Below are 287,161 nucleotides of genomic sequence, written 5' to 3'. Positions count from 1 at the left end.
CTTTTTGAATAGTTGTCATTTTAAATATGAGTCATTCCTCATATTTCATATATGAAATGCTTCACCAAGAGTATAGTATCTGCCTCATTAAATCAGAAGCATATTTACAATATTACATTACTGCATTTAGTGTTATTGATCAACGAAACTGTGTTAGATCAAATTACAAAACTGGAATTGTATTGCCAGATTGTATATACGTTCTCTACTCACACACATATCCTCAGTCAATCTTGCGTTAAAAACTGACTTTTAAACACTGAGGTCATTTTACTTGAAAAGGGGCTTACATTTTTATTTCCATTTTAATCCTTTCTCATGCACCTTTTAGCAGATGGGACGAGAATATAATGTATTATGGATTATCCATCACACTTTAGATCAGCGTTTGTTTAGAAATGGAAGTTATTTGAAGTTTTGAATTTAGTGTCTGGGACACTTGAGTTTTGAGTGTGGGTCTGGGACAAGCAATGATAGTCTATTTAGTAGGCTATATATACTATATAACGGCACGATGGCATGGATTTGTCTCTACTTAAAGATTATAACATCTCATTTTCAAATAAAACAGCTAAACATATTTAACCTACACTGTCTCAGGGCCGTGCTGTATTGTTACATTTTAAATGCAACCACATGTGAAATACCTATTTATGTCTGATATATTTTCCCTTGAGTTTCTCCGCACACATCTGTTGGTATCTCCATTTACCTCAGGTCCGTATGGACAGCGTTTAGAGTACCTCGCTGGCAGTGGCACACTGCTGCTTAACAGTTCCTTTGCTTCTTCATCCAAACCTCTCAAACATCAATGATTACACGTCACAAAATGAGTAACGAGTAAATTTAATCTTGAGGGGGGAATCGAATGTTTCACAAAATATGCAGGCTAGCCGAATATACTAAACAAATAATTTGACGTTGTTTAAATTATTTACAAGAGACGTTATTCGCTTGAAACGCTAATTAAAGCAGCATCATTGTCAACGCCGCTGTAATGGCATCTACCACCTAGAATGAAAAATTTACCGCACTGGTGGATGTAAATGTCATGTTACTATAATTGAAAATAATTCATTTTTCATTGGACAGCAGAACGTCAATCACGGATGCATTCCTTTGTGTGATTGGTGCGCTCCATTTCAGCGAAACTAAGAGGCACGTCTGGATATTTACAGTTTCGAGTAATGAACGGCGTTGCTCTTGAAAATCATCTCCGTGTTTACTAGCTATTTAGGTTGACGGTTCAACTGTCATTCCAATTTTCTTGGTATGAAGTGGGCGGTTCAACAATCTGTGTTTGGCTGGACGAGATGCTCAGCGGGCGGTGCGACCTCACGTGGGCGTTGCCTCTAGGTCTCCTTGAGGAAGCTAGTGAAAACTGACAGCTGAGAGATTTTTTCAATTGAATAGAGACGACCGCCCATGTCATGGGCGCTGCTTTTATTGTTGTCTTTACCAAAACGCGGTCAGTTCATTATTGTCATACGTTGTTTTTCTTTTAGATATACATGGTTGACCATAAACGGAATGACATCGGGCTTACGCGTTTATCAGCGCCGCTACGAAAATGGGGACCGTATCCAGGTGGGCATTGCGCCTTTATTTATTTAATTATTTATTTGATTAAATAGCTAGTCACAATTTAGCTATTGCAGTCCATGTTGCTCGCTTGTCTGTGTCATGCATGTGTAGTTATGCGACGAAAGGAGATGCTGGCCTTGAACAAAGCATATTATTTATCTTTCTCCTTCTCCATGTGCATCATCTGTATGGTTGGCGACAGCGGTGACCGCTCTCCCTATCTCGCACATTTGCGTTCGACAATTACACATTGCACCTTGTTCCTCTCATTTTCAGAGCAAAACGTGATATCAAATTGTAAAATCAATAACGACAATACTACACATAAATATGAGACAAAGTTTTAATTGCATTATGCTCTATTTACGCACAAAAAAACAGAAATGAAAGTCACTGTTGTTCATTGGAACGGGCTCAATTAATTCCGCAATATAATCCAAGTAGTCTAAATCTAGCTACTCTACACTGGCTACCCCTGCCGACCGACAATGCAATTAAAGCAGTCATAATAACTGCAGATTTTGGAAGATTATCTGGGTAGCCTAAGTGCCATTGCCTAATCAGTGGTAATGATGTTTACCTGTCGGCTTTTGATACGGCAGACGGAAACGAGCCAAATCTGGTCGCGCGACTACGCTGCTCCTTCAGACCAACGTTCCCCGATATAAAACGAAGGTTTTCTGTGCCTGAGCGTTACACTAGGCCTGTCTCCCTCAACAATGAGGTGGTAATGAGAGCCACTCTGATTCTGATCTTAGCGGTGTATGTGTAAGAAGCAAACGGATCGCTGATAGAGCAGATGTGTCAGTGCTTTTCCAGGTCGCAGGTTTGATCAGCGAGATGGTCAGGTGGCTGATTTAGGGAATTGGGCTACCAGGATGAATTTGGGGTGCTCGTTGAAAGGTATATTACTTGAATACCTAGCGAAACACGTTGAACTTGGTGTGCATGTGAAATGCTCATCCAACACATTCAAAAATATTCAGAAACTATGTACTATGTGCTAGGCCAATATTCACTGTTTCCTTATTGACGGGATAGACTTCATTTTTAAGAAGTGAGAGGAAATGGTATGAGTGTATCTAATCTTTGGAGAAATATTGCAGATTTAACTTTGTGTTATCTATGGCTAGGAGGATAATTGTCATTACAGTAAAACACATACTTTTTTATCGTAAATTAATTTGGTGACATGAAGTTATGAAATTGTTTTGAAGGTTATCATAATGAACAAAGCAAAGAAATGTAATTGTTTTTGAAGTCCTGTCTATGGAGTACTAACCAGTCTGAATCATGCCATAAGGTAATCTCAAGATGCCATTCTTTTGGCAAAGAACAAATGTCACATCACATTATCTGATAGATGTTCTGATCACATACATTTTGATGGTAATATTTAAAATAATTGAAAAGCAGTGGCAATTATTTTAAAGAATGATTTAAGATCAGCTTTTCAGACTGTCCTTATTAGATCCTGGATCAATCCAATCATAGAAGCCTTAGGACTGAAGTTTACATTTATCTGTTGTATTTCAGATCCATCTGTTTTATTACAATATGGCTTGTTACAAAAAACGTTATCTATTATGTGTGCACTTTAATTCCTAATTTTATTTACAGTACCGGGTTAGTAGGCTAACTGTCTGATAAATTCTGCACTAAATGTCTACATACCTGTTTAGTAGACTAACTGTGTCTGATTAGGTCTGCACTAAATGTCTATATACTAAGAGTTATATATACGAAGTTGCTGTTCTGTGCTTGTAGTTATCCTTATTATTATTATCACTTGCTGTTGTGGCCTTCTAAGTTGCCGTAGATAAAAAAAGTGTCTGCCGAATGAATGCGACTGTAAAACGGATCCGTGAGGTAGTATAGAAAGCTGTTACAGGAGGTGAAGTGTTTGTGTGTCGTATGCCCGTGACTGTGCGTACCTGCAGGCATGCGGGATGCCCAGGTCTGCGCCCGGCCCGCACCGCCGCTCTGTGCCAGTCTGTGAGTGCCTCTCTGGCGCTGTCCCCATCTCTGCTGCCCATCAGGGACCATTATGAACCGCTACACGTCTTTATCTGCTGCCACCCAGGCATGGCCGCCAGGTTCCCCCTGTCTGTGCTGCCCCAGCCTCTGACACGCACACCCTCATTAACCGTTTCTTTTATACCCCCCCCCCCCCCCCTTTATTACTGATTTCCCTTTTAGCCGCATTTGCCTGATGAACGCATGTTACAGTTCTATAATCGTCACTGTAGTTCTCAGCAGTTATGCACAGCCTAAGGCTGGAGTGGTGGTGGAAGGGCCCTTTGTTCAAGGGTCCGTTCTGCGCTCATCTTACAGGCCGGTTGACTCACCGATGGAGTTATGGCTGCAGCTGGAAAGCACTCAGCGGGACTGATGTACAGTTCAATTGACATTGAATCTCAAATGCAATAAATGTAACTTCATGTCTGTGTTTCTATTAGCACTTGGGCGTGGGTAGATAGTCAACAGGTTGAACCGAGCACACCCTGTCTCAGAGAGGCTTTTATATTTTGCTTGTGGATCAGGTTGTTTTGTCACGGCGTACCATGAATGAAATCCCGTATTGCCATCTCTTTTGATCTAAACTTGGATTATCAGGAACCTGTGAAGCATTGCCAGGAATCTGTGTGGGATAAATTAGGTGCCACTGACTAGTTCCTCACCTTTATATTTTGATGCGTATTACAAATATATAGAGTTAGGTTTAGGGTTGTGGCAACAGGCAGAGGTTCAGGTTATTCTAATATGAGTAAAGAACTACCTAGCTGGCAGTGCCAACATTGGAAGACACAACGTCATATTATGGTGCTGAATTTGCTTTACTGTGGGTAAATGTTATTGTGAAGTTGTAGTACTGAACCAAAGGAGGAGAGAATTTTACCAGGCAATATGTTGTAAAACAAAAAAGGAGAAAGTTTGTCTGAAGGCTAAAGACTGAATTCTCACAGGAAATAACCCCACTCTTTGACACAAACAGGTCTGTGTTTGTCTGCCTGATTTCTGGAACTATAGCTTACAGTAGATGCGCCAGAAGCTATTACATACACTGTAGCCATAAACTAATAAAAAACATTCATGTTTATTGAATGGAATGTCCATCATATTTATTTATATTAAATTATTTAAAGGTGTATCCCCTATCTATCCAGTTCTATCTAATTAGAAATTATACATATATATATATATATATATATATATATATTTAATTTAAAGGGAGACCTGGAATCAATCCAAAATATTTCTTGTTTACTTTTAGCACAAGGCCTTTAATGCTCACATAGCCTGTATATTACCTGTGCTTGAAGTAGTTATTTTTGCTCTATTCTGTTAGGAAACACCTTGTGCTGAAAAAGAAATGCTGAGGTCAATAAAAACTATTGGCCAGGGACCAGACTGTAATTGTGTGATGCTAGGCAGTGGGAGAGGGGAGATCAGGTACAGTGGACAGGGGTGGAGCGTGGGGGTCAGGTTGAGGGGCAGTGGAGTGCAGAGTGTTGGGGGAGGGGTTGGAGAGGACAATAGCCCTGTCTATTCCTGTAGACAGTACGAGCCACGGGAGGAAGCACTGGGGCATGCTGACAATGGCATTATTGTGCAACGACTGTGTGCTTAAGCGCAAATCCCGCGCACGCAAACCCCGCGTGCGCTGCTCCTATAGGATGGAGCGGGTCCGTCCCCGCGGCAACGCTCCGGGGGCCCGCCGGTGCGTGGCTGTGATGAGCCGGGGCCACTGTCAGGTCGCGGGACCTCCCCCCGCCGCTGATCCTGGGGCAGGAGCCCTGGCTGGCCTCTGAGCCCACGGCCCATTCGTCTCTCATTCAGGACTGCAAAGCTGATGCGCTCGGACATAACGCCGCAATCCAGCGTCGCTCAAATAACACGGAGACCAACAACCCCCTCCGTCTTTCGTTTTAAGAGTGCAAGTCATCATGCGAGCATTAAGTAGCTCATTTTGGATTTGAGACTCAAATCAGGTTTTTGATGTCTCTAGACAGTCAAACAAAAATGGTTCCTGCCGATCTTGATTTTTCTGCTTTTCCTGTTGTGTTTTGCCTGGCCTTTGACCATGCGCTTAAACACAAAGTGTTTTATTGAGTGCAGTCCTCAATCTGTCATAAAATCCACTTCAGAGTGAGCAAAAACAAACGGGAGGAATCTTTATGGTTGGCATGAGCGCATGACCTTGCTCACTTTGTGACTAGGAATATACTGTATTTATATGTATTTTGTACAGATAGTTATATTGCTCAGCAGAAATTACTGCAATAGAAAGTGCTCTGGTGTAGTGTTTACGTTCAGTTGCGTGTTGCTGGAGATGTTTTTCAAAGGGGATTGGTTTCATGTGGTGGTTAATGGGCCCTTTCACTGGGACCTAATCATGGCATGAATGCTGCCCTTGTGTGGGCCCTGTGATTCCTCAGTTCAAGCTGTTTCCAGGGTTTTTATGCTATGGGTAATTTTTCTGTTCTCTGCTCTGTTACGTCAGCTGTAGGGATGTCCAGCATGACTAGTGACTTTCCCCAGTTTTCACTGTGTGATAATTGAATTGTCTCAGCACTGTTTGCATCACCCAGCTGGCCAGCTTTATGTGATCTCTGACTGTTGGATATTTTAGTTGGGTTGGCTTTCTCCGTGCAAGTTGGATGCTCTGTGTTACTTGATCTGAATTTATTCCTAATTTACAACGGTGAATATAAATGTCTGTGTAATTTCTGGTTGGGATGTCCTGCATGTTATTTAGAATTGGTACAGAGTTGCATGGCGTATCCCATAGTTCCCTGTTCCTATGCTGTTTATTTTGAGTGAAAAAGCATGCTTGACCAGGTGCAGACAGGAGGAGCGTCATTGTGGTGAATTTGCATGCAGTAAGCCTCCCCAAAGTGTGTGTGATGGCTCCCCCTTATCCGTTGTGTCTGTAGCCTTAACAGAACCTACAGCTATCGCCTACCCCTCTGTATCTCTCTCTCTCTCTCCCTCTCTTTCTCTCCCTGCATCTAAATGAGTGCGAGCGGGAACAAACGCTTCAGTCACCCTGCTAGTAATGGTGTTTTTGTGCTCCTTTCCCCCGGCTCCCCCTCCACGTGGAGACACTGAGCGGTGTGTCCTCTCCCTCAGCCCATTACAGTGTATGTGTGAACAGGACCGGGACAGGCAGTCATGCTGCAGTAACACGCCAAACCCCCCTCCGCCAACCCCCCACACGCCAAGCCCCGGAGCCTCTCCCTGCTGCCGTCACACCGCACCGCAAAATCTCTCTCGATCAGTTCTGTCACACACACACATGCACACACACACGCACACACGCAACCACTGAACGGGTGCGAGGACAGGCAGTGGTGGTAGCCATGTTGCCTGACTGTGTAGCGGTGGTAGCCATGTTGCCTGACTGTGTAGCGGTGGTAGCCATGTTGCCTGACTGTGTAGCGGTGGTAGCCATGTTGCCTGACTGTGTAGCGGTGGTAGCCATGTTGCCTGACTGTGTAGCGGTGGTAGCCATGTTGCCTGACTGTGTAGCGGTGGTAGCCATGTTGCCTGACTGTGTAGCGGTGGTAGCCATGTTGCCTGACTGTGTAGCGGTGGTAGCCATGTTGCCTGACTGTGTAGCGGTGGTAGCCATGTTGCCTGACTGTGTAGCGGTGGTAGCCATGTTGCCTGACTGTGTAGCGGTGGTAGCCATGTTGCCTGACTGTGCAGCGGTGGTAGCCATGTTGCCTGACTGTGTCGTGCTGTGTGCAGGTGTGAGCAGCCCTGAACCCCGCCTCCAGCACAGCGCGGACCGAGAGGGAGAGAGAGGCCATAGAGCACGTCGTCACCTCCCTTCCCAGAGTGCACCGCGGCCGGCATGTCGAGCCCGAGCAGCAGCCCGGAGAGAGAGGGCGCCGGGGAGCCCCTGGAGTGCCCCGCCTCGCCCCCGGGCCTGGAGGCCGACCCCCTGTCCATGGGCAGCCCCGTCCTCAGCCCCGACTCCTCCTGCCACGATGCCACGCTCTCCGCCCCGGCAGCCTCCCCCGCCGACTCTGAGAGCCTGAGCCCCGACGAGCTGGAGCTGCTGGCTAAGCTAGAGGAGCAGAACAGGTGAGGGCTGCCTGCAGTGCAGCTAACGGCAGCCACTGGCTCCATTACTACAGCTCATAATCCTATACAGCTAACGGCAGCCACTGGCTCCATTACTACAGCTCATAATCCTGTACAGCTAACGGCAGCCACTGGCTCCATTACTACAGCTCATAATCCTGTCCAGCTAACGGCAGCCACTGGCTCCATTACTACAGCTCATAATCCTGTACAGCTAACGGCAGCCACTGGCTCCATTACTACAGCCCATAATCCTGTACAGCTAACGGCAGCCACTGGCTCCATTACTACAGCTCATAATCCTGTCCAGCTAACGGCAGCCACTGGCTCCATTACTACAGCTCATAATCCTGTACAGCTAACGGCAGCCACTGGCTCCATTACTACAGCTCATAATCCTGTCCAGCTAACGGCAGCCACTGGCTCCATTACTAAGGTGGCAATAAAAGTATTAGACGCTACATATAGGCCACAACACCTTGTAAAGCAGTTAACTCCTTTGAGTTAAGTCACAGGGTCTGTAATAAGGATAGGCCCTTTACTATGGACCACAGCACATTAACCACGCATCTGTAGCAGTACTCCTGTTGTACTGCTTTTACCAATTGGCTTTTCAATAATAACAATATTAATACCTTGCTGGAACCTTGTGGTCCAGCTGGATAGATACAGGCAGTGAGAGGTGCTTTGATACTGTTTGTGTTTCTGCTGGGATACAGTATCTCTCCAGACAGAGCCGTGCCTTGACTTTGGTTATCATGTGTCTGTGCTTTCAGAGCAGGTTGGCTGTCTGTTAGAGATAGTAGAGCTCAACCGTGAGTCTAAACCCTCAGCTGGAAAACCTGTGCAGCATTAAATAATAATTGTTTCAAGGTCACAACCTCTCTCAGAAATAAAGGTAAAAGTGCCTAAATAGGTTCAAATGCTTGTTGGTACCCTATAGGTGGATAACATTATACACCAAGCCAACAATATATAACTAATTTGGGTAGATTTGGGAAATTTGATCCTTGAAGAACAAAAATGTACCTCCACTGTCCCTTTATTTCTGAGCGTGTATGACAACTCTCTACGGGAGCTGTGGCCTGTTGCAGCATTGGGAATAGTTCAAGGGCACGCAGCAGTCATCTCTTCCTCCTCCCAGGCTGTTGGAGGCGGACTCCAAGTCCATGCGCTCCATGAGCGGGTCCCGGCGAAACTCGGGCTCCTCGCTGGTGTCCAGCTCCTCAGCCTCCTCCAACCTGTCCCACCTGGAGGAGGACACCTGGATCCTCTGGGGCCGCATCGTCAACGAGTGGGAGGAATGGAGGCGCAAGAAGGACAAGCTGCTCAAGGTGTGAGAGAGGGAGAGAGAGGGGGGGAGAGAGAGAGGGAGGGAGGGGGTCAGGGGGAGGGAGGGGGTCAGAGAGAGAGAGAGAGAGGGAGAGAGGGAGGGTGGGAGGGAAGGAGGGAGGGGTGGGGTCAGCGAGAGAGAGAGAAGGAGAGAGGGAAGGAGGGAAGGAGGGAAGGAGGAAGGGGTGGGGTCAGGGAGAGAGGGAGGGAGAGAGGGAGGGGTGGGATCAGAGAGTGAGGGAGAGAGGGAGGGAGAGAGGGGTGAGGTCAGAGAGAGAGACAGATAGAGAGAGAGCAGGTGGGGGGAGACAGAGAGAGGAAGAGAATTCTCTTCCACTTTGTCAGATGTCAGGGAGAGGTGGGGGAGAGGTTGACCAGTTTATGGTAAAGATTAAATATACAGGCAAAGAGCGACAGTGGGTACAATGGTGAGGGGAGACCATGAGAGACAGAAAGGGGGTAAAGGAAAATTACGAAAATTTAAAACATTTACAGAATAATATTTAAGTGAATCTGTGTCTTCACAGTCAAAGTGTAGAAATCACTTTTTCCTCAGTGATCCTTCACCCCCAGTAAACCCTCCCGCTCTCTCCATGTATCAGGAGCTGATCCGGAAGGGCATTCCCCATCACTTCCGGGCCATAGTCTGGCAGCTGCTGGGGAACGCCACGGACATGCCGGTAAAGAACCAGTACTCCGAGCTGCTGAAGATGTCGTCGCCCTGCGAGAAGCTGATCCGCCGGGACATCGCCCGCACCTACCCCGAGCACGACTTCTTCAAGGGCCAGGACAGCCTGGGGCAGGAGGTGCTCTTCAACGTCATGAAGGTGGGGGCTGGAGCGGAGGGGCAGATTTTGGGGGGGGTGCGGTGCTGATTTTGTTTTGCCTTGAGACCAGACCTGGGTCAAATACGTAATTGTTTTGGATTCAAATGCTTTTCTAAGCTTTACTGTGCTTGTCTGGCATATTGGAATCTATGCAATACTCTCAAAAAATGAAAACCCACCTTCAGGTCCTCCTGGTTGGCTCGATTGCACTAGGCAAGATCATTCGAGCACAGAAAAGTATTTTAAGTATTAAAGAATTCTAAATATGTACATATTTGTCCCAGGTCTGCTGGAGACTATTGTGAATAGTAAACTTGCATGTCTGTTTATTGGTCTTTGTCAGGCGTACTCCCTCGTGGACCGGGAGGTGGGTTACTGTCAGGGCAGTGCCTTCATTGTTGGACTGCTGCTCATGCAGGTGAGTCTGGTTCCTGTTCACAACTCTACACTCTGATGCACTGGCCCAATTCCCCTCTTCACTCTCCCTGTGTCTGCTACGCCATTCCCCATGGAGAGGTGGAGAGGCGCTGGTCCTCAGCTTTCCTTTCCAGTTTGACAAGTTGTACCTGTCCTCCCAGTTCTGATTTAAAGACACAAAGAGCCCTTTTAAGAAATCTATTCAGTACGCCTTCCCTTGCCCTGTCTGTTGTACCACTGCAGTAGGCCTGCAGTAGGAATCACTGCATATATTTTCTAGCGTCTCCCCTACACACACACATAAACACGGTCATATGCACTCAGTTTAAACCGTTAAAACCGTAGGAGAGAATACTATGTCAGCTGTGTTATTTAACATGAATGTTGCTAATGCAGCTGTGTTAATTAACATGAATGTTGCTCATGGTAGCTGTGCTATTTATCATTGATGTTCCTCATGCTAGCTGTGTTATTAATTGTGGATGTTGCTAATGCTATGTTCGGTATTAAACATGAATGTTGCTCATGCTAGCTGCGTTATTAAACACACATGCTGCTGATACTAGCTGTGTTATTAATTCTGGATGTTGCTAATGCTATGTGCGTTATTAAACATGAAGGTTGCTAATGCTAACTTAGCTGTGTTATTAAACAACATCTACGCCATGAACAAAGCTGTCAGCTGCAATTGAAGAACATTTAAAGACAAACAGGCCACTCACCTCACCCATACTTGCCACTTATCAAATACTGTAGTTAAAAGGCTCCAGGAGTGGATCCCATTAATTAGATGGTGCAATAAAAATATATATTGATATGCTGTGGGCTTTGTACTGTGGTCCCTGCATGTGACACCAGAGGTTTAGTCATCTCATCAAGCTAATGACCAAGGCTTTCGTCTCCGGGAACAACTGCACTCTTAACTGTAGAGGGTGATGTCACCCTCTGCTCATATCACAATACCCATCTCTGCTTCCCTGTTTACCTCACTGTGGAGTAATCGATAGAGAAGATGTAAATATGACGGAGTGATTGCGTTTGACCCCTCTCCCTCTGCATGTGCTCCACAGATGCCGGAGGAGGAGGCGTTCTGCGTCTTTGTGCGTCTGATGCAGGAGTACCGTCTGAGGGAGCTCTTCAAGCCCAGCATGGCAGAACTGGGCCTCTGCATCTACCAGTTTGAGTACCTGCTGCAGGTAAGGGCCCCGTCCACAACAAGTTTGAACAATCAGCCAGTCAGGCATCAGCCATTCACAAACCGGATAGTCTGCCAAACCAGCCAATCAAATACCGCCAAAGGGACAGGTTTGGACACGTTCAGGGCAGTCAGTGGACTGTAATTTGCTGTGTTCTACAGTGTTTTGTTTGTGTGTACTAGGTACTACGGATGCAACGGTTCTCGTGAAAAAAACAGAAAAACATTTGGTTTGCCACCCATGGTTTGGTTTGGTTTGGTGGCTTCAATAATCCTCTTTCATGTCTAGCTATGTTTTCAAAACAGGCACTCAGAACTTTGTCCTTTTTAAAAGTTGTCAGGTAAAGATTATATTGGCAATTTCTATTTGATGCATACTGCTGAATACAAGGAATACAAAGGTCAGTTACAATGCTTTAATTTAAATGAGAAAATCCAGCACAGGTGAAGTTGTGGTAAGTGCAGTACGTAACTGAGGCACCAGTTAGTCGGTTAGTTTGCGAAATTGCAAGTGCACAAGAAAACCACAGTCTAAGGATTCTCCTAACGTACTGTGTTCTTTACCCTGTGAGTACATTTCCACTAGAAATCATGGCTCTTGCTCAACCAGTCATACCGTGCCGGCAATTAGCAATAATGCTGTTAAGTACAGGGTAGCCCCAGACACCCATTTTCAGGCTTTGTTTTTCTGTGTAATAATATGTTCTCTTTCGACGTACACATTCATTAGCAGTTTCAGTGCAGTACCCTCTGAATAAATGACTTAACTCTCTCCAGTTTCATAAGACCTCCTGGTGTCTGCATCCAATGTAGTGCTAGTCTTTGTTTTATCAACAAGATGAAACCGGTTTGTCACACAGCAATGATTTATTCTGTTCTCTGGTACTGAAAACGAGGAGGCTCAACGGCCGTTGTTCATGCGTAGCCAGGAAGCCAGGACAGCCCTTTTGCTTCGCTGTTTCGCTATCCCTCTCTGTCACCGGTCAGGGAAAGAGTGTTCTGTACTCCATGTCTGAATGGCACCCTGACGCCTCTCTCCTCCCTCTTGCGCCCCCCCCAGGAGCAGCTGCCGGAGCTCAACGTGCATTTCCGCTCACAGAGTTTCCACACATCCATGTATGCCTCCTCCTGGTTCCTCACGCTCTTCCTCACCTTCCTCCCGCTGCCCGTGGCCACGCGAATCTTCGACATCTTCATGTACGAGGTCAGAGTCACCGAGGTGTCTGTGTGTGTGTGTTAAATGTGTGCCAGTGTGTGTGTGTGTGTGTGTGTGTGCAATGTCTGACTGTGTGTGTGCGCTTGTTGCGTGTGTGTATGTGTTTGTGTGACAGCGTCTGTGTGTGTGTGTGTGTGTGTGTGTGTGATTATACTGAATGTGTGACAGTGTGTGTTTATGCCTGACAGTGTGCGTGTGTGTGTGTGTGTGTGTGTGTGTGTGTGTGTTTACAACAGCAGTGATGCACAGCAGCTATTTTACATTACAAGGCTGAAAACACATCAGCTGGGGCTGAGAGAAAGGGAACTATTGATCCAGTGTGTTGGCAGCAGTAAGATGAGTGACAAGTGACTGTGATGTAAAGTGATTGTGCGCTGTTCACCGCACAGGGGCTGGAGATCATATTCCGTGTGGGCATGGCCATTCTGCAGTACAACCAGACTGACCTCATCCAGCTCGACATGGAGGGCATGTCTCAGGTACTCCGCACAAATCGCGCGCCCCTCCCAACTCCACAGGCCTGGTCACATGCACCAATCACCAGGCCTGGCATTGCAAGTGTCAGTTACTGCAGCACGTCAGCTGATTACAGCTCAATACCACCAGAGCCACATCTAGCACAATTTACCAGAGTACATTAGAGCAGAGCCCTAATCATGTTAATCAGTGTGTCTGGTTGCATGCCTGGGTGTAGCTCTCTGTGGCACTTGGCCAGCAGTTGGTCTGATAACCACAGCACAGTAGGGAGCTCTAGCAAGCAAACGTTAACCGTTCCAGGACATTCATAACTCGTAGAGGTGTGGTATGTTAAGTGTTGGATATTACAGCCTTGATTTAGGACTGGGCCAAACTCTGTGAACCACCCCAGAATGTCAGGTTTCTTGAGTGTAATCTTCTTATTGTTTTCAAAGTTACCATTCAGGTTGAGCCAACATTTAATGATGATCTGTTGTAAAAATACAGTGCCTAAAACATATCTTATTATAGAGGCTGGTGGAAGCCATATTTTGCTATGACGATGGATAAAACGTATTAAGATTCCTCCAAGCTGATTAAAAGGCACAAGGTATCTTATCCTATCTAGCAGCTGTATTGGACATTGGATTTACATTGTGCTCGCTAACAAGATTATTATCATTTGGGGAGAGGGCATGCAATAAATTCCCCAAATTAAAAAAGACATTAAGTCTATAACGATGGTTTGAATGCTGATGGATTATAGGGAGGATAAAGAGTTGGCCTGCAGGTTCATCTGGGGTACCCATGCTTTTTTTAGCAGCAACCTTTGAACAGCAGAGGGCGCTACAGTGCCAATAATTTTACTGTTTCCAATTATTTGTTATTTGTTTCCTATTATTTTATTGCGTCCTTATGTTATTTTAATTTAAAAAGGTGTTCACTCGACTGCAGAAAAAGAGGATAATGTCCCCTGTCTGCTCTGTTTTTATACCGCGTGCTTCGTGGCAGTAGGTTTCAGTTGTGTTATGTGAGATGGTCTGTTGCTCAGGCTGTGGTTCTGTCCCCCCTGCAGCACTTCCAGAAGGTCATCCCACACCAGTTTGACAGCTGCCCAGACAAGCTCATCCTGAGGGCGTACCAGGTCAAATACAACCCAAAGAGGATGAAGAAGTATGCACACTAACTTTAAATGTCGCAGATATAATAACAAAAGCAACGTGCGATACATAACAAGCAAAGCTTAGAAAATACACATTTTGAGTCACTTCCCTCCCTAATCACCCCTGTAGTGCGCTGTCTAATACTGGTGTTAGGGGCAGGTTATGTATGTTCGTTTTTATTCAAGCTGGTTTTAATTAATGTCTGTATTTGAGTGAATGACGATCTGTATTTAACCTCTCTTGACAGTTACTCTGCTAAATGCAATATGTTATTGCAGGTGCATTTGTGTTAATAGACAGTGAAGGGTTTTTATTTGAAAGGTACAATACGTAATTTCGGACTCCTAACAAAGAGAGGAATTGCAACAACAGACAACCTCAAATCACAACACTGTTTATGCTTCCCACAGTCTATGAATATAACGCGTAATATAAATCGTTATTATACAGTTCAGTTTTCTCGTGCACTTGAAAAGCTGACATTGACAAACGCAACAGAGCCTGCCGTCTTTTCGTAGTGTTCTAGTAAGAAATTGTTCGCCGAACAGGTGACTTTATGAGATCTTGACTTTGGTGTTCAACACAACACTATTTATAGTTTTCACTTTAGCTAACCAACTATATTGTGAGCAAGCAAGTTATTTGGCTGCGTAATTACCTGGCTATATAACTAAGATATGATAGTCTACCACAAACGATGCAACTGCAACTTACAGTTTGAGAGAAATAAAGGTTTACGGTTGATTGAACACGTAAAGAGACAAAAGGAACGTGTTGCTGCCCAAATTGTTTCAGTGATTGCTTGTCTAGAGTGCAATTTGGGCAGCACACAACAAACACGATCGGAATAAGCTTCCAGAATGCCATTGGCTGTGGCAGTTGGAACCGTTTTTCAACCAATGAGCTTTAAATGGTGTACAGTTGTACAATGTTTTTATACATTTGATGCCCGACAAATGTACACTTTTTCAATGATAGGAAGGGATTTACAATGGTCTTGTTACAATGTTTTAACACAAACATCTCACCTATTGTACCTTTAAGCAATTTTTATTCTCTTTCCTTGAGCACATACATACCAGCTGTATCTGTGAAGCTTAATCACTTCGTTATTTCATTTTCACAACACAGAACAGTTAACAACAAGTAATTAATCTTATTCAATTCACGTAGAATAACAATGAATCAATACAACCAATTTAACGAAGGAACATAAACACAGTTGTATCTTTCTCATCACAAGCACCCTTCTATTTTCTATTTATCACAAAGGAGTGACAGGACTAACCAAGATCAGTGTGATCAATAAGCTTAACTTACTTAAGAGCACGCTTTCCAACACTTCATGAATAACGGCTCAAATGTTTGTTAAATACTGCCAATTAAAATTTTTTTGTTTATATGTACAGTACAGTACTGTGCAAAAGTCTAGGCACCCAAGATTTTTCTAAATATAAATTTGGTCAGAATTTTTTTTGTATATATAAATATAAATTTGGTCTGAAATGTGAGATTTCCAAACATTAATTTTCCAAAATATTAAGTGTTACCAAGAAATGATTGTATTTTTAATAAATAAAGTAACATATTACGTAATAGACCATTTTCAGATAAAAACTTGATCAAGGCAGTCTGAGATTACCTGGAGAGCCGGAGCGAGACAGCCAGAGACTGCAGAAGAGCTGTGGGAAATAGGTTTGGAACAACCCACCAGCTGATTTTCTTAAAGAAATAAAATTTACAGAATTTAAAATTGTGGCTAAGAATTTTGCACAGAACTCTACATATTTTTAAAAAGACATATTTTACACTTTCATAAAAGTAAACATTGTTTGGTTTACACATCCTTGGATATATTTTGATCACTGCAATGATTCATTTTTATTATATCACTAAATTACTGTATTACTGTTTTATATAGGTCCGTAATATAATGACATCATGATATAGCCATGTTCACATTAGTTTGTTAAATATCCACTGCATTGTAGCATATTGTGTAAAAGTAAAATTTTAGCCATTTCATTTAATTTGGGGGTGCTCTCACAGAGACTCATCATTGAGTTTGGGGACCCCTGATTAAGAGAGTCACCAGTGAATGTGACCTCAGGGTCATAGTGATGAAGGGCTCTGCTATGTGATTATGTTGCTCTTTTCCCAGACTGGAGAAGGAGTACACCACGATCAAGAACAAGGAGATGGAGGAGCAGATCGAGATCAAGGTGCGTGGAGGGACTGCCCTGGGGATTCAGGCAGGAGGGGGTATAGAGTGGGTGAGCAGCAGGGGGCACTTGTTAAAATGTTGAATGTTTGTACTTATGAAGCATTCCAGCTGCCTCAGCCAACACTGCCTGTGTCACAGTACCACCAGCCAGCTCCAACACGACAACACCACAGCTCTGAATAGAAGAGAATAAGACTGAAGGTGTTCTGCTGGTTACACCTTCATCCTTAACAACGGCCCCACAGTTTATGTTTCTCTCTTTCTCTCTCGCTCTATCTGTCTCTTTCTCTCTTTCTTTGCCTCTATCACTGCCCGTGGGGCTTAGATTTTTGTTGGTTGACTCTGATTTGAATGATGTCTTAATAAAGGGGGAACATCTGTCTCTCTTTCGCTTTCTCTCCCTCTCTCTCTCACTCTCTCTCTCACAGAGGCTGCGGACTGAGAACAGGCTGCTGAAGCAGAGGATTGAGACGCTGGAGAAGGTGGGAGAGCTACAGACACACACACACCCACTCACACACACACACACACACACACACACACACACACACACACTCACTCACACACACACACGCACATTCACCTCAATAACACACAGACTCAGTCACTCTAAGGCAGCTCCTGCCTACATGGACAGATGTATGATGCATTCACACAGTGACATATATGTAGACATTCAAAGTAAAAAAAGGGCCATTTCTGTTCATTGTCTAATATGATACAGGTAAACTATCGTGTATAATCTGTGCATGTGCATCTCTTTATGCTTTTAGACGAGCAGTTTTGTTGTAACAGTAGTGTATGACTTAATTGTAGTTATCAATATGACTCTCCTTCCTGTGAATGTGTTTGGGTGTATAGCCAATCTTCAATACTTCAGCTGCTGAACCCTTATTTTCAAAATGTGTGGTTGTGAATCTTTACTTTCTTCTACTCTCTTTCCCCGTTTATTGTCTCTCCTCTGCCTCCTGCCATTGCACTGTACTCACACTCATTCACCTCCTCTCTTCCTTTCTTCACACCATTTCTCTCTTCCTTCTGCCTCTTTCCCTTCTTCTCTTCTTCCATCTGCGTGCCGTCCCATGCTTCTGGAATCATCTTTCCTCCTCTTTAACGTATCTCTCTTCTCCAATCTCCATCTCCACCTCCACCTCTGCCTTTCTGTTAATCTGTTTCACTCCTCATCCCCCTTTTGTTCTGTCCTCCTTTCCCCCTGTCTTTCCCTCGCTTCTCTTTCGGTGATCTTGTAGGAGAGCGCTGCTCTGGCAGACAGACTGATTCAGGTACTGTAAATCCACCTTTCTCCCAACCCTCCCCTAACTCATCTTTCTCGCCTCTCCTGACCTCCTCGTCTTTTCACCTCTTTCCACTCCCTCCTTCCCTTCTCCTCCTCCTCCTCCTCCTCCTGCACTGGCTCATCCCACTCACTCCTGAGGTTGAATAACATCCAGCCTTTGCATGAGCGTCTGTCTGTCTGTCTGTCTGTCTGTTGTAACCCCATGCCCCAGTGCTCATCCCTCTCACAGTCCACGGCTGGGATCTTCATGCAGACTACCTGCTACAAATACAGGCTGGCTTGCTGTAATAAGCAGTCCTTACGGCCTAAAGTGGAGATGGGTGGATTCATGAGGGAATGATGCTCCCTGGCTCCATCCTCTGTCTCCATTTTGTGCTGAGCATGTTTGTACAGGTGGTGTCACTCCAGCTAAAAAAACAAGCAAGATATCCGGGATCCCCTCACAGCATCTAACTTCTGCATGTGGTTTGTCAAGTGTTGGCATCCCAAACCTTTGCAAGCTCATATTGGATTATCGCATGACTGTGGCCCCAACAAATCCCCCCCCCCCCCCAACACTGTCCTCTTGTTTGTCTCAACCATTTAAGACTTGAGACTATAATTGGAATTCCGATGGATGGAGGGAAAAAATAGAAATGGCATCCTGCCATTACACAACTTAAGAGTTGAGTCTGGGAAACTTAACGATCCTGGAGACTCCCAGCATCCCTCTGGCCATCCGCCACGGGACCGCTGGAGTACCTGACCCACCGTCTCCCCCCCCCCCCCTCCCTCTCAGGGTCAGGTGACCCGCGCCCTGGAGGCGGAGGAGAACTACGTGATCAAGCGCGAGCTGGCGGTGGTGCGTCAGCAGTTCAGCGCGGCCAGCGAGAACCTGGAGCGGGCCAAGGACACCATCCAGGAGCTGCAGCAGCACAAGGTACCCGCCTGCGCTCAGGCAAGAGACCTGCCTCTCGCAAGGTACCCGCTGCTCATACAGTACCCACCGCACGCCCGGGCAAGGTACCCCCGCTGCCATGAGCAGGACACCTTCCGAGAGCTGAAGCAGCGTGTGTTCGGGCAAGACACCCACCTCTAATGAGTTACCCAGCGTTCACTCAGGGAAAGTCCAGGCCGCTGGGTGAGCCAGTCCTGGGGCCAGGCAGCTTGAACAGGGATGGGGCAGTGCCTGGAAGGCTAATGCAGGAGGCTTATTTCCGGAAATTTGTTCTGTTCACATCGATTTGTTCTATCCATTTATTTACTCATTTGTATGGCACCGTAACTCAGGAAGGTTTTGAACATTCTGGTTGAAATGGGTACAAAGGTTACCTGTCTTCAGAGAGAGTGCTGGGCACTGAGAAGTAGATCTGAGGGCTGAAAAACAACAAAATGATAGAAACACCGCAGGATGTACCAAGGTTTATTATCTAAGTCTTAATCTTGATAGTGTATGTTCTTGGTACTGGCATATTATGTTTGTGACCATGTAGAATGTGTGTCAGGAGCAGTGAGGTGAGGGAACATTTGTTATCGTGCGTTCAGTGCTTGAAAATGATTATCTGCCATTTTGTCAATGTTCCAGTTATTCAGGCCTGTATATTTGCGTATATCTGTACATACTCCTCCTTCCTCCTATCTTGTTTTTTTATGTCTTTCATGTTTCTGTGGCTCAGTCATTGTGTACTACAGCACTGCGGAAAGAAAAGAGTTACGCTTAAAGATATGAATCAGTGAGAATGCGAATCCCATCTCAGCATGATGATGCAGCAGCATTGGCTTTTCTGTCCTGGTCTTGAAGCGTACTTCGATGTTTTAACAGTTACGGAAAATGTATGTTCAGCTTTTACCATTGGTTTACTGGTGTTGCTGTATGTAAGTGTGAGTGCTAATCTTAGCCATGTCCACCCAGTATCTCACACGCAGTGAGTGATCTGATAGGAGGGGTGGGGTGTGTGTGTGAGAGAGAAAGTTCACACTTCACGCATTTATCAGTTTTCAGTCTTGATTTCCACTTGATTTTTAATATTGCTGAAGGTGTTCAACGTGTACACATTGAAAAGGCACTGACACCAAACAGCTTGTTCAGTGTCTAGTTTCAGCTTGCTTGCTTTCCAAACATACTATTGACACTTTACTTATTGGCTTGCTGGACCTACATGGTGTGGTTTCCACCAATCAACACCCATTCATTTGCATGTGAGCAGAAGAACTAAAAGCTTTGTTTTTCTTTTCTTTAAATAAAGCTAAAATACATTCACAGTCCCTAGCAGAACTATAGAAGACTGGCTAAAACTGAAATAATTTGTTCTGTAATCTGGCCTTAATACATAGCTTATTTAATTTACACCCCTGTAGTGGCCTTGGAATATATATCTGTTTCAGTAAATATAAATATAAATATTAATGTAGAGTATCCTGTACAGTGTTAGGTTCAAACCTCTTCCTCTTGCTTAAAGCCATGTGAAGCAGACGCTCAGATTTTTTTCTTTTGTGTGCACATTTCACAACAATTATGAACAATTATGAGTGGGGGGGGGGCTTGTGATTAAGGACCAATTTACAGGGTTGATTATAGTCTGACCCCCTAACTTCCACCACTTTCTCTTCTCTAACTTGTACACTTCCAAGCTCTGTCTTTTGTTTTCTGCCTGTCTGATTTCTGCCACCCTCGCGATGCAGGAGGCCATTTTGTATTTGAGTTACAGTGGGATAGTACCTGCTTTATGGTGGGGAAAGAACATGCAGCCAGTCATCACACTCATCAATGGATGAAATTATCATGTTTCCCTGCTCGTTCAATTAGGTGTGTATTTGAAAGTGATGACAGTCATGGGTAGAGTGTAGATTCAGAGTTCACACACCTACTGCCATCGCACTGAGACAAACATGCAAAGGGTCAGGAATTCCCTTGCGATAGTGAGGTTCTCACGCATCTACAGAGGAAGAAATACAACTGAGCTCCCCCACCCACGGACTTTTGGGTTTGGTGTTCACAGGTGTGAAAGATAATATCAATAAACATTTACTTGCCATTCTGACAATGTTTATCAATTTGGCAAATTCTGTTTTCTACAACAACTTGCAAGGTTGTCGTAGCTAGACACATTTTGGAGAGTAATGTTGAAAGTTAGTTAAACTCACTATGAATGCTGTTTGCAAATGTTTTGTTGAATAACAGGCTTACATGTCTCTCAACTTGTTCAGTTAGGTTGTTAAGTTCAGGTAGGACTGAAAGAGATTTTTTCTTCTTTCTCTTAACTTGGGGGAGGGGAAGTGAATTCAGAAAAACCTGAGGGAATTTCCTCCCAACATACGTATAACCTGCCCATTGTACAGATTAGTGATTCAGTGTTACTGAACTCTCCCTGTTTATCGTATAATCAGAGACTGTGATGCAGGTTCTCACACCCTCATACAGGTCCGTTCTATCTCTTGGTCTTTCTCTCTCTCTCGCTCTCTCTTGTTCCTCCTTGGAAGAACATACTGGGTGAGACGATCAGTTCTCAGAATGAGCACTTAATGACCTTGTCACCCAGAAGCCACCAAAACAGAAATAGAAGAAGGAGAAGAAGAAGTGAGTGAGCGTGAGTGGGGTGAGAGAGACCGTAAGAGAGAGATGTCGCCCGTGAGAAAGAGCGACAGTGCTTGCCATTTCTTCTGCCCCTGGCACAAACCACAACCTCCTACTGACCACAGATTCATAACACACTCAACGCCACTTCTCCTTCTCATTTAGCATTTGCATATTTGCGCCATAACTGCTTTGAGCCCACAATGGCATGCTGAATCCCCATAGTTATTTATGTGAATGTAAAAAGCTACTGTGTATAACCTACGGCATCGTCATGGGCAACACATCCAACCCCAGTCTGAACCCAGTAAGAGAAAAATGAACATCAGTGAGTTGTCTTATGGATATGCTATTACTCTTTGTACAGTTCAAATCTAGGTAGATTATGACCCTTCAAAATGTTTTTAATGAATCATTGTGAAGAGCAGCTTTGCTAAAGTTTGGCTAAATGTTAACAATTAACTGGTTACTGATTTTTGATAAGAACACTATAAAACTGCCTTGGTTGGAAAGTGAACCCCAAAGAAAACATCTGTTGCATTGCTACTACTGAATACAAACATGAAGGCAAACAAGAACCTTTCTAAATATTCTAGGTTTTTCCACCCTTGAAAACACCTTTGTGTTATGGAGCATTAATTTTCAGTGGTGCCAACCAGCTCTTAGTCTTACACTGCTAGTGCCCCCACAGTCTGTACACAGGTTGGTCTGTAAAAGGCACACAGTCAGTAAATGTGCTTGTGTTGGTCCCTCTCTCCCTCTCCCTCTCCCAAATCTCTCCCGCTCCCTCTCCTTCTCTCCCTCCCTCTCCATCTCTCTCTCCCTCTCCCTATCTCTCTCTCTCTCCCTCTCTCTCTCTCTCTCAGTACACGGAGCAGTTTGTGAGTGGCCTGCAGACGCAGTTGGAGCAGTCCCGGCTGCAGGAGACAGAGCTGCTGGGCGCTCTGAAGGAGATGCAGGACAAGGTTCTGGACCTGGAGAGGGTGAGGATGTGTTTTCAGTACCTCACCAGTCATGGGCTTGATTTATGGTGGTTTCAACCTCCCAGTATTACGCAACAGGTCAAATAACCAACCCTACCCACCCCAATAATATTGCATGATGATGGGAAAAATAATATGATTTCATAAAGATGGGTATTTCATGATGTGATTGGGATATGATGATCATTAAGGCTGTTTGTCATGGAAGACGCAGGTGCCACAGGGCTTTTTTGTTACGTTTTTAGTGCTTTCTGTGATTTTCCAGCTTCAGATGGTAACTGTCAACTTTAACGTAGCCTATGGTGCTGCTTGTATAGGCCAACACATTTTTAACAAAAGCATGGGAGAAACATGTAACGCTGGAATACGGAAGATTCTGCAGTTGCTGCAGTCAGTTGGATGGTCCCTGTCAAGTGCTGATGCCCAGCGCTCCTTCTCCATTATGGTCAGATCAGTTACAACAGGCGCTCATCAAAGACTCAAACCTCACAATGCACAACAAATTGTACCAATACAAGCTTTAAAGTAACGCAGAGGGACACACGGTAACCATGTTTTATTTTAACAATGCAATGTGAGCCTGTTCTATTTCAAACAACGTTCTGTTAAATTAAAGGCAAATGAAAAGCTCTTTTTTTTTTGCGATGGGCTGAATTAAACATATTTCACTCCTCAGCCATCAACTGCCCATTTTTTACTTTTTTTATTTCAAGCACTTGTTACTGTTGCTACAGTTGTGCCCCTGGACGCCCCTAGAACGTTGCTGTACACAGGGTCTATATTTCAACCCCCCGATATTCAAACTAAAATAACGCCCTTCTCAACAGTGCTGTTAGCGTGTGTGTGTGTGGGGTTGGGGGGATGGGGGGGGGGGGGGGGGGGGGTAGGGTGGTGTTCTTTTTTGTCCTGTTCCGTGTGAAAGTGTTCTTCTTTGGGTGTGTACATGAGCGTTTGTGAAAACCACACTGGACAGCAGTGTCATGCTGAAGGGATGTGTCCTTTGCCCTTCTTCTACATTCTCACACCAGTTTCATGATTAGTGGCCTCTGACGGGGACACAATGAGCCTTCTTCCTCTTACTCCACATCAGGCTCTTTCTGATTAACTCTTGAAATTGAGCCGAAGCCTTGCGGTATTCCTGTTGTGTTTATGGAATGTATTGTATTCGCAACAAACTGCGATAAAGGATACAAGTGGACTGCACTGCTTAGCGAGAAGAACTGGGCGATATACTCAAATGCAACTGCAGTCCAAATATTGATACTGCTGTTTCTTTTTTGCCCTCAGTCCTTAGGAATGTACACCCTTCTCAGCGGTCAGGAACAGCACAGAATATCTGAGAATAGTGAGAATGTCTTTCCATATTTCAAATATCACCATTCTAACTAACGAATGCATACAGAAGAACCTGTTTAGATTGTGTTAAGCATCCATTTTAAAAAAATGTGGTATCTGGTATTTTATGATTCAATAAGCACATATTTATTATCACTGCTAAAAATGAATCGAATAAATACATACTGAGCAGAGGACAGTATGAAAATTATTCATGCTAGGGTAGGACATGTTTTACAGGAGATTTTGTGATTGCTTTCGTTGATTGACTGTTATGAAATCTTTTATATATGAAATCCTCCTGAAATATATTTTAATTTTGTTGCAAATAAATTGCCTCCATGGATTTCGAAGACATTTTATCCTTGGTGTAAATGTTGTTGATGGCCTTCAATCTCACTGCTCTCTGTCTACTCTTGAGTTTGAATGAGTAACCGATAATGTTATGAGTTAACCAAACTTAATGGCTAAATGCACAACTGTGTGACCAGTTAAATTATTCTCGAGGTGTCCACTTATTAATAGAATAATTTAACCCACACTTAAGTGTTATTATTAAATCTGGGAACTTGAATACCGCCCTTGAGCATCAGTAGCAGTGTATGACAGGAACCGATCAGTGATGACACAAATTGAGAGTAAGTTCTTTCCGTGCTCTGCCACACATTTTGTTTATATTTTCCACTCTCACGACTGCTCTGAATGTGAACAAACTGACTCCATTGCAAGTCTATGAGAGTTTTTATTTATTTATTTAATTTGTCTTTTTGTGAAGTTTCATTGACAACACCTCTTTGAACTTCTATGGTCGAGGAGCATGGCTGTAAAGAGAAAGGAAAAATGTGAATAGTGCACAGAAGGAAAGAATGAGAAAATGGAGTGGATAAAGACTATTCCTTAGTTGCAGAAAAGTAGGCATCATCATGACAAAATAATGGAAGTATACATCTCTAGCCACTCAAATTAACTACATATGTAACCACTGTACTTCTATACTTCCTTAACTACACCTGTAGCCTCCGTACGTCCATACTTCCTTAGCTACACCTGTAGCCACTCTAGTTGAATACTCGGTGGTTCTAGTAGGTTGATTTACAGAGAGCTGTGGGGGTTCATGAATGTTAAAAATGAGTAAGGAAATCGGAATAATGGGAGAGACGGGTTATATATGTGTGTGTGTGTGTGTGTGTGTGTGTTCCAGAGGAACAGCTCCCTGCCAGATGAGACCAACGTGGCCCAGCTCCAGGACGAGCTGAAGCTGGTGAAGCTGAGAGAGCTGGAGACGCTGCAGTCCTTCAGAGAGATGCAGGACTCTGTGGCAGACCTCAACCAGCGCTGGCAGGTACGGGCACCTCACGGAGAGAGGGGGAGAGGGAGGGAGAGAGGGAGGGAGGGAGGGAGGGAGGGAGAGAGGGGGAGCGATAGGGGGAGAGGGAGAGAGGGAGAGAGGGGGGGAGAGGGGGAGAGGGAGGGAGGGAGGGAGAGAGAGAGGGAGAGAGGGAGGGAGGGAGAGAGGGAAGGAGGAGAGAGGGGGAGAGGGAGGGAGGGAGGGAGGGACTGTGAGCTACCGTGAGCCTGCTCTCTGCACCTCCTCAGAACCACATGTCCCGGGGCGGTGGGGGCGGGCACTGGAAGGAGTCCCCCAAGAAGAACGCCATGAACGAGCTGCAGGACAAGCTGATGGGGGTGCGTCTGCGGGAGGCCCAGGCCCAGGCGGAGCTCAGGGAGCTGAAGCTGAAGACCCTGCAGCTGGAGAGCCAGGTCACCCATGCCCTGCTGCTCGCACTGTAACACTGTATCACTGCACCACAGTACCTCACAGCACAGACACCAGGCTAAAACTCATATCACTGTACCACAGCACTGACACTTCAATTCAGTTTTGTTTGCATTGCACATTTTACAGAAGACTGCCGCAAAGACACTTTACAGAGTAGCAGAAGCAGAGTAGCGGAAGAACAAATAGCAGACCTGACCCCCAAAATAGCAAGTCAGATAAAATCAGGCTAACCAGATACTAAAACTGCACACATATCACAGTACCAGAGCACAGACACCAGGCTAAAGCTCTACACGCATATGACTGTACTAAAGCACCGACACCAGGCTAAAACTCTACACCCATATGACTGTACTAAAGCACAGATACCAGGCTAAAACTCTGCACACAAATCTGGAATACCCCCCACTTCTGACTGTAATACTGTGCTACAACACAATTATAGATTAGCCCCAGTGTCCCTTTATGGAAGCAGCATTTTCAGTATAAACACTGTGCCTCAGTATAATTCTTTACTCAGTCCACTGCAAAGACTCTTTTCCACTGCAGCGAGTTCACTGGCGTGGTACAGAGCAACTCATTGCACTGCGCTAAATGTCACCTGCTGCCCGTCTCCGTCTCCGTCCCCTCAGAACCAGATCCACAGCAAGCTGGTGAGCCGGCAGGAGCAGGAGAGCGCCGCCCTGCAGGACAAAGTGCAGTACCTCACCTCCCAGAGCAAGGGGCTGCAGGGCCAGCTGAGCGAGATGAAGAGGAGGCAGGCCGAGTCCGACTGCAAGGTAGCGTCGCTGCGGCGTGCGCCGTGCGCGTCGATGGCCGCCGTGCAGCCTGACGAGCCGTCGCCTCTCCCTCTCTGTGTTGCAGAGCAAGGAGGAGGTGATGGCCGTGCGACTGCGGGAGGCCGACAGCATGGCTGCCGTGGCCGAACTCAGGCAGAGGATCGCAGAGCTGGAGATACAGGTGCGGATGTGCCTCGATGTGATCGAGACCACAGAGAGTTGAGCGCCCGTGGGCGTCTGCGTACGCTAGCAGTTATGAGCGTACGAGGCTGAGTCTGTGCAACATATCGTTTGTTTGTGCGTTTGATTCTTGACACTACGGTAGAGATTCTCAGCCCGCTTCACCATAGAGTAACTGTCTGTAATACAGAGCCTTGGTGTATTTGTTTTTAATTGTCTGGGATAGGGGTTCTCATTGTATTCACTGACTATGGAAGAGTGAGTGTGTATGGTGTATTGTAATTGTCAGTGGAAGTGATTAACAGTAGGATTATCTGTCTGTGTCATAGATCAGGGATAATCTGCCCTTTACCGGGGAGTCAGGTCAATCCCCAGCACTAATTGTTCAATTAATTACTTGGGAGAAAAGAAAACCAGGCCTGGATTTGGATTTGAGGGCCAGATTTGATTATCTCTTTTGTAGATTGTTAGTGTATCTGTGTCAGTGTGTCAGTCTATGGTGCAGATTGTCAGTGTGTTTATTTGTGCAAGGCTGTGATGTAGCAGAAACTCCATCCAGGAGGACAGCCTATTACAAGCATTGCCCTTGTCTGTCTGTACTCCAGAAGGAGGAGGGGCGGATCCAGGGCCAGCTGAACCACTCAGACTCCACCCAGTACATCACGCAGCTGAAAGATCACATCGCCGAGCTGAAGAACGAGGTCAGGCTCCTAACGACAACACACCAATCGACTGACACAACAGCATGCCAATCAACTGTGACACGACAGTATGCCAATCATCCGTCTACTCAGCTCCGAGATTTACTTACACACACGTTGCAGAGGCACTGTGAGAAATCTCTGGGGTACTATTTGAGAAGGTATTAGTGATCGTGAGGCCAGAAGTCGACTAGCCCCCCCTCCCCACCGCACGCCCTGTGTGACCTTGTTCCTGTTGTGTGCGAGTGAGCCACTCTCATGGTCAAAACCACCCAATTAGCCTGAAATCTAAATTCTAATTCCGACCTTTGATGTGCGTGTGTGTAACTGGCACACAGACCCGTGTCTCATGCATACACTGAAGTGAGTGCGGGAAGCTGTGTGTGTGTGTGTGTGTGTGTGTGTGTGAGAGAGTTCACGTTTCAACACTCTTCTACGCACTTGTCCCTGTTTCTGATTTGCACTTTATTGTACGTTGCTCTGGATAAGAGTGTCTGCTAAATGACTGTAATTTATAATGTATATGTAATGTGACCGTGCGTGTCTGTGTGTGTGGGAGAGTGTGAGTGTGTGTGTGTGTGTGTGTATGTATGTGTGTGTGTTTGTGAGAGTATGTGCATGTGTGTGTGCATGTGTGGGAGTGTGTGTGTGTGTGTGTGTTCTGCAGTGGGTTGGTAGCATTTTCTCCTGGATTAGTTAAGTATCATTTGTTTGTTTGCTGTTTCTAATTCAGTTTAGTTGTCATTATAGTGTTCTGCTGTGTATTTGTTTGTTTGTTAGCTAATACAAGTGGTGTTTATTTAGATTACAGTGAATCTGGGTTAGGTGTTTGTTTCTCTCAGGTGAGCTCGGCTATTAAGTTAGGCTATTGTTTTTACTGACTGGCAGGCCATAGCTTTTGTTGTAGGAGGAGCCAATAGTTTGCACCCTGCTTAGGCTATAATTATTGGCACACCTGAACTCACTTCAGTGTGCATTAGTGTTCTGCAGTGGGTTGGTAGCATTTTCTGTATTCAGCGTCAGTGTTATTTAAGCAGTTGTGTAGCGCACCAGCGGCAGCTGTGTGCGGCAGCCTCGGCTACTTGCCTCGGCATATGAAGTCGCAGGCGTACAAAGTCGAGGGTGTCTATCTACTGGTGTCTATCTACGGGTGTCTATCTACGGGTGTCTATCTACGGGTGTCCATCCAGGCTGTCTGAGAGCCTGATGAGTGTTTTTGTTTTCGCTGTCTGCCCTCATTTCACTACGTAGTATTCCTCTTGTCCTCCCTAGTTCCCTCCATGTGTTTCCTTCCCATCCCTGTCCTCTCTCCTCTACCCAGGTCCCAGTCAGGTAGGAAGTTCGCCTCCCCCCAACATGGGCAGAATATCTCAAACCTCATCTTCCCTCCCAGATCCCCTGGTATTGATCTCTGTGTGGCTGGTGGACTCTGGAACTGCCAGTCCGCCATCCAGAAACCAGACTTCATATCTGCCTAAGCCTCCCACCTCAACCTTGACTTTCTTGCTTTAACTGAAACGTGGCTCTCACCAGAGAACACAGCCACCCCGGCTGCCCTTTCCTCTGCCTTCTATTTTTCCCACACACCCAGAACCTCTGGCAGAGGAGGTGGCACAGGTCTCCTAATCTCATCCTCATGGAGATCTAGTGTCTTCTCCTCATCCTTCACCTTCTCCTCTTTTGAATTTCATGTGGTTTCTGTTACTCTGCCGTGCAAACTTATTATTGTTGTTTATCGCCACCCGGGTCCTCTGGGGAGCTTCTTGGATGAGATGGACATCCTCCTTAGCTCCTCACCAGTCAATGACACCCCCCTGATCCTTCTGGGTGACTTCAACCTCAACTCAGTCCACCCAGTCTACCTTTCTCTCCCTTCTTTCTTCTTTTGACCTTACCCTCACTCTTTCCCCTCCCACCCACAAAGCAGGCAACCTTCTTGACTTCATCTTCACAAGGAGCTGCACAACAACCAACCTCTCTGTAACACCACTCCATATATCTGACCACTCCTTCATCTCTTTTTCTCTTCCACTCTCCTCTCACACCCATCCATCTCCCCCACCATCCACTGTCACCTGTCGGCGGAACCTACGCCACCTGTCTTCCTCCACCCTCTCATCTACAATCGTCTCCTCCCTACCGTCTGTGGAGTCTTTCTCTCGACTGTCTCCCGACTGCAGGCAGCGGAGAGAAAATGGAAAAGGTCCTGTCTCCCCAGTGATATGGCTTACTTCCATGCCCTCTTATCATCTTTCCATTCCTCTGTCTCTCTAGCTAAATCTTCCTTCTTTCACTCGAAAATTAACGCGCCCGCCTCTAATCCCCGCAAACTGTTTTCAACCTTCTCCTCTCTTCTGGCCCCCCCCCCACCCCCCACCCCCCTCATCACTCACACCTGATGACTTTGTCTCCTTCTTTGAAAAGAAGGTTGATGCCATTCGCAATTCCTTCTCACAACCCTCTCCCCCTGCTGACCCTCCTACCTTCCCCAACTCCCTAGCCTCCTTTTCTCCCCTCTCTGACCCCAACACATTGAAACTCCTTACATCCCACCGCACGACCACCTGTCCTCTTGACCCCATCCCCTCTCCCCTCCTACAATCTATATCCAATGACATTTTCCCTTTTCTCTCCTCTCTAATCAACACCTCCCTCTCTTCCGGCACCATGCCCTCTTCCCTGAAGAGGGCCAGAGTCACTCCCCTGCTCAAAAAACCTACTCTTGACCCCTCTGCCCTGAACAACTACCGGCCTGTCTCTCTTCTTCCCTTTCTCGCTAAAACTCTGGAATGGGCAGTCTGCTCCCAACTGTCCACTTATCTTCTCCAGAACAATCTCCATGACCCCAACCAGTCTGGCTTCAAGAGTGGCCACTCCACTGAGACCGCCCTGCTCGCGGTCACTGAGGCACTCCACTCTGCTAAAGCCAAATCCCTCTCCTCTGTCCTCATCTTCCTCGACCTGTCGGCCACCTTCGATACAGTCAACCTTGTCTGTCTGGGATGGGTGTCACAGGGACTGCACTTGCTTGGTTTTCCTCCTACCTCTCTGGTCGCTCCTACCAGGTGACTTGGAGGGGCTCAGTCTCCGACCCTCACCCCCTACAAACTGGAGTCCCACAGGGCTCAGTTCTTGGGCCTCTCCTCTTCTCGCTATACACCATGTCTCTTGGTTCTGTTATCTCTTCCCATGGCTTTTCTTATCATTCTTACGCTGATGACACCTAACTCTTTATTTCCTTCCCCCCCGACACCCAAGTCACCAGACAGATCTCTGCCTGCTTGGCTGATATCTCTACGTGGATGACTTCCCACCACCTGAAGCTCAACCTTGCCAAAACTGAGCTTCTCTACATCCCTGCTAAGTCCTCTCCGTCAATCGACCTCTCACTGACTGTTGAGGACTTTGTAGTGTCCTCCTCCCGTAAGGCAAAGAATCTTGGGGTGACTCTTGATAACTGCCTCACCCTGGCTCCACAAGTATCCTCCACTGCCAGAACCTGCAGGTTCTTTCTGTATAATATATGCCGTATCCGTCATCTCCTGACGGAGAAAGCCACCCAGCTCCTAGTCCAGGCGCTCGTCATTTCCCGCCTGGATTACTGCAACTCCCTTCTAGTCGGTCTCCCAGCGTGTGCCATCAAGCCCCTCCAGCTGGTCCAGAATGCTGCAGCCCGCCTGATCACCAGTCAGCCCAGGTCAGCTAATGTCACCCTGCTTCTCATTGGCCTCCACTGGCTTCCTATTGCCGCACGCATCCATTTCAAGGCCCTAGTGTTGGCATTTCAGGCTGCTAAGGGGACTGCCCTTCCTTACATTCAATCCTTGATCACTCCCTACTCCCCAGCTAGACCACTCTGGTCTGCCAGCTCTGGGCGCCTTACGGTTCCCTCTCTACATGCACCTGGCGGTCGAGCTGCACGCTCACGCCTGTTTTCTGTTCTGGTTCCTCAGTGGTGGAATGACTTGCCTACCACTGTCAGGACAGCAGAATCCCTCCCCCTATTTCGACGCAGACTCAAAACCCACCTTTTCAAACTCTACCTTAGTCCTCCCTCCTGATTTCCCCCGCCCCTCCTTTCTGATATCCCCATCCTTGTCTAACCCCCCCCCCAAAATAAATAAATAAATAAATAAATAAATAAATAAAAATAAAATTGCACTTATGATGACGACTATGTTTAGAACAGCATTCCATGTGTATTTTCCTAGTTCTGGATGTGATGCTTTGACTTATGGTAGAACCTATGCACTTGTAAATCGCTTTGGATTAAAAGCGTCTGCCAAATGACAAAAATGTAATGTAAATGTAAAATGTAAATGTGTGCGTGTGTGTGAGAGCGTCTGCGTGTGTGTGTGTGTGTGTGAGAGTCTGTGTGTCTGTGTGTGTGTGAGAGAGAGAGAGTCTGCGCGTGTGTGTGTGCTGTAATCAGAGTTTTTTCATTTGGGCTGCCGTGGGCGGGGCTAAATCTGTGCTGTGGTGCTCTGCTTGCTCATCCAGAGAAGAGCTGTGCGTGACAGAGAGGGTGGGACAGCTCTGCCCTTCTCTCTCACTCCCCCTCCCCTCCCATTGTTATTAAAGACCTCAGAAATCTGACAGTGTTTTTGCTTGATTGGTTTCAGTTTCAGTCATATGGTCACTGGAGGGACTTTGGCAGTCATCACATTTATTTACCTTCTGCGATTGTGTGCAGAATCATGAGATTCACACCTTTAAGCTGTTATTAGCGTGATGAAACTTGGGAGATAGACCCAGGGTCTGGTCCCTGTTCATTTGCTGCTCATACAGTCAACTATTATTTGGGATTTTTTTATTTTATTTTAGCAAGGAGCAAGAATGACTGCATCTCCCCTGAGTTTATGCACTGGGGCGTACACTCAGCACAGCCAATTAAGAGTCAGCAGCCACAACTGTTTGTTGTTTGTGTCGGATCATTTCAGGCTGAGTGCCTGTGCTCATATCTGGGTCCTCCAGCATGGCCCTAAATGCTCTAGGGGCTTTATTCCTGTTCTCACTCTCTCTGCTTTCCACTTGCAACTGCTCTTGGCATTTCTCCCTGGGCATCCTTGAAAAACGTGAAACTTGTTCTCAATGCACCTCCCTAGGTTAAATAAAGGATTATTATTCATAATAATGATAATGATAAAATCTATGAGCATTTTTATACCACAATGATTATTCTTTGTTTATAATCAAATCAACTGTTTTACTTTACTCAATAACGTAGCCGAAACCAAACAGACGCAGGCACCTGAAACACTTTTGTACGCTGTCCTGTAATCTAAATCTAACTGGACCGCGATCTCGCACTTGTAAACCGTAAAAAAAATCTATTTTATCCCTCCATACTGCATCTGTTCTGCTAAGTTGCGAAAGAGCTGAATCAGGAGGGGTGAGAATATGGTAGGAGGAAGGGGTGTGCGAGAGCTCAGTTGATCTCAGTCATAGTGAGTATTCCTCTGGTTAACCACACGCCCCCCCCCTCCGTGCTTAGAGGAAAACTGTGACCCAGCCTGGTAGCCGGTCTGAGATTTGCACCTTGAGTCACTCTCGTATTCGTGCTCACGCCCTGAGAGGCACAGCGAGGAGGGCTGCGGCTGCTGTTGTCACGCAAGGCGCAGAGAGGTGGGCCTCCTGCGTGTACGGGTGACTCACGCGCTCCTGTCAGCTGTTGCACTCACACAAGAGGCTGCAGCTATGCTAGAGAGGGTGCAGCTACCCTAGAGAGGGTGCAGCTATGCTAGAGAGGGTGCAGCTACCCTAGAGAGGGTGCAGCTATGCTAAAGAGGGTGCAGCTACACTAGAGTGGGTGCAGCTACGCTAGAGAGGGTGCCGCTACGCTAGAGAGGGTGCAGCTACGCTAGTCGCTACACTAGAGAGGGTGCAGCTACGCTAGTCGCTACGCTAGAGAGGGTGCAGCTACGCTAGTCGCCACTGCGCTGAAAGTAAGCAGTGGATGTAGCCTTCATGGCTAGTGCTACACATGGATCTGAAGCGACTCAAACCCAAGGCGGCTGTAGAGCAGACAAACGCACTGCAGAATCAAACCGACAAACAGACAAAATCTCGACTCAACTGCAGCAGACATATATAAACCACAACCACAGCCTGATCTGAAATTTACCCATCCATTTAATCTTTACCATGAAGATCTGTGCGCCTCCTCTGCCTCCCACCCTGGTGTCTCTCTACCCCCACTTGTGTCTCTCTCTGTCTCTCTCTGTCTCTCTCTGTTTAACCTCAGTCTCTGTCAAACCTGACCACCGGGGCAGGGTGAAAATGTTTCTGCAGAAATAGGTCACCCACAAACCTGGTAATAGTTTTATGCAGAATGTTCAGTTCAAAGGAAACATTTTTAATGGCCTTAACTCTCTGCAAAGGTAACCACATTTGACAACACATTTTATGACTTTCCCTTTAAAGAGAAACAGTTAATCTGACTTAAGCTGTACACTGCAGCCTGCATGCAAAGTTGTTCTTTGTCATGAAAGTATATCTTGCTTTTATAAAAATTTTCTCACACCTTTTATCCCGTGAGAAAATAAACCTGGGATTGGATTAGCCAAGCATTATTAAATCATTACAGCATTGGGTTAGTCCTAATATACACTTTTCTTTGCTTTGCTTTCTCTCCTACTGGCAACACTCATTTCAACCTCCTGGCAGATTTGCATGTTAACTGGTAACTGGTGTTATGTGAAATATAAATAACTTCACATCTCTTTCTCTCTCTCTCTCTCTCTCTCTCTCTCTCTCTCTCTGGCCTTTCAGATCAGGCAGCTGCGTGGCCACCCGGCCAGGTTTCAGACAGCAGGAAGCGGGGGCTTCGGGGACCTGCGTCTGAGCGACCCTGCCTCGGGGGAGGCTGATTACCTGAGCTCAGACGAAGACCTGCTGCCCAGCCCCCTCCCCGCCACGGCCCTGTACCCCTCCCTGCAGGCCCCGTGCCGCCCGTCGCCCCGCCTGGACAGCGAGGGCAGCACCGACAGCGACGGGGAGGAGAGGGGGGAGGACGCGGACTCCCACAATCCTCCACAGCTGTACGCCAGCATGGTGTGCGCTGAGGCCCTGGAGAACTGAGCAGCCTGAGAGAGACTGCTGACTGAAACACACACCCACACACACACACGTACATGAACACACACACACACACACACACAACGTACATGAACACACACACACACACACACGCACACGCCCCGCTGCACTGCTCCCTCCTTCCGTTTCCTCCCTCTCATCCCCTCATCTCCGTTCTGTGTCTCACAAGCTCACGTCGTGTCAGGAGGTCTGGAGGGTTCTCCTTTGAGTGCGGGCAACGCGGGGCGGTGGGGTCGTGCGCTGTCCCTCGCCCTCTGAACGGACTGTCCGTCTCACAACGAACAAGGCCGAGGACTGAGACTGCAGTCGACCCGGCAGGGCTTCCCGTGCAGCAGGGGGGAGAGCTGTGGGTGTCTGGCCCAAAGCACCCCCCAGCCCGGGCCGCGTGAAAGAGCTGCAGGCTCTGGACCTTCAGTCAGCCTGCAGAACTGCCAGGAGAGAGCTGGAAGGAACTGCTCTGGCGTGGGCGACGGTCGGCCCAGTCATCCGGTTATCCGCGCACCAGGCGCTGCGAGGGGAATCTCTGTGACGCTCGACACCATAACTTCGGCCCGACCTTCCTTCACCGGGAACAGTTGTGATCTTCCAGCTCCAGCATGTCCGTTGTGCTCACTGATCTATCTACTGCCAAGTCAGCGCTCCCGCGGTTCGTCTCTCCCCTCATCCGTGCCCGGCTCGCACGGTCATTCCTCCCTCCAGGTAGCTTGGATATTTGGCACATTTCAGCCCTGGAATTTTCATGGTTTATAGTATCGGTAATTCTCTCTCACACACTCTCTCTCCCTCTCTATTACTCTATTACTCTTTCCTACACTAAACGTAACTGGCTGTGATGACACCCCCTCCAGTGTTGCCTTCGGAAAAGAAAAGCTGCACTAGATGCTAATGCTTTAGAAGGAGCTAAATATGGGAGTTAACGGAGAAGATGATGTACAGGAAAGGCACTGTGAGCGAAAGATCTTACATGTACTATAACAGACGTATTACAAGAAGATATACCTAGATTCTTAAATAACAATATACCTTACCATATCTGTATTTGTGTGTCTTTATGCCTTAAAGTGGTAGGCAAACTACAGTAATTTGCATTTCTTACTTGTAAAGTAAGCATTTGGACTTCAAACAAACACAAAATCTCAACATTGCCAAATCTTTTTTTTTTTTTTAAACATTACGTTATGTTTTTATTTATTTTGATATTTTTATTTTTATATACCTATATAAACATTCGACATATAAATATTCACAGATAAATACTTCACACCGATGGCAGCCAAATCTTTCTTTTTTCTTTTTTTTTTGGTTTCCTCAGTCTTCTGTGCCAACTTGAATCCAGGGGCTGATCCCACTGGATTGTCGAAGCCTGTCAACAATGTGCTGCTCGGATATTTGTGTTATTTATTATTTTGTATTTAACATGCAGGTCCCCCCCTCCCTCCACCCCTTTCCCTGGTGTGGTTTTTTCAATGCAAACTGTGAAAGATTGATATGTTATTTAGCGAGAGTCTGTCTGGCCCAGGTCACATCCTGACCCTCCCACTGTGAACCTCAGGCCCTCTGAGAGAGGGCAGGGTTATAGTGTGATGCCCCCGTGCTCGCCACAGAGCTACCAAACTGGGTCCCATGTACACAGCCCCTGCTTATGTGGGTGACAGAGAGCAGCTACGAGTGACACGTATAAGAATGGTGTTTGCTTCAGACTGGGTTTTGAGAAAAGGGGATAGCGTGTTCTCTTGTTCTCTGAAGTCTCTTTGGAGAAACTGTGAAGTATGGGAGGATGGTCGTTACGACACTGGCTGATTTGTAAGGAAAAGGAATAAAAGCAGGTTCACGCGGTTTTCTCGCCACTTTGCCGTTTCTATGTCTGTTTTACACACCGTAGGTCATCCTCGTTTTGATAATGGTACTGTATTACAATATGTCGATACCTCTTCCTGTTGGAACGCATCTGTCTATGACATCACTTCCTGGCAGAACTTCCTGTGTTTGATTATGGTCGGGAAAGGAAAAGGTTAGAATCTAAATGGATATGTCCTGTTTCGACTGTTGCTGAAATGTATACCCTACCCAAAACCTATTCTGTGAATATATCCCGAACCTACGGTCATCGCCCTAATTCTGAGCTACTGCCCCATATACTGAGGTATTCGAATTATCCTTAGGTCACAGGATGTCATTCCATGTTTAAGGGTGTCAGATAACAGCATATCTGTGTGTCTCTGTATATATGTCTAAGATAATCAGATACAGAAACTATATGTGCAAATGTGTAAGAGTGTTCCACACGCAGCTTGGCATTTTGCATTACATAACTGTCTCGTGTGAAAACTTCAAATCATGTCTTTAAATACCTTAAGGTTGTATGGAGTGACTGTGCCATTGTATGCCTTTACCGAAGAACCTGAAGTCTTTTTCCAAAATCTGCTTTGTTTCACCCCTGAGTTGTACATTCTAACTTTACTCAAAATATATATAACTGAACATATAATTGAAGCAAATATTTAGAAATATATGTTATCACAAATCTATAGAAACTGAGGTATTATATGGAAAATATAGCAGTATTGTGGAAACAATCCACATGCAGTATTATACAATGAATATGTTTAAATATGTTATTAGGGTTCTTCTGTATGGGCTAGCTTCACTGAGATGCAGTTGTCTGTCGTGGTTGAGCAACCTTTTTGATGCCCTAGTTAATCTGAGGTTCAGTAGCACTGCACGACAGAAGCAGAGTATGTGTGGTACGATTTCTGTACAGCTCCGTTCAGGATAGCAGTCCCCACTCATAGCTTTGGGATGAATTTGTCAGCTGACTGACCTTTATACATCTGTGAGGGCCCTACAAACGCTCCTGTCCTATACACAGTGAGATGTGTTGCAGCTTGCTTGGTTGCCAAAATGTAACTTTGAGATTTGCATTGTTTTTACACGGAAAACTGACACTGGACAGCGAGCGTGCCATTGAGACGTGAGCAAAGACGAGGTGCTAGAGGCCACGGGTCTTTCGAAACGAAAACCTCCTCCTCCTCCACATTCACCAGATAAAGTACTGTATGTTTCATCTGTTTGCTGGTGATTTATATGTAAACGGTACAATAAAAGCACGCTTCGTTCACAAAACGAGACTTTTAAAACATGGTTCCTGTCCGCAGTTCAATGTGTGTTGCGGTGTCTCCTTGTACTGCTGGTTTGGTGTTCTCTGAAAAGAGACGCAGAGGTCTGTGTGACTTTAAACTGCTCCAAGCAGCCCAGACCGATTCCTCAGATGGCAGGTCTATGGTTTGATAATGCCATATATGTGAACACACAAAGATATTGATATTACAAGTAATCGTTTTACTATGGATGAGTACGAGACATACAAAAAGAAAGAAAAAATCGTGACAAAAAAATTGAATTTTTCTGAAAGAACAAATAAATTCTCTCTGTTTTAAAGACCTAAATAGAGTGTTTTATTGTGGTAATGTGCAAGTGGTTAGCAAAAATTACTGCTAAAATAAGATTCATTGCAGTCGGTCTTCCTTTTTGAAAAATTGAAAGTTTTTAAAATGTTCTACAAAATATCTAATTTGTCAGAAAATCGTGCTTTCACAAGAGTTTATATTTAAGGTACAGTGGTGTGAAAAAGTGTTTGCCCCCTTCCTGATTTCTTATTTTTTTGCATGTTTGTCACACTTAAATGTTTCAGATCATCAAACAAATTTAAATATTAGTCAAAGACAACACAAGTAAACACAAAATGCAGTTTTTAAATGAAGGTTTTTATTATTAAGGGAGAAAAAAAATCCAAACCTACATGGCCCTGTGTGAAAAAGTGATTGCCCCCCCCCATGTTAAAACATAACTGTGGTTTATCAAACCTGAGTTCAATTTCTCTAGCCACACCCAGGCCTGATTACTGCCACACCTGTTCTCAATCACGAAATCACTTAAATAGGACCTGCCTGACAAAGTGAAGTAGACCAAATGATCCTCAAAAGCTAGACATCATGCCGAGATCTAAAGAAATTCAGGAACAAATGAGAAAGAAAGTAATTGAGATCTATCTGTCTGGAAAAGGTTATAACGCCATTTCTAAAGCTTTGGGACTCCAGCGAACCACAGTGAGAGCCATTATCCACAAATGGCGAAAACATGGAACAGTGGTGAACCTTCCCAGGAGTGGCCGGCCGACCAAAATTACCCCAAGAGCGCAGCGACGACTCATCCAAGAGGTCACAAAAGACCCCACAACAACATCCAAAGAACTGCAGGCCTCACTTGCCTCAGTTAAGGTCAGTGTTCATGACTCCACCATAAGAAAGAGACTGGGCAAAAATGGCCTGCATGGCAGAGTTCCAAGACGAAAACCACTGCTGAGCAAAAAGAACATTAAGGCTTGTCTCAATTTTGCCAGAAAACATCTTGATGATCCCCAAGACTTTTGGGAAAGTACTCTGTGGTCTGACGAGACAAAAGTTGAACTTTTTGGAAGGTGTGTGTCCCATTACATCTGGCGTAAAAGTAACACCGCATTTCAGAAAAAGAACATTATGCCAACAGTAAAATATGGTGGTGGTAGTGTGATAGTCTGGGGCTGTTTTGCTGCTTCAGGACCTGGAAGACTTGTTGTGATAAATGGAACCATGAATTCTGCTGTCTACCAAAAAATCCTGAAGGAGAATGTCCGGCCATCTGTTCGTGACCTCAAGCTGAAACGAACTTGGGTTCTGCAGCAGGACAATGATCCAAAACACACCAGCAAGTCCACCTCTGAATGGCTGAAAAAAACCAAAATGAAGACTTTGGAGTGGCCTAGTCAAAGTCCTGACCTGAATCCTATTGAGATGCCGTGGCATGACCTTAAAAAGGCGGTTCATGCTCGAAAAACCTCCAATGTGGCTGAATTACAACAATTCTGCAAAGATGAGTGGGCCAAAATTCCTCCACAGCGCTGTAAGAGACTCATTGCTTTAGGGGGGCAATCACTTTTTCACACAGGGCCATGTAGGTTTGGATTTTTTCTCCTTTAATAACAAAAACCTTCATTTAAAAACTGCATTTTGTGTTTACTTGTTGTTAAATTTGTTTGATGATCTGAAACATTTAAGTGACAAACATGCAAAAAAAGAAAAAAAAAGAAATCAGGAAGGGGGCAAACACTTTTTCACACCACTGTATATAATATATATATATATATATATATATAAGATTATACGATAGGCCAGTATGCCAGATCAAATTAGTTCCCTGCCATTACGGGCTGGAAAAGTGTCATTAATGCAGAGCTCTACGGTCAGGTACATGGTGGATGGTGGATGCTTAGAGAAGCAGCCAGCAGGCTCTGGGATTCAGTTCTTCAGCGATTCAGTGATCATAATTTATTTTGAGATGCTTCCTTAAAACCTGTTCACCTGTTCCTCTGAGAAGTCCTCAGAAATTGACCGCTGCCCCACAGTATGGGGGCAGTATTGAGACTGGCCACAGTATGCATCAGCTATAATTGACAGAACCTTAAAATTACTTCCAATATCTTTATTTTTTTGGATGGCTGGGACAACATGAATATCACTACAGTATCCACTACCAATCTTAAACCTTATCCACTCTCAATTTCACCATGTTTATTATGTTTATATTAATGGCAACAATAAAGATAACAGTTAAAGTGACGATATTAATGGTGACAAGAAATAATTCAGTGTTCTGTACTTGATGAAAGATTTTAAAATATATATTTTTATAAACATACACTGTATGTCCTCAGAAGCCACATTTTTGGTTTTGGTGGATGGTGTTGCTGTGTGTGTGTGTGTGTGTGTGTGTGTGTGTGTGTGTGTGTGTGCGTATCTGTATGTGGTAGCAGATTTGTTGTCATTTGTTCCTATACAGGAAAATCTCAGTAAGGGAGTTGTGGTAAAATCTCTCTTTCAGATCTTCTTGCTGTCTGTGGCACATTTTTTCCTTCTTGCTCTTTCCACCATCCACGCGGTGTAGGCCGTATAGTACAGTAGTGTGCAAACATTTGGGCACCCCTGGTCAAAAAGCCTTTTTACGATATCGAAGCGAACAGAAGCAAACCTGACCTTGAAATGGTACAACGTTAAACAACTAATTATTAAGCAAGATTCGTTTTTATTTATTTATCTTTTCAGCTTCAAAATAAAAAAAAGGGAAGTTTTGGGAAGCCTGTCAGTTAGTATTTCGTACCTCCTCCTGATATGTGGATTCTTCTGAGCGTTTCTCACCGGGTCAACTGTTCTTTTTTCTAATAAAATCTTCTATTTTCTAATGTTTCTGACAGTGGAAATAGGTAGTTTGAAACATTGAGAGAGTTTTTGTAGCCTTCTCCTTCTTGGTGGAAATGAACCATCTTCATTCTGAAATTCTTGGACAACTGTTTAGAGGAACCCATGGTTGTTAACACCAGACAGAACAGCCACTGCAGTTGGATACTTTATAAGGCATGAAGTTACTTCAGCCCTGGAATTATACTCACCTGACCCATTGAAGTCCTATCAAGTAAATCACCTGGGCCTGGGCCTTAGTGATAATCTTTTTAAAAAGTAACAAAGAATAATCCAAAAGGGTTCCCAAACTTTTTCATAGGGCCCTTTTCTTTTAAAAAAATGGTTTTAAAATTTTAAAATTTGCAGAAAGGTCTATTTAACTCTGTACCTTTTACAGTTCCGGTATGCTTTCGATCACATCTGTCTGTCCATCACCCAAATTGTTTTGTATTGTAATTGTCTCTTAATCCAGCTGCAGCCATTTTGCAATACCCTCCATGACCGATCGTCAAAGGTGACTAGTGACATGTTCATAATTTTCTTTAAATGCTGATATTTTTCTCAGGATTTCCACCTCCTACACTCCAAACCGTCTTTCATTCTTTCTCTCTCTCTCGCACCCTCCATTTTTATTCTCAATTTGCAACAGTTTGGTTGTGTTGTCGTTTGACAGTTTTGGAGCTGAGAATCTGAGAATATGGTTTGTGAGTGACTGAGAAGTACACTTCAAAGATCGTGAGAGGGCGTGATTTCAAACTGTTAACTTACTTTTGATTTAAATTCACACATTTAGTCTCATTCTAAATGATGCGCAAAGGCAACTATGAATATGGAAATTGTGTTAGCTACTTTTAAAAATGGAAAATTAAAGGATCCTCAGATATATGGGATAATTATGGGAGGCATTAAGAGGATTTTTTAAAATGTTCGTGCTGGTAATACTGTTTATTTGTAGCACATTTTAATGAAGCCATACAGTTAATGATTTATACGTCTCTTTTGCTTTCGGAGAGCAGTTTCTGTTTTTGTTTGCCTTGTTGATTAACTGAATGTATCAGTTTTGGTGAAGATGGTTGTGCCCCAGCAAAACCACTGGTGCAACAACAGCGCCTTTGGCTTCGCAGAGAGGAAGCTGTCTGCGGTCTGAAGTGCTGAGCGATTCAAAGGTGCATTTTAGGCTCTTCCTCACTCAATGTCAATGTCTCTTGACTGACCCAGCGCGATCAAGCTCGCCAAATCTCCGAGATTTATAACGAATTGATGCGTTCGTATTAAAAAAATAAAGCTGCAATATAGCTAATTGCTTCACCCGATAAATGGAATAAAATGTTTGAATGGTTCCACTAATTTTATTTTTTGCTTTGTAGTAGCTTTTTACGTTTTTAGAGAAACTATTTTTGAACTTATCGATTCGATGATAATCAGTGTCTTTGAAAGCAACTGGTGAGTAGCCTATACCAAACTTTTGTAACTACCTAATTTGAAACCTTTTTTTTTCTTTACTGCTAATTGGAGAGCAAAGTTTCAAGCAAAGTTTTAATACGTCTATTAAAGCAATGGCATTGAACACAAACTGTTACGCTGATACTATGCTCTGGTTACCTATCAGAAAATTAGCCTCTCCAAAACCTGAGAATTATAGGGTTATCTGCCATTTATACAGTTCAGATATTTAGCTTTAAAGTTCCGTAATCACTTTAGAACTCCCTAATACGGGAATGACACCCAGATTTTTTACTTTTTACATTTTTATGCTGTTTAAACTTGAGGTAGCCCTATTGCAATTACCACTTAGTTGTGATCAGGGTTGTGTTTGCATAGAAAGAAAGAAGTCTTGGCTTTCACAAAGTGCAAGCCTTTTCTGTGATTTTAGTAGTGGGCGACTGTCAGCGGTCTCAGACCCCCCTACCCGTAAAATTAATGAAAATGTTTCATAAGCAAGTAAAACATTCAGACATTTCTCTCCCCCCCCCCCCCCTTAAATGGGAGCTTATTCTAAAAAAACAAAATCATTCGTTGTTGTTCCGCGAGATGCTGCCGAATTATTGCAATTGGAGTAATACTATTTTGAACAGTCTGCAGTCGCCTACTACTTTAATTTACTTTAGAAATGTCATTCACTATTCCTCCGTTTAGTATTAAAAAAGTATGCAGTCCAATGTTGTTGTGTTAAATATATTGCTTCTTGTCGTTATTTGTAAGTCTTGTCATCAGGCTTGAACTCGCAGTAATGTATTAGGTTTGAAGTGCAAGGAATTATTTCAGAACGTTTCTCTGAACCACATCACGCCCTGCTGGAAAAAAGCTCAACATTTTCAAGCTCAGACCAGCTCCATACTCAACATGGTTTGACCAGCTCAAGCTATGTTTTATGTTTTGAAATAGCTGGTAACTAGTAATTTCAAGCTGGTCATAGCTGGATTTCACACCAGGGGGATATCGGGTTGTGGTGCTTGAACCTCTTGAGCTGGTCCATGAGACAAAGTGATCTCAAATGGGGATCATAGCACATTGCTCTCTTGATGCATCTGTTTTCAGAAGTTTGGGTTTGTAACAGCGCGAAAAAAGTTTTTATGAACCTAAAAATAGTCAGACATTTTTTTCAGAAGATTCTAAAAGGGCTGTGTGTTGCAGCTGTCGAAAAGCGAGCTTGTTGTACAATTAGGTCGAAAAGAATGATTCTTGTAGATTAAAAAAAATCTGCAGGTGTTAACTTGCATTTTCTTTTTTGTATAACCACACCTCAGACTGTGCGGAGTAGCAGATACAGGTGTGCTATAGCTGGAGTTAAACTGCCATCCCCACAGCTGTGTATCTGTTACGGGACCAGAGTGTTACGGGAACACTCGCTTGTAATACGCGGTAACCCATACACTGCACGCTACAGTAACGTATTTATAGGCTAATAATAAGTGAATATGGAGGATTTCGTCCGTTTATTGAATGGCGACCGTAAATCAACGTTCTGATCGCTGCCAACATTGAACCTGTTATATGAGCATCTTTTGTCTGGCTTAACACCAGTACATTTCATAGAGATATTTTGCAATGCTCTGATTTCTTATTAATATATTATATATTATAGTTTTTGAATGTGTTGTTAAAAAAACAATGGCAGCATTCTATCTTCAGTTTAAACTTCAGTTTACTGCCACCACATTGTAAATAGCAGTGCTGTTTCTGCAACATGTTTATATATCACAGAGCAATTTTTATTCCATTAAACTTGTCAGTTTCTATTTATAATACAACTTCTGGCAGACAATTTCCCATGGAGACAATCCACTTATCCCAATGTGCAAGATTGCACAGCATATACAGTGGGCTCCAGAATTATAGGCACCCTTGATAAAAAAATATTTTGGCTCCGGTTTTCTGGAAAATATAAAAATAAAGAAATAAAAAACGTAATAAAAAACAATAACATAGAAACATACGAGTAAACATATTTAAATAAAAGTATATTGTTTATTATCTGTGTTTTTTTATTTTTTTTAAAATTATTTTTCATTTCATTTTTATTCAATAAATAATCGATAATTCAATCATTCTGGAGCCCACTGATCTAGACATTGTATACCTTGAATAATGGAAATCTTTTTTGCAATGTTAGCTCTATTGAGTATCTGTACTCCTCACACAGTTTCAGGTCGGCAGTTTAAATAATGTACATTCATAATTAACAATGCAATTAATTACTGTCTCACCTCCCCTAGGCTACTGTTAAGACTGTTAGCATTCAAATACTTAATTCCACAAAGTTTTTCAAGTACAGATGAGGAAGCCACAGATTCAAAAATTGCAGCCAACTGCCTTCATCTGTGACAGGGCATCCTGTCATTCCTGTTAACACAAATGTACAGATTCTGTATTTGCCAGTTAGAGGATTAAATAAAGTTCACAGACTCTTAACTCATTGCAGCATATCAAAAAATGGTGTTAGACTAGGGCATGGTTTAAATGGGGTACTTTTAAAATGACTTCAAATAGACTATACTTTGTGCATATTTCCCAAATGGCCACGCAAACAGTATTTTTGGCTGACTAAAATAATTTTTTAAAATTTCATGCCCTCATTTTGCATTAATGTTATCTTGATCTATAGATAGAAAGATATGGTTTATAGCTATGTTGAAGTGGTTAATGTATGCCCTGATGAGTCAGCTTTCGTTATGTAGTTAACATATTTCCTTATACACCAAGATCTGCTCTGCTTGACTGTTCTCTGCAGGCCATAGTTTGTTCATGTGTTTCCCAAAATGCTGATACAAAGTTGTGTCTAGGGACAGTTTCTAATCTGCACACCACCCAGCTCTTGTAAAAGTTTGCCCAGGACAGCGAGCCTGTGTAAGAGTGAAACCCTTTTCTGTTACAGAGACTGTTTCTCCGCTTTCGGCCTCCCTCGACATAAACGCTCCACAGCGCCCCCTGCCGCCCGTCCTCTCTCCCCATGCCTCGCTCCTTCCTGGTCAAGAGTAAGAAGGGAGGATGTCACACCCTGCACTCTGTGGAGGACAGGCGCCTCTCTCGATCAGAACTGTATGCCAACGTGCAGTTCGAGGTGCAATCAGAAAGGACTTCAATACCCAGAATCCCCTCTTCCAATGGATACCCATTAGAGACAGGGGGGGACAACCCAACACCTTCCAACCTCACACCGATGCTTCCTGTTGCTCCTTTGACTGCAGGTAGGGGTTCACACTTGATATTCACTAACCTACCATAGGTGTTCAAGCTCAGCTTCTGGATGCCTGATCGGCATTAATGTCTTCTCCCCAAACCTCAACTCAGGCCAGCCTAGGCAAGATATGGACCCTCATCTGGCTGTGTGGTGCCAGCCCCCTCAGAACTCCAGGGTTCCTACAAAAGAGCGGGAGCTGGAGAGGCTAATGAGCATGTTACCACACCCCAATGAGGGGACCTGGGGGCAAAATGGGGGAGCAGAGGAGCTGATCTGTACACAACACAACAGCCTCAAATTAGTCCTCAACCCCTGTCCTCTGTGTACGAAGGTGAGCAGACACTGGTTTATTTACATGGGTCCTGCAGCATCAGTAAACATATTCTCATATAGAAAGAAGTTAAGCTGTATTGAGCAGTCAGGAAGGCAGAGAGTTGGTCTCCACATACAGCCGGGCTCCATGTGCTATTGCATTTTCCCCCTCAGATGTTCTCCTCCGCCTCTGGTCTGGAGACTCACCTACAGAGGTCACATTTCAGTTGGCTCACTCTCCAGAATATGCCTGCATACGCCAAGGCCAATGACCAGCCATATGTCTTCGGGCCTGACCTGAGCCAACGCAGCAGGACCAAGGTAGGGCTAATGGACCAGAAACTATCACTGGCACCATTTTAAAGCAAATAAGGGTTTAAATGTAGCATAATATAGCACTGTGTGTTTCTTACTGCTCTAAAAGCCACAGCGAGCCAGTGAATCATTCTGGCAGCGACTGTGCCTCTGGGCGGGACCTGGGGCTGTGTTAAAGACGACGTGCGTGTGAATGTGTGCACTTCAGGAGAGGAGTTTCAGCTGTAAGGAGTGCGGAAAGGTGTTCAAGCGCTCATCCACCCTGTCCACTCACCTGCTGATCCACTCGGACACGCGGCCCTACCCCTGCCAGTACTGCGGCAAGAGGTTCCACCAGAAGTCCGACATGAAGAAGCACACCTTCACACATACAGGTGACGCGCACGTCAGAATGAAGCAAGGGCACGCAGTGTCATCGATGGCAAGCACCGCGAGTGCTAATAGCTCCCCCTTGTGGAGAGTCTTCAGTGAGTTAGTTAAATGGTAAATGGCTGGCATTTATATAGTGCCTTTATAATAGCTGGCATTTATATAGTGCCTTTATCAAAAGCTCTGTACAATTGATGCTTCTCATTCACCCATTCATACACACACTCAAACACCAACGGTGATTGGCTGCCATGCACCCCTCATGACTGCCCCAATGTTGCCCCTAGTTGGTGAGTTAGGTACAAGTTGGGTCCATGAGGTGCTTCACATAAAGAAAAGAAAAGAAATAAAAACCAGGCAATGCCGACATACACGTTCAGGAGGAGCATATTTGAACACAGTAAGTTTGTGCCGGATTGGTACATCAGCGTTGTCCCATAAAAGGCAGCCAGTGTGACACCGTGTCTTGGTCTTGGCTGGCTCAGGTGAGAAGCCCCACGTGTGCCAGGTGTGCGGGAAGGCCTTCAGCCAGAGCTCCAACCTCATCACTCACAGCCGCAAGCACAGCGGCCACCAGCCCTTCACCTGCTCCCGCTGCCACGGGGGCTTCCAGCGCAAGGTGGACCTGCGGAGGCACCAGGAGCTGCACTGCAGCTACAGCACTGTGTGCGGCTACTGAGCGGACGCCATTACAGTATTCACGCCCGACTGCACCCGGAGCAGCAGGTACAGACACAACCTGAGCAGAAGCCTCATTATCGTGTTTGTTTTCCACACACAGGAGTCTGATGTTCTCAATGCATAGATGTGTCGTACTTTCAGACCTACGCTGGATGAAGGTGCCGTACATTTGTCTGGACTTCGGCCGCGCCCTAGGACATTCTCTGTCACAAAAAATATGCCTGCTGAATTCAGCCCTGAAAGAGATATTTCTACAATATTTTTCTGTAATATAACAAGTAAATTTTTTCTTTAAAAAAATAAATAAATGTGAATTCAGTAAAATGTTCATGCCATTTCTTTGCTAGAACTTTGTAGTAAGCATTTGTATTTATTTCTCGTTTTGTGTTTTTGTTTTTACAACCGGTCATATGTCTGGGTCTACTGAGGACGATTGAAATGATGCAGATCTGTACAGTGTGTTATTATAATTATCAGATTTTCAATAAATGTGACACATAAATACAGGCCTGGAAGAGCAGATGTATTATTTGTCATTATGATTGATTTGCCATATACAGTTACTTCAAATAAAAGGCTGCCTCATTTTAATGACCTGTTTTTGGCTAACATTAACGCATACACATAAGTCACTCAGTGGCGCTCCCTACACCTCCTACATGGCCATCCATGAAAAGGGACTGCTGTCAAACCCAATAGTGATATTATATTACTGGCCTACAGATGGCAACAGAAAGTAAGCAATTTACAGCGCACACAGCCAAGTTGTTAATAACTGTCACCACAGTAGTAACTTTAATGCACATTATCGGGCAACCAGCTGCCAATCCACCCTATAGCATTCTCTCCGAACAGCTGAGGCTGCCCAAGGCTGGGTTAGTTTTCTTATTGTGTAGAAGTCCTGTAAAAAAAAATGGAAGTGCTGTTACTGTCCAGTAGGGGGCAGTCATCTTCATCCCTCAGTACAAATTCAGCAAGCAGAGCGCAAGCTAACAGAAGCAGGTTTAAGAGGGTCCTGACTCACTGTGGCCATTAAAGAGCCCACATCACTCACCGGAGCAGTGCGGTTCCAGCGCACAGGCCAGATTTACGAGGTGCGGCAGAGGGAAAAGGACGTTAGATGACTCAGAATGCGTGGGTAGGTGTGTGTGTGTGTAAGGTTGGTATCAGTCATTCCCATGGTGCCTGCTGTTGGTGTAAATCTAGATAGGAAATGTTATTAAGGAAAATATTTTCTCATCTTCACTAAAGCGAGGCTCACCAGTGAACACTGCACACAGGGTCAGTTTGACTCACTGCATTGAAATGAAATGAAGGCTGGTGACGATAACCAGGTGGTAGGTGCTCTCTGAGTGTGGCACAAGTTCAGAGAACCGGCGGTTTGTTCTGGACGTGTTCATAGTTCCTCTGTGGTGACTGTCTCCATGTGCTCCGACAGTGCGTGCGCACACACACACACACACACACACACATTTCCATGTGTTCAGTTAGTCTCAATGCGCACACACCCTGTTCCAAGGTTTTCCAACAGTCTCAGTGCGCACACACACACCGTCTCCATGTGTTCCCGCAGACTCAATGTACACACACACACACAAGCCCCTACATTCAGTGTGACAGGGAGAGGTTTCTCTGTGCATACAAAACTCACAGGGTCACAACCTCACCCTGTTTCCACAGCTCCCCTCCCACTCACAGGAAGCAGACGGAACAGGAGCAGGAAGCCATTGCCACTGGACTGTGGCTGGCTGATCAAGAAGAGCTATGGCTTTAGCCTCGGTTAAAACAACCCCTAAACCCTACATTCAGCATGGATGGGAGACAAAGAGATCGCGCACACACACGCACACGCACACACACACACACACACACACACACACACACACACACACAGTAAGCACTTTGTTAGGTATTTATAAAAAAATTAATATTTATTGGTCTTCTGCTGCTGTAGCCTATCCACTCAGAGGTTTGATGTGTTGTGTGTTCAGAGACGTTCGTCTGCATACCACTGTTGTAATGTGTGGTTATTTGTGTCGCTGTCACCTTCCTGTCAGCTTCGACCAGTCTGGCCATTCCCCTCTGAGCGCTCTCATTAACAGTGTGTTTTGCCTCAGGAGGATTTTAGGAGATCAGCAGTTACCGAGATACTCAAACAACCCTGTCTGGCACCAACAATCATTCTATGGTCAAAGTCACTTGGTCACACTTCTTTCCCATTCTGGCATTTGGTCTGAACAACAGCTGAAGCTCCATGTGCTATTGCATGCTTTTATGCATTTAGTTGCTGCCACATGATATCAAATACCAAATCGTTAAACCAACCTGAGAAAGCATTAATTACAGATCTCTGCCCTCTCCTATTAATGGCATGTTTTTAAAACACATCTTATACAATGCGTCAAGCCGTCTGCCCACTCACACATACACTGATCTTGGGATGTGTGTGAATTAATGCAAAATTGATTCAAGCAGGTTAGGGCAGTATATAGAGGATGTTGAAAGTATAATAAAAAAACACTGCTTTAAACAATGGACACTTTTTGGAAGTTTTTTATTTCATTTTAATTTTTTAATGTTTTTATTTTTTTTCTCCAAAAAATCCTGAGGTATTCACAATATAATGGCATTTATTTCGTTTGAAATATCAAGGAAATGAAAGACAGGGAAAATAAAATGGAGAGAAAAAAAAACAGTAAAGCTGTACAATTTGAGAGAACCGTCTGAATAAACCGGATGTCAGAGACACAAAATGTTTGAAAACAAAAAAGCTTTGAATTCACTTTCACTCTCTTTATCTTGTAATCTTTAACAGAATTCATGCAAATTCATAAAATAACCACATGAACAGCCCCCCTTCCCCTTTTCCAAACTCTAGCTACATCCTCCACTAAAATGATTCCACACACACACACACACACACACACACACACACATACACATACACAATTTTAGGCTTGGGCTAAATGGGTCCCACTTGCTACAGAGTACAGTATAAATATGCATAAAACCAATTCACTCCCTTTCTAACAAGGAAGTCATTTAAAATTTTACACCTAAACACAACTGCGGCATAATTCTATTTTATTACCATTACTGCTGTTGTTGGCATGAGAGTATTTCTGATGGGGAAAAATATTAATATATTTATAATGTCTTACAGCATTACAAAAGTATTCATAATGCAGTAAAACATGACTCCTGGTCCTGGCATTAAGTTTGCTCTTTGGAAAGCCTGACTGCAGGCAAGAGCAAACTGATGGCTAGACTGGTGAGTTCTGAGCAGCTTCTGACTTGAACACAAACTATGCACGTGGCTGCCATGGTAACCAGACACAGTCAGCTTGGCGGACAGCGTGGGGAGAGACAGAATAAGACAACAGGAGGAAGAAAGCAAGAGAAAGAGGGATGCGAACGATGGGAGGGATGAGAGGTTGTGCCCGTGTCTGGACTGGCAAGCCACACTAGTACGTTTCTACAGTAACACTGCACGGACAGTGGCAGTTTAATAAAAAATAAATAATAATAAACACAACACGTGTCCGTCTGCCTGTTTGCAATTAAGTGTGCATAAATAGGTATTGGGACATTTGGTTTCTGAGCAACAGTAATGCCAACAACAACAAATTAACAGCTAAACTTCAAAACGGTTCTCGTTTGGCTTAAAGACACACAAAAATAAGCGTGTACAACCAAAAACATTCTTATTGGGGAAAAGTCTTACTGGAAAGCAATGTCAGCAACCGTCTAAATACTCTCATCTGTGTGGGGCACAATTTGGTGAATAAACTCAACGCAAAATAAAGTCTGCAGCTTCTATAGAACTCACCCAGGGCCCCTCCTGGCCCAACACACACATCCTCACTCGCACACAAACACACACACACACACACACACACACACACACACACACACACAGCTACCTCAGTGCAACATCAGTCATGACAACTGTCCATCACAAGGCGTTTCTAAGACAGACAGCATACAGTAGTACAGCATTGGAGGAAGGGAGATGTGGCAGGGAAGAGGGAGGGAACAGAGAGGGAGAGACTCACGGGAGGGAACAGAGAGGGGAAGAGACTCACGGGAGAGAACAGAGAGGGGAAGAGACGCAGGAACACGCAGGACAGACGGGGAATACGACCCGGAAAGCAGAGGAGTGTCGCCAACGCGCCACTCCGCTCGATACCATAGAAAAAGACACACCTTTGTCCCCCCCAAGCTTCTGACGGGGACCTCCCCCTGCCTCCCCATCTCTCAACAAACATCGAACACCCTCGTTTCATTTGGTGTAGTCTTTGCCCTGAATATGAAATGACAAAAAAATAAATAAAAAATAAAAAACTATGTACCAAAATATAAGAATGTAGCGCCTTTTGGTACACATTTCAACACGAGACACCCTCCCAAACTCTCAAGCGGAAGTCACATTTACACAAACACGTTCATAGGACATGATAGAAAAAATAGACTAACAAAAATGGCATTTGCCATTTACATGAAACCAAATCACACAAAAAAAGGTAAATATTGCAAAAAGCAGATTACAATAAGTTCAGAAGACATAAAAAGGCAAAGGCGTGTCTTTTCCTGTCAACATTTCCAAAAAAAACAAAACAAAAACAGAATATATAATATGTAAAAATTATAAATAAAGATAGAGTTTTGTGTGCCCCCCCCCGCCCCCCCCAACCATAATCTAAAATCAATGGCAGTTACATCAGTGACAATAACATGCAATTGATATACTTACAGCATTGGACTAGCTACCCCAACTACCAACCCAGTCTAAACCCCAACCCACCCCAATACAATCCTTAAGTAATTCTCAGCTCACTCAAAACACCCGTCTCCCCCTCTCTCTCTCCCTCTGGACTGGCTGAAAGCAAGTTTTCAACCAGACAGGGAAGAAAAATAATAATAATAAGAAAATAAAAAATAAGAAAAAAAAAAATTAAATATTGTCACAAACTCCAATTTCACCATACATGTGTATATACACGATGCTTCCCATAAGCACGCTGAGCGATCTGAATGACTGCATAGTGAAAATGATATTTGGTATACTTACAGATGGGGCCATGAGGAATACCTTCCCATCATGCACAGGGGCAAAACAGTTCAGTACAGTCCAGAGGACACCGGGGGCGCCGGCACCAACTAACACAGCAGCCACGGTAACTCAAGCCATATTTAAACTAGGGTAGGCGCCCGGTGGCACGTACTGGCTCTAAACTGTCCACACAAACGGATTAGGACCAACATTTAAAACCACGTTCTGCTTGACCTTCGCACAGACCCACAGAAACACACACGAGCGCGCCGGCCAGACGAATGGAGGTCGCGCGCCACAAAAATATAAAAAGAGTGGCCGAAAGAATGAGGAGTGGCGCACAGTCGACCTTTCGTCAGGCGCTTTTAAAAACTTTAAATAATAATAATAATAATAATAGAAAAAAATAACCTACACACGTAATCAATACTCTCTCAGGCGCAAGTGTGTGTTAGTGTGAGCGTGCACACCAGAACAACCAGAGCTACACACGGCACACGAGGAGAAGCTAACCTAGCAGAGCGTTTCCTGTCACAAAGCCAGCGTATGTGAGACGGGCTGTCTGTGTAGTGAGAAAGCAAACTCCAAAGACCGCCCAGTGGAAACCACACTATGCGCAGCCTGTGTATTTGGAGACACAATGAAACAGGACCCTGCAAGTACCGCGCTAGATATCCCTGTAGTGATACAGCCGCGTATGTAAAGGACAAAAATGTTGCACTGTGAAATTTTAGTTTAGATGAATCTTTAGTTTAGTGAATCGTCAATCAGATTCTCCATTTTAGATAAGCCAATGGCTGGGGTCCACACGGTACTTACAAGGTCTGTCCTAAGAACCAGCACACAGGTGCTTATTCACTTGATTCGGGTTTGAATGGTAACAACTTAAATTAACAAAATTATGCAGGAAACCGATAGTAAAACCGTGAAAAAGAAGTGTTTACTTGGTTGCAGGAGACTGACTGCTTGACCAGGCTGTGTTAGAGCAATAGCCTCTCCAAGTGTCCTCTACACAGGCACTGCTAAACTACACGCCCCTTCCCTCCCTCACTAGCTATAGCGAGATTTGTATATATCATCATCGTAATAATATTAATAATAATAATAATAATTTCTTTTTTTGTATTTGTTGTTGACACCTTTGGTGTATAATGTCACTGTCATCTCACTCCCCCAGAGTTCTCACTGACTCTCCCTAGAGGCCCAGAGAGACCGACCAACAGACAGACAGGCAGGCAGACAGACAGACAGACAGGTAGGTCCCAGTGCTAAGACCTGGTTTCCCAAAGCTTTACTAGTAAAGAGGTGATGTACATTCCAGTTGCGGTGGTGGTGAAACTCCAGTTTGACTAGATGACGGTGAGAATCTAAGGCCGCGCACACACACACGCACACACACACACAGACACACGCACACACACACACGCACGCACACACACGCACACACGCACACACGCACGCCCGCGGCGCTCCCTTCTTGACCGTGCCCTGTGAGGTATTCTGGTGGCAGAGAGAGATGCGCTCACTTCATTGAGCGAAGGTGGTTACTCCATCCCTACTCTGACCCGGACCAGCTTAAAAACCAGGAGAAGTATCCTTTTGAAAAAATATATCTTTAGTGCGACCAAAATGTGCCTTTATTTATGCGTGCGAGTTATATACTATTTAATCATGGATAGTCACTTGAATCTCCATATTTATACCAAAGAGCTGGCGCTCCACTCCTTCACTACTGATGAAACGCATCTCTCTTACATCTACCGTGCGCCTCTTATGGATTGGAACCACGGTACGTCTGTGGCTTAAATCTCCCGCTCTTTGACTCGGAGGGGGATAACCCTGCCAGGTCCGCTGTGCTGACACTCAGACAGCAGGGACTTCCAGTCAGAAGGATTTGAGAACGGAGCCTGGGGAAGGTCCCCCACGATGGCATCGGGACCAGACAGTAGTGCAGCGCACTACCCTAAAACTGAGGACCAGGGGGCCAACACGGTTTGGGCAACAGGGTAAAGGGCAGGGTTTGTGTTCATATCTGGACGGACAAATGGACAGACAGACTCTGCGCTAGGATGTGGATGTGACATGACGTGACGTGAGAAACTAGTTTCCACGGCAACTCAAGCTAGGATGAGGTGCACGCTGCACGAACTACACGTGCATTAGATGTGTGGCTATACGTTTTCTCGCTAAATACTTACAGTATATTCAGTTCACCGACTAAGTTATCTTCTGCAATCTCACTCTCGTTCTGGTTACCGGTTGTTAACAGGCTGGCAAATATTTGGTCTTTGTTGTTGACATTGCATTACTTTCATTCATTTGGCTTTAAAAAAATAAATTAATCCTTTGGGGAAAACAAGATCTGACAGCAGCGTCTAAAGTAACAGTAGCAGCAGTAGCAATATAATAAATAATCATAAAAACAATCCAAAAATCCATCACTATGAATAGAACAGCAATTAACAATAATAAAAACAAAGTCTAATTCACTCCTAAAGTCAAACCGGTGTAATACCATGAAAAGCTTTTCAACAGATTCAAGAAAACGGCCCTAAAGCCCTGGTTCCACAGCTCTCTTTTGCTTCTCGAAACGACCCTCTCATAACCTACTGCTTTCAAATCATTCTTTTCCAGAAACTTCTTCACCACAGACCTGAACTCTCCTCTTACACCTTTCTCCCCGTCGTCCTTCCATCTCACATTCGTTTCTCTCTTCCCTGTCCTCTCCTCTGACTCATCCTTCCTTTCTGCCTGCCTCTCTCCCGCTCATCAACTTCCGTATGTGTCATTCAACCGCACAACGTCCCCTCCTAAAAGCCATAATTTCTCAGCTTTGACAACTTGCTTTGTCCTTTCCTTCTGACTTCCCTCACGCCACCTGGTCTTCATCTCTCCGGTGATAATTTGGTATAGTGAACATTTAGCATAAAGGTCTGCTTCACTTTGGCTCTAGACAGGGTGACTTCCGGAGTACTGGCGGTTTCTGTAGCCTGAGAAATTATGCCAGTTTTTGGGGGGAGCGAGACCCGGCTCTATCATTTCAAACTCTGGCTTTGGCAAAGAAAGTAAATAGCTTAAAGTGGCTCGCTTTATCAACGTGAGCTTGAAGAGGAACACCAAACGATCTGGAACAGAGAGAGGGAGGGAGGGAGGGAGGGCGGGATAGGGAGGGGAGAAGAGGTGCAGTGTGTTCCAGGGACACACTGACCTCCTCTCCCCCGTGTTTTCCGATGAACAAAAGAATCCCTCCTCCCCCCTCCTTCCCTCCCTCTCTCTCTCTGGCAGGCAGGCAGGGGAGTCTCTTCAGGCCCCAGGGTGATGGAGGCGTATTACAGATGAACTCTCACAACCTCCAAACCCTGACCTAACCCCCAGCTGGTGACACACAGGGCCCTCAGCAGCCAGTCCAAATACCACCTCTAATCTCCCACAATTCTGCGCTTACACCTCTCTCCACCAGGGAAGACTGCTGCCGCCCCCTGAGTCAACATCCACTTTTCTATCCTCCCTCTCTTCTCCCAACCACCATCTTTTCAGTCTTTCACCTTCTCTATCCTTCCAAAACTGCACAGCTGCCAGGCCCAAACTCGTCCTGACACGACAACACACTCCTCTGCAGAGCTCAACAAAAATCTATTTTTTTCCGGTTTATTCTTTTTTTTCCAAACAAACAACTTTTCTTATAACATTATAATAAAAAAATAAACAAAAAAAACAAAAAACATGACCTATGTCGGGATTAAATTGTTAAAAAGTGACCACAACTACTGTGGCACCAGTACATCATTACAATTAGATTTAAAATTGATTATCCAGGTTATAAACCTGTTCTATGCTATGTCCCTACAGTCGCTCAAATAATGTTTTTTATAATAATTCTACCAATCCATCTCTCTCTACATATGTAACCATTTCATTTCAGTCTAGCAACCACAAGCTGAATATTGCACAATGCAAGACGTGTATCGGTGTACACTGTTCTCTTTGTGGTCTGAGTGACAGTGATTAGCACACCTGTTTCACTGTGTGTGTGTGTGTGTGTGTGTGTGTGTGTGTGTGTGTGTACATGCGTGTGGGCGTATGCGATTCTGTGTGAAATGAACACTCAGTGATTAACAGAACTAGGTACCTGAATGCCAGTCTTTCAGACAACCCACACTAACTATATCTGCCCATCTGTCCGTCCGTCTGTCCATCCTGGAACGCACTGGAGACCTGTGTCAGGTCCGCCTGTCTGTCCGTGTGTACATGCGTGTCTGCGCGCGCGTGTGTGTGTGTGTGGGTGTGTGTGTGCGCGCTCTCCCTCCTCCCTCCCTCCCTCCCTCCCTCAGTCAGTCTGGGTGTGGGCCAGGTCATGGGCTCTCTCTCTCTCTCTCCCTGTCTGAGGCTACCTGCTGAAGAGGGAGTGGAGGTGGTGCTGGGTGTAACACTGGCTGCTCCGTGGGGACTCGGTGCGCTCCATCACGCCCTGGAACCAGCCCGCCACGTCCACCTCCAGCACCTCGTACCGCCGGATGAAACTGTGTTCCTGCCGAAAACACGAGGAGAAGCTTCAATATGCAACCTGTGGCAGGACGGACAGACTCCCAATACACATGATATTCCAACAATGATGGGAACTGATACCCATGGGTATATAACGTATATAACAGAGTTAGCATCAGTCCCAAATAAGTATCAGAGGCTGAGGGGTAAGAGCAGAAGAACTTACGAGCAGCTTGTGGTATTTTGGCCTTTTTCTGTGATCCTTTGTGAGGCTGAAGAGAGTGAGAGACAGACAAACGAGACAGGAGTTATTTTCTTCGTATTTGTCACACAGACAATACCAGTCAAACTCCTCTGTGTGTATGCGGGTGGAGGCAGGTCCTCACCAGTCTTTGACGAAGGACTGGAAGTCGAGGGAGAAGCCCATGCTGAGCGGGAGCAGGGGAGGGTCCTCCTGAAGCACTTTGGTCAGGACCTCGAAGTCTGTCTTACAGTTCTTATAGGGGAACTGCCCTGTGGCCAGCTCCACCTGCAGGAGAGACAGAGGCATTACACCCTCAGCCTAACCCCCACGAGGCTGATATTCTGATATTCACACTGATGAGCTCTGAGCTCAGACACTGGGGTAAAGGCACAGAGAGACACTCACCAGAGAGATGCCCAGACTCCACACGTCTGCTCTGATGTCATAGTCAGGTTTGCTGGGGTCTGGGGGGTCTATTCTCTCAGGCTGAGGGGGCACATTAGCAAAGACGTATTTTCTCTGTTAGAAACGTCACTAACAATGCCACATAGACAACACCAAGGTCAGAAACATACACAGCAAAATGTCCAGTGTTAAAACCACTAATAGTATAATATGTACTCTGTCGTGTGTGTGAGGGTGTCTGCATGTGTGTGAGACAGAGAGAGAGAGAGAGAGGAGTAGGATAGAAGGTGTGAGTGTGTGTGTGTGCGCGCATGTGTGTGTGTGTGTGTGTGTGTGCGTGTGTGTGTGTGTGCGTATGTGTGTGTGTGTGTGTGTGTGAGTGTGTGAGTGTGCGTGCGTGCGTGTGTGTGTGTGTGCGTGTGTGTTTTTACTCACAGCCATGTACGCAGCGCACCCCGCACTGCGAGTCTTGGCCTTGGAGTCGACGAGTCGGCCGCTGATGCCGAAGTCACACAGCTTGATCTGGCCCTTGGCGTCCAGCAGGATGTTGGAGGGCTTGACGTCCCTGTGGATCACGCCGTGCTTCTCCTTCAGGTACAGCAGGGCCTTCACTATCTGCAGGGGTCAGAGGTCAAACACCTGCTCAGCGCTCCGAGAGAGAGAGAGGGGGCACAGACAGAGATACAGAGGAAGAGGGGGGAGGGAGAGAGACAGAGGAAGAGAGAAATACAGAAGGAAAGACAGCGGGAGAGACATACCAAGAGAGCAAGAGAAGCAAACAAAAAGAAAGCTGATGACAGAGAGAGCAGGAGCGAGGGAGTGAGGAGGTCATGCAGGAGAGGAGAGGGACTCACTGCCACGGTCATCTTCCCCAGGATGCGCTCGGGAATGGGGCCCTGGATCCGCTTCTTCAGCTTCTCCGCACACGTTCCCATCAGCTCCATGGCGATGAACACGTCCGTCTGCAGGGGGAGGGGAGGTGTGACATCACTGCACTGCCCCTGCACTCCAGCCCTGCACACTGTCTGCTCTTACATTATACGACACATCACGAGGGACTGAAATGTACCAAACCTGTGAGTGTGTGCATGCTCCAGTGAGAGAGAGTGTGTGTGTGTGTGTGTGTGTGTGTGTGTGTGTGCGTGCGTGCGTGCGTTCCTGGGCGTGGGCATGGGTGTGTGGGTGTGTGTGTGTGTGAGTGTGTGTGTATGTGCATGTGCGTACATGCGTGCGTATATGTGTGTGTGTGTGTGTACGCGTGCCTCTGAGTGCGTGTGCGCACGCGTTCCTGTGTGTGCGTGTGCGTGTGTGTGTGTGTGTGTGTGTGTGTCTGTGCCTGTGCCTGTGCCTGTGCCTGTGTACAATGTAGACCAGCAGCACTGGCTCTTGCCCATGTAAAGCTGCAGGTTCACAGGGTTCATGTTATCGGGGAGCTGATGTAAGTCTCTTACGTTTGTGACTATGGCGCCGTAGCACTGGATGATGTAGGGGCAGTCGTGGCTCTTCAGAACCACGTCCAGGTCCATCAGGATCCTCTTGTTCTCATCCTTGTTCCCCGTCCTTCTCATTTGCTGCAGGAAACGCAAGCCACGGGGGCTGTTATCATCGTCATAGCAACAAAGCACCGTGAAATTATGATTGCCGTCAGAGGAAACACACCCACGGTAAACGCAACAAGGAATTAGGCACAGGAGACGTAGTTACCGCAGGATGTGACATAACTCCAACGTACGCAAGGACTGTGTCAGATACTCTGGCTGAGGCTGCTGTTCAGCCTGAATTCATCAGGGCCAGTCTATGTCTTATAATGGATCCAAATGAGTCCTTTTCTAAACTGGGCGTGCGTCATCTCTCTCGCTCTATAACAGAGTGTGAGTGGAACGCTGCCACTGTAAAATGTCACTGTTGGAACTACACTCCCATGACGCATTGCTTCCCGTTATTTAACTGTAAAAAAAAGTAGAGCCCTGTAACATCAGCATACAGCACTGGACAGCTGAGGCTACGCCATTTTCTACTCCTTTTTTAAAGCGGAGGAGCCGAAAATGTAAACGGTGAATAAAACATAAGCACATCTGTCGATGCAAACAGCAGCGAGCAGCCCCTGAGAGCAGCCCCTGAGAGCAGCCCCTGAAGAGCAGCCCCTGAAGAGCAGCCCCTGAAGAGCAGCCCCTGAAGAGCAGCCCCTGAGAGCAGCCCCTGAGAGCAGCCCCTGAAGGGCAGCCCCTGAGGGCAGCCACTGAGAGCAGCCACTGAGAGCAGCCACTGAGAGCAGCCCCTGAAAGCAGCCCCTGAAGGGCAGCCCCTGAGAGCAGCCCCTGAGGGCGGCCCCTGAAGGGCGGCCCCTGAAGAGCGGCCCCTGAAGAGCGGCCCCTGAAGAGCGGCCCCTGAAGAGCGGCCCCTGAAGAGCGGCCACTGAGAGCGGCCACTGAGAGCGGCCACTGAGAGCAGAGACTGAGAGCAGAGACTGAGAGCAGAGACTGAGAGCAGAGACTGAACAGGCGGCAGCAGGCAGGCTGGCTGGCTGGCTCTGGACAGCCGTAACCTTTAGTAAGGTCAAGTCACCAGACATCAATGGGCTACAGTGTATACACTCGTATCCCCGGAAAGGGGATGGTTCCAAGCAAATAAATAATGAAATAAGTGATCATTAAACTGTTAGGAGGGCCACACTTAACTGCTCTGTTCAATGATAGACTTAGATACACCGTGTAATTATGGGTTCGGCTGAAAAGAAAAAAAACAAGGCACAACAAATACTAAAAGAAAACCTGCTCGGGTGAAATTAATTCTTTCCTGCACCTCAAATCTTCCCATTTTGTTTCTGATTCTTTTTCCTTTCCCTTTATACCAATTCCTGTAAATCCTGATCTTCCAAGCATCGAGTCCATGTTCTGTGACGGTAATTTGTTTGAAGCTATACAAAATGGCAAAGATATATGCAGAAATGCATTGATAAGGTATAAACGGCATAATTTGACAAATATTTTTTATACAATCTGTTTTGAAGTGCAGCCTCGCCCCATTTGCACTCATTTCATGCTCAGGCGGGCCGACTTCCTGCTCTCTGTGCTGCTATTGGCTGTCGTTGGTTGGGCAGGGCGGTCACCTTGACGGCGATGACGTGTCCGGTCTTCTTGAAGCGCACTTTGAAGACCTGGCCGCAGGTGCCACTGCCAATCTCCTCCTCGTTAATCAGGTCACTCACTTCCGCTGGGTACCGCTGGGGAACACACACACACACCAAACATTCACTGAGCACCGTCTCTTACACACACACACACACACACACACCAAACATTCACTGAGCACCGTCTCTTACACACACACACACACCAAACATTCACTGAGCACCGTCTCTTACACACAGACACACACACACACCAAACATTCACTGAGCACCGTCTCTTACACACACACACAGAGCAGTGTCTCGTCCACACATAATCACCAAGCCCGCACAAATGGGACTCACACAAACACATATGTGACTAGCATGCGTGTGACCCCCTAACCTGTCCATCAATCTTCAGGTATCCTGTCTGCTTCATGATCTCCTGCAGCTTCTGGTCAATCTCCGCACTGATAAACACCAGAGGAAGAGCCGTTATAAACACATGTACACAAACACGCACACATTTCTCTCCAAACCCTGTGACAGGTGTGTGTACATGTGCCTGTGTCTGTGTGTATAGAGTAATGTGCGTAACTTACTTCTCCAGGCGCTTCTGCAGACTGTAGGGGTGTGGGTGTGTGTGTGTGTGTGTGTGTGTGTGTGTGTGTGCATAACCCTTACTTCTCCAGACTCTTCTGCAGACTGTAGGGGGGTGTGTGTGTGTGTGTGTGTGTGTGTATAAGCCTTACTTCTCCAGACTCTTCTGCAGGCTGTAGGGGGGTGTGGGCAGGGTCAGCATGTGTCGAGGGCGGCTGGGGTAGGAGTGGTGCTGGGGCGAGTTCTCCGATGACGAGGAGCGGCTGCCTCCGTCGTTGGCCAGGGGGAGCTGCAGAGCTGGGGTGGACAGAGAGGAGACAGCAGGAGGCAGAGAGGGAGGTCAGGACCACTGGTCTCAGGGGACTCCCTGCTTCACAGGAGCCCGTAAAAACACTGGGGCTGGACTGCAGTGACCACTCAGGGCCCACAGAAAGCCCTCAAAACCACACCTGGAGTCCAAAGACACAGGCCAAACCTTCAGTACAGGTGCAAACCGGTGGTGAGCAACGGCTGGCGCAGGTAACGCTAACACACAGACAAGTCCAGACATGCAGAAACAGGCCAGCATAAATGTAAAAGTAAAAATAAAAAAAATAAAAAAAATAGACAATCGTAAAAAAAAAAAAAAAAAACATCCAGTGTAAGCAGAGTATACACAAGGTGAAAATCCAATGGCTGAGTTAGTGTTAGCTTGTCCCAGCATGCACCAGGCAAACCGCATTCAGACAGAGGGGGGGTGTGTTTGGAGGGAGGGAGGGAGCTTCAGCAGCCACCCTCCTTCCAGTATACGAGGACGAGCAGTGACAGGCAGTCAATTCTGCCCTCCTGCCCAGACCGTGACTCTGAAGAGACTGCTGGCTCGGGGCGGCCATTTTGTCACCCATGTAACCTTCAAACGACACCAGATTCTGGACAACGACCCAGTGTATAGCGTTGTTCATCTCTTTTCTTATCCGCTGAGATCTGTATGAGGGGTCCACAAATCCTGCATCAATCCTAGGAGGTGTTTTCAGAAGCCCAGTGCGGTCCTCATAAGGGTGGTAAAACCTGACACCAGCGAGTTTTATGAGGACCTGGCGTTTACACGCGTTACCCTTCCTTACGGCTGGCTTTACCCATCCCAGTGACCAGGGCTGCACAGTGCTATTAGTCACCTGAGGAGAGTTATAGGAAGGAGAAAAAGATGAAGGCAAACCGACATGCTCCGTTTCGTCCTCCTGCTCCAGCAGACCTGGCGGCTGGAGAGAAGGCGTTAGTAACGTTAGTGGAGTCAGGCACACGTCCTCCACAGCCGCGCACGCCATTAGACAGACAGACAGACACGCTGCGGAAAGACCCGGCCGCGCCCAAGAGTCCGCTCCCGGCCGAGAACAGACGGGCGGACGGACGGACGGACGGACGTCCAAACGAACGGACGGGCAGGGGAGGAGGTGAAAGAGCGCAGAGGCAGGAGGAGAGCGAGAGACGGTGAGGAGGACTCCCCTACTGCGCGGGACACTGCCACTCTCTGCGTGTATTAGACCGTGTGTACTGGGCCGTGCAGTAAGCCACATGCACAGTGTCTCAGTCCGCCAATCCAGGGGTTAATACGTCCAGACGCTCAAATTCACACACGCACGGACGCACGCACGCACAGACGCCACCCTGCCACTGACACACACACACACACACACACACACACACACACACAGAGGAAGGGGGGGGGGGATGAGAGACATGGAGGTAGAGATGGACATGGAGATGGGTGAAGGAGGGACAGATACCTATGCGTTCTGACCTATACTCAAACCTCCAGAAAAATTTAAAGCTTTCGTAGAACTTGCGGTGTTCAATCATAACTAATAAAACTGAATGGATACAATAATTGTCAGCAGCAAACGAAGAACCATCTAGACAATTACAAATGACATACTGTAACCATTTTCCAAGCACTATCATTCACCGGAGATCCCAGTGTGCCGTTAGCCAAGACCTGGCCCATTTTTAAGGCTTAGGACATGTGTTGAAACACATTTTCTAATCATTCAGACCAGAATGAATGCCATGACAATTCAATTTAAATACTGCAGCATGTGCATTTTCACCAAAGAATGGTTGCTATGCTGTTCCGTGTAAGAACTGTATACAGTATACTAAAGATGATGACACTGCCTGCAGCTTAAGAAGGGTATTTTTCTAGGCACTGTGTCCCCAGCATCAGGAGGTAAGAACCAATGTGAGGAGGACAGGATGAGGGGGAGGAGGAAGAGAGAGAGGAGGAGGGGGAAAGAGGGAGGGAGAGAGAGAGCAGTGGCAGAGAGAGCGATGTTTGAATGATACCTGCACGCTGGGAAGGGGCTGGAGCAGGACTGAGCTGGATCACGATGACTGGACAGAGGAGAGAAAACACACACACACATTACTGTACACTGCTGTACACACCACACACACACACTCACACACACACACACATTACTGTACACTGCTGTACACACCACACACACACACTCACACACACACACACATTACTGTACACTGCTATACACACCACACACACACACACATTACTGTACACTGCTATACACACCACACACACACACACACACACACACACACATTACTGTACACTGCTGTACACACCACACACACACACACACACACATTACTGTACACTGCTGTACACACACACACACACATTACTGTACACTGCTGTACACTGCTGTACACACACACACACACACACACATTACTGTACACTGCTGTACACACCACACACACACATATACACACACACACACTGTATACCGCTGTACAAACCTCACACTCACACTCACACACACACATTGTATACCGCTGTACAAACCACACACACCACACACACACACACACATTGTATACCGCTGTACAAACCACACACACACACATCACTGTACACTGATGTACACACACACGCACACACCCCACGCACACACAAACACACTGTATACTGCTGTACACACCACACACACATTACTGTACACTGCTACATAAACACACTCACACATTACTGTACACTGCTATACACGCCACACACACGTATCCTGCTACACACACCACAAACACACACACACACACACACACACACACACACACACACAAATGACTGTTTACTGGTATAAACACCACATACATGTGCGTTTAACTGTAGACTAAGGCTGGGCGATATCTATAAAAATAATATCACAATACTGTCATGTGAAGAATTATGGCACACGATTATCACTTTTCAAATTTTCTATTTTATGTTTTGATTCTGTGGGAGAGGTTTGCGACTACAACTCACTTGCAAAGAAGTAAGAAAAAACGCTAGATATTAGAGGTTCTACTGTAAATTGAATTGGCAATAGCCCTACAGCAATCACCTTGTCACAAAAATGTGCTAATTCAATTTCAAAATGAAATGTGTTGAAGAACAAACACATTAAAACATCTTCATTCGCCATCCTTGATATCCTGGTCCTGGCTGGTAAATTACTCCAGTCTCATTGTGGTTATTTATTGCCATTTTGTATTAGCTTGTCTATTTTATTGACTGATTTTTACTTTTTAAATGAAATAACCAAGAGCCTTTCCCGGTGTTACTGGTGCTTTTGTTCCTGTTGAGATGAGTTTTAAAACAAGCAATGTTCTGAATAAAAATGCGTGTGTGAAAACTACAACACTGTCTACTTTGCTTCTTTTTAAGAAGCTAAATAATTGCCTATACGAAACAAAGTGTATGAAGTATGCGTCTTATCAACAGGCTATAGAATGGTAAATGGTAAATGGGTGTCATTCAGCGAAAAACCACCCAGAAGTGTGACATTTTTGCTCAAAATTTGTGTAAATGTTCTTTCATATTTTTAACACTTTTCAGTCATTCTCTGGCTGGTCCTAACTTTGGCATTGTATAATATTTAGAATAAATGACCCCCCCCCAGCTTTAAGAGCCAATATCTCTAGAATGGCAAATCCAATGAAGCTAATGTTTTGGATATTCTTTAATGAGTACATGAAGAACATTTACACAAAGTCTGAGCAAAATTGGAGTGGTCAACTCCAATTATTCCCGGAATGACCCATGGGTAATGCAATAAATTGTCTTCCAGTCTGACATTATTTCTGCAGCCTGGAAGGCCTGCTGCCCACACTCCCTCAGTGTTACAGGCTTTTTCAGCAGTGCTGTGAAATGTGATGCATGCAATGGCCATTAGCCTAATTAGTCACATTCGTGAAGAGACAGACTGAGTGAAAAGAACTATTAAATACCTTCAGGGATAAGCGACAATGCGAGAAAGAGACAAATGGAGGCCTTCATTTTACGATAACTGCCTCTGATGTTGCCTGATTTTCCGATGCCCAACTTGCCTACTACAGCCCAAGTTTGTTTAGCTTGGACAGATTACTGCAAACGAACACACTTTCGGCTCTCCCATTGAGCATTCTGCAACGTGGGTCAATCATGCTCTTACAAGGAACAGCACTGGTAGCTAGAAGGGAACTTAGCAAAGTCGGCATCTTCTGTAATAATATCTAAACTCCTATTGTAATATCGATCTATAATCACCCGTATGTGATACTACCGCCCAGCCCTAATGTAGACTGCTAACTGGCACACACGTGTGCGCACGCACGCACGCACGCACACACACACACACACAAAGATGCTCGTACACAAGCGCACACACACACACACACACACACACACACACACACACACACACACACACAAACACACAAGCACAGTGTAGACTGCTACACAATTACTGTGGGCTGCTCTACGCACACATTACTGCGGTCTGCAGCCTGGTGGACAGTGGTGAGCAGCACCTGCTCCAGAGGGCACACCCAGCCTGCCCTCCGCTGATCTCCACCGGGCAGAGACGGGCAGATGAACACCACTCAGCCTCCCAGATGGGAAGGAAAGTAAAGCACAGATGCCATTCAAACGCATGTCACAGGCGCTTTTAAAGCCAATTGAAATCAGGCATTCCCAACCTTCAGTCATGAGCTGCACCTAAACACTGCCACAATATTCAAAGGCAATTTTACACTGTCAGACAAAGTGAGAGACGGAGAAAGAGAGAGGATTTGTTCCCCTTCAGAGTTCACAGTAGCCTTCAGAAATCTGTATTCTAAAAATGTAGGCCAAAAAAATGTTGCTTTCGGTCAAGTTCACCGACAGATTAATGCACAACGATATTATTCACTGTGATGAACAGCCTAAATCAGACACAATGCAATTCAACAATTCATACATCATGTCCATACAGCAGTAGCTAATACGGGACAGGTATGAAGGAATTACATGAAGTAAGAAGTTAATAGTGTAAGATTAATAATGGCAGTGATGTGGGAACCTACATTTTGGAAAGTTATTTAACCTCCTAAGACCTGGCGTACACATGCGTGGACTCCACATTTTGGGCTGTACAACCATAATACTTAATTCTTAAGACCGAGAGTCCACATATGTGGACATCATTTTTCTCAAAAACTACATCATGTCAAAAGATGATGCTTAGTTTTTATACTTATCAGGTCCCAATAAGCCCAAATAGCAAAGAGAAATTAAAAATGCAGACCAAAAAAGAGTGCAGGTCTTAGGAGGTTAAGCTACATATTGGTTAGCTTGCCAAGTTTTCTGTAATGAGGTAGTGCGCCAACTCTGGTGCAGGTGTTGAACAAAATTATCTTCCCCCAGTGCTGGCCGAACATTCAGCTGATCTAGCTGGGACTGTTTGTTTAGAGTACTTGTCAAAACAATGCATCTGGAAAAAGGCTCATCAATCAACAACGTTACTGTTGCTGAGATACTATATTTTGTGCCTTTTGCATTTGGGATAAGCTCATGGAAGCCTCTTTAAATCAATTTGTTTCCTTCAAATATGACAAAACTATGCATGTTCTGCTAATCTAGAGACATATTTGAATGGATTAATATACCTGCATTCTTTTCCCGTGTGCAAAATGCAGGATCCCACGTTAAATGAAAAATATTAGAAATGAGCATCGGGTGTAAAAACTGAATTTAAACAATGCAAAAAAGGAGAGCCCCAATGCGTGTTAAAGGTCAGTCTCTCCCCTCGTTGCATTAAACAGTGTGTTTTGCGTGCTCCATGGTTCCTTATTCCGAGCTAGTCCCTGTGAAGTTGTCCGGGAAAGGAGTTTAAACAGTATTTACCAGTTGAGCCACATCCCACCGACAGCCAGTACCCCTTCCACTGCAGCTAAAATACCCACAATGCCCCCCTTGCAGGTGAGGGGTTTCTACAAACCCCATTAGGGAGCTTTTGTTTTACAGCTGGTAGTTTTGTGAAGGCAATTTCTTTCTTAATTGCTCAGCTGCAAATGGTGTAGTCCAGACATTTGCATAGCGTAAAGGTGATCAGGGAAAGTGCAGATATGGTTGTGTAAGACTGCTGTTCATTGGAGCAATGCTGTTCACTACTTTTCATTTCTTAAGCAAAAGAACCACGGTGAGGAAGATCAACAGCTAATCAGCAAGCCAGGTAGCATTGCTCATCTGAACTATGCTATATTTAAGGGCAGGTGCAATTGGGTACATAGCGAAGAAGCTATGGGCAGATACAAATGTATGTAGCCTTTACTGTAATCTGGCCTTGAATGCAATGTAAGCTAATGACTACGTAATGAAGCTGTGCTTGTTTGTGGTCCTGCTTTTCTACACATTAGGTGGCCGGTATGGTGGGCGTATTTGAAAAGTCACATGGGTGAAATCTATGAATAGACACATTGCTGCACACGACTACAGATGCATCAATAACACTAGTACTAGACACAGCACTTAACATGACTTACCGTGCACACATTATTGTACAGCGTACACTGAATCAGACCATGCACAAGCACACTAAAACAATCATTGCATAGCGTTCAGGACAACATAAAGATTATCATACACCCCTGTATACACTACACACACCACTGTACAGCGCTGTGTAAGTAGTACACAGTATACACACACATCACTGTACATTTCCACAGATCTTGATCAGTCACATACCATACTGTACACTGTATAACCATAAAAACACACTTGTGTGCAATACTGCAGGTGCTATAACCACATTATTTTACACAGCAGACACGCACACAGGAACATACAAGCTGTACATTACTATAAAAACTTCTTACATACAGAAACACACAACATGACAGCATGAAGTACACAATCACAGAAATATAGGCCTACACACATTGCTGTAGTACAAACAGAAAATGCTCATTCACACATACATTACTACAAATTAACTAAAATAACTAAGCAACATTACACAAAAACCCTGTAAGAACACCACAAACAGTCAACCCCAAAACTGCACAGATTTAAGCCTAGGAGATTTTTCAGTCAAATTCTGTCCTAGTCACAGTTTTATAAACCATTACAATACCCAGTCAGGTACTGGGAATAGACAGAAAATTACAAAATACAAACTCAAAAACAGACGCAATCACATTTTACACATCAACCAGAATATAAGAATATATACGAGACAAATCTCTCACACACAGATACGTAAACTTTGCAAACCCTGTTCTCACAAGGTTAACGCAAAGCCAGTCCGCAATCAGCATACAATATAAATTCAAAATGATCGAAACAAAATCAAAAGTACCTATCATCTGAGAATCGTATGATGGAAAGGTTTTAGTTGGGTGTGTTTTGACAGACAGGAAGCCGGCTATGGTGTTAGCCTTTGCCCAATGATTAATTATAAAGCCATGGCATAATTACCAAAAATTCTCCCTAACATATTACATATATCAGAACGAATTTTGCCTTTCTTCACTCCTACAGGACATGCTATCTGTCCAAGTACCTCGATCATAAAACATGGCTGCAAGACAGATCGATCGAGCTATAACACACACATATTAACCAGCCAATTTAGCTAGCTAAATCGCAAAATAATGTGGCATACTGGACCACGTCGAACGTACAATGTTATCAGCAAATGTAAAGAATATCATAGCAAACGTTAACATGATGTTGCTAACCAGGGTCTACATTCTCAAAAACGTTACTGTGACGTTGGACACAGCCAGCCAGCGCACGTAAATTGAAAATACTTTCATGGTGTCTGCAGATTTGTCTTCTTTATTTGTCAGTTACCCGGCTAGCACCGTCCAAAATTAGATTTTTAATATCTGGCTAAATCTCACAATGGCTCAACATTTTCGCATTAGGGCTTCATTTTCGCCGTTCTGAAATTACATCGTATCGGGTAATTTGTCAGCGACAGCAAGCTAATGAATCAAAACAAGCCATCGACAGAGCAGACTGACTGACGGACGGGGCCTGCTAGTTAGCTAGATAGCTAACGCAACTGGATCGTTAAAAACCAAGAATATAGCTTGTGCCACTTAACGTTAGTACAGCTTGCTACACATATAACACGATAGCCAGCCAACTAACCCACTACCGTTACACTGCATTCAAGTGTTTTGATATGTGCAGTCTCCACGACTGTCCATAGCCGTCCGGAGTTCATGTTTGTTTGTATATAGCTAGCAAGCTAACTAGCTGGCAGCATATCTCAATTACACTCCCCCTCTCCTCCCCTCCCTCTCTCTACCCCTCTCGTTTCGGTCCTTTTCCCTGGCCCTCCACGGTCTCCGTTGTTGACTAACATTCCACATTCATAATGCACTCACTTGGCCTCGGACGCGAACGCTGAGGACTCATGTCGATGTTGAGGTCGATTCGTCTCCGAGCTTCTTTATTCTCCTGTTTTAGTTTCTCCTCGATTCGGGAGAGTCTCTGTTCAAGCGACGACATCTTGAAAAATCTAAGAACCATCGACTGTACACTGCAATCTAGGCTCCCTCTGCCGACGGTGAGCGGACCTTGGCGAAGCATGTAGGGATGCTGGAGGACTCACAAAGCGCAGCAAAGTACCATAGACTCAAGTCTGATATTGTATTTGTCTGGAAAGCCCCTGCCAGCAGGTCATACAGCTGTCAGCGAGCAGTAGTTTATGGCAAGGTTGGTTGCACCCCATTGTCATATTCATATCATATAGTGGAGAACAGCACACCAAAGTAATCTACAGTACAGTTTGCTCCTGCGATTCAAAGTTTCCACAGAGCATAGGGGAAGCACAGAACACTATCTTGTGCATTTATTGAGTTGTGTACTTCAGTATGTTACCTACCTCTACAGTCAGAGAAGAGAGTGAGCTTGCTGGTCAAAGAATGCATGAAGATAATGTAAAGGCCTGAATTTTTTGAATATGTTGTCAAGCAGTTTGCGTGAAATACTTTCTAAAATTGTATAATTATATTTTGATTATTTTTTTAATTACCAGTAATGTGATTTGCTCTCTGGAGAATGTGGTAAGAGTAAGTAAATTATATAGCTTGAATCAATTATATGAAATTAAAACACAATTCATTAATTGGGACTGCGTTCACAGGATGTGTTATTTACTACATTCATTTTATTTGTCATTTATTTTAGGTTCAGTATGAACATGGATGTAGGTTTGTAATCCAGCACCGTAAATGAATGTACGCATGTGGGTCTGTGTGAACCTACACACTTACGGATGGGGGTGTGCATGTTTAAAATAAATTAAGTTAATCGCAGAGACAAACAAACACAGTGATCACTCAGATAATCAATGTTTCAACAGCTTTTCTTTATAAATAAAACAATCTCTTACTCAGTTGTTGTTTTTGTATTATTGTACAGAGGATACAGTAAGCAGAGCCTGCAGCCAGACAGACAAGTTCACAACAAACTCAGCAGAAAGAACTTAGAAGGGAAGTCCAATTTAATTCAATGGTGAGTGGTACTTTTGCATCTGAGTGTGCAAGAAGCCCTAGTACGTCCATGTAAGTTGTGTGGCTGTGTATGCTATGTAGGGAGTGAGCACACTTTTGTGGGGAGCTGTGCACATATTTTCTGGGACCTTTCTTGACGAGCATGTCATAAAAGGCCTGCGTCCGCATAAGCCGGCATGAGTGCATTTTTTTCTCAATGCGTATTTGTGTTTTTTTTTTACTGTTTGTTTATGTGAACGTAAGACAGTGGTCAGCTTGGAGGACGGACAGTGAGATCCACACAGCTCCACACTCAGGCCCGTCCTCTGCATCTCACAAAGACTCGACAGAGACAAACGAGACAGCTTAAAAAGTACGAAGGGAAACGGGGTAAAAATGGAAACGGATCAGTCCACAGTCCATTGCTTTTTAATCACAATTTGTTTTGTACAATTCAATCAGCGTGCGTCTGATGGTATTTCATCATCCTCTTCTTCGTCATTACTTACGTTTTAAAAACCAGTAACTAAAATCGGATTAAAAAGGCTATCACAGTAAGAATCCTTCATAGAATCACTAGGGATCTAGTGTGCCAGAGAGTAAGTGCTTCTCCCCGGACCAGTGGTTTTCAATCCATTTAGCAATAAGGGCAGCATGCATGGCCCACAATGCACTGTGTAAATGCTACCCAGGTTTTAATGACATGAAAATGTTTTCTTGTATTTTTTTGATTTCGCAATGCAGCATGAAAGGGTTGCAGCTGCTGCCTCATGCAAGGTCGTTTGACCATATTACAAAACGGTACATTTTGCCTCCTTTGACCGATCATACTGAAATCATATGAAATGCGCCACCATATTACACTCTGCAGTGCAGTTTTGAGAACCACTGTTCGGGGGAGACACGCATCCCTTCCAAAATAAAACATAGTACTCCAGACCTTCAAAAAGATTAAGGCTTCAGTCAGTGCTAACAACCTCCCCACAGTCTCCCTACTCAACATCTCATTTTGTCACAGTATGAAGACAGGTCTATCTTTTCCCTCGTGTCGGGTCCCCCAGCGCCCATATGTGCGAGTATGAAAAGGCTTTGGCTGTCCCTATGTAGACAAAGAGAGGAGAGAGGAGAGTTCGAGGAAGAGAATACAAGTACACTTGAGAAGCAGGACAAAAACAGGTTCGGGTAACAGCAAGGCAGAAGAGAAAGGGGGATAAGGCAAACTGGGAACAGGAATAAATCTTAAAATAACATTCTAAATTCACAGTAGGGCCAAGGCTCCCCCCTCAATCCTCAGCCTTCAACATCTCCTTCAGGAGAAATGTTCCTCATGTGAACCTCTCTCTCCCCTAGCAAGGGCACCCATACCGAATGAACCTCTCACTCCCCTAGCAAGGGCACCCATACCGAATTAACCTCTCTCTCCCCTAGCAAGGGCACCCATACCGAATGAACCTCTCACTCCCCTGGCAAGGGCACCCTTACCGAATTAACCTCTCTCTCCCCTAGCAAGGGGACGCTTACTGAATGAAACTCTCTCTTTCCTGGCAAAAGCACCATTGCCGAATGAACCTCTCTCTTGCCTAGCTCTTGGATACAGACAGATTCCCCAAAAACCCTCATTCCTCTCAGCCACAGTGGAGAACCGAGAAAAAGACAGAGACAAGGCAAGTCTTCACACACCTCCCCCATTCTCTCCATCCCCCCAGAGATACACTCTTCAAGTCACAGTGTAGAAATCACAGACAGACAGACAGACAGACACATCCTCCCTGGCTTCTCCAGGCCCCCAGTCACAGTGTGGAGTCCCAGTCGACCCCTCAGTCCCCTGTGACAGACATACAGGCCACAATCCCCTGCCCCCTCCCTTTGATGGCCCTAGCAGAGGTCTGAGATGTAGTCGAAGTCTCTGAAGCAGTCCTGGTCCTTGCGGGATAGGGTGCGAGGTTCCCGGGGTGGGGTAAGGGCGGGGGGCTCAGCGGTGAACTCTTCATCAAAATTACTGACATCCTCTTTGTTTCCAATTGACGGCACAAATGGTGGAGGCAGCTTCCGTTGCAGGAGTAACACCCAGTCTACTCCCTGAGAGAGAGAGAGAGAAAGAGAGAGAGTTAGAGGTTATGCAACTCTAAGTATGCACAGCTCTGCTGCATAAGACATCTACACCCAATACCAGCACGAGCAAAGCAGAGAGATTTATGGGATGCTACCAAAAATAAACTTTTAGGTTTAGCTCAAAATGGGCTCCAAATTAAAATGTCCTGGAGGTACCCAACCAAATGTACTGATACCACACATTCACCATAGTTCAGAACTTATCTCAACTGAGTAAAATAAACCACTGAATGTTCACGTCAACTGCAGCCTGAAAAAAGTAATTGAGCAGGCAGAGAACGAGAGAGAGGGCATTACACAGCCCACTGCACTGACAGAGGACGAGAGAGAGGGCATTACACAGCCCACTGCACTGACAGTGGACGAGAGAGAGGGCATTACACAGCCCACTGCACTGACAGAGGACGAGAGAGAGGGCATTACACAAGCCCACTGCACTGACAGAGGACGAGAGAGAGGGCATTACACAGCCCACTGCACTGACAGAGGAGAGAGAGGGCATTACACAGCCCACTGCACTGACAGAGGACGAGAGAGAGGGCATTACACAAGCCCACTGCACTGACAGAGGACGAGAGAGAGGGCATTACACAGCCCACTGCACTGACAGAGGACGAGAGAGGGCATTACACAAGCCCACTGCACTGACAGAGGACGAGAGAGAGGGCATTACACAGCCCACTGCACTGACAGAGGACGAGAGAGAGGGCATTACACAAGCCCACTGCACTGACAGAGGACGAGAGAGAGGGCATTACACAGCCCACTGCACTGACAGAGGATGAGAGAGAGGGCATTACACAATCCCACTGCACTGACAGAGGACGAGAGAGAGGGCATTACACAGCCCACTGCACTGACAGAGGACGAGAGAGAGGGCATTACACAGCCCACTGCACTGACAGAGGACGAGAGAGAGGGCATTACACAAGCCCACTGCACTGACAGAGGACGAGAGAGAGGGCATTACACAGCCCACTGCACTGACAGAGGACGAGAGAGGGCATTACACAAGCCCACTGCACTGACAGAGGACGAGAGAGAGGGCATTACACAGCCCACTGCACTGACAGAGGACGAGAGAGGGCATTACACAAGCCCACTGCACTGACAGAGGACGAGAGAGAGGGCATTACACAGCCCACTGCACTGACAGAGGACGAGAGAGAGGGCATTACACAAGCCCACTGCACTGACAGAGGACGAGAGAGAGGGCATTACACAGCCCACTGCACTGACAGAGGACGAGAGAGGGCATTACACAGCCCACTGCACTGACAGAGGACGAGAGAGAGGGCATTACACAGCCCACTGCACTGACAGAGGAGAGAGAGGGCATTACACAAGCCCACTGCACTGACAGAGGACGAGAGAGAGGGCATTACACAAGCCCACTGCACTGACAGAGGACGAGAGAGAGGGCATTACACAGCCCACTGCACTGACAGAGGATGAGAGGGAGGGCATTACACAAGCCCACTGCACTGACAGAGGACGAGAGAGGGCATTACACAGCCCACTGCACTGACAGAGGAGAGAGAGGGCATTACACAGCCCACTGCACTGACAGAGGACGAGAGAGGGCATTACACAGCCCACTGCACTGACAGAGGAGAGAGAGGGCATTACACAAGCCCACTGCACTGACAGAGGACGAGAGAGGGCATTACACAGCCCACTGCACTGACAGAGGACGAGAGCTTCACGGAGGCCACAGCTGAGCTTAGGGGCGGGGGGGCGAGGGCCTTCAGAGCGTAAACAGCAGCACAGAGACAACAGTAATAGAGAGGCTGCAGATTGATAATTACAGTCATTGGCAGGGAGATGTTCTGCCGCAGTCAACAAAACCAGAGGGAGATACAACAGGCTGGAGTGTGACATGCACAGGAAGAATGTAAACAGGAGGGAGGGCGGGGGGAGGAGGGAGTGGCCGTGTCTCTCACCCTGAAGAAAGGCTGCTTCTTGACGTCCTCCGCGTCCTTTTCGCTGGAGCCCAGGCGCCGCTCCGGGTTTCGCCGCAACAGCTGGGAAAAACAGCGCCGCACGTCAACACCAACCCAAGACTCTTCTAAATTTAAAAGCCTGCTTGCAGTTCCTGGCTAGCAGAGTTCACAAATTGTTTCCGTGGCTGTCTCCTAGAGCAATTACATTACATTATTGGCATTTGGCAGACGCTCTTATCCAGAGCGATGTACAGTTGATTAGACTAAGCAGAAGACAATCCTCCCCTGAAGCAATGCAGGGTTAAGGGCCTTGCTCAAGGGTCCAACGGCTGTGCAGATCTTATTGTGGCTACACCAGGATTAGAACCATCGACCTTGCGTGCCCCAGTCATTTACCTTAACCTTTACCTTAACCACTACGCTACAGGCCGCCCCGCGGGTTTATCTGTCGACTAGCAAATTGAAGCGATTGTTTTAATCCCAGTTTTGATTCCAGTTTTATTAATCTTTTGTTGCTTTACCCACATGTAGTGCACAACAATGTAAAATCAGAAAATTGTTTTCTCATCTCGTGTACAGAAGATGTCTGCATCATACAGTCAGTAGCCCGTCCTGATTGGAATAATAATAGGTGCTAGGTAGCTAGCTTTAACTAGCAGAGTTGGCTGACATCAGCACACAGATACAGTTCAGCGCATCAGCGTCATTTACGTTTTTATTTGTGCCAGAACCTGAAGTTTGCAAATGGACCGCCAGCAAATCAGTACAGGCATCGCCGTGGCTGGGAATTTTATCTTTAAATGAATTGTGATAACGGTGACCTCACAGGCCCCCTGACAGCAGGGAGCCAGGGCCCTTTAACCCTGGCAAGCCTTAATGCATTAATACGGGAACTGCCAGATCCACAGAAATAGCTACCGGAACATGGACACTCACCCGTCTCATGATGCCAATGGCTTCAGTGGAAAGGAATCGCGGATATCGGACCTCATCATTCACTATGCTGTCGAACACTTCCTCCTCATCGTCACCCGGGAAAGGGGACTATCAGACAGACACACATACAGACACAGACAGAGGCTCTTCAGTAAATCCAGTACATTGGGACTCAAGGTTCATTTCCCATATTTTTTAAGCAATGGTCATATGACCTGAAATCGTTACAAGTTTTCTCCCTCACCTCTCCGACCAGCATTTCGTAGACCAGCACCCCTAGCCCCCACCAGTCCACAGCCCGGGTGTACGATGTGTCCGTCAGCACCTCTGGGGCCAGGAACTCAGGCGTGCCGCAGAACGTACTGGTCCTGTCGCCAAAACCCATCCCTGAGGACGCGGGAACAAACGGATATCACTCCATTGGCATCACGTAACCACCAACATGCACAAAGTGATGATCTCACTCACTGAAGGAAAGAAGGGTAAATGTTAATACTATCGATGAAAAGGCGAAGAATTATTTCTTAAAATATGCACCTTCTTTACACAGTCCAAAGTCTGCAATCTTTACATAGCCATCTGTGTCCAGCAGCAGATTGTCCAATTTAAGGTCTCTGTGAGAGAAATAGAGAGCGATTAACACAAACGTGAGCTGAATGAATATGGATGGAATCTGAAGATGGCAAGAATGCAGCCATGACCTGAATGTGAACTGTGTGGCCACAGGGAGAGCTACAGTATAGCCTCAGGGCAGCCTATTGCCTAGTGCTAGACTGGCACTTGGCAGGTCGGTAGTTCAAGCATCAGTGCAGCCACAATTAAGTCAAGACAGAAGCTATTGGGCCCTCGAATGAGGCCCTTAACCCCACATTACTCCAGGGGAGAATTGGCCCGTGCCAGTCTAATCAACTGTAAGTCGCTTTTCGATAAAAGTAATGTAATGCACTCACCGGTACACAATCTTATGGTCGTGAAGAAACTGCAGCCCCAGAACCACGCAGGCTGAGTAGAACCTGCAGACAGACAGACAGACAGACACAGTCAGGACAAACAGAAGGGGAGAAACCTCACACAGATCAGGAATCAGCGCGCGTGTGCTGACGTAGAGGCGATGTCACGACAGACAGACACGCGATTTCAGACGGCGGCTTTACGCACACGGCGCGCGGCTCGGTGAAAACGTCGGAGTGGATGTGCATCATCAGGTCGCCCCCTGCTGTGTACTCCATGACGAAGCACACGTGCTCCGGCGTCTGGAAGCACGCAAACAGGTTGACCAGGAACGGGTGGTGGGAGCCATTCACCGTCTCAAATATCCTCTTTTCACACATCAGACTGAGGAGGGACACAGAGAGAAAAAGAGAGCAGGACATTAACCTTTAACATCGAACTTTACAACAATGTTCGCAAATAGCATTATTATTTCATAATACCTTATGATTCATTATTACATTATTCATTATTCATCATTATTGAAGACCCAGTGTAGCCACGATAAGATCTGCACAGCTGTTGGGCCCTTAACCAAGGCCCTTAACCCCACATTGCTCCCCCGCTTTGTCTAATCAACTATGAATCGTTTTGGATAAAAGCATCAGCTAAATGACTGTAATGTACTTACGTATAGAGCAGAAACAATGAAACGCTGTGTATATGTGTGCGGCTCGCACGTCGCATGGATCTGCAGATGTACAGTGTGTTTCAGCAGGTGCGTGCTCAGTGAGTGAACATACCTCTCCACTTCATCTCGAGCCACAATGTCACCCTTCTTCAGAGCCTTGATGGCGTACATGCTACCCGTCTGCTTGTACTCCGACAGCAGCACCTGAGGCACACACACACACACACACACACACACACACACACACACAGTGTCAGAGGGGGGAGGAGAAGGCCTGGGACAGACAGAGGATGCACACAGTGACCACGAGAGAGTCACCCACCTTCCCAAAATGGCCTCTGCCCAGCACAGCGATCAGCCTGAAGTCCTGCAGACACAGGGGGGTCGTCCTCTGTTTACTGTAGAGTGACAAACAATAAGACAATAGCCCTGCAGTCTCAGAAATAAAGGTACGAAAAGTGCCTAAAAAAGGTGCTGCTTGTCGCTGGGGAGGTACCCTATAGGTGCATAAAATTGTACCCATAGCCAAATAATGTATTTGTACATTTCAAATTTGATTCTTGAAGAACAAAAATGTACCTACACTGCCACTCCAAGCAAAGCTTGTCTGTATATGAACCTGATAGTAATTTCCCTATTATTGATTTTGAAAATTATGTCTCTGTTGAGAGTGAATGAGTGAGTGAGTGAGAGAGTGAGTGTGTGAGTGAGTGAGAGAGTGAGAGTGAGTGAGTGTGTGAGTGAGTGAGTGTGTGAAGATAAGAGTGAGTGAGTGAGTGCGTGTGAGTATGAGAGTGAAGATAAGAGTGAGTGTGTGAGTGAGTGAGTGAGTGAGTGAGTGAGTGTGTGAGTGAGTGAGTGTGAGTGAGTGAGTGAGTGAGTGTGTGAGTGAGTGTGTGAGTGAGTGAGAGAGTGAGAGAGTGAGTGAGTGAGTGAGTGAGTGACTGAGTGTGTGTGTGAGTGAGTGAGAGAGTGAGAGAGTGAGTGAGTGAGTGAGTATGAGAGTGAAGATAAGAGTGAGTGTGTGAGTGAGTGAGTGAGTGAGTGAGTGTGTGAGTGAGTGAGTGTGTGAGTGAGTGAGTGAGTGTGTGAGTGAGTGAGTGTGTGAGTGACTGAGTGAGTGTGTGAGTGAGTGAGAGAGGGAGAGAGTGAGTGAGTGAGTGAGTGAGTGAGTGAGTGAGTGAGTGTGTGTGAGTGAGTGAGTGTGTGTGTGAGTGTGAGTGAGAGAGTGAGTGAATGAGTGAGTGAGTGAGTGAGTGAGTGAGTGAGTGAGTGAGTGAGTGAGTATGAGAGTGAAGATAAGAGTGAGTGAGTGTGTGTGTGAGTGTGTGAGTGAGTGAGTGAGTGAGTGAGTGAGTGAGTGTGTGAGTGAGTGTGAGAGTGAGTGAGTCAGTGTGTGAGTGTGTGTGTGTGTGTGAGTGAGTGTGAGAGTGAGTGAGTGAGTGAGTGAGTGTGTGAGTGAGTGTGTGAGTGAGTGTGTGAGAGTACTGTAGGCCTCTGCAGGACTCTGTTGAGCAGCTGGGTGTGGTCTGCACAGTTGACTGCAGGGTACTGTACCTGTGTTGTGAGCTGACAGAGGGGGTTCTGTTGGGGCGTTCAGGGGCGAGGTCTGGGGGAGAGAAGGGCTCGATCACGGGCGGGCGCTCCTGTGAGGCAGGGGAGGAGCAGGAGGACAGAGAGACAGAAGGAAGGGAGGAAGAAAGAGGGGGAGAGAGGTGGGGCAGAAAAGACATTGGCAATAGTTACAGGCAGCCCAAAAAAACACCGTCAGGCTGCTGCCCTTTATTTGGCCCCACCCTCTGCCCTGTGCTTGCCCCCCCGGTTGGTCCCTTCCCCCTTGTCATTACTGTTAATTAGTTTCTCTCAGCAATTAATCCTGTAATCCCAGAGACACACTGGCCATGCCATCTGCCAGGCCAATTCTCTGTGCTGCTGACCGCACGTGCCTGTAGTGCACCTCCCTCAGCTGCGCAGGGTCCTGCACCCCCCTTCTCCTCCTACCCTCCCTCCTGCTCCCCCATCCCTCCCCTCCTGCACCTCCCCCTCCCTCTCCCTCACCCCCCCCCTCCCCCTCCCTGCCAATCTCTCTCATGGCGGGAAACGAACATCCTCACTGTGCTGCAGTCGAATTAAAGCTCCCTCAGTCCAAACAGGGCCCATTAGGGCCACCCGAGCCACTGCGCTCTCTTTCTCTCCGTCCCTCCATCCCTCGTTTCCTGCTCTTCATCAGCCAGCTTTATGCCTCATCTTCTCTAATCTGTCCAGTCCTTTATTTTCTGCTGCCTGCAGAATCCAGGGGAAGTCAGCAAGTAGCCTGGGTCCACAGCCAGGTCACAGAATTCAGCACACCAGCACCTGGATTCCCATCAACCCATTCCTCCTCATTCCTCTCTCTCACTCACTCACTCACCGGGGTGTTTGTGTCTGTGTCTCTCCGGACCTCTGGTCTCTGTGGGGAGTCGTCCAGATTCAGTTTCTCCACTGAGATCTCCCTGGGACAGCGCGACAGACAGACAGAGGGATTTAGTGCCGCGCATTAGCATATTATGTAAACAGCACATCTGTGTGGAAGTAGTATAGTGAATTACTCAGCGTAAGTGTGCGTGTGTGTATGTGAGTGTGTGTGTGTGTGTGTGTGTGTGCATGTACAGTAGTATACCAAATTACCCAGTGCTGTGTGAGTGTATGTGTGTGTGTGTGTGTGTATGTGTGAGTGTATGTGTGTGTGTGTGCATGTACAGTAGTATACTGAATTACCCAGCGCTGTGTGAGGGTGTGTGTGTGTATGTGTGTGTGTGTGTGTGTGAGAGTGTGTGTATGTGAGTGTGAGTGTGTATGTGTGTGAGAGAATATGTGTGTATGTGCAGTAGTATACTGAATTACCCAGCGCCGTGTGTGTGTATGTGAGTGTGAGTGTGTGTGAGTGTGTGTGTGTGGGTGTGTGTGTGCATGTACAGTAGTATACTGAATTACCCAGCGCCAGGTGATTGTGCATTGGGGCTGTAGGTGCCTGTGTGTGTGAGTGTGAGTGTGTGTGTGTGTGTGTGCATGTACAGTAGTATACTGAATTACCCAGCGCCGTGTGGTTGTGCGTTGGGGCTGTAGGTGCCCGTGTTGTTGACGGTGGGGATGGCGTTCCTCAGCAGCCGCACCCAGGTGGCGATGTCCACGTTCATCTGCCGCGCGCGCAGGAAAGCCTTGCCTGCACAGCACACACAGCCGATCAAACACAACGTCACACACCGCAGCCAAACAGCTCTCAGGACTGCACCGCTAACCACCAGGGGGCGCTAACGGGCAAATGGTTATTCCAGGTGTGTTTTTGAACAGAACGTCAGTTTCTGTTGTTTTTTTTCCAGAGAAAGTGAAACAAGACAGTGTTAGAACAAATGTGTCCTCACTTCAGTACAAAAGTGAGTGTGTCCCATAATCAGCACTGTGACATACCAGGACATTAGTGAGCGTGTCCCATAGTCAGGCACCAGAGGCTCCTCCTGTTGATTTTGTTGTGTGACTGCCTAGAGTGCATGTACATTCAATACAACTGAGAGGGGGTTATACCCCCCTCTCCCTCACACACACAGACACACACATACAAGCAACCGCACATGCATACACTTACACAGGGATATTAATACTTTTTTTATCTTTCCCATTTTTTTCATTTTGAATACCCTCCGTCCCTGGACAATACCAGCCGCAGTCAGTGACATAAGGCAGTCTGTGACATAAGGAGCATTAAAACACCTGTCTGTCTCCACCCATCTCACTCTGTCTCTTTCTCTCACCGTGTTGTTTGGAGAAGACCTTCTTCTGTCTCTTGAGTCGTGGAACTCTATCTATGGTTGGGTTAAAGAAGGTCACCTGAAACACACACCAAACACATTCAATGTAAAACATGCATTTAAATACATGCTAGTGTGTGTGTGTGTGTGTGTGTGTTTTCCCACGGGCGTACCAGGGATGTCACTGCTGATCTTTGTACCTTGTCGTCCACCAAAGGAATTTGTATGTTACCTTTTGGTGGGAAAGTTGCCAAAAATGTTGCCTTGACCAAGTAATCCGGTCATTTTAAAGTTTCAAAGATTTATTTAGATGTAATATACATGTCTGACCAGTGGGGGCAGCCATCTAACTGTGTGAAGCATGTATTTTGGTTATCTATCTTCTTAATTTATTGCAAAAATGTGTTCTTTAGTTACTACACAGGGAGCATGAGAATTCAACATTTACAAGTGGGTACCCATTTATATCTACCCTTTAGTTTATTTTATTTGGTTTTGTTATAAACATATAGAGGAATACTGGACTGCACTCTTAAAGACCATAAAATAAACAATTAATATTGTTTGCAAAAAAGTCATATTGTTTGCATAAAAGTGGTGGTCAGACATTTTTAACCCTGAAAAACCCGGCAGATAGTGTGCAGTAAACTGTAGGCAGAGAGCAGTAGGTAATAGGCAGTAGGCTTGTAGGCCATGGGCAGTATGCAGTGGATCATGGGCAGTAGGCAGTAGACAGTGGGCAGCTGGCAGCTAGCAGTAGGTAATAGGCAGTCGGCCATGGGCAGTAGGCAGTGGTACATGGGAAGTAGGCAGTAGGCAGTGGGAAGCTGGCAGTATGCAGTGGTTAGTGGGCAGTAGGCAGTAGACACTCAATGTACCTCAGCTAGCAGTAGCCCCTGTGGCTCCAGCTCAAGCTGCACACGGTGTTTCTGGTTATCCAGGAAGTCCTCCAGCTTCAGGTACTTAAGGGCACACAGCGAGCGGTAGTCCTTCCAGTACACCGCAATCTCCATCTCCCTGGACTGAGGAGAGCACAGACAGACTGTGAGTGGCTGCAGAGAGGCAGGTCTCCCCCAGGCTGTTTAACAAGCCCTGGCTGTGCTCACCCTCTCCAGCTCCACGGTGAAGGTCTGGTCCCAGGCCTGCTCCCCAACTGTCCTCCATGCTGTCTGCCCCACCACAGAGTTCTCCAGCTTCAGCACCGCACTCACCTCCGCTGTAGAACACACACACACACACACACACACACACACACACAATTTCATTCATTATCAGGGTCCAAATTTATTTCAGTTGCATTCTGACATCCTTCACTTGAGTAGCAGAAAGTATTCCAGTAGGATCTAGCAAACAATATGCAGAATAAACATTTGCATATCAATTTCTTTGCTCTGCCTTTAGCCAGCCCGATTAATCTTAAACCTGTGGACATGGCCTAAACTTCCAAATATAAAAGTAGGAGCTGACACTTATAACCTAGTTCAGATAGTATGGCTAGCAATGGCTGGTACTTGAATTGTTTTGTTAGGTATGCTTCTTAGAAACCTGAATCGAAGGCACACACCGTCTCTCACACACACTTACACATACACACACTCACACACACACACACACACACACACACACCCACACACACCCACATACACACACCCACACACACACACACACACACACACACACACATACACACACATACACTCACACACACACACACATACACACACACACACACCCACACCCACACCCACACACACACCCATACACACACACACACACGCACCCACACTCACACACACACACACACACACCCACACACACACACTCACAGGACAGCTCGTCGGTCTTGCTGGGCGCCTTGCCGCTCATGCTGCCACTGCGGCTGTAGAGGCCCTTTCCTGTGCGCATGAAGGAGCGGCCCTCCCCCGGGCTGTAGCAGGGCAGCGTGACCGCCGTGCTGCGACTCCGGCCCGGCACCACCTCCAGCACCCCCACACAGCCCAGCAGCTGCACCTGCAGGGTGCCTGAGAGAGACGGGGGCACTCACACACCCTGCACTGCACAGATTACTCCCTGAGCGCTACACAGACCGCTGAAATGGTCAGGGACGTAGTCTAACCTTTTGTGTAGAAAATAAGTGCTCTTTATTCAACACGTAATACAAAAGCGAGAAAGTATTAAAGTGAAAATTACAGCACTTTAATGTGAATAGGAAAAATATTGAAGGCATTCAAAGACCCAAAAGGCAGAAACCAGGCCTAGGACTGGTAACTCCATAACACAATAACACTAACCGCACACTGAGGAATAACATGGGGCTGACCTTAGATGCAGAAAGTTATTCATTATTACATTATTAAAAGAAGAAACGCACGTTTCGACCTCTTCATCAGGTTCACCCCCAAATACAGCTCCAGCTCCCCAGAGACCCCAGCGAGCCCCAGGGGGAAAGACAAGGTACCTGTGAGAGGGGAGGGCTTGCTGAGCGTGCTGTACTGGTTGTGCAGGTAGGGGGCGACGTGGCGGGAGCTGAAGGCCGGGGAGGAGGCCAGCACCAGCTCCTCTTTGATGAGGCAGGCCTTGGGGTGGTCCTCGGGCAGCTCAGCCAGCCTCTGGTCCAGAGAGTCCCGCAGCAGGTCCAGGCGCTGAGACGACTCGCTCAGACGCCGCTGCGCCTGGGGAGGGGAGGGGGGAGAGGTCTGTCAGTACCACCCTGTGCGAGTGTGTGTGTGTGTATGCCTGTGAGTGTGTGTGTATGTCTGTGAAAAAATAAGTCTAAATACCTAATGAAGTGCTCGTAGTGTATGTATGAGAGTACTGTACTGTATACAGTATATGTGTGTGTGTGTGTGTGTGTGAGTGTGTGTGAGTGTGTGTGAGTGTATGTATGTGAGTATTGTATATGTGTGTGTGTGTGAGAGAGAGTGTGCGTGTGTGTGTGAGAGTGTGCATGTGTGTGAGCGTGTGTGTGTGTGTGTATATGAGTACAGTATATGTGTGTGTGTGTGTGTGTGTGAGAGAGTGTGAGAGTTGGTGTGAGTTGGTGTGAGTGTGTGTGTGTGTGTGTGTATATGAGTACGGTATATGTGTGTGTGTGTGTGTGTGTGAGAGTGTGAGAGTTAGTGTGAGTGTGAGTGTGTGTGTGTGTGTGTGTGCGCGAGTGTGAGAGTGTGTGTGTGTGTGTGTGTGTGTGTGAGTGTGTGTGTGTGTGTGTGTGTGTGTGTGTGTGTGTGTGAGTGCGTGAGTGTGTGTGTGTGTGTGTGTGAGAGAGTGTGTAGTCCTACCTCAGACATGGCTTTCTTGTCCTGCACCTTGCTGGCTCCCAGCAGTCTCAGCACGTTCTTGGCTCCCTCTGCCACGGCATGCTCCACACGGTAATGATGCCTCAGCTCCTCAATACGCAACTCCACCCCACACAGGTCCGGCTTCCCTGGAGAGAGAAGGGCAGATACACACTCTAATGCCCCAACACTGCACTGAGTAAATACACACTCTAATGCCCCAACACTGCACTGAGTAAATACACACTCTAATGCCCCACCACTGCACTGAGTAAATACACACTCTAATGCCCCACCACTGCACTGAGTAAATACACACTCTATCACCCCAACACTGCAGCGGGTAAATTCACACTGTAATACCCCATGTACACACACACATATGCACACATGTACGCCTGTACGCACAGCTTCTTCTTTAGCCTTGTAGACACGCTATTCCATTTTTTTTATCGGCAGTCAAGTGAGGACACACATTTATTTATTTAAAAAGATGACATTCGTGCAGAGGCTTGCATCAGCCGTAAGTACAGGGAAGAGCAGCGAATGCGGGCTGCATTCTAGACAGGAACGTGTTAAGGAGACGTTAATCAAGACGTGTTTGTGTCCTAAACACCGCGACGTCACGTCCAGCCGACCTTTCTTATTGTTTACAGCTCAAAAGAGCACCTGAGTGACGATGGGGGCAGAGCGGGCGTATATCTAGCAATACGTGGAGTCGGGTCATCGAGGATTATTCCTCTCTGGAGTTAATACCCCTCCACAGAAGAGGAACTGCCACACTAATGCATTTCTGAACCTTTTTTTCTCAGTCCTCCAGCAGAACAGCTTAAAATAAAAACTCTCACTTCACTTCATCATTTGGCCATGGCTCAGCAAAAAAAAAAAGAAACTACTGTGACTACAATTTACAAAACAATAGAGGGAAAGGGAAAATCTCTGAGCATGTGTGTGTGCGCGCCTCTGTGTGTGTGTGTGTGTATCGGGAGGGACCCCCACAGTTTGCGCAAACAGAGCAGCATGAAGGAAAAATACATTAATATGAAGGGGATGGGCTGAGTAAGGGGAAGAGCCATAGATATAAACACACTGTCTACATTAGCCTTACACTGAGAACATGTATGCATGAGAGAGAGAGAGAGAGAGAGAGAGACAGAAAAAGCCAAAGAGAGAGAGAGTGAAAAAGAAAGCAAGAGAAGAGAAAGAGAGGTGAGTGAAAGCCTGGTGAATGTTCTCCTAATAAGGTCAACAACTGTGTGCCACAACGACTTCTACTGTTTAGGGGTCTGGTCTGGGTGTAGGTGTGGATGTGTGCGGATGAGAATAGGCCAGGGCTGTCTGGGCTTTTAGGTGAAAACCCAGCAACATTTGGTTGAAAAGTGAAAGCATTCTAGCTGACTAGGATGAAGCCAGGCTATATCTTGGTAAAATAAGAGCTACATTGGGTTTACCCAATCCATGTCAAAATTTCTCTCAACATAGATTTCTACCCCTCTATACTGTCTAGATTCCAGCTTTTGGGGAAAGTAATAGATATATGGTCATATTCTGTACCTTTTAAATGCATTTAAAAGGTACCCCCTCTAATACACTTCAAACAATGATTTCGGTAAACCTATAAATAAAGCAACTAACACGTCAGTTCCTCTTCTACAGTATACTTCAGTATTTCTTTACCCGGGTGAGAATCAGTGAATTTAAAAAAAGGACAGTAAACAGGGAAATCCCAGCTGAGCTTCAAGTGTAAATATCTATTTGTCAGCTTTCTGTTCATGGCTTGTTCGTAGCACTCTACATCCCCGCGTCTGCTGTAACTTAATCTCCACCATCTCCCCCGTGGCCAGCGCCCTCCCTGGCTTTATGTTAGTGTTATTTATGAGAGCTAATGGCCTCTCCACCTGCTCCGTTAAAGGCCTTTAAAACTGCAGTCTCATCGACCGCCTTGCCTCTCAAACAATAAATAAATAAATATAGAGATGCATCCACGGGGTTCTGCTGACCCACCAGAGACCCCCCCCCACCCGCTGAGAACAGAGTGGTCTCAAATGGACGAGGCGTAGCAGATTTGGCGGTATCGATCCGTTCGCTATCCGCCTCATCTCTGTTTGGAAAGCCCGCCTCCCGATTAATCCGTCCCCGACGGCGCAGAGACGGAGGCTGGGTTTGGAGAGGGAAGACTCCGCTCAGCTAAATAACAGCTCTGTCTTCCTGGCTGGCGATGTTGTGCGAGTTCGGTGTGGATTTCTCCGAGCTCCAGCGCTCAGGCTCTGTGGGGGCTGTGCAGACACCTAGATAATGCTCGACACGAGTGAAATTCACAGCCGCAGGAGGGGCGACTTCCGAATGTCGGCCAGCGCGCCGCGGAAACTGTGAAAGTGACCAGACGCGAGGCAGATAACGTGTGGAACACCACCGCACAGAGAGGAGGACAGAGCTGGGACAAGCAGCGCTGAAGGAGACAGACGGGGTGAAACGGGGGACAGGAGACATTCTCCACACTCTCGCAGGCTTATCACACACATTCAGTGTGTAAACAGGACACGGCACAGGGTCCTGTTTACACACTGGCTCACAGACAGCTACAGGCTGTCTAGACCCTATGATGGGGAGTATGTGGGTCACCGTATTGAGAGAGGCAGGCTGATGGGAAGGTGGACTGACAAGAGGTGGAAACAGACAGACAGACAGACAGACAGACGGACAGAGACAGACAGACAGACGGACGGGCGGTCAGACAGACAGACAGACTGACGGGCGGGCGGTCAGATGGACGGTCAGACAGACGGATGGTCGGTCAGACAGATGGACAGACAGACGGACGGGCGGTCAGACAGACAGACAGACGGACGGGCGGGCGGTCAGACAGACAGACACACTGACGGGCGGGCGGTCAGACAGACAGACAGACAGACGGACGGGCGGTCAGACAGACAGACAGACTGACGGGCGGGCGGTCAGATGGACGGTCAGACAGACGGACGGTCGGTCAGACAGACAGACAGACGGACGGGTGGGCGGTCAGACAGACAGACAGACAGACGGACGGGCGGTCAGACAGACAGACAGACTGACGGGCGGGCGGTCAGACAGACGGACAGACTGACCCTGCGTGTCCTCGCTCTGCTGCTCGTTGGCCTGCATGGCCTTGCGGATCTGCATGCGGATGATGTCGATCTTGGTCTTGCTGTCCTGCAGCATCTGCTGGGCTGTCTGCAGCAGCTTCTTATCCTGAGATAGGGTGAAAGGTGAGTGCGTGAGTGAATGTGTGAATGAATGTGTGAATGAGTGAGTGTGTGAGTGAATATGTGAATGAGTGAGTGAGAGTGAGTGAGTGAGTGAGTGAGTGAGTGAGTGAGTGAGTGAGTGAGTGAGTGCGTGAATGAGTGAGTGAATAAGTGAGTGTGAGTGAGTGTGAGTGTGAATGTGTGAATGTGTGAGTGTGTGTGACTGTGAGTGTGTGAATGAGTGAGTGAGTGAGCGAGTGTGTGAGTGACTGAGCGTGTGTGAAGGAGTGCGTGGCAGGGGGGTAGGGGATAGGGGGTAGGGGGCAGGTACCTTGGTGGAGCCATTGGCGTAAATGGGGATCATGTTCTCTGCCCCCTGTTTGACCTTGAGCTCGATGTTGAGCTGGCGCTCCAGGGCGGTGATGCGGTCCTGGTGGGCGGAGCGGGTGACCGCCCCGGGGGACTGCGGAGCATCGTCTGAGGACACAGCGCAGGGTCACTGCCGTCGCCATGGCAACGTCATCACCGCTATGGGCATCACGAACGCTGCTATGCTAACAGTTCTCAAGCCACTCGTGGGGGGAAAAATACTCTCGCCTCTGTCAAATTAATTCACATTCACAGTGCAATCTGCAAGTATTTGGACACTTGGGCAGTGGTGCAATGTTTATTGTTTTGCTGTCAAAACTGTCAAAAATATTTTGGTCTACCATGGTCTACCAGGTTGTTTGCTATTGCTGAGCTCACCAGTGGGGTATTGCTTCTTAACAATGTTCCAAGCAACGATTCTGACACAGCAAATGTTTTGCCCATGATTGCCTGCTTTACTGGTAGTGACATTTATTTGGTCCTCATGTTGAGAGACACCAGCGACAGATGCAAATGCCCCATCGGTAATTAACTCCAGACCTTTTGCTAGCTTCCTGGTGCATGAACTACTGTTGCAACAACACACAGCTGGCCAAGAAACAGTGGAGCCATTACTTTTGGTTCCCCTAAATGATGGGTCTATGTAGAAAAAAGTGCTAGGGACTGTACTGTAACAATTTTACATTCACACATAATTGGGCATGGAATTGCATTTATAGAGATTTCTAGGAAAAAGTTAATTAGTACTTTGAAATGACCCCAAGGGAAGGAGTTTTTTTTGAACACGCATTACTGAGGCAGGCTGATGAACGTTGTGCTGAGCTGCAGCCCGACACATTCATCAGTCCTGTCCTCGGTGTCCTAAGTGCCTTTTAAACGGCTTTCGGACGGTAATCCCCCCCCCGCCTCCTCACCGCGGATGTCGTCGGGGTCCTTGACCACGATGTGGGCGTCCAGCTCCTGCAGCTGGGCGTGCAGGTCGTCCAGCCGGCGGTTGGAGCTGCGGAGCTGGCTGTCCACCTGGTGCGCGTTGCGCTTGTCCGTGGTGGCGCGGCGCAGGTTCTCCGCGCCCTCCTTGATCTTCAGCTCCTTGCGGATCTCGCGCCGGATCCTCTCCCGCTGCTCGTCCAGCCGCTGCTGCACGCTGGTGTCGGAGAAGTCCGAGCTCTGGTCCAGTCCCAGCTGCTCCAGAACCGACAGCCCGCCGGGGTCACTCTGAGAAGGGGGGGGGGGGGGGGAGAGAGAGAAATGTTCAGCAGAGCTCATTTAGCACACCCCCTCCAGAGCACAGAAAGCACACAGTCATCGCACTACCGCATGGAGCCCACAGGGGTCACTCTGACGGAAGGGGGGGGGGATGTTCAGCAGAGCTCATTTCACACACCCCCTCCAGAGCACAGAAAGCACACAGTCATCACACTACCACATGGAGCCCACAGGGTTCACTCTGACGGGGGGGGGGGGGGGGGGAAAGAAATGGTCAGTGGAGCTCATTTGACACCCCCCCCTCCAGAGCACAGAAAGCACACAGTCACCACATTACCACATGGAGCCCAGCTTGCGAAGACTGGTGCTGGTCAGAGTGAGTGACAGCACATCAACAAACCCGTATCAGATCCAGAATCCACTCCTCCCACAACAGCTCTTACAGAATTCCTGTCATGATACCAGAATCCACAGATCTAAGAAAATTCCTGTCCTGATACCAGAATCCACAGATTTAAGAAAATTCCTGTCATGATACCAGAATCCACAGCACTCACAGAAGATTCCTGTCCTGATACCAGAATCCACAGATCTAAGAAAATTCCTGTCCTGATACCAGAATCCACAGATTTAAGAAAATTCCTGTCCTGATACCAGAATCCACAGATCTAAGAAAATTCCTGTCATGATACCAGAATCCACAGATTTAAGAAAATTCCTGTCCTGATACCAGAATCCACAGATCTAAGAAAATTCATGCCCTGATACCAGAATCCACAGATCTAAGAAAATTCCTGTCCTGATACCAGAATCCACAGATCTAAGAAAATTCCTGTCCTGATACCAGAATCCACAGATCTAAGAAAATTCCTGTCCTGATACCAGAATCCACAGATCTAAGAAAATTCCTGTCCTGATACCAGAATCCATAGCAGTCACAGAAAAGCCCTGTCACGATACTGGAATCCACAGCTCAAAGAAAAGCCCTGTCACAATACCAGAATCAACAGCTCTCACAAACAAAAGCCCTGTCACAATACCCGAATGCACAGTTTCCAGTAAAGCCCTGTCAGACGTGACCACCGCGATGCAGTAAGCTACATCACCTCTCCACTGGGTAGCATCCCCACTCCGTGCCAGCACATACTGGCCTCATCGAGCAGCAGCGACGGCCCGCAGAGCAACTCAGAACGGCTCAGAGCAGCATGGGAACAGAGCAGAGAGCGCTGCCCAGCGAAGGGTTAAACCAGAGACGCACACCGAGAGAGAGAGAGAGAATCAGGAACAGAGATGACGCAATGACAGGATATCCGCGCCAGCGCGGGCTCGCTTCATTTCCTGTTTCCTGCAGAGATCTGATGACGGGGTCAGGCTGCGGGTGGGGGTGGGGCAGAGTGACCTTTCACCCCGCCGGGCGGGGCGGGGCGGAGGGGGGTTTCCGAGCAGCGCAGCGTGTCAGCGATGCCCGCCGCCCCGGTCAGACCGCAGGACGAGACGCCGCCGCGCGCGAGAGAGAGAGCTCCTCAGCCCCACACAACGCCACGGAAACCATGTCAAATAAATATCCCCCAGGCACATGCTCACAGAAAGCACAGGAAGTTTTCCGGCTCATAATCTGCCTGTGAAAATGACAAACGCAGTGCAAACGCTTGCTTTGCACAACGCGGCCGAGATCTGCAGCAGTGCTGTTTTATTGTCTGAGCAGCGCTCCCTTTTCAGCTGACATAAACATCGCACGTCAAAGGGAGTTTCAGTACGGTTATGACTCTCGGCTCAGAGCTCACATCAGGAGTCGAGCACACCTACTGTCCTGTATGCAACAGCTGCCCTGATGCACTGCACTGTGTGCTGCACTGCAATACCGTTTGACTTCACTACACTGTAGAAGAGACCAGTTTACTGCAACAGTTGCACTGCCCTGCTGAAATAAACAGCTCAAGCTATGTTTTGAAACTGACCAGCCACCAGCTCAGACAAGCTACCAGCACTAGCTGGTTGACCAGCTCATACCCAGCTAGACCAGCTTATGACCAGCTCAATTTTCAAGCTGTCAAGTGGGCATAACTGGATTTTACAGCAGGATGTAGACGAGACAGGTTTACTGCAATAGACTGACTGCACTGCACTGCAGGTCAATAACGTTCATGGCACTGTAGTTCAGTTGGGTTCTCTATTTCAGTACAGATGCCTATCGTGACTCAGACTGCTCCGTCAATGTCAGGACGAGTGATGATAATCAGGTGAAGTCTGGGGAAGTTAATCCAGTCAGTGTATCTGACCTCGTGTTTGTCTGGGCTGAACCAGTGGGTGTCAGAACCAGTGGGCCCGCAACAGCCTCTGGGCTGCGCGCGTCAGAACCAGTGGGCCAGCAACAGCCTCTGGTGCCGTGCACGTCAGAACCAGTGAGCCAGCGACAGCCATTCTCCTTCCAGCGACAGCTAACTACACACCGAGATACGAGCCAGAGAGCCAAGACGCTGATTTAATAAGACCCTGCGTGGAGGGCAGGGGAAATCACTGGTAACGGGATGAGATCAGATTAAATTGCCGTTAATTGAGAATGAAAATGAATGCGCAAGCCCCTGGACTGAGATGCTGATTTCCAGGGACAGGCTGCCCGCAGAAGGGGAGTGGCCGTCTGTATCCAAAGCCGTAACTGGGATCGTTACTCGATCCCGTTCATGTCTCTCCCCCCACCTCTAACTGACTTGAAGGTCGGACTCCAGGTACCCAACAAAGGGCAAGGTCATAGCGATCAAAGTCACAGGAAGCGCTGCTCTCAGAACGACCGGTTTCAGCTCCGAGAATGATTCATGACTTAGCAAGCTGATGCCCAAGCACTGTGCTCGAGAAGCGACATCCTGGCCCGTAGACCATCCTGACACCAGAGGGCCGTTTTTTGCTTCGTTGAGCCTCGTTCCGTCAAAGTCAGCGCGCTTTATTTCCATCGTGTTCTCTCGCTGCTGCCATCTCACCACTTCTCCGGTACAAACCTGCCCAGTCTGGCTCTGATTCATGTGGCATAGCTGTGCCAATTTCAACCCTGCCAGGCAGAAATATGCTCCCTTCATCCAGCCCTTCCTCCCACCGCGAAGATCGCTTACTTTATGAAATTTTGGACATGGACACAAAGACTGTGTCCATCATTAATAACAGACCCATTCTGGGAGCTGAGTCAGGCTTCACTTGGAGGAGAAAATTCTTTCAGCCAGAGCTGCACCCAACACATTTTTTCCAATGCCTGGCACAAGAAAAATCTGCAAATAAATAGAATTAACACCTGAGCATTAGTCTATTTGTTTTTCCATGTAACGCCTGAAAGGTAAACACTCATCCAGGACTGAACTAGACAGTGAAAATGATCTATTGCAGTTGAGCGGTTGATAGAAGCCATCTGAATAAAATAGAATACATCTGCAAAGGTAGAGAACAAGACTACTGCACACGGCCACTGTTAAACAGTCAATCGTGTTTGGACGACGAAACTGGAGCCATGCACATTGTTTCACAGTGTACATACGGATATGAATTATTAGCAGGCTATTAACAGCTTGCTGAACAGAGACCTAAAAAGGCGTGTTGAATAGCCCTCTCTAACATGCTAGCAGAGGCATGGAGCCGTGTGATCAGTCCGCCTGGCATTCAGACCTGGCCCCTCATTAATCCTGCACAGCTGTACACAGCAGGTGAGTGCTAGGCTATCAATCCAATCAAATATCACCATTCAGATCAGTCCAGACCTCTGGATATATATATATTTTTTTTTTGGCCTTTTTCAGCTTTATTGGACAGTATATAGTATAGAGAGACAGGAAGAATGGGAGCGAGAGAGAGGGGAAGACATGCGACAAATGTCAGACGGTCGGATTCGAACCGCCGACATCGCGGCTCGCAATGAGCATGCGGTCAGTGCTCTACAGGCTGCGCCACCGAGACACCCAAACCTCTGGATATTTTGACCTACGTTTAACGCTGCGCTTCTTTGGACTGCACAAACTGTGAACGGCTTGGTTTTTTTTTTTTTTGTGTCATCGTCTTTTCCGGAGAGCAATGATGCGTTTTCACTGATAAAGCCTCCATTTTGTCGCGTACTTCACACTCAACAGAGACTTCCGATTACACAAAGTTCCGATTAAACAATGTTGTTTCATTCTTTTGGTTCAAACTACATTGTGCATCTGGATTAAAGGAGGTACTTAGTCAGAGAAAATAGTAATTAGTCAAAGACAGTCACCAACTGGTCCAAAAATAAAAAAGTCTATTAGCAAATTTTTTTCCCTTCATTCCTACGAAGAGGAGAAACATACTGTTACACAGCTGAGCAATGGATGGCACCGCCAGTGAGTCATTGAGAGGGGGGCTGCACACAGCCCTTCCAGCTGACAGAGATTATAAACAGTCTCACTGCCAGTCACTCTGCCTCATGCTTGAGCTATGCACACACACACACACGTACACACACACACACGCGCGCGCGCGCACGCACGCACGCACGCACGCACACATACACACACACACACACGAACACACTCATGCACGTACACACGTACATACACACAGACACACGCACGCACACATACACACAAACACATGCACGTACACACACATGTACACACACTATATACACAGTATATACCACATTACAAATGGGAACCAAAACCCAGAGGGAGACCAATAGACTTTGGTGATGGCAAAAGAATCATCAAGCACATGTGAGTATACGGCCTGACTCAGTCTGCAGTGGACAAATAAATGATTTAAAACCAGTTTATTTTAGTTTCGTTTTGCTCCACTGACACCAAGGTTGACCAGATGTGCCACATTATGTTCCTGCCTTTTGACACTTGACCTTCCTGCATTTTATATGAAATTTGAAAAATTACACATTTCATAACAATGCCGTTTTAATATTTCATACAGTAAGCATCTAAATACATTTAAGCCATTGCATTGGGCCACTGATATCCCCTTGTTATTATGGAGAGAGTTTCTATGGAGACAGTGCTATAGTGCAAGCACACTGTTAGCCAAAATGTTTTTATAGCTAGCTAGCTAGCTACATGGATAGACTAGGGATAATTCCCAGGTAGCACTGTACCCCTGAGCATGGTATTTAACTTGAACTGCTTCAGTATATAGTATATGAAGCTGTATAAATGGATACTATGTAAAAGGCTGCAAAAGGTTGGGTTAAGTAGCTCTGCATAAGAATGTCTGCTAAAAGCCCGTAATGTAAAAACATATATTATGAAAAAGTACAGAGCTAAAAAGAAACAAACCTGCATATCCCATTCACGTGTGCCGAGAGGAAAATGCAAATCCAAAGGCGCTGTCATGCAGGAATAAACAAGTGCATCAATTGACTCTTTCTTTTCTACAAACATAATAACATAGTTATGAACCCCTGGTAGGACTACAAATGTGTTAATATGCCAACATTTTTCAGCTGACACCATTAAAATAGTTGACCATAATACTGCAATATTCATCAATGATGGTATGAGTGTGAAAATCCGGATACTGCCCAACCCTTAGACACATTCTTGCACACACATACACAAAGAAACCTATACAAACTCTCGTACGCACACGCACAGACACTCGCACACAAACATGAACATAAAAATGTAATCTAAAAGAAAATGACCAGCAGCGAGTTAACCGTACTTTCCCAGAGGGCTGAACTACAGCTAAACCTGCACTCTATTTCAAGTGTATGTCGTTCATGAGCTGTCTTCATGTTCCCCGGCCATCGAGCTTTCTCCATTTCACTCTCAGGATTAATTTTAAAATCACATAATCCCAGGGATGTTCAGGAACAGACAATGACCAGAGGCCACAGAAGGCCTCGCTACGGCAGCGAGACGCCAGGGCACGGAAAACACCTGCACCCCACAATGTCACAAGGAGCAGACAAAAAAACAAAAACACGGTTAAACCGCGGTCCTGTAGAAAGGGAGGAACAAAGAGAACCGCGGGACAGAGCGAAATGAGGAGGGCGAATAAAGAACAGAGTGCGAAAAAAAGGCAGAAGAAAAAGAAAGTCAGGTGACCGACGTGTGAAACGACAGCGATGGAGCGCAGCAGCCGTTGAAAGGACGAGTTACTTTGTACATGACAAAAACACAAACAGAACACAACTTTGAACAGCTTTGAAAAAATAAACTGAGGCTCAGAGAATAGACATCAAAGAAATAAGATGGAGGCTTTGGAGGAAGTACAAGGCAGGCCTGTGAAGCAGTAGCCAGAACCCCCCCCCCCCCCCCCCCCACCCCCCCAATGCCGTAGCCAAGCCCTGACCCCCCCATTCCTACCGCGGACTCCACTTCCCCCGTGTCAGGGACTCTGCGGTCCTCAGTGGGGCACTCCGACACGCATCCCTCGCTGGCCATGGCTCCACCCTCCCCCTCGCCGCTGCACCGTATCGCTGCCAAACTCTTCCTCCCCACCCAGCCCCGAAACAAAAACAGTCCTTATCTCTGCCTCCTCAAATCCAGACCGCTCTCTCTTTCAGTCAGGAACCCGAAAGGCCGCAGAAAAGGCTACAGAAAAAAGGGAGAAGTCCTGAAACGCACAGGAAACCAGAGAGCGCGAGTGAGAGAGACTGACCCCACCCCGCTTCTTCCTCTACTGTTTTAAACCCAGAGCGAGAGCGAGAGAACAGAAGCACGCGCACACACAACGACACGCACACAGGCAGACGCACACACATGCAGACGCGCACACACCAAACGGTTTGGTTTTGTAAGAGAGTAAAGCAGAGCCACACAGCTTCCTTCCTGCTGCAGGCCTTCATGCTCAGTAACCCAAACACAACGCTGCTTGGCCTCGCCTAACAGCCTCACGTAAATCTGCTGAAGACCGTGTGCTAAACGGAGATAAGCAGGCATAGACCATGTGGGCGAGGGCTTGCAACCAACCTTGCCCCTTAGTAAAGAGAATCACCTACTGCTGCCTGGAAGGGAGGAACGACCGCTGCTTTTCGACTGTTTAGACTTCAGACTGTGTGTGTAAGTATCTCATCTTAGAGCAGAGATTTCACATCACGTGTTGTCAGACCAGAAACACATACACACACATACACACACACACAAACAGCTGATAAGAGAGGCTCCCTGTGTTACTCATACTTACTGGCTGACTGGAGTTAAGGAGATAAGGAGTGGGGTGGGGGAGGGGAAGGTGGTCCGGAACCTTCCCTGGAGCTGCAACACAGCTCTGCCTCTCACCTGTGTGACACAGTATGACCCTGAGGACACTCTGTGTGACACAGTATGACTCTGAGGACACTCTGTGTGACACAGTATGACCCTGAGGACACTCTGTGTGACACAGTATGACTCTGAGGACACTCTGTGTGACACAGTATGACCCTGAGGACACTCTGTGTGACACAGTATGACCCTGAGGACACTCTGTGTGACACAGTATGACTCTGAGGACACTATGTGTGACACAGTATGACTCTGAGGACACTATGTGTGACACAGTATGACTCTGAGGACACTCTGTGTGACACAGTATGACCCTGAGGACACTCTGTGTGACACAGTATGACTCTGAGGACACTCTGTGTGACACAGTATGACTCAGAGGACACTCTGTGTGACACAGTATGACTCTGAGGACACTCTGTGTGACACAGTATGACTCTGAGGACACAATGTGCGATACAGTATGACCCTGAGGACACTATGTGTGACACAGTATGACCCTGAGGACACTCTGTGTGACACAGTATGACTCTGAGGACACTCTGTGTGACACAGTATGACTCTGAGGACACTCTGTGTGACACAGTATGACCCTGAGGACACTCTGTGTGACACAGTATGACTCTGAGGACACTCTGTGTGACACAGTATGACTCTGAGGACACAATGTGCGATACAGTATGACCCTGAGGACACTATGTGTGACACAGTATGACCCTGAGGACACTCTGTGTGACACAGTATGACTCTGAGGACACTCTGTGTGACACAGTATGACTCTGAGGACACTCTGTGTGACACAGTATGACTCTAAGGACACTATGTGTGACACAGTGTGACCCTGAGTGTGCTCTATGTGACACAGTATGACTCTGAGGCTGCCCTGTGTGACACAGTATAACCCTGAGTACGCTCTGTATGACACAGTATAACCCTGAGTGCGCTCTGTGTGACACAGTGTGACCCTGAGTGCGCTCTGTGTTGTGTGACACAGTATGACCCAGAGAATGTTCTGATACAGGCTGGCAGTGCACAGGCTGCACAGCCGCGAGAAAGGTCAGCAGGATAGTATTACAGTATTCAAATGTGCAGAGAGTTTCCTCCCTCCTATCATTTACACACCACTTGTGCGTTGTGCACACAATACTGGGACCATAAAACCAGTCTCGTCCCAGACTCAGCCAGTTCAAACAAGGGCCCGACTCTCTCGCACTGCAAACACAGACTGTGGGCACGGTCGCACCTGTCACGAACACAGTGCAGAGGCCAGAGCAAGGGGACGCAGTGGAGGAGGAAGTGGAGCATCGGTCATCAGAGCCAGGAAGTGCGTCAGAGTACAAGAAAGAGACAGAGATGATCAGCAACCCGCCCCCCTGACAAAGCTCTCAAACCACAGCTCACCTGCGCCACTCATTTCACCCCCATTTTCTGTTCCTAGACAACAGTCAGCTCAGAGAGTATTTGGGGCAGGTTGGTGGTAAAGGATTCCGAGCCAGGAATGGAAATCCTCAAATGACAATACAGTAATTACACCAAGCTGGAGACAGCAGGAGTGGTGAAGAAGGCAATATAATGCAGCTGTGTATATTTTTAAATATCCGGCAAGGTACGTTCTGCCAGAAGTCAGTCACGTTACGATAGTTGGTCACGGCTGGACTCCTGAGGGACATACAGACATGTGCTTAAAAAGTCTGTTGTGACACACGATGAGACAACACGTTAGTCAGCGTGTCTGTCATGGCGCCTGTCTGTCACGCTAACGTTTGCCAGGAGGATGAAGGGCAACAGACTGCTGATCACTGTGACAGCCACATCAGTCAGCAGATCAGTCGCCTGTCAGTTATTGCTGGAGGTCAGTCTACTGTCTGTACCACGGATCAGTCAGCCACCTGTCAGTCACAGCGCTCTAGATCAGAGCTGTCAGTCAGCACAAATCGCATGATTTTTCCAGGCTCCTACCCAGGCAGACTGTAATAACCATGCCACACCTTCGACATCAACAACTGGATGGCGACAAGCAAGACCTCACAGAACACAGAGGCTAACTGCCAAGGCAGCAACACACCTACACGGGAGAGAGGGAGCACACACAGTCTGCAAACACAGACAGACACGCAAACACGCGGACACATATGCACAGACACACGCACGCACACACATACTCGCGCGCGCACACACATACTCGCGCACACGCACACACACACACACACGCCTCGCAGCCCAGCGAGCTCAGAGAAGGCTCCATATGTCCTCATTCCCCAGAGCTGCAGGCTGCACACAAGCAGAAACCGAGCTACAGTTATGCACCAGAAGAGGAAGAGAATCTACATGCGGGGAATCTACTTCTAATGTTTCACAGAAAGGGGCCCACTTTATACAGACAGCAGGACAACTGGCAACAAAGGATTTCATAAGACTGTTCACTTCCTGGACCCTCCCCCCTCCCATCTCTGAGGCTGGTGGGTCCGCATGCACGCTGGCCAAAGCTGTCACCATGTATGTCACCAAATCTCCTAGGGAGCACCATCTGCGAGTATGAGACCAGTAAGATCATTCTCTCTCTCTCTCTCTCTCTCTCTCTCTCTCACACACGCTCTCTCTCTCTCTCTCACACTCTCTCTCTCTCCCTCACACGTGCTCGAGGCCCTCCAAAAACACGACGCAACTGTTCGACATAAGAGAGACAATCTGGGAGATTACAGCTCCCTTAAAGGGACAGTTCACTCAAGTTTTTGGATATTATTATGTACTGTTCAGTTATTTATTTCCATTGGGATATGTTTTGTATGCGATGAAGCGTCCTTCAGAGACTTACACGAATTTCAGAAAACCAGCCGGTTTTACAATGGCTGGTGTAGAGGCAATCACATGACTCTAACGCAGTCTGAACAGGAGTTGTATGCCTCCAAAAGCTATATACTCTCTATTATGAGATGAATTTTATATGAATTCTTCTTAAATTAAAGTAAAAATATAAAAATCTGTTTTTATATTGTGCAGGTACAGAATTCAAACTCTTAAAGGACCAGACAGGAAGGTTTAACTGCAGATAGCCAGGCCAAGGGCTAGCCTATCACACAAACTGTATTATAGCATGCCTAACATTAGCAAAGCTACTTAAAAATGAAGCTGAAGCTATGATTATGTCTGACTATGAAACAGAGGAGACTTTCAGCCAGACTGCCAAATCTTTTCTTTATTTGAGACAGAATTACAGCTAAGGAATTATAACACACATAAAGACTGATTTGTATAAATAAACACTCACACTGAATATGTCACACAATGCCACATGAAGGGACAGCGACACTCATATCAAACTTTATAGCACACTCAAACAACTCTATGAGTAAATAAATTAACTTTGTAAGGCAGCCATGATGTGCATTCACACTCACAACGTAGGCTAATCGCTGTATCATGTGGCTGTGTATTAATAATTGCGCATGGCTACTCATCAACAATATAATAGCACACGTTAATTCACACACACACATACACACACACACACACACACACACAGCTGCCCACACACATTCACAGTGCTACATACAAGCCTTTCCACTCAAACATACCAAACTGACATCAAACTGACATTCAAACTAGCTCTCTCTCCGACAGTATGTAGCGATGGTGTGCCTAAAACCGCTCCCTTTAATGAAGATTTAATGGCAGGCCAGCGTGGCTGGCGCTATAAATAGAAAATCCCCTCTGTCTCCTTCAGGGTCACTTTGGGGGAAATTCCCTACATGGTTAGACATCTGCTTCAGCTCTCAGCACTACACACAAGGTAAAGGCTGCTGACACATACAGCACATCGATCACCGCCGGGAAGGCAACAAAACATCCACAGGAACGAAAGACGCCCTTGGCACAAAAAGCTGAATATAGGCTTACTCTGCGTAATTAGAATAAGTGTGAAAACAGGTAGCAGAGGTGCACAGTCATCAGTGATATATCAATGCTTTTGGTCTGTAATGTATTGAACTGGGTAGGATTTGCTGGAGGTGTAAAGTCGGTTGAGAGTTCATTTCCTCAACTGCCAGAAAAGGGCTGTGTTGAAACATCAACAAAATGATATGCGGTGTTGAATTGATCTGGTTGGTCTTCCACGTTTTGCAACACGGATTGATTTCATTGTGTGTTGTCAGTTACCACAGGAGAGACGGTTAAAAGCTTGTAAGAACCACTTAATGGGGAAGAGCACCTCCTACTGGGCAGTACTTACAGTGACTCCCCCATCAAATATTCACGGCCTCTACAACCAATTAGCATCTGATACTGGCTAATTAGCTTCAAGAGGGTACACAGCCACTGACTACAGACCTTGTGTAACTGTGGCAGAACCCTGCCAATCACCTTTTGAATTTAGACTGCATCTGTGGAACGATGGACTTATAAAGTCTCTCCATACGAATAAATGTCTTTAAACCGATTTGCTTCTTTGATGGTTCTCATCAGATAATGTACAATGCAGGGTCCAAGTTATCTTATCTATGTGGTCAATTCTAGCACTTGGAACTGTACTTCCCTCTAGGGTTGTCAGCACACTTGTCCCTGCTTACGGTTAAGCACCTTGTAGAACGTCACTCTGGATGAAAGCGTCTGCCAAACGGCTGCAATGTAAATTAAATGCAATTGCACAAAAGTAAAATCATTCAAAGTAACTCTAATACCTCATTATAGCCTTGTTATTTCGCAACAGTCTTGGCCCATTTGCAGCAAAATTTCAGCAATATAAAATAAATCAGAACGCTCAAGTCTCCCCCTCCCCACAGGGCCATTATCATGCAGCATCATGAATCATTAAGCAGCCCGAGTATTGTTCAGAGCCAAAACTCCATGCACAAATAGAACACTGCTCTGCAACCGCTTCTTCCAGAGGGACAGGTTCTTTTTTTAAAACCTGCATACTGGCCAAATACTTTTTCCATGTACTATTTATCCATCCATCCATCCATTATCTTAACCCGCTTATCCTGAACAGGGTCGCAGGGGGGCTGGAGCCTATCTCAGCATACATTGGGCGAAAGGCAGGAATACACCCTGGACAGGTCGCCAGTCCATCGCAGGGCACACACACCATTCACTCACACACTCATACCTACGGGCAATTTAGACTCTCCAATCAGCCTGACCTGCATGTCTTTGGACTGTGGGAGGAAACCGGAGTACCCAGAGGAAACCCACGCAGACACGGGGAGAACATGCAAACTCCACACAGAGAGGTCCCGGCCGACGGGGATTCGTACCCAGGACCTCCTTGCTGTGAGGCGGCAGTGCTACCCACTGCACCATCCGTGCCGCCTGTACTATTTATGAAAAGTACAAATAAGATGAGTTTTACATGTGTTCACACAAAGTGGATACCTTCGTGAAAAATGCACTGAACGCATGGAGATTTTTTTTTACACAGTCCATTTCTGATGAACCTGAATATGATTTTTTTTATTCATATCAAGCTCAAGTGCCAAAGGGGCAAGTGTACACCTGTGATGGGTTGCATTTTCAGCATTTGATCCGCTACTTTGAATAGCCCTGCTGTACACTGGAAACTAGCAAATCAGTCGCTGAAGAACGGTGTCACACAATGTGCCAGAACACGGCAGCCGCACTGTAATTAAGGTAAAAGTGATTTAATTAATGTGTCATTAATTTTCAATACAGTATTGAAATGTTGCCAGGCTTCAATCAGCGGAAGTGCCTTTCAAAAACCCATTTTGTTGCTGTGAAAAAGCCACCTTCATTCCAATTTTCTAAGCCCAACTGAGCTGCAATGCAAAGACGTGGAAGAAACACATCTTTGTTTTAAAATGACAAGCTCTAAATCAATTTTCGGGAAATTCGCTTTGTTGAAAGGCAATATTGATTCCGGTGGGCAAATCCAATCCAATTTCCTCTTCACACCAATACTGAGACATGACTGAAAAGTAGTTTTTCTTAAAATGACCTATTTCAGTAAAACTGGAGCATTGAAAAGGAACACTTGCTGTGTGGATGCTCAGTGGGGCCTGATCAGTGCTGAAACCTTGTTGTTGAACTTAATGTTTTTTTACAACTTCTGTTTAAATGCAAAGCCATGTTGAAACAGACCCCGTGGTGAACAGATGTTTTGTAGGAATGTCTCAACCTAAACACAACTAAAGCTACAGAGGTATTTTAGGAAATGTCTTTCTTAAGGCACGTAATTATTTTGGACAGCAGTCCCAGGTGGCTAATGTACGTTCCCCCTCCTCAAACAGTTTAGGATTCCCAACTTTAAAATGGAGTCATCAATACCCTCTCTCCAGTTCTCATCAAATGTGTAATGTAACTTAATATAGGCCTAGCCTATGGCAATAGCCATATGCTATGGGTTTAAAAGGGAAGAATGTAGTTTAGCAGATTGTTTTGACAACATATTGTATAAGGCTTTTTACAAATAAATAGTACGTTTGTGAATTAGAAAACCAGTCTCCAAATATTCATTTATTTCATTGAATATGGCAGATTTTATGGTTTGAAATTGTAATTAGTACTAAGGAATAGTGCAGGCAAAGGCAAATATGTTCTTTTACTCAAATTGTAAAGCCGTCTACTGCAAATAAAAAAAGACATAAAAAAAATATTGATCAGTTTAATGCAAGTAAAGTCAAAAACCTTCCAAAGGAAACCATTTCTCTGTCAATGACAATGTGAGGCTTTGGTATGTCTAATGTCAACCTGCTTCAGCTTGGTAATGATGTCATCACTGGAGACTTCAGCTTCTTCTTGGGTGGGATCTAACATGATGTCACAGAGTTCCATATTGGAGGAACTTCCTGCACATGAGTGCTTCCTGAACATGCAAGAAAAGTCCTAACTATTGTTCCTGACCCACAGTTCCTGGTCCAAGTGGTTAACAGGTGCTTGTTCACTGTTATGGTTTAAACCCAGGTCTGAACTAGAGCTATGTGGAGTAGAACTGGGCTACCTCAGCACATGTAGCAAGGCAGGTACTAGCTATTAAGCTGCACATTGAAGCTGTTGTCTGTAAGCAAGATAGAAACTCTTGGGAAAGGTGCTTGACAACCAGCTAGTGGAAATCGCACAGAAGAATGGTAGTATTGGTGAAATATCTCAATGTTATCCCCTTAGCTGGCTGCAATATGTGTTTACATCTAGATTCGTACTCTTGCTATTGCTTGCTAGAGATAATTGCTTGTCTGTATAGATAAAGATCACGCGTTCATGTACAGCATTCACGCACTTTGTGCAAGTAAGTTAAACAAATGCAACAAACACTAGCTTTTGCAGGAAACAATCTAACCACTTTGAATTCAATTTAGCCACAACTGCAAAAGCCCTCATCTTAATTGGAGGCAGCTTAAACACTGGTGTTGAGCGCTAGACAGAGGCCTACAGTAAGCAACAGCCATAATGAAGTTGCCAGCAAAGAGTCTTTTTTGCAATTCTGTAAAGCTAGAAGCACACTAATCTCAATACATAATGACAGAGACACACAGAACACCACTGGCGAAATGAGCTCACCATTTGCAACACTGCTGATTCCATAAAGAACCATTTAATCTTCTGTTTTCTATACGGTTGAACTGTCTGACATCCTGTTAAAAAAGAATACCTCTTGCTTTCCCTTGATTGGCTGGGCTTCACGGCAGTGGGGGGGGAGGGGGGGCATAGATCTATGAACGTACTGTGAAGTAAACACAAGGGATGGAAACACAAATAGAAAGGCTGGGAAGCTTTTTGGTCCATTGGTCCAGTTGGTCTAGTTCTGTTCAGAGTGACAAAATGGCAACAGGGGGAAAAAAAAGAAAAAAGAGAGAGAAGAGTTGGCCTGTGTTCATTTCGATCACACAGTAACCCCCCAAAAGGAGGTTCTATTCAGTCCCCCTAAACAGGCTGGAGCCTGAAGGACAGACTCAGAATTCCAATTATCACCCAACCCTGCCGCCGCTCTGCCCCAAACTTCTGTTTACACGCGACAACTAAAATAAACAGCCCAGAGAGTCAAAGTGGAATTGAGCTGCTTTGAAGGGAGGTGACAGAGATGGGCGAGTATGGATGAATAATAGACAGAGAGCAACAGAGTTATGAATAAAACAAGACCAGAGGCTGACTCTCCGGAGAAGTCAGGAGTCATTTAGCTGTGCACTCAATAACCACCCCCCACCCCCCCCTAATTACAATGACAATCCCGGCCGGCAGCCCGTGGAGGTGGAGCTAGCACCCGCGCACAGAGCAGCACTGTTCAGAGTGCAGTGGCACAAGGACACCGGGCCGTCGAGTGGCTTCCAAAGGCCATCCAGCCAATCGCGCTTCAGCTCCGCTCCCGGATCGCCGACAATCGCATCAAGACAATTCTGGAAGAATTCCAGAGATTCCTCTTCGCTGACATCATCTGAAAGTCGGTGGTGTGGAGAGGGAGAGCAGGGGCCTGTTTTTGGATGATTATTGTCAGCCTGTCCGGGGTTCACAGCCTATTCTGGTTCCCACACACAGCCTCACAGTGTCACTAAGCTCTGTAGGGTTAGAGGCAGGTACACTCACTGATACTACCTTTTAACTACCCCATTGCACCAAACTCTGACATCCAGTAGCCTTCACCTCCCCCCTCCACCTTCTCCAGCTCCACCCACCCCCACCGTCTCCTATTTCTCCAGATATTCCTCCTGTTTCACCCTCGTTTCCTTCCTCCCTCTTTCTCTCCTTCCTTCCTGTCCCCAAGAGCTTCCTCGGGGGTTTCTTGGAGAGAGGAGAGGCACAGACAGACGCAGGGACGTGTGTGGGAACACCAGCGAGCAGAGGGAGGAGAAAACAGAGGGAGCTAAAGACAGAGGGCCGAAACACACACACACAGATAAACACAGACACACATACATGCACACACATATACACATACACACACAAACACAGACACACACACGCAAACACACACACTCACACATACACATATACACACAAATACACATACACACGCTTGCACATACACAAACACACACACATATACACAAACACAAACACATGTACACAGACACACATACACACAAACACACATACAGGCACACTCACACACAAACACACACATATATATACACACACACACAAACAGTACAGTCTGTATGTATTTAGACAGACTGTTTTTCTATTTCTGCTCCTTTGGTCCAGCACACTGGAAGCAATAAATGAGATTGAATTCTAAGTATTTGATTGCCTTTGGGGTCTGTTATTGGCGTTTGACAACATAAGGCCCACAGTTTTTGTCTTATTTCTCAGCCTCATAATGGTTCCCTTGACTGTCAAGGAATCAAGACTAGATACTGAAAGCTTTCTTATACCTGCACTATGGAAGTGATTGAATACACTCATTAGACTATTCAGAAGCAGCTGATAAGCCAACCGTCAACAACCAGAGTGTAACAGCCTCAGTGAGGGGTAGGACAGAGTGTAACAGCCCCAGTGAGGGGTAGGACAGAGCGTAACAGCCCCAGTGAGGGGTAGGACAGAGTGTAACAGCCCCAGTGAGGGGTAGGACAGAGTGTAACAGCCCCAGTGAGGGCGTACGACAGAGGGTAACAGCCCCAGCGAGGGGTAGGACAGAGCGTAACAGCCCCAGTGAGGGGTAGGACAGAGGGTAACAGCCCCAGTGAGGGGTAGAACAGAGCGTAACAGCCCCAGTGAGGGGTAGGACAGAGGGTAACAGCCCCAGTGAGGGGTAGGACAGAGTGTAACAGCCCCAGTGAGGGCGTAGGACAAAGTGTAACAGCCCCAGTGAGGGGTAGGACAATGTAACAGCCCCAGTGAGGGGGAAGAGTGGAAAGGAGAGGAGCAGGGAGCGCTTTTCAACTTGTAGCTAATGTTCCCAGCACCTCCTTAACTGACGTCACTGTTTGTGTTTCTGACCCAGCCCTGAGCTACAAAGCGCAGAGACATGACTAAACTGTAACCTTAAACCCTGATTCAATGTCTCTGTAAGAGAACAGAACAGAGGGGGGAGGGGAATGGGGGCTTTATTTTGGCAGCGAGGGCTGGGACAAAGGCAGAGTGTCTCTGGGGAGGGGGGAGAGAGGGGGGGTACTCACTTTAGTTTTGTGTTGCTGGGCAGAGGGGGTTGTGTGTTAACTGAATTACCAAAGAGAGCTCTATTGAACAAACTGCTCAGCATTACAGCATACTGCCTGCTTTTAGGGCTGTGCCAGGGCACTGCCACCTGAACGTTGTGTACACAGCATTCAAATCCATGTTTTCATAATACAGGCCTTAGAAGAGAAGTCTTCTGTATTATCTCTGTACTTTTTGTAAAGTCGACTAAAGACAGGCAAACATGACCTCTTTCCAGTGAGGCAATGTCATTCAAACAACAAACACACACACACACACACACACACACGACAATTAAAAACCAAGACATAGTTAAATAGTCAGATGTAAGTCAGTTACCATCAATATCATGAAAACTCAAATCTTCCCATGAAACCACCCATGCAAATGCATGCAGTGGCCAAAACACATCAGTAAAGTGAACTGCAGTCCAATAAAAAAGAAGTCAACAAGCAATTTAGTCTTATATTTAGACTTAAAATCTTATTTCAATGACTTTTTTGCTAAATAAGACAAAAAGATTGCAATGAGAGTTTGACTTATTTCAAGATTTGCCAATGGGGTAAGACAATTCCACTCGTCAAGCAAAAAGTTACTTCAAAAAGTCTCATTACAAGACTAATACACAAGACTTTTCTTTTTCTTTTTTGCAATCCAGGGAGAATTCTGGAGAAAATGCACATGAGAAAAATTCTAATTTGTTCTGGTGACGATCCCGTCACATGTCATCCCAAGATCAGCTCTAGCCTATGACCTTTGACCTCATCTACTCGTCACTGCAGCTCTGAGTCGGTGACCCCGACCTGCGAGCTGGACCCGGATGCCCTGGGACCGCACACAGAGAGATAAAGGGCCTGGGTTCTGACTGAATAAACACACAGTGTATTAAACGCCGGCCTGCTGTAAGCACAGGACGGCCAAAGAGGGGGGGGGGGGGGGGGGGGGCGGGGGAACCCCAGTGTGTGAGAAGCATTTACCATCCGTCTACAGCTGGAGCAGGGCAAACGGACATGAATGCTCTCATTGTGCGAAGGTCCACCCGGCTAGCACCAGGGGCCGGGCCGGGGCTGGGCTAAAGTGCATTGTATTTAAGTTACACTGTTGCACTCGCCCACTGTACGACTGAAGCACTGTCAAAGCCTGGGCTTATCCAGTACAGCACTCTGTATGGCTGGCTTTCCTAATGCCCGTCTGAACACGTAATAACCCGGGACAGACGTGCAATTCCCGCCTCGCTCCTTCCAAATCCTCTGTGAATTCTGCAACAGGTTCACCCTTGAGTCTGTGTGTGTGTCTGCATGAGTGTCTGTGCGTACGTGTGACCTCATGTGTGTGTCTGTGTGTATGCATGTGTCTGTGCGTACGTGCGTGTGTGTACACGTGTATATGTGTCTGTGCATGCATGTGTATGCATGTATGTATATATATGTGTGTCTCTGTGCATGTGTGTATGTGTACACGTGTGCATGCGTGTGTGTATATATACGCATTAGGTATTTATTAGACTTATTTTTTTAGACTCATACACCCTGTCTGGCACCAATAATCATTCCATGATCAAAGTCACTGAGATCATATTTCTTCCCCATTCTGACATTTGGTCTGAAAAACAGCTGAACCTCTTGACCATGTCTGCATGATTTCATGCATTTAGCTGCCACATGATTGGCTGGTGTTCAGGTCTACCTGATAATGAAGGTCCCGGTGCAGTGCTGGAGCAGACGGCCCCGTGCTGCAGACCCAGGCTAAAGCAGGGCAGGGATATTACAACAGACCCATTCAAATGTGAAGCAGATCAGCTGTGACTAATACCTCACTCCCTCTCCCAGTGCCCGCTCTACGCCCAAATATCACAAAATAGCCTGTGCTCTGAATTCCTGGGCAGGAGTGCAGTGCAGATGTATACACGTGGCTATGTGACTTCACTCTTACTGAAAAACACATATCAAAGAAAACACATCATCTACCTCACCAACTATCAAATGATATTGCAAAACAGTTATCACTGCCACTGATGAACTGCACACTGGGGAGTTTCTAGCAGTGGCAAATGTAGGCTTTCCCACCAGCAGGGAGATTCCAGAAGATCGCACTAGATCCTACCAGGGATCTGGGAGCAAGGTACCAGCTGGAGTTGCTTTTGAGTTTCATTCACAAGACCAGGTAATATTAAAGCATGTATATCATAGATGCATACGCCACTTTAAACGAATGTAAGCAACCTTTTTTTGGTCTCAGCTATTTTAAGAAATCAAACCGATGCACAACTTGGGAGTTTCTTTAATCTTTCCAAGACCAGGTTTATAAGTAAGGCCCCAGATCTGCAAGACCCCCCCAGTTCTGCATGCACGAGCAGATAAAGAAAAACAAGACCATCACAGAGAGCTGCTACTGCGTCCCCCTCCACAGACCCCCCCCCACCCCCCACTGCACATTACATCACACAAAAGTCTCCAGTGGAAGGAAGAGGGGGGTCTGGTTACACCCACAGCTTTTCAGAAATGACCCGCTACAAATGACACAATTCACCCTTTTCAGAGAGAGACAGAAAAACACAGGAGAGTGGAGGGGATGAATTCATAAGGCCCTGCACACCGACTTAATGGTAGAGCAGATTACAGCTGATTACAGGCACGGGGCCTGAGAGCTTCACAGATAAAGATGCTTATCTCCAGGCCTGTTTCTGCCTATTAATCCACACAGATGGACACATTAATAAAAATGAGTTAGATTTCATCAACTAATGAACAGAATGGATTGCCATTTCCCAACTAAGTCTGGGGTCGGCAATCCCCGGTCCCGGAGAGCCGCAGGGAGTGCTGGTTTTTATTTTCACCCGAGGCCGTTTTCACAGCTGTGATTCGGTTGCTTTGTCCTGAATCGCGGACTAAGATGTTACGATGTTGCCCTTTCCCTTTGGTTCATTTTGTGTTCACACAGCTTCATTTAACAGCGGACCATAGCTTGTAAACAAATGGCATATGCGAGCAAATTGTTCTCTTGTTGGCCAGAATTTTGTTTCGGGAAATTTATCGTCTTCCTTTGGGACAAAAATACAACAAAGTAGGCCTATCTAAAATGGAGCAGCTACGTGTATGGATAATTCTATGAGTTGCCATTCTCTGGATGGTATACAGTGATCCGAATATGCACAAAATATTCACTTGGAACATGAATCATGGCTATGTCTTGAAAACAACGTGTTGATACATTTGATAAGACAACTGGCTGCCTCCAGACACCTCCATAGGATGTGTTGTCTTTCTCACTGTTTCCAGCTACCAAGCTACCTAGTCGCTAATGCTACAAACAGAATGTGCTGCCCCACAATTCAACGCAAAAGTGTCCCATCATGAGTAGAGTTTTGTACAGCAGATGAGTTGTTTTTTGGTTCCTTGAGTCGATTGCTTTCTCACTGCAAAGTAACCACTTCAGAGTTAGCTTGGAAGCCCTCTCTAGACCACCCTCTCTTGGCGGTCTCAGCCCGCTTGTTTTGGTCGGCACCAGAGTGCGATTGCGGTGTTCGTGCCTGCCCAAATTAACCGCAACAAGGTGGTAAACGCAAAAGGGTTCGAATCAACCAGGCTAAACAAGGCATGTGTGAAAGCGCCCTTAAAAATTAGCAACCAATTCAGACCAAAAAAACAAGGTGAGGAGAGTTAATGGTGTAATCAACTGCTTTCAATTGATCATTTAAGCGCTGAGTAACAAAAGAAGCCAGCACACCCTGCTGCTCATCAAGTGCACCAAGTTAGCGTAATACTAGAAAGGACCGACACCGGGGATCTGTAAATCAAAATCTGGCCCAGGTTCTCTCACCCCCCAGGTAATTTAACTGAACAATTAGGGCCAGACTGGCTTCACACCTGACTCCCAGGTGAAGGGAGGAGGAAGGGTGGCAGTTCTCCGCCCTTGAGGATGGTGATTTGAGGAAGAAGGGGCCTACACCAAGGGCTAAATGTGTAACTGCTGTACGAAGATCTATACCTTTACTCAGCACCAGAGGGCAATCACCTTCAGTGTAAAGGTTGTTTTGTTCCTTTTCGGTTTGCATAGAGCTGTGCTGTATTATTCTCTAACTTACATACACTCCTATTATATCATAAATACAACCAAAATACGTAGAATTTCACCTGACCATATTTTTTTTGAGCCACAACAGCTTCACACTTTCAGAATGGGCATTGATTAAAATAATGTCCACTTACCATCTACTTCACGTCTAATTACCACTGCATTATGTTTTAATGACACACACACACACACACACACACATTAGTTGTAATATGAAGATATGTATTTAAATATTGTTGCTGGATATGAATTTCACTGACTATTTTTAATTTTTAGGCGTTTTTTACACCTAAAAGTGTCCATCACAAATTTAGATATAATAGAGAGAAGAACCACCTATAATATCATTCATAACTAATCATTTAAACAATTTTGTGGATAGGATTTTAATCTCATCTGGTTCCTCTTTTTGTTTCTCGTCAACAGAATAGGGATAAAACGTAGCTACATACAAAAAAAAAAGATTCAAAACAGTGCTGTTGCCTAAGGTGAGACGCTTTCATTTTAAAACATGCTACACTTGGTTAAGTCTGTTTTGAAAGTAGATTTCAGCTAATTAGTTAGCAATGTGTAGGCAAGCTAGCTAATGATACTGATCAGGAAAACGGCAAACAAGTTTTTGCCTAGTTCATCGCAACAATTCCTCTAACGGAGGGAGACTCATGAGAAAAGCCTACATCTAAAGACCAAAGCCTGATCACATGGTTCCACTAACAAAAACGTGTTTTTAAAGTAGCTGCAAATGTGCACTGTCCAGCCTTCATCTGGCAGGCAGAAATCGCAGAAAGTGCTTTTGCTATTAAAGACTTCTCTATGACCAAGAGTCATGCCTTTTATTCAGTTTACATGCAGCATTATTACGTCCTCAGTACAAATACAAAATTACCCACATATTCTTATTTTATTTTATTAAAAATTAATCACACACCATCTGCTTTTCTGCTTACTTTGCGGTTGTGAAAACTATCGGCATATCTGGACTGCAGGGTTTCAGCCGTTGCCTTGAACAACATGGATTCCAATGGGGCCCCACAAAGGGTGTTCAGACTGTTTTTGGTTAAAATCAGTCGAATGAGTGAACACAGAAGAAACAAAAGAAGGCACAGCTGACTGCTCATTACAGCAGCAGGCCTTCATGTCTGACACATAAGACGTTCCTCTCCATGACGTGGCCCAAATTACACCAGTGGGCAGGGGCGTGTCCGGGACCTGGAAGAGAACAAACCTCTCTGGTTCAACACAGATGCGCTGGAGAGAGAAAGGGACCAGCGAGACGGGAAACTGCAGCCTGGACCTGGTATCAGAAGGAGCCCTAATGGAGATTTGGTGCACAATGACCTACAAACCTTGGCATCTAATAACAAATCACACATCTGTGCCGAAGTGTTCGCTTACTTTAATTCTTTCTTTGGCAGCGTCTTGTTAGTAGCACTGGGTCACGACCCGAAATCAAGGCCGCCACCATCTCCAACCCGTATCCCGCAAAGCCCCCCCCCCACACACACACACAGCACGACACCACGCTGTGTAATTCAACCCCTGGGTCAAGCTGTCCCTGAACTACAAAGCAAACAAGGGCAGCTGGGAGCAGAGGAGCTCCAGCTCATTAGCCGGGCTGCTCTTCAGGTTTGGGAGGGACACGGTGTGAGCGGGGAGCTGTAGACTGCGGGCGGTGACTCTTCAAGCCTTTCCGTTCACCCTGTCCTTCATCTCTTCTTTCTCTTCTACCCTCCGCTTCCTTTCTGCTTCCTCGTCGAAACCCTCCGTCCTCTCGGTGCAGCCACGCCCGCGGAGACGCCGCGAACGCGCGACGTCATCGCCTCGCTGCCATCGCCATGACAGCGCAACCACAGGTGACTGCACTCAGGTTACCCAGCTCTCTGCCCATGACTCGGTCTCTCCCAAACTCTAGAGTGGTGCAACGGTTTTACAAATGTGTTGGGCCCACGCACAGCGGTATTGTCAGAAACACAGCTGTCTCTATCTTTATGACTGTTCATCTTTGCAAATGTTTGTCTACTCAACCAAAAAAACAAGCAATATGATCCATCAGCTAGGCACAGCCGACCTGTGTTAAAGACATGTTCTTAATTTTCTCCTGAAGTCACTGCCATCGAGCAGTGGTGCGGGCCCACCAAACGCCAGACTGACAGGCTGATTCACTAACTCCTCGTAATTAAGAGCTTTCAGAACAGTTGGTCAAATTCTCTGTAATTTTCTTTCACTAATACTGTAATGCAAAACCAGTTTACAGTACACACACACACACACACACACACAGAGGGGGGGCAAAAGGAACAATTATGCACTACATGACAGCTGAAAAACAGCCACAGACAGCACAGGGCGGGGGGGGGGGGGGGGGGGGGGACGCCTCTCGCTGTGAGAAACCTATGTTGAGTTTTGGACGTGTGGTTACTATGGGAGAGTGCTGGTGGGGGCTTCCAGTGAAACGGTAAAGAGCCCTATGGGAGCAGAGAGGACAGCTGGTCTTCTGACGGAACCAGCACAGTGTGGGTGTGTGTGTGTGTGTGTGTGCGCGCATGTACGTGCGTGCGGAAGAACAGACTCTGTTACAGATCAGTTTACAGCGAAGTCTGGCCTCCACTGTCTGAAGCCTGCACTGTTAACACACACGGACAGCCAAGGAAAAACGGTTTCAGAGGGATACCTTCACTCCACCCACTTCTGCCCGAGGAGACTTCAACAGCAACAGCTGCTGTGCATACACATCTATTCATGGCTTACAGCTGGCCAGTATGAGTGTAAGTTACTGGGAGATTATCAAGTGAAAGCACGTTTCAGCTGGTAATGAATTGTCTCTAATTATTACATTATGTTATACAATCATTGAACACACTCTTATACAGAGACTCACAAAAGAGCCAAACGAACATCAGCGTTAGCCTCAGGAATACAAGTGTGTTATCAACAAGAAGGTTCCAGAAGGCCCAATTATAATCAATGAATGTAAAGTTAGCTGAACAAAGCAACAATTAATACGGTCAACAAAAGAATCTTGCCATCATACTGCAAACCATCATCTTCACACAGATATACCTTTACTATTATCCCAAAAGGAAAAAAGAAGGTAAAGAAAGACAGTGAATTATCAATCACTAAAGTAAAAAGAAAAAAAAAGAAAAACATGAAGGAAAAAGGCTCTCTCGGTCTGCCTTGGCTTCATTGAGAACTACACTGAACCGCTTTGTCCCATCCTCATAATGGCACTACTGTACCCATGCACATGTCTGCCCATACGGGATGAAGATAAAGAGGAAATGTGAGAATGAACAGAGCTCGTCTTTAAATTTCCGATCCAAGGGAAGCAGTGACGCAGTCAGATGTGACGTAGACGTTCCCCCCCCACCGGTCCGCTCTGGGCCTGTACCAGCAAGGACCAAGTGCAGAGAAGAAGTCACACACAACGGGGAAAAAAGAGCAAATAAATTAATGAGGAGTCAAGATCGATGCATTGGGAGAAGCCTCGGGTGGCAAACTAATGAGGCGGTCTCACAGGGGGTTACGTAAGAAGGCTGCACTGACAGCCAGAGCCCTTTCCCAGAAGCCTGCTGGGCAATATGAGGAGATAGAGCCGCTGGGGAAGGAGAAGAGACGAGAACCATAATACGGTTCGGCTGCGACAAGATCGATTCAAAATGGCCTGAGGTGGGAGGGGGAGGGGGGGAAGGTTGAGAGAGGACACTTACCCGCTTAAACAGGGGGTACTGGGAGGAGCAAACTTTATCGCCCTCCCGTTTATCACACCTGCTGTCACACACTCTGTGTTTGGCCAGGCTCCCAGGGGTATAGGGGAGGAAACTGGCCACCGTGCCTGCAACTCGTACCTTATCATCTGTGTAACGCTCCACTGATCTCCAATGGCGAGGTGCTGAGCTGGTGGCAGCTCGTTAAAGCCTGTTTTAAAGCTCTCCTTCGGATTTTCCTCAAACTAAAACAGTCTGGAAGTGTAATCTTGCCATGACCTGAAATACGTAAGGAATAATACCCTATAACTGAGTCAGCTATGAGTCCACTTCGTGCTGGGCCGGAGCACCGCCTTGTCGGGCAGTTAGTTCCTCATAACTGACTCGCACATAAGGTATTATCCCGCGTATACCACGGCTAACTGGCCAAAGTAATGTAGCTATGGACAGTTTATTTTTAGTTAAGAAACAAATGTATCAGGTGAAAGAATCGTCCCTGTTGCTGGGAAGAAATAGATTCGTGCAGGCTAAAAACGCCGGCTGCGACTAAAAGCTGACTGCATCATCACTGAACAAAAGTTCAGTAGCTTACCATCGCCGAAAGGAAATATAACGTTTGGCTATTAATGAATGTTAGCTCGCGAAATAATGGCAAGCAATTTATAGAATTAGTAGCCAATTGTACCCAATCTATTCTAATTGCCCATGTGTTAGCTAGGGACACACCGCCTACACCCTGTCCCTCAGTAGCCCAACGGATCAGGCGATCCAGAGAATGACACCCCTTCTCCAACCCGCATCGTCCCGCAAATTATGCCGCTCCACGTGAGCCAGCCAAACTCAGCTTGGGCAGGACAAGAACGAAAGTTTTAGGGAGAGAGGCAACACAAACTGAAATGAAGATTAGAGTTTGGTTGAACATTGACATGGTAGCACTCTTTTATACAGTGCCTGTGGGCCCATTAAAAAAAATAAGATATTATTTTCAAATGTATTATGCAATGAGACAATTGCATAATAAAGTTTTCAATTGTTAACCTTCAACCAGAAAGAAGGGGGGGTCATTGACAAACTCCAAAAAATATAAAATATGGGACACAGTTTACAAATTATGTGTCAGACATAAAGCACATATGGAGCATGGTATATATTCATGAACTTGTTTTGTTATGGACTCATAAGTTCATTGACAGGCGTGTACAAGAGCATGACAAAAACATTGTGCGTTCAGCGTCATTTAAATACTAAGTAGCATGTGCTTTGCATGGGTTGGGCATGAATTTGTATGCCTCCATCATGTGCGTGTGGATCTGACAGAGATCCACTGCGGTCAGAAAAACAGGTTTATATCCTGAAACACTGTGAGCAGCATGAAACACGGTGAGCAGCTGGGGATTCGTGAGGACGGTGTTGTCTGAGCTGAAGCAGACACCAGCGCTCAACAATGACCACCCCACCCCCTTCTTCTTCTTCTTCTTCTTCTTCTTCTTCCCCCTTGACCTTTATGAGGAAATGTGAGGCAGTGGGGTACAGTTGTTATTATCATTGTCTTCCTGTGCGGAACAAAGGGCGGCACTGTGGAGGACGCCGCGGCGAGCGATTGGCCGGCGTGAGGAGGAGGCAGAGCGCACGGCCGCGGAGGGGAGAGCGAGCCGCGCGGATAATGGCCTCCTCTGTTCTCCAACCTGTCTGACCGCCGGGGCTCTCCTCCCGACGCCGGCTCCTCGTCCTCGGCCTCTCCCTCCCCAAGGCCGCCGCGAACGCCCAGCGAAAAGGGCAAACAACTCCCATATGGAAAAGCTTGAATGTCAACATGTTAACACTGCCGCCTGCATGAATAGGATGCACGACCTGACCCACCCAGAGAGGGAGAGGGAGAGGGAGAGGGGGAGAGAGAGAGAGAGAGAGAGAGAGAGAGAGAGAGAGAGAGAGAGAGGGAGAGGGAGAGACTTAATCACACCCGAGGGAAGGTGTGTGAACAGTGTTTGACAGAATAGAGAGCAGGCAGGCAAAGCTATTGAAATGTAAAATGAGAAAAATGGAGGGTGATTCTCCAGTGCTCCTTTTAAAGTTTGTTAAATTCTGTGATCTGGAGCCAGTCGAGGGACAAATTCCACCGCCTCAAACTAATGGCAGCAATACATCGGAAAAATACTTGAGCTGATTGTTTATTTTTGCTGGGCATAAACCCTCACGCACTGGAACTTATGGACTTTAATTTAAGACATTACTCAAGTGAACAGCCACACATTTCCACAAGCAATAGAGTTTATGTACCTCATTCAAGGGCAAAATAGCAGTGCCACAATGATGAACTGAATCAGCAGCCTGCTGGGTACAAGAGCGGTTCCTTACCCATTAGCCTATGTCAAAACCCATTTCACTTGAGTTTGGCTATGTTGCCGAAAGAACCATTAGGCCCAGGCCTCCCATTGCTTTGGCGAGTGCAATCCAGCGTTTCACGAATTTCAACACGTAAAGGTCCGACAGCCAGCAGAACGTTTTTGGCGGCTGAAGCACCATACAGAGAAACAACTATACAGTGGACATTAAAGCAGAGTCAGTTAAAATGAAAAAGACTAGCCAGAGGCTCTCAGACACAGACACACACACACACACACACACACACACACATTTGATAATCAGCACTACAGTAGCTCTGGGGAGGATATAGGCTAGCAGTCAGGCCCATGAGATTACTGCCAGCATTGCACAGGAAGTCAACAGACCACCATCTTTCCCAGCGTTATTCTGCAGAGCACCGAGGCCCGGTCCCAGGCCCAGTCTCGCAGCTGGTCAGTTAGCGACCTACGCCGTCGCCGAGAAACAGGAGCAGCCATGCTGGGAAGGGGAGACAAGGCGCTGCACTGATGCCAGTGTGAGAACACGGTTTAATTTTTAATATCCTCCACACCACTGGTTTCAAGGGCCTCGGGGTGGAACTGTGTAACCTAATACTTAATTAAGCCCTATTCTTAACACCTCCACATACAAACAACACACTTTGCAGAAATGTAAAATGCAAAAACAACCTCTTCAGTGGCATCCATTGTATTGTTCCTATATTACCTTTAATGGGGTGACCTCTCTGCACCTTTTTTTTTTCTTTGCAAGTAGAACTGACTTAGTTGTCGGCCACTCATTAAAAAAAAAAACCCATGTATATCAAAGCCGCATTTATCTAAGCTCCATAAACTGTTATACTGTAAATCCTCAAAAGGCGTAACGCTTTTCAAAGTGGTGAAACAGGTTCTCTCATATTATTTTCTTTAAGGCACTCACACACACTGCAGTTAACAGGTGACTGCACGTATAAATATTTATATTTGACACTCATAAGCAATGAGCAACGTATCTCGAACATACTGTCCAGGAACTAAGCAGCAGGGGTCTCGGTTGAATGCTGTGGATCTGTATTCGTAAACACCTGCCAGTATTGTAGGTACCCGCTTCAAATTGAGTCAAACACCCGGACCAGAACGTCAAGGTGACTCTGCAGTTCTGAATCTCATTCGTCACCCATCGCATCGCGTATGTTCTGCCCCGAACATTTAATTCCATTTGGAAAGCGCTCGAGCAACCAAACACACTCGATCATAAACCAGCCCCGTGACGTGACAACGCACCATAAACCGTTTCGGATTATTGGTATAATACAAAAGGACACGTGGAGAGCGTAGACGGGTTCATATTTCAGAAAAGGGAACATGCAAAAATGCCGTTATGCCATCAGAAGCAACAGCTGTATGAAACTTTAACTTACTTGTATGGAGTCGTTCGCCATCGTTTATGCTGTCAAGTTTCAGAGGCAATTTTAGCGAGCTTGCTACTTAGCTAGCTATGAGCTACCAAAGCAACTGTGCGCTTATATCATGCAAGCAGTAATGAACTGTACACGGCTTTGTAATGCTATTTTTCCTCCAGATTGTGAGTTTATATGTCATTAATGAACAAAGAATCCCATCTTCGCCTCCAACAAATGTTTTGAAAGAAAGTATTTTAATCAAGCAACTGCCATCAAGAAAAGTCCAGGAGCAAAAACTGTGTCCGCAGAGTACCGCGTCTCCACTTCGCCGCTGTTCAGATCCAACTGAATATCCCAATCAGCATTACTGGAAGTACGCCGCGTCTGCTGCTCTCTTCTCTCCCATTCAGTATAGTAGCAGAGCTTTTCAAAATAAGAAAAGGCATAAAATATTCAACACGTATCTGAACGCATTATCTTAGTGGCAGAAGGGTATATGTTGTATGACGGTTCTTATCTGGCTAGCTGAGTAGTTACAGTTATCAGTAGATGGGGTAGCTAGGTAATTAGCCAGCTAACAGTTATACAGCCAGTGAGATAGCTTGAAAAACGCACACAGCCCCATGCGATAGGATCAAAATATCTGGTTGGTACTCGCTTGATACACTAGTAGCTATCAGTAGTAGCTAACGTTAGCGGAGACGCTGGAAAACTAACGAACGCCCTCTTTCCCTCTCATTCTAGTATCGCATCCCCGACGCACGCCAATCCCCATATCACATGCCACAAAACCCCTCTTTACAGTCGCGGTATTCCATTATCCGTTGAAGCGCATATGCATTGGACGGCCCTCTTCTGTAGAAGACTCCGGAAGAAGGCAGTGGTTTTCAGCAGTAAGAGCAGATTTTCGCCCTGATTAACCACTGGCTGTAGGTTGGCAGTCTCCTCCGCCAGAATGCCGCTGATGGTTCGAGCGGGAGGACGCTCTCTTTCGCTGAAGCTCTCCGCCTGATGCTTGCCTTGAGCAGCAGAAGGGAGGCAGGACACGGGAGCGCGCCCAACGTGTCATGTGACTGGTCTTTTTGTGTTAAGTCTTGAACTGGCAGCAGCGGCTTTTTACTCAATACCAACTGTTGAACGCCCTTTATGGAGACCAGTGGTTCCCAAACTCGGTCCTGGAGTAGCTAGCTACCCCTGTGCATGCTGGTTTTCGTTCCAACCACAACTGCAATCCAAGCTGCTAATTTTCCTTAATTAGGTGTTTCATGTTTAGAGGGATTACTTAGCCTCTTAAACCACATTTTGACTGCTATGTATGCCATGAATAATACAATTCCCATGCTGATATTGTGCTTATTATGCTAGATTACATTACATTACATGTAAAAATTACATAAAAAGTGGTAAATTAGTTTTAACTGATCAAATTAAAAACACTGAATTTAATCTGTAGGTCCCTAAATTGTGAGTGTTGACACCTGGCCACCAAAACTAGCCATTAATGAAGAATTTAAAGGCAAAGCAAATAATAACAAGGCAATCCTGCACTGTTAGTTAACCTCAGTCTTTTATTTGTTACCTTTTCTTATGTAATAGTTTGCAACATGGTGCAATAAGCACAATATGAACATGGCAGTTATATTCTCCATGCCATTGCAAAGCTATTTCTGGCATAACATGCTTTAAGGTAAATAATACATTTTAAAATGAAAAGCATCCAATTAAGAAAGATAAACAGCTTGTTGAAATTATTTGATGGCAATTGGGTTGGAACAAAAACCAGCATACACAGGTGTACTCCAGGACCAAGTCTGGGAACCTCTAATGGAGACTCTTCATTCATTTATTGGATGACGTTTATGAGATTTAATGCAATAGGAGTATGATTACTTTTATTGTTGCCAGCATATCAGCGCAACAGTTTTGTTAATATGGGCATTTCAAAATAAATCTTATGTATGTAGTATAATAATCATCATCATCATCATCATCATTGTCAGAATCATACTCATCACAATATAATGAAAGTTTCCTCATTATCAGCTTATTGTAACCATACTTACATTGCAAAATACATGCATAATTTAGACAAGATAGATTTACGGATCTTGATGGGGATTCTGGAACCTATACGCATATCCTCATATCCTCTTTTACTGGCACAGTAACACAAGTTGGCATTCTATTTTCTTCAGGCACACAGTTGGAGGTCAATGCAAATCCACAAACTTGTCCAACAAGGCCGGCTTCTACGTGTGTGTGTGTGTGTGTGTGTGTGTGTGTGTGCGCGTGTGGTCAATGCAAAGCAGATATTTGCGTAGCAGCAGGTCTGTTTAAAGAGACGACATTCCTTTCAGCAATGAAAATGTGTAAACATATCAATGCTGAAAGGAGCACGCACACATATACACACAAGTTACTGATAACTGCTTATCCTGCTTATTCATAATTGTGCACGACCAATAACTCCTAGTTTTTCCCTGTAATTTCAGAATCAAAACTGTGAGATAATATTTTTGCATTCATAAGCATGTCATAAAATCGCTATTATCTCTCCTAGAGCACCCTCAACTGGTAGAAAGCGCCCTTCTCTGGGAAATAATGCGTGCGAAGACACATCGCGCCCCCTAGCGCCCGACAATGGTCGTTTTCGTGGGATTGAGAAGCAATCACTAATTCTTCAGATGGGTCGCAATCAGAGTTATTATTAATCACAAAAAACTACGTTGCATTTACTGAAAGCCTCTAAGACAGGAAATTAAATTGATCAGCCCTAACGCTCGGCTAACGTAGGCCTGACCCATACAACCAGACTTTTAGTTTGAACAATACTAGTACAATCAATGTAAACGACTTACGTCATTGACAACGATCACCTCCTTTGGTTGGCGGGAACTGTGCTCATATCAGACATTAGGTAAGATATTGTGAGGCTAGTTTTTAGTGCGTTAGCTAGCGGCCATTGACAACTTCTTTGAGTTAAACTAACGTAAGCTACTTTCAGCTTATTGTATTTTATATGTAAAGCTAGATACAAATAGGCCCTACGACGATACTGTTATAAGAGTATTACTACAAAGTTTGTGAAATATGTTGTTTTGCTACACGTGTAAGTAATAAGCCTTAATATAGTGACATTAACAGAATGATGTTTTCAAAGGTGGATTTTGAAAATGACAGACAAGGTATCTTCCGAGGACCCGTGTCTGTACTTCGGAAAATTTCAGCAGGTGACAGCAGACCGTCCAGAAGCATCCGCCGACCCAAGAAATGGTGAGGGACAGGCTAACCGTACAAGTAAACTGGCAAAACTTAGCTAATGCCGTTTTTGTGACGTGTCGTATCGCATTTTCAGTCGAGAGTACTCTGGCTTCCCCCAAATGTGGACGGAAATGCTGCTTGGAGCAGGCTCCCCCAGAATCCGCCCTCTGGTACCACACCACCAACAAGATGAATGACAAGTTTGATCTGATTGAGCAGCAGCTTCAGAACCTTCTACGTAAGGCTGATGAGTTTCAGGCACACCTTGTGTACAGGTAAAGTAGGATAGTAGGACCTGTATGGTCTGGACACCACTATCTTTGAGTGGATGTTCTGTAACCAGCATGGTAGTTATTTTAATTGTATATAGTTTGTGTATTTCAATGTATGTGTCAAGAGTTGACAACTCTAACGCTTTTGGCATTAGACTCACCCTTTGAGGGTCTCACGCCATCACACGGTGCTTTTTTACATAGAGGGCAATGCATCTCACGCTAAAATGTGATTTATTTCAGAGGGGAGCATTTAATCTAACGCCAAGGCAGCCCTGAAAGTTGGCAACTCCGAGTGTTTTCTGATACTACACTATACGTGTAGAAAATACTCACTTTGATACACAGGCATGACCACCTGCAGAGGGAGGGCCTGGCTCTTGTGGTCCCCACATTTCTGCGCACATGCCAGCCTTACTTTACTTACCTGGAGTCCACTGCGCGCAGCTCCCTGCCTCAGCGAGCTCCACTGCCCCCTTACATCAGGACGCGGGTGAGCCCCAGGGCGCGGGGTAGGGTGGGTTATCGTAAAAAAGCAGGATTGAGCTATACGAGTATGTAAAAATGCAGGGATTGTGTAGGCCGGGCCTTGTTTTTTTACATATTTGTCTGTGCCCCTGTTTATCGCTATAGCTGTTAGAGTTCTCTCAGCAGCTGAGCAGTCGTCTGGAACAGCTTGTGTTGACGTACGCCTCCTTCGATTTCCTGTCCCTGGAGGAAACGGACCCTCTGAGGTAAAGTTGCAGGCCGCAGAAACATTCACACACATCACACACACACACACACACATCACACACACACACACATCACACACACACACACATCACACACACACACACACACATCACACACACATCACACGCACATCACACACACACATCACACACACACACACACACATCACACACACACATACACACATCACACACACATCACACGCACACACGCACACACATACACACACACACGCACACACACACACACACACACACACACACACACACACGCACACGTCTGTCTGCCTGGTACGAGGCGACCCCTCTGCTCATGGCTCCTCCGGTTCCAGCGTCTCACATTTCTACGTGGGCCAGTGCCAGATGGGCCGCGTCAGCGTGTCAGCGTTCCGGTACTGCCGGCCCGCCCCGTTCGACCCGCGGACCGGGCGCGGGCCGTACAAGCGCATGCGCTGGAACGTGGAGAGGGAGAGGGGGCGGCACGGAGAGACAGGCCGAGACCAGGAGCAGAAGACAGAGCGAGGGAGAGAGGGCGGCGGTGCTGAGTAGTGAGTGAAGCTTAAGGGAGCTATTAGCTTAAGTGGGCTGTAAGGCAAATAAAAGCCCAGTTAGAGGGGTACGTTTTGGGTCACAGGGAAGCAAATTAGACTTTACATAAAATGGAAGAGTTAAGGGTAATTAGAGAGCATTGTCATTATATGATAAAGGAATATATAGGGCAAAATGCAGGAAGATTTTTCATGGAAGAAAAGAAACAGGACTGACCTTTTAATGCAAGAGAAATATATATATATATATTTTTTTTACCTCGACAACTTCAGCCCTGATGATTTATTGAGTGTATGATTGGAATGTTAGAGGTAAACATAGAATCCCCCCCCCCTTGTCATTTTTTAAAAATTGAATTCTTATCTTCCCACAACCAGCGCTCATTTATAAAGAGGCACGTGTGCACAGGGCTTCTTTCTTCCCTTATCTCTCCCTGTGTGTATGTGTGTCTGTGCGTCTGTGAGTTATTTCCTGTGCTATGAGGATGGGCCTGAGCGGGCGAGCGAGGGGGAGGCTGAGAGAGAGGGAGAGAGAGGGCCAGAGACAGAGTGCTGTGTGAGCAGAACCTGGTCCATCGGGCAGTGGATCCAGACAGATCCAGACCCACAGGAAGAGGACATCTATGACTGGTAAAGACCCTTTGGGGACCTCCTCACTCACCCATCAGGACAGTACCATGGCCAAAGTCTCCCATTGAACATCCACATTAGCACCCACATGCATTCTTTTCAGTTTTTAGAAGAGGAATTCTCAGGCAGTTTCTAAATTACTTTTTGGTTCCTGTTTAAAAATGACTCGTAGAGAATAATTAGAACTTACTTTGACCAAGAATTAGGCAATATCTCTGCACTAGTATCAAAGCTAAGCCAAAAGTAACATTTAGAGTAACACTTTCATGAAGTAAATGTAAATTACTTCTATGTAAATGTAGAAAAATATCACAGTACCTAAAATAGCATTTAAAGTATCTTGCATTCACCTGCTGTAGTTGTCATGAATCTGATTTAACTTATGTTACAATTTGTGTATTTATTAATAATTATAATCTGTAAAAAATGGAAATTCATGAATATAATCTGCTCTGTGATTTTTTCAAGAATGTTGATATGGTTGTATTTCGGAATGAAGCTGTATACACAAACATTTCAGTGTCAACCAAAGATGCTGCTTTAGAGCTATAACCTTCCACAGCAACATTATCAAACAGAAGATATGTTAAGAAGTGCTGACTTGATGAAGGGCATTTGGGGTGAGTTTTGGAAAGTTTTGTGGGACTAAAAGAAAAATAAATGAAGACAGGGAAAACATGAATTAGGCAAATAGAATGCCCTTGCTCCTTCAAACGTCAGTTCAAAGCCACGTCAGTTACAGACGTGGCATATGTATGGCAGATGGGGAGAGGTGGATGCACAGGTTGATCATTTATAAGTTAGGCTTTCTGCATGTTTCTTATGTTTTTTTGCTCAAAGAGGAGCTTAGGGAGTCCCTAACTTCGACCTCATAGAAGAGACATTTAATTACTCATCCGTGTCTCCCAGGGTGCTGTGCTCTGTCCCACTGGGCCAGTATAAACATCTGCTGTGTCTGGGGACAGAGGAGCCCACTGTCTGCATAGCCACAGACTACCTGCTGGGGGTGCTGTTGCTTCAGGAGGGCCAAGGGAACAGCCCAGTGTCCACGTGAAGAGACTCGCCAGAGTACACACACTACACACACACGCAGCTTGTTATATCTTGCATTCAGTAGTTGGTAAGAACAGTCAGGAGGAGACGACGGCGCAGTTTAAATTTGTACAATAATGTTCCTGTCAGTCAACTGTTCCAACACTCCAGCATCTGAACCCTGTTCATTTTGAGTTTATTAAACGTTCATTGTAAACATTCACGCTCTTGTATTTTGTGTCTCACTCTCTCGGTTCTTTTTTCCCCCCTTCTTAAAAAGTGTCGTTTATTTTAAATATACCTAAAATAAATCCTCCTTCCTTTCATTTATGAAAAAAAAAAAAACTGAGGCAAGTGTAAATTACTGTCCTGCAGTGATGGCAGCATTCACCAAAATGGCTCCTGTTCTTAAATGGAGAAGTTTAGTATAGTGGTTGGAAACCTGGCCTTGTTACTCAAAGGTTGTGGTTCCAGTCTCAGCTGAGGCACTCTTATTGTACCCTTAACAGACCTGGGTCCAATACAAATCAAAGAGCTTTCTCTGCTTTACTGAGCTTGTCTGCATTACTAATGCTCTGAAAAATGCATACCCTTTCTTCTGGTCCTCTTGGTTGGCTCAAATGCACCAGGCAAGATCAATTGAGCACAGAAAAGTATTTACATATTTGACCCAGGTAAAACATTTAAATGAACATCTGGCAGTATAAACAAATTGTGCACAAAAATGTGAGCGCTCCGGATTAGAGGGTCTGTGAAGCGCTGAAGGCAGTGGAATGTAAAACAGGGTCTGTAATGGAGTGGCATGTGAAGCTGGTGCAAGCATGTAGTAAGTATGTGGCTTAGAAACACAAAACAAGTGAGGGCGGGTCTTGAAGAACATTTTTTTTTTTTTTTTTTTACACTTACAACACATACAACTGTCGACAACCAAAATTACAGCAGAACAATGGCACATTTAAAAAAAATAACAATACACTAAAAGTTTTTTATTTTCAGGAAACAAAAAACCTCAAATGAAACAGTAAATGAATTTAAATTGACATCAACAAATTGTAAAAACAAAATTACCCCCAGCTAAAGAAATCCTTCAAATTAGGCTGTGCTCGACAGCTTGTGAAAACACAATTCTTCATCTAGAACCGTCTTTTTAAAATAACTCAGACATACAAGAAAGATGTAAGGGTGTAAGTGTATGGGTTCAGTTTCACACAAGTATTTTCAATGTGTGATTGTACAGTAAATATACACTTTTTAATGGGTTGTAATATTTTTTTCTACAGTCTATGGCTGTAATGGATAATTCCTGTATTACTGTACAGTAATACTGTTGGTACCATATCGAGCAAGCTGTCCACTGCCACCCAATAGTGGTCAATTCTTACCATCTTAGCCCTTTTAGAAGGGAATATTGAGAAAAGTGTACAATACAACAATGGGAGGGTTAAGAAGTAATTCCAGGAACATTGAACGCTATCTACTCTTAACAGGTAAAGACACATTTCACACAGACATTTCATGGGTATAATTTAAATCATCTGAGTATCTGATCCCTATCATATAACCAAATCCCTAGTTGATATAAATAATTCAGAGCAGAAGGACATGTACATGAAACATTAAACAGTTATTACTGCTACTAAAAAATAAAAATCACACTAACAGGCACACCTAGTGCACACAAACATTGAAGCTACATCATGAAATTTAAATAAATATTTATCCAAGAACTATGTACCCATGAACTTCAATACTCTAAAACAATTGCTTCATGTCTAATAACCTATAAATAATTTTCATCATTTGTCATAAAACTACTTCACAGCTCTTCATAATTCTAGAATACAAAATAAAGGAAGTCATTTTGCAAATATGTAATAAACTAGCACTAAAATAATTTCCCTTTTAAATAGAAAATGCAAACCTTAAAACACTAGCATAAAACAGAAAAAGTTCAGCTTCCCCCCCCCCCCCCCCCAGCAAATGCATTGTGCGTGCTGCTTTGGATCCCAGACGGAAGACTACATTACTAACTCCTTCACATCGGTAGCATGCCAATCTGTGCACTATACTGCAAGCGGCAGTGCTAAGAAACTAACCATTAATAAAGGATACGCAGCAAACAGATCGGTGATTCTGCATTTTAAAAGAGCGCTACATTTTCAAACGCAGAAAGGCAACGCCGCGTATGATTCATAGAGCCTGGGCCCTGGTTTAAGGTGCACAGACTATCGCGCCTGACTGCATTTCGATTGAGCGACTTAATGTTCTAGCTCCCCCGAAACAATGCCGGCTAGATTGGCTAATTATTCCTATCTGTGCGTGTACCGACTAGTCTCCAATCAGAATGGAGCATCTGGCTGCTCCAGATTAGCTACACAATAAACTACTGTGTTAACTGCAATTTATAAACTACACACAACCAAATGGCTCCTGCCAAAATAAAACTACATAACTTGTATATTCCAGCAATAACCCATTCAACTGCAGAATCATATTTGAACAAAACTTACAAACTGAAAGCATTTACCATGAGCAATGCAGAATTATGGTCCGCACTGCAGCATGACGTAATGACAGACTTGAGCCCCTGCAGGTGTTCAGAGAACACCTCTGTGGCTCATCTTCACAGCTGTGATAGTGCAGCAGTGGAGTATAAACATAAAAACCCAAGGCTCATGCTGCAAAGTGTGGGCTCAGTGGCCCTCATGAGTAATGAAACGACCAGCTTTAAAGCAATCACTCATTCACAGTGACAGTCAAATGTGACTTTGGGAGGCCATTAGTCATACTTCCGTTGTACATCTATGATATGAGAACAGCTGGGCCATATCAGCAGCTACCCTCGACGCATGGGTGAATTTAGGCGGGCGAACCGGATTGAAATTTTAAAGTACATCAGATGTTCGACATGCACACGCTGCATTCAGTACCAGTGCATAGTTCTACAAAACCACCAGCGGAGCTGCGCAGTCAAGGCGTTGGCGGAGGACACATCGTGCGCAGCCAGTACGGGAAGGCCGAGGGCGATGAGAACACCCCGGCCAGCTGCCGACTTCCCTACCTGGGCGACACTGCAGCCAATTACAGCTGCCGACTTCCCTACCTGGGCGACACTGCAGCCAATCAAAGCTGCCGACTTCCCTCCCTGGATGACAACAGCCAATCGAAACAGCTGTCCAGTGGCCCAGGGTGACACTACAGCCAATCAGAGGAGTGCAGGCAGCCATGACCAGGAGGGCATGTCACAGCACTCATCTGTGCTTAAGCAGGACCAGCCACCACTTTCCATTAAACCTGACCACAATTTAATCAGTCGGCCACCTTTTGGAAACCAAATATTTCTGATGGCGTCTCACAGCAGCTTCCCAAGTTTTTTTAATAGATAGATAGATAAGGGCGTGGAGGAGCCACGTCGGGTCGCTCACCCTATAGTGCGACTCCCCCAGGTCCTCTCAGTACCTCTCATAAATGGATAAATTGTTTAAAACTCTCCCCTTTGTAAAGAAGCAGAAGTTTTGTCGAGTCGTTGAACCTCATTGCGTCCCTGATTCTCTGCCACCCTGAGCAGCAGCCATATGTACCGGGGCCCGTGCGACAGGATTCTGCTACAGCTGCTGCACAATCCAACCGCTACAACTGGAAGCACCACAAAGCTTCTTCTTTTTTTTTTTCTTTCTTTTTTTTTCTAACACTAGCAAAATTAAATGTTTGAAATGTTACATGCACTTCTTCCATGGAGGTCACAGGGCTCCTGTGATCATGAGCACAAGTAAAATTGAGAGTTTGGAATGTTCTGGAATCGCTACATGTCAGTGATAGGAGGCAGAGCAGGACTCCCGCGATGCCCACATACAAAGCCATCCGCCTCCCCTTCTTAGTCCATCTGTACATCTGTAGTTCCACACCAATATCCAGCACAAGGCCATCCTTCCAGTGCATATAGCCCTTTTTAGAACTGCATCTTCCTCATAATCCTGCCCTTGTAACTTGTATTCCTCATTATGACTTTAGTACCCAGCCCCATCCCAACCACCCCATCCCCCCCCAGCCCTCGTGACTGTCGGTCACAAATGAACAGAGCAGAACAAGCCCACTCCCCCCTCCCCTCACAGTGTCATTAGCTATTGATTCAATTTCAAATCAAATGCGTACCTCTGAATTTGCATAAATGCACAAACCACAGCCCTGCTACCCAATCATTGACACTGCTCGTCATATTTGGGCATGCCACCCATGAGCAGGATCAAATGTTACCACCTCTTCATCAGACTGCAGCATAGCTTGGTGTATGCAACAAATCCTTCCGAGATGAAAATCCTTTCATAGTACATTTAGAATGAAAGACTCTAGGAGTCAATAAATACTAACCATATATGCACATATAAACCAAGTCAAATTGGCCAGACAGCACTGGCATGTGACCGTTTGTACCGGTGGAAAGGAACTAAACGTGTTTCATGCCACCGCCAGTGCAATCAGCACCCTTCCCCCAAATGTTGTTTAGTACCATGAAGGGAAGCAATTATTACTCAAGTGCAATTTGTGGTCTCTTACATAGACCAGCTATTGGTTTAAGAGGCCTTCGCCCTCTTATTGAAACGGTTCTTGCTACAAATCCTGCATCAATAACGGCTTTGAACCCCCACCAGTGTCAACATTAAACAGTCAAAGACAGATTCAAGAGAAGACCACTCCTTAAGAGGGCATCAGTTTTTCCTGGACAGACAAAAAAAAAAAATTGTTCATCAGTAGTTTTTTCTTTCAAACCCGTGTTGCTCTGTGTCATTGAGAGATCCCTGGCAATTCATTGCGATCAAGGGATAATGTCTCATAAATTATATGGCACGGTCCTTTCGTAGTCTCAACCCACCCCATTCTCCCCCACAAAAAAAGGGTTTTGCGTTTCCTTTGCAGTAGCCCTCAGTGTTTATAGTGGGTTGGCGCATAGGGTGGACCCATGATGTGCTGCCGCTTCTGTAGTGTGCTCGTGTCCTGAGGGGAGGGGCCTCTGTTGTTCTTCAGTGGTGGGTCTCCAGCTCCACCACGGTCCACTCGCCCTGGGGGGAGCTGCCCTGGTCCTCCGGGGAGAAGCTGCTGACGGAGGTGACCGTGGCGGAGGGTGGGGTGAGCGGGGGCAGCAGGGTGGGCCACAGGCTGCTCTCCAGGGGGCTGAGGGTGCCCCCGCCTCCCCCCGGCAGCAGGAGGAGAGGGGGGCAGCCCTCCCCCGTAAGCAGTAGGGTCTCGTTGATCAGCTGCTGGACGATGTCCACCTTCTTGCTCCAGTCCAGCTCCAGTGGCGGTCGAGGCGGGTCGCCGGAGGGGGAGGCCGGGGGGCTTTCCGTCGGGACGGGGCGCTGCTGCTGCGTGCGCTGAGGCGAAACCGGCATTATGGGCGAATCGGGCGCGTCCGGGACCGCGGGGGTTAGGGAATCTTCACCCATTTCTTCTTTCTCCACGACCCTCACCTCACACGTCTGTCCGTCTCCTTTCACCAGCTCTTCCACCTCTCCCTCCTCTTCCTCATCGCTGGTCTCCATGGCCTCGTAGATGGTGCAGAGGCCGGAGGAGGGGGACAGGAGGACGGTGGTCTGGGCCATGTGCTGCTGCTGCTGCTGCTGCTGCTGCTGTCTCTGCTGCTGCTCCAACTCCTGCTGCCACTGCAAGAACTGCCTCCTGCGCTGCTGCTCCTCCGCCTGCTGCTGCTGATGCAGGTGGAGCTGCAGCTGCAGGAGGTCCTGCCTCTGCTGCTCCAACTGCTTCTGCTGCTCCTGCCTCTGCTGCTCCTCCTCTTCCAACTGCTTCTGCTGCGCCAACTGCCTCTGCTGCTCCTCCTCTTCCAACTGCTTCTGCTGCACCTCCTCTTCCAACTGCCTCTGCTGCTCCTGCCTCTGCTGTTCCTCCTCTTCCAACCGCTTCTGAGGCTCAGCCTCTTCTTTCTGCTCCTCTCCCTCCTTTCTCTCCTGCTGCCTCTGCTCCTCCTCCCGGTGCCTGGGCTGCTCCCGGCTCTGCTGCAGCTGCAGGAGCTGCTGTTGGTGCTGCTGCAGCCTGCGTAGCTGTGCGCTGGGTGGCTTGTTGCCGGACCTCAGGGGCAGGTCCACGGGGGGCCTGGGCTGGCTCACGTGGTCGCAGGGCAGCGGGGACGCCCGCTTTTTCCTCGAAGGAGAGGCAGCGGGTTCCTCTTCCCGCTGCTGCTGTATACCTGTCCGTCTGACCTGATCGTACCCTCCTGTGAGAAAGTCAAGATCACTTGGGATGGGTTACAGAGACCCCAACAGGCAGAGCAGGACAAGTGTGTACAAAAACTAGCTTTGGGGAACAAAATTCCAAGATGGAAAGAAATTGCCTTAATTTGAAATGATCTAATATGATCAATTATGCCCAGTAAAATGTGCAGAAAAAATGTTGGGCTGGAAGGGTGAATTATGAATCCAGGTGGACTATGTTGGCCCTGGTCAACTGCAAGTGACCAGACACACAAGATTGAAGTGGGAAGGTAAACCACATTTCCAACAAAAAAAAAAAACAGACATAGTGTCCAGTAGTTAGCCAACCTTCAATAACAAAAAGGGAAATCATTGAATGTTTCATGCCTATGAGCTGTTGGGGAGGCAGTGATAAAACCAACCTCTGACAATTTAAACCACACTGAAGACTTTCCCCACACTGTGGATGTGAAGATCTACAGTGTTTCCAAGTCGTTAAAACCCAGGTGGATCACATGGCCAAGCGACCCAGGCCTTTCCTTCATAAAATGCACAAGCAGTTATAGTGTGATGGCAAATCACTGCTTTTTTTGGTCCATAGAACCCAGGGTGTGGTCACTTTATCAGGTCCAACTACATAGCAGCATAGGATGTAGCCAACTAATACAATTCTGCTTGTGGATAGGTCACACTGCTGAATAGACATCTTGATCCAAGATTCTCAAGATTTGCCCCCAAAGATCTGTGACAGAGCTGGAGCCTGTTCTGTAACATTGGGGTAATAAGCCCCAATAAAAGAAGCCCTTGCAGTCTAGATTCATGCATTTAGTCTAAAATATAACATTTCTGAATTTCCAAGAATATTCTGCTTTTCTTCTTTATTTTGTCCTTCAATAAATGACTCATGCAACCCAGAAAATTAGGAAAGGTTGCATACACCCTTCATGGAAAACGCATATTTAGAATTATATAACGGGGGAAGTCAATCAGTGTGTGAAATTCTTGATTTAGCTCTATTTTTGAACTTGATTGTATTCTTGCACATTTTGCTTGTCGTTGGATATTTTTATGCTGTATTGTCAAAAACCAAATGGGTTGGCCTTCTCGGCTAGGTCTCTCTTGTAAAACAGATTTTAATCAATGGGACTAACCAGGTATTAAAGATTAAATAAAATTATACAGCAGCTTCAGAAAGTATTCAGACCCCGTTCACTTTTTGCACTTTACTGCATATAATTTAGAATTTTGATTGATTGAATCTACACACAACCCATAATGAAAAAGTGTTTTAGACACCTAAAAATTATTTAGCAAAAATGTTGCTTTAATTATCCTTGAGACGTGTCTAGAACTTGGGAGTCCAACGGTGGCAAATTGAATTGATTGGACATAGAAAGGCACACACCAATTTATACAAAGTCCTATAATTCATACCTCATTGCAGGACAAAAACTAAGCCAAGGAACTATCTGTAGACCAATAAATACTGACAAGGCATATATCAGGGCAAGGATATGAAACCATTTCTAAAGCTTACAGTGTTCCCAGGAGCACAGTGGCCTCAATTGGAAAATGGAAGTTTGGAACCACCAGGAAGGACGACCATCTCAGCAGCACTCCATCAATCAGGCCTTTATGGTAGAGGCTCGATGGAAGCCCCTCGCATAAGAGGCATATGACAGACCGCTTGGAGTTTGCCAAATGGAATTTAAAGATTCTCTAGTCTGATGAGGAAAAATGGAACTCTTTGGGCAGAACTCATCACCTGGCGAATGCCATCCCTACGGTGAAGATAGAGTGGTAGCATCATGCTATGGGGATGCTTCTCAGCGGCACGGACAGGGAGACTGGTCAGAATTGAGGGAAGGATGAATTGAGTGCACGCAACCTCAGACTGGGGCGATGGCTCACCTTTCAGCATGACAATGACCTGAAGCATACAGCCAAGACAACACTGGAGTGGGTTTGGGACAAGTGTGACTGTCCTTGAGTGGCCCAGCCAAAGCCCAGATTTAAACCATAGAACATGGGTGGAGACCTGAAGATGGCAGTTCAGACTCTTCCCACCCAATCTGACACAGCTTGAGAGGAACAGCTGGAAAGAATGGGGTAAACTGCCCAAATACAGGTGTACAATGCTTGTCGTGATTTAAGAAGACTCGATGCTGTAATTGCTGCCAAAGGGGCTTCTACAAAATACTGAATAAAGGGTCTGAATACTTGAAGTTTCAGTTTGATTTCTAAAAAAACATGTTTTGACTCATGATGGGCTATTGAGTGTAGATTGACCAGCACATAAAAAAAAAAAAATCAATTTAAAATGAAATCTATAACCCTAATAGTGATGGGGTCTGAATACTTTCTGCAGCCACTGTAAATTTAATATAAATTTCAGCAAACCAGACAAACGGAAGCTTTCATCTTCACTCTTCTGAAGAAACATGTTAAGACCTGAAAGGCATTGTGGGTAAGGACAGCCTGAAACATAGCATATAGAAAGGGAAGCATGGGGAAAAATGACAATAGAGGGCATGGGCTAGGGAGTTAGTGAAAGCAGAGAAAAACCAGATAACCGTTTTTGGTTTTTAAGATGAGAAACTTGGATCAAAGTTTTTGGTTTGTTTTTTGTGCAATAAAGCGGCCACATCCTGTATATGCAGTAACCATTCAGAACTGTGCAGGAAACATAAAATAAAACAAAACCAAAAGCCTAATGAGAAATGACACATCCCCTGTGGGTGAGTTAGTCAACAAAGACACGTGCACAACAGCCTTCATCATGCAGACAGAGGTCAAAAGCACAGAGCCTCACCCTACTTCCCCCTCATACACCAGTGGGGTGACATTAAAGCCTGAACAGGTTAAACGATGTGCAACCAAAAACAACAAAACTGCTTAAGTGTGTAAGCGCAGTACTGACTAACCTTGGTGAACACCAACATGCAGGAAAAACAAAAAAAAATACTTCAGTGGCCCCATATTCAGAAAGGGCAATCATGCAGTTTGACAGATATACATAAACACATAGACACTTAGGAAACACTTAGGACAGTCAGACGTCCAACAGGAGTGTGGAATCTCGGTCGCTCTCGCACACGCACACAAGAAACACATGGCTCTTTGCCGGCCCAGGGGAGGCATTGCAGGCTGGGACGGCACGCATCGGGCCCCCTGTGACAGCGCTCAGTCCATGAGCAGCAACTCAAGGGAAGGGCAGCGGCTGGAATGTCTTTGGCAATGAAGATTTTAATCCAGAGGATCCCCCCTCTTCAGGACCAAATCTCTGGCGCAGGATGAGGAACAAGCAGGTGGGCAAGGAAGGGAGAAGAACAGCAGGCACACAGCTGAGGGATGGGGTTCCGCATACACACCAATCATGTTACATTCACTGTCACATAGACCCCCCCCCCCAAATCCGTTACACTTATCAGGGGTAAGAGTCATTTACGAGAGGAATGGTTTGCGCACGTGTGTACTTTCGTGGTGGGTGTTCAGGGAATTCTGTTAACACATCTGCACAGGCTACAATGCTTCAAAGGGGGGAGCTGAGCTCTGAGACCCCACAACAATGAAAGGGGACCGAAAATGTAAGGATCTGCCCACCCACAAACCAGTGTGTGTGTGTGTGTGTGTGTGTGTGTGTGTGTGTGTGTGTGTGTGTGTGTGTGTGTGTGTGTGTGTGTGTGTGTGTGTGTGTGGTCAGACACTGCTGGAGGTTAAGGAATGAAGGGGCTGACACTAGGACTGAATGAGGCCACAGGAAGGGTTTTTACCAAAATTCAGTTCTATAATCTCCATTATATGGAGAAGCAACTCCTACATGTCTGTCCAAACTAAATACTTTGTGTGTATGATGGCACTCTTACTAATGTGTAAATCTATCAAAATGGAAATGCACGCCCGAAAATTCATTTGTGGAATTTTGAAAAACCCTTTCAGTTGGAATCCAACCACCTCTTCACAACCACAATAACCGTGCAACATCAGGAATTTTATTAAAAACCCCTGACACTGTGAATTACTGACTGTTGAAATCACATACTCCGAAGTGTTCATAAAAATAATTTTAACTCACTCTTGCAGGTAAACAAAATCAGTCTTATGTCAATTATGAGAAGTTGCTTGCATATCAAATTCTACTGCAAAGCCTCACGATTGAAACTATGGATTGAAAAACTAACAGCAGTTAATGCATATTAGCTGTGCTTGCTGATCAAGTCATTTCCAAGCAAAGACACGTGTGCTATCCTGCAGAATGAATTAAAACTAAAGATTGTACAAATGTTGAGATTAATCCAGCCGCCCTCCCCACCCCATTTGAAGAAAAATTGTCCGGGAAAAGTACATCATGTTAAATATCTAATCTTTATTCAAAGCTAAAACGGTAAATAGTCAAAGAAACAAAAAGGGAGGGTGATCTAACCCTAAAGTGCAGGAGAGAGGAGTGTGAAGAGGGGCAGGCGTCTCAACGCAAGGGAGGAAAACAAAAATAACAAACATACACATAAATTCATTAACATTTGTTCGGTAAAAAGAGTAGGATAAATACACAAGGGTAAAGAGTTCATTCCTTTGTTTTCACTCCACGTTTTCATTTCCCCCCCCAATTTAAGAACTTCATCACAAAGAGACCAGTCAGTCCATGCCAGTTCAGGGCAATCGGATAAGCAGTGTTAATTAAAAAGAACAAAAAAACAAACCAAAAAAACATTCTAATAGTAAATAGTAGTAGCTATTGCACATACAGGAGTTTAAGCCATATACTCATAATCAAGATCATAATAGTTTTATCACAGAGGGAAGTGGCACTGATAAGTCTTCCCTGGGCTCTCTCTTACTTTCCCCACTCTCCCCTTCGCCCTCCCTTCTAAAGACATTTATCCCAACTGGAGAGAAAATGAACACCAACAACGGGGCTGGGGCTGGGGGGTGGAGGGAGGGGGGTGGAGGGGTGATGCGTTACAGGAGCGGGACTATACGTTACCTGACAGAACGTTATCAGTCTTTTCACAAATAGCCGAGTAGTACGGGGGCTGGGTGTCGGAGCCGTCGCCGGGGTCCTGGGCGATGAAGGGCAGGGGCTCCTGGGCTGGGTTCTGGTCGGGCAGCTCGGACCCCGGCTTCACGCAGAGCATGTAGTGCTGCTCCTCCGGGTTGGGCTGCGCCTCCCCGCCGGGCAGGGTCAGCTCCTTGATGAGGGAGGGGTCCTTGGCCTCCTCGGGCAGCTGCTCCTCGTTCTCCAGGGAGAAGATGCCGGGGCTCTTGCCGCAGCTCTCGGTGGTGGAGTGGGCATTGGAGTTGGAGGTGGTGCAGTCGAAGCCGTAGGACGCCACCGAGTTGGCGGACTGGGGGGTGTCGCCGTCGTCCTCCCCCTCGCCCTCGCGCTCCTGCAGGGCCGGCAGGCTCTGGGCGGCGGGGTGGCTGTCGAAGGCGATGTTGTCGATGCCGTGGGCGTCGGGCTCGCTGATCAGCATCTCCCCCTCCGTGTCGCTGGCCTCGTCGCCCGAGGTGGAGGGGGAGGACGTGGGCGACTCGGGCGCGGTGGCGGGGCCTCCCAGCAGCTCATCGGCCGGGAGGGTCTCCGCCTCTTCCTCCTCCTGCTCCTCCTCGTCGGCAGCACGCTCCGCGGGGACGCTGGGGTCCTGTTGGGCCTCGGGCTGCGGGGGCTGATCCTGAAGCTGATCCTCCTCCTGCTGCTGCTCCTCAGGGCCGCTGTTGTACTCGCGCAGCTCCTCGGGGGTGCTGGTGTCACTGCTGCCCTGGGCCGCCAGCTCCGTCCCGCTCAGCGTGCTGGACTGGGACATGCCCCGGGCCGGGGGGGCCAGAGCAGCTTTGGGGTCCTGGGCTTGCAGGAGGAGGGCGGGGGTGCTGAGCTCCAGCCAGGCCTGGGCAGGGGACTGCGTGGGCGTTTCGGGGTCGGCCAGCCAGGGCTCGGAGGGGCTGCCCAGCAGATCTGAGGCGGGCTGTGGTGGCTGGGAGAAGGGCTGGGAGAACGGGTTGGACTGGGACCACAGGGCTGGCGGGGGCGGGGCGGTGGGCAGGAGGGTGGGCGCGGCGCGGTTCAGGTTGTCCAGCCGGTCCTCCTCGGCGAAGTCGTCTTCGTCCGCGTTGCCATAGCTCTCCAGCCCACTCTCGGTCACACCCTCGCTGGCCATCTCCACGTCTTCATCCTCCTCCTCCTCCTCACCCTCCTGTCGTACCCTATGGGGGTGCTCCGCCCGTTCTGAGCCCACCTCCATGTCGTACACCTGGTCTTCGTCATCGTCGTCCTCCTCCTCCTCGTTGGGGGGGATGTCGGACAGCTTCTCCACTTCGGGGGAGCTGGAGGAGGCCGCCTTCAGGCAGGAATCTCCCAGGAGGTCCATGCTCTCGGCCCCCTCCAGCACAGCCGGAGCACTCAGCTCTGACGCCCCCTGCTGGCTCCCGCTCACATCCTCAGAGTCCAGCTCTGACATCATCGCCCCTCCTCGCCACACGGACTCAGAACCTGGCCGAGACTCCTCCGTGGGCTGGGTCCCGCTCATGTCCGAGACCGACACGGGCTGGCTGCCCTCCCGCTCTTCCTCGTCCTCGTTGACTTCCTCCTCTGCCTTTTCGACGGCCTCCTCTCGCTCGGGGAGCAGGGAGCCGGGAGCGGCAGCGGACACCGGCTCCTCCGGCCCGGCCTGACTCACGGGCGCGACTGCGGCCAAGGGAACCAGCAATTCCCGCCTGTCCTCCACTGCCTCTTCCTGCTCAACCATGACCGGCCTGCACGGAACTCCCTCGGACACCTGCGGTGGCCCCTCTGGTTCCAGCAGTAAGCACACAGGAGCAGCAGGAGAGGGCGGAGGAGACGGCGGGGGAGACAACGGAGCTACAATGGCTGCCGGAGTTTCCACAGGAGCCTCAGGCTGCTGGGCAGGAAGAACCACAGCGGCACTCTCCACACCAGCGGGGACAGACGGACACGGCGATGCCTCCACCTGCTCCACCGCCGGCTCTGCCCTCTGCGGGGGCTCCACGGGGGGCGGCCGCTCGGCCTCCACCACGGCGACGGCGGCGGCGGCGGCGATGGTTGCCGTGGCGACAGCGGCTGCAGTCACAGCGGCTCTGGGAGGCTGGGTCTTCTTGGCCGGCTCCCCGCTGGCAGAGAGGGGCTGCACCGACTGCGTGGGCTTGGAGCCGCGCTTCACCGACAGGGGCGTGCCGCTGCCCGCCGCCTTCCTGGGGCTGGGGGTGGACATCTTGGCGAGGCCGGGCCGGGGCCCTGCGGCCGCTCGAGGGCTGGCCTTCACCTCCGCCATGGCGGGGGGCTTGGCGTCCGTCGCTTTGGGCCGGGAGGGCTTGGTGTCCGCGGCCCTGCCGGTGGCCGCTGGCCTCTTGGTGCCGGCATCCGGCCGGGGAGCAGCGGCCGTTGCTTTGGGAGGCTCAGGTTTAGAGGGCTTGGCTGCCACAGGGCGGGTGGGGGCAGACACCGGTTTCCGGGCCGGTGCGGTCGTCGGCCTGCTCACATCTACAAACACAGCAACAAGGCAAACGGTAAACACACTGTCCACAGCATTACTCAGAAGGGAAGAAATGAATATAAAATCCGAGAAAAGCCACTCTCATTTCCTGTATGGGGTTTGTATCTCACTGGGTACTTCTGCATTTAGGTCCTAACCATGGGAATGCCAGCAACGAGCACTGTAATGGAGGTACTCTGCTCACACTAAAAACCACAGACCACTAATGAATGATTAGGCCTGAGAAAGTCTTTCACTAGGGTTAGGAATTTGCCTTTCAGACCCTTAAGTTTTAAAATGGGTTCATTTGCTGAGATGAGTCAAAGGTAATGTAAACTTTGTAAATGTAAAAATTGTTCTGGGGGGCAGAGAAAGGCAAGAGTGAATGGAAGCAGATGGGACGCATGGGGCTGGCACAGCACATTACAATCTGAGCATACGTGTCAGTCAGCGTCCACCTACAGATTTCAAAGATACAAGAAGTTACGGCCAAGGCGACCGCAGTTGCTGGAATACGCTTCAATCAAAACTTGTACCATCTCAAACAGCCTTTCACAAGAGCAACCATCACCCCCCCCCCCACATCTTCTCAGCCTCGATCTACAGTCAGCAAAATGAGTGGTTCGCCCATACTCCCTCAGCAGAAATCTCAGGCTCTTTGTATTCCAAAAAAAGGGAACAAACACTCCGTTATTGGCAAGACACGCAGCATCTTGGGCCTCTAGTGTACCTTTCTTTGCCGGAGCTGCGGTCTTGGTCGGCTGCACCGCCGCACTGCGAGCAGCAGAGGGAGCTGCAGCACCTGCTCTTGACGAGGAGGGTTTGGCGGCGGCGGGAGCTGCCTTCGCTGCAGTCGTCGCGGGAGCAGGTCGAGAGGACGGAGGAACACCGGCAGGCCTGGAGAAGCAGAGCAGCGTTAGGAAGAGCGTCGAGGGGCACCATAACAAATGCTTGAGAGAGAGAGAGAGGTTACATCAGACTTGGCATGTCATGAGATCATTAAACCGTGAGCACAACATTTGCACCGACGCCGTCGAGTTCCAGCCATTTTATTTTTCCGATCTTGAACAGATCCCGTCGATATGGTACTGTAACCGACCTCATTAAGCGCTCACTGTATAAAGGAACCGTTTCGAGGCCAGATGTGGATTAGGTACACAAACAGCTCGAAGATTCCACAAAAGGGTCTTCCCTTCTCAAAACACAACCAACACAGAAAACCGCAACACTTCATAAGAGAGAAGAGTTAACATGGTGTTCTACTTTGTAGCAAACCGAACAAATCATCTGATATAGTGATTAGCCATTCCTCCAGGGTCAAGAGGAGTTAACAGGAGATGGAAGGCTGGAGGAGATTTGGGGCAGAGGGAGCAATAGAAAGAGGAACAGATAAAGGGAGGTTTGTGAGGCAGGTTTTTCTCCATCTCTCACTCTCAGGGACAGAGCTGAAAGGACGCTTATTCCCCAGCGATGAAGCCCTCATTTAGTCACCTCGCCGCCCCCCCCCGGCCCTGCGGGTTCCGGGGGAGAGAAGCAGCTGAGGAGTGGCAGTGCCCGGGGGGTGGGGGGTGGAGGGTGGGGGGCGAGATTGGGGCACGCTCCAGTCAGCGCTGTGACTAAACCCACACGACCTTTACCCACGTCAGGACGATTCGCATCGCCCACGGGCGACCCTGCCTACACGGCCAGGGCATGGCACAGAAACCTACATACGTCCGCACCATCACCTCGGCCTACGCTACGCTGACCCGCGCGCCCAAGTGCAAAACACACAAATAAACAGCACTTTGAACAGGGGCGGGGGAGGGGGAGGGGGAGGATATTGTTTTTTTCCCTCCCTGTCAGTAATGATTAAACGGGTCTGCCGTTCCAAGGTGCACGATTCCAGAGCAGAAACTGCTCAAGGTGACATGAGCCTGCTTGCTCACAAACACCAAGGAAGTGAACAGACCGTTCCAAAACTCCCCAGAGAAATGAACGGATTATAAAAACTTCCTTATTAAAATAGAGTAAAATTGGATAACAAAACCTCAACCAGGACATCACCTCAACCAGGTCGACGCATGTGCAAGACAAAAGCAAAGCGACTGAAAGCAAGGGGCAAAATGACCCATCTGTTCAAATGGAATGCAAAAAAAAGGGGCAATGCCAAGGGAGGGGGGAGGTGGAGAAAGAGGGAGGAAAGGCCTTGGGAGAGGAAGTGGGGGAAGAGGAGGCCTGGCCAGCTGTGGAGGCGCGATACGAGCTCGACAGGAGACGCAAACTGGCAAACTGGCGGTGTCTTTTCCGATCTGTGCTCAGAGGGGATCGGCCGCGACGGAGCGAGTAAACGGAGGCGGCGCTGCCAGGGGGATTAGCGGGAGCGAGCAGACGGAAAACGCCGCGTCACTCATCCCATTACACGCCATTACCCTAACGGCAGCGCCATTCTTCCCCTCACAGAAAGGGCCTTCAGACATAAGCGGGCTCGATCGGGAGAGAATGCGAGGAGGAGCACAAAGGGACGGCTATGACAGTGGAGGAACGGGGACGTGTGCTGAAAAACAGCCCTGCCCTCCCCCTCCCCCCGGCACCGCGCGCCCGGCTCCAGCTGTGTATTCAGCATGACGGGCCGTGACCAAGTTCGTATGTAGAATTCTCCAGAAACCTGGCGGGTAATCTCGTAAAGCAGGGTTAGCAGCACAAGTTCGCCAAGTAAAACCCAGAACAGCCATTTTTTACTTCTGTCCATGTTCCAGTTTTGGAATGGCACTGGGTTTTACTCTCGTCTCCAGCCAGCGCAGTAATTGTGCTTTGTGATATACCCCCTTGCGCTCAAGAGAGCGCTGGGGCAGAGGCCTTTAAGAGGGAGCCTAAGCTGGAGCTGTCAGGATTCGTTTCGCCCAGGAAGCGAGCTAACTTACAAGAGCACCTGCTAAATAATACAACAATACAGCCTTTTAGTGGCTATCCAGGCCCCAGAGCACAGGATGGCTCTGCAGAAAGGCCTGCATTAGAGCCGCTTGGCTAGCCATGCCAACACTTATACAAACATGAAACTAACAACTGGCACATGACAACCAAATAAAACATGGTCACACACTCCTTGCTTTCACATTGACAATCAATTTATACATTTTTTTGGACATATTTAAGTCTCTGCTCAAAGCATAACTTCATCTTCATCAAGTTATTGTGATACATTAGTCATTTGGCTGACCCTTTTCCAAAGGGACACACAGTTCATTAGACTTAGCAGGGACCAATCCTGGAGCAGTGTAGGGAAGAATACATTTTCCTGCTTCAGTGTTCTTCAGTGATATTTTTATGGTTTCATACATTCTGCATGATTTCAGGATTTGAAAGATGACAAATACATGATTAGAATATTCTCAAGTAAACACTAAAGCAGATGTAAAGATCACTACCAGTAGCAGAGTCCCAGAAACCCTCAAAAGGGTTAAATCAGTGAAAACGCGTAGCGGCGTGTTTACAGCACTCTGCTCAATGACATCAGACATGGCTCTCCACCACAGGGCTTCAGTAACACCCTCATTATGGCAGTCAGACTACAGTAAATACAGAGCAGACACGCAATGGGGCCTGTAAACGCAGGGGGCAGTGGGTCATAATTAAATGTTAGGCATTTATAGGATGCCATGAGGCACACAGACGAGCCATAAAAACATTGCCAATTTTTATTTTTCTAATTTTATAAGCTAGGCTCATTAATTGCATATTTCACAATAATTAACATAATTGGGCTACCTAGTGGGTTTCTATTACAGATTAAAGTCAGGCCGCAATTCAGACAATTCATCCAACTCCTCCTAAAACACACACACAGACACAAAACTGCCAAAAGGGAAAGCTAGATTGCCCGAGAGACTGCGCACACTTATTAAAAATGAAGCTTTAATTATGCAGCAATGCCAGGGGTAGGGGGAGGGGCACCGCAGGAAGATAATATCCCATAATGCTCCCCGTCTGGGCCACGTTTACAGCGAAGCCGCAGAACGCCCGAGCTGCAACATTACGAGCGCTGCGGTTTCTTTGTTTCGCGCGTTACCCAAAAAAGGGTTCTTAATCTCCCCCTCGCTCACAGGAGTAGAGAGGTTCCAGGAGTAGAGTCAGAGGGCTGGGCTGCGGAGCTTCCCGCCAAACGCACATAAATCATCTAAAAACAGCAAACTGCAGCAGGCTTCATCCCAGGGCCACAGCAGCAAAGGCAAGAAACTACTCAGTGTTCAATCCACATCCACTCGGTTCCAACTTCACACACAGTACAGGAGGGGGCCGGTAGCAAGCAGACCTGGAGCAATTCACTGATCGTTCATCGGGTGTAATGTTACATTTCAATGTACAGTGCAGTCCCAACGCATTAGGACAATTGGTACGATTCCTGTCCTTTTGGCTCTGTAGTCCAGCACATTACATTTAAAATGAAACTGAATGCTAGATAAAAGTGCGGGCAAGATCTAGTCGTTGTCACCCGCGTGGACGCACCTTCTTTTCATGTCACACTAACATTAAATAATATGCTACAGTGTGACATATTAAATGGATGAAAGGACAGTTCACTCGAACGGCGGGCGTTTCAAAACGCAAGCGAAGCACAGCAAACGGTCAGCTAAAACACCGAGTGACCAAATCAACGCTCAACTCAAACTTAAAATAAAGTAACTTTTGCACAGCATATTGAGCATAAGGGGTTAGTAACAGGGCTGACATGATCATCAGCAGCAGCTCCAAATCAACAGCCTCCAGAGTGATCAGGGCAGGCTGCACTCCAGGTGCTGACAGGGCTGAGTGTTCACACCTCCATTAACAAAGAGCCACAGCGCTGTGCGGAGAGCAGCCTGGAGCCCCAGTCCATCCCTCCCCCCCTCCCCTAAGACAGAGCTGCTGTCACTCTGCGATGCTGTGAGCCAGCTGCTGAGGCAGGACCAACACGCTCACAGACCTGTAGTGATCAGTCACGCAATACATCAGGAGAGATGGGATTCAGGCACGAAGGCCCCCCCCCACCCCCCCTCACTTTGAGTGAAGGGACACGTATGCACCGCAGAGGAAAAAAAGAAAAAGGAAACTGAGGAGAGGCTGAAGGAGAAGGTTTTAAACCGAGGACAAGCGTCAGCCGTTAGCGGGGGAATGAGCGGAGTCCTCAGTGCCCTGGCTGCACACGAGGCCCCAGCATCCACAGGGCGTGCACGTTCCCATGGATCAGCAGCTACACGCCTCGCCACGCACAGCCCTGCTGCATCATGGGATGGAGCTGCCACGCCCGTGAGGTGACGAGGCACAACCCCCCTTCTTAGCAGAGTACCCGCCGACTTCCATCCCTCCTTCAGCTCTCCTCCATCTGCCACACCCCCCCATATAGCCCTTACTGTCCCACTTCATTCCTCCCTCCCGCCTCTCCTCTGCAGGCAGCGATGTTCTGTTCCCTTGCTCAGGGACTCATGACTAATTCAGCAGTAAAGCATCAATGGGGCCCAGGCCAAGGCTGACTGCTCCCCACAGTTACCTCAGAGCTGAGAGCAGTGAGGAAGAACAGGGCACGGTGTGCAGGCACTCGTGTTCTCACTCACACACACACACACACACACACACACAAGTATAACCACCACGCAATCGTGCACAGCGCACATAATGCAGTCACCTAATGTACAAGCATCCACTAATGTACCAGCGTACATCCTGTTCCACACACAGCAAGAGCACATTATCCAATACCCACCCACGGAAGGGCCACCATGCCACCATTTTATGCACAAATGCATGGCCTTCTCTCCGTATGAGGCACTCCCATGAAGATACGAACCAACATGGAGGACAGCGACAAGACACGCACCCAACACCATATACAGCCACACATGCACTCAGGAAGTGAAGTGGCACTTTTCTCAGCGGTGACGAGGTTCCTGGCAGGATGTGGGCATACGTACAGGGTAGAGGGATAAGAAGCCCCTGCATCAGGCCCCTGAAGGCTAATAGAGAGGCGTCTGACTGGGGCAACGCTCCCTCATTTAATAAAGAGCTGCATTACAGTGGAAGCAGGACAGCGGCAAACTGAATTACACAGGGAGATTAAAGGCACTGTCACTGCCCAGAAGAGGCATAGCAGAGCGGGGAGATTAAAGGCACTGTCACTGCCTAAAAGAGGCACAGCAGAGCAGGGGGGACGCAGTGGAAGAGTGCATAAGTCCGGAGATGGATCACCTGCTCCTAAAACCCAATCAGGCTCCTGCTGAAGAAGCTCCCCAGGGCAAGTTGGCAAACCACTCCCTGACAAAAAGCTCTGAAGCTAAATGAACTGTAGCCTCTCGACGACCTCTCGTATCGCTTCATCCCAGAAAAGGTTCCGGGTGCAGAGGTGAACCCTGCGGTAGGCCACCGCCATTAACTGCTCTCTCTGGACATTCAAAGCGGCTCCCGAAATTAACAGGAGGCCTATGTTAATACAGCAGTGATCACCCTTTCCTGGGGCACTTAACACTTAAAATATAGAAAAGCGTTCGATACAACATTGTATACACATATCTTCAGTTCACTCTGTGGCTTCAATTCAGCATATCTGGTATGTAAATTAGTACACGCTCTCAACGGTTCAGTTACGAACCTGAACGAATGTCACGCATCGCTGTGAAGCTTTTAATGTGAACAGCTGAACTACTGTTCGGATGTTTACAGACTGTACGAGCGGCAGTTAAAAAGGTTGACTAGAACCCTGTGGAATCATTTAACCGAACCACAGGAGCATAAGACGACATTGGATTATCACAGACGCACAGCAGACAGAACTGCCAGCCTACAGCTTCACAGGCAGAATGACAGGGGAGGAGATCAGACAGCACAGCCTGGAGGACCCTGCAAGTGCAAACTGCTCAGTAAATTGCCTGCCTGCTACATTTATACACTCTCAGACATGGGCTCCTCCCACCAACACTCTCCTCATAGGAGGGACAAAAACTAGGCCACATCATTGGGTCCCTTACCTGGTTGTCTTGGGAACGGTCGGCCTATCGGTTTTGGTCGTGGCAGCAGTGCTGGGTTTGGAGGGAGCTGCAGAGGCTGGTCTGGGAGCTGTTTGGGGAAGGGAGGGGGGGTTGAGGAAGTTGGGATGATGGAATGAGCAAGGTAGAGGGAGAACAGCCATTTATCAAGGTGAAACCGACCTTAACAGCTAAACCATCTTCACAAGTCATCATGGAATGATCTAGAATGTGGAGCTGAACCCACACTGAGGGGAGGCAAGGCTGTCTTTACAGTGTGCAGCACAGAGTATGATGAGCCATGGCAGAAACATGTGTACGCAGTGACCTAGCCTAGGTGTGACTGCATAGCTGGTACCTACCGGTGGGTTTAGGCCTGGCTTTGACACCATTGCTGGGCGCAGCCGGGGCCTTCTTATTTGCTGGCGCAGGTCCTGCGCTGGTCTTCGTGGTGCTGGTCCCTGCGCTGGGAGCAGTGGCGGGGCGGGTTGCTCCTACCGGCTTCCTGTCCGCAACCTTGGCTGGAGGTCGAACAGGGGGAGCGGCAGCTGGGCCCACTGGCCTTTTCGAAGGTGCTGTTGTGGTGGTCAGTTTCTTCTTCTCTGGCGCTGCGACACCGGTGGTGTTGGTCTTCTTGGCCAGTCCGTTGGCCTGGGGCTTCTGGACGCCATTGAGGATGCGGTTCTGGGCCGCCCCGGGCCGTGCGTTGGGTCCGGACGTTCCCGTCGTCTTGGCCCCGGCAGTCGCGGGCCTCGTTTTTGCGGGCCCTTTCGTCTTGGCTTTAGGCTCGGCAGGCTTGCCGTTCCCCTCCTTGGGTGCAGGTGGCGCCGTCTTCATTTCTGGCTGTTGCTGGGGCTGGGCCGCCTCCTCTTGCTGCGAGGGCGGGGCAGCCGGCTGCAGCTGCTCCTCGGGGGCCTGGCCTTCGGCTACGGGCTCCGCCCCCAGGGCTTCCATGGGCCCCAGGGTCTCCATGGGCGCGGCGGTGTCCACTCCATCCGGTTTCATCTCCCCCCAGGCCTGGCGCTGCCCCTCTCCACTGCAGTTTCGCTGAATTCACACCTCACTCACAGGACCCCCCAGTGCGCTGCGGCCCTCCTTTCACCCGATCTGGAGGGGGGGGGGGGGGAGATTATATTTTATTATCTTTAATCATCATTTATCAATTGTCATCTTAAACTGCAGAAAACCTACAAGACCGGACACGCAAACTGTCAGGCATTTAGAACACAGACAAAACCATGTAGATGACAGCACAGCCAAAAAGTAGTGGTTAAAATTATATATATATATATACAAATCAAAATAAAGAAGCACAGAAATGTACCCAAGGGGTTTAAGGAGGAGTGAGAAAACAGGAAGTGACAAGCAGGGACAGCCAATAACACAGCCGGTTCCCAGGGTAACGAGGGGCTCTCTGACCCGGTCCAGGGCCCACTGGGAGACGGATGCTATAAAGTCACGTCGTGTACAGCCCGCTGAACACACACAGGTGAACTCATGTGACAAACTCAAGTCAAATCCAGTGACCGTTATTTCAACGCAGTAAAACTGCCACTAGTAGCAGCTCGGCTCCTGCTTGTTTAAGAGTAAAACCACAAACAGCCGACAGACAACAGCCTGCAGCCTGTTGATTGGTCGCACAGCCCAGATGGAGAGCAAGCTTAAGCAAATTAACAACATGTGGCCTGATTGTGTGTGATTATCACTGTGGAGTTAGAGCGCGCTGGGGAGTCGCAGTAATCAAACGCCAAAAACAACCAAACAAATCCAAACAAGCATTTCCCTCTCCACAGAGACCAGCACCCCATGTTAAGAAGGTGACCAACAAATGAATAACAATACGGTAGAAATGGTCTTCTGCAGCTCGTCCCAAACTGGGAATAATGTGCCAGGGCAGTAGGCCACACTGACAGGAACAGGATGAGAGTAGCACAGAGCCCCAGACTGCCTGGAGAGCACAGAGGGTTATGGGAACCCGTGTTCCTGCCAGGGGACGGCTGAACCCTAAAATCCCAGACAAGCCTCCAAACATGGCCCATCTTCACTGCAGGGAACAAGCCCTGGACTCACTCCCCACCCCCACCATCTCTAATGCTCTGCCTGTGTGCTACTTACAGGGCCTTACTCCCCCCACCCCCAAACCCCTGAAAATCCCCCCCCTTTCCTTGGCCCTTCCAACTCCTCCTCCCCCCCCCCCACTATAAGATCTGTTCCCAGTCAACGGTCATGCAGATGGCCCCTGCAGCTGAGCCATTGTGTGGGCTGAACAAACAGGGCTGTCCAGGCAGAGTGAGGGGAAAAACCGGGGGTGCAAATCCACTTCTGCGGAGACACGCGGGCCCAAGGGCCTCTGCTGCAGCCCCCACGCCCCCGGCCTCGAGTGGACGCAGGGCGCGTGTGTGACCTCATCGCTTCTACACAGGGAGGAGTTCTGAGGAGTGCCCCAGGGTAAAAGGCTTGGCCCCCTTGCCCTTTTCTGCCTCCAATCACAGAGAAACTTTGTTCAGAAATAAATGGTCCGTTTGTGGAGGTCCAGAAAAACCGGTTAAGTTGGTTGGGGGCTGGAGTGGATAACGACAACCTCCAGCCACCGTCCCTCCCCCCGCACCCCAACCTAAACTCTAAATTAGAAGCCAGAGTCATTAGAGCCATTTTAAAGTCGCAAAAAACTGACTGGCAACACTAACAAAAATGTCTACATCGGTACTTTTTTTTTCCAGAACACCCCCTCCCTCAGACTGCTGCAGACAGTGCTTTCACTGCAGCAGTCATAAATCTCCTGAGCAGAGGCCAGAGAAGGGAGCTCTCCCTCCCTCTCCTCCTCTATCTCCCTCTCCGCCTCTCTCTCTCTCTCTCTCTCTCTCTCTCTCCTCCTCTCTCTCCCCAGCCCCCTCGTTCTCACGGATCAGTCGGCTCCCAGTCCACCCATCAGGAACCCAAACAGCGTGGAGCAGCCGCTCCACTGCTTTCAATGTAATCAAAGCAGCAGCTACACACTGGCAGCCTTTCAATCAAAACCCACCCGATCGACGGGCGGGAAACAAACCCACGATTTGCTTAACAGCTCTTCGATTACAGATTCTCAGCAGCAGAGCGACGGCGTTGCCAGGGCCGTGTGTGCATCACGTTTCACGCATCGTGTGTGAATGATGGGCCCGTCATGGTCATCTGGAGCTGGGAGCGCGGGGCGCTGGCGAAGACAACGCATCTCAACAAAAAGCGCATCTCCCCGACTTTGGCCCGGCTGGAACGGGAGCCCACAGGAAAAGGAGCGGATTAACGTTCACCCCTGACTCCTACATTAAAGAGGAGGAGGGGACAGGAGGTGGAGACAGTCCAGATCTGGGCTGGCAGCTTTTCAGGAGCCTGAACCCCAGACTAACCAAAGCGCTCTCCACAACACATTCCCCGGGAGTGTAATTCATAAACAGCCAGGCCAGAGCTGCAGCTCACACAACAAACACTCGGAGGCCAGGGGAACGGGCCGGACGCATTCACTCACACACAGGGCTGCCTTACACAGGAACTCAACTCAGACCAACTACACTCAAAAAATATTTTCTAATGACGTCGGAGAAGGCCACAAATTGGCCTTTGGTTGTGACAGACTCCAATTATTAAACTGGCAGGCAGCTTGTCTGGGCCTCCCTTGACTTACTGGTGAAGGTTTACATCATGGAAAGCATCAAATACGATGGTTTGCAGCAGGGAGTCGGGCGCGTGCATCTCATTTTCCTTCCTCAGATTCTCCACAGCGTCTCTGGCATCGGCGCGTGACTCCAACGCGCGAACAGGGAGCGGCCATTTCATTAACGGTTCCGTGTGAGCTCATGAAGAAAGCCGCTAAAAAGCGTAGAAATCCATGTTCTGTACCAGCGCAATCAAATGAACAGCCAAACGACTCTCCACAAGGGGCCTTTGATTCGGCCGGATTCTTCCGGATAACAGTCGGGGAAGATGGCGGCTGGCAGCGCTTTCGAAAAACTAATTTGATTGGCCGGTGAGGAGGGCAGCCACAATCTCGTGAGAGGACATGTTGAAATGAGTGCCAAAAGCAATTATAACCCTATTTTTTTTTTCTTTTTTTTTTTTTCAATGAATTCACTGGGCTTTTGAAGTTACGGAATAATTGGCATAGTCATTTTCCCCATAAGGCAACACAAAATTGCACAATGTTCACGCATGAGTGGGGCGGAGGGGCGGGGGGTGAATTTCCATCTGCTGTAATGCGAACGTGCCCAACACTGCTAATGTAACCGTGGGCCTGAGCAGCCAGGCGTCAAACCACTCGCTCCACAAACAAACACGGATAATATCAGGTTACTCCATGAGCACCGATAACTTCAGCTCCATAAACACGGATAAATGTCAACACCAACCTACCGGCCGCTGAAATTTATCCCCTCAAAGGGCAGCGTATCAACCCAGAGCTGATTAAATGCTACGCTACAAACAAAATGGATTGTCACACCGCACACAAACAGGCAAAGCCGGCGCAGAGATAAGCCCTTTTGAGTGTCTAGACGGACGCGTGCTGCCACTCCCACCCGCTCCCCGAGCCCCTCCCTAATGGGGTCATCAGCGTCGGCAAACGACAGACTGCGCCCCTCTGCCCCTGTACGAGCGGAGCGGCCCTGTTCCGCGCGCTAGCGTGCGCGCGCATTTCTGAGACGGAGAGAGAGAGAAATGGGTCACGTTTAATACCCCTTAGACAAAGCCATTTGGGATTACCAGAGTGACACGACGCTACTTGGAATACGTTGGCTCACGGGTCCCACTGGCGGGAGGCTTGGCGTACAGAGGCCCGGGCATGCTCAGTGATGTAGCGACCAGGCAGCCCCTCTCAGAAAACAATGCGGTGTCAATGAGAGAGAGACGTACGCGCCCCTATCAATGTCACGGACAAACCCGAGAAATAAGTGCCCCCTTCAACCGTGAACGTCACGCGTGGAAGATCTGCGGAAATGTCAAGGAGAGGAAGACTGCAAAAGGAGAGAATAGCAGCAAAGAGGAGAAAACGAGAGCGAGTGAGAGAAAGAACTGGTGCAAGGAGACCGCGAGGGGAGAGCGAGAGAAAAGGAGAGCAGGAGAGAATGCGAGAATGAGAGAATGGGCACGGCAGCGATAATGTGTGTGAGAGACAGAGAATGAGGGTGTGGAGTGTGTGAACAGGAGGGTGAAGGACAGAGGAGCCACCCCACCACATTCCTCCTCCCGCCGCAGGCTCCCGGGAGCAGAGTCCGTAAACAGCTGTCAAAGGCTCCGCTCGGGAGGGGGAGCGGGGGGCTGGCGAACGCGGCATGCGGCGTTAATGTGCCGGAGACGCCCGCGGGCCTGTCGCCTCCCGCATTCCTGCCATCCTCCGAGCTCACAGCACAAAAACAGCGCTACGCTAATGCACAAAAACAGCGCTATGCTACTGCACAAAAACAGTGTTATGCTACCGTGCAACAGCGCTATGCTACTGCACAAAAACAGCGCTACGCTACCGTGCAACAGCGCTATGCTACTGCACAAAAACAGCGCTACGCTACCGTGCAACAGCGCTATGCTACTGCACAAAAACAGCGCTACGCTACCGTGCAACAGCGCTATGCTACTGCACAAAAACAGCGCTACGCTACCGTGCAACAGCGCTATGCTACTGCACAAAAACAGCGCTACGCTACCGTGCAACAGCGCTATGCTACTGCACAAAAACAGCGCTACGCTACCGTGCAACAGCGCTATGCTACTGCACAAAAACAGCGCTACGCTACCGTGCAACAGCGCTATGCTACTGCACAAAAACAGCGCTACGCTACCGTGCAACAGCGCTATGCTACTGCACAAAAACAGCGCTACGCTACCGTGCAACAGCGCTATGCTACTGCACAAAACAGCGCTACGCTACCGTGCAACAGCGCTATGCTACTGCACAAAAACAGCGCTACGCTACCGTGCAACAGCGCTATGCTACTGCACAAAAACAGCGCTACGCTACCGTGCGACAGCGCTATGCTACTGCACAAAAACAGCGCTACGCTACTGTGCTATGCTAATGCGCTCCGTCCTGCTTTCAGCAGCGTCACAATCTCCTGCTACAGCATGCGGCGAGAGGCTAACAATGCCTCCCTATTCTTAGCACACTGTTCACATGCCCGGGCGTCCGGATGGAGCCCCTCCATGAGCGCTAATGTACTGCGGCTACAGCGCTAATAGACTGCTGCGCTGCTGAGAGCATCCCTGGCAGGGAGCGGCTGGGAAACACTGGGCGCATTCTGAGGCAGGGTGCTGAGGCCCCGCGGGGGAGGACACCAACACGGTGCACAGAGCAACTATCAGCACCATACTGGCCAACAGGCCCCCCCCCCACCCGCCCCCTTTCGGGGTGTCGGGACAGAAAGAAACTCCAGGGCTGCAGCAGGCCCAGTCAATATAGGGGAACCAAACCGTTACCCACTGGGCCCATCCATCAGGAATCAGATCTCACCTGATTTTCTGACAGGGAGGGGGGGGGGGTTGCTGTTAACTGGGCCCCACATTCTTATAGGGCTGACACTTCTAGTGCCGGATCCAGTGGCTCTTTGCACATCAAAGGAAAGACAGTGGAAAAGCAGGCAGAGCTTGAATGCTGTTCAGATTTATTCGTTCCTGGTTCCAGCAGGAAAGTCCCAGCTCACATTACCTTAGCCAGTCTCCCAAATAACAATGACAGGCAGACAGGCAGGGAGGGAGGGAGGACAACCTCCACACAGACACACCAGGGAAAGGAATGTTGGCCCTTTTTTAGACACACCGGACAGTGGAGACAGAATCACATGATACGGCGGGGAAACATTGGCCTTCAATTTCCAAAACCCTCACGTACACAATGTGTGTAAAAGGGAAGAGGAACGGTTCCTGAGGAAAGCAATTATTAACTCCAGGAGGAAGAGGGAGAGAAACAAGAAAGGTGAATGAACTGTTCCGAGGGGGGGGTTGTGGGGGTTTTGGAAGAGGGAGCCTGTTGCTCAATCTGCCCATACAAGGCAGTGCTGCTGTGTGTTACTGCACTGCCAAGAAGCAGGCAGTACACAGCAGAGAGAGATGAGGGGGAGACCCAACCTCCTGTGAACCAGACTGCTGCTGCTAGATGAAACCAAGAGTCTCCACAGCGCTGCCAAAAGCCGCTCAGAGCTTTACCTGCGAGAGGGGAGGTGCGAATCGGTCACGAGGACCGCCTTGCATCCCAGAGCGCCGTTCAGGACCGCATACAGACGCAGAATCTGCAGAGGCTTTAACCCCAAACAGCCCAAAGCTCATCACTCTCACTGCACATACCATTCTGCCACAGGCTTTGAGCCAGAGTAAAGCTCAGCATCACCCCCATAGCAGCTTCCTGTCCAAGCTCCACGTATATATAAAAAGGGAACAGAGGCGCTGGGCGAGCCGGAATAGCCGCATAAGCTCGTAAATCCAGTTTCCAATGGCACATGAGGAATCCTGATCCACACCACACGGCCCTGGGCTAAAAAGACCCGGAGCCATTCTCTTCAAACAGACAATGGGCGCAGTGTTAATACAATATTGGCCATGTAACCGAAACCACACCCTTCTGGTGTGCGCTGGAGGGAGTCCCATATTCCCCAAATGGCAAACTGCTGGAGGGAGTCCCATATTCCCCAAATGGCAAATTTTACTTAGGCTGCAATGGCCACGGTGATGTCCAACTATCGTACAACTACGCTTCAGTTTAGTGCAGCAAGATTCAGAATACAATACTTCAAGATAAACCTGCCACTAAATGCCACAAATCATCAGCCCAGTTAGTTTTTTGTGTGATGAATGATACTTACAGAAGTCTGACAATCTGTTGACCGCAAAGCCCCATAATACCCTTTACCTGCCATTCTAAAACCAGAAGTTCATCAGGTAATGATAATAATAATAATAATAAATATCCCAAATATGCATGACACACAAAAGGCCAGGGCCAGTCAGAAACGCACACTAAAACTGAAACCAACACACCCCAGATCGTGAACCACCTCCTCAAGCAGTGAACCTGTGGGAAGGGGGAGGCTCCTAACCCCAATCACACTGCAAACAGCAAAATATATTTCCGATCTAACAATTCCACCACCTTCATAATAGCTAATCAATAATTCCAATTTAAAAAATTAAAAAATACTTATTTTGCAGTATTTTATTGCTGTACTGTCACCAATGCTATACAGGATATTGTTCCCACTGCAGGAGTAGGAGAACTCAAAGCCATTCTTGGCAGCTTGGTACAGGGCAGGAGTGTTTGCCTGCCTGCAGCCTTGTTTTTAATGGACTCATTACACCGTCTGTCACTCAGACAGGCTCTCATCACAGACGGGCACAGCGTTATTGTTCAGCATGAGCAGTGGCACATGATACCAGCGCCCAGGGCCCGGGTAGAAAGCGCCGCCTCGATCCTAATCGCGCTCACGCATTCCTCAACACCCTCAGCCGGCGGCAGGAAACCGCCCAGTCCCGCTCGCAAACAAGCCCTCTCTGCCGCGCAGAATTCCTCCCGGGACACGGTGGAGGAGGGAGAGGCGAGGAGGAGCGCATTCTTCCTCGCGGCCGCTGACGTCCGTCGATAGCACAGACCGCGACGTGCGCAAGGCCGCGCCGTCCGTCCTCCCACAGCCGAGGAGGCTCCTGAGGCTGCCGGGGCCGGCTTCCCGCCACACGACAGCAGGACGAGCCCCATGTTCAGAGCAGCACCGAGGGCCCAGCTGCTCCGGTGAACAGCCCCCAGCAGGGCAGCCATGACAGAGTACCCTGAGCATTCAGCCCAGCTGGAGGGGGGAAGGGGGGGGTTCCCCAAATTTCAGTCACCAGCCTGGTGAGAAGGTAGCCAGCTAGAGGTGTTGAGAGAGGAGAAATTATTCTGTTGACACCACAAAAAAAAAAAAAAAAGCGAAGCTTAAATATGTCTATAAGTAACTGGTAAAACAGAGGCGTGTAGTTGGCCATTATGCTGACAGCTGGCGCTTGCAAAACTCCTAGCTGTAGGGGAGGCTTACATCTCTCCCTGGTTACAGTCCACACAAGAGGGCTCTGTAGGTGCATAATGCAAAGTTCATAACTAAACAAAAGAGTGCACACTTCCGCCGAATGAGGCTTCAAAGAGATTAATGACATCGTTTTGTTTTCGGGCGTTTCCGGTTTAGCACGCTAAAGCAGTCTGACAGAAACAACTGCACTTTTGAACTTGGTAAACAACAGAATAACAACATCACATCAATCATTGAGAAGCTTTGCTCTGTAGTTTCCGGGTTGTACTCCGCAGTTCAGCTTACGGTTCAATACACTGACAAACATCCATTTCAGATCCCGTAAACTGCTGACAGACTGGCCCTGCCAAACCAATTCCTCTGCTACAGTAACACATGCTGTGTGGTGCCACCATGCACAGAACACACACCCACCACCAGCTGTGTGTGTGTGTGTGTGTGTGTGTGTGTGTGTGTGTGTGTGAGAGCGCGTGTGTGTGTGAGTGTGTGTGTGCGCGCGTTGTGTGTGTGTGTGAGTGTGTGTGTGCAGGCATCACCAGCGCTGGACGGCAAACTCAGGCCCCCAAGGGAAGGGAGATTAAGGCGACAGAGCTCGTTAACCCTGGACAAAGATTGATGCTAATCCTGCATGATCTGCCGTGCCTCCGCCCTGGACGAAAACAGAGAGGGGGGCAATATGGGCGTGGCTCCACTTATAATGACCAGAAACATTAACTGACTGGAAATGTTTGCACGCATGAACATAAATCATAAAATCATACATAAAAACAGACTGAACCAAACTGAACTTTTCACTATACCAAAGATGCATAAATATATTTGGCACCATAAACAATTTTAACTAATTAGGCAATGGGAAATCAACTGGAAGGGGGAAAGATGAGAAGACATTCTGCTTCTCAGAACAAAGGACAGATGAAAATGCAGCCTTAAAAATGCCTCCGTCACTCCATCTAGGCAAGGAGAAAGATAATAATGTTCATACTTTGACACATTTCAGCCCTTCCCAGGGAGGTTCAGGTATCCTCTATGCACAATTTAACCTACCGCCCAATAATCACGAGTGCTCTCCAGGGAAGCACTCTTTGGTTTCACACCTAAAATATTTAGATGACCCCAGCAAACGATGTGATCAGCGGTCTTAAAGCACAGGTTAACCCTGCCAATGTAATCATTGTATTTTACTTTGTCAAGTAGGTTTTTTTGTTTGTTGTTGTTGTTTACTTAGACTTAATATAAGCTTTGCATTTCCTCAAAGCAAAAACACATTTGGACACCATCCAACAAATATCAATAAGATACTTGAGACATGAGAAAATAACTGGCATTCATAAAATCTGAACGCCATAAAGAGACCAAGGAATACAAAGCTTTCATTGTCACTAAAGCGGGCTGGTTTTTTAGGCACACATGAGTCAAACAAAGGACATCAAAATGTATTAGCCTAGTTTGGACCACAAATTATTTTGCTACAGAAAGGTCATAGGACAAAAACAAGCAGCGAATTGGGAGTTGAATCCAAAAAAATGAAGATCCAGTTTCCAAGCTGTTGGGGATATTTGGGGTGCATTTAGAGTAGATGGGCATGACCGTGTAACAGTTAATATTAAATAAAATATAATATCTATATAATTATGTCAAAATGTGCAATTACTCCTCCTTTAAGGGCTCTATAGTGCCCCCATATCGGGAGCATGTGCTAACTGCTAAATTATTTTATGAGCATATCTACCAATTGAGATGCATAAGTACACTGCTAAATTTTTCAACATGGAAAAAATGCTGGCGTAAAGCCCTGACTCCAGTTGTTATCCCATGGGAGAATTACAAGAGCTCACATACATGGCATACTACACACCATTGCACGCAGCATACGGGGGTAATTTGAGAAGTCAGACGGTCTCTGCTGTCCACTGTGTGCCAGCTGAGAAACCGGACAAACCAAGTTCTGGGGCAGCTGGGGCTCGCCAAACGGAACACGATCGGTGACAGCAGACAGGGCGCGGAGGAAAATGGCTGACATCATCGGGGCTGGAAACACACCCTCTGTCCCTGCCTCAGATGCACACGCACACACACACGCCGGACATTACAGGCTCAGGAGCACAGCGGTTCCTACAGCCCAGGCTGGGGGGGGGGGGGGGGGGGGGACGGGGGGACGGGACGGGACGGGACCAGATGGAGCGAGATCCTTCCCTGGTTCACTGCACGCCTGCTCCCTGTGAATGATTCACACTCTGCAAGGCCAGAGCTTACCGCTGCGAAGCTTTGCACTCAGACGCACACAACGAAATTAAAACGAAGGTAAATCAGCCCCAGTTAGAGGCTGGTGCAATGCCGGCCCCTGTTCGTGTGAAACTGTGGGGCCAACGGCTCCCCGGTGGCCCATAAAAACGGCGCATGAGCCTTTCAGCACTGAAGCAGCATAAATCCGCACCCGGGTGAGCACCAATGGACTGATACCAATTACAGCCACACGCGCAACTGAGTCCAACACATTGACAACTTCAGCCTGCCGGTCCTCAGGAGCACAGCCCAGGAAGAGGAATAGTCAAAGCACACCCGTGGAGGAAGGAACACTACTACCATAACTGCAATTAAGGCAGTTCTGCTCACAAACAAACAACTAAGTAACTACAATTTGAGCCATGGGTGCAAGCAAGGTAAGGAAATTGGCCCAATGTCAATAACGGAGCCTTTTCAGGCCATAACTACGCCACCCCGTTTTACATTTGAACAGAAATGCAAACCGCAACCAAATTTCCACATTCACAAAACAGCACACAAAACTAAAGGGAAGATTTATTTTTACAATATTTCAATATGCTTACTTTATCACTGAGCACAGAGTATAGTCGAGAGAATCTAGAGCTAGTAGAATTTCACGATTTTTGCCTTTGGGTATGATCAAGCTGCTTTTGTGCATGACACTAAATTCACAGCAGAGCTGCCCAACCCTGTTGCTGGAGATCTACCATCCCGTTGGTCTTCATTTCAACCTTAACGTGGCAAACCTGATTCTACCAATTAGCAGCTCAATGAGATCTCTAGCAGCTGAAAGGGGGATGAATGTCCTTAGGGTTGGAGTGAAGGCCTGCTGGACAGCCCTGATTTACAGGACCAGCAGGAGATCAATACTCCACCTCTCTGGTGCATGTACATCATATCACATCTCCACATCGGGCCAATACCATATTTGCTGAAAGCACACGCCTTAAGCAAATGTCAGCAATACCGCCAAAAATGGTATTATCCTACAGCACCAATTCAAACCCACCACCAAGGCCAACGGCATCAACCAAAATCCCAAGAGCTACAAAAAAAAAAAAAAAAAAAAAAAAAAAACCTTGGAAAAAAATTAGGCCTCCAATTATTCATTTAAATTTTATCAGTCAACCAAATGCAGCTACAAGGCCACCCCATTGCGATTCAATTACCACACAAACCACAGTATGGAGGTGTGAAACGCATGACAAATCCCTGCAATTTCACACACCTGTCACAAAGGCAAAAAGAAAACATCCCCCGGCTCAACCACATGGGCAGCAGAGAGGGCTACTACAGCGGAGATAACCCTGACAGTCTGCAGCCAGCAGGGAGAAGGCCTAATCATAACCGGTCACTCTGAAGAGACAGATAAACCGCCGGCGTTATGCAGCGATCGCCTGCAGTCAGCCAGCGAAGGTGCAGCCATTCGCATCGGCCCGAGTCGCTGTCAATTTCACTTATGGTGCTGACGTGCATTTTTACCGTCCGATAAGATACCACTCTAAACCCGAATCCACACCAACATAGCTTAAGAGGGTTACCCCTCGAGAAAAATCCCAAGAGTTTTCACTGCTTTGAAAAAGGCAAAATTAGATTAGTCTGAGTTCAAAATACAAAGGGTAAGTAGAGCAGAATAGCAGCGTTTATTGGGGGATTTTGGGGGATTGCCCAGGCTGACCAGCCTCATCAGTCCTCGTACGTACGAGACTAAAAACTCATCAGTTGAGTAACAGGCCATCAGTCTCAGTATCAAGCAGACAAGCCTATAAGTCCACTTACAAGCAGACAGGACACCATCAACAAGTAAGAATGATTTAATGACCACCACTTTAAAATCATCCATATATTTTCAATTTTGAAAAGAACAGCGATAACTGACTTCATAAACCCATCTCTTCAAAGAAAGCTAAAGTGCACCAGAGACATAAATGGAGTTATGTTTCAAAATTCTCTCCAGTAGCCTAGAGCCCGACTAGTTGTAGGCATCGAAACTACAATGAAAACAGATCTGGGCAGATAACGAAACCGGCTACACGGGGATGCGCTTAACCACAATAATTTGCTGGCACCATCACTAACAAACAGTCTTTTCATATTTTTTTCCCCCCAATCAGAGAGGTAAAAATGTAAACAGATGAATATCTTATTGGAAAGAGTCTTCATCTCTAGACAGTGACGTGTGGGGAAAACGAGCATCGTTGCTTTGAATAGCTCGATGCTGTCAACAATAGAGATCGGTATATAAGAAAGTAGGCTATAATCGACGCGTCACATTTTGTATTTATTTATTTTTTACATTTAAAACAATATTTTCGAAAGGTTACCAGTCACACACACATCCAGGTTCACTCATCCAGACGGTCACAATGATCCACACATTAGCGATGGCTTTCTGAGGCAGGCCAATTATGAGCTATCGATTTCCTGTGTGCTTCGCTAAATGTCACCAGCAAAAACAACAGTGCGTGTAATTTTCTCACGAGGATACACTGGTTTATTCCATATTGGCGAATCAGTCTGTTATGCGAACATGTTCTCGGTTTAGTTCCCCTGATATGCCTTTTATTTCAATGTGTGGATGGAGGGGTCACCCATCACATCAGACATTCAAAATTCCTTGGACAACATTGGAGCATTTAGTGTACAAGCTCATGGGTAGAGTCAAATTATGTGGAGCCAATAAAAAAACGGGCAAATATCCGCGAGGGAATCGTTTCTAAACAATACGATATGTTTCGTAAACGTTTCGAAGCTGGCATGGTTTACGGGGTGAATTGTTCCAATCACTGCAATGTTGTCTTGTGGAACGTGAAAACGTGAAATGCAAATAAAGGAGCCAGTTTGACTGTAGGCTAAAGACCGCTGCTTTCTGGTCTGTCTATAGTTGCAGAGAATAAATTAGAGCAGTTCACAACGGATAAGCAGAGAGGTGAATATCAGAGCTTATTGGTGTAATATTGCAGGGATTGTCCATGCTAGTAGTATTAACTACAAATTGTGAAATTTGCCTGGGGATCGTTATCAAACCGAGTTTCATCGTCAGGGACAAGGACAGGCGAATTGTGAAAGCTCGTTTGACTACGTTCGCTGCAGGACAAAATTGAACAGCCAACTCATGTGGGTCTTCATATTTGAGGCAAGAACAATAGATTTCTGCGTTTCACAAATAAACAAAAGTTAACAAAAATAAGCTTTCAAACCGCAATAACATTAACGTTGCTAAAGTATGTGGATATCTCGGCGAAACTAAACCATTTAAGTCCGTCCACACTTGCACATCGATTCGATATCAGACGCAAAATAAAACTGCGCTTCAATATCGTGTTAATCAATGTCAGCCACCACCCAATAGTCCACTCCGCCCCATCCGGCCAACTGCGCTCTTAAGGGAATTACATTTATTCCTTCTTTAAAAAGGGCCCTTCAGACATTTAATGTGCGACAATAAAATGTCAGTCAACACAACTCGTAGTTGAAACAAGTAAACTAATATTTTTAGGCTTAGGCCTAAATTCCCATTTATTTAGCCAACTGAGCCAGTTATAAAGCCAACAGTGTTAATATTTGTAAGATCGCTAACGTTAGCTGGAACTAGTTACCATATCGCCGTGCCATAGTGCGTCTAAATGGTTTGCTTTTTCATAAGATTTATTTAAATGCCAATTACTAGCATGCAAGAAAAATGGTCTTCAGGACAAATTCTAATGCATTGGTTTAGTGTTTGCAAGATGCCCAAGAAACAAGCTAGCTGAAGAACATACAGAAAATGTGAACCATAGCTCCCTAGCCAGCTGCTCTCGCTCTGAACAACCGTTAGCTAGAGAAAGGGAGCTATTAAGACACCAAAGAAACAGCTGTAGTCTTGTCCCAAACCGATTTTGTCATGCTTAAACTATGGACAAGAGGTTGCTCTTTAAAATAGGCTAATTATTGCTGATTTATATTACGGGAAAATAATGCCGCCAGCAATCTTGTATTGGAAATGAAACCAAAAAACCCCCCAAAAAACAGGCAAGTTATCCAGCTTCAATAGTTGCCTTACCGTCAGGATATTGAGGCACGCTTTAGTTAGCTTGCTAGCTACGCCCAACAGGCTAACCACCTTCTTCCCTTTTTCCAGGCGTTATCCGTGCATGCACCGAAAAACTGGCAAAAATGGTCGAGAAGAGGAGCTGAATTGTAACGCCGAACCACGTTCCACTCGTCCGTGGTTAGTTCACATAAAAGCGACCGCGGCTGTTCTCTTGTGCTGCGGGCGTTATGTGCACTCGCTTTTCCTGCGCGCCAGTCAAGACACATATGCTACTCCTGGGATGGAGCAATTGCTACGGAGGGAGTTACCATAAGGAAGCGCGGGGGTGAAGTTGAAATGGGACTGCATAAAGAAACTTTTTATGTCTTTCCGTCATCAACCAATCACAGCATGGACCGAGACTTATTCAAAAGAGGGATGATGTCATTTTCCCCATAGCACCCCGCCCCTTCTTGCTCCCGTTTCTTCGGTGCGGTTTCAGAATAACACCCTCCCCGTCTCCCCCACCACCCCTCCCTCCTACCTTTCTAGTACCTCCCTTCCCAGCATACCTCCCGCCGACTCTTACAATGGAGGGTAATGCATGGATCACAAAGACATAGAAGAAAAAGGGATGGGAGAACTGGAGTTGCAGTGGGAATTTTAAATTAAATCATTAATTATTAATCTGTAGCATTTTTGAAATCTACACACTACATCTTAACACATGAACATTTTTAAAATTAATTTACACTGACATCTTTCATCTTTTTTAATCGTTCCTGACACAACCCCTTAGCCAAATTTGGCAAAAATAAGAGTCTAAAGGAGACAGGAGCTGCTACATTAATCTGCTAATGAGTTTCAGCTTCTTTCCTGGTTCGGCTGAACGGTGACATAAGTGTCTAGTTCTGTTCTCTTATTTGGTCTCAGCTGCAGCTGCAGGGCTCGGAGAGAAAGAGAGGACAGAAGAGGGGAAAGACCAGACAAAGAGCCAGTGACTCAGACTGAAAGAGAAAGCTGAATAGACCTGTACAACCCACATCAACATTTTGGTCTATGGTATTCAGCCATGCGACCGGAGGAGAAAACAAAACGCACCAGCGAAGGAGGGGCCGAAAGGCAAGGACCGAGGCTGCGGGTAAACAAGAGAGGAATCAAGCAAACTATTAACAGACTAAAGGGGGCTGACGGAGGGGGTATAGCTACTCGTGGTCCATAAAGATCTGTACATTCAGTGCTATCTACTCCACTTTTATGGGTGTTACTCTGATAATGTGTCTGATATGTCTGTGTTGTCCTGTGCAGTGGACTGGGTAGAGGCAGGCAGGGCATGCCGCCCATCTGTCGGTCTGTTGCTATTCACTCGCTGCCAATGGTAGGCAGTATGGCAAGCTGCCTCCAGTACATGTTTTTGGCCTTCCTAATTGGTTCTGGCAACATGGCTGACACTTTGTTCTTCTTGCCCGTCCATGGCAGTGCACGCATCGGCATTTTTACCACGATTTTGGTTTTAGTGCAACTGTCCTGGTCCTGGTTGCCGCTAGATTCCGGCCGCAGCGCTCTCCCAGTATCAGCCCACTTCATTAACTGTCGTAAGAATGTGCAAAGTTATTTGCGATACTAGCCACCATGTTGTCTTTGTAGCTGTTGTTTTTTTCCACCTGGCTCCTTCAGTGTGGTCCTGCCCATTTGCTCCAGGCTGCACCCGACTCAAAACCTGTCCGTCAAACAGCTGCAAAAAATGGCCACCGCCACCGAGTGCAGGGTCCACACACACACACACACACACACACACACTCACACACACACACACACACACACACACTCTCTCTCACACACACACACACACACTCACACACACACACACACACACACACACACACACTCTCTCTCACACACACACACACACACACTCTCTCACTCACACACACACACACACACTCTCTCACACACACACACACACACACACACACACTCACTCACACACACACACTCTCACACACACACACACACACATGCACAGCCACACACACACACACTCTCTCTCACACACACACACAGTCTATCATTAGTCAGTCAGTGCACAAAGTGCAGTACATGCACACAGATAGAGCCTATTTAAACACGCATGTCATATGCACACATTCGAACAGGGCACACACGGCGGTACCGAAAGATGAAAAGGGGGGGCCAGCCATGACAGTGGCAGAGGTCTGAGCTGCATAGTACTGCAGCCATTTCAATTAGACCCCACAATGAGAGGAAATCTCGGACACAAACAGCCTGGCAGCTGGGACAGGAAGGGACCGGGCGGTTCTTGACCTCCCAGGTCTCCTGTTGTTTATGCCTCTGTTTTTTCCCCTCTGGTTATTAATGCAGCTGGAGAGCTTGAACTATAAGTCTCTGTGGACTCAACACGAGGGCACAGAGCAGCCTGAGGAGAAGTAAAGCACATATTTTTAAAGCAAGAAAAGCACATATTTGTACAGTACTCAATCTGATATGCATGCATGGTTTTCCAACTCCAGAACTCACATAATCCTTTCCAAATGTAAACACTATTTAATACAGGGATGGCACATTATGGTGTACAAACCCATTGCCACCTAATGGGCAGTAGACAGTATTTTGTGCCACAATAATGTATTCTGTAATGTGCATCTCTAACTAATAATGCATACCTTATTCTATTTTAAACCTATAATCATTATTACATTACATTGCAGTATATTATGTAAAGTGTATAAAACCTAGGAGGCTTAGTAGAACATGTTGTAGCAAAATTCAAATTCACCTACATATATCCTGTAGGTACTGTGCTACAACAACACACAAAGCTAGAGTAAAAATCAACATCACACATGCAAATAATGTTTCATTATATTATGTAAAGTGTATAAAACTCAGGAGGCTTAGTAGAACATGTTGTGCAGATGCACATCAATGCATTCTCAATTTCATACTGTACATGGCCAGAATATTGTGTGTACAGTCCTACAGAACAAATATACTGTAGGTACTCTGCTACAACAACACACAAAGCTAGAGTAGAAATCAATATCACACATGCACATAATGTTTCAATTTCCTATACAAGTCTGTCAGCTGTGTATTGCGCTGAAACCTGAGGATGTGCGGAGCCATTCCAGGCTGCTGTACTGAGTTAAGTGCATCACTCTGGCTTCACCCTGCTGTAAATTATGCATGATCCTATTAAGTCTAGAGTGTAGTCTACAGCCCCTGATGGAAAACAGCACTGTGCTCGCTGCCAAAATGCTACCCAGGCAGCACACAATAAAGCAAATGCAGTGGGGGACTCTGAAACTTTGCCGTCTCATCTTGGCGCTCGTGTGCCTCTGCGTGTGAATCTACACAGTGGGGTAGATTTTGAATATATACAGTGGGGTGCAAACATTTGGGCAGCCCTGGTTTAAATGTCTGTTACAATGAATATATGTGATTGAAGGCAAACCTGAACCCTAAATGGTACAGTTAAACATGAGACCTTTCAGCTGGAGGTGTTCTGCCAGGAAGAATGGGGGAGAATTCCGAATTGAAAGACTCTTAGCTGACTACAGGAAGCTATTATTTGCAAGCTATTATAGTTTCCCAAATAGGAGTTACTAACTGACAGGGTTTGCAAACTTTTTCACAGGGCCCTTTTCCTTTTTTATTATTTTGAAAAAATGAAAATAGTAATCTTGCTCAAAAATGTGTAGAAATGTGTCATGTTTAACGTACCATTTAGAGGTCAGGTTCGCATGTATTCGGATATTAATTGTAAAAGGCTTTTTGACCAGGGGTGCCCACATTTTTGCACACTACTGTAATTTTTTATTTAGCTGACGCTTTTATCCAAAGTGACTTACAGTTGATTAGACCAAGCAGAGGTCAATCCCCTCTGGAGAAATACGGAGTTCAGGGCTTTGCTCAAGGGGCCTGTGAAGATCTTATCGGAGCTACACCACCAACCTTACGGGTCCCAGCAAGGTACCTCAGCCATTAGGCTCCAGGCTGGCCCATATTTGTGTGAATCTGTGTGTTGAAGGCATTTGCTTCTGAGTGTACAGGTGCATCTTTCAGTGTCAGTAGCTCTTAGTATGCATATTTGCCTAATATGAGCTTTGCTGTGATTGAATTCATTTTGTCTGAGGCTCCACATTATCTCGGTGTCAAAGTACAGAGTACTTTAGTAATACATTAACTTCTGTGTTGCCTTTGTACATTGGTTTTCATTGCTTTTTGTGACTGTGCCCAAACAACATTGTTTCTGCAGATACCATTTTTTCTTCAAATAGATTTCATCTCATCTCCTCATCCTCCCTCATTTTGAAAGGCGCACTCGCCTTTGGCAAAGCTCCCTTTCTCTCCCTGCTGGCCATTACAGGTCATTACAGGTAAAGAGGACATACAACAGCTCCTCCTCGGATGACTTGCAAAAAAAAGTTTTCCTCCTCAGATGACTTGCAAATTCTTATTAAATTAGGATTTAATCTCCCAATAGTACCTGATTGAGAACTAGAATTTAATTTCACAAGATGAATCATAAAAAATATATTTTGTTCTATTCATGATTATAGAGAGGGGAGGGAACAGGAAGTGGCTTAAACTAAGGAGTGCCACAAGGCTGTCGTACGAGTGCATCTTTCAGCTGTCATCTAAAATTACACTGTGACTCAGAGCTCACCATGTAGAACAACCCGGAAGAATTGAGCACAGTGCTCAGAATGCAGGACTCTATGCAGTCCCAAAGGTGTACGACTGTGTGAAGTGAAATTTGGCCTGGATAAGGGTGTTTGTTAACCAAATGAATAATGTAATGCCTTCTGAAGTTATTCCCACCAGACAATTGGTTGGAACATTCTCTGTGCTGAGAAAACAAATGGTCACGTAACTTCACAGAGACAAAGCAGAGTTTAGTTTGTGTAGTGTTTTAATCAGAGGATTTGCATCTTTCATACTGCAAGAGCGCGGCACAGGAATCAGGTCAAAGAGTTGCATGGCAGCTCCAGGTCTGTGTATAACTTGATGCCAGAAAACTGGAGCTCCCTATTCTAATGTTTTACAGTGTCTTACATTCTTTGAGACCTTGTGTATAAATAATGCAAGACACTGTAAAACATTAAACTCTGACAGTACATCAATACCTCTGAATATAAACCATGTTTATAATTTACAATATATACACAAGACAGGGCTACGATTTGATCCAATGTATTCTTCACATAGAACCGCAGTTGTGTGTGTCCTCCCTCACTAGGCTGTTTGGCAGAACTCTGGCACACTTATGTCTACCCACCACTATGTGTTACCTGCTTTTACCGGAAGATTAATACAAGTATAAATTAATAACTGTAAAAAAGTGCCAGGTACCGACTTAAAAATCTGTGTCCTGCGAGGAAATCCGCAGGACTTTTGTGCGTTTGTTGCGAAAATAAAACAAAACAAAACAAAAAAAGGCAAAACACAAAAAATAGAAAAAAATAAAATAAAAAAACACAAAATAAATTAAAATGCTCTACAATAAACAATCACTAGAGTTAGAGTTTTTCAAGTCGACATCATTATTGAAAAAATGTAAGAGAAATAAAGTTTGAGGCATTCTTGTTAGACATTGCAGACCCTTTTACAACTGTGGATCCTCATTATTCCTACATCATTATAACAGCCACGGTCCTTCCTCCTCAGCTGAGTCAAATATGATCCATCGCTCTGTCATCCACAAAATTCAACGATATATATTATAGATATATATTTTAAAAAAACAATTTAAGGGAAATATGACCTTGTTTATCATGTTGTTGTCTCCTGATTCTGGCAACATGTGGGTCAGACAAGCTTGTTTACCCTCCCGGTTCCGTTCCGCGGTTACGGAGAGGTGGGGTGCGTGCGGTTGATCTGTGGCTAAGGGCGTGTCCACTGTGACGGCCTCACCCTGCCCATAAACGTGATGGGCCCACTTTAAAATTAAACATTACACTCTTCTTCATTACGTCCTGCTTTCTCACCAACATTGTAAAATGGTGAGTATGTAGCACTAGCCATTTAAAAACATCTATTCTCCACGCTGCATGGACCCGATTAGCAGCCCTTCAGCCGTTCTGAGTAGCAGCAGGTTCACCGCATACGCCTCACCAAAACCTGAGCCGGGAGAGAGGAGCGCTTCTGCTAAAGCACAGCAGGCATCCTCCCCTCCGTGCTCAAATCCAGCGGGTCAACGCGGCACGACGTTTGGCGTCTCATCTGGAGACAAATTGTGCTCCCTGTATACTGCGCTCCCAATTTCATTCAACAAATACGCACAGATGTTTAAAAAGAGAACATATGCGGGTCAGAGAGGAATCATGTCAACTGGCCCCTACATACTCTGTCACTCACACAAAGAGGATGTTCCAGTCTGGTTTGTGCACGTGTTAAATTAGAGAATGTACACAATAAAATGACCTCAGCTGGAAAAAAATGACTTCAATATAATATGGGACATAATGTTCTACACCATATTTGTGTAGACTGAACATAAAATCAATATCTAGTGTATTTACATGAGACCCATATAAAATAAAACATTAAAATTAATTGCTTGGCCATTGGCCCATTGCACTCCCAAATGGATGAGTCAGATGCCAGTGTGTTCCTTCACTTCCCGGCTATTTTGAACTTGGCTTGGCTTTGCTCTGATAAAATACTGACATCTTTGAACGGGAGTGCATAGGGGATAGGATTAAGAGTTACGTGTTGGAGAGGACAAGAGTTCTAGCTAAATTACACAAGGCCACTCTGCACTACTTGGCTGAAGTCACTGAACGCACCTCCAACGGAATTCCAGTACCGTCAATCTCCACTCATCGTCATGCCAACGAGGCGTTAGAAGTGCATGAAATGAGAGAAAATGCCTGTGTGTTGGTCTGTGTGTGCACAACCACAGCTTCAGCCTTCCGCTATCAAGTGGTCCGCAGTACTGTGCCACAACCTGTAGAGGGCACCAGCGCCATATTCCACGATCAGTTCACCAGCAGGACATCCTCATACGTTGTAGTTCTGGAAAGAAAAAAATGTAACCACATTTTAACAACAGACCACCCCACTGGCAATCATTAGAAAAGTAGTCATTCACATTGTAAAGGTTTACCTCAGCAACAACAGACACCCCAGTTTGACAGCTCTGAGCAGTCTCAGCCCCATTACCCTGTCCTGTGTAACTCCCTCCCTGCCCACCCTCTCAGTTCCCCTCATCTGTCCACCCTTCCTCAGTTCCCCTCATCTGTCCACCCTTCCTCAGTTCCCCTCATCTGTCCACCCTTCCTCAGTTCCCCTCACCTGCCCACCCTTCCTCAGTTCCCCTCACCTGTCCACCCTTCCTCAGTTCCCCTCACCTGCCCACCCTTCCTCAGTTCCCCTCACCTGTCCACCCTTCCTCAGTTCCCCTCACCTGTCCACCCTTCCTCAGTTCCCCTCACCTGCCCACCCTTCCTCAGTTCCTATAGTGGCGTATTTCGTCTAAAAAACTGATGCTTCAAAATAGCCACTGTCCAAGCCGGAGCGGGGGTTTGACGCACAATCAAACAATCGTGGAGATCCGATTTCAAGTTGAAACAAAAAATGCATTTTATTCTGCTTAAACATTGAACAAAAATATTCTCCAAATTGACTTTTTACAATAAACAAAAATAGACTTTGCTTTGGCCTTTTTTGTGTGTTTCTTTCTTTGTATCCTTTCTTTTGTTTGTGTGGTCAAAAAACTATTCCGTCTCCCCGTCTCCCTAGGACTAACACAGGTGCCGCAAATTACTTGGCTGATTAAATAGATGCAGTTGCGGCTCCGGCCAAAAGGGGGAGGCTTACTATAGGTAGACCAAATAATAATATCATATATAATATCAACTCATATCATTATGGCTCCAACATACCGGCCCCTAATTGTTAACATCATAGCAAAACAATTAATCAATCATAATTTAATGGAGCCAATAAATTAAACATAACACACATCATAATTCATGAATGTTCCAGAATGTTCAAAGTCCATATATGTTTAGGTTCTACGTGTATGTAGTTATGTGTAGGTGGAATACAGCAGTCCAGGGGTCAGAGGCGTGCAAGAGGGGGCAAGAGTTCAGGGGTCAGGGGCATGTATGTGCATGTGGATGTATAGGGCTGGTTTCTGGGAATCAGGGACTACCAGCACATAACTCCCATAGGTGCATCTTGACCGTTGACTCTGGAAACCTCTTAATCTTAGCTGGCTGAGATTAGCCATCTGCCTCCAGTAGTAGACAGAGTTTATCAATTGGTCTCTGCAAGATGTTGGTCTTGGTTTTTACTAAAACACTCCGTACAAGACCTTTGGACCCTAACAAGGTCTTCACTACACGGCCCATAAGCCATGAGTTCCTGGGTGCCATGTTATCCACTATGACGACAAGATCGCCTAGACAGAGGTTCCGTTTAGGGTTATTCTATTTGCTCCGTTGCTGCATAAGTGGGAGGTATTCCCTAATCCATCTCCTCCAGAAGAGGTCTGCAAGGTATTGTGCCTGTTTCCATCTCCTCCGGGAGTACAGGTCACCTTTTTGAAATAGTCCTGGTGGCATAACTGGTTTGTTTTTCAACTGAAGTAGGTGGTTTGGAGTGAGAGGCTCTAGATCATTTGGTTCACTTGACACCGTAGTTATTGGTCTGTCATTCATTATTGCCTCCACCTCGCACAAAGTGGTCTGTAATGTCTCATCATCCAGTATTTGCTCCTTCAGGACTGAATATAATATTTTCTTCACAAGTCTGATTAGCCTCTCCCATACTCCACCATGGTGGGCTCCAAAGGGAGGGTTGAATGTCCATTTCACTCTGTCCTCGAGTAATGCATTTTGAATCCTATTGTGATCCAATTCTTTCAGAGCCTTTCTTAGCTCTGTCTGTGCTCCTATGAAGTTGGTCCCATTGTCTGTTCGAATGCTTGCTACTGGTCCTCTTCGACATATGAACCTGCGCAAGGCATTGATGCAGGAGTCAGTGTCTAAGTAGCTTGCAACTTCTAAATGGACGGCTCGACTCACCAGGCAAGTAAAGATTACTCCCCACCGTTTCACGTGAGCACGGCCTCGCTTCACCTCTATGGGTCCGAAGTAGTCAATACCAACATGGGTAAAGGGTGGTAGATCTGGAGACACACGATCCTTTGGAAGATCAGCCATTTGTTGTTCTCCAACCTTGTGACTCCTTGTGATTTTCCTAGCAGACGAGTTGGCACAAGGCAGCCAGAATCTCTGACCTAGCCTGAAGAGCATGTGACCTCTACCGGAGTGTCCAACTCGTTGATGAATGTGTCGTAGGATCAGTTTGGATATATGAGAGTCTTTGGGCAGGATGATTGGATTCTTCTCTTCTAATAGCATAGCCACTTTGCTTATTCGTCCTCCCACCCTCAGAATTCCTTTATCCACAATTGGATCCAGTTTACAGATGGAGCTGCTTGCCTTGACCCGTCTCCCTGTATCCAAGAGTGCCAGTTCCTTTTTAAAGTGCTGTCTCTGCTCGAAGCGAATGATGGCCTTTTCTGCTTCGTCCATGTCCTCCACAGACAGGTCTTGTGCTCCACATGCAACTTTGAACTGGTCCATTTGTTCCTTTAAATACTTTAAAGTTGTCAGCTCTGATGCTGGATCAGTCTTTGTTAGAGATTTCTTGTTGTGACTTAGCAGTAGAAGGAGTCCTTTCAGTTTCAAAATCCAGGCAACAGCTTTCTGCAATCTGGTCCATGATGAGTAGTACTCAATTAGCTTGCTGGTTGGATTATATTCCTCTACGCTAGCACTGTTCACAGTGAAGTCTCTTCTTACCTCTGGATCCTCCGGAGGGATTTGTCCCAGTTTTTCTGGGATCTGTGGCCATTCGGTTTCCTTTCTCTTCAGGAATTCTGGACCTTTCAGCCATCTTGTGGATTTTAGGAAAGGTTCTACATTTAACCTACATGAAGCGTCGTCAGCCGGGTTATCTTTGGAGCTCACATGTCTCCATTGTTTCTCTTGAGATAGGTCACGTATCACTGCAACTCTGTTGGCCACATAAGTATGGAATCTTTTTGTTTGGTTGAGGATGTATTTCAGCACGGATGTGCTGTCTGTCCAGAAAGTGGAGCTTTCAAGCTGTACCTGAAGCTCCCTTCTCAGCATCCTGTCCACCCTCACAGCTAGCGTTGCTGCTGCCATCTCCAGTCTGGGGATCGTCATCTGTTTGAGTGGAGCCACCATAGATTTCCCCAGAATGAATGAAATGTGGACCTTTTCCATACTGTTCGTGAACCTGAGGTAGCTGACAGTGCCATAACCCAGCTCTGATGTCTTGACCTGACCGAAGTTTTCAGGCTTCACACATCGATCAACTTGGAATTTGCACAGCTGATCTAACTAACCTCACCTGCCCACCCTTCCTCAGTTCCCCTCACCTGCCCACCCTTCCTCAGTTCATCTCACCTGTCGCAGCAGCAGAAGACAGAGCAGGGCGAGGTCTCCAGGCCCCGGAACTTTCCGGAGCAGGGTGTGTCGGTGCACTCGGCGATGAAGGCGTGCAGGTCTGTTATGTGTATCGGTTCCTGAGTTTGTAGCTGCAGAGTGAAGTGAGATGGTGGAGTACAGAATAAATGGTTCTGCCAAAAAGTCCGTTCTGTGCTCCTGTTAACATGGCTCTGGATCTCCCTAACCAAGCTCTTTCCTTTATTACATTTCCCCCCTTTACTTCCGATATGCCTCCCTGTTTCCCTCCCTTCCACATTTTCCCACTTTTTACATCATCACCACCTCCTTCCTCTCCCGAGACACCTCCAGGACACTTGCATTGCTGCCTGACTACTCACCTGGGAGGTATAACAGCAGTATCTTCAAAGCACAACATTATACCACGTTTTCAGGCTAATGTAATAAAAATGGCTGATACTTTTATCCAAAGCAACTTACAGTTGATTAGAGTAAGTGGGGACCAATCCCCCTGAAGCAATGTGGGGCTAAGGGCCTTGCTCAAGGGCACAACAGCTGCACTGATCTTATCGTGGCTAGACTGCGGGCTTGAACCAACAACCTTCCAGGTCCCAGTCATGTACTTTACCCAGGCCTGTAGCCCAGTGGCTATCTCCAGTGAACTTGCATTGCTGCCTGACTGCCACAAGGGGGAGGTATAACACTGAGGTTTCCTCAAGCGATTACAGCCATTATACCACATGTCTTCAGGGCTGTGAAATTCTGTTGTATTTTTTTTTTAAAGATATTCTTTAGGCCTTTTTCAGCTTTATTGGACAGAATATAGTATAGAGAGACAGGAAGAATGGGAGCGAGAGAGAGGGGAAGACATGCGACAAATGTCGGACGGTCGGATTCGAACCGCCGACGTCGCGGCTCTGCAATGAGCATGCGGTCAGTGCTCTACGGGCTGCGCCACCGAGACACCCCAATTCCGTTGTATTTTAACTAGGAGGCAGGAACAGGAAGTACCTTGATGCTCTCGTAGGCCCCGGTGATGAGGGCGATGAAGAGCGACAGCACCATGTAGATGAAGAGGGAGATGAAGGTGTAGAGGTAGACCTGGCTGAAGACCCACACCAGCGTGCTGCCCGTCTGCATCTCGGCGAAGGTGACGAACATGTCGTCCCCGTTGATCAGGGAGAAGAGGCACTCGGACACCATGGACAGCGAGCGGAACTGCGACCAGAGAAGAGCCTTTTCGTCTTTCACACACTCTCAGTCATTACATTACATTACATTACATTACATTACGTGGCATTTAGCAGACGCTCTTATCCAGAGCGACGTACAACAAAGTGCAAATCAATCACAAGAACAAGCGCAAAAGCAGACCTGAGAGGACAGTACAGTTCCGAGTCCTAGTGTAAACATACAGAAATTTAGAACAGTCAAGCACTGCACTGCAAGTCAAGCAGTCAAGCACTCTCCATCAACTACATTATAACTTATTTAGCTAATGCTTTCATCCGCTTACAGCGACTTACAGCTGAACAGACCAAGCAGGAGACAGTCCCCCCCTGGAGCAATGTGGGGTTAAGGGCCATTAACCCCAAATTATTATCGTGGCTTGAACCACCGACTTTCGGGGTCGCGGTCACGTACCTTAGCCACTACGCTACAGGCTGCCCTGACGCAACAATTTGACACGTCCCCTTATTGTGGCACACATTCTCTTCATGGAAGGCACCAGTATGACATTCGTTTCCTCTTGATGCGTATCAGAATTATCTCTTCCGTTTATACGTTGGCATACCTGCCCAAAAATACTTAAATGATGATGTTTGCGATTCCCCGAATGCGTGCGGTGAGTTTGGCGGAGGGAAACGTGGCGTTCGGCGGTGCGTGACGGCGTGTCGCCGTGCCAGCGTGCGCCGGCGGCGCTACCTTGACGTGGTACGGGCCCAGGACGATCCAGCCGCAGAAGCAGTAGCCCAGGTAGATGACGGCCACGCAGCAGCAGAAGCGGATGACGTTGGGGAAAGCAGCGCGGAGGGTCACGATCAGGATCTGAGAGCCGGGGAGAGAGGGGGAGAGGGTCAGGAGGACAGACCTTTGTGCGTCTGTACGTGTGCGTACTTATATTCCTGTGCATGTGGGTGTGTGTACTGCATATTGTGTGTGTGAGTGTGTGTGTGTGTGTGTGTGTGTGTGTGTGTGTGTATGACCCACGTTGTATTTCTGGAAGAAGCTGAGGTAGCGGATGACTCCCACCCACACCAGCAGGGTGGAGGTGCCCAACAGGATGCCACAAACATCATAGGAGGCCAGGTTCTGTGAGCGAGAGAGAGGGGGAGGGGGGGAGAGAGAAAGAGAGCAGGGAAGAGGGTGAGAGAGAGAGCGAGAGAGAAAGAGAGAGGTGTGATTCTGTGCTCTCAGTATTTTGGGTTCTCAGTATTTTGACCAAAAAAGCTAAAACTTGCTTTTTTTTGACTTGGACCTAAACAAATCCTGCATTTGCCCTTGAACTTCTGTGAGTATATCTGACAATAGTGCATTCTGGAAAGGACAGAGTGACACACCACACCTCTGCATGCCAGCGGTGAAAACAGCGTGACAGTGCAAGTATCACGCAAGCAGAGAGCAGCTGCTGAAGCTGCCATTTCCACCTTGTAAGGGAAGGATCTCTACAAACTGGACTCATATGCCAGATATCAAATGACCTTTCCCTACCTCACGAGTCATGCATCCTGCATCAATGCGGTATAGCAAAAGAGAAAGGGATCCATTTACAGCAGTGTTTGGGTATGGCATGGATATAAACATCCTGCTTCCTCCTGCCAGGAACAGAGCTGAGGGAGAGGCCAGGCACACCTGGATGGCCCGTAACCATGACAACTCACGGCTATGCTAACATACGAGTCCAGGCAAAGTCCAGCATGGCACACGCAGCAAGGCGTTTCCCTTGACCGAGCGCTTGGCGCCCCTGAATCACTGGGGGGACGGGGGCCAATGGGGGGTAATGGGGGGGATAATGGGGGGGTGTAATGGGGGGCAGTCACCTTGGACTCGATGCCGATCTTGATGAAGCTGCCGGCGATGGTGAAGATGTCGCTGATGATGAGCAGGATGTACCAGCCGTTGATGAACTCCATCCTGTCTCCCCAGCTCACACGGCGCCCCAAGTTGTGCCGGAAGTACTGGACAAACTCCTGGAGAGAGAGAGAGAGAGAGAGAGAGAGAGAGCAGTGAAGACCAGAGAGACAGAGAGAGAGAGCGAGAGATAGAGAGAGAGAGAGAAAGAGGGGAGATGGTTTTGAGTGGTTTTGAGGGGGGGGAACTGATTTGTTCAACGTTTCAGTATCAGTTCCAGCCTCAACTGCTCAGTGTGTTCAATTTATGGTCTGTCTGGTGACAACGTCTGATACACTTCCTGGATGATATTTCTAATCACCTATGCTGTATTACAGTCATTACTGTAAAACATTTAGATGCATACGTTTGGTGAATACATACACAGACACATTTCATACTGTATATTTCTTACATGTTGCAACAGGATTCCCTTGAGGATGGAGCGGCCACACAGGAGCAGGGAGAGCAAGCACACCACGGCTACCAGCACGTCGAACGCCAGCCGCGTGTAGTTCTCCGCTGTGGGGGTGACGTGTGTGCGGTACAGGGGAGCAAAGCATGCAATCAGGACCAGTCAGCAGGAAAGACAAGGTACTTTACATTTACAATCACAATTACATGCATAACGGCATTCACAGACCTGTATATGACCACAGACCATGTACATGTCACTAAAGCACGAATGCATGTTAACTACGCTCACCAGGAGCCGAGGTCTAAATCCTGAATGCATGCAGGTTATAGCCGTAAGAGCAGTGGAAGAGACAAGCAGAAAGGCAGGACGGTATGGCGAGTACAACTCCTCATAGCCTTTTACCATTCCTCTCTCGTGTCCCACTCCGCTCTAATTTTACAACTCTATGCATTTAGCAGACAACATTATCGACAGTAAATGGTAAAATGGCAGGCCTTTATCCAAAGCGCTGTACAATTGACGCTTCTCATTCACCCATTCATACACACACTCACACACCGACGGCGATTGGCTGCCATGCAGGGCCCCGACCAGCTCGTCAGGAGCATTTGGGGGTTAGGTGTCTTGCTCAGGGACACTTCGACACAGCCCGGGGGGGGGATCGAACCGGCAACCCTCCGACCTGCCAGACGACTGCTCTTACTGCCTGAGCCATGTCGCCCCTGTGACTTATAGTTATAGCCTGGACCAAAAACCAATGGGCCTTATATGAAAAACCAAAGCGTACATCACTGATGATGTTTCCTAGTGCATCTAGATTTTATTCTAACACAGTTAGACATTCATTCCATACAATCCATGTCTGCAGCTGGATATTTAGTGATTTGGGTTGAATATCTCACTCAAGGGTTCCCATCTGGGAATCAAACCCACAGCCTCACATCTGCAAACCCAGTTGCCAAACAATTATTTTACAATGCCTCTATGTTCTCTGTGTGATCCCCCACCCCCCTCTTCCCCGTACCATGTCCGGACACATTGGGGTCTTTGCACTCCTTGATCGAGGCCTCGTTGTCCAAGCTGATCTGCACTTTGCCGCTGTGAGCCTTGTTATCCAGAACAATCTGTGAATCAAAACAGAGACTGTGAACACTGAGCTGGTTAGTTAACCCCAGGGCTGCTGCTAAACCCAGTCAGCGCCGGAGTCTGTGAACACAGTCTGCGGTGAGCGACAGTGCTCCTGGGAAAGTCCACGGTGAGAGCGAGCAGCAGCCGGCCTGCTGCAGCCTCCCGCCGACGTGGGAGGACGACGGAAGGAGAGAAAAAGACTGAGAGAGGGCGTGAAACTCACCGTGATTGCGAAGGTATAGCAGTCAGGGACCTCGTTGTTTATTATGGTCTGGATGTTTATGGCCTTCAGCTGGAAGCTGATGGTGACATTGATGAGCCTGAAGGAGGAGGAGGAGGAGGAGGGAGGTGGGGAGGAGGGGAGAGGAGGTGTTGGTGATGCGTGCGGTAGAGAGATAAAGGATTAATCTCGCTATCAGCACCGTCAAACAACAACATTTCAAATGCACGGCAACGCACTTACTTGTGGAACTTCAGGGTGAAGTTCTTGTAGCCACCGGTGAAGGATGATGAGGGAATGGATAAGGGGTTTACGCCAATACAGTCTGGAGGGAGGGAGGAGAGAGAGAAAGACAGAGGGAGAGAGGGGGAGAGAGAGAGAAAGAGAGAGAGCGAGATGGAGAGAGAGAAAGAGAGAGAGCGAGATGGGGGAGAGGGGGAGACAGAGAGAGAGAGAGAGAGAGAGAGAGATGGGGAGATGGATGTCAGACCATGCTGCTGATTAACAAAGGATGACATGCGACATACTGGACTTTTCTAAACTGCCATTTCTAAACTAAAGAGTTTACAGAGATCTGTAATTTTCCACCATATAAACATCCGCCAAGCTATTTCCCTATTTTGCTTCCCCTTACAGTTCAATGAAGGAAGGATTTTTTGCAGATTGCATGTTTGGAGGGAAAATGGGATCTTGTTACAGTGTGAACTTACAAAACCAGTGTGAACAGGTCTAAGTTACTTCACAAAGGGCAGCTTCTTCTCTGGAGTTCACACTGAGCACGTGTACAGCGCTGCATCAGCCTCAGTCTGTGCTGCATCAGTTTGCATGATGTGTGGAAATATTCTTGTGAAAACGCAGCTTTTTCCTCAGAAGAGACAGTGCTTTTGGCACACAGGCTACATCACTTCAGACAGATCGTAACAGACCATAATACTCCAGGCCAGTGAGGGAAAAGAGGGGCGCGTTACCCGTGACGACGTGAGGGTCGATGTTGAAGGTGTCGTTGGCCGGGTCGATGCGCCCCCTCTTGAAGTACTGCTGGCACAGGGACAGGGCGCTCTCGTTCACCCCGACCCCAAACACGTACGCGTAGCGCCCCACCGTGGTGTTCGGCAGCTTCAGGTACTGAGAGGAGGGAACCGCGCAGCAACGGAGAACAGGGAGACAGAGGGAGGGAGAGGTAGAATATGACGGTGAGGAGATGTCACGTGATGCGTTTCAGTAAGATGAGTAAAAGATGTCAAAGCAAGGGAAAGGTGAAGGATTATAAGGAAAGGTTTTGGCGTTTGAAGACATGAGTGAAACTACGACGTTTTACAGTAGCAGCAAGCTGTACCGTACAGAAACAGTGGAGTAACAGCAGGGCACTGCGCAGTACCTGATCTACGGAATAGTTGATGTGGGCGTAGACGTCGTCCTGCGTGTACACGGCTAGCGTGTCGTCAGACCCCTCGTCATAGTCTTTGAGGAAGAGGTGCTTAAAGGTGGCTGTGTTCTCCTCCTTGAATGTGACCACCATCTGGTTACTCAGTCCGAACAGCACCAGCTGGAGGACACACAACGTTGGGGGGGGGCTTAGTTAATAATAGTGAGCCACAATGTCAAATTCCACCTCAACTGAACATGTGCGTGACATTGTGACATTGAGGAAGGTTTCAGTGGGCTAATTGTTTCATTATAAAAAGTGTGCCATTACATAAAATTTTTTGTTATTGTTTCTGTTTTTCTACAGTTCACAATGAGCTGCGTTGGAGTTGGGGTGCAGTGCATTGTGGGAGCGCGGGCGGCGGCACGCACCTGCACGGTGACGATGACGATCTTCAGCAGCTGCAGGCCCAGTTTGAAGGGCTTGCGGCCCTTGGCGTGGAACTTGTCGCAGGGGCTCATGAAGAAGTACTTGAGCTTGAGCCTCAGCTCGTCCTCCTCCCGCTCCACGCCCAGCCAGCTGCTGGCCGGGGTGGGCCTGGGGCCGCCCTGCTCGTCACTGTGCTCACTGCTGGACCCATAGCGCGCCACTGAGGTCAGCAACTTCTCCCTCTCTGAGAGAGAGACACAGGGAGAGAGAGCGAGAGAGAGAGGGAGAGGGAGAGAGAGAGAGAGAGAGGGAGAGAGGGAGAGAGGGAGAGAGAGATAGAGGGAGAGGGAGAGGGAAGGAGAGAGAGAGAGGGAGAGAGAAAGAGAGAGAGGGAAGGAGAGAGAGAGGGAGAGAGAACGAGAGAGGGAGAGAGATAGAGAGAAAGAGGGAGGGAGAGAGGGAGAGTGAGAGGGAGAGAGAGATAGAGAGAGAGGGAGAGAAAGAGAGGGAGAGAGAGATAGAGGGAGAGGGAAGGAGAGAGAGAGGGAGAGAGGGAGGGAGAGATAGAGGGAGAGGGAAGGAGAGAGAGAGAGGGAAGGAGAGAGAGAGAGAAAGAGAGAGAGAGGGAGAGAGAGATAGAGAGAGAGAGGGAGAGTGAGAGGGAAGGAGAGGGAGAGAGAGAAAAGAGAGATAGAAAGGGAGAGGGAGAGAGAGAGGGAGAGAGGGAGAGGGAGAGAGATAGAGAGAGAGAGGGAAGGAGAGAGAGAGGGAGAGAGAAGGAGAGAGGGAGAGAGGGAGGGAGAGACAAAAGAGAGATAGAAAGGGAGAGGGAGAGAGAGGGAGGGAGAGAGAGATGGTGCAAGAAAAATTATTCTTATTCAATATTCATTTTACATTACATTTACATTTTAGTCATTTGGCAGACGCTTTTAATCCAAAGCGATTTACAAGTGCATAGGTTCTACCATAAGTCAGAGCATCACATCCAGAAACTAGCAAAATACACAGGAAATGCTGTTCTAAACATAGTTGTCATCAGAAGTGCATTTTTCTTTTCTTTTTCTTTTTGGGGGGAGGGGTTAGACAAGGATAGGGATATCAGAAAGGAGGGGCAGGGGAAATCAGGAGGGAGGACTAAGGTAGAGTTTGAAAAGGTGGGTTTTGAGTCTGCGTCGAAATAGGGGGAGGGATTCTGCTGTTCTGACAGTGGTAGGCAAGTCATTCCACCACTGAGGAACCAGAACGGAAAACAGGCGTGAACGTGCAGCTCGACCGCCAGGTGCACGTAGAGAGGGAACCGTAAGGCGACCAGAGCTGGCAGACCGGAGTGGTCTAGCTGGGGAGTAGGGAGTGATCAGGGATTGTATGTAAGGTGGGGCAGTCCCCTTAGCAGCCTGAAATGCCAACACTAGGGCCTTGAAACGGATGCGTGCGGCAATAGGAAGCCAGTGGAGGCCAATGAGAAGCGGATATTCTACTGAATACATTCAAATCTTAAACCTCTTTCCATCGCTGACAGATATTACCGAAAAATATACGTTTATATAAAAATAAATTCCATACTCCTAAAAAAAAAATAGAAGTTGTGGAATCTAGCTTTGGCAAAAATGCACAGTCCACAAAATTATTTTAGAGTCTACAGAGAGAAATCTGACTTTGACTAAGCACATTTTCCCCTAGATTTCCATGGCATACAACAGATCTGAGACTCTTTAGCACCTCGTGGGAAATCTCAGACTATAGCCTAGAAATAAATCTCTCTTGGTATTTGACTTCGAGTCATGTGATAACTCAGGTCAGAGGTGAGGTAGCCTTAGGGCATTTCTGACAAGCGTCATTGCAACTATGCCAATACTGGAATAGCTATTTATTGGTGATTTTGTGATAGCATCTTTTTTTACTTTACAAGCATGCAGTATTTTTCTCATAAACCACATATTAATTCCAGAACTTGTGGATTAGGCTACTCTTCATGCCCCAATTCCAAATTCAAGGTACATTAACAAAATAAAGATCAAATACACTCATCTGGCCAGTGAATCAATAGCAGTTAAGGGACAGATTAACATCTTAAGTTTAGCGTATATTTTGAAATGACTCCATTGATTTTACTGAACTGAACTCAGTTGGTCTTTTAGCTGATCACATTTTCCAACCTGACATAAAGAAAGAGAACACGAGGGTGATTCAGCAAAGAGGAAACTTTTGGATTGCTTATAATTCCGATAACTGACAGGCTTATTACCCAACAAAAATAACAGAAACTGCTGTTGTACCAACTATACTCACCCCTCCCCTCACAGATCATGTGCACATGCGGTCGTTGCTGCACAGGGTCAGCAGCAGCTTGAGTCAGCACATTCAACATGAAGATAGCCTTTCGTTAGACACTTGGGAGAGGCTTATGACCCACTTGTAAAAGCGACATTTCCCTGAACCAAGGTTTGAGAGGCGTTCATTGCCCAAGAGTGAACTGCAATGCTTATTCGGCACTGTGGTTTCATCTGAGCACGCAGACAGCACTGGTCCTTTTCTAGGTTGAGCTGCTGGTACACGAGAGCAGGTAGCCTACATTACATTACATTACATTACTTGTCTAACCAGCACCAGTGAAGCTGGCCTGGCCTGCACTTTCTCAGGCAGGAATGACACGTATAGCCCACAGGGACCAGTTCCCATCCATTTCTTACTTCACATTCTATTACACAAGTGACTGGAGAATTCCTCCTGAAAATGGAATGAAGACCTTCGAAACTCTCACATTTTGCCTCGGGGGCAAGAGCTAATCTCCATTTTGCACCTTTCGTGTGAAACTGACTGTGCAAGATGATATGCTTCGTAGAGGAATTCTTAGTATATCTAGGAGTCCCACTCCAGTTTGACAGGCTTGTCAAAACCCAGTGTTCATGTCAAAGCTTGCAAACTCGCTCTCTCCAAAAGCGCCCACCATGTCCTCACTATATTCTGAGGGAAAGCAATGGCTGACAGGGGAAGGTGAATGAATGTCTGCTCCCCCATCACTCTGTGTATACTGTTCAACGTGTGTTGTCAGCTGGTTGCTAGGCACACGTGCAAAGCATTTTTAAATGTCAATAACTTAATTTCTGCCGGCTCTCAGAGCGGAATAATTGGCTCGTTGCTCCAAGGGAGGGACTCAGCAGGGACAGGTAGGGATCGGCGCGTGCATGCACCCTGGTGCGCCACGGAAATACGGTCGCAGTCTGTGAGTAGGTTTTGGTTCCTTCACTGGCACAGAGCCAATAAACCGCTGCTTCTCTGTTCTGTACATAGTGTACTATAGACCCATTTCCACTGCTGGAACTCATTAACTCGTTTTACAGGGGCCATTACCTTTTCCACCATCGTGTGCAGGGTAGAATGCGGCTACAAGTGAGGCATTCAGTGGTCATTCAGAAACATGCGGCAACATGATGTAACACATTAACACCCCATTGTTATAGAAGCAAAAATTACAGTGTCCAAGTTTGCAGTCACCCTACTGATACCGAAACAAAAAGTAAAAATGTCAGAGTTTGCCCTCACATATCTCGCTAGGCAGTAAAGTTGTCAAAACAACAAACAACCAACAAAAGAAAACAAGCACAAGTAGCTGAAGGGTGATAAACTTCTGAAATAACAAGGCAAGTGAGGTGAGACTGGGCTTTTTTTCTCACCAGTAAACATGTTCCCAACAAGCACAATTCTCAAACTTCCTAATGACATAGCTCTCAGCTCAGACATTTTCATATTGACTTTTTCTGGGGAGGGATCCAATGTGATGACAGGCACCAAAGTTCTTCTTTCCACTTCCGTCTCCCTGTGCCTCTGGACTGTCCTGAACCAGTGTCCTGGATTTTGGTGGGACAACGTCCACCCTACTCCTGACCTAAATCTACTAAGGAATGTCCTTCTAGTAGGTTCTAAAGCATGAATAGCCACCTTGTTCTGTATTGGGAAAGCTCATCAGATAGCTACTTGAACAGACTGCTTATTTATAGCGTTTATTTCCAGAAGCTCAGCCCTCTAAATTAAGGAGAAGAATTCCTCCTTTTCCTCCTGAACTGGGAATGCCCAAACACGCTCACACTGTGAATTCTCCTGACAACCTTGGCTGTAATTTTATGAGAGTGCTTTCCTCAAAGTACGTCATGTCAGCTGCTGCCTTTTGCCACACAGCAGCTCATAGGTAGGCCTTGCTCATAAGGAGCGTGCGTCAGAGGAAGAAACCCAACAGACACGTGCAGATCATCAGCTCAACTTCCGTGTGCCTGATAAACCAGTGGGGGGGGGGGGGGGGGTTACTGGCAGCACCGGGCTATAAAAACCCCATTTCCTCCCTGGGCAAAACTACAGCCAATTGTGTGTCACCCTGCAAGACTGCTGGCATAATGCAGATTTCATACCAAAGCCTGGAGCTCACCAGGCAGGAGCACCTCAACATGCAGGAGCACCTCAACAGGAGGAGCAGCCCATGGGGCTGAGTCTGACTGTCTTTTTTTGGGACTTCCAAACTGGCTCAATTATGTATAGTAAGGTGTGGTGTAACAACATGCTGTAAATGGCACTAAATAAAACAACACTGGTTGGTTGACTGGTGGATTTGCTTGAAGAAACAGGGCTCCAGATACTATTCTGGTTTAGGTTCCAGCTCCTGCATGGGTTAAATGTACTCAACAACCACACACATACGATTGGCCATTCTAAACACACATGGGTGGCCAAAGCTACAATACTGTGAAAAAGTCTTAGGAGCCTGTACAACATTCTGTACAGATAAGATTCTTTCAAAAATAATTCCATGAAAGGTCCTAAATAAATGTACTATACATTTTACATTACATTTTAGTAATTTGGCAGAACAGTTACAAACTGAATCAAATCAATATTGTTGTGACCACCCTTTGGCTTTAAAGCTGCATCACTTCTCTGAGATAGCCAACGCTGTCCTGTTAGTTCCATAAGACCATCAGCAGGGAGGTGGTTCCAAGCATGTTGGAGAACTTGCCACAGTTCTTCTGCAGACTTTGGTTGGCTCTTTGCTTCTGATCTCAGACAGATCAAGTTTTTATGTAAAAAGTAGTCAATTGCTTAAAGTAATATGTTTTTTAAATTAAATACAAAAATGTTTCTGTAAAATTAAATCTTTTGGAAAACGAATATTTGGAAATCTCAAATGTGATCTTTTATACTAACACACACAAAAATAGCATATATATATATATATAATAAAGTCTAGGGTGCCTAAGACGTCTGCACAGTACTGTAGGTGCAAATAAAAGTGTCCAACTCAGATTTAATTACAGCAGAACTAAAAACCTCTACCCCCGGCCCACACACACACAAATGTGCACCCTCTCTGCAAATGAATGCACTTCAATCACATTGGAAAGTGGTTAGAACAGTGGTCAAATGTGAGAAGGGAACTGATAGCAAGCAGGTGAGAAAGCAAGCAGTGTCAGCTCAACCAGGCGACTGTTTTGACAGGAGGAACCAAGAATCTGTTTGCATGCATCTTGATTTTCTGATGATGAAAGGAATTCTCAAAGGACTAACAGCAGCACTAATGTCCCAGAGTGTCCCAATATGGGTCTGCTACTGCGTGCGTGCGTGCGTGCGTGCGTGAGTGTGAATGAATGGGTGAAGGAGAAGCATCTATTGTACAGCGCTTTGGGTAAAGGCGCTACATAAATGGCAACTATTTACCATCTACAATTACCTGTAAGTGCTGTTACAGTCAGAAGACGTTTGATCGAAGCTAAGCTATCAGCAAGAAGCCCCTGTAAAGCACCATTGTTGAATTGGTTAAAATTTGCCAAGGAACACATCGATTGGCCCATACGTCAGACGATCCCCGGGTACTGAATTCAAGCCACAGTACACTGTGAAGACAATGAAGCATGGTGGCGCAAAAATCATGCTATGGGGATGTTTTTCATACTACGTTGGGTTCGTATACCAGGGACCATGAATCAGTTTGAATACATCTAAATACTTGAAGAGATTATGTTGCTGTATGCCAAAGAGGAAATGCCCCTGAAATGAGTGTTTCAACAAGACAACAACTGCAAACACACGAGTAAGCGAGCAACATCTTTGTTCCAGACAAAAAGGATTGAGGTAATGGGAGTGGCCAGCTCAATCCCTCGACCTCAACCCCATTGAAAACATGTGGGGTGACATTAAAAATGCAGTTTCTGAAGTAAAACCCAAAAATTCACGGGGACTGTGGAATGTAGTTTATTCATCCTGGGCTGAAATACCTGTTACTAGGTGCCAGAAGTTGGTTGACTCGATGCAATGCAGATGCGCAGCAGTTATCAAATACAATGGTTATGCAACTAAATATTAGTTCAGTAATTTAAAGTGAAGTTAAATCTTGAAAAATGTCTTCAGTTTGAAGAGAGTTTGAAGAGAAAAATGCAGACACTGCGATTTATATTCCTTTTCATTGCTTCCTGTAAAAGAATAACGCAGACTTGATAAAATTTGCTAATGCTTTGATTTGGAACTGAATGTGAAATCTTTCCACTACATTTGAAATATTGAACTAAAAGCTATTAAAACATATTTGCACTTAATTCACTTTTTTTATACACTGCTATTTATTTGAACACAACTGTGCGTACATACACCCTTGATACGTACACATGTAGTCATGTATCCATATATATACACGTTGGCGTGTGAAAAAACTAGCGATATTGGAAGGGGTTTCAGCTCTCTGATAAGAAACTGATGAGTGGAATGAGGTGTTATGGTACGTTTCCATTTTATCCATGTTGAAATGATCTGATGATAGACTGAGCCACTGTTTGGTCCTATCTTGGTCCTGTTTGGTCCTATCTTTCCAATTGAGTTTTTACTTCTTTGTAAAGTGGAGCAAAGTAGATAGTGTAAGTGGGATAAGGATAAACAGCCATACCATAGTGGTTCAGGTACACGACTGGGACGCGCAAGGTTAATGGTTCGATCCCTAGAGTAGCTACGATAAGAACTGTCGGGCCCTTAACCCCACATAGCTCCAGGGATGATTGTCCCCGGCGTAGACTAATCAACAGAAAGTTGCTTTGGATAAAAGAGTTAGCCAAACAACATATCGGAGCTGTTATATTTAGGAGAGTAGTTTCTTGGTGCAAGTAGCGGTTATCTCCTAGATAATGATATTTGGTTCAGATTGGGAGGTTGCAGTCTGATACAGTCTTTAACAATTGCGTCCGACCTTAAAAAACATTTTCAGACGTGTGATGTCGTGCTATTTCTAGAGGTGGGAGTGTGTCATCATTTGTTTTAAACATAAGATCGTGCCAGACTGGGGTAGAAGACAAGCGAGAGGTGGATGTGGCAAAATGTCTGTAAGCCCTCCACCTGACTGTGTGGGTTGTGTTGATTGTTGGGTTTATTGACTTTGGCTTTAATTAACGTAGGCTATTGTGCCAATAAATGGCAAGTATTATAGTGTTTCACATGCGTCACTATTGCTTCATGTACAGCAATTGCATGTGTGTGCCCTATGAAACGTTTAGAAACACCTCAGTGAAAGAATCCTCGGTGCTGACAAACATTTCGTGTCAGAAAAGGAATGGAATCCACACAGAGGAACACGCAGATCTCTAATCAAGGAATGTGTCTAGTCAATGGGTGATGCTGCTCAAAAAGCGTATACATAAACACGAGCGATAAGATTATTCGAGAGCCATCTCGTCTGAAACACTGAGATAAAGTCAATCAAATCTGAATAAAGACCCAGAAAAATGTAGCAGTTCCAGCCGCCTCGTTCGCCAGCAGTGACCCAGCACAGGATGGGTGCCCTCTGTCTTCTCCACTAGACGGTTACCCAATCAGCACGCAACCCAATCTGAGCTCACATCTCTGCTGTGTGCTTCTGACATGGGCCACCCACACACAGGCTGCCCCAACCACACTGCACACCCCTGCCACACATCTTATCTTCAGCTTCCACCCTCTCTCAGCTCGCCCTCTGTGAAAACCAGCAACGGACTGAGAGGGCACAGGAGAGAAAAACCCTGTCTCTTCCTTCCGACCACCCTGACAACACTTCCCTGTCACTTCAAGCGCAGACACTGACATTGGGGAGCCAAAGCCAAAGCACAACTGATGGGGAAAACTGAGAGGCAGCCCCTGAAATGGCATTACGTCCCACAGCACCGACTTTGCAAGAGCCACAGAGCAGTGAAAAACGAAGAAAGTTTAACACCACTTTGTTATACACACTGACAGACTGGGCACCTGCACATAGGGCTGACAGACACACACAACCCAGGACCCAGAAGGCTTTATTGGGACAGTGCATGTGATGTTAATGTGCGCAAAAACCTTTCTATTGACCATGTGTAATTCACAGCATCTTTTGTCCAATCAGGGTCGTGACTAAGTGACAGAGAGAAAGAAGGGGAAATGAAAGACGATCAGTCGATTAAACTCCAAACAACGGCATGACAGGACATTAACTTGACCCAGAGAAGGAAATGAACACTTCCTCTTAATGGGGCTTTCCTTGAGGTTCAAAGGGAAAAGTGGTACTGCGTTTTGGCAGAGGGAAAGGGTGTATAGGGAGAGAAATAAAGTGACCAAATTCATTAAAAGGGAGTTGTGGGGTGTGAGCAGGACGACACAATGCACTATTTCAGCTCCCCTTCCCCTAAAACATATTTGAATGAATGCAGAGCAACATTTACGCTTTTGGGAGAAAGTGATGGGAGCACAAATATGAGGAATCCTACAGAACTGGTTGTGATGTCTCCTTACAAACTGGGCATATGTGAGGTACATTTGAAGCTGTAAAGCAGTAATCGCTGCATAACGTTGGCTTCATCTCACCATAATGATGTTCTAAGTTACTTCATTCGTTCCAACTGATACTGGTAGTCGTCCATCCCGTTTTCTCTGCCGATTACTGACAAATATAGTTATCTATCGAATATGTAAACATTTGGCTAACGAACGTACTTAGCTAGGCAATGAACTATAATTCACACTCGTGTTCACACTAGCTGACGTACCACGATTAATTTAACAGAACACTGTAGACTTCAAAATGTCCCGAGGTAAACAAACAAGCTTCTAAAATACCAAGGCAAGCAGACAAAAGAACAACAGAATCATACATCACGATTCGGGCAATAACGTCGCTCTTCCACAATTTTTCAATGCGCTAAATTAGTTATGCATTAAATCAATGTCGCTGCATTAGTCAGTTAGTAAGCTACTAAGTTAACGTATATAAATAGCTAGCTACACAATAAATGAATACAAAACACCATGGTAACAGATCAAGAGAGAACGAAGAAAACTGAAAACACCAGTTGGCTAGCTAGTTAACCTATTCGAGAGGGAACCTACCTGAGCTGCCGTGGTTGCAGTTATAACGATCAATAGTAGCCATGGCGACGTCTCAAAATACATACATTAATTTACCACCAACATAAATTGCACAGGATCCGTTAGCCTACACTAGCATTAAGAATAATACAACATGGAGAGTGATATATCAGCTCTGTACGCCATGCATCTTAACATTGTCCTAAATCCAAAAGAGAGCGCGGGGTAGTAGGAAGCTAAGCACCACACAGCATATCGGCACTGACAACACACAACCGCAGTTGTGTCAGAATAGGATCTTCTCTCTACTTCCCGTACTACTAGTCATGTGACGAGTACCGTGTGACCGTTGACTCGCTTATGAGAGCCCAGTGTCTACCTTGCGACAGTTCGAGGAGTTCAGCTTTCACGAAAACCGGTAACTCGCCAAACCGTGGAAAATACTGGGAGTGTGGAAAATAGAGTTTACTTATAATTCAAACTGAAGCACAAATGTTAGCTACAAAGACTTATCAGGTGTATTGCGCCTGTAATTGCTGTCTTATCTTACACAATAACAAACTTTTGCAACGTACCACGGGTTTAGTGTTATTAAAACTGCATGGGAAAAAATGTATTCAACTTCCCATTGGACAAGCTAAACTGACCTAACCTAGGCTATTTCTGCAAATGATTTTTTCCCTCAGTCCTCAAAATAAACAGTAGCTGAGGCATGCCATTAAGTGAATTATGATTGGATTGGTTTATAGAAGCAGTTATTTCAACTGACAAATCTATGTTTAAGTAAAATGATTATCACATTAATTTTGTAGGCTATTGATTAAAAGTAGTCTGTGTTAAAAAGTTAAAGGAGATGAGAGATTCGTCAGATGCGAGAACAGCATGCACCAAACCGTTGAATTGAAAGTTGAGAAATGTGCACGCTAAACATGTATTAGATGAGCTGAAATTACAACATGTTATGTGCAGATCATAATATGTAATGATGGTGAACTTCATCAGGCTCACAGGTGAATGTGCTCCACTTCTGAAAGTGGTACAATTTACTGCCCTAGAATGTGAAGCAGTATCGACTGAATGGCATACAATAACAGCGTACAATAGCCCTTAAGCCATTTATATAAATTTTCCATATTCCATTTAGCATGTAGGCTACCCTGTGACTTCAGCATAAGGAATGCTTTGTCTTAAAACAGTTTCTATGACAAAGTCTGAAAAATGCTGATATGCTGAAAGTTCAAGAAGTGTTAATTCTCTCGACACACCGCTAGATGACGCAATCACCTTGGGAACAACGCTGATTTCGCTATTTTCATCCATCCAACCCCGCACAGGCCGTTTCTTTTCATAAAGGGCTTCTTTTTTTTTCTTCCATTGCAATGAAACTCTTTGCTCATCCTCATCGTGCTGCGTGATCTTTAATACTATATATATCTTTTTTAAAGCTTTCAAAAGGTAACTGGAATGTAACAACAATAAAATGGTATTGCGAATGGTATTTGAGCTAGTTGGGTTTAGTAGTAGTTTAAATAGGATACAAGATGTTTACATTATCGGCATTAGCAGAGTGGCGCAGCGGAAGCGTGCTGGGCCCATAACCCAGAGGTCGATGGATCGAAACCATCCTCTGCTATATTCTCGTGTGTTTCGCTCACCTTGAAAAAGATGCTGCTGTTCAATCTTTTTTGCATCCAACCTTGTTCTGAAACTCCGGTTAAATTTAAATTTCCGCTATTTATTTGTATAGCGGAATCAAAAAAACAGTCCCGAATCCGCTAAAAGTGAGCAACTGAGGTACACAATTCCTCAGTCGGAAGAAAAAGACTCGGACGGTGCCGAAAAAACCCCATTAAAATGGCCGGCCAGCGTAATAAGATATAGAGTAATTAATGGTAATTAATGGTAAACAGGTATGTAACAGAGCAAGTGGAAACAAATTAAAGTATGTTTTCATTTAGCCTACTACTCTGGGTAGATTTCCTCTCTATCAATCCAGATCGGTTCACTGAGATGTAACGAATTTTGTCATGCAGTTCATCGTGATATAATGGACTTCTATATAGGATAATTAATTAGCCTAAAATGTACATTCCAAAAGCGCAACAGCAATGTCTCTTTCCAAGAGCAAGAGAGAGATCAAACATGCACCTTTTAATCCGGAACAAGCTATCTTTATCAGACTCGCCAGCTGTGTTTTAGCAAACAGATGTTTCCACCAAAGCACACCAGTATTCTGGGTGTTCATGTCTTTTTTGTACTCCGACATTCCGAGTTAAATATTGTCCTGGCACAATTTTGCTAACTTCACAGCTGGCTAATGTGCACGTTGATGCTTTGATGTGCAAGCTAAGCGCAACAAACAGTTGGCTAAAAAGGGTGTTGTTTATGACATTCAGATGACCAGGAAGCAATAGAGTCACCCCAGACGGGACTCGAACCCACAATCCCTGGCTTAGGAGGCCAGTGCCTTATCCATTAGGCCACTGGGGCACAGCACCCTGTGAGTCTATTTTTAAAGACAATGGCAAAAAGTTAACAAGAGTAATGCAAATATCTAGACAGCCAATCGTGTGGCAGTAAATCAGTGTATAACAGCATGCAAGTCAGGAGGTTTAGTTGTTCATAACAAACATCATAATGGGGAAGAAGTGTGGTCGAAGTGACTTTGACCGTGGAATGGTTGTTTGTGTCAGCTTAGAAACTGCTGATCTCCTGAGATTTTCACAAACACAACAGTTTCTAGAGCTTACAGAGAATTGTGCAAAAAGCAAAAAACATCCACTGAGCAGCAGTTCTGTTGGTAAACATTCCTTGATAATGAGAAAGAGATCAGAGGAGAAGGGCCAGACTGGTTCAATCTGACAGGTGACAGTTACTCAAATAGCCACGTGTTACAACAAATGCAGAAGAACACATTGAACCTTGATGTTGATGGACTACAGGATCAGAAGACCACTCTGGTTCTACTCCTGTCAGCTAAGAACAGAAAACTGATGTGATGAGCACACTTCTACCGCACCACTCTGCTATGTTATTGTTAAATTCCAAGTTTCAAATGACTTCATTTTACAAATTGCTAAGGCAGTTTTACTAATTTTGCCATCCAGCCCATCTGAAATTGATTAAGGGCAATTGATTAAGATTTGTAAATGACATTCAGATCACCCAGCAAGACAAGGCCACAGGGGCAGCAAAGACATGCCTTAAAAATGTGATGGCAAAAAGTAAAAAGCCTGGTCAGTTTCTGAATAGTTGGACTCATAAATGAGCTAAATTAACATTGTTTTCAAGCATTGTTTCCATTGATGTAATTATGTAATTTAAGAAATATGTGGGAAGAATATTGAATTGTTTGAGTTTGATTAAATTATTTGAATTTGTAATTATAATCAATAGAACTGAAAAGTAATTGAGAAACTTTTATTGATTTAATTAAAAGGATAAGGCATTGATTTAGGATTTAATTATTGGAATTGATCCAAACCCTTGTAATGATACTATATGACAAAGAGATATTGGCCATATCCTTCAATAGATGAACACCTGTAAGATTTTCAAATTTTCAAAGAGTCACAACCAAAACCTGGGAGTCTGTCAACGGACATTTTGATAATGTTTCAGTTCACATACAAACACAGGAAGCGGTTTTTCAGAAAGGGCTCAGACCTGCCTAACAGGATGTGAACTTGACAGGAAACTAAACTGAACTAAACTGTGTGGTGCTACTGAAAAAAAGAGTATCTGGGGCAAATTGTCTTGCCTAAAATCTTCTGGTGTCATATACCAATGTTCTGGAGATCCAGCCATCTTTGAGGACCATTGTCGGATTTATTTTAAGAACCAGCAGTTTATTGATTCAGCTTTGAGGAATTATTTGCCATTTGACCAATCAGTTTTATCCGTACAGAGAGAAAGAATGACCACCTTCATGTGTTTGCAACAAAAAGGGAGTCTCTGAAAAAAGTGCTCAATCTGTGCCAAAACACGAGGAAGCAGAAAAAATGATAATGAACCAAACCACACAAACCCAGTGATGTACATCTGAAAACATCATCTACACTGCAAGATGGGTGGATAAAACATCTATGGCGATAAAATGATTAAACATTCTGGTCAATACCTTGAAAGAGGATTCACACTTCAGAATGCTTGATACCTGCCTGAAACGGTGTATACCAAACCAGCAATGAACCAGCCTTGTGGTTTTCAGGGCGTTTCAATAAGTGCTTTGCGTCGCTATTTTGAAGTGCAATTCTTTAAATTGATTGGCTGATTCTGGTTTCGGTGGGGAAGCAAACTTCCTCTGTGATGAAAACAGGTTGACACGTTGCAGTGTAGCTTTCATTACAAACGTGTACACATTAATCAAATTAATATATTTATATATCCAGTGGACAAAGAACAATATTAAATATTTGAAGTAACCAAGGATAAGGAGAAATCAGAGTGGCCTTCCTCAAGAGAAGAAATGGGAAGTGAAGAAAAAGGATTGTGAGTGAAAAGACGTTGGGCGGTTTAGTGGAAGGGTAAAACCTGTGAGACTGCATATGAAAGATTAAATGGGGAAAGGGTGTGCAGAGCCAGGGCAATTTATGAATTCATGAATTGTGATAAGACAGAAAAAAAGATCTATATTAAACATTTGAAAGTAGTTTGATGCATAAATATGTGGTTGGGTAGAGAATTACACGAGCAGAGTTAGCAGCCATTAGGCGCAGAGGAAGTGAGTTCACATCACTGATGCAAGAATAACGTTGACAGTGTCGAAGGACACAAGGTGAAAAAACAAGGCTTGTAACGGACACAAAAAGCAAGAGAGGCAAAGACGACTGTCTGAAGGAGCAACCAAAGTTATGGAAAGAAGTGAGCTTTGGATGAAGGAGGAAGAAAAGAAGACAAATTAAAGATTTCTCAATCACTGCTTAGGACTGTGCATGTGCTTGGCCATTCACCGAGTACAGAATCTGAAATTTAGACATTACAGATAAGGAAACAGGTACAGAAAGTAAAGAGCTATATCTTACTGACAATGGGTACCAACAAGGAAGCAGACTTTGAGCAGGCAGCCCCAAATAACCTAGAGGAGGCGGGGTCCTCTGGGAAGGAGGCCCTAGCTGACCCTCAGCCAGATGGACCAGAAGAGTCTGGCCTTCTAAACACCTACAAGTGGCACACCAGGGGCCGGTCACCTTCGGATGGAGGGAAGACCGAGGGTGCGGCGCAGACTGCTGTAGAGAGGACAGAGAAAAACCCAACCAAGTGGAGCAAGATGCAGAGCTGGCGGAAAGCCTTGAGCGAGGACGCGGCAGACAGGAGCTCCGCTCGCCCGGAGACCTCCAGGCCTGAGAAAGGCACCGGACCGCGGAAGAACCCGTTCCGCAGGGCCCTCTCCGAGCCTCCCGGGGCTCTCCTCTCCGTTATCTCGGCCATCCCCTCCTCGCAGGCGGCCGACGCCTCCCCTGCCGGTTCTTCTCCTCAGGAGGCCCAGGGAGGCAGAGCCCTCTTCAGGAAGTATCTGCGCACAGTCTCCCAGAAGTTCAAGAAACCACGACTGCATGGTCGAAACAGCACGCCGCTCTACCAAGATGGTGAGGAATACTGTTGCGACCGATCTGTCATCTTTTTCTGCCATTGCACGCTAGCTCAGACCCTTTCTTTCTCACTCTGTCTAACCCTTTAAGGTGAAAGATCACAATATGTGATTACAGTGGATAATAATGTATATGATAATATATAACTGAACTTTAAAATGCTCATGCAACAATCAGAACTGGTAATAGAAGCAATTGAGTTCCAAAAAACCTGCTCTTCAGATTATTTCTTTGTCTTCTACTCCAGACTTCTTGCTTAATTGTCATTGTCTAATAGTGAAACAGCGACACCTGATGGCAAATTAAAGGAATACAATTCTTGAAATAAGTACAGAATCACAGTCAGATATTTGACTCGATTTAAGTAAAAAGTGTGATTCCCCTTTAAAGCCAAGCCAATCACTAACCGAGTTCCATTGCTGAAAAAATAACATTTAATTATACAGTTTACATGTACAGTACTCAATAATTGGCTGACATGCCCCAGCTATCAACTGCATCTGTGACCCACAACCCAAAAGAAACAGATGTTGAAAGAGAGAAATAACTAGTGAGAAAAGGGAAAAGCTTCAAAAGTGCAAAGCAGTTGGATGCTGGATATAGCATGAGAGAGGTGCAGCAGAGGCAGGATGTCAAAGGCTGTGAGCAAGCAGATATACAACCAGATAACCATGAAGAAACAGAGTCGGCAAGAGATGAAGAGGTGCAAATGGTGGGGACATAACATTGTAAAACTGCCTTGAAGCTTGTTCATGAGGTATTTTGATATATAGTGATTTACAATGCTGGACGCTTGGAGAGGATTATTAAAAAAATATTTTTTTCTGAATAAAATAATAATCATATAACATAATAATATAATAATAATTGTCCCACACGCTATTTCACTGGAGATGCTAAGGAAATGAGATGTGAGTGGGAGTGAAAAGCCACAAGCAGCAGTGCATCCATTTTGTAATCAGTCATCCTCTTGATGAAATGGCTGCTTCCATGTAGATATGTTTGTATGTCTGCTTGCACAGAGAAGCACTTTCGTTTGCAGTTTGTGTATTTCACCTGAGGCAGGTTGAAACATTAGTATTGTACTAATAAATTGGTTTAGTTTAAAGTCTCCGTCACACCCCAAGCACCTGTGGCATTTGTGGAATGTACGCACCTTCTCGGTCCTGTTCAGCTTCACACACCTCACTCTATTAAACCCAGCGGTATGAGAGGGGGAAGTGAAACACTAATGCCACGTAACCCCGGTTGTTTATAACGTTGTGATGGGCCGTGTGCTGTGTGTTGACAGAGGTGGACGGGAACGAGGTCCGCACTGTGCCTCAGGACCCACCGAGGCTCCCCTGGGCCCCACCCCAGGACATCCCCATCTGGGACATCAGCAGATGTGACCTGCAGGATGGACAGATCCTCATCCCACGGGAGGATGAGGTAACATATAGCAACAACCTGCATACCGCCGACACAGTCATCTGCAGGCAGCCATTCAAACGTGTGAAATCCACTCTGTACAGCTTACGCTGTATATATGTATGTATATATTTTGGTCACACATTATAAGGATAGTTTGCTTGCTCTTATTGTGACATAACCACCTTACAAAGTGCAATTGGTGTCATGGGTTAAATGTCCAGGCAAACTTTCAGAATGTACCTGCCATGCACTGGCAATGTTATAACATTGACAGAACCTTCCAGCAGCATTGTGAGAACATTGTGTGTCAGCTGGGCTGTCCCGGTACATAGGCTCTCTCTCTCTCTGTCTCTCAGCCCATCATGTGGACCCGGAATCGTGCCAGCAGCTGTTTGTTCAGCGCCAGCATGCAGAATCTCACAGGGAGCCACGGCAACCTGGGTCAGTACACACTGCATTCTGAGCTCACAGCGCTTTTCCGCCTGCAATATTCACTGCATTACCATCCCTTATGAATGCTTTTAGTCCAGTATCAAACCCAGACTATAGGATTACATTTTAATGATCTTCGATGTCCAGAAACATTGTTAATATATTTGTTTTTCCACTTTCATATATGCTGCAGAATATAGCGTATAATTATGTTTAGTATGTTGTAAAATATATTCAAATTGATACGCAATATTGCATCCATGGACGTTTCGAGATTTACTACATTTGACATATATGCTGCATATTAAATACCTAATATTTTGTGATATAAAACATGCACTTGAATACCTTTTCATAGATTATACTTTAGTTGTACTCATTCATATTCATTGTATAATTTTTATAACTCTATAATACTTTTATATTTTCATTTTCATTATTGTGCAGTGCTATGTACATAACTATGAAATGGCCATGGTCCATCATCTCAGCAATATGCATTTTATTTTTTAATTATATAACAATGATATCCCTTGGATGCACTTAAGTGCTACAACAGAGCATGAGTTTTGGTCTGCTGTATTATTCTGAAATGATCTGGTACTGCTGCATATTTCTTGATTGCTAACAACCAGGAACTCGAGGAACTTGGTAAATGCATATTTCAAATGGTCAGCTTTAAGCCTTTAAGTGACATGATTATGAAAAGAAAATAATCGATCATATCCATTCAGCTCTCGTACTACAATATTTTTAGTTCAAACTTGAAGTCCCGCACTGACACAACTACATTTTACTGCTGTAGAAATATTGATTTGCATGACGACGATTTTAGGTAAACAAATGTTAGTCCTCTGGCATTTCGTCTCAAGCCACTGTCTGTGGGGCTTAGCAGGCTGACACAGAGGAAATTGCTGACGTGATTATACGTACAAGTGGCAGTTGAATTGCTTCCTCTAGTTTGTGAGAGAGATACAATCATACCAGGGTGCTCCAGACTGCTTGACAGAGTGTGGCTCATTTGTCTGTGTCTTGCCTGTTCGTATTAAGAAAAGAGGGCCTTTGCCTGTTTGAAGATTTAACTAATCATAAAAATAATGACAAGCTGCTAATCGGCTGAGCCACACAAAAGGAAAAACACACTACATCCATTAAGTATGGGATTTAGGCGCTGGATTGTCTGTGGAGGTGCTCTAGGTAAGCAAGGGTTAATGCCCCCTTGTTCTTCATATTAGATGTCTGTTAATGTTGTTTAACAGGTGGCATACATACAGTATATATATAATATATATATAAATGAATGTGAATAATTTGTAAATATTAAATATTACGGAGATAGTATATTAGATATTATAATAGCTAAATAAAGCATGGTCATTGTGCTTCAGAAAGATTACCTTCTTACCAGAATAAACCATATCATGTAGTTTTCCCCATTAGTATTGTTAAACATACAGTACGATTAAAAAAGGATGTCCACTAAAACCCACAGAAGGACTGTGGTCAGGTCTGGTCAGGAGGCTTGTTTGTACTGGGCTGCTATATGTTTTATAGCTTATGAAATGGGCAAAATAAAAATGCATGTTCTACAGGATATGCAGAACGGATATACCACATACTGTCTCCGTGTAAACCTCACCAACTATCCAACTGTCTGGGTTATTCTCAAAGCAAATGGTCCCTGAATATTTCTCATAGAATCAGCTGTGGGTTTAATGATCACACTAATTAACTGTTGATGGTTTAGGTGGTTGATTGAAACTCTTTACTAGATTTCCAATAAAATACTGTAAAAACAGGCAATAACAGGAGTTATGCACCGTGAATAAAAAGCATTACATAGGTAAATGCCACTGCACTGTGATTCCATGGAAGTATCTGTAACTGCCGTGTAACTAATTGCAACGTTTGTCTGTCTGTCGATCTGATGAGGAAATGCTGAGGGAAATGACTGTGCTTCCTGTGGTCTTTTCAGATGAGTGCACAGTTGCACTCTTGGAGTTTACTTCATTCCCACTCACCAACCTGACAAACCCCAGCCCAATGACAAAAGAAAACACACACACACATGCACATACACACACACATTTGTGTGTCCATCATGTTTGATGGTGACTTCCTATTCTACAATAACACCCACACACATTTATAGACTAAAGAGTAAACAGATGAAAAACAGCAACTTACAGTACCCTAACATGAATTTGCACAAAAGCTGGGCGTGTTACTGTTTGTGGTCATGTAGGAGTGCAAAATGTAAATCCAACTAGTAATGTGAAACCATATATTTTGGCCAAATAAATACATTGTTTATAGGGTACTAAACATATGTGTTTACACAAAAAGTTTTACACAAAAATACTGTTTTAAAGAATGCAAAAGTATGAAAACTTAAAAGGTTGTATCAGCTTGGAGCTCACTTTGGTATCTTTGAAGCTCAATATCTCAAAACCATATATGCATATGTTTTATTTATTCTCTTAAATGCTTCCTTTTGGCCTCCAGAATGTACCCCCGATCATGTGACCAACACTGGGCCAAGAATAAAGACTTCCGATGGAGGAGTTCGGGTAATACACCTCATTCCATGTTTTACTTGGAGCTCACTTCCTTCTGAATCTGAGTGTCCTCTGGGTTTGTGCACATGCAACACTCCCCAAGTTCAGTGGACAGATTTTTAATCTTATTTTTTTATCCCTTTCTTTCTCTGCATCTCTCTCTTTCGCTGTCTCTCTCTCGCTCTCGTTACTTCTCCCCAGGGGATGATTAAGCGGCGCTTCATGGGCGGAGCGCTGAGGAAGAGCAACACGCAGATAGACACTGCTGGGATGAACAGCGGCAGGTGTGTGGCAGTCGGCTGCTACAGTGCCATTGTAATCTCTCAGTGAGTCTGTCAGTAATAACCCGCCCCCCTCCCCATCTCCCCTCCAGGGTGCACGGTTCTCGAGACTCCGTCTACATACCGGTCGGTACTGCAGAAAGCCTGGACCTGAGCTCGGACAAGAGCACCATCATCCGGCCAGTCCACAGCTCCATCCTGGGGGAGAAGTACTGCTTTGAGGTAGCCCCGCGCCTGCACCACCCGAGACATCAGCGCACTGTCCAACCGCAAACACTGAACCGTACAGATAATGGACTCCCAAAAAACATCCCACAACACGTCCCAGTCAGTGGTTGTTCACACTAAAAATGAGTTTTAATCATTTGCTTATCAAGGAATGCAGCCACTTGAAAAGCCTGTGCTTCATTGGTTTATCAACTTTTCCAATGTGGTCACATTCTTTTTATTTGTATAGTGTTAATACATTTAAATGATTAATTCATATGTTCATTTTAATCCTAGTTGCAGAAAATATCAATCATACCCATTATACAATACACACACCAAATGCAGACTAGTAAACTTTGTTTATGTAATTGAGGCATATTCATCAACAATAAAACTGCAGAATCTGCTCAGGCTTCACATCGCCATCAAGCCTTTAAAACCTCTGTGACCGAAATAAAACTATCTATGATGAAGAAAGGGCTTCCTGTGTGAACAGCACAACACATGGAGAGAGATGCGGGAGAGATAAGACCTCTAAGCAGCAAGCGATCAACAGGACATCCTGTGTTGCATAAAAATGAAAAATATCTTCATGTCACTTTTACTAACAAACCCCCTATCGATCTATTGAAAATGTATAAAAGTAAGTTGTCCTCAGTCAGATAGGCAGCACCATTTTTCTTTCCCTTTATGTCCTCTCAGAAGTGCTTATAGAGATTTTTATGTTCATAATTGAAGCATTTATGCATATTCTTCAGTTCATCATTGTGAAAGAAGCATTTATACAGATTTGTATGGTTATAATTGTGAATAAATACTACAAAAGTAATGCGTTCAACATTGTTGTAGGACTTGAAACAAACACAGAAACAGAAAAAACAGAAAACAATAGAGAACAAATTGATGCTACTAGTCACTGTAAAGCCAATAGACTGTCAGACAGTTTTGCATCGAAAATATCCTTCAGCACACACAAAAACAATATGTGCCTTTCAAAAACGAACACTAAAAACACACTCCCTGAAATTAATGATATAATAAATAATATAAAAAAACTCCATGAAGTAAATTATCCCTTTAAAGGCTAATTTTATGCTACCTAATTTTCCAGTTCATAAACTGCTGCTGGTGTTCTTATGTAGTATTCCATTACATTACATTAATGGCATTTGGCAGACGCTCTTATTCAGAGTGACGTACAGTTGATTAGACTAAGCAGGAGACAGCCTTCCCCTGGAGCAATGCAGGGTTAAGGGCCTTGCTCAAGGGCCCATCAGCTGTGTAGATCTTATTTTGGCTACACCGGGGATTGAACCACTGACTTTGCGGGCCAAGTCACGTACCTTAACCACTACGCTATAGGCTGCCCAAATGCACACTTTCCCTGTTCGATGACTTTTAAAGACTAGTATTCCTGCATCAAATCATTACGGATGAGTGCCCCTGTTCGACTAAACCCTGTTTGTTCCTAACCAGGTGATCTAATTTGTCCCCAGGTGATCAACACAGAGAACAGCCACTGTTTTGGGTGCAGTTCAGCTGCTGAAAGAGACCGCTGGATTGAGGACCTGAGGAGATCTGCCCATCCCAATAAGGTACAACCCCTGCCCCTATCAAAACACGGGACAGGGACACTCTCAGGAACACATCCGTATGACTCCTTAACTTTATACACATGGAACTGACATGCACAGACACACATCTATATGACTCCTGAGCCTTTCACACATGGTACTGGCACTCTCAAAAACACATCTGTATGACCCCTGATCCCTCCACACAAGCCTCACCTGTGCATCTTATGCATGACTATGTGGTCTGGGAAATTCATTTAGGGTTAAAGAGAACTCCAACGACAACATCGTGAACATAGCTTCACCATACGTACACTGTGAGCATTCACACCATGCTCGTCCTCCCCCAGGACAACTGCGAGCGCACAGAGACCTCTCTCAGCCTGTGGGTGAACGAGGCCAAGGACCTGCCTCCGAAGAGACGGTACTACTGCGAGCTGCACTTGGACGGGACCCTGTTCGCTCGCACCAGCAGCCGGGCCGTCGGCAAGTCAGCCAGCCGCTCCAGCCAGGCCAGCGACGGGGGCCTGGGGGCCTCAGGCGGGGGCCTGGGAGGCGGCGGTGGGGCCGGAGTAGGGGGCTGCCAGCTCTTCTGGGGCGAGCTTCTAGAGCTGGACAACCTCCCGCTCTTCACCCAGCTCACTCTGCACCTCTTCCGCGACGAGGACCCCAAGAAGAAGCGGCACTCCAGGGACGAGGCCCTCTTCCAGCCCCTGGGCAGTGTGGCCATCCCTCTGGCGGAGATCACGGGACGGGCCTATCAGGAGAGGTGGTATCCCATCGTCCCCTACAAGGGGGCCGGGCCTGTGGGGACTAGGGACCAGCTGGGGCCCCAGGCCTCCATCCGTGTGAAGGCCCGCTTCCAGAACCTGCACGTCCTGCCAATAGAGAAGTACAAGGAGTTTGCGGAGTTTGTGACGGTGGACTACATGGGCATGTGCAGCAGCCTGGAGCCCCTGCTGAACGTCAGGGAGAAGGAGGAGCTGGCCGGGGCGCTGGTGCACGTGCTGCAGAGCATCGGCATGGCCAAGGTGAGGAGACCACATGCACCCCACACTCCACCCAGGCCTCTCTGTTCTGCTACCTCTGGGCACCGGGCACCCCCTGCCCCCCACGTGCCTGCACTTCCAGGCCACATCGCCAGTCTGTTCTGGCCCCCCAGTGGTGTAATGAGCTTCCCATTGCAGTGAGAATAGCAGAGACCCTGCCAGTCTTCTAACCGGAAGTTCACCCCTTCAGACTATTTCTATTCTATTTCTCTTTCTATTTCCTTTTCGAAACGGTCATAGCTACAGCTGTGTAAATACAGATTTTTTCGGTCTAGTGGTACTTTCTTGATTTACAATACAAACGTGTTATTTTATGTAAAAATTACAACTGAGATAACACTGATGTTCTTTAAGTCACTCCGGGTAAGAGTGTCTGTAGTGATTGTAGTGATGTCATGTAAAAAGATAGACTCTCAATGGAAACTACAGACTGAAATGAAAAGGGGGGAAAGGAATCTGGAGAGGGACAGCAGCACAGGGTGATGAGAGACTTAAAGCTCTGTCTGTGTCTGTGTGTGTTTGTGTGTGTTTGTGGCTACGCGTACAGAACTTCCTGATTGCCCTGGGCAGTGCGGAAGTCCAGCGCTGTGGTGAGAAGGAGGCTCTGATCTTCAGGGAGAACACTCTGGCCACCAAGGCTATCGACGAGTACATGAAGCTGGTGGGGCAGAAGTACCTCATTGAGACTCTTGGTATGGAGATTGTGCTGCGTGGTGGCTCCTTCTGTGTGTTACTGTGCTCTGCTTTCTACTCATGAATCATTGTGTGTCCTGTCTCTGCCTCGTGTATTCCCTTCTAAATTCCAGTCAAAACATGACATGGCTTCTGTTCCTGCAGGGGAATTCATTGCTCGGCTGTACGCTTCATCAGAAAGCTGTGAGGTCGACCCCCGCAAGTGCCCTGGTTCTGAGTTACTTAGCAACCAGAAGCACCTGACGGAGACATGTGAAGAAGTGGTGAAGAGAATCACTGAGATGTACAGGGGAGATGGAGAAAGGTGATGTGACAAAGATCAGGAGTGATTCGCGATGTTATGTTACAATAATTATTATCACCAATGGACAACTGATGATCATTATAATAATTAAAAACAATTTATACCATCAATAGGCCAGACCTGAGTAAAATACTGTATATAATTGTTTCTGGAACCTACACAAAAAGTATTTGAACCCAAACAAACCCCGCCTTCTGGTCCTCTGAGTTAGCTCAGATGCACCAGGCAATCAATTTAGCACAGAAAAGTATTTGAATCCAAAGCAATTAGACTAATGCAAAAATGCAAAGAATGCCATTAAAATATTCTCCCACACTGTTCCCCCTGCCAGTTCCTTCCCAGTGGAGCTGAATGAGATTTTCTCCAGATGGGTGGAGGAGTGTGAGGGGCGGGGTCGGGGAGAGATTGGCCAGCGCCTCATCTCAGCGTCGCTCTTCCTGCGGTTCCTGTGTCCGGCCATCCTGAGCCCCTCCCTGTTCGGCCTGACCCAGTCCTACCCTGACCCGCCCACCCTCCGAACGCTTACCCTCACAGCCAAGGTCATCCAGAACCTGGCAAACTTCACATTGTGAGTCTCATAATAGCTTAGTGCTCTGTGGAAATCTCACAAAGCACCCAGATATTTCCCCAAAAAATGCCTTATCACTGTGACAGCATAAAAAGAAAAATAGCCAAATGTTTAACTGTAAAGCTAGTGACCAACATCTCTTCTGGCATAGCAGGCTGAATGTCTTATACCAGGTAGTGTGGACCGGGGCGCCTTAAACCACACTGGTAACATTAATATGTGGGCGAGGGGGCGACATTGACTGAGGTGGTAAGAGCAGTCGTCTGGCAGTCGGAGGGTTGCCGGTTCGGTCCCACCCTGGGTGTATCGAAGTGTCCCTGAGTAAGACACCTAACCCCCAAATGCTCATGATGAGCTGATTGGTGCCTTGCACGGCAGCCAATGCCGTTGGTGCGCGAGTGAGTGTATAGTGCTTCGGAAAAAGGCGCAACCATTTACCATACCATTTACCATTTAATATGGAACATAATACATTGGGAACAAGAAAATGCAATGAAAACTGACAAGTAAACAAGATGCATGGATGAGGAATTCCGCTACAGCATGCCTGCCCCCTGTCCTGCAGGTTCGGGGAGAAGGAGGAGTACATGCTGTTCATGAATGACTTCCTGCAGCAGCAGTGGGACAGCATGCGGGGCTTCGTCCAGAGGGTGTCCTGCCCGGACAGCGAGCTGGACATGGCCCACTTCAACGGCTACGTGGACCTGCCGCTGCGTCTGGCGGTGCTGCACAGCCTGCTCACCGACATCATCGCCCCCATGCAGCAGGTACCGTACGCGCCTCGGCCTCCCGGGAGCGGGCCTCAGTCAGGAGAACCTCTCCAGCTGAGGTTAGGGACCGTGTGCAGGTGAATAACAGGCATGTCTCTCTCTCTCTCTCTCTCTCTCAGGACACCATAGACCAGCTAAACCCCCTGCCCTCCATCCTGAATGAGATCTCAGCCGCCCTGGGTCCTAACACCCCCCATATCAATGTCAGCAGGTAAGATACGTGAGGTGCGGGAGGAGAAAACAGCACCTGCCCAAATTGTTACAGTGTGCTGTCTGCTGAAAATGTTTGCTTCAGTCGTTGGGGCACTGGTGTGAGATTTTTGCTGGTGCAAAAAGCTTTTTTTAATTCTGGTGAGATGATGAAAAAGTTGTCAGTGGTGAAGAGGTGGCAAACTCATCAGTTCAGCTGAGTGTGCTCACCGCTTGTTCCACTGCAATCTCCCGTGTCACAGCCTGCGCACGGAGCAGTCCAAGCCCACGTTCGTGCCCCCGAGGGAGCTGATGAAGTACAGCCCCCACCACAGCTCCCTGGCGCAGCTGCCCACGGACGGGACCGGCGGACAGGGGCCGCGCGACGCCAAGGCCAGGAAGCGCGTGATGAGGACCCAGAGTGTCCCCGACCGCATAAAGCACCAAAGACGCCCCCCAAAGAGGCAGGCCAGCAACGAGGTCCTTCCTCAGGAGGACCCGGGGTCCGAGGCCAACTCGGCATGTCGAGACATTTCCTACCCCCGGACCGTGAGTCCTGAAGCGCCCTGGGCTCCAAGCTTTCTCATGCTGCATTTACCCATCCTGAGTCGTTTTCTCATGTGCAGGCGTGCCTTGCCCCTCTCAGTACGCTGTTCTTGTCTCTCTTCCTTGAGTTTAAAACTTTGTATCCTTCTCTTCCACCTGTCTCAGTGCAACAGTGTGAAGCACCCATCAGCTCCAGTGCCCTGGATCATCAATGTCACAAAGGAGCCCTATGAGATGCAGACTGGGCGGGAAGAGCTTAATTCACTGGACAGGGTGAGTTCACCCCTGTCAGCCCTCCCTTCCCTCCTGCTCCCCCAGCCTGCTCTGCCGGTTTCCTTCACACCTCTGTTCATCACAAAATGAAACACCACGGTGCACTCTGATATTCACAGCACGAGCAGGAGCTGTCAGAGCTGCGTCTGGGCGTGGAGCAGGTCACCGAGCGCGAGCTTGAAATGGCCAAACGGCTAGAGGACTTCATCGCCCAGAGCCAGGACCAGAATGCAATGCTGCAGGCAGAGGTCGAGGAGTTGCGAAATCTGCTGGCAATTCAGGAGGAGCAGCTTACTAATGCCACCTTCAGGTGAAATAGCACAAGCATTCATAGCGATATAACATATTGAGCAGAGAGCATGATCGTGTCTATTAATGAGTTATAACCTCAACTTCATCTATAGTACTAGTGACTGCAGCTTATTAAAATCCTCCCACCCTAGTGACAGTCCCCATGTACCCACTGTCATCCTCTCCTGAGAACCCAGAGTCTTTCTCCCTCCCTCCTCCCTTTGTCCTCTCTTTCCCTCAAACAATTTCCCTGTTTTAATTAGGCTGGGAGTGATAGAAGAAGAGAGGGAGGAAGATGAAAAGAAACTGAACGTTGCCGTTGCAGCAGCCGAGAGAATGAGCCAACTGGTAAGACAAAGCTCACCGAGCCTGCTGCTTCAATTACTCATTAACTAAAAGTGAATGTTATGCAACCATGGCCAATGCAGTTGGCCAGTGCAATAACCATAGCATCTTACATTGCACCGCTCGGAGGTGGTTTTTAGTTTGAGGGGGTGGGAAACTACTTTATTGCTGGCATTTTTTCTCAGGAGGAGCAGTTTGCCGGCCTGCTGCAGGACATGAACCGGATGGGAGGACAGGCAAACACAGAACATGCGGTGCCATAGACCGCAAAGAACCTGCTATGAAAAAGCAGCTGAAGTCACATACAGTACACGGGTTAACCTCTAATTTAACTGCTGTCATCCAGTGTGCAGTACCGCCCAGTCACAATGGTTAAAGGTATGCAATGCAAAATGCTATTAAGACTGAGCTGTGCAACAAAGCAGAAAAATCTATTCCAGGTAAAGAATATATTTTGAAATGCAGACTTGCATCCATGCGGGAAAATGTGAAACACTGTATTATTGTCACCAATATTACTATTATCAATAACTAATCTTTTTTTAACTTTTACAATTACAATCTGTTTTGTTTAAACACTGGCATTGCGCTGCAGTATGTGATTTAACAAATATACTCGACATTTTCTGTTTTCTAAGTGAAGCTAAGGTTTTACTTTTTTGATGTTAAAGTTGAGGTAAATAAAGCGCATCAAAACATATTTTTCTATGCCTTTTCTTTCTACATAAATATAGGAATATAGACAATGTAGGCTGAAGAAGAACTACTGGAAAAATACACTGGAAAAATAATGGAACAAAATCTTGTGATCTTTTGAAGATATAAGCACACAAAGTTATTTCTCATGCTAAATGACCCAAACTCCATTCTGTTAACCAAAACGTAAATGGCAATAAGAATGCATTGAAAATTCTGTCCAAGAAATGGTATCACTGCTTTCATGACTGAACGGGAAATCACAACTTTGATCTAAATAGAACCAAAAACTAGATTTTACTGAAATTTATCTTCTGGCTCTAAGCGAGCATTTCAGTTATTAAGCGGTAATTTGTTAACATACTTTCTCGGGAGAATTGAAAGGTAGTATGTCCTAGTTACTGCATTGTGCTTAAAAAGTATTGTTACAGGTGTGTTTATATTTTAATTTCCAGAATCAAAACTAGTCATTTTTAGGGGAATTTGCTCACCAGATAGGCACTGAGCAAATTTATCTCTTGAGCAAAACTTCTCACAAGTGTTCGGGAACTCTGGAAAGTTTGCCACACTCAATATGGCGACCACAACTGTCCCGCGCTCTGTGAACCCCTCCCCTATCACCCGCTGATGTCACGCCGCTAGCCGTGGCCTGCCCTGGCTGCAGTGGAAAGTAATGGAGCCGTGCATCTCGGCTCCACGAAGCGCGTGCGAAAAAGAAAGCACCCCGGTGTGACAGCTAAAAAACAGCGACACACGCGGAGCAGGTCCACGCACATACACACGTACTAACGTAAACAAACATACACACCTGTAAAAACATGCAGCACGGCGCCTAAACGGCCCAGGAGCTCACCTCGAACGGCAGGCAAGCCAGGCCATTCTCCGTGAGTACTTTGACAACACCGTCAGTAAGTAGCGCTTTGGACGCTAACTAAAAGCATCACTTACGCCAAAATCGCGACGTTTGTAAAGGTTTAGGTTAACTGGAAGGTTCTGTGTATATTAATGAAATGCACTGTGCAACGCTTTTTCTGTTGAATACAAAGAGAGCTTTCTAGTCTTTGCTAGACCGCTAGCCAGCTAGCAACATTGGAGCGAAGCTAGTTAGGTAGCTTGTGCTACAGTAGCTGTTATTATGCTAGCTATCTTTCTGCCTTTGCTTCCATCAATTGCAGTCAGGGCATGTGCATTTATTTTGCTTTTTCCCCCCCGAGTTGGTGTTCCAGTGGATCGATAGTTTCATTATAGTTACAAGCACTAACAATTGATAAGGACAGTGACCCAGTATATATCTTTTTTTAAAGTCTGGATTAACGTTAGGCGCTGTGTCAGATTTGCTGTGTCTATGGCACTTACGAACATGACACATTCCTCCACATATAAATAAACGGATCCTTTCTCGAAGAGGAGGGAGAAGAGCTTCTGCATGTGTGAAGTTTAGGTCACTTTCTGCTTGTTGCAAAGGTTGTTGTTGCACACCGTCAGTATTTGGGTACATCTAGTACCTTCCAGTAGAGATCCAGCCCACATTTCCAAAAATTAGCCGAAAACAGTAAAGTCTTGTCAAGATCATGCTCTGTTTTACAGTTTAATCGTAGTTTTAAAACCATACGCTTTTTCCTGCATTTTCAAGTAGATAATTGTATTGTGTTCTGATTTTAACTGGCTGTGATCTTTTTAAATGTATATTTGCAGTACTGGTGACATTTGACATAACTACTGTTGTGTTTTTTTTGACAAAACTATGCCTTATCCCTTCAAAGGAAAATGTGGTCATCTTGAGCAGATGATAAAATGACATACTAAGCAAACACTAGCTTCATGACAGCTCCTAATTCCACATCAGGTGAACATGAATAATGGATTTTTGAGATCATGTGATAATATTTCCCTAAAAGCCAAAACCACATTGTGCCATTGTGAATGTAATTTTCCCAAAGTAAATCAAAGCAAACCACTTTTAAATATAAAAAATACTATAACTTACAAGGTGCTTCCATATGGTGACAAACTCAAGATTACCTTGCGGTGATTTTACAAGTACACCATTTTATAATGCCAGGACTAATCTCAAGGATTCCAGTCTTATGAAACCTACATTCTAATCCAAAATTAGGCTACTTCTCCAAACTGTACAAAGTACCCCTTTGTTTTACAGGTATGCCACTTGCTGTATCTGTTCCGCAGAGATCAGTTCTGCATGTCTTTGACAGAAGCGCATTTCAGAACAGCTCAGCCAATTGAGTCGAAGATAAGAGTGAATCTGTCTAAGCTTAATATCTTCAGGGAGGGGAGAGAATAGGAGGGAATTCCCTGCCAATGTACAGGAGGACATAACTTGTATTTCTGTGTGTCTGTTCAGTGGCTGAGGGGTGGTTTGCTATGTAGGGACAGGAGCAGGTTGGTGGACTACGGACTTGGGGGACCATGGAGCCGGGAGAGAGCTCCCCCTCCCGCTGGGATCCTCCCAGCCTAGTGACAGTCCCCTTGGACCCACTGTCGTCCTCTCCCCAGAACCCAGAGTCCCCAACCCACCTCCATAGCACCTTACAGGTGAGGGGATGGAGGGAGGGAGGGGGGGGAGAGAGAAAGAGAACAAGGACCGCTATCCTGCATTCTGTTACTCCAAACACACACACATACACACACACACTGTGACAAGTAGTCTGTTTTGTTTGTTTATTTGTTTCTATCATAAAAGCCATGGATTTCCTGTCGTAGTTTGAGCTGCCTGTGTTTAGTGCGATGACGGAGGTGATTCTCAGGTGTCGCTGTCCTCCACAGAGCTCCTGCTCTCCGGCAGTGAGGGGGGAGCACACAGACAGTGGGGGCCCGTGGGATGGAAATGGGGAGGGCACGGGGGACTCCTCCTCCAGGACAGGATCAGGAGGGACCGCACAGAGGAGCCCTCGGCCCTCAGCCTTTCCCTCCTCCCTGGCTTGGGACTCCGACTCGGAGAAAGAAACTCTAGATGGTGATCATTTTTTAATCCCTTTTTCAGAGAGCACATTTCTTCATAATGTTGCCAAAACAGGGCTTGGTGGAGTGAAACTCAAAACACGGCCAATGAAGCACACAGACCAGGGCACTGCAACCCTGCTCCTGGTGAGCCTCAAGGTGCGCTGGGTTTAGTTCTTACTCAGCCCTCCAATTATTATTTTAAAGCAGATTATTGCATATTTAGCTGCTTGGGTTTAAACTGATTGCTAATTTTAAGGTGAAAACAGAAACCATCTGACCCTGCGGCTCTCCAGAACCAGGGCTGCGGACCTGCACGTGTAGCGGCATTTGGCCAATTTACATGTAGCGCCCTCTAGTGTCTGTTATCTGCACTGAAGTCATAGTTCCTGACTCTAACTTAATTGAGTGCAATTAGTACTCCATATACCCCTGAAGGGTATAGCATGAACGTTGCAACACTGTCAATGGATAAGTACACTGTTTTCTGCCATAGAGTGTAGCCATTTTGCCCAAAGCAAGCTTAGGGAATACCCCAATTTTTGGAACTTTCTTATCTGTATCTGCCACCAGTGATTCTTTGTGCTGCTCCATTTGAAATGTCTAGTAAATATTGCAACAGAGTCATTTGTTGAGTTCCCCATGGCGCTGAATGACAACGCGGAATACAACTCAAGTTTTATGATTTCCAAGATGTTTGTGAGCAGGATAGATTCCAAAGCAAAAACTAATCATTTAGCACAATTACATCAGAAGTCTGCATCTAAGGCTGCATGCCTTGGGGCAAATTCACAGTAGTTGATCATTTTATCAAATAATGCTGCTTTAGTTTCCGTCTTTGGCAGTGTCTACTCAATTCTGGTCCTGGAGAGCTTTAGGGTCTTCTGGTGGCACATAATCAATCAGTTAAAGCTTGATTGCATGGAAAACCCCATGGTTGACTCAACTTTTGTGGGTCTGAAATTGTTGTTGAATTTTTGTGGCTCTCCAGTACCAGAGTTGAGAACCACTGTCCTCGGGCTAATTAAACCGTCTTAGTGTAGCCTATGCAAATAACTAAGCAAGTATTACTTAAATGAGTTAATTGGACCGGTAATATTTAGTCTACCTAGTTATGTATGAAATTACATTTTACAATGTTTAATTATGTTCAATGAAAATTTCTTTGTATTTTGAACTTACATACTTTATTTAAACAATAATGTTAGAAATTCCAAATGCTGTAAAAATATGTATAAATATATTTTTTTATGTATTCTTTTTATATTTCAAAGATTTCTATTTTGCACAAACAGCTTTCAGACATAGTTTGGCGCTTTTTCTACCGAATTAAACCCTGACCTTTATGATTTATGTAAATATGGGGAGTGTATTGTGTAATCCATAAACATAGTTTTGTAAATGTTCAAATTCTGTTTGTAGTTATCCATTATGATAACTATAAAACATTTCTTAATAGAAAAACATTCCAGAAATTGAAGCATTTCCAAATACGGCATACTCCAAATTTATAATGGACTTTATGAATTTGAAATTTTAAGTACAAAGTTTTCATGTAAAGTAAATTTGAAATTAACAAGTAGTGGGCTTTGTTGTTGTCTAAAACACCTATATGAAATGTTTGTTTCTTAATCATTTATAGTCTCCTAAATTGTTTTGCGACTTTGGGAATTCTTTAAAATACTTTTAAATGCTATATTGACTGAAATAGTGCCTTTTTTTTGGTATTATGATTTGAGACATTGTAAGACACTAACATTTTCTTTATGTATGTTTACATTTTAAATAAGTAATGTGCAAAATAATGTATATAATATAACCGTTATTTAATAGCTACATAAAGCTAAATATGTTGCTGCTGAAAGAAAAATATGAGCCGCAGTCATCCCAGAAAGATGATTCAACATCACAGTAAATTGAGCTGAGACATTAACAGCCAATGTGAGGATGTGTTCTATGTGTATCTGCTATCTGGAAATGACCTCCTATAGATGCTAATGCTCTGATTCTACTCTTGAAATCCCTGTTACCAATAAGTCATTATGTCTAATCTAATTCAGGCTATTCCCCAGTCAAACCGTGTCTAGTATCTCCGTAACCCGTTTGACTCCTGTTCTTTGGCTGCATATACCTGTGAGTGCTGTTTCTATGGTGTGCCTGTTGTTGATGTTGCTGTTGTCTTTATTGTCATGTGTCAGAGGAGGAGCTACAGCACTTTTCTAACCCTCACGGTCTGGCAGCTCACAGCCCGGGATCCCCCGCCTTGGGACACAGGCAAGAAAGGTGAGAGAGGGCAGAGGGCAGAGGTCAGAGGTCAGGCAGAGAGAGGTGGAGGAGTGCTGGAGGAGGCTCCATTAGTGCTGCCTGAGAGAGAGCATGTGAGAGAGAGAAAGTCGCAGAGGATACAAACGGATATCCTCACCTGCATCCACAACAGAGCAGTGATGTCAGAACGGACACAGAGACATACAATTTTCAAGCCACACCTGTTCAATCCATGTCTCCCATCTGTCCAAGCTATCTATTTGTCCAAATCAGTAATGTGTAATCTGTTTGGTTACGTGTGCGGGTACAACCTTTCTCTGTAATCGTGCTCATCTAACCCCCGCTCCCCTCTTCTCTCGTGCCCCCTCTCTCCAGTGCTGACAGTGAGGGGGACAAAGCACCTGAGAAACTACAGCACTTAACCCCAGAGAGAGACCCAGCCAGCCCAGGGGATGGGCAGGACCATGGCGGGGCCAGCACACAAGCCGACGAGCCAAAGACAGCACAACCCCACTCACCAGACTGTGAGTATGGAGCGGGCTCACCGGGCCGCTAATGACCGGCTGAGTGTCCGTCCACGTATGCCAAACTCTCAACAGTTTGAATTCATTTATCTCTGATTTATAATCTCATTAGTTTTGTCATAGGATCGTTCAGTATAATTGCTCTTGTCCTGCCCTCCCCCCCTCCAGCTGAAGAGAACGGTGACAGAGAGCTTACAGAGAAAGCGTCTCCTGAGCCATTGTCGTCGGAGGCTAAACCAAAGGACGGGTGCCGAAGGGAAGAGGGAGGGAGGGATGGACAGAGGGGGAGGGAGGAGGGGCCGGTTCTGGACGTGTACAGCTTCCCCGGGGACTCGGATACTGAGAGCCCACCTCCGGCGCCCTGGGCACACTGCACCTTCACCCAGCGGAGGAAGAGGAAGAGGGCCCTGCTCAAGCCCTTCTCCGGCCTGGGCTCCCAGCAGGGCCTGCCGCTGGGCTCCTGGAAGAGGCCCAAGAGCAGCCCCTTAAAGGCCAGGGAAGACACGCTGCGGGCGGTGGGGGGAGGGGTGTTTGAGTTTACCGAGAGGGACGGGAACGACGGCGCGGGAAGGGAGCCGGAACCCCAGGCGGAGAGGGAAAACCCGAGGGAGGAGGACGAGCTCTGTGAGGAGGTGTTCACCTGCGTGGAGTGTAGCATTTACTTCAACAAGCAGGTGCACCTGCGGGAGCACATGCAGCAGCACTGGCAGGGCGAGGAGGGGCGCGGGCGGGACGGGGACGGGGCCGGGCGGTTCCAGTGCGCAGAGTGTGGCTGGGAGCTGGAGGACGGGCCGGCTCTGGCCGAGCACCGCCGGCAGCACCAGGACTCGCGGCAGAAGATCCTGGAGGAGATCAGCAAGCTGAACGAGGGCGGCAAGGGGGAGCTGGGCGCCGCCGCGGAGACAGCGGAAGCGGTCTCTGCTCCCCCCAGGCTCCGGTGCCCCAAGTGCAAGTTCGGCACGGACTCGTCGCGCGTGTACGTGGAGCACGCCAAGATGCACATCAAAGAGCGCAACAGCCAGCGATCGAGAGGGCAAGGCCCGCAGCCGCTGCTGGGCCCAGCCGGTCTGTACCGCCCCTCTACCTCCACCTCCCCCTCTCCCGCGGCGTCCCCCTCCCCCCTCTCCTGCGACCTCTGCAGCTTCCAGGCCTCCAGCCACTCCGCCCTCCAGGAGCACCTCCTTCTGTCCCACCCCTCGTGGCCCTCCGCCTGGGAGGAAGAGGAGGAGGAGGGCTGCCCGGGGACCAGCCGTGACTTCCTCAACCCCACCCTGCCACCGCTACGCCCCGGGGAGGAGCCCTTCCCCCCGCGGGGCCGAGGGACACCGGGCACGGGCAAGGCCGGCCTACACGTGGGCACGGCCGTCAAGGGGGCCCGGCCCTACCTGCCCCAAACCCGGCTCTCTCCGCCTCCTTCTGTGGCCCCTGGTGCGGGACCCCGTCGGAGGGACGTAGCCTTCAAGAGCATCGGGAACCGGAGGGCCAGGAGGGGAGGGGAGTGGAGGGAAGCTTTGGTGTTGAGGCCCTCACCGCTACCTTCAGAGACGGGTGGAGCACAGACAAGGGACCAAAACATGGACCAGGTTCCCCAGAAGGACCAGCAGCTAGATGCTGATCTAGGTAAGTTGCGCGGTAAAGCTCTAGGTAAGTTGTGTGGTTAGGCTCTAGGTAAGTTGCGTGATAAGGCTCTAGGTAAGTTGCGTGGTAAGGCTCTCGGTAAGTTGTGTGATAAGGCTCTAGGTACGTTGCATGGTAAGGGTCTAGGTAAGTTGCGTGGTTAGGCTCTAGGTAAATTGCGTGATAAGGTTCTAGATAAGTTGTGTGGTACGGCTCTCAGTACTTTGCATGGTCAGGCTCTAGGTACATTGGATGGTCAGGCTCTAGGTATGTTTCATGGTAAGGCACTAGGTACGTAGCATGGTAAGTTTTTAGGTACATTGGATGGTCAGGCTCTTGGTACGTTGCCTGGTAAGGGTCTTGGTACGTTCCATGGTAAGGCTCTAGGTACGTTGCATGGTAAGGTTTTAGGTACATTGGATGGTCAGGCTCTAGGTACGTTGCATGGTAAGGCACTAGGTACGTAGCATGGTAAGGCTCTAGGTACGTTGCATGGTAAGGTTTTAGGTACATTGGATGGTCAGGCTCTAGGTAGGTTGCGTGGTAATGGTCTTGGTATGTTCCATGGTAAGGCTCTAGGTACGTTGCGTGGTAAGGGTCTTGGTAAGGCCTGCTGCTCTTGTCAGCAGTAGCCTCTGCTGAGGACCATCGGTTCTCACTGCAGGTGAGCTACAGAGGTGCTCAGAAAGGGGCAAAATTAACATGTTGACTCAAAAAGAAATGCCTGGGTCAGGGTGGCAGCTGCTATGTTTGAGGAAAAGTGCGGTGTCTCAGACACCGAATGAACAGTCTCATGGCCATTATTCAGTGCATTTTCATGAACAATAATATTCTCCGCATAACCTGAATATTATTGAAAGTTCAAAAAGTTGAACGCAAAGCATGTGCAACCATATTAATTGTAATAAACCTAAACCTAATGTGTGTCATTATTTTATCTCCTTTGTTTGCACTGTTATCATTTGTATCATTTTAGCGTTTGTATCTTTTTACCCATGTTATTGACTTCCCGTGCGTAGAAGCAAATTGAATAGAGTTGGTAATTAACCAAGCTACAGCTCATTGGCAACATGAATGAATATTTCCCTTCAGCCCTTATACAGGGTGGAGATGCATATACAGCAGGGTCCTGCTCAGAATTGGCTGCAGTCCTTCCAGTCTTATACCTGGGGCCCCTAACCTCAACTCCACACTGCTTGCACTGACCCTCACTCTTCCCTTTGTGCCGTCACTCGATTTGAGCGATAGACTGATTACCTGGAAGTGCCCCGAGGTGACACTACAGGGTTCCAGCCGTCCGGCTTTGCCGCGCGCGTGCAGTCGATCTGGACGCCCCGGGACGCCTCCCGTGTGACTGACCCCGGTTGCCCTTGCCTCTGCCGCAGACTCAAAGGAAGTGCCTGCCCTCGCCTTGCAGCTGAAGCGCAGTTTCTCAGACGGCCTCCGTGGGGCGTCGGAGAGCCTGGGGCTGACGGCGGGGCAGCAGATCCAGCTCAGGCACATGCTGCCCCTCGTCCTCATTGAGCCCTTCCACTTCATTCCCCGAGCTCCCTCCCCAGTTCCCGGCTTTGGGGAGAGAGTCAGGGCAGCGGGTGAGTGACAGTTACAGTATGACAACTAAGGCCATGCCACTACATGACCGTGACAGGACAGTGACGCGTCACAAGGCGATTTTAATCCTTGCTCCCTCCCCCATGAAACAGTGAAAATCAGTAACATCCTCATGGATCAGTGTTATTTTCTTATGTCTAATGAATGTGTTATTCTGTTCCTGTCTTTCATTTCCATTCCAAGTATTTCGTAGTCTTTGCTTAGAGCAAGATATACTCTGAAAGCCTGTATCAATTGCCTCAACTCTACTCATTTTCTCTTGTTTAGGTAACTTCCGTCCTTTTCTGAAAGATAACTTGGCCTGTCCTGTGGTAAAGGAGGATGATGAAGAGGAAGAAAATGATGAGCACAATGATGAAGATGATGAGGAGAATCTCTTCCTGTCAGAGGAGGATGTCGGGGAAGAGGCGGGGATGCTGAAGAACATCGAGAGGAAGTGCCCGTATTGCCCCGACCGTTTCCACAACGGCATCGGCCTGGCCAATCACGTGAGGGGACACCTCAATCGCGTGGGTGTCAGCTACAACGTGCGCCATTTCATTTCGCCAGAGGAAGTCAATGCCATTGAGAGAAAATTCTCTTACCAAAAAAAGAGAAAAAAAGGTAAGGAAGGTGAGGAGAATGGTGTGCAGAGCACGTGAAGGAGGATATGAGGGCTGAAAACCCTGCCAAAGTAATTTTCTTTTTTTTAAATGTTCCCTCAGTTTGTGCCAAATCATGTTCATCGGCACTTATTGCTGCAACTTCCGCCATCGATTCAGAGATTAGGCCTTTAAAATCTGTAACAGTGTCACAAAAAAAAAAAACTGACCAGAAAGAGAGGGTACTAAAATCAATTTTCTTGAATCTGTTACAAATTAGGGAGAGAAAGATGCAGGAAAAAGCCAGGATGGTGATAACAAAATGCCGATACTCCACTTCTTGTAGCCTTACTGTTCTCTTCCCCTCCACACAGTAGCCAATTTTGACCCTGACACCTTCAGCCTGATGCGCTGCGAGTTCTGCAGTGCTGGCTTCGACACCAGGGCAGGCCTATCCAGTCACGCCCGTGCCCACCTCCGCGACTTCGGCATCACCAACTGGGAGGTGACCGTGTCCCCCATCAACATCCTGCGGGAGCTGTTCTCCAGCCGGCCGGACCTTGTGCTTCCCACGGCGCCCCCGCGCAGCCCCCCCGTAGACGCAGACTCTGAGGATGAGGAGCTGGGGCTCGGCAGGGCTGTGGATAGCACCTTGTCCTCCCTGGCGTCAACACCACCACCCCCTGTGGCTGAAACTCAAGGTGAGTGGCAGGAGCTTATCTGGCTGCTGCTTTTAAAATTTCAGGTGTCAGGTCATTGCTGTACTTCAGCGGCTTATTTTAATGGGGGTATAAGAGCAAGTGTGTTCGTGTTTCGATCCCAATCTGGGATTATGAAATAACTTTCAAAAGTAATTTAGAGCGTGGAAATAGCTGAAGAGAAATGTTGCTCAATAGATATGTAAACGTAGAGAATAACAGTCTCAAATAGCATAGTGGTAATAGTGAGAGTATGTGTGGCACTGTTTTTGTCTCACCGAAAAGCTAACGGAACATTACAAATCTGCGTGACTATATGGACATATATCGTGAATGTGACGTTAAATGCCTGTCAAGCGGGCGCCGTGAATATGTGTGTAACCCCCCGGATGTATGCAAATCTCAGACGGTGTAAATGGACGCTCAAATCACATAGAAGATATTTCCCTATCACAGACACAGCAGACGCCGTCAAACACAACAGTCTGCGGTACTAAGAACTTTAATAAACGATTTCGCTTTGTAAACAAATGACGTTCCTCTTTATATAGCAATTCATAGCCAATTGCAGCGGTTCATAATACCATGGATCTTGGAAAAAATATTACGATTGCATTTTACTGGCTGCACTTTCCATTAGTAGCGCACTTATTACAATAACGTATAAAACGGAATATTAGCATGGTTGTGCGACGTATGATATAAATTTATATAAATTATGTTTTGGTTAATATAGACTGGACAGTGTGGTGTCTACAGTCGATTAGCTGTGTCGAGCGTTATCGCCACCCTTAGTTCGATTGGTCACGCCTTAATTTGGCGATGCATGTGGACTCGGCAAAATGGCCGCTTCCACCTCACCGCAGACACAAACAATAGCAGAACTATCTGGTACGAGTGGGCCGGAATCTGGTACCCTGCTACTCCTCAACGGTGAGTAAAACGTTAGCTGATATGTTCAGCAACCAGTTGTAACTTGCATATCTGTGCTTTATTTTTAAGGACTGTGAGACTTGTGGTCATAACACATTAAGATCGATACACATTCCGGGAAGGTATAATGTATTACAATAGGCAGCCATCTAGATGGTAGGTGTAGTAACGTCGTTGGCTGGTGCCAGTTATCAAAGCCCAGGCGTAAGAAGCCATTTCAAAATACTATAATTAAGTTACTACTTATCGATTGCTAGCTGTCTTTACACGTAGAACTAGCTATAGGTCCCATATCCGGAATCCTTTTTGCTTTTGTGCCATTGTTCATTGTGTGCCATTGTATTGTTCATAGTCAATTATGAAGGAAATATACGGTTATCCTGCCTCTTCTGGCAGTATAATTAACATAGTTATAAGCTAGCTTGCTGACCTTCGATGTCGAGTGCCTATTTTCCATTTAAGTTTATTGATGCGTTAAAATTGAGCTAAGTTAGTCTACTTAAGTTTCGGTGTCGCTTTCCGTTTACTATTTAGCTCGGAGTTTAATAACTTGACTGTTTCTTATTAAAGCCGTACAATTTCAATTTTTTTGTGACCGTAGACACTTGCCATTAGCATTTTATAATAAGGATGCTGCTGCTAACGGTAATAAAGATAACTTGTGACCGAATGATATTCACTTACTATTGCTGTCAGTCATTTTTAACGATTTGTCGAGTACATCCGTCAGCCGGTGTCAGAGTAAATTAAACAATAGCTAGTTAATGCCCATCTGACTGGCTGCATCAGCCTTAGCGGGCATCCTTCATGTAAACAATTCTGTTAAAATTGTCTTTAGTTTACGGATATGTACACTTCAGTGTGTATGCATAGAAACACCTGTTTAATTAGTTGCTTGAAAAACAAGTTTTGGGCATAGTCAGATTTGAATGATACACACAAATAGTTTGAATGTCAGCATTCACCCACTACTTTATTGTCATATGTATAATTCAGGGGGTTATGTTTCAGGTGTGCAGGAGGACAAGATGCCCACAGTGGAGGGAGTGGCAACAGGCTCTGGGAGGAAGAGTGTGGTTCCTTCTGATTCTGGGAACAAACGCATGGACACTGCCAGTCCCAGGGATGAGCCAGACACCAAGGGTGAGCGAGAGAGCTGGGCAAGTTGGATTAATGGGGGAAGCGGTTAAGGATCATGATGTAGACTAGTTGTCTCTCTGGTGATTAACGGTGTAAATCTGAGTCAACATGCAAAATTTTTGGTTTGTATTCAAATGATAATGGAAAATAGATGGAATTCTTGTATGGAATCAGGAACAAATGAATGCATTCATGTGTTTGGAGTTGTCGCTCATCTCTACCATGTCCTGCTTTTCGCCGCTCTCTACCCCCTAGCCACCGGCTTGCTGCAGTGTGAGGTGTGCGGGGCTCCGTTTGAGACCAGGCGGGGCCTGTCCAGCCACGCCCGTTCGCACCTCCGGCAGCTGGGCATCGGGGTGTCTGAGAGCAGCGGGGCGCCCATCGACCTCCTGTACCAGCTCATCAAAGAGCGGGAAGGGGGCTGCTACTCCGAGCTTCCGCACTCCTCTTCCGCCAAGAAGCCGGCTCATGGGAGTCCTTCCTCCCGAAAGGACGTCGGGGCCAAACTGGGGGCGGGAGCGAAAGTGGCGGCTGCGGAGAGGAAGCCCTCCCCGCTGTCGGCCCTGGCCTCCTCCGCTAAAGCGGCAGCCTCCTCCAGCCGCCCGTCCTCCCCCGTCGCCCTGGGAAGCTCCCGCTCCGCCTCCCCGCTGCTCCGAAAGGCCCCCATCTCCTCCCTCCTCCCGGCCTCCTCTCCCCTGCGCTCCCTGGACCCCAAGTCCGGCGGTGGGAAGACCGCCTCGCCCTCCAGTGCCGCTCCTGCTTCTGCCAAGCCTTTCTGGGCCCCGCAGGAGACGGACGCCCCCCTTAACTTAAGTAAGGGACGAGAATCTGGGCCGTCGACACGCGCATCCGACTCTGTTTTCTGTCCTCGTTTGCCCTCATTGTGTTGCAACTAGTCACTTTCCGTTCCAAGTCAGTGGGTGTTTCAGTGTACGTGTTGATACGAAATGTATCATGTATCTGAGGTACAGTAGGCCTGGGTTGCCGAACTGGAAATTTTACCTTCCCCCTCCCCCACAGTGCAAATAGCTTTTTGTGGTAATTGCGCAACACATGCGGTCTCTCTCTCCCTTCAGCAATGGACGTGGATGCCAGTAAGGACATCGTGTGCCAGCTCTGCGGCGCCTGGTTCGAGACGCGTAAAGGCCTGTCCAGCCACGCCCGTGCCCACCTGCGCCACTTCGGGGTGGTGGACGCCGAGACCAAGGGCTCTCCCATCGACTATCTCAACCAGCTGATCCACACGGACGACTTCAAGCACAGAGCCAGCTCGCTGCAGCCCGAGGACGCTGGCGCGCTGGACGGCATGGCTTCCAGGCTGACCCCTCCCTCCGCCAAACGGCCCCTTTCTTCCTCCTCGTCCGGGCTCTACAAGAGCGTCTCGTTGGAAGGAGGCTCGGGGTCAAAGGGCGCCGCGTCTTCTCCGATGCTGTCTCCCACCAGCAAACGGTACAAGCCCTCCGCTGCCGACAGGGCGGGCCTGCAGGTCTTCCGTTTGAGTGGCGGCGAGTTGACGCCGATCACTCATGGTGAGTCCTTGGGTGCCGAATAGATCACAGCAGACTGCTTAAAGAAAATTAGGTTCAGTGTGCCTACATGGACTAATGATAAACCCAGGAGTAGTTCAGAACAAGGTCAGCCTGAGAGTAGCTCGCCACAGACCAGATTCAGCCACTACCACACTCAACATATATTGCAGTGCTTCTTAGGCCTTGGGGGGGAAACTGCGGTTTTATTATTACATTACATTACATTATTGGCATTTGGCAGACGCTCTTATCCAGAGTGACGTACAGTTGATTAAACTAAGCAGGAGACAATCCTCTCCTGGAGCAATGCAGGGTTAAGGGCCTTGTGTGATGTGGCCTCCTCCCCTCTCCCTCAGGTGAGCCGCTGAAGGAGATTGGCTGTGAGTTCTGCGGGGAGTACTTTGAGAACCGGAAGGGCCTCTCCAGCCACGCCCGCTCCCACCTGCGGCAGCTGGGCATCACGGAGTGGTCTGTGAACGGCTCGCCCATCGACACCCTGCGGGAGCTCATCACCCGCCGGGGGCTTCCCTGCGCCCTCCCCCTGCGGCCCCTCAAAAGCCCGCCCACGTCCCCCCGCTCGCCCCCCTCCTCCCCCACCTCCCCCGGCCTCCTCAAGCGCCTGCCCTTCTCCTCCGGCCAGTCCCACCAGCCCACCGCCCGCAAGATGGGCAGCGGCATGCCGCGGCTGCCTGCCAAACCCAAGCCCGAGCCGGTGCAGCTGGAGGTGGCCATGGCGGGCGAGGGCGGCCTCCGGGGCTACGCGTCCGAGGCCCTTTCCCAAAGCTGGCACGGCTCTGACGGCGTCCTGCCCCTCAACCTGGGTGAGTCCGTACCCTTACACCTTTATTTAAAATCTTTCCTCATTTACACCATTACTTTACACTTTTATTATTTTTTTTATGACATTACACCTTTTTTTTTTTTTTTTACTTTCATTTTCAGCTTTTATTTACAGCTTTACTTTACACCTTTTATTTACAGCTTTACTTTGCACCTTTTATTTGATCATTTTACGCCTTTACTGTAACACTACACTTTTGCTTTATGCCTTTCCACCTTTACAACTTTATTTTAACCCTTTACACCTTTTACTTTACACTTTTACATCTTTACACCTTTACAGTTTTGTCTTTCACCCCGACACCTTGCTGGCCAGCGGAGGATGGGCTCCCCCTCTATAGTTGGGTTCCTCCAGAGATTTCCTCCCATTGGGAAGTTTTCACACCACTGTTTGCGGGTTTTTCTCTCCACTGAAGAGGTTTACCTCGTGCTTGCTATTTTGGGGGTTGAGGCGTGGTGTTCGTCGCATTCTTTGAGCCCTTCTGTTACTCTAAGCCGTCTTTGTGAAAAGTGCTATACAGATAAAAATGAATTGAATTGAGTCTGGAGCCATCAGACACAGTCCTGTTCCTGTCTGTTTAACTGAACTGCTCCCTTGAGCAATGTTTTTACAATGCCCCAGTCTCTCTCCTCAGGTGACCTTGTACATTTGTTGTATGCCTAGCTTTTTATGATTCATAGAATTTTACAAGGATAATAAAGTAACAAGAGCATATTTCATGAAGCATGTATTACAGTTAACCGGTATGCCTCATCACATCAGCATTTGTAAGTTCATAATGTTACCGCTAATGTAACTTATAATTTACCCAGTGCAGATCCATGGTCTGATCATATTATCATCCATAACAATAAGTGGATGTAGCCATTTATTGTTTTGTAGTGTAACTGGATTCTCCCCCTTCCTCTCCCGGTCCCAGCCCCCCCTGAACCCGAACCGACCCGGGACATCCGCTGTGAGTTCTGCGGGGAGTACTTTGAGAACCGGAAGGGCCTCTCCAGCCACGCCCGCTCCCACCTGCGGCAGCTGGGCATCACGGAGTGGTCTGTGAACGGCTCGCCTATCGACACCCTGCGGGAGCTCATGCGCAAGAAGGGAACCCCCCCCGCGGGGCAGGTGAAGAAGGAGCCCGGCCTGGGGGGCAGCCCCACCTGGGAGGAGCTGGGGTACCTGTCCCCCAAATTCTCCCGCAAGTCCCCGGTCAGCATGCTGCATTCGGGCTCCAGGCTGCTGAAGCAGGGCCTGGGCGCCGCGTCTCTCTCCCTGTCCCCGCTCGGAGCCGGGAAGGGGGGCGGCTACCTGGGCTCGTCCCCGCTGGGGAAGAGGCCTCTGTCGGACGAGGGCCAGTCCTCGGACAGGCCGTCGCCCAAAACCTTCTCCCCCCCGCCGCTGGACTTCTCCTTCAAGGGGAAGTCCTCGCCTGAGAAGTATGGGGCCTCCCACTCAGGTGAGCCGGTCTCAGCGCACACACCGTCCCAGAGGCACTTTCCCCTCTGTGTGATGGAGGCTCCATGTGGGTCTTTGCCCTCAACAGCACCCTGGGGGCAGTTGGCCATGTTTTGCTTGATTTTACTACCGAAGCTACCTTTGTTCTTCCCTCGAAACAGGGTTGCTCCAATGGACCTATTTTAGTTAAGATTGCCTTTCCCCAACTCCCCAACAGAAAAATATAGTTTGTTATTGTAATTGTTTTTTAAATTGAGCAAATCTAAGAGGGGGAAAAAGGAATCGGTGAGCCTGGAACCCTGGTCTAGTCCTCCATGAGGCAGTCACACTAACCACAACACCGAATCTGCTGGGATCCGGAGCTGCCTTTTCAGTATACGAGGCTGCTCTCCTGAGAAATGTTTTTTCCCCTGACTGATTAGCAAACATGCAGGCGTGAGATCACCCTCTCTATCACACGAGATTACCCTTTTGACACTACCGTCTGTCCCCACGGTGCTGTTGAGGGTAAAAATATAGCGAAACCGAGAACTAATGCTCTGTTCCCACTGTCTCAACCCCCCCCCCCCCCCCCCCTCCCCAGCCTCGGACGCCAGCTGCGAGCTGTGCGGGTTCTACTTTGAGAACCGCAAGGCCTTGGCCAGCCACGCCCGCGCCCACCTGCGGCAGTTCGGGGTCACAGAGTGGTGTGTGAACGGCTCGCCCATCGAGACGCTGAGCGCCTGGATGCGCAGCAAGCCGCACAAGGTGGCGGAGATGCACCGCCGCTACATGCAGGGCGACCGGCCCTTCCCCAAGAAGGTGAGGAGCGGCCGCAACGGGGAGCCCTGGGCTCTTAACGGTCCCACTGCCCGCTGTACCGTACTCATTGTTCATTATTTTGTCTGTTTTATCATGTGCAGTTTGTCCTATTTAAAAAATGTTTTACTCTCATTCCAGGTTAAACCTGATTGTTGTTTGCTGGCATTTTTGTCTGTATGGTTTCTCTGGGGATGTGTATGTATTTGGCACTGTAACAGACTTGCTTTGCATTCAAATACTTTTCTGTGCTCGATTGATCTTGCCTGGCGTAGCTGAGCCAACTAAGAGGACCAGAAGGCAGGGTTATGATTTTTGAGAATTTCCAGTACACCAGCTCAGTTCAGTAAAGTGTTTATATCCAAAACAGTGAGGTCTGGTGTGTATGGGTGGTGTAAACTGACCTGCTGCCGGTCTGCATTGCAGAAGAGTGGCTCCTCTCCGTCCCCCTCGGCTGATTTGGAGCGCATCTCCCCCGGGGTGTCCCGGCCCCTCTCCTCCCAGCGGCCCTCTCTGGGGCTGCCCCAGGGCCGGCGGGCGGGGCGCGAGGTGACGGGGGGCACGTGGGGGGCGTCGCGGGAGGGGGGCTTACAACAGAGCCCCGGGGCGTCCCGCCAGCCCGCCCTGCCACACTCACAGGTGGCCCGCAGCGAGCTCAACGTGCGCTCGCCCAGAGGTGAGACCCCTCTGCCCTCACACGCACGCACAGCCACACACGCACGCACAGCCACACACGCACGCACAGCCACACACGCACGCACAGCCACACACGCACGCACAGCCACACGCGCACGCACAGCCACACACGCACGCACAGCCACACACACACGCACGCACAGCCACACGCACACGCACAGCCACACACACACGCACAGCCACACACACACGCACAGCCACACGCACGCACAGCCACACACGCACGCACAGCCACACGCGCACGCACAGCCACACGCGCACGCACAGCCACACACGCACGCACAGCCTCACACGCACGCACAGCCTCACACGCACGCACAGCCTCACACGCACGCACAGCCACACGCGCACGCACAGCCACACACGCACGCACAGCCACACGCGCACGCACAGCCACACGCGCACGCACAGCCACACGCACACGCACAGCCACACACGCACGCACAGCCACACGCGCACGCACAGCCACACACACACGCACAGCCACACGCGCACGCACAGCCACACACGCACGCACAGCCACACGCGCACGCACAGCCACACACGCACGCACAGCCTCACACGCACGCACAGCCACACACGCACGCATAGCCACACACGCACGCACAGCCTCACACGCACGCACAGCCTCACACGCACGCACAGCCACACACGCACGCACAGCCTCACGCATGCACAGCCACACACGCATGCACAGCCACACACACGCACATACCCGCACACGCACACCCACATACCCGCACACATGCACATACCCGCACTCACGCACATACCCACGCGTGCACACACATTCATACACACACTAAGGCTGTCAGCCATACTTGCCAACCCACCCCATTTGGCCCGGGAGACTCAAATTTTACCCCATTTCAAGTTGCTAACACATTGCTGTATTGAAACTACTAAGGTAATGTCATGCAGGAATGCGACTCTTGTTGTAGTTTCAATGTAGGAACTTGTTAGCAACTTGCTTTTTTAAGGATGGCATTGGAATGGAATTAACTTAACTCATGAAACTCTCTTTGATGAAATAGGTCTGAATATTGCTTGCAAAAATATGTATATTGTTGGGCACAGTATGTATAATAATATACTGTGACGCTTCCTCTAATCTGTCATGAGCCAAAGTGATGTCCGTAATGGTGTAGCACAACACAGTAGGACAACATTGTTCAATTGTATGTCTCATTTACACTGTGTTAAGGGGCTATTCATACACTTCTACAGTTGTCTCAACTAATGAAGCTGACCAAGTCTCAAAATATTAACCCAGCAAATGAAGCACCATGACTGAAGGCCAAGAGCCGATGGGCATATTTAAGTAATGTGGTCCTGCCTGATAGAGATGCAAATGAAAAACACTAAACTCTGCGATTGAACAGTAAAAACCAAGTTCCGTCAAATTCTCACTCCATTTATTTTGTATTTTGTACAAAACTAAAAACATAGTTGGTGCTGCTCCTGAGCACAAGAGGGCAGGGCCATTCAGCAAATGGACTTGTCTGAGGCTGGCGCAATCCTCGCGAGCTCCTTCCAGTAATGCGTAGGTTGGCTCATCAGCTGGGTGAAATCACCATGGCACCTGGCTGCGTTGCATCAGGCAAACAGACCGTGAGAATGTCATGTACAAATCATGTGGCGTTGCGCCAGCCTTTGCAGGCAGAATAACTAAAACCAAGAAACATCTGACTGAGGCTGGCACGGAAATCAACTCTGCCCCTGTTTGTTCATAGGAGGAGACCGAGTCAACAGTCCCTGAATACTGTTGGCCTAGGGAGTATCCAATTACCATGTTGTTAATTTCCATCCCTACTCATCCCACCCTTGTCTCTGGTAGTTGCGGCCAGTCTAGTTATTTGCACTGGGTGCAGTTTTTCATGCTCTAAGCTGCTGTGTGTAAAATGTCCGCCGGGTAACCCTGAATGTCCTCCCGTGCTTTCCCAGGTTTTGAACGTCGGCCTCCGAAGCACTTGTCCCACTCCGAGAGCGGAGAGCGGGAAACGGGGCCCCCCCAGCCCCCTCGCACCGGCACCATCCCCGCCCTCGTGCCAAAGCCCCCCTCCACCCCCCTGGTGAAGCTGGTGGGCAAAGTGTACTCGCTCAAGTGCAGGTGAGAGAGGTTTCTCTCTGCGTGTTTTATTGTTTGATTATACGTGCTGCCGAGTTTGGAATATGTCTGGCAAGCTTAGGCATGCAAACATTAAGTTCTGCCGCGCCCTGGGGCTATTATGCTGCGAAACGTATTTCCTTTTGCCAAACGGCAATGTGTTTCGCCGTTTTGATTTAGCTGATATTGGGTGTTCAGTGAGCTCGTTCGCGCCGCTTTTGTCTCGTTGACATTATGTCTGGCGCTGTGGGGGCTTCGCTGCACAGCACGCGGACCGATCGTTTGCATGCAGCCCGTTACCCAGAGCTGTTGTGAAGAGGGATGAGGTGCTTGGAGAGTGGGCCCTTTACCCTTAATCGTTTCATTGTCATTCATGGCTGGGTTTGAAATGGCTTTCAGAGACGTGCAGCTTTGCGTTAAATCAATAATAGGACTCCCTGACTGGAGATGAGTCCATTGATTAGGCTAAAATGAGGGCCTGTGCTCTTTGTCTGATATTATGCATTAGGATTGTTTATGACCACTGCATTGTCTAGAATGCCAAGATTAGTTCCGCTTTTCCCAGTACCAGTAATTGAAGCCCGTGGGTGTGTGATGTAGTGTGAGCTGTGTTAACCCCCTGTCCCGTCCCTGAAGTGGAGTTTAAGGTGGTGTGGTGTCGTGTGGTGTCGTGTGGTGTCGTGTGGTGTCGTGTGGTGTCGTGTGGAGTCGTGTGGAGTCGTGTGGAGTCGTGTGGAGTCGTGTGGAGTCGTGTGGAGTCGTGTGGAGTCGTGTGGAGTCGTGTGGAGTCGTGTGGAGTCGTGTGGAGTCGTGTTAACCCTGTCCTCTCTCTGAAGTGGAGTTTAAGGTCGTGCGCTGTGGTGTGCTGTGGTGTGTTAACCCCCTGTACTCTCCCTGAAGTGGAGTTTCAGGGTGTGTGATGTAGTGTGATGTAGTGTGATGTAGTGTGATGTAGTGTGATGTAGTGTGATGTCGTGTGATGTCGTGTGATGTCGTGTGATGTCGTGTGATGTCGTGAGAGCTGTGCTAACCCCCTGTTCTCGTCCCCAGGTTCTGCGAGGTGGAGTTCCAGGGCCCTCTGTCGGTGCAGGAGGACTGGGTCCGCCACCTGCAGCAGCACATCCTGGATCTCAACTTCAACAAGCCTGCCCCTCCCTCTACACCCACCCCCGAGGACACACCTGCCCCTGAGGACATGCCCACCCCCGTCCCGGGAGTCACGCCCACCCCCACCTCCACCTCCAACCAAACCCCTACGCCTGCGACCACGCCCGCTCCTACCCCTGCCCTTACCCCCACCCCTACCCCCACCCGAGCCCCCAGCCCTGCCCTCACCCCAAACCCCACCCGCACCCCCACCCCCACCCCCACCCCTACCCCCACCCCTACCCCCACCCCCACCCCCACCCCCACCCCTACCCCCACCCCGACCCCGACCCCCACACTCACACCCACACCCACCCCAGTCCCGGTCCCTGCACAGGCCGTGTAGAAACCTCTCTCCCTCCCTCCTCTTCCCTCGTTTCGTTCAGACGTCCTTGTTGGGCTCTTTGATGTGTTCTCGGTTGTTTTAAGTGTTTTTTAAAGAGGTGTTGTTCAGAGAGCGTGGGGGAGGGGTGACTGCGGACACTGGGACCCCCGCAGTGTGGCGGGGTGAACCGGGTCGGCACAGCTCCTCAGCCACGTCCCATCATGGGTCTCATTTCAAATGACATGAAGGAAGCCATCCTCATCAAATCATCCTTTATTGAAGGTTTCCTGGTCAGAATGTGTATATACACTATATTGCGTATTTATTCCGGAAAGAGACAACTGTGGCACCTTGCAGTAATGGTGTCCTTTTACACGTTGCTCCACCGCTCAAGACGGACAGAGACAGAGAGACAGACAGCGAGACAGAGAGAGAGAGAGAGAGAGACAGCGAGACAGAGAGAGAGAGACAGACAGTAAGACAGAGAGAGAGAGACAGACAGCGAGACAGAGAGACAGAGAGAGAGAGACAGAGCCAAGCACAACACTTTTATTGGTCTCACCCCATTTCTGATCTAGAGGATGCATTGAGCCTTGGGTGGGGGTGGTCCTGCTAGCTGCACAAGCGCACAGGGGAACTTAATTAGGAGTTACAAGAGGATCAGATGTTGTGGGGGGGGGGGGGGGGAGGAGAGAGACGACTGGACATTTTCGCCAATTTTAGCCTTTATTAACCAGTTTGGTTTATTTTAACCGGCACCAAACGCTGCCGTCATAAACCCGATGAGCTGCTGATCCTCTGTCGTTATTTTATTGCACATTTGAATGTGTTCAAACTTCGGTTTTCAGTGAATGAAGCTGAATAGAATGTATTGCTACTGTTGGAAACTGGGACGAAAATGAGTTGCCCGTGTAACACACTGTGACCAAAGGTGCAGAGGTGGTGTGTATGTGTGTGTATGTGTGTGTATGTGTGTGTATGTGTGTGTGTGTGTGTGTGTGTGTGTGTGTGTAATGTCTGTTCGCACGGTATCAGTCAACAGACAGCCCGTATTCCGATACGCTGCGTCCCTTCTCACACCCATGGCGAAAAAACCGGGCAAGTTTTTTCGGCAGGGTTTTTAGTTCTTTTATTTTGTTGAATTTGTTAGGTACAAGTTTCCTACACGTGGTATTGTGTCCATGTCTGAAACACAGCGCACTTGAGTCCTTACTTAGCACCTGAAATGTACTGAGCCCAGCCCAGTGCTTTCCCGTGACTGTCAGTCACTCAGTATGTGCCAAAGAGTCTGTTTGCTTCCGTCTTACCTCAGTACGTAGCTCGCACGGACAGGCCCCTGCGGTGCTGAGCCCAGCTGCCCGGGCCTCCTGCGGTACGTAAGCAGAGGTACTCCTGGTCAACGCCGACGTTGTAACTCCTGAAGCAGCCGTCTCCAGTGTGACATCAGCACCGTGCATATGGCAGAACTCTGGACAGCGCGCTAGCTCCATGAGCACAGGGCTCTGTGTACGGTTGTAATACTGTCAGTGAAGTGAAGCAATAACGGGAGGGTCCACGTCTAAACGATCGAAGTCTGTTCCAGCGTTAGCGACATTCCCCTTAAGCCTGTTCCCCACCCACTTCTCCTTATATATAACTACATGTACTTATAAAATGGCTAAGACTATTATTGTTATTTACCTCTATTAATGCCTAGCTATTAAATGTGACCTTAATTACATTATTGTATTGATTTTTTTTAAAACGCTGTTTTTATTGCAATGTGCATTTTTATTTTTTATTTTATTTTTATTTTCAGTAAAGGGAGATATAGAAGCGTACTTTTAAAGTTGTTTTTAGTGTTTTCTTAAAGCTGAACTATTGGTGCTTGTGAGAGTGCGGCTAATTTTAGAGTGAGGATTGCTTCCTGTTGTGCCGAGATGAGAAGAGGACTCTAAACACTCTACCTGAAGGGGGACTTTTTTTTTTTTTTCTGTTTTGTGGAACCAGTAGATGCACTCCTGTCTTTCTTATTAGGTGTGTTAGTAGGTATGAGATGCTCGGTAGGTCCCCCTGTTTCTGTCCAGCCTGTTCCAGTGTTACTGTGTGAAGGAGGGAGGTGCTAACAGCTGGTTTTTAAGTCCTCTTAAAGGCTGCCTTTATTACTACCTTAGGCCGGTGAGACTGGCCGGGAGAGAGAGTGAGTGTGTGTGTGTGAGTGGGGTGCGCCCGCTCCGTGTTGTGGGAGCAAAGCTGTGTGATGACCGTGGGAAAAGCACTACTGTACACAACTGGTTAGATAGTCCTGTATATCGACTCCCGAATGATCAATAAACGTTACTGAGTTTCAGCCACTGATCACGTCTCTTGATTCTTTTTTTCCCGAACGCAGATTCCAAAACTAAATAACGTATTTCTTCCTCTTTTATTTTTTGCCCATGAAGCTGATTAGGAAGTCAAGATAATATGTATGAGGATCTCCAGTAGAGCCTAGTTGCCGCTCTTCCAGTGCAGTACAGATTGATAGGATTAGGATGATTCATTCATTTTCACTGAGCTAATATTCAGCTAAGTATTATGAAGGATATACATAAGTCATGTATTGGAGAAAGGATGAAAAACAGTAATACCAGATACCAAACTGAAGTATGATGAACGTCAATCATTAGGTTTTAAGCTTCATGAAAGACGTTTTGGACATTTTTGTAATGCGCTTATGGGTTTTTGGTACGTCGCTCAATTTTGAGCCGTTCCATCTCAAATCAATATTCGGTATGTTTCAGTGTTCGTTTAAGATTCCTATGTCCAGGGCCATTTTTACGCTTTTCTCCTCTTTTTGCAATCCTCTTTTTTTGAGAGAGAGAGAGAGGCGCACCGCACTTTTGAGGAGGGAGAGCCAACAGGGTGTTGATGAGGTGCACAGTGGTACTGCTCCGTGCTCGCAGGAATTAACTCTGTAAACCCGCCAAATCCACGAAGCTGAAGCCAAACCACTTAACTGCTCATTAAAAACCGCATCGTTTCAAGATTCTCATCAATATTCTTACTATTAAAAACCTGCTTTGGCAATGACCTTTTTGGCAATAATTTTGCATGTAATCAGGGCATTCTGCTCGATTGAAAATGATGCAGTCTTTTCATTTGTTTATGTATATCCGAGTGGAGAGGGCTTAGCAGCTGTTTGGCTTATTGCAGACATTGTTTGGATATCAGAATTGCGTATGCTGGTTATAGCACTGCATCTTGAATCAATGACTGATAAAAGCTATAATGTAAGTGTGTTATTTTTAGATGCAAGTGCCTTATTTCCAAGCCATTGCGCAAGGAGCTAGCAAATAATCTCTAACCTGAGTGCATAATGTGAATAATTATTATGATCAGGCACTTAAGCTTTTAACGCATTGCAATGTCAATGTAGGAAATAAAAACAATTCATAGCTTAAATTTTTTTCTCGTAGGTATATATGCATAATTATATTTTGAGAGTGACTGAGACTATAAGGTGGGTGGAAGATGGTTGTATAAAATACAAATCTTATGATGAAATATGAACGCCACTCCAGTAAACATAAAAGACAGATTGGCAGTGTCGGACGCTCATTGCTCGGGAAAGTTACGATGTGTATGCGCTTACTGCTTGTTTTATTTCCTACCTCTATGTGGTGTTACTGTGACCACCAGGGGGCAGAAGAGGAATACAACGAGCGATTAGGCCTGCAGATGACCATCACTTTTTGTACCACTCTCTGCAAACTAGAGACTGTTGTCCGTGAAAATCAGCAGTTGCTGAGATATTCCACCCTGTCTGGCACCAACAAAGATCAAAGATCAAATTTTTTCCCCTTTCTGTGGGCATGGTACAATGAAGAAATGCTGATAAAATACTAAGTTAATCTCTCAACCAGTTCTCCCCATTCTAATGATTTCCCTCTTACCACTTCAGAAAATGACCTAAAACAAAACAGGCCCGTGAACTGTAGAATTCTACAGTAAAGGATGTTGAAATCAACTAGTGTGTCCTTCTGAGCTTTATAGGGACGCTTAATATAGAATTAAATGTAAGAATTCACATCAACACTGGTAAATGGTCCCAAATATAATATAAAATATTATATGCAAACAGAACTCTTATGCTTTTAGAACCAGACACAGGTGTGTTGAGGAAAACAGTTCTTCTAATTTCCTTTTCATGCTATTGAACGAGGGGGAAAAAACACTGTCCTGTGTCTTTAATCGATTGATTAATCAAATAAGTATGCTTGAGGCAGGCACTAATGAATGCCACAGGTAATTGAATCACACCTCAGCATTCATTGAATTGAACTTTTCTCAGCTTGTACTATTGAACTGTGCTTAAATGTGTCAAGCATGGGAATAAGTGTTTCTGAGAAGGTGGAACAGCAGTCAGAGGCAAACCAGGGGATTTATTTGACACACTCACACTCCACAACACACCCCACAACCCAGGGGAGAGCATCGCTAACACTATCTGTGACTGGAGAAGATGATACTATTTTTATTATAGGAATGATATTGAGGATGTATTGGATTTTATGGTACTAACTATAAAGTTGGGGAATATGTAATCCTTCCACATGTGCTAACGTTATCAATGGTTAATCCAACTTAAATACATTTCTTTCGGTCTAGTTTCCATCATCGGTTTGAATTCCCATAAAATGACTTGTTTTGTAAGGTACCCAAGAAGATTTCATATGAAGAACATTCAACTCCTCTTTGTCAAAGAAGGCCAAACAATTCTCATAACACTTTTCTGTTTGCCATTAATTTCCCCCTCAATTTAATTTCCTGTTTACTACCTCCCTTCTTTTATTTGCTTTTACTTCCTCCATGTAGTAGTAGCAACAGCTTACCAGCTGCTCTCTGCCTCCAGCCATTGCAATTGAAGTGATAGAACATTCTCAGTTTAGAGTACTGGGTAGATTCAGACATGAAGCCCTGCAGTCCTTCCCACAGACGGTCTCTTCCTTTAATTAGTTCTGCCCGTGCTTTTAATTGCTTTCCTTTAGCCCTTATTTAAGCTGTCAGTTTCACTCATTTGGAAAGGATGGTTTGTCTCAGAAGTTAATTATTTCTCTGGCCAGAATTATGTACGTCCGTCAGAGGTTTCGCAGTGGAAGTTCATCCAGGATCTGAGGTGGCCTGAGGAGGATGGCGGGGTTGGAGTCAGGTGTGGTGACAGAGGATCCTTCAGGAACAGGGCTGAGAGGCTTCCCGGGCTGCGCTGTAATATCCCTAATGTGTCTGCGCTGTATCTGCTGTCTCCGATATATAAAAATGGCGTAATGATACGCCCCAGAGTGCCTCACTCAGTGTTCTTTTCTTACCGCTAGCTGAAATGTCTCAATTCTGTCTTGAAGTAAAGTATGTCTTCTAGCAGCCGCTGAAAGATTACTCATTTCAGTCCATCTGATCACATTAATTACGAGGCAGATGGAGAAATGTTTGACAGCTCGACGGCTCAATACGAAGAAATGGGCCTATTCTAGAGAGCTGTCCGCGTGAGTAATCACCAGTATAACACAATAGCAGGGAATGACGTCATTACAGCATCTTGAAGGATTCTAGTAGGGTCAACATTTTGTACGTCTGCAATGATGATCATTATCTTATTGTATTTCAATCAATAATCTAACTAAATAGCCCCTCTTGCCATGCAGAATTAAATGACAAAATTCTGGTCAACTCACAGCCTCTGACCTGGAAATGACTGAATAGTATGTGTTAGAAAGAAAGAGCAGGACGAAATTTCTGTAATCGGTTTATTAGTGACGAAGGAAGAGCTTAAGTGTTTGCTTGAAACGAAACACACTGTTTCATGTTTTCAGCAAGAATATTGATCCTTTAGGGGATTACTTTCTTGCTTTTCATTAAAATTCACAAAATTTGTGTTTTTTTTATAGCACAACTAGGATACTCTTATCAGACTGCCACTTAGGCATCTACGAAAGCTCCAAAAAGTCTCAGAATGAGTTTAAAACTACTTAAACGTTTGAATCTCTCTTGCATGTATACTCTCTTTTTGGTGAAGGTAGTTCATTCATGGGTAACAGCGTCACTGAGATTTCACAGTGTCAAGATAGACTAAAATGTGACCCATCTTTCTGCACTCTTGGTCCTGGGTGCCAAACATTTAAATTATTCTCTCCTGTGGAGTCATAAGCGTAGATCAACAGACAAGAACAGAGCCTGTCAACAGCAGACCACGGGGTGATGAGTTAGAGTGGTTAGCCTGGGCTCCTGCCAGGGTTCTACTGCCTACACCCATCTGTTCTCCTGCACAGTAACTTTTTTTACTCTTTAATTGTTGTATGCAACAAATCATGTGCAGTTCGTTTGAATGGTTTATAATATAATCAGCAATTCAAAAAGATTCATAGGCATTAATTACTGCACATTCATCCCATCAATTGAGGATTTGCCTTTTGGTTTGTGCTCAGCATGGTTAGTTCACATCAGTGCTTTAGTAATGTCACCTATATATCTGCTGTCCTGGGAATGTTGTTAGCCCTGCTAATCATGTAAATCAGGTCCATTAACTTATGTTCTTCCTCATTGTATGCCACTCAGGATAAGAGCATCTGCTAAATGAATAGAATGAAATGAAAGTGCTGTCATGATGACCTTGTTCAAGCCGGACCAGATTACATCTAATCAAACTGGTTCGAGAAAACAAACAATGGCGACCACTAGTGACTCGGCTGTTGTAACAGCAAAAGGAGCTCAATGCACCACTTATGACCAAAGCCAAGGAAAACACCAGCATTGGAAAATGCGCTCTTTCACATTGCTGTGCGTTCCTCTCTATTGTATTTATTTACTTACTCATCATGATCACATATTCTTAATGGTTTATATGGAGCTTCAGATGCGTACTGTATTTCCTTGTCTGTGCCTTCCTCTTCTCCTTCTACAGGCAGTGAAAGGGAGCTTCAGTGTTAATGTGTGTACTGTGCAGCTTCAGCAGGTCTGTGGCACTTCTGAATGGATTCCAGGGACTGGATCATGGAACATGAAAAACACAGAGCAATGGAGGCTTCACTGCGATTGTGAAAGACTGCCTACATAATTTCAGAATTTGATTTTTTGAACCGTCACCTGCAGTTGGTGTAATACGATTTATATGTTTTGGGAATTTAAAAATCTTTTGGTTTTCTCAAGTCTTTGGACTTCAAATTGAACTACTCTCAAAGGATGCATTTGTAACTGGGGTTGTGGCTTAATGTTTTTACAGATGGTGTGGGAGCTCTCCTGTGTCAAAAAACTAGGATAATGAATCTTACTGTTTGGTGAGGTCAAGAGTTGGGTTCTGTTTTCTCTGTTGCACAGTGGGTTACATAACTGACAAAAGACAATGCCAGAGTACAAAGTGTAGTATTGAATAAATTCACTGTGTCCTTTAAAGAAGGATCAACACATAGCAAATGGAAGAAAATGTAATAGCTTTGGACTTCAGTGCGCAGGGCGTTCATGAGAGCGTCCACTAAATCTCAGATTGCTTTTGCTGACGTCATGCTGCCCTTGGAACTTGGAGTCCGTTGCTTCGGCCTGCTGTAAGTCGACTCCAGTTCTGGTGGCCTGCTGGGGACTTGCTGGCCTCATCAGTAACCGCGTATCAAGCAGCTGGACCTGTCATCTGCCCTCTTGCTCCTCTCACATCAGAAAGGCTGGAGACGGGAATAAAATGTCTCCCCCCTCACCCATCTTTTCACTGCCTCAGCCAATAACTGCAGAGAGATACATTACAGATGGCTCAGCAATGGCTGCTCCTCAAATCTGTGTTATGGTGTCAACATTGATGTTGTATTGATGTGTATGTTCAAATTCTGTTTATGTTGAGTGTATTTTTAATCAGTGGTGTTGAAATGAGAAAATACTCAAGGTATTTGTGGGATGGCAATAGTTTTTATTATTGTCCGGTTGAATGTTTTCACCTGTTCTTTGTGCACATCTCTCAACTTGTGTCATTGGGCTGAACTGCAGGTTTTATGTCCATTACTCATCACGGTCTGCATCACATATGATAATAATAATAATAATAATAATAATAATAATAATAGTAATAATAATAATAACAATTTGCTATTTACCTGAAGCTTTTATCCAAAGCTACTTGCAGTTGATTAGACTAAGCAGGAGACAATCCCCCTGGAGCAATGTGGGGTTAAGGACCTTGCTCAAGGGCCCAATAGCTGTGCAGATCTTATTGTAGCTGCACCGGTGCTTGAACCATCACTCTTCCAGGTCCTAGTCATGCGCCTTTACTACTAGGCTACAGGCTGCTTGCTGCTCTTATTGTGCCTCAGAGCTGCAGGTGATGGCTACATGGCTTTAGTGCAGGGGTCGCCAACCTTTTTGAAACTGAGAGCTACTTCATGGGTACTGAGTCATACTAAGGGCTACCAGTTTGTTTTGTCATGCGCACAATACTGACCTTTGAACTAGAGTAGGTCAGAGTTCATCTAAACTTATCTAAACTTCATGTATAATAAACATATTTTTAAGATATTGTCATTTTTAAATCTATATAAATGCAAGTGTGATAAAAAAAAAATAGCAACAGAATAAAATAAAATTTTATTCACTAGTGAGTTGTGCTATTTTTAGAACAGGCCTGCGGGCGACTCATGTGGTCCTTGGGGGCGACCTGGTGCCCGCGGGCTCCTTGTTGGTGACCCCTGCTTTAGTGTATCTGAATCAGAGAATCTGTTGTTCATTTGCTGACGGAGGAACACACCACCAACAGAACAACGATCAAACAAGGTTGATAATAGGCCTGTGGCACTGTCACAGTGTTGCATATACTAATCTGTAACACTTTATTTGAAGGCTCCTACATAAGAGCTCATTGAGCACTTTATTAGGAACAACTACTTGTTCATGTGATTATCTAATCAGCCAACCGTGTGGCAGCATATCATGCAGATACGGGTCAGGAGCTTCAGTTAATGTTCACATCGACCATCAGCATGGTGAAATAATATGATGTAAGTGGCTTTGACTTTTAAATGATTGTTGCTGCCAGACAGGGTGGTTTGAGTATCTCAGCAACTGCTGATCTCCTGGGATTTTCACTCACATCAGTTTCTAGAGTTTGCTGAGAATGGTCCGAAAAACAAAAAACATCCAGTGAGCAGCAGTTCTGCAGGCACACATTGTTAATGAGAGAGGTCAGAGGAGAAGGGCAGACTGGTGAAAGCAGGCAGGAAGGTGGAGTAATGCAAATAACCACACATTACAACAGTGGTATGTAGAAGCAGCAGCAGAAGACTTAATAAATCCAAAAACTCTAATAAGCCTAATAAAGTGTTTACTGAATGCATATAACTCCTCCATAAGCACTAGATAGCATATTCGTACGAACTACTTAAGCATTCATAAGTGGTTATGTAAACAGCAGACATATGGATCTTGTGTCATGGTATGTCATGGTAATGTCACTTGCTGCATCAATGTTTACATAACACACCATATGCGTTTATGAATGCTTATGTAGTGCTTATGAATGTGCTATGTAGTGCTTATGGAGGATTGATAGCTCTTATGTCGGAGCCTTCAAATAAAGTGTTACCCAGTAATCATATGCCGGATGCATTTGGCCTTTTGCAAAAACTTGAACCGCAGTGAATGCCTGTCACTCTCATTATGAAAAATACCCCTGATAATTGTGACATCCCACCAGAAAAGAGAATGAAGTTGTTGAAAAAGTGTGTGCTCTTAACTGGAGATCAAAGATCTCAGCACCTCTGGTGTTTAGTTGGTCTGGGGCTTGGCTGCTTTAAGGAGTGTACTCTATTGTGTGAATCTGGAATTGTGGACTTGTGTGTCCTTGCGTACATTCAAATTTGGCAAAATGACTGGAAACGGGTAGATGTGGGATTTCAATGTGTTATGTAAGTGCTATTTTCCTGAAATGATGAAAAGATGATTGATTTAGACCTTATTCCTGAGAAGGTCTTGGGCTTTGGGAAAGGAAACTCCCTTTCTGCTTCCTCTTAACTTCCCTCCAATCCTATCCTCTCCTTTCAGGTTTGAGATCCTTCCCTTCCCAGGGGGCACTGATGCAACCCACTGTCATGAATCTGGCTGGCTGACATTGGCAGGATGGAGGGCTTCCGTCAGCAGGGCAGTCCCCCTCTCCTCATGTCACGCACAAGTAACCGACCGCTCTGGTCAAATCTATTACATGGTAACCTGTGCTTAAAGGTATAATAGGTAATTTTGGAGGAATAGCAGCAACAAACATGCTCAAACCACAGCATTGCTTATCCCACCCCTTCTCTGTGAATGCACTGACGTTGAAACACCATTAGCTGTGGCAATTAGAACCAATTTTCAACCAGTGAGGTTTAATTATTGTACAGTTATGTGATGTTTTGGTACAGAGTGACGGCCCGTCAACTGCATATTTTGAAACCCGAATTTGAAGACTATAAACACAGGCAGAGGGTCAACATATCAGTGACCCTTTTTTAATGATAGGAAGGGATTTACAATGGTAACAATATTTTAACACAAAAATCTTACTTACTCTACATTAAAATATCAACCAAACGAGTGCTTGACAATATTTCAAAGGGAAACAAAAGAGAGAGAAAACACAACTTTTGGGAAGTCACATGATGGTAATAATACTAATAAAATAATAATATGCTTTAAATAAACTAAGAAGACCATAAAATACAATTAAAAATAGTAAAATTATTTAATTAACACCACACCAGATATAATAACATTTCTTAGATTGAAATGAATGCAAAGTTGCAGGCATACAAAAGATCCGTTTTATTTGAAGGGTAAGCTGCTCTAGTGAATCCTCCTTTGGGGCCAGGATTACATCCTATTATGTGTTTTCTCTGTGAGCTCATTTGTTCACTATATTGATGTATTGATGCTTGGTCAATGGCAACTGTAAAGTTTCACACCAGTGTTGAGCCGATTCAAGGGTTAAGTCAAAGGATGAGGCTACACACTGATAAAATATCATTGGCAATGATATCAGAGTGTTTTACATTTTTCAAACATTGCTTGTGTTCAGAAATGTTCCGGAACCTCTCCAAGCAACTATTTATGAATAGAGATTTAAAAAGACACGAGAATGATGACGTTATTAAGCAAGAAACTGTCTAAAAATAACATGGAGCAACGCAAGAGCACCACCCCGCTCACCGCCCTTCCCCATCACACACTTACAAACAGTTACTGTTTATTGAATTGCGCTAATGTATTTTATATCTGCTTAAAAATACATTACAATTTATGTCAGGTAATCTAATGTTGATCCGTATAAGACTTTTTTGAAAGCGAATGTTCTGAAAGTACGATAATGGACATTTAATATCCAGGTCCGTGTGAACAGGGACAGATACTGCGGGACACAGGAGCAGAACTGGACATTATGGCCTTGTATTATCTGTGTACTGAGCACCTGAGAGCCAACCAATGGGCTACTAGCCCCCGAAAAAAGCAAAATACCCAGCCCCTCAGCAAAAAGAGTATCTCATACTCTGTGAACACTCGTACGTATGTTTGCATTCTGTAATTCCTGTGCATTCTATCATCACAAAGTATTAGTCATTTTTTCCATGTTTTACATACTGTCTGACGATGAGGCTTCTTTTCCACGGAAAGATTCCAATGTTTATTTTTTAAAAACGGTTATGTAAACAAGGAGGTTAAAAGTGATAACTGTATTAAGCAGAAAATGCACACATGCCTGCCACACCTCATATTTGGACAAAAGATAAAGAGGCATGGTGCTTTATCTCTGGCCAAGGTGGTCACTTCTATTCCTCAAACCCCCACAGCTTCCCTTAGATTGCTTGTTTTCACTGAATGTACTGGTCTTTCATTGTTTTCTATTGTACAGTGAAGGTGGACCCAGTCCTTTATCATTCTCTCTCTTTCTCTCTCTCCCACCCTCTTTCTCTCTCTGTATCTCTCTTTCTCTCTCCTTCTGTCTCTCTCCTTCTGTCTCTTTCTCTCTCTCTGTCTCTCTTTCTCTTTCTCTCTCTCTCTCTCTCTCTCTCTCTCTCTCTCTCTCTCTCTTTCTCTCTCTCTCTTATTTCAGGGGTACTTTGTCACTATTCCTTTCCTTTCTGATCGCAACAGTTCTCACAGTTCATATGTCATAAAGGCAGAGCAGTTTAAATTTTCAGCACAATAATGTCCAGGATAAACACAAAAGAGCAATATTAATGAATCTTAATTCATCTCAATTACATCTTAACCCTAACCATGACCTCTGTTGCAACAATTTTTTTGGCCATTGATCTCTTGATACAAATGTTATGCTTTTTCATATAAGTCTATAAACATCAAATACCACTCCTTGTTCTGGTAGTGTGAACTCTAAAATAAAACAAACCTGCAAAGATGACATACTCTTCATGTAGTAGAGATTTTCTGAGTTACTGTGACACCTGAATATACTCCATTTTTTTTTGTTTAATAATAAAAAATTAAATATCTTAAAATTGGATATGATACTGCTGAAAGATTGAAGTTAAAAGCTGCTTTATTTGTATATTATTTTGGCATTATCAAGAATGTTAGTGTGGGGGCCATTGGTTTTAATGTGTTTACAGAAGTATTGTGAAAGTGCTAACAGTGCTAAGTTCAATGATTCTGATTTATTCAAATTATACTGGTGACTTTGTATAAATAAATGTTACGAGCCTTTTCCAGTTAATGGCCATTTTCCCTATACAGCCCTACAAGGAAATGAAATAAAAATAATTAAAAAACCTACCTAGTTCAATGATAACTCACGACACCCAGGCATTTCTGTTGGTAATTGGATCCTATGTCTGACTGTGCATTTGTGGGCTTTAAGTCCCTGATCTTATCTGCAGTCAATGTAGGCTGCCATTCCTGCCAACCAACCATATAACCTTACAACAATACTATTTTAAAGCAGATTCATTCTGCGATAGCCTTCGCTGTATTCAATCTCCTTGGTCACATCTACTTTAATAAAAAGACCAGTTTGTTTTCAAGGCCTATAGTCTCTTTGGATGTGTTTTATCTTTAAGATCATTGAATAATTGAGAGGTTGTTAGAGTTTATTGTTAGGCGCAACTGACAATTTCTCTGAATCATCACACCACTGTTATTCCAGGAAGGAGCAGATACTGAGAGTCAGCCAATAGGATGGAAGCATTCTTACTGTGTCAGCACTGCTGTCATACTCATAAACACACTCGTTTTTGCAGAGACTGTTTGAATTTTTACAAGGCAACAAAACAGGCGATAAAAAATTAAAGAAGACTGGGAAAGTTGTCTAGGTGGCAGTGCAGCAGTGCAGTGAAATGACCAGAGAGCTGGGGTGCTGCTGTTTTGACCATGAGCAAGTCACTTCTTCTGGAGCACTTCAGGAACTTTCCTGCTGTCGTAATGGAGTGTATGTAAAAATGTTCTCTGTGTGACTTGTTCTGGATAAGTGTCTGCTAAATGCCAAAATGGAACGTTGTTGATGCGATGTCAGCGCTACCTGAATGAGATCTTTAACGTGTCACTCACTGACGCTGTTCGTGCATTGTGATGCTGCAATGGGCTGAGAACTTTCAAAGACATACCAAAATATAATTTCTGACAGTTTAAGAAATCCTGTGAGATGTATATTTTGAGTTAGTTGATATGGACTCACTCTCTCGTTCTCCCAAGACCTGCAAGCCCGGTCTCTTTTCCCCAGCCCCTGTGGTCAAATGGAGGTGAACAGATGTTGGCTGGAGCCAAAGCCAATTTTCACTCACAAAACAAAAGCATTTCATGCCTTACATGTAATTTCACTTACATACTGTATTTGTACGATGAAAAAAAAAGTTCCAGTTTCATTTTTTGTTTGAGGAGAACTGGCAGGAATCATCATTTGATTTTAGGAATTTGTTTTTTCTGAGTAGTTGCCTCAATCCTTTGGATAACCATACAACTTTTAATAATGGAAAACCCTTCACAGTCCCGCATTGCTACCCAATCCCTTCTGAAGGGCACAGTGCGGGGAGGATGCAGCTTCCGGAAAAAGCCAACCCAGCTAAGAGTTAACTCTGCAGGCCATAAAGCGCTCTCCACCATGACTCAAGGGCAGATTTAGTGGAAGCTGTCCAACTCACAAGACGCTTTAATGGTTATTGGTAAGTTAGAGGATCCAATCGATTGGAGAACAAATAATTAAACTGAGACAGTACAAAATGAGACTGCAAAAAATAATGAAAACTACAAATTCTGTTGCACAGTGATACAGTTTTTCATATGGTGGTAAATGGCAAATAGTTGGCATTTATATAACACCTTTATCCAAAGCTTCTCATTTGCTGATTCATATACACGCACAGCGATTGTCTGCCATGCAAGGCACCAACCAACACATCAGGAGCATTTGGGGGTTAGGTGTCTTGCTTAGAGACACAGCCAGGGCAGAATCGAACCTGCAACCCTCCGACAGTCAGACGACTGCTCTTACCGCCTGTCCCCGCCAATGTCGCCCCACAGGTCAATAGCGGTGGGTGCATTGCTAGTTGTGCGGGAGGATATCATGGTCCGGCTGAGGAAATGGAGGAAGTTCTGTTGGAGGCATCTGTACTTTCCGGACTGTGTGACCTCTGTGGATGCAGACGGCAGGGTCCGTTTCCTCCCTGCCTGTGCGACCTCTCTCCCTGAAACCAGTGAGCTTTATTTAGACTCTGATAGAAGCCTTTGAGGACACCTGGCCCTGCAATGGAAGCTGTTGGCTCAATGATCTTCTGCCTCTGCACTGTCACACTCCGTGGAATGTGACCATGCAGCTGGATGAGCAGGCCCGCATTCCGCTGTGGTCAGAGAAAGTTTGGAAAAGCCGGTGTGATGCATGTTTTAAAAAAAAAGAGAAAAAAAAAGGAAATATTTATTATTTGGAAATATCAAGACAGAATACCAGAATAAACAGTCAGTGTTCCCCTGGCGAAAGCCCTGAGATACACAGTGTACAGACTGCAGATGCTCCATTCTTACACCAGATATACGGCACATACACACAAACACGCTCTTGTTTACTCTCGTTTACGCTGCCCATCCCCCTGACCCTCACACGGGGATTTGCATTTAACGCACACAACGCACAACTCACACACAACACATGAAGCCAGAAAGTACACACACACACACACAAACACACACAGACAAACACACACACACACACACACACACACACACAAATATTCACCCTAGGGAGCTCACAGGAGTGCAATACAGCTTAACATAGACTCAGGGTTGCGAAACACCATATGAGCCAGAAAAATGAAATAATACCTCAACTGGCTAATGGCTCCCAGCAGTAAGGGAAGAGAAAGAATGAATCTATATATAAGATAGGCCTTTCCAAAGGCTTATTTACTTTGGTATTTATTGCCTCATATATTCATTGAGTGAACATCATGTGTTTGAACTTGGTTTGCACTGGGCAGAATGGTTTATAAATGGTATTATTTATAACAGCATTATGATGGTATTTATAAATAAATGTAAGTGCACTATATTGTTTTGAGGTTGTAGTCTGTGACAATGATACGTAAAATGTTTCCTGGTGCTATATTACACATTTTCCAATATTACTCTACATTATCATCATTTATATTCCCATTCACATTAAAGCAGTGGTATCAAATTGGTAAAACAAGGCAACATCCTTCTGTGTGAATCAGGTATAGTTTTACATGTATAACTTACACTTTGCATCAATTACAGTAATCACCCTTGTTGCTTCTGAAATGTATTTGTAGTGTATACCATAGACACGCTATCTGTCAGCCAACAAATCCTTTCCGTGTTTTCATTCTGCTGCAGTATCTACAACTATGTTTTAGACACAAGTTTCTGGTGTGTATTCATTTTAAGTTTAACTCGGGGAGCGCAGAAATATTTGATGCCTCTGAGCCCGATTTGATTAAGGTTGGGCAAAAGGTATGATTTCCTGCTTTTAGAATGATCACCTGAACCATAATTTTTTATTTTCACATTTTCCTGCATCTGCATTTCACCTTCTAAGAGGTTGAAAATGTGACATACTGGGAAGGATTTTAATGAACATTCTAGCTCAAGGGAGTTTTGAAGTTCTGGCATGACATTAGTTACATTTGCCACAGTTTGATAACATTCCAAGTTTCTAACAACAACACAACAGGAAAAACCATTTAAACCCAAAGGCCACTGGAACACCCAATGGAAAAGTGCAGGTAAAACTGGAATTAAACCGATCTAAATTGCTTAACTCTAAACATTAGATATAGAAGTGCCTATGGCCTGATCACAGACAGGACTAATGGATTACTTCCTTGGTTCCACTGACACAGACACTGGCATTATGTGCTCTTTCATCTTTGTCTCATGTCTCAATGGGACTAATAAACCATCCTGTATCCTTTTACTTTTCTAATTTTAAAGTTATATAGCCAATGATAATAACAACACAAATAACAGTATTAACTGGAAATGATTCTGGCAAATGTGAGCATGTCTGCCCTCCTAGTGATGACAAAGCTCTGCAGTTCAATATTTTCTGGCATCGATTGGCTGATATCGTTTTCGTCTTTGAACATCTTCTTGTTGACCTTGCATGATGAAGACTGCTTTTTCCTTTGCGTGTGCAAGCTATTTTTGGCAGCAGAGATGGTGTACCCTGATATAGAGTCAAGTGGCAGAACCTCCAAACACCCTACTTTGCTGTATAATATGCCTTAATGACTGTTATAATGGCCATCTCAACTTAACTGAGTCAAATACAACTTGTCTGTATGTTCTACACTCATCCAACCTGTTCTGTATGTTCGAATAACCTTGATAAGCATTACTTTGTATCTAACTTTGGATAAAAGTGTCTGCTAAATAAAATGTAATCTAATGTGATACAGTACTGCATTAATATTTCTGACAGCCTTTTTTGTAAGAGCTTGTGTATCTTTGCTAGCTAGGCATCTACTATGTCTGAATGCATACTCTATGAAATCCTACATGGATTTCAGTCATTTTGCTGTATTTCTAAGATTTATTTCTTAGCCTATGACATTTATTAGCTACTAATAATCTCCCATTGACCACAAAATTGTTACATATATTCAAAAGTTTGTAATAATTAAAGTGGGGCTCCTTTACATCAACCCAAATGTTTTTCTCTGAAGGTCTTTTTTGTCTCCATCATACAGACATATTTGAAAAAATATAGATTTTTAGATTCAAATGGAACAACCTGTCAAACAGTTACAGAAATACTCAAACCAGCCTCTCTAGCACCAACAACGATGCCATGGTCAAAATCACCGAGATTTTCCCCCCATTTTCAGTTAATGTTCACAACATCTGATGGTTGATGTGAAAATTAACTGAAGCTCCTGACCCGTATCTACATGATTGTATGCGTTGCACTGCTGCCACACCATTGGCTGATTAGATAATCACACGATTAAGTAGGTACACAGGTGTTCCTAATAAAGTGTTCCTTTATACTAGTCTGGGGCTGATAGTAAAATAATGGCTATTTAAAATGCAGTTATTCTTTAAAGCTACAAGCCAAGTGTCTGGCAGAATGAACTGTAATGAATTTTGCTTCTCTTAGCACATATAACCTGAAACATATGTCTGTATGCAGTACACACCTTGTAGTTTTTCCATTTAACATACTGTATGCAGGACATGAATTTGAATTCAGGCAGACAGCGGACATTATGGAGACATTATAGAGTGGGTGGTGACTGCAGCTGCTGTGAACAGCTCCCCCCCCCCCGTCTGCTGTTTCCAGTCCCTCAGGCCCTTCAAAGGCCACTGAGCCGGCTGATAGATGTTAAACAGCACTGAATAGCTGGAATTATTAGTCTAGTCTTGGGTTTTTCTTACCACAAGATTCCTGGAGAGACCCATTCACTCTATGAGAGGGATTAGGTTATTTTATTACAGGATCATAAAGGATAAAAGACATATCCGAACACTCTGAAAATGGCAGCTCATTTATTGTAAAGGCTGCAGGTTCATGGTCATAGAGAGCTGAGAATAATGTCATTCTGAATTTATAAGACACATAAAAGCCGGACCATAACATAGTGGTTGTGTTAGAGAACTTCCAACCACAAAGCTGTTTGGACTTTAGAGTGAAAAATATGCAGTATTATTAGAAATCTAGTAATCGGAATGTTATCTTGTCATATGTCATATAACCTATTTGTATTGTATTGTATGAATGAACCCTTATAATGAACATTGTTGCCAAAGCACAAAGCTTGGAAAGAGCTTCTCTATATTGAAGAAGAAGAAGATAGCGTTTGCAGGTGATACTTTTGATGTTGTCTATATGAAGCCAGCGCGATATGTGGTGTGTGCATTACAATACATCATGGTATGTATGTTTTGTCTATCTGGTCTTAATTTGATTCTGGGGTTCCTGTAGGAGAGAGTTCCTGTGTGTGGGTGCGTGCATGTGCATGTGTGTGTGTGTGTATGTGTGCGTGTGTGTGTGCATGTGTGTGTGTGTGTGTGTGTGTGTGTGCGCGTATGTGTGCTTGTGTGTGTGCATGTGTGTGTGTGTGGGTGTGTCTGTGTCTGTGTGGGTGTTTGGAGGTATCTGGGTGATGGTGGATTGTCTCAGTTCATTTTTTCATGTTAATTATTGATTTAGGAATGTCTGACTGCTGAGAATCAAGAGACATGGTGTCCTCCCCCAAAGTAAAACAGAAGATTACGGGAAGGCCGGAAAATAATAACCATTCATCCTCTGCCCTGCCCAAGTTGGTTGAATCTGTTCAGAACTCTGAACTCCTGCCGGAATGAATTCCTGGCTACTAACCCCTCCCTCTCCCTGTTCACTGGCAGAGAGTCAGATCAGGGAATCGGCTGGTGTAAATGCCAAGTGACTGTTACAGTGCATCTGCTAAAAGAGACCAGACCCTCCTTTATCTCGCGTTCAACACAGCTGCTGGCTGGATTTGAGTCCCACAAGCAATACAGCTCACAGTGTTTCCCCTTTTGCACACTCCAGACAGTGATATTCTTTGTCCATAATACAATAGCACTGACCGTATGACTTTCACAGACCTTGGAAAATAATGTGTGAAAAATTAGGAAATTAGCTCAGAAGATGGTGAACGCAGCTGAGTGCGGAATTCTTCAGGCTTGCATTATTTCACTATTATCTCACTATTATCTAATTATTATCTAATAATTGCTTCATTATCCTCACTGGCAAAGCCAGACATTCACAGCAAGATACACTACACTGGGGATTGACCCACCAACCTTGCAAATCCCAGTCATGTACCTTAACCACTATGCTACAGGCTGCACAAGTGGCTATGGTGCATGACTGGGCCCCGGGAGGTCGGCGGTATAGCCACGATTAGATCTGCCCAGCTGTTGGGCCCTTGAGCAAGACCATAACCATACATTTCTCCAAGGACAATTGTCCCCTGCTCAGTCTAATCAACTGCTGGACACGTTGGATGAAAGCATCAGCTAAATAACAAAAAACATTACACTCTTTCATGGTGTTGACACAGCACAAACCGATGACATGTTCTATGTTGTCAGTGATGTGAGAAAATAAATCATTTGTGTGACCAAAACTAATAACCACGCTGATGTTTTCTTGCCATTTTCTTTGTGAATTACGGGTTGAAAATGTGGAATTGTTGATAAATGTGAGGAGAAAGAGGAGAACGTCGTGTGCACACACTATGAAAAGCTAATAATGTTAGCGCAGTATTCCCCTGCCATAGCCCTGGGAGCACTCTGTCTGTGCAGGTTTCTCTCTTTATGCATCTAATGCATTATGTTTGATTGAGCCTTTGCCTGAGTTCTGCCATTGACATCATTTGGCAGTTATGTGCTTTCAGCTGTTGCAGAGGGAAAAGTGTATCTGTGTAAGTATGTTTATGCTAACAAAGGGTGCTTGGTGATAATGGTGCTTAGATAATATATTTTCCCTGCAACATTTCGTCCCACATTTCCCTTAAATGAAAGGAAGAGCAGGCGTCTTAAGTAAAGCTTAGTGTTGTTCACTGAATGGTTATAGAACTAGCAACACATGAGATCTTAGTCCTTTAGTTAAGGGGATTGAATAACAAGCAATATACTATGTTCTTTTGCATTTTTAATACACATACAAATCATTGAACAGATTTCTTTCACAATGGCTGATCGTCTGACAAGTTAACTGGAGTCACGCCCAGAGAAGTATTAAATTAACATCTATTCAATTTAGAGCTATCAGGACTTTATATGCTAATATAATCACAGTTACATGCTACGTCCTGATCGTACCATATAATCGCTTTTCTTGTCTCTTAATTTCTCTTGAAACATGAATTGAGAACAGCTGTGCGCTACATGTTACATGAACCAAAGGAACATTGAATGCTCCAGCGTAATTTGTTGCAACTGGCTTGTTCATTGGTAACCATGGGAACGCATCTCCATCATTCTGTAGCAGCTCAGAGGATGTAACTCCAGTGGGTCACCGGTAGTAAAACATGTTAGCAGAGCTGCCGTCTCTGTGGGTGCATTCAGTTACCCTCCTGCCTGCCTGGCAGGACCATCGGAACATTTGGAAATTGAAGCTGTCCAGCCTAACAAATTATTGATTCATTTGATTCCATTGTATTTCAATGTTTCGTAAAAAAGGACACGTATTCACCTGGCTATGGATTCTGGGCTTATAAGGGAGTTTTGCATGACAGCTATTTTGTCAGTTTCACATTTTCCTTTTCATTTATTTCAGTTCAGTCCAAAATGCTTTATTTCTCTCAAACCTTTGTGAGCGTGAATAGTTTTTATTATGGCTACAGCTGAGGGATTTCTGGGCTCCGCACCAGTGAACACCGCTGTAGAGGCACAACAGTTTTCATCAAAGTTGAAATATATTCACGGTCTTGTTGAATTGAAACCACAAAAAGCTACATTGTAGGCCTGTGGGGGAAAAGGGCGGAGTTTCAGAGACAGAATGTGTGCAATTGGGACCATGGGAACTATGCAGTCCAAGTCTTGCAGGCAAGTCAATAAATTACAGGACATGTTTTTGGAAAGCTGCAATTTGTGCTTCTGACAGTAAAAACAAAAAGTGCTTCCCACCCTGATGTAATATTTTCATTTATGAATCAAAGACCAAGTATTCAAATCCAGTATTTGTGCAATGTTTCTTTCTCTGAACTCCTCCATTACCTTCCCCTTAAACCATATGAATCCTGGGAGGTGGAGTGGAGTCTCACAGTTCTTCTTCTGCACATCATTATCTCATTTTCTTTGTTCATATTCATTTTGTGAACTACAACGGGACATCAAAGAACAGAGGTGCAATTCACTCACTCAACGGGTAAAAAGAAATGCTTTCTGATGAGGACATTGTGTTCAGGGTATGAAAGTGGAAATACCTGAAATATCTGTGTGGAAATTGCATTAGAGTCTCTAAGCTCTGAAGAGCACATCTGATTAGTAAAAGTTAAAAGCAAAGATTTTACATTACATTGCAATCACTTAGCTGCTGCTCTTATCCCAAGTGACTCACACGTGGAGATCGTCAGTATAACCCACTGCAAAAGTACAATATCGCCAAGAGAGCACAGAAGGCCCATTTATAATCAACACTGTACATAGTTAACAAAGCAAACAGCAATTTCTATGGGGATTGAAAAAGGAATTAAAGTGATCACTGAAGAGGGTCAGGGAAGCCGTGATGCAGTGTAAAGAGGTGGGCTCTCCCTCTGCATTTGAAAACCGGGCTGGTCTCTGCTCTGCTGACCACAGTGGGAAACTCATTCCGCCACTGGAGGTGCAGAACAGAGAGGTGATGTGACCAGGATGCACAGAGCAGAATCTTCACCATCTACTGCAGCAGTGCACAAGGGCCCATCCGTTTCAGGATTTTGTGCCAACTTCTGGTCTTAATTATTTAATCGACTCATTTAATTGAACCATACCATATCTTACATATTTATGAGTACCGGCTACAGCTGCAAAATGCAATTGTATCCTCATGATTTTACTGTGCTCAAGTACAGGCTTGAACCATTTATAGAGATGTCAACAATTACAAACAACAACAAGGCAATTGGTTGAAACAAAAACTGGCACGCGGACCAGCCATTGAGTTGTGCACCCCTGATCTGCTGTATCGTAAAGCTTGTTCCCTAAAACTCTTGTTGTTTCTGTTCAGAGTTGGAGGAGCTAACATTCTGGTTGCACTGTCTGAGTTTTGTAATTACATGATCATACTGTTGGCGGTGTTTATTGTCGAGTGCTGATTGTTGATTGCAGATTGCTGATTGTGTTTTGTTCCTGCTGGTAAGTGGGAATGAACAAAGGCTTGATGTTGTTTTATCTCTTTCTTGAGAAAAAGAAGATGGAGGCTGTTCTTAGATGGCTCTCTGTTGGAAGGTAAAACATGCCCTTCATGTGAGAGACCCTGGACCTGGAGTTAACAAAGGGATGGTGATTGGGAGAATGATGAGATTAAGGGAATGGGAGTCTTAGAGGGATCTCATTTTTGTACAATATACATGCACAAGTTCAAATAAAAAGAAAAATGAGAGCATTCTTGATCACCATATGATTTTCGAGAAAATATTATTTTTTACAGGTACCTTTGAGAACTTAATTCATCTTCGGTTATAGAGAGTAAGACCTGCCTAAGGTCCTGACCTTTAGAGAACTTTCAGTGTCTGAGTGTTCTTGTTTTCCGCTGGACAGGAGACTTAGGGAATGTTTGTTAGTAGTAATCTGAGAAAATATCGCCAGACAAACAGAAAATACTCAATTAAGCTGTGAAAGAAGTCGCTCCAGGAAGGAAATAGCAGCCTAAAGGCTGGAGAGATATGCTCTGTGGAAGTGTCAGTGAGAAAGGCTGGGTCCCTCTGCCAAACATCTGATTCTGTTTGAGCTGCCCATGGGAGCTCCAGCCAGGAGTGGGCTGGCACCTGCAGAACTGTTCTGGCTGCCCCATGGGACACGCAGAAAACTGAACCAGCACTGTTCTGAACTTTAACATGTCCACCATGTTTAATATTCGCATCAAAATCTGTGTTTGTGTGTGTGTGTATGTATATATGACTGCATGTGCTTATGTGATGTGTGCTCACACTATATATTCCTGAAAGTGTTGTTGGGTATCTTCATGAGAATGCATGCAGTGTGCAGTGTTAGTGCAGTGTGGTCTGTCTGAGTGTGTGGGGAACACCTATGTGTCTCCCTTTAGCTGAGTCGGTTATACATACCACACAAGCTATTTTTCCTGGCAACGATTTATCCATTTGGCAACAGCCAAATCTATCTAGGACCACCTGCATAGAATCATTTTATACTTTATAAAGCAAACCCTATGAGAAGCATTTGAAGGTCTGTCTCATCAAAGACAAGAGCAGTGAGAACTGCCCAACCCTGTTCCTGGAGATCTATCTTCCTCTAGGTTTTCACTCCCACCCTGACAGAGCACACTTCATAAAACTGCTCTCATGGAGCTGCTAATCAGTCAGATCAGGTGTGGCAAATCAGGGTTGAAATGAAAACCTTCAGGATGATAGATCTCCAAGAACAGGGTTGGGCAGGACTAGAGGAATGGAACATTTTCCTAGGCAATATAATTGTGTAAGCTAATGCCAGTAGTGAATCGAAGGATTTAGACTGAAGCACTGAACTGATACACATAAATACAGGTCTATAATATGGAGCTTGTTGAGTGAGTAGGAAAACCCATTGGTCCATTACAATTACAGACTGTTCATGTATAATCACAATCTCCATTCCACTAATAACAAGTGACACTGAGATTACCAAACAAAGTTTACAAAGTAAACTGCAACATTGATTTTCTCTCAAAGTGTAATTTTCAGACTTCATTTTTCAAGAGAAATTGTATGTAGGAAAGAGACTGTGCAGCTCTTGTGAAATGGAGTTTCAATGTAGAAAGGGCTACTTGCAGAAGAGAAGGTTTAAATTAGGGTCATGTGTAATTTAATCCAAAACCACAAATAATACATGATTTCAATATATAATAAAACCACAGGTATAGTAGCAATCTGCAGCTCCACTGAGCTTTAATTCAATCTCAGGAAGACTGGTGGTTTTTGGCCGAAGATCTCGACAGAACCAAAATCCAAGCTCAAATTGAAGGCACTGTCTTTACCAATATGCCTTTCAGAGATGAAGGCATATTGAAACAACAAATTCCAGTCAAATCCTCCTCAAAGAGCCCCTTGTTTGTTGTATCATAGAAGATGAATTTAGTCTGTTGTGCCATAAATGCATGACATGTACATGTACATGAGCGTGTGTGAGAATAATGTAAACGGAGAAGACTGGAAAGTTTAGGAAGTAAAACCATTGCTGGGGGAAAGGAATGTGCAACCCATGAAGCTTTGCTACAAGATCCAACAAGTTAACCCTTTGTAGTTATCAAAATGTTTTAATAGGACCAACAGCAAGGTTGCCTTTCAAATATCAGTGCTTTTAATTAATTAAATAATTAATGCCAGAAATATAATACACCACTTATTGAAATATTATAAAGTATTTATTTATAGTATTTATTATTCATTATTTAAATGAAATAGTTTTGTTCCATATTTAATCTGACCTTGCTATTAAAGGTGGCAAGGACCAGTCTGAGATGAAATGGCAATCTCATTCTGTTTACACATTGTCCTACATATTGCAGCTCCATGTGTTCCCAGATACTCAAATTACTCCTGTTTATTTCACACAATTTCAATAAATCAAACTTTGCTTTGATGTCCCGGTAGGTTTGTTTGTATAACGCAATTATAGAAAGAAAACTGGGTTTCTGGATTTTGTCAAGTAATCTGTTCTTTTAATTAGTAAAGTCTTTGTCACATTTGTTCAAAACCATTGTTTTGAAGAGACTGCTGACCAAGTTCATTTTAGCATATGACACATTTTATGGTGTGTAGCCAGTGTCTAGCCTATTTCTTTCTATTGATGGACGGCCTTATAAGGTGGTGGTGAACAGAGGCTGCAGTAAGTATGTTGTGATAAATACCTACGTTAGGTCTATCAGCTCTCAGGGAAATTAAACAGTCCAACTGTACCCTGCCCTTAACCTTCAAGAGGAAAAACATGTTGTTAAGTCAGAAATCACACAGACAGTAGTTACTGGAACATCACAGGCAGCTGTTTTCTGTCTTTTAACTGGACTGTAATTGTTTGTCATTTGAACACTGCCTCCATTTGCAGCAAGGCGCTGGTTAGTCACGGATGATTAAGAGGCAGACTGATAAAGTGAGGTCTCTTAAAATATCAGTCCAGCACTCTCCACAGACACGTGACAGAAATCTGGACAGATCCTGGTGGTGTGGAGCCAACACAGGATTCAACACTGCTGTAGAAACCAGCTTTTCCTCATTCCCCATTCAGCATCCAACTGAACAGGCACTGAATGCATATGATGTGGAATTGCCCAAGATTTCACCTTGGATAAGGGTGTCCGAAAAAGCCAATAAACACTGTAAAAAGATTACCAGTCAAAGAAAGTGTGTTCAGCTGAATGAAGATGACTGTTGAGGTGTTACGAAGGATGCTCCAAAGATGACTCCAAAATGAAGATGACTAGTCTTTGGACTCTAACCCATCCTCATTGCTGTGTTCATGTGTCACACCATTACAGTAGAACAGTGACTCTCAGAATATGTTTTGTGTGCTGTATGGAATGCTATTTTGAAAATAACACATAACTCAATCCCTGTGCCCTCACACAGGAGGCACACAGTGGGCTCCAGGATTACTGCCACCGTTAATAAAAATGAAGAAGATTAGGTAATTATCCTGTCGGACAATTACCAAACATACTTCAAAATCTACACAGAAATGATTACGTGAATACAATATCCATGTTCTGCAACGGCCATCTGCAACGGCCTCCAGTCTTAAATCCCATTGAAACCCTGCGGTCTGGACTGAATATCAATATCTATACTTTTTTATACTTTTTTTAAATACCCATTCTTGACTTGTTGACAATCGTTAGCTGTTCTGATAGTAATTGCCTGCTTGAATGACCAAAGCCTAACACTGATGCCACGGGTTTGTGAGATATGACATTTGAAATGGACTGCTTATCTTAACTTGTATGGAGAAGAAGGCCACTCGTCCTCTCCTCGGCATGAATCGGTCCCGGCTGAGTGGCTGTTGTGAAGTGTTGTCAGGACACTCAACGCAACACGGACGCGCTCATGAGCAGGCTGTCCCCCTTCCTCTAGAAGCTTCCATTTGCATGCTTTATGTTGCATATTTTTACAGCAGACTTCTTGAAAAGATCATTTAAATCACAGGTGTCAAACTCCAGTCCTGGAGGGCCGTAGTGTCTGCTGGTTTTTGGGGTGTTCTGGGTTCATTCAAGTCATTGATTGGTTAAAGAATCCACACGCCTTGTTCTCAAGGCCTTAATTGGCCTTAGTTGGCAGCTGATTGAAAGGAAACCACAAAAACCTGCAGACACTGCGGCCCCCTGGTGATTCAGTTTGACACCCCTGATTTAAATGATGCAGGGGTAAAAAAAACAAAAACAAGATTGTCAGCGATATTGAAGCTTAGGGGACACGTTTTTCCTTCCCTTCATTAGCTGAATGGCATCTTCAGTTTTAATGAGTGCATTTTCATGGAACATAATTATTTTATGTGCCTTTTATGGACCTAGTTATTTTCCCTGATGGATATGGTACATTGTGTTTCACTGCATTTTATAGCTTGTGTCAGAGGCGGAGACTGTACAGTATATATTAGTAAGAATTGCATCCATGTACAGTCAGATGTACATGATTGAACATTATTTCATGACAATATAAGTCAGTATTCATTGCATTTACCTTTATTATATACTAAATCGGAATTTCTGATAAATACAGAGCTTTTTATGGAAGATTATATTGTACACAGTTAACTGGGGTACTTTCAATGGTGGCTTAGAATACCAATTACTAATTAACAATTAATGCTGCAGAGCATCGCTATCATTCGGTTTGTGGTAAAATACATGTGAGAAAATGCACTCCTCTATGAAAGAGTGGTTAGTACACACTGAGTGGTTAGTACACCTTTCAGGAGGATCTCATCAGGGAATACTAACACTCATTAATTTCCATTTTGTTCTCATCACCCATAATTTCCAAGGGTTTATAGCGTTTTTCCTTTATTCATTATGTATGCAATTCATTACGCATTGGTTTTATATTCATTATAAGTGAAAAAACTAATTAAACAGAAAGTTGGCTGAATGTTTGCTGTGATTAAATGTACTCACCAATAGGGTCCTCTGCCCCAGACCTGAAAGTGGCTCCATTAGGGAACTTGTCTAGTTATGCCAACTGTATTCTGTGTTGTTTTTACAGAACTTCTGATGGATATTCATCTAAGCAGTGGAGTACTACTAGAACAGGGTCTGCTTAAGACAATATGTGTTCTTCACATAGATAACTAACCAATGTGAACCAATACAGGTTTGTTCAGATACCTCAGTGAGACAGTCATGCTTTCCTTTCCCCTCTCTCCTTTTGAATTTTCTCAAAGCCACTGTTTATAGCGTGGACCCACTGTACATATGAGCTTGCCTGACAGCTTTCCTGGAAGAAGAATGGTTGAGCATGACCTGCCTTGGTTCTCATTGACACTGTTCATCCCTTTCCATGCATCATGGAGATTAGAGCTGACCTCAGACACAGATGACTTCTATATCCTTCAGGTTTTCTGATTTTGATTATATTTGTATTATCTTACATTAAGAATGGAGGTTGAAAAGTATTTTAGGCCATCTGGGGATATGCGATAGGACTCTGCTGTGTAAATCTTAGATATGATGCATATTCATCCCCTATCCTCCTAGACTTTGTGGACCTTCCCCTGTACTGTAACCTATTTTTAATTGTAACACATCCATAGAAGTTCCAGTGCGCACATACCTAATTTACGGTCAGTCAGCCTTTTATTAGGTATTTATTAGACATATATTTTAGACTTATGTAGTATTCTGCTGCTGAAGCCTATTCACTTAGAGGTTTGATGCATTGTGTATTTAGAGATGTTCATCTGCATACCACTGTTGTAATGTGCACTTATTTGTGTTACTGTCACCTTCCTGTCAACTTCGACCAGTCTGGCCATTCTCCTCTGACCTTTCTCATGACACTTTTCGGCCCGCAGAACTGCTACTCACTGGATATTTTTTGTTTTTTGTTTTCTAGAGACTGTTGTGCATGGAAATCCGAGGATATCAGCCGTTTCTGAGAGACTCAAACCACCCTGTCTGGCACCAACAATCATTCCACAGTCAACATCACTTAGATCATATTTCTTTCCCATTCTGACATTTGGTCTGAAAAACAGCTGAACCTCTTGACCACGTCTGCATGCTTTTATGCATTTAGTTGCTGCCACGTGATTGGCTGATTAAATATTTGCATTAACAAGCTGGTGTACAAGTCTACCTAATAAAGTGATCACCTAGTGTATGCAAATACATCTGAAAAAGGTGATGCCAAAAATATTAAAGCTTATACAGGTACAATGAATACTGAGATATTGCACCGCTACCAACGAAATGGGTTGTGCAAATAATTTATGAGTGAATCAATATTCTTTCAGATCTATACGCCACAACTTCTTTCTGATTACCTTTATGAATATCTGTATAACAAGCACAAAGCTGCAGTGCTGAACGGTCATTAGCTGTAGTTTTTAGAAGACACAGGTGTCTTCATAATGTGGGAGGGCCTTTGTCGGGCACAAGGCAAAAAGATATATTTATGAGACAACGAATCATCATGTATTGAGTATGTGTTCTTGGCTTTTATTAAAAAACATGAATTGAATGCACATTCTTTTAACCTCCACTTTAACGTCAAATGGATGCTGTGTATTTTATGCCGCTTTATCTTCTGAGTCTTGGATTTTACAACCTTTATTGGACAGAACAAATAGCGAGCTTAATCTCAAATCCTTTGTTGTTGAAGCATAGACTTTTCTTCTGGATGCTTCAGAGGAGTATAGATTTTAAAAAAAGGCTTTCTAAAGGACAATATTTCATCTCACATAACATCTGAGCCCCCTTAATCTAATTTTATGTTTCATGATTTTATGTGCTGTTGTTCAAAGCTGAGAAACCTTTTTTAATAGCATCTTCTGGCTTTCCGCAACATCAATAATGGTTTCAGCTGGAGGTTTAGGCAGGACTGGCACTTATGACCCTTGTGGATATTGCCCAAGATCTTTCTTTTTTCATTTGGTATGTTTTTATTATGATATACTATAGATTTTGTAATATTTATAGATTATAGACTATTTATATTTATATTGTCTCTACACTGCTAGGAGTTGAACAATTGCAGATTGAATGAATGAATTGAATGAATAAATCATCTTGGTAATATGTTTCCAATTTAGGATTAGGTGAGAATTGATGATGCATGGTATGTTCATCAATTCTCTCTATAATTATTATTATTATTATTATTATTATTATTATTATTATTAGTAGTAGTAGTAGTAGTAGTAATAGTAGTAGTAGTGTTGTTGTTCTTATTGTTATTATTATAGTCAGCATACAACATATATATTAATACATTAAATTGGGGTTGGTTGGAATCGGACTGATAGTTTGATGACATCTGTTATCAGATACATTTTCAATTATGTAACACATTAAATGTTATTTTAACACAAAACATAATTAATTATATGTAAAATAGATACAGGAAACTGATAATAAAAACTGCATAAATAGTCTAAAAGGACAATAACATTGCTGAATGAATCCCATACTACACATGCAGTAGCTGTATCCTCAAGATTCATGTATTCCATTTCTTGTTTACCCCGCTGGGATATAGGTCAGAGCTGGGGTCAAATGCAAGAAATGGAATTTTGAGCAGTGTTAAGATACATCTGGTCTTTCGAGTAGTGACAAATGCGCAGTGGGAGCTTTGTTCAAGGATTTTAGAAATTAAATCTATGCTGTCAAGGACATGACAAAGGGACCATCAGTGGAAAATACACACGTACACGCACACACACGCAATATCACAAGACTACACAGAGTGCTGTAATGGATGGAAAATTATGGATAGATATCACCCTATTATATACGATATAAATGGTGTTCGCAAGCAATAAAGAAGCTTGCTGATAAAAAGCAGAGATAATTATGGCCCTGTGGTGGTGAAATGGAGGAAAGGGCGGGAAGGTAGCCAGTGATGCATGAGGGCCCGGTACAGAAAAAGAGGGCTGGTCATTGATTAACCACTTGCTGATTCAACCAAGCCCAGGATCTGCAGTGCATAAATCTCCCTGCACTGCAGGCATGTTTGATTACAGCTCATGTTTGTTTTATGCTTCCCAACAGGATGTTCATTTGTCACATATATGGTATGGTGAAATTAGTCCCTGCCAACATCAGCAGAAATGCTGGGGAGTTGCGGTAAATCCATCTCTGTGGCCTTTCTCAATTTCCACTCCTCTGCTCGTCTTTAGATTTGTAACGCAATTCAATGCATTTTTCATCTCTTCTAATATCTTTTTTATCCTTCATTGACACATTCATCTAACATTCACTGCAGCCTTGCTTTGCTGCACATGAGTGACTTGCAATTTCAGGCCTTCTGTAAAATATGTAGAAGTAGCAATCGCTCATAATGTGCCAAGAGATCATACTATGTCTCGAATCATGCTGACCAGTGAGTTCTCTGAACACTGACAAAGTCAACTGGACTTTTCCCTGTCTGTCTGAACAGGCATGGTGAGTTTAAGGCATTGTAGTTTTTTGTAGTGGATATAATTCAATGGCATGTTTAGATAATCTAAACCATTCACAACTTAGTCAATCTATAGTAAATGCAGCAAATGTAGTGTAGTTATAGAAGCTGCAACATGATGATGCATTTCTGCTATCAGCAGTAAACCTTAGTTAAGCATGAATATTCTCATCAACCTCTAAATCTTTCTATGGGCAATAATTGTTTTTACAATGGGTAAAAGCAATTCAGGTTTGCATCATTTTCAACGAAAAAAAAGGCAGTGCCTTTGTTTGGCATCTAACCTACATTTCTGAAGCTGAAAACCCTGTTCCCAAAGCATTGTACTAACTTGCTGGTAGGTATAGTGCACTGGACGATATACTACATACTGTAATGCCAGATTGTGGCAAGGGTGCGGTTAGCGGGAGGGAAACAGGGCAATCTAAGGACCCTGCCTACTGGTAAAATAGACACACCCCTGACCTATGTTGTGAATTACTCCAGGAATTTGAATTGTGTGCTTCTTTCTGCAGTAGGTGGCTGTGACTGGGGAGCCGCAGTTCAAGAGAGCTGTGTTCATGCAACCTGTGTTTGTGAAAGCTGTGTGTGTGTGTGAGCTGTGTTCATGCAACCTGTGTTTGTGAAAGCTGTGTGTGTGTGTGAGCTGTGTTCATGCAACCTGTGTTTGTGAAAGCTGTGTGTGTGTGTGTGTGTGTGTGTGTGAAAGAGCTGTGTGTGTGTGTGTGTGTGTGTGTGTGAGGGCTGTGAGTGTGTGTGTGTGTGAGAGAGAGCTGTATGTGTGTGTGAGCTGTGTTCATGCAACATGTGTTTGTGAAAGCTGTGTGTGTCAGAGCTGTGTGTGTGAGCTATGTGTGTAAGAGAGCTGTGTGTGTGAGCTATGTGTGTGAGTGAGGTGTGTGTGTGTGTGAGGGCTGTGTGTGTGAGAGAGCTGTGTGTGTCAGTTGTGTGTTTGAGCTATGTGTGTGTGAGAGCTGTGTGTGTGAGAGAGAGCTGTGTGTTTGTGTGAGAGAGCTGTGTGTGTGTGAGAGCTGTGTGTGAGAGAGAACTGTGTGTGTGGGCTGTGTGAGAGAGAGAGCTGTGTGTGTGTGTGTGTGTGAGAGAGAGCTGTGTGTGTGAGAGAGCTGTGTGTGTCAGAGTTGTGTGTTTGAGCTATGTGTGCGAGAGCTGTGTGTGTGAGCTATGTGTGTGAGAGAGCTGTGTGTGTGTGAGAGAGCTGTGTGTGTGAGAGAGAGCTGTGTGTGTGTGTGAGAGCTGTATTCATGCGACCTGGGTTTGTGAAAGCTGTGTGTGTGTGTGAGCTGCAAGGGAAGCTGAAAAGCTACTGTTCAGGTTTTGGTTTACTTTGCCTTTATTATTTTAGTTTGTTATTTTTACCTTGTTCCCGTGAAGGGAGAAGACGTTTGTTTACTCGTTACGTCTTCTCTCGCTCTCTCTCTCCTCCCCGGCCCTGTGAAATGAACAAAACGCCGGAGCAATCCAGACTTTCCATATCTCCCTGTGTCCAGCTCGTCTATCCTCTCAGGCGTGTGTCACAGTATGTGACATACATATTTAATGATGCAGATGACTTGATGCAAATAAACATAATTAAACTTATCAAGTGGATATGAAGCATAACGCATTAACCCAAGTTCATTTCCAACAGCCGTGTTTTAAATGAGGTGTAACGATGTGACAAACTGATGCTGTTACACAAAACATAAGTAACAAGGCTTGGTTGTTAGGCTGAGGCCTGTCGCGGTGGTTGTCCAGCTGGATTGGGATAGGCATAAATCAGACAGCGCTCACTGGTGTACCGCTGTATGAGTACCCACTCTCTGCCCATTATATACCTACAGACCATCAACTGCTATCAGTGACACAGGCACATCTCCTCTGCCCGATGATGACTGACCTGTCTTATGCAGTGCATTTTGTGTGAAATAATGCCTGGCCCCCCAGGCAAATGTAAGCGGAGGGCTGTGCCTGCTTCATGCACCCTGCTAGGGGTTACAGAGGAGACAGCAGTGACATCATGGCTCATGAGGCACAAGAAGAAATAATGGGAGAAAAAACAGCAAAATATGAGAGCATCAAATGATGCTGCTGTGCGGTATTGGAGCCGCAGGTTTTCGTAAAAGACAGCGGTTTGGATGAGTGGCAGCAGACCTCAGCCCGGTAGAGTCTGATTACATGGTGTGGGGGGAAAGGAGAGGGGGCCCAGTCTTTCCCTGACAGCGTTTCTGCCAGCCACAATGCAGACCTATTAGATTTCTGTATCAGCTCAAGGGCAGGCAGGTCTCATTATCCTCCTCAGTTCCAGGGTGGTTCTATGGGCTCATATAGGACCGGGCAATCGCTTTAATGCGTTTACTTCAGTTCCCTGGGCACCCGGAGAGGGAAACCAATCTCTTCTGGGAGGGAGACAGGGAGACGTCAGAAAAGGTCGGTCAAGTGTATCTCAACCTTTGATTTTTTGGTTATTGTCCAGGTTATGCTGCCTTTTGATGAATCTTTTTTATAATTTGCTGTCAGTATTTATTTGTTCTATGTGTGTGTGTGTGTGTGTATGTGTGTATGTGTCTGTGTGTGTGTGTGTGTGTGTGAGAGACATACATGTGGTTTGTGTATATCCAGACTCTTGTTTACAGGCTACATGATAACTGTGAAATGCCAATTTCAGATAACTGCGGATTTTATACACTGACTTCCTGCAGCAGTTTAAATGTACAGCCCTGCTCAGGCCTAAAATACACAGTCGCCGCAGAGGGAAGAACGTCCGCTGCCCCGTGAATGCTGGGCTCCTATTGGCATTCCTGCTGTCTGTCACTCTGACCTGTCTCAGTGACCGTTAGCCTCTGAGCGATTGGGCCTAACTGAAAACATACACTGAGTACAGAAACACCCCACTGCTCACGGCGCCGGTTTGATATAAGCAACGATAGGCATCCACATTTCCTACACTGACGGATGGGTTCATGCACAGGGAAATTGAGGGAGGTCACGAGAGAGACACTGTGCTAATCACGTCAGCGTATAAATGGAATAAGCCCCTGCGGTCTTAGCTGATGGGGCCACGGGCCCAAGTTGTTAAAACACTTATTCCTTCAGAAATATCCCGTGCATGTGAGAGTAAAATAATCACACCGACGCAGGCTTGCGAATAATTATTTTCCACGTACACAGCTGCTTCTTACCACGGCTCTGACAGGCCGAATGCCATTACTCCCTGCGCTCCTCTGTTCATCGTGCTTCCCCAGCGCTCTGCATGTTCTCCAGCCATCTCCTCTCCCTGTCTGGATTCTTTGTGTGTTAGTCTCGTCTCTCCATGCCTCCCCACAGAGGCCGCCACCTCCATCAGCACGCAGCGCAGCGCCAAGCTGAGGGCCCCCGGTGAAGGAAAACAGCGTGTCTTCTGGCTCTTCAACCCAGACCGCTATTTGCTCCGTGGAAGCATCCAGCTCCCTTGCTTCAGAGACCGCACTGGCGATCACTCCGGTAGAGTTGGGCTGCGAAGAACTGGAGATATACTTGCGACTCAAACCAAAAGCATGAGTCAAAAAAATAACTTTAATGCACTTTATTAAATACACACTAAAGGACCTCCACCTGTGTAAAGATACGGTGTGGCAAGGGAGGGCAACTGCAGACCTCATACTCCCAAGTTTTGGAAGATATCTTTCATTAAACCCTTTAAGGTTGAATCTGTCGTTTCAATTTTCTCAACTAAACATTCTAATGCTGACGTTACAATCACTACTGGTAATTGAAAGCAATGGGGTTATACAACACTACAAAAATCCTTCTATTCAAAGATTAACCAATGCAAACCTGTTATACATAAGGCCTGGTGATTTGATGGACTTGGCATTGGTATTTCACCATAATTTGGCATGAAGGCCAGTGCTTCACAATGCCTGGGGATCATGTCCATTGCAGAATTCTGACCACACTCAAGTCAAAATAAAATATGTCATGCTCATGGTCGGATGACTGTTGTGTTCAAAGAAATTTGTACAGACTGGTATGGGTTAGGATTTCAAAATGAAATTTGAGGTTTAGGAATTTGTAGACATCGGTTTCAGTCTTACCCAATGCATCAAGTAGTCCGAACATGTCTCCCTTAGATTTCTGCCAAAAAAGAAAAATAGAAATCGTGTCTTGCATGTGAAGTGTTGAGCTTGTGATCAAATGTTAATTAAACACATTAGACACTCTAGGCATATTTATAAAAAACCCCAGGAAAGTCTCTGCCTTTGTATAAACGTTGCACATTTAAAACTCTGTGAAGCTGATTACATAAAAAGATGTTTTCGCCAACTAGTTTACCCCCCTCTTTCTTCCTCAGGCTGTTCGCCACATTCATTGTGTATGTGCATTACACTGTGTAATGGGTAAAATCAGCAAAGAAAACACAAACCATGTGTTGACGATTGCAGGCTTTGTTCATAAGTGATGAATGGAAAGCTGAGTTCATTCTGCTGTATTTTGCATTGAGGCTTCCTTATGTATGCCAATGATCCAGACCAGACGTAGCTTGTAATTTTGCTATAGTTGTGGAAACTGGGCAATCAGTATCTATCAAAAGATTGTATTTGTCAATAATGCCAGATTGGGACAGAGTCGCATCCCTGCAAGTTGCAAAGAATTAAAGGTGGTCAGTGGGCTTTAGATAGCCCTATCCAGGGGGATGTTATCTGTCACTAAACCGCTTCAAGCCATGGAAATGAGATCAACTCTGACCCAATGTGCAAACCAGACATGGGTACATGGAACATTTATATAAGACAGAGATGGATAAGTTAGGCTGTGGGGAAATAACACCTGACATTGATTTTTCTTTTTTTCTTTTTTTTTGCTTTATGCCTTGATAAGGATAAAGACCTGGATATCTCAATAAATTTACACTTATGGAGCCACAATTTGTATGATGTATATCTGTGAAACTACCCATAACACATACATGTTGAGAATCCGTCTTAGATAATGTTTCCATTTAAGACACATGGCTTGCTCCTGACTTATTTACGGCTTGGCTGTATGTGTGGGTGTGTGATGATATGCGCAGCAGTTTGGCTTTGAGTTGTTGTTGTTATTGATTCCTGTGTAAATCTAAGAGAACCCAACTGATTCTGAGTGATGACTAATCAACGTCTGTGGGTGAGTTGATGTTGTTATTGATTCCCTAGGACATCCGCATGATTATTTCTCAGTTTTTTAGTTTCATACGTACAGTATATACTACATAGAAAAGCAATGTATATATGAAAACAATTCCCCTCTGCTGCTCACACACATTTTTCATGGGTTTTACTTGGTGTGGTCAAGGCAATTTCGCCCAACTGAAAGCGAAAAGGCAGGAAAATGTACAGCAGGGAATGACTCAGTCCGGAGGGGCAGAATGGTGGCTGGGTGAAATGGAGGGGAAGGGGGTGAATCCCATGATAAACACCTATGTCTGATTTCCCCATGTTGAATTGAGATCTTTGAGCACTTCCTTGATTTACAATGCCCAGTGGAAGGACAAATAGAGGAATGCTCCGTCTGTATTGTAAATCAAGTGCGGCTGTCTGTGCTTTCCTACAATTTCTCCAGGAAAAAGGTGGGCTGTGGCTCCAGGAAGAAACATTACCTTCCAGTGTTAGTCCTGGGGTTACCAACGTCCAGCCTGAAGACTGATCTGCCTACGAGTATAATAGGATTGTTATGTATATACAAAGAATGGAATTTCCCTACAATGTATTCCATTACAGTGTTGTGCTTTCTTTCACAGAGGCGTTATAGCATTTCACAACAAAAACATTTTGCAATCAGATTTGAAGATCTATTACACATCCTACCAAATGTTTTGCATTAGCTGTACTAACAGTGGTAGCAGAAGTATTTTATTTTATTTTGAGGTTGCTACAGATACAAATGGCCTTACCTGCGTACCTGTGGGTGTTGGGAGTAGCCAGAGGTGGGAGTGAACAGGGAGTCTGGATGAAGCTCATCTGCTTACCATGTCATTTAAAGGGTGACTCCTTCACAAGGACAAGGCTTGGCATTCTCTATTACTCCATCAAAAACAACGGAAGACCTGCGGGTTGATCTGAAGAGGGCAGTTGATGTGAAGGATCTTGCAAGGATCTGAATAGAGGAATAGTCCAAAATCCAGGTGTTCCTTAACCTTGCCAAGCATTACAGGAAAGGACTCCATGCTGTTATTCTTGGCAGAGGTGGGTGCACCAAGTACTAATGCACAGGTGTCAATAATTATGAAAGCTTGATTTTTCGTGAAGTACATTTTATTAAATGAATGTGTGATTTTGGTAGGTTGCAACATTAATAAAGTGCAGTATTTTTCACATGTTTCTTAAAGTAATTTGTAGAGTATTTTTTGTGTATTGCCAATCAGGGGTGCCAATAATTCTGGAGCCCACTGTACATATGAACAGACATTTTCAAATCACGCATCTCTCATATGCTCTAGCCCCAGTATAAACACATACTAGGTTACATTTAATATACATACAGCTAACATTGGTAGTGCTTGCCTTTCCCCATTAGCAGAAGGAACAGGGCGTCTCAGATAACCATGCTCATGTCTGTTGGCCACATTCAAACCACTTCCTCTGTACATTGGTTGGGACATGTTCAGCACAGCAGGTTGACGATCAGCAGGAAAAGAGCTGGTCATTTCCAAATTCGTTTTGCGGTTGGGTGAAATAAGGAGAATTTCAAAACTCCAGACTTGGGGGTTTTGAAAGTATAGCTGCTGGAGGACAGTGATTACACGAGGGCCAAATGGCGACCTTATAAAGAGCGGATTACGGATAGGGTGGAGGGATGGTTTCACATAACGGTAAGTGAGTGGAAAATGTTCACAGGCCAAGCGCCTGACTCTGGCTCTCCGGGCCTGAAGAGCACAGCTGCAGACCTGTTATGTCTCTGCCCCCAAAGTCAGCACCAGAAAATGGGCTGCCCTTTCTGTGATGTTGGATCCAAGAATTCAGACAGGTCAAAGGCAGGAGTTTTCTGTTAACTCATGTGGGTGTTATATGATTCCTAGCCATGTTTTCAGAATCTGGATATCGGGAGGATGCTTGGAAAAAACTCCTGCTTTTTGTCAAATAGTATATCTAATGCTTACGTGTGGGGGTTGTCCGAGTGCCATGAATGTTAATCTACCCTTTGTTAAAAGGTTTATCGGGCTTAGAAAGGAAAAGCTGTGAAAATGCTGAACCCCAGCCACATGGGGGGGCTCAGATGTGGCTGAGGAGTGCACTACATGCCTCATCCTTAACTGTTATGATAGTTTATAGCTATCCGCTATTCTTCCATTTCACTCCTGTTGTGACGTGAATGTCTGCTGTGTAAATACAACCCTGCAATGCCAGATGTCTATGTGCTGTGTCTGAAAAAAAAAAATGCTTTAGGGGAAATTCTTTGAATATTTTGAAGATCCATGAGAAATCTAGCCGGAAGACGTTCTGAAGAATGTCTCTTTCCTCGAAGCATCCTCAAAGCCTGATTAGATGTTACTGAATGGATATTCTAATTAAGTGTTACCCAACTGTACCTATTACACACCTCATTCACTGTCAATAAACAAATAACATCCATCATCTCCACTAATTCAAACAAGTAAATGAGTTAAACCATAGAATTCACCTCAGTAGAATGATAAAACCTACCACTAAATTGAGAAGAGTAAAGACGCTGTTTAACTGTTCGTACCTCAATTTTGTTTTATCTATTTTAATTTGAGTTTTCCCTGCATGTACAAAGAATACATATTATCCATGTAGTTAGTGTGTTCATATGGCAGAAAGTTAGTGTTTATATCGAAAAGCAAAATAAACAAAGAACAGGTTATACTTAATATACTGTTAAAATTACTCATGATTGCCTTTCTCCATTAACAGACTGAACAGGCTACATCAGATAACCATGGAATGTATCTGTTGGCCAGGCATTGGACAGGCATATCTATCTGTTATTCCAAAAACAATAAATATTGGCTCCTACGCATTACAGCCATTAAACATCACCCACGCTCAATCCTGTCCTGGAATTGGTAACATTTTTTAATTCACCTTCAGGTTATTCATTGCAATATAGCATTCCTGTTGCATGATAATGTTTTGGTCAAATCAGTGGCTCAAATGACCACAGAGGAAAGTTAGCTTTGTCATATAGGTTGTCTTTTTCTCAGCGCAATAGAGTGTCAAACTCAAACTCATAGGTGCACCAGGCATTTGCAGAATTGAAATAGCTTTTGATAGTCAGCCAGAGCAACAATCCACCTATTGTCAGATATGTCTCCTAGCAACCTATAACAACATTCCCAAAGTTGTTTCCCATCTATGAAACAATCATATTCAGCCTGTTAACAAGTGTACAGTTGTTGTTTACAGAGTTTCCATGCAAGCTGCTTTAATTGGATCTTTAAACAGCCACTTGTGTTAGAGTCCATATTGACTTCGCTGGTAAATATTACAAAACTGACCCGGCATAAGGTTGTTGTTGTACACAATTTTGTCACTGGGCAAAGGGCATAAGTGTGGAATGGTAATACAATGTATAGTCTACCCATAAAATGTGATTCTTTGCTAATTTGAAAGAAAAAACAACAACTGACCCGATATCCACCTTGCTGACTGATATGCACTCAAGGCTCAAATTTAAAACGTTCAGAAATAGGGCAGCATTTGAAATCCAAGAATACTTCGGAAGAACATGGTGTGAGATATCACACTGCAATCTACCCCATGGCCCAATTTCTATGGGCAGCAGAAGTCAATGTCCCTGAAGTGCCTGGGCACTTTTGATTATGCTTTTTCAGGTAGGACTTGAGTGCACACCGCAACACTATGTACACAATGTAACATCTTGCTATAAAAACAAGATTTCAAACAAGGCAATATGTAAGATGGCAATAACAAATCGGCAGTGATTTAACTATTTTTGTAGGTACTTTCCAGTTTAACTGTGTTTTTAATGCAAGGGGAAATAGTTGACCATATGTCTGACAACAAATTTTTTTCAAATACATTACATAAAAATAATATTGGAACAATGGTTGCTGGTTAAACACTTATTGTTTCTGTCAACGCTCTAGCGAGCTTTCACCAGCTACTCAGCACCCTAAATTGTTATGATTATATTTCATCGTGAGAATTTCATTTTTAAAACCAGGGTTCACTCCAGGCTGTAATTGGTTTTTGTGGGAACATCAAGGTTGGGAGGATTCATGATGGCCCGTATGAGTCAGAGGAAGGCACTTAATTTGCATCTCAACAGGCAGTCTGAGCTCACCCAATCAACCAGGGGTAAGCAGAGTTATGACACGCTGTCACCAGCTCCAAACAAGGCTAGCAACACTTTTGCATCATCCTGTGGGGCTGCTGGCCGCAGTCAGCACTGGCAATAGTGCCAGTCTATAAACTTAAAGAGTGCCTTAACAGGATAGGCCACCCAGCAGACCGGCCACTTAGCCCAGCAACTTTATCAATAACTCACACACTTTTAGATTTCTGTGGACTCTCCAGGCTGTATTAAAATAAGTATGTTTCCTTTTGTTAACTTTTGCTCAGCTGTGTGTATGATCAACACAAAATAGTCTTGATAAAACAACAAAATATTACCCATGATAGTGCAAAACAAGAAAAATCCATTAGTTGAGTGCCATGTTCCTTCATTTGACATTAAGGGATGACAGAAGGCAGTTTCATTTTTGTTTTTCTTCAATAGTTCATTGATTTAATTCCACAGGAATACAGTACAGCTGGTCTGATGCACTGGGATGAAGCTTATAAACAAGAAAATAGTTACAACAGTTTACTTGAAGTAGATGTGCTCAGTTATACTCTGCTATTTACACATATGTACGTAGGCTACTACAGTACATTGTCATGCCACCCACTATGTGCAAGCCAGGCCAGGTTTTGCTCTTTCTGTTGTTTTCCAAAAAGTCAAACGTGGATGAGCGGAAAAGCATGATTGGGATCATGCTGTGGAATGATATACAACAATGGTTTATAATTCTCTGGAGTCTCGTGTAAATAAATCGCATGACACATCCTTTAATTCCATTATGCCACTGCAAGAAGCATTATGAAACAGTGGATAGGTTAAAAGATGCATTTTTAGAATTGTTGTTGTATTGTTGGAGTCGTGTTGTAACTAAAAATCTTTAACCTAACTATTTTTCCAAAGGTCTTGCGGCTTCGCAGGTAGTGCTTCTTTGGGATCTGTAGATGGAGATTGACACGCGGTGTGCTTAAATTCCCTCCCGTCAGTGCATGAAATGTAGTTAACACGGAACCTGGGATTTCTTATTTCTTATCAGCACTATGCAGGTGATAAAATAAAACAATACAATCCACTACTCGTGTTAAGTATACTGCATTTACCATGCACCTATAGCACAGCTGATGGTAATTACAATTAGTTTCATAGAGCGAGTTGTGTTCCCATAAAGGTCGTATTTTCGGTTTTTCAGTTCTACACCGAGTACGACGCCGCAGAGTCAACATTCCTTCGATTATAAGCGTCATCTCAAATTCGGTGCACGTGTCGATGCTGAACGGCGAACTGTAGTGCATTCGTGTTAAGCAGAACTGATCTTCTAGTACTTCAGACATGTATGAGCCTGCGCTGGGCAGGTATGTTCTTGACTCACAGAGCCGCCTAGGGGTTAGGCTTAAAGATGTAAACTAAATCGGGTGCGCAATTGGTCTCGAGTCGGACTAGACATTACTTTTGAGGACAGCTCGAGAGACGCAGAGCTGAGACAAACTCTCTCTTTCTCTCTCGAAAATCTATTGACAACACTCTGACAACTCAAATGACTGACGGGCCGAGGAATGGAACTGTAAATGTTATTTTAATGTTCTTGTTGCATGAAAGGTATTCAGTTTTCACCTCTGTCTTTTTTGCAGACGTCAAATAAAGTTAAATATGCTAGCTACACCGAGAGAAAACATTTTTTATATCGACTGTTCGCGGTGGAAATCTATGGTAAACGAATTAATTTCAAACGAGTTTGTAATTGCGGAATACCCTCTGGATTAATGCTAATGTTCCAGAAGCTGTTTGGAAAGATTGCCATCCTTCATTCCTTTGAAAATTTAGTGTCAGATAATGGATACTGCATTTATTTTTGAGGAGTCTCTATCACACACGGTAGGCAAATCACAGTTTTAATTTTCATTGCATGTGTTCATTGAGCTACCTTGCATATGAAGTAGCCTAACTGTTGGCAGTGTTTTTTCATTTTCTTTTGAGCAAATTAATTGTTTTGGCTGTCTTTTATGCCACAATACAATTCTTACTCGGTCGGTTAAACTAGTGTTTAGTGTCTTATTGCCAAAGTGCGAATTAGCGTGAAATTTTAACGAGGATTGTCGGTGTTCTTCAGATGCACAATGGGCTGTTTTCATTCCTATCTGAAGTTGCATACCATAAGAAATTTATTTACGGCTTTCTTTTTAAATTCCATATGCAATAGCTTATTTTTTCATTGTTACCCGAACGAACACCAAGTTAGCTGACTATGTTTCGAACAGTGCAACTTTCATGACGAATTACTAAAAAAATACTTCCAGCTTTGGTTTGTGTGTGTCAGTGTAAATAATAATTCCTACCGTTTTCATAAAAACTTTGCACGAGTCACATACGCAATCAATTTCTGCATACAGTGACATGGTAATAGTGCTCCACTGTGACACAGTGGAGGGGGAAGCTGCTGCTAACGAGAGACTACGAACCGGGCAGGCTTAGCCCATAGGGCGGTGTTCGGACCATCGTGAGCAAACACGGTCTTCCGAACATATGGACGTTGTGCAGTTATTTGTCGTTTTCTTTTTGAATATTGGTCCAATTCACATCAATGGAAGTGTATTAGTGTCTGAGATAGTCAATAAGCAACCACAATCATAAACCACATTCCTCAGGAGAAAAACTACCTTTGAACGGTTCAGAACACAGTGAGTTTAGTTACAGAATTTGAATTATATAATTTTGTACTCGGCTCGTATATTGGAATTGTTATTATAAATATTATTGTATTTGTTGTTGCCAATAATAATAATCTCCAGAATATAATCAGTATATATAGAGTTATTGTTATTATGCAAAATGCATTTATTTATCCATAACTGTAATCCTTTAAAGTTACTGAATAGATAATAAATAAATAAAAACACCTTGAAAAGAAGCATAATCTTACATCTACTTAACACTAATATTAATGTAAATGAAACAGTATGATATTCTTTGATCTAAAGAATAAAGTAGTACAATTGTATGGTAAATTTACCTTTGGGAGTAGGGTGAAATACAGTATATTATTCATTTCTAGCCAAAATGGCTAATGCTGTATAGAGTAGTGCTTCATGTTCTAGACATAATCATGCAATATTCAAGTATCAAATGTGTATCCCATGCCAAATACTAATACCTGTTACCAGGTGCCTCAGTGGGCCAGGTTAGGTTAGGTTTCAAAATGGCTTGTATTACATTTCTTAGACCTGAGGCCTACTGTTTCTTGTGTCTTGATGCATATTTGTATAGTCAGTCCTGTGTACCTTAGCCTCTTTATTTGTATAAATATTAGCTTCAAATAAAAGCTGTAAATAATCTCATTGGCTGCACCGCCTGTTGTTCTGTGTACCTCTCACTGGCTTCAGAATGGCCTGACATCATTTAGACAGAAATGTAGCTACTGCTGAATGGGTGAGATTTCCTAAAACAATGGCTAATCTTCTCCACTGACAGTGCAGCATTTTCACAAAGAAATAGCCACACTTGGGTATATCAGTATAGTTCAGTAGGTTGAATGCTCAATAGCTCAAATTCACAACACGTGAATTGAGCCCCTTGACAGTCTGCATGAATTGCACTCTGTTACAATACGCCCCATGTGTATTTTCTCATTTCCCTCCCAATTACTCAAAAAAATTAGGGGGGTTGAAAAGTGTGCTGTTCTAGACCCACATCAAAGTACATTTATTGGATTTAGAAACCCATTATGCCAATCCGGCATGCAGATTGTGTGCTCACTGTGTCTTAACATTACACCTCGAGGCCTGACTGGTGTGTGAGCTTCATGGAATGTTCGCTATAGCACTTTGCTTGTCAACATGAACCATTTTAACTTGCTCTGCCTTAGTATTAGTGTCAGCATTAGTGTTACGAAGAGTATTCGGCGAATGCTTGCTCTGATTTTTATTTTGGAAATACAGATGCACCGTAAATTCACATAAACCACGTGGAGGAAACTGTATTCCACAATATTATTATTATTATTTTTTTTTTCCACATTATTAATTCCACAAATTTAAATGCACGTGACATGCAGCCTGTAGTTGATATCTGTCTAAATGCCTGTGGGCTTCAATATCAGGACTGTGTCCTATATCATGGTATTTTGGGTTATTTCTTTCAGTATAATTTTTCTGGCAGTCATATAATTGAACGCCTTAGTGTAGAAGGCATATAATTGCATACGTGCTTTGTAGAACTGAGCAGAGTGGATCTTGCTGCAGCATTGTTGATCTGCTTGCTGTAGAAATTGCATTGGACGCTATTGTCCTCCTTGAATTGATTACTTCTGTTCCCTCTCTCTTCAGAATCCACCCTCTGCCCCAGAACGGCTGACCAATGAAACCCAGTGATGTTTTCCATGCATCACAGCAATTCGTCCAGCCATGGCCCTGGCCCTGGCCTCGGCTCCGCCCCCTTCACCCTCCTGTCCAACCAGAGCCAGGGGATGGCGGCAGTCGCAGCCGTGTCCAAACGGGGCAACCTGACCTCCGAGGGGTCCGCCGGGGGCCCTTTTGTGGCCGGCCTGTCCATGACCCTGGGCATCGTCTTTAACATCGTGGCTCTGGTCATTCTGGCCAATGCCTACACCCACCACCGCCGGCGCTCCAAGGCCACCTTCCTCCTGTTCGCCAGCTCCCTGGTGATGACGGACTTTGCGGGACACGTGATTCCCGGCACCCTCGTGCTGCGGCTCTACCTCTGCAGAGGGGCCCCCGCGCCGCTCAGCCCTCCGGACCGGCTCTGCCAGTTCCTGGGCGGGAGCATGGTGTTCTTCGGCCTCTGCCCGCTCTTCCTGGGCTGCGCCATGGCGGTGGAGCGCTGCCTGGGGGTGACGCGGCCGCTGCTCCACGCCTCCTTGGTCACCACCACCCGGACTAAGCTCTGCCTCTCCTCCATCTGGCTGCTGGCCCTCTGCGTGGCCCTGCTGCCGTGCTTCCGGCTGGGCGCCTACACCTACCAGTTCCCCGGCACCTGGTGCTTCATCAAGGTGCTGGAGGACACCAGGCAGGCGGACGTGGCCTTCGTGCTGCTGTTCTCCGGGCTGGGGCTGGCTTCCCTGAGCATAGCCCTGGTGTGCAACACCGTCAGCGGGGTCACGCTCGTGCTGGCCAGGCTGCGCAAGAAGTCCAGCACCCACCGCTCAGCCAAGTCCCACGACATTGAGATGGTGGTGCAGCTATTGGGCATCATGGTCACTTCCTGTATCTGCTGGAGCCCCCTGCTGGTGAGTGGAAGACTTGCAGTCACTCAAGATGCCATCCTGGAAATAGATAACCTACCATTATGATTTTCAGGCATGTCACAGCCCAGTGTAGCATGGTTTACCAGGTCTGTTTTTCTGCTGACAGCGTACAGTGGTGCTATGTCATATATCCTGTGCCATTTCCTCATTTTTGTTCTGTGAAAGGATTGCATGTACATGATTTGCAGAAATTCTGTTTTGCAAACAATCATTGCATAACACAATGTAAGCTCTTCAGAGTAACATTCACAATTAACATTACTGTAACATGACTTAAAAACCATTACATTTAAGATGTAATGCTTAGTCAGTTCTGATTCATATGTTCAGTTTCTGATCTTTTCTATCATGACAAAAATGTCATGATATAACTTGCTAATGTTAAATCCACACTTATTACATTATTGCAGCATAGCTGACAGACAGAGCACCCAAATGTGAATTACAACCACACTTTTGTATATAGTCCTTGGCAATGATCGCTCTAGAGGAACATAGCTGTATTTATTAGCATTTTAGGAAAAGCAAGCATGACAGCAATACTTATAAATGTAGTGCTAATGTACAAGTGCTGCTGAGGCAAGGGTGACCTGGGCAGTGTCTCTGGGTTCCAGATCTTTGGCCTGATGTCGGTGACACACTCCTACAGCAGCTCCACCGGGGAGGACCTGGAGACCTACAAGATGCTGATGGTGATGGGTGTTCGCCTGGCCTCCTGGAACCAGATCCTGGACCCCTGGGTCTACATCCTCCTCCGCAGGGCGGTGTTGAGGAAGATCTGCCTCATGACCACACGCCGCACAGACCTGAGAGGGAGCACTTTCCGACGCTGGGAGGTCAGTTCCCTCCGGAGCTCGGAGAAGAAAGCTGCCAACAAGATCTGAGGATGGGCAGACCTCCAGAGCGGACAGGGAGAAGGGAAAGGGAGACAGCTGTCTCCCCTTTACCAGATTTACCCATAAGCGGTGCCACTTCCCCAATGTAACACAACACCATCCTCCTTTTCTCTTTGTTTCTGATCCAGAGACATTGGTCAGCAGGAAGAGCCTGCTTTATCATGCTGTTTTGCACAAAACATTGGATAACATTGCTTTTTTTGTGGTGGTCAGAGACAATAGGACACTGTGTCCACATGTGAGGCTGTCCAAATGGTGGCTTTTTTCTAATTCTGCACCTCTGGAGAAAATTGCAGATCCAGTTGTTCTTTCATGAAGCAACAGAAATGCACAGTGACATGATGCACAGTATGTCTGAAACTCGTAGCGGGTTATTGCTACAGCGTCTGGTGAGCCTCAAAGCCGGCCATTGTTTCACACACAAACCAATCCGCATGCTTACATCTGAGGATTTAAGTCTGCTGGGCTGCATCGCAGTAGTTGTGCTTATTTGAATGCTGTGTATGTGTGTTTGGAGCTTGGACTCCAGTGGTATCGTCCCTATGAAATGTTAGTTTTAATTGAAATAAATCATCAGCAAGTCCTGCTGTTTGTCTTGTAAACAATGCTAAGCCAAAGTAAGAGGTTATATATTTTTTTTCCATGTTTGAAAATGTGTGAAAGGCTATTTCATACGTTGTATATTTTGTTTTCCCAATTGTCTGGGGACATAAAATGTAGTTATGTTGAATGTAACAATGGCAAATAAAAAGGAATCATATTGACCTATTGCTCATTGCTGTTGTTTTCTGTCTGACAGCTGAAATCTAATTAAATAGAGTGTTATTGGTAGCTGAATCAGAAACCGGAGAGGGCCATGGTCACTACAACGTGCTGAGACAGAAAAAATCTGAAGTTCTGGAAGATGCTTGCTGACAAGATGAAATAGTTGCAAGCTATACTCTATACTTCTGTTCACTTTTTATCTTTTATCAATAGCCTTTTTCTGTCGCGACTGGAACAGTATATTCCACAGGATTAAAATGTGTTTAGTTTTTGTCAGTTTCATTAGCTTTGGAAAATGAAGGGTGGGAGAAATCATTATTACGACTGAAATGGGTACTGAGTTACATTCTCAGGCCTTCTACTGGGGCCCCTAGTTCTCCAGGCGCCAAGCTTCCCAAGGGCAACAAAGAGTTGCTTTGTGTGAAAAGAGTGTGTGTGTGCATGTGTGTATGTGTGTGCATCTCTCTCAATCTCACTTCTCAGGAGTCCAGACTGATGAATCTGGCCTTTCCTTTAACCACCCCCCTGCTGAACTGAATAACAGACTCCAAAGGCAATCAAAAGCCCAGAATCAAGACTAGATACTGAAAGCTTTCTTATACATGCAATAAGTGATTGAACACACTTGACTAATCAGAAACAGCTGAGAAGCCAACTGTAAAATTACTTTTGGTCCCCTAAAATGGGAGGACTATGTATAAAATGGACACTTTGGCAGAACCGGGAATCGATCCCTGGTTCTCGGTGTGCAACTGTAATATTACTTTGGCTGTGTTCCACCACAAAGGGTAAGTTGTCACATTGTATTTTTAACTAATAAGAAAACAACCAAGTCATTGTAAAAAAAAATTATTTTAAATTAATAACAAAATAACCTGCAAAATCAGATCTGCTTCAATAATCCCTAGTATAATAATGGTCAATAATCTCTACGACTAACAACAGTAGAACGCCACAATAAGATCCGCACGGCTGTTGGGCCCTGCTCAAGAGCTGTGCCCTTAACTCCACATTGCTCCAGGGGGGATTGTCCCCTGCTTAGTCTAATCAACTGTAAGTCGCATTGGATAAAAGACAAGTCGTTTTTGGAAGAAATAACAAATTATTATTAATTATACCCACAGACTGCACTGTATATTGAAGAAATTCTTTATTATCCTGCTGCCCTGCAAAGAGAGTCCATCTATACTTCATATACAAATGCTATTGAGTTCAAGCCATATTTTTCAAGAGTAAAATCCTCACACTTTCAAGAAACTACCAGTTAAAGTCTTGTGTATAGTGGGAAAAAAACATTAGCAGAGGATGGTTTTGGCCCAACCCACCAATTACACCACACTGCTAGATCGACCTGTGTTGTGATTTTGTTTACCAGCCAAAAACTGGAGTAAGCAGGGTTGCTGTCTGCTTTTTAAGCGGGACAACATTTTCCCAGAATGTACCCGTTTGTGAAGCACTACGTAGATAGGCAGGCTGCTATCTTGTCATTGCTTCATAATAATAGATTTTTCCATTTCATTTCACCTCACAAATTGAATCATTGTTTTTCCCTGTAATTCTGGTTGTGTGAAAGCATTTATATCAGCAGATCTTTATGATGCAGTTGAGTGCCATTAGTGCAGGATAATTAAACGTAAGTGAACACAACTACACTGAGAATAATTTTTAAAAAAAAGAAGTAAATCCTGTGTACTCACGTTTTCCCACCTCCATCTCATTTCGTATCAATATGTGGAAAGACCATTGGTGACACCTAGTGGTTATTCTTTTAAGATTCTTATTCCCTGAGCCTTTTGCATCAGTACAGTATGATTGCTTTGGTTATTTAGACAATTTGAATTCCTCAACATCCACTGCCATTTACTTATAATGGGGGACAGAGAAGAAGAAAGGCACTAAAACAAAAACAAAATGCAACAAAATTGTATTCAATAATATCACCCTGACAAAAACTGACTTATATGATAATGCTTTTGAGGTAATGATCAGGAATAGGTCCACGTTTCATTTACCATGGAAAAAACCTTACTCTGACATTCAAAAGGTCTGAGACTATGGGATTTCGGACCTTGATGCTTTACCCTGTCCTTTCATTTATCACATGTTCTATCTGAATAGTCAGAGGCTAATGTTGAACATGCATTTTTAAAATAAATTGTGTTTGTGCAACTGTACTTCATGAATAAGAGAATCTCAACCCTAGCCGCATGGGCACACACACAAAACAATTTATTTAGAAATACATTATTCAGTTTGTTTATTCAAGCTGTTTTATCGACTTACACTGTATGGTAAAGGAATATTGTAAGGGGATTTCCTGTTATGACCTCTAAGTGTTTTTTACATTTTGTCTTTCTGAAAATGTTGTCTTGGAACACAAGGTTCAAATAGTACATAGTGTTGTGTGGGTTTCTACAGGTAAAAATTCTATACCTGCTTGATAATTGATTGTTTTTATTTCATCATTTCATCCTTCGCCCTTTCAATATAATAAGCAATCATGCCAATAAGACCTGTTTGCATTACTTATGCATTTCACAAAAAGATACTTGTGGTTGTTTTGGATCACTTATGGTCATTTCAAAGCATGCGTTTTCATCTGGAATACATATGCTGTGCATGACTGTATTATGAACCTTGCTGTGACTGATTGGGGTTTGTCTCTTATGTTAGGACATCATATTTGTTACAAGTTATATTTTGGCCTAATTGTGGTCCTATTTATTTATGTAAAGTATGCATGCATTACAAAATTACAAAACATAATGCTGCATTTTCCAACATTATATGACTTGTAAAATGAGCCAGGCAGCCCATGTGTGTTAATGCAATGGTGCAAGAATGATGAAAATACACATGAAATATTTAAACAAAGTTTAAACGTTTGATTTTCTGTTCCATCAGGTAACTATAAATGGAGTATAAATGCTTTCGATTACAATACTTAAAAATTCAAATCGAGAGTAATAGAGCTATTACTTACTTTTTATTTCAAGGAAAAAGAACACCTCATATTTTCTAGATAAACACTGTAAAGCGTATGCTACACTTTTACCAGTATGTTCTTTGTGCAGTGAGAATGCTAAAATAGTCTACAGGTACATTCGCCGATGTTATACTGCGCAGATTTTCACCCATGGGCCATGCACCGTTAAATAATGGAACAACGTTATGACCCGCCTAGCATGTGTGGGTTGGCTACTTTATGGATCACGTGTGGACGTCCTGGCTTAGCAACTTGTTAGCCCTTTCATGACGCGGATTTGTATTGGTCCCGGGCCTGGCTTGGGGCTTTTAGTGCTTAGCAGCGACAAGGTGGACGTCGGCTAAGCAGACAGAATAGGAACACAGGTATCGTATGAAACTTTAGCTAGCTGATTAGATATACCCATGTGTAGTCTTAACTGTCATTGCCCTACATAGCGTTCGCGTCCACGTAGATATCTAAACATATGTTAAGCCCTTACAGTGGCTTAATAGCGGTACCTACTGGTAGCCAGGCTAGCCAACAGTACGCTAGGTCTTTGCAATAACTAGCTTGAGCAGCTAATTATAATGTTACTACTGTTCGATATTTTGAGATCAGTTGTGATCATTGACGTTAGTGTTAACTAGCATGCCTAGCTAGTTAACTTGCATTGAACTAACCAGAGTAGTGGGTAATATTCAGCTTTAACTGGTAACGGTAGCCTAACGTTGTTCAGCCTTGAACTGACTTGCTAGCATTGATATTCGGATTGGATTACCGTTGTTTATTTAGCTAGCTGTCTAAATTCGCTACTGCTACGTAGCTAACGTTAGCTATTTAATCTAAACCAGTGAGTAACTTGCGTTACTAAAATGTAGTTCGCAAACGTTATTGTGTGGAATGTGGTATCATTGTCGTTTTGGGTCTTTTGTAGCTAAATGTCTCAGCCGGTCTTATCCATCACACCAGTAAGTATGGAGCATTCATTTGAACAGTGAGAAGCTATGATGATAAAATGGCGGCTTCGAATGCACTAGGATATCTCGCTAGAGGTAGCTAGTTAGTAGGCAGTTACTAATCACTAGCTAGATGTACGGCAACATCACCTAACTTAGTTAACTATTAGCGCACTTTAAATACTGACGATGTGTCCGGGTTCTTTAGAAAGCCTCCATTCGCTAGCAATTCACGTTACAGTTCTACAGGGCATAGTCCATTGATTTTATGGGGAGGGGGTTTGTTAAAAGGGGGTGTGTGGTTAAAATGGAGGAGGAATGGTTCTAACGTTAGCTGCTTTGTACACGCATATATTTTGCAGCAAATCCATGCAAAAACTGTCATGCACACGTCGAATTAGTAGATTCCTTAGTAACGTTAACTTCTTTTGTAAATGCTATTTTGGTTGGTTCGGTAAGTTAGCTGGGGAACCTATCCTTCGTATGAAAATGCGCACTACGTAGTAATAAGATGGTAACGTTAACATATTTATAATTTAGTTGGTCGTACTTTATCTTCATCGATAATGGCTTAATCCCCCCCCCCCCCCCCCCCCCCAGATCGTGATTTAACATGAGTCATTGTTTATCACGTCTCACGTTAATTTGAGTAGTTTTACAGTATTAACGTTAGCTAGCTATCTACCACAAAGATTGTGAGGTAGCCGTTTTCGTTATGAAGCAGTAAGCAGGTGTTCGTCGATTTTGCTTTGATTGTTGAGGAATTGAATGAGAAAAATAATTCAAGCAACCTTATTCGTAGTAGCTGACGTTAGTAGTCTATTCGAGACACAATTCTTTGCATATAATTTGCACTTGTGTAACGTTATATCTAGAATTGGCTGAGGAAATTGACTGTGGTGAAAGTGTCTTCTCTGTCTGACAAATGTCTGGGGTGAAATCGTCTATTGGATCACAGCTTGCGTATAGCATGCATCTTACATTCGGCTTTCATGCAGAGCGAGTTTTAGGAATACATTATTTTATTATGCGTACTTTCGATTCGTAAAACTAGGTATTTTCAGTGAAGCAATTCAGCTTAAGCGCCTTGCTTGAATGGTATGACAACACAGCCCCAGATGGGAATCGAACCCATGAGTTACCAGTTCTGTAAACATACTGCGCTGTTGCCCCAGAGTCACGCATTAACTGCAGCGCTGTTCTGATGGCTAATAATTCCGGATGGACTATCCCTTCATTCAAGATAATGTTAATATGAGTGGTTGTTCTAAACCAGCTTGCTTTTGCATGCATTGTTGACTCCGACCCCCACCCCACACAGACTAATTATAATCGAAGCTCTCTAGCTTGTTCAGAGAAATCAATGGCTTTGAAATAAGAGCTGACACACGATGATCGACTCTGTCCTTGGTGACTTTGCATTCATTGACTTGTCGGCTATCACAGATGGATGTTGCCATCTCTGCGTCCCCCCCCCCCACCATGAGTACTAAAGTAGTAGTAGTAGTAGTAGTAGTAGTAGTAGTAACTGCTCCAGTGTGAAGTGAAGGTGTTCACTTCGGTTGATGGGAATGCAGAGGTGTTGTCAAGCTGATCACTGCTCTAAGGCCGTGTCCAGTGATGCTGGTGCAGTCTGGTGAGGCTGTCGGTAGGTTTTCTTTGTGCGGTTGATGCATTGAGTGGGGTCAGACAGGATTATGCAGTGGTAACAATGATAAGACCAGGTGATTTATTAAAATAGTTCGGCCGCAGTCCTGACCTTGCTGTGGAAAAAGGATCTTTGAAATGACATAGAAGTGTTTTGCTATGGCCTGTAAATGGGGCGGGGGGTGGTATTACTGTTAGATTTCACAAGACTACGGAACACAATGGTCACAGTGCATAAACACCTATGATGTGTTGATAGACATGAATGTGCAGAGTGGTTACTTGTGGTTGTTTTTGGACAGTGGGGGTGGGAATGGGGGTGGGGGGGGAGGAGAAGCAATGTCTTTAGGAGTGCCCATTGATGCAGCTTACTTAACAGGTCCTGTGTGCTCCTTATGTTCTCATTTTATCAGAATTGCCTTTGCAAAATACAAAAATCGCACTTCACATCCTTCACCGTGTGACATTGCTTGTTTTTTGTGAATCTGGCTGTCCTTTGTGACACAGCGTACAGTAGCATTGAATTGGCAGCACACTGGATTGTAAGTGGGCTAGATGAACTGCATTTTGGATGGTAAATTTTTATCCAGAACAGGGTGATATTACATAACGCAGACCCCAAGGTTTTCAGAATAACCTCAAAGCTGCCTTTTGATTATTTCCAGAAATTCAGCACCATGTTCTGTTTATGACCAACATTGAGTATTTTGGGCACTGCTAAGCATTCCTCTCTTTTAAAGAGACTTTAAAAAAAAAAAAAAAAAAAACCCAAAAACAAATCTGGAATTTCCTTGCTTGCCTTGTATGCCTGTGGGTTGAAAGCCTGACCGTTTGCTTGCAGGCCATGGGCAGAGGTTGCGGTCAGAACAGGGGTGATATTGCTAAGAGGGTGGAGCAGGTGCCAATGCCGGTTTGGGACGAGCGCCTGGCGTTTGAGGAGCTCCTTTACTGGGACAGCCTGGTACAGCACGGCCGGGTTCTTCACCCACACGACTACCATAGGTAACCGCAAGGAAAATATAACCACCAGAGCCCTCCAGCCAGGCCAATCGTCATTTCCTTGGTCAGGTTTTTTTTAAGAGGCGATAGCCACTTATCCACTTGGGACCACAGACCGTAGTCAGGCAGAGATTTAGGCAGCACACGGGGAAGGCCACATGTTTTTGTTTTGCTTTTACATCGTCTTTCCGGAAGGAGAACTCTGGGCCCCTAATTGAACACTAGCTCATGCCAGGCAATTACATAATTGTTTTTTCTTTTCTTTTTTTTCTTCCACTTCTTTAACTCGTCTGCACAGCGTGTTCTTAATAAGCCAGCTAACCTGCTAACAGCTTTGTGAGAAAACGGTGAGGACACGGTACCATGCATCCCCGTAACTATGTCCTTCAGTCTGCTGTCCTCTCCTGCTCCAGGGGCTCCAGCATGAAACCTGAACTATTGACTAACTTGACTAACCCCAGGGAGTGCCATTTTTAAACCCCTCTAAAGAATCTCTGTATGCTGTTGGGTTTATGCTTCACTAGAAAAAAAAGGGGGGGGGGGGAGGATTTGCACAACATCCCACATAATAATGCATAATATTATATTATATCCATGTCCGTACAACTACAGGCGAAAAACTGCATTTGCACATGAATGGGTTTGAGCAGCTGGGTAGACACAGATGGGACACAGATGGGTTGAGTCAGTCTCTCCCAGTTGGGCAGATTGTTTTGAGGGCTCTACTACACCTCTGTCCTACGGAAATCCTGCTGAAAGCAGTTTCACTATCAATTCCACAGTGGTACCTCCTTCAAGTACGCTGAACTTTAAACTCAAGAATAAGAAAAAAAACAACCTCATTGTCAAGCTTCTTTCTTGTCGTTAATTCAAATACATGTTTATTATTTGTACAATATTTTTTATTATTCACTGAAATAGCCCAAATTTAAACTAACTTGCCGTGGTCCTACACCCTGGGAAAGACGATGGGAATAGTATCTGGGCCACCACCAGCCTGAATGTCTCTGACGTAGGGGGCCAACAGTGGATAAGGGGCTATTGTGCTCTGAACATCGGGCACCAATTGACGGGGAGTTTTTACAATGAAAGTCCTGTCTGTTCAGTTCTGGCCTCAATAAGTACAACCTCACTGAAAAGATTGGAAATGGGTTTTTGCCTGGCTTATTAAAATGGGTTGTTTTGAAATTGTATTCTGTGTGTGTGTGTGTGTGTGTGTGTGTGTGTGTGTGTGTGTGTGTGTGTGTGTGTGTGTGTGTGTGATCATTCTTTGTTTGATTGGGGCGGAATTCTTTTCATTTTTGGAAGACGTGTCTATTCTCCGTCGGCTTTCATGACCTGCAGTGTGAATTTCAATGAAGGCACACAGCTGAGCTAATGTGTGTTTAGAGCTGTTGGGAGCCTGTAATGAGGCCAGACATACCAAGGGTTAGCTCTCTTATGTACATTCCGGGAAGCTAGTGAGGTATATTTACCGTCTTTGTTTTTACATGCGAGTCCACTATAAGCCAATAACCCAAGCTGCCTGCAATCATTGCCCTGCAAAATGATGGGTGCTCTGCAGCGCTTTATTTCTGTTGAATCGTCAGTAATGCACAAATCCTGATCGACTGTAAATTACTGGTGATTGATAGGCCCCAATCCTCAGGCTTCTCCAAGTTTGTGACAGGACAGCTATTGATGACATTGATGCTTTTGATGCTTTGTTTAAAAAAAAAAAAAAAAAAAAAAACTTGCTGAGATTGTAGAGAAACTGCCACTGTCAGTGAGTGGATTTTTTTGGCAGCGAAGGAATGTGAGTCTCAGTATTGTCTGTTTTCCAGTGTCATTTGCTACCTAACATGTAGCTAAATGTGTCTCGGTTTTATTTATCTGACCCTTCTCACCACATGCACACTATAGCCTGCCCCTATTACAAATGCAGCTCCTTCTATCCTCCTGGAAGCTGCCATTGTTGGGCATGTGAACGAACAGCATGACCTGGTGCGAAATGCCAACTCGCTCACTCGATACCCCTGCCAGTAGGTCGTGTCATAGGAAGTGTCAGGGGAGGTTAGGTGTCGCGCGTGCCAAATCCTGCTGCCACCCAGGCAAAATGGAAGCTTCTGGACTTGTTCTGTAGCAGCAGAACAGGAGTAATATCTCCAGAAGCACAAAGGTCTTATTTCTCAGCAGGGATAACGGTGTTAACAGGGACTGGTCCGCCCAGTCATTTTTCACTGCTGCCGCCAAACCCTGTCGTTCCTGTTAAATGCTAAGCGGTCTTCCTCCTGTCGCTCTCCTGCAGGACCTTTTCATGCGTTTAGACTCCACCCGGCAAGGCCACCTCTTCTGCCAAACTCCTTATCCCAACGGCAGGTTAATTACAGCCGTTCAGGCAGGTTTCCCCGCTGGTGGCGTTGTCTGAGACGGGGACCCGCACTGCTGAAATGCAGGGATTGTCAAATCACGATCCTCGAGGGCCGAGAACCCTCTGTACCTGGGAGTCAGGTGTGAAGACAGTCTGGCCAATTGGTAGCGCTAATTACCCAGGAGATTAGAGAAGGGCTGGATTTGGATTGGAGGGCCAGATTCATCCAGAGAGCCGCAGAGGCCACGCTCGAGATTTTATCTTGTTTGAAGGCGCTCTGAAACGTGCGGCTGTAGGATCTGACAGAATGGCAGTTGGATCCTGGTACTTTCTCCTGATGCCTTCCTCTGCTCCGCAGATACGAGGAGCTGCGCTACTGGTACGACTGCCTGTGCTACGAGGAGGACCTGCGCCTGTATCACCACTACATCGCAGCCAGAAAGGAGCCCCACGAGGCACCTCCCGACCAAGCCATGGTAGGACTTTAACCCCGCTGCCTCCTACGTCTCTGTGTGTGAGGCACTTTTAACCCCGCTGCCTCCTACGTCTCTGTGTGTGAGGCACTTTTAACCCCACTGCCTCCTACGTCTGTGTGTGGGAGGCACTGGAGACCATGAGTGTTTCTCATGTTTGAGGGAACATGTCCAAAAGGCAGCTTTTGATTTGGGTTCTGTTAAGTGTTCTTTTAAAACAAAATAAGATTCTTCCAGCCTGTGGAACTCCTTGATTACATCCCATGGAGCATTGCCTGTGAGGTTTTATAGAAAGACAATTGTAGAAATAAGATCAGCTATGATGACAGTCTGGGCTATTTTGGTGTTGAATGTACAGTTCTGTTATGTGATCATTGCTGCAGCTTCCATTTGGTTTTATGCTGAAGTCAACAAGTCACTTAGCGGTTGCCCGTAGGATGATGTCTGATGTTTTCACTGCTGCGTGTGTTGTACTGAACAAGGTCTCTGTCCATGCCACTCACCCACTCCTAATTCTCTCCACACCTCCACCACTGCCAGAATGCCTTGTGTTTTCTCATAGCTGGCCAACTGTGGCTGGTTGGTGTCTTGGAACAAAAGAGGTTTATTCTGGTAGGGCATCGTGAATAACTCCTCTCTTCTTCCCTCCTGGTCTTATCTTTTATCGTTACTGATGGTTTTTAAACGCTACAGGAGATTAAGCTTTCTTTGGAAGTTGCTGAATGGGGCCCTGTCTGGTCCTCCATTTATGTTTGTACCTCTCAAGTTTCTCGGTGAGAGCAGGTCATGTGAAATGGCCAGCAGTAAGTTTCAGGTTTCCTCCCTCCACTGAACTTTTCCCTTGTTCCCTCCCTCTCTCTCTTTCCCTTTCTCTCCCTCTCCGTTTCTCCATGGCAGCCCCCGCCTTTCCGCCAGCGACCGATGCGCATCTTTGTGAACGACGACCGCCACGTGATGGCCAAGCACTCCGCCGTGTACCCCACACAGGAGGAGCTGGAGGGCGTGCAGAACATGGTCTCTCACACTGAGCGCGCTCTCAAGGCCGTCTCTGACTGGCTGGACGAGCAGGAGAAGGGCAGCCCCAAGGGCGGAGCTAAGGCCGACTCCGCCGAGGCAGAGGTGGAGAAGGAGAGGTGAGGGCGGGTGTGGGGCAGGTCTGGGGCAGGTCTGGGGCAGGTCTGGGGCAGGTCTGGGGCAGGTCTGGGGCAGGTTTGAGCAAGGTCTGCGGCCCGGTACAGAGCACACTGTTTCATGGCTAACAGACGGCTAGCACTGCTCCATTGTCGGTAACTGTTTGCGCTCTTGTCCTTGAGGCTCTCCTGACTGTGCCGTTCCCGCCCCCCCCAGTGAACCCAAGCCTTCAGAGCAGGCCACACGCACCCTGCGGGGGGTCATGAGGGTGGGCCTGGTGGCCAAGGGCCTGCTGCTGAAGGGGGACCTGGACCTGGAGCTGGTCCTGCTCTGCAAGGACAAGCCCACCATCAGCCTGCTGAAGAAGGTGGCCGAGAACCTGTCCGAGCAGCTCACGGTGTGTCCCGCTGGCTCTCTGCCTCTCGCTGGCTCTCTGCCTCTCATTGCCTGGGCTTTTGGCTCTTTCTTTGGTGCAGTTTTTTAAAAGGCAGTATTGGTTGTGATAGAATTGATTGGGATGGAACTATAGCATCTTTTTTCATCATCTGATTTATTTTGGGTAGCTGAAGGCCTTCGTTGGTAAGATGTATATTTCCTCACTGGTTAAAACAAATTGCAAACTGATGAGATTGGCCTCCTTTTCTGTGGAAGCGATTATGGGTTTTGGCAAAAGAATGGCAATGTTTACATGCTGAGTGTAGCTTGGACTACAAAAACCTGAGGCTCGATTTTTATTTTCTTCTACTCAATGTAGTGAAATCCAAATTTATATGAGCAATTCAAATTTCATTTTAAAGCTTTTGAATGACTAGTTTTTTAAATTTCACTTCAATTACACGTTGCAATATTTAACATTGCTTGCCTTAATACCTTTTGGATCAGGAAACACTGTTTTCAATGTAACTAGTATAAGAAATATGTCCCCAGTCCCTTACAAACAAACAAAAGGAAGCAATGCTTACCTTTCAGAAGCTAATATTATAGAACAAAATACATACATTCTACCACTTTGGTATGTGGTTGGGTGGCCTGTAGCGTAGTGGTTAAGGTAAAGGACCGGGACACCCAAGGTCGGTGGTTCTAATCCCGGTGTAGTCACAATAAGATCCGCACAGCCGTTGGGCCCTTGAGCAAGGCCCTTAACCCTGCATTGCTCCAGGGGAGGATTGTCTCCTGCTTAGTCTAATCAACTGTACGTCGCTCTGGATAAGAGCGTCTGCCAAATGCCAATAATGTAATGTAATGGTTCAGCATTAAATAGGGGGGGGAAAAAAACCCTGCCCTATGCATTACACTACATTGTGAGGACAGTAGCTACTCAAGGGTTATATTGCCATAGAGGAAAATCTTTAAAGTGAGATCAGTGCAGTTTAAACACGGTGCCGTTAGTCAGGTTCCTTCAGTGTAAATGGTGTCCGCCCCCCCCCCCCCCCCTCCTCAGACCATCACGGAGGACAAGTACGAGGTGGTCCAGAGTGTCCGGGACGCCACCATCGCCATCAAGAGCACCAAGGAGCCCGTGCTGACGCTCACCATCCACCTGACGTCCCCGGCCGTGCGCGAGGAGGTGGAGAAGCAGGCTGCAGGAGGTGGGCTCTCTCCCCCCAGGGCTCAGCCTTCGCCAGGGCCTCTCCCCCACCGCAGGCCCGCCGCGCGTATTGTTTATTGGGCCTTCAACAGAGCTGGGAGACGCCTTGCTGTAAAATAAGACACCGTGCTGTTTGTAGCTCTAGACGTAACATGTCTCCCGCTTAACGTGTAGCATTTATTGATGGCCCAATACACAGTAAAGTAACTACATGGTTTAGAAGCTGTTCTTCCAGTCCTTGTGTCATAGCGTAAAAAAAGAAATTGATATTTTCTGAAGGCTTTCTGAGAACAGAGACAGAGGAGACAAAAACATGATTGCATGTGTTTTTTTTTTAATGGAATTGTATGAACGGTTTGCATTGCAGCAAAAATGAGCAGCGGAGTTTGAGTGGTGTTCTGGTTGATAGCCCCGGTGTAAGGCTACGGACTCGCGTCCAGGTCGTGAAGCAGGTCAGTGCGGGTCGTAGGTAACGCTGGGGCGAGTTTGACTCTGCGTGGTTGAGCGAGAGCTCGCCCATTCACAGTCAACATGACAGCCATTTTTAAAAACCTCGAGGGGTGGCGGGGGGGGGGGAAATGGGGAAAGGCCCAGAATCCAGGGCTTCGGCAGAGTGTGGCGGAGATGACTCTGTGGGTCGCTGGGCTCCGTCCGCTGCAGTTCGGTAACGCCGTAGAGCGTGTATCCGGGGATGGCTGACCCGCGTGACCCCGGCCTTATCTAAACCCCGCGCTGAGAGACAAGCCCCTCGGTTGGGTTGCTGATGCCATCAGTTTTGCTGCAGTGTAGACTGGCTTTTTAGACTGTGCATCTGATCACTGCTGCCTGTGGTTCAAAATCTGATTCTCTCTACCAAGCCTTCTAGTTTGTCAATTTTTAGGGACGCTGGACCTTTGACCAACTGGACGCTCTCTGTCTCGGAAGGGGCAAAGCAGTACACCCAAAAAGGGGCAAAGGGGAGGGGTTGTGCCCCCTGGTCACACTCATGCACCCGCTATATCGCCTCAGACAAGACAGACTTGAGAAATGAGTAGGAATGGATCAGCTCATGTGAGAGAGTCACACTGGTGATGTATGTTAGGGCCACTACTTTTTCTGCTTTAAAGAAGGGGAAGTGATACTTCGCCAAATAGCCAGCCTCCCCCCCAATTTACTAGTCTCAGTTGATTCCAGCTCCTGCTATTTGAATGTGGATGTATTCTTTTAATACATCCGCACCTTTTCTCTAATACGTGGATGAAGTAAATTGCCGGTCATATACATTCCTATATAATTGAATGTATTTCTGCGTATTTGTAATTTATAAGTTCATCACCATCAGTGGCTGTGGGCAGGTGTGACTGTCATTTGCAGTTTGAGTTGATATGTGTATAAAGTCTGTAGGTAGACTCGGTGCTACTCTGCGTTAGCGACTAGATGCGTAATTGGTAGGATATAATGTCATGTTACACGCTCTCTTTATTCCATGGGTTGAAATAAGTGGACGGTGCGTCCTTTTTAATTCATACTATACCTGCACTTTAAATGGCAGGGCTGCCCACACTGAGGGTTGTATTTGTGTAATCCCCGGTTCTGTTGCATGACGGTAGATTAGACGGAGGAAGAGTAGGGGCCCTAATATGTAGACGCCTCCCTCCTAGGAGCTGATTATGGGTGTAGTGGTCCTTTGCTTTGTCTCGGGGGGACCCCCCTCCCTCCCCCCCTCCTGCCTGTGCTTTGGGAGCGCTGTCTCTTCCCCCTGGCCGTGTGACAGAACCCCCCTTGGTCAAACTGTACCTTGTCTTCTTATTCCACCCGCCAATAGACACGCTATCAGTCAGCGATCCCCCGGATGTTCTGGACAGGCAGAAATGCCTTACTGCCTTGGCGTCTCTTCGCCACGCCAAGTGGTTCCAGGTTTGCATTTTGCCTTTATTTGTCTTGAAGTAGTAGTTGAGTTTTTTTTATTTTTTTTATTTTTTAAAATTATATTTCTACCATTTTTTCCGTTTTGTGCATCTGAAGTGTTTCACCCTCATAGTGTATTAGCTCTCATTAGATGGGTATAAATGCTCAGTGCAGGTATTTTTTTTCTCCCTTTGCTTCCCTGCATAAGTCCTGCATACTACATAGATATTTCGCTTGTATCTCGCTCTTCTTACGCCATTATTATTTGGAGCTTTATCTGAGTTTTGTTAATTAAATGATGTTTATTTGAGTATTTTAACTGGCATAGTTTAATACGACGCGCTCATACTTGATGCAGAAGGGATATGTTTCACTAACTCACATTTGCGATCCTCAGGTGCAATATTTCTGATGGTGTAGGGAACTATGTTTTTCTCAGTCTGACATCTGGGCATTAACATTTGTGTTT

General features: G+C 45.8%; 11 protein-coding genes and 1 non-coding gene across 31 annotated transcripts in view; 7 read left to right on the top strand and 5 right to left on the bottom strand.

The window, feature by feature from the left end:
• The first annotated feature begins 1,413 nt into the window (after positions 1-1,413).
• evi5l (ecotropic viral integration site 5 like) lies at positions 1,414-34,269 on the top strand. 3 transcript variants are annotated; one of them, XM_061231285.1, is made up of 20 exons: positions 1,414-1,587; positions 7,339-7,677; positions 8,822-9,011; positions 9,612-9,836; positions 10,180-10,254; positions 11,324-11,449; positions 12,509-12,652; positions 13,054-13,143; positions 14,196-14,293; positions 16,445-16,505; positions 16,936-16,989; positions 17,758-17,790; positions 18,583-18,723; positions 22,224-22,340; positions 24,877-25,017; positions 25,272-25,436; positions 26,088-26,234; positions 26,320-26,415; positions 27,020-27,115; positions 33,887-34,269. In XM_061231285.1, exons 2-20 carry the CDS (start codon positions 7,445-7,447, stop codon positions 34,193-34,195), a joined length of 2,541 nt encoding a protein of 846 aa, XP_061087269.1. In that variant the 5' UTR covers positions 1,414-1,587; positions 7,339-7,444; the 3' UTR covers positions 34,196-34,269. The 3 variants fall into 3 exon arrangements, with proteins under 3 accessions (XP_061087269.1, XP_061087271.1, XP_061087270.1); XM_061231286.1 differs by lacking the exon at positions 1,414-1,587 and adding an exon at positions 2,406-2,487; XM_061231287.1 differs by lacking the exon at positions 17,758-17,790.
• A 22-nt stretch (positions 34,270-34,291) lies between these two features.
• LOC133121805 (zinc finger protein Gfi-1b-like) lies at positions 34,292-47,429 on the top strand. 2 transcript variants are annotated; one of them, XM_061231289.1, is made up of 6 exons: positions 34,292-34,912; positions 44,861-45,173; positions 45,277-45,497; positions 45,653-45,799; positions 46,002-46,167; positions 46,648-47,429. In XM_061231289.1, exons 2-6 carry the CDS (start codon positions 44,936-44,938, stop codon positions 46,839-46,841), a joined length of 966 nt encoding a protein of 321 aa, XP_061087273.1. In that variant the 5' UTR covers positions 34,292-34,912; positions 44,861-44,935; the 3' UTR covers positions 46,842-47,429. The 2 variants fall into 2 exon arrangements, with proteins under 2 accessions (XP_061087273.1, XP_061087272.1); XM_061231288.1 differs by lacking the exon at positions 34,292-34,912 and adding an exon at positions 41,685-41,928.
• An 8,783-nt stretch (positions 47,430-56,212) lies between these two features.
• Positions 56,213-69,563, bottom strand: map2k7 (mitogen-activated protein kinase kinase 7). Of its 3 annotated transcripts, XM_061233063.1 has the most exons (12): positions 69,419-69,563; positions 63,062-63,109; positions 60,895-61,039; positions 60,546-60,612; positions 60,140-60,253; positions 58,482-58,601; positions 57,885-57,992; positions 57,466-57,645; positions 57,031-57,111; positions 56,768-56,910; positions 56,608-56,653; positions 56,213-56,424 (listed from the first exon to the last, which is right to left on the bottom strand). In XM_061233063.1, exons 1-12 carry the CDS (start codon positions 69,561-69,563, stop codon positions 56,284-56,286), a joined length of 1,338 nt encoding a protein of 445 aa, XP_061089047.1. In that variant the 3' UTR covers positions 56,213-56,283. The 3 variants fall into 3 exon arrangements, with proteins under 3 accessions (XP_061089047.1, XP_061089048.1, XP_061089049.1); XM_061233064.1 differs by lacking the exon at positions 63,062-63,109 and having other exon boundaries at positions 69,419-69,549; XM_061233065.1 differs by lacking the exons at positions 60,895-61,039; positions 63,062-63,109; positions 69,419-69,563 and adding an exon at positions 60,827-60,840.
• Positions 69,564-70,941: 1,378 nt separating this feature from the next.
• On the bottom strand, positions 70,942-118,999 carry pkn1a (protein kinase N1a). 4 transcript variants are annotated; one of them, XM_061227805.1, is made up of 22 exons: positions 117,841-118,999; positions 88,711-89,011; positions 87,759-87,904; positions 87,308-87,431; positions 84,207-84,352; positions 83,384-83,597; positions 82,752-82,946; positions 82,032-82,141; positions 81,804-81,947; positions 80,929-81,004; positions 80,213-80,342; positions 79,551-79,632; positions 78,698-78,786; positions 77,463-77,538; positions 77,253-77,344; positions 76,678-76,854; positions 76,470-76,532; positions 76,057-76,133; positions 75,764-75,906; positions 75,520-75,627; positions 74,584-74,664; positions 70,942-72,607 (listed from the first exon to the last, which is right to left on the bottom strand). In XM_061227805.1, exons 1-22 carry the CDS (start codon positions 117,859-117,861, stop codon positions 72,404-72,406), a joined length of 2,799 nt encoding a protein of 932 aa, XP_061083789.1. In that variant the 5' UTR covers positions 117,862-118,999; the 3' UTR covers positions 70,942-72,403. The 4 variants fall into 4 exon arrangements, with proteins under 4 accessions (XP_061083789.1, XP_061083769.1, XP_061083760.1 ...); XM_061227785.1 differs by lacking the exon at positions 117,841-118,999 and adding an exon at positions 95,317-95,631; XM_061227776.1 differs by lacking the exon at positions 117,841-118,999 and adding an exon at positions 94,282-94,811.
• Positions 119,000-120,657: 1,658 nt separating this feature from the next.
• Positions 120,658-124,393, top strand: c2h19orf67 (chromosome 2 C19orf67 homolog). The gene is made up of 8 exons (XM_061230502.1): positions 120,658-120,739; positions 120,983-121,095; positions 121,178-121,358; positions 121,704-121,848; positions 121,989-122,089; positions 122,422-122,637; positions 123,103-123,267; positions 124,177-124,393. Exons 2-8 carry the CDS (start codon positions 120,996-120,998, stop codon positions 124,319-124,321), a joined length of 1,053 nt encoding a protein of 350 aa, XP_061086486.1. The 5' UTR covers positions 120,658-120,739; positions 120,983-120,995; the 3' UTR covers positions 124,322-124,393.
• A 4,022-nt stretch (positions 124,394-128,415) lies between these two features.
• On the bottom strand, positions 128,416-160,626 carry LOC133122954 (nascent polypeptide-associated complex subunit alpha, muscle-specific form-like). Its single transcript, XM_061233250.1, has 6 exons — positions 160,285-160,626; positions 145,326-146,070; positions 144,967-145,054; positions 138,720-138,886; positions 135,487-137,997; positions 128,416-130,525 (listed from the first exon to the last, which is right to left on the bottom strand). The coding sequence occupies exons 2-6, from the start codon at positions 145,966-145,968 to the stop codon at positions 129,318-129,320; spliced, it is 4,617 nt and encodes a 1,538-aa protein (XP_061089234.1). The 5' UTR covers positions 145,969-146,070; positions 160,285-160,626; the 3' UTR covers positions 128,416-129,317.
• A 4,546-nt stretch (positions 160,627-165,172) lies between these two features.
• On the bottom strand, positions 165,173-187,002 carry mcoln1a (mucolipin TRP cation channel 1a). Its single transcript, XM_061232605.1, has 14 exons — positions 186,759-187,002; positions 177,401-177,642; positions 176,982-177,149; positions 176,572-176,728; positions 175,847-175,928; positions 175,607-175,703; positions 175,280-175,379; positions 174,253-174,359; positions 173,768-173,917; positions 172,938-173,039; positions 172,653-172,775; positions 171,738-171,944; positions 170,727-170,857; positions 165,173-167,295 (listed from the first exon to the last, which is right to left on the bottom strand). The coding sequence occupies exons 1-14, from the start codon at positions 186,799-186,801 to the stop codon at positions 167,259-167,261; spliced, it is 1,746 nt and encodes a 581-aa protein (XP_061088589.1). The 5' UTR covers positions 186,802-187,002; the 3' UTR covers positions 165,173-167,258.
• A 2,152-nt stretch (positions 187,003-189,154) lies between these two features.
• trnar-ccu (transfer RNA arginine (anticodon CCU)) lies at positions 189,155-189,227 on the bottom strand. The gene has a single exon. It is a non-coding gene; the product is annotated as a tRNA-Arg (tRNA).
• Positions 189,228-190,759: 1,532 nt separating this feature from the next.
• On the top strand, positions 190,760-204,524 carry rasal3 (RAS protein activator like 3). 2 transcript variants are annotated; one of them, XM_061231268.1, is made up of 18 exons: positions 190,760-192,325; positions 193,620-193,759; positions 194,098-194,182; positions 196,679-196,743; positions 196,933-197,015; positions 197,105-197,234; positions 198,719-198,817; positions 199,147-199,827; positions 200,393-200,537; positions 200,683-200,842; positions 201,174-201,410; positions 201,976-202,177; positions 202,300-202,391; positions 202,633-202,918; positions 203,081-203,188; positions 203,308-203,498; positions 203,743-203,827; positions 204,010-204,524. In XM_061231268.1, the coding sequence occupies exons 1-18, from the start codon at positions 191,767-191,769 to the stop codon at positions 204,085-204,087; spliced, it is 3,426 nt and encodes a 1,141-aa protein (XP_061087252.1). In that variant the 5' UTR covers positions 190,760-191,766; the 3' UTR covers positions 204,088-204,524. The 2 variants fall into 2 exon arrangements, with proteins under 2 accessions (XP_061087252.1, XP_061087253.1); XM_061231269.1 differs by lacking the exons at positions 190,760-192,325; positions 193,620-193,759; positions 194,098-194,182 and adding an exon at positions 195,034-195,370.
• A 655-nt stretch (positions 204,525-205,179) lies between these two features.
• LOC133121297 (protein Wiz-like) lies at positions 205,180-260,033 on the top strand. The gene is made up of 22 exons (XM_061230501.1): positions 205,180-205,428; positions 206,909-207,073; positions 207,305-207,494; positions 209,677-209,761; positions 210,119-210,267; positions 210,436-211,887; positions 213,270-213,476; positions 213,763-214,107; positions 214,451-214,777; positions 216,719-216,850; positions 217,103-217,660; positions 217,924-218,376; positions 218,733-219,197; positions 220,137-220,664; positions 221,247-221,464; positions 221,888-222,137; positions 224,102-224,267; positions 225,315-225,579; positions 225,909-226,017; positions 227,048-227,107; positions 259,821-259,871; positions 259,954-260,033. The coding sequence occupies exons 2-22, from the start codon at positions 206,948-206,950 to the stop codon at positions 260,031-260,033; spliced, it is 6,216 nt and encodes a 2,071-aa protein (XP_061086485.1). The 5' UTR covers positions 205,180-205,428; positions 206,909-206,947.
• A 6,903-nt stretch (positions 260,034-266,936) lies between these two features.
• On the top strand, positions 266,937-272,692 carry ptger1a (prostaglandin E receptor 1a (subtype EP1)). Of its 6 annotated transcripts, none has more exons than XM_061222462.1 (4): positions 266,938-267,127; positions 267,551-267,647; positions 270,095-271,014; positions 271,682-272,692. In XM_061222462.1, exons 3-4 carry the CDS (start codon positions 270,139-270,141, stop codon positions 272,015-272,017), a joined length of 1,212 nt encoding a protein of 403 aa, XP_061078446.1. In that variant the 5' UTR covers positions 266,938-267,127; positions 267,551-267,647; positions 270,095-270,138; the 3' UTR covers positions 272,018-272,692. The 6 variants fall into 6 exon arrangements, with proteins under 6 accessions (XP_061078429.1, XP_061078446.1, XP_061078462.1 ...); XM_061222453.1 differs by lacking the exon at positions 266,938-267,127 and adding an exon at positions 267,146-267,371; XM_061222445.1 differs by lacking the exon at positions 267,551-267,647 and having other exon boundaries at positions 266,937-267,127.
• Positions 272,693-275,937: 3,245 nt separating this feature from the next.
• ilf3a (interleukin enhancer binding factor 3a) overlaps positions 275,938-287,161 on the top strand; it is a 22,896-nt gene continuing 11,672 nt past the window's right edge. For 3 of the 6 annotated variants that reach the window (XM_061230063.1, XM_061230048.1, XM_061230077.1), the window contains exons 1-7: positions 276,585-276,629; positions 279,106-279,266; positions 281,972-282,089; positions 282,984-283,219; positions 283,434-283,614; positions 284,659-284,806; positions 286,610-286,701. In XM_061230063.1, coding sequence (XP_061086047.1) covers positions 276,600-276,629; positions 279,106-279,266; positions 281,972-282,089; positions 282,984-283,219; positions 283,434-283,614; positions 284,659-284,806; positions 286,610-286,701 — 966 coding nt within the window. In that variant the 5' untranslated portion in view covers positions 276,585-276,599. Of the gene's footprint in view, positions 276,045-276,584; positions 276,630-278,243; positions 278,266-279,105; positions 279,267-281,971; positions 282,090-282,983; positions 283,220-283,433; positions 283,615-284,658; positions 284,807-286,609; positions 286,702-287,161 lie in introns of those variants that run through there. The other 3 variants (XM_061230055.1, XM_061230059.1, XM_061230071.1) reach the window with 3 other exon arrangements.

This window comes from Conger conger, chromosome 2, assembly GCF_963514075.1.
Source record: "Conger conger chromosome 2, fConCon1.1, whole genome shotgun sequence".
Taxonomy (NCBI): domain Eukaryota; kingdom Metazoa; phylum Chordata; class Actinopteri; order Anguilliformes; family Congridae; genus Conger; species Conger conger.
Note: the sequence above shows the minus strand (reverse complement) of the source record. Positions and strands in the feature narration are given on the sequence as shown.

What these genes read in the sequence shown, in the direction of transcription:
- ptger1a (XM_061222445.1), top strand. Translation starts at nt 270,139, where the DNA reads ATGTTTTCCATGCATCACAGCAATTCGTCCAGCCATGGCCCTGGCCCT. An exon ending in TCTGCTGGAGCCCCCTGCTG is followed by an intron (nt 271,015 to 271,681) that starts GTGAGTGGAAGA and finishes ACACTCCTACAG; the next exon opens with CAGCTCCACCGGGGAGGACC.
- c2h19orf67 (XM_061230502.1), top strand. Translation starts at nt 120,996, where the DNA reads ATGACAGACAAGGTATCTTCCGAGGACCCGTGTCTGTACTTCGGAAAA. An exon ending in CCCCTTACATCAGGACGCGG is followed by an intron (nt 121,849 to 121,988) that starts GTGAGCCCCAGG and finishes TTATCGCTATAG; the next exon opens with CTGTTAGAGTTCTCTCAGCA. An exon ending in GAGGAAACGGACCCTCTGAG is followed by an intron (nt 122,090 to 122,421) that starts GTAAAGTTGCAG and finishes CTCCGGTTCCAG; the next exon opens with CGTCTCACATTTCTACGTGG.
- LOC133121805 (XM_061231289.1), top strand. Translation starts at nt 44,936, where the DNA reads ATGCCTCGCTCCTTCCTGGTCAAGAGTAAGAAGGGAGGATGTCACACC. An exon ending in TGTTGCTCCTTTGACTGCAG is followed by an intron (nt 45,174 to 45,276) that starts GTAGGGGTTCAC and finishes ACCTCAACTCAG; the next exon opens with GCCAGCCTAGGCAAGATATG. An exon ending in CCTGTCCTCTGTGTACGAAG is followed by an intron (nt 45,498 to 45,652) that starts GTGAGCAGACAC and finishes TTTCCCCCTCAG; the next exon opens with ATGTTCTCCTCCGCCTCTGG.
- mcoln1a (XM_061232605.1), bottom strand. Translation starts at nt 186,801, where the DNA reads ATGGCTACTATTGATCGTTATAACTGCAACCACGGCAGCTCAG. An exon ending in TCGTCATCGTCACCGTGCAG is followed by an intron (nt 177,150 to 177,400) that starts GTGCGTGCCGCC and finishes TGTGTCCTCCAG; the next exon opens with CTGGTGCTGTTCGGACTGAG. An exon ending in CGACCCTCACGTCGTCACGG is followed by an intron (nt 175,929 to 176,571) that starts GTAACGCGCCCC and finishes CCCTCCCTCCAG; the next exon opens with ACTGTATTGGCGTAAACCCC.
- LOC133122954 (XM_061233250.1), bottom strand. Translation starts at nt 145,968, where the DNA reads ATGAAACCGGATGGAGTGGACACCGCCGCGCCCATGGAGACCCTGGGG. An exon ending in ACCGTTCCCAAGACAACCAG is followed by an intron (nt 138,887 to 144,966) that starts GTAAGGGACCCA and finishes CTGCTTCTCCAG; the next exon opens with GCCTGCCGGTGTTCCTCCGT. An exon ending in CGCAGCTCCGGCAAAGAAAG is followed by an intron (nt 137,998 to 138,719) that starts GTACACTAGAGG and finishes CTGTGTTTGTAG; the next exon opens with ATGTGAGCAGGCCGACGACC.
- rasal3 (XM_061231268.1), top strand. Translation starts at nt 191,767, where the DNA reads ATGGGTACCAACAAGGAAGCAGACTTTGAGCAGGCAGCCCCAAATAAC. An exon ending in CTTCCGATGGAGGAGTTCGG is followed by an intron (nt 196,744 to 196,932) that starts GTAATACACCTC and finishes ACTTCTCCCCAG; the next exon opens with GGGATGATTAAGCGGCGCTT. An exon ending in GCTGGGATGAACAGCGGCAG is followed by an intron (nt 197,016 to 197,104) that starts GTGTGTGGCAGT and finishes TCTCCCCTCCAG; the next exon opens with GGTGCACGGTTCTCGAGACT.
- LOC133121297 (XM_061230501.1), top strand. Translation starts at nt 206,948, where the DNA reads ATGGAGCCGGGAGAGAGCTCCCCCTCCCGCTGGGATCCTCCCAGCCTA. An exon ending in ACAACCCCACTCACCAGACT is followed by an intron (nt 210,268 to 210,435) that starts GTGAGTATGGAG and finishes CCCCCCCTCCAG; the next exon opens with CTGAAGAGAACGGTGACAGA. An exon ending in GAGAAAAAAAGGTAAGGAAG is followed by an intron (nt 214,108 to 214,450) that starts GTGAGGAGAATG and finishes CCCTCCACACAG; the next exon opens with TAGCCAATTTTGACCCTGAC.
- pkn1a (XM_061227776.1), bottom strand. Translation starts at nt 94,491, where the DNA reads ATGAATATTGCAGTATTATGGTCAACTATTTTAATGGTGTCAGCTGAA. An exon ending in CACGTGAATGGGATATGCAG is followed by an intron (nt 89,012 to 94,281) that starts GTTTGTTTCTTT and finishes CCCCCTTCTCAG; the next exon opens with AGTGACCCCGGCGGGCTGTC. An exon ending in GCAGAGCGAGGACACGCAGG is followed by an intron (nt 84,353 to 87,307) that starts GTCAGTCTGTCC and finishes TTCTCTCTCCAG; the next exon opens with GGAAGCCGGACCTGTGTGGG.
- map2k7 (XM_061233063.1), bottom strand. Translation starts at nt 69,563, where the DNA reads ATGGTTCTTAGATTTTTCAAGATGTCGTCGCTTGAACAGAGACTCTCC. An exon ending in CTGCAGAAGAGTCTGGAGAA is followed by an intron (nt 60,613 to 60,894) that starts GTAAGGCTTATA and finishes GGTGTTTATCAG; the next exon opens with TGCGGAGATTGACCAGAAGC. An exon ending in GGTGCGCTGCGTACATGGCT is followed by an intron (nt 57,112 to 57,465) that starts GTGAGTAAAAAC and finishes GTGCCCCCTCAG; the next exon opens with CCTGAGAGAATAGACCCCCC.
- evi5l (XM_061231285.1), top strand. Translation starts at nt 7,445, where the DNA reads ATGTCGAGCCCGAGCAGCAGCCCGGAGAGAGAGGGCGCCGGGGAGCCC. An exon ending in AGAAGGACAAGCTGCTCAAG is followed by an intron (nt 9,012 to 9,611) that starts GTGTGAGAGAGG and finishes TCCATGTATCAG; the next exon opens with GAGCTGATCCGGAAGGGCAT. An exon ending in GGATTGAGACGCTGGAGAAG is followed by an intron (nt 16,990 to 17,757) that starts GTGGGAGAGCTA and finishes GTGATCTTGTAG; the next exon opens with GAGAGCGCTGCTCTGGCAGA.